Source organism: Manis javanica, chromosome 12 (genome assembly GCF_040802235.1).
Source record: "Manis javanica isolate MJ-LG chromosome 12, MJ_LKY, whole genome shotgun sequence".
NCBI classification, from domain to species: domain Eukaryota; kingdom Metazoa; phylum Chordata; class Mammalia; order Pholidota; family Manidae; genus Manis; species Manis javanica.
The window spans coordinates 86,407,028-86,695,385 of NC_133167.1; the positions used below are offsets into that span (position 1 = coordinate 86,407,028).

Consider the following 288,358-nt stretch of genomic DNA (forward strand, 5'->3'; position numbering starts at 1 on the left):
GCAGTCACTGCCCATCAGTGTAGTAAGATGTCAGAGTCACTGTTTGCCTTCTCTGTGCTACACTGTCTATCCCCGGGCTCCCTCCACCCCACTATCTGTGCCAATCAAAATTCCCCTGAATCTCCTTCTCCCTCTCTCCCCACCAGCCCTCCCTCACCCCTCCCCTTTGGTAACCACCAGTCTCTTCTTGAAGTCTGAATCTGTTGCTGTTTTGTTTCTTCAGTTTTCCTTCGTTGTTATACTCTGCAAATGAGTGAAATCAGAAAAGAGGTGCTCATGCTGATATTCAGGGGATTTTTGCCTATGTTGTCTTCTAAGAGTTCTATAGTTTCATGACTTACATTCAGGTCTTTGATCCATTTCGAGTTTACTTTTGTGTGTGGGGATAGACAATAATTCAGTTTCGTTCTCTTGTACGTAGCTGTCCAATTTGCGCACACCAGCTGTTGAAGAGGCTGTCATTTCCCCATTGTATGTCCATGGCTCCTTTATCATGTATTAATTGACCATATATATACTTGGATGTATATCTGCGCTCTCCAGTCTGTTCCATTGGCTGCAGCTACGTACGGGTCCCTGAGCCTGCAGCAGCAGCCTGGGAAGCTGCCCAAGTCTGCTGATGGAAGAGGTGCAAGAGCACCTGCCCCAGACGAGGCTCAGGATGAGCAGCGGGAGGAAGAGGAGCAGGAAGCAGACTAGGGTCCTGGGGCGCCGGGTGCCTCCTGTCCAAAGGGGAAGCTCTCCTCCGCACACAGCCAGGGTACCAGCTGGGTCGTGGGCCTGATGACAGCAGCTACAGGGCCATGCAGGTGAACAGAAGAGGCAGGTTATCCCAGGTTCCCCCCGTTATCCTGCTTCCACCCTGTCCTCACTACCCTCTGTGCTCCTGGCCCTGTGCAGAGGGTCCTGTTAATCACCGTCACCCATGGGGTCCCTGTCACAGTGAGGCGCATGAGCATAACCCACTCACAGAGGAGGAAACTGGGTCCCAGAGAGGGAGGGGAATCACCCTTGAGCCTGACAGGACTGTTCGGCGGTGGAGCAGAATCCCAGCCCAACCTGTCTTTAGTACTCCCCCACACCCAGCATGGCCCGAAGCTTCCCTGAGGCTGGGAGCAGCCCACCCCTTGCGAATGGCCCCAGGCCAGAAACTTACCTGACTCTGGCCACTAAGTTTAAATGTTGCGGGACCTGAAGAACAAGAGTCCCTTTCTGCCGGCCCTCTGGCCTGGGGGCTCCAGCTGGCAGGACAGGGTGTATCTGCAGGACAGAGGGGCACCTGTGAGTCCCTGGAGCCACATGTCAGGGGCCCTTCTCCCAGAGCCTGCCAGCAGCTGGAACCCACACGTGAGTCCTGCCCAGCCTCACCTCTTCTGGTCATCCAGGGTCTCCACGGCCTGGAAGAAGGCTCTGAAGTGCTCCTCGGGTTGCAGGTGATGCGTCATGGCCACGTACTTGTGTATGAGCATCTCACGTAGGATGGAACTTTCCTGCGGCAGAGGAAGGACAGGATGCACACAAGGAGGGGCGTGAGGAGCGGAGCAATGGGATGGTCCCTGATCTTTGCTCCCGTGGGAACCTGCCTTCCCTCCAATGCTATCTAGCCCTGCCTGTTCCCACTGTTGGGTCTCTAGCTGCTCCTCCAGGAAGGCCATCTTGATGCCACCCCCATCCCCCACCCGACGAAGCCTTGAGTGTCCTCAGCTCTGGGTGTGTTAACCTTCTCAAGACATGTCAGACCCAGGGGTTGGGCCGGACAGGGTCCTGCCCAGGGGCTCTGCACCCCCCCCTCACTTTCTGTGGCGGGGTGTTACAGTAGCTCAACTCCGTCTCATCCCGTCACCCTGGAAGGCACCAAGGCAGCCAAAGTGCATCAGAAACAGCCCCTTGCACCCAGAATGAGGCCTAAACCTCCCCACCCTTTCTCAAGTTGGAGCACTCAGACCTAGGCCAGGATCTGGGGTACCGAGGAGGAGGGACTGGACTGGGGAGCTGAGGCCAAGCTTCCCATGCAAGTCTCTCTGATGACACGGAGACTGAGGCCTCAGGCAGGAAGGCACGGGCAGCCCCCTCCTGTGCTTCCTGCCTTGAAGGAGCAACATCCCTCCCCCTGGGCAGGGCCTGAGGGAGAGGCCATCCTGCTCAGAGGCTGCAGCCTGTAGCCCTCAGCCCCACCTGCCCTGGGGCTGGGACTGGGGCTTAAGGGGGGCAGGGGGTCCTTCTGGCTGCCCTCTCCAAGGAGCCCAGCCCCTGGGGTGGAGGGGAGACTCCCAAGAGGCGGGTGGCCTGGTGCTGAGAGCTCCAGCTCACTAGGGTCTCTCTCCTCTTCAGAGCTCACCATCCTGCACACCCTGTGCCCCTCTGGCCTCATTCCCATCATTCTGTTCCAGGGGTTTGACTAGGACCAGGAGGCCAGCCATGAACAATCCGAAGATGGGGACCATGCTGTGCCACTGGGGTGGGGAGGTGCCCCGTCTACCTCAGGGGAGCCCATAGAGCCTCTCCTGAACCCCTCACTCGCAGCCCCTAGCTCCCCTTGGACCACCCTGTGCTTCCTCCCACGCCCTCCCTTTGCCCTGCTCTCCCCTCCTGTCCCTCCCAGGGCTGGCTTTTGGCCAATCCCAAGACCCGTGGTCCCTGCACCCGTCCTCCAACTTCTCTCTGTACCCAGCTGCTCTCTCCCTCCTGGTCACCCCAGTCCTGGCAGTTCAGGGCTGGTGGCACCAGCAGCAAGTACAGGGTCTCCCCCACAGCCATGACCCTGGCCAGGCCACTCTCACCTCCTGCCTATCCTCAGATTCCCGGAGGAAACGATGCTGTTGCGTCACCATGGAAGTCGCCTCCTGCAAGGTCCAGGTCACTCAGGTGTGCTCATGCTCCCCTCCCACATGGCCTCCCACAAATCAGAGCTTGGTTGGTGGATGCCTCGCCTGAGTCCTCTGGTGCTATGCTGTCCCCACCCCCAGCAGGCTCTCAGCTGAGGGCGATCGCAGCTCCAGCACACACTTATACTCATGGGTGTCCCTTGGGCCACCGCCGCCCGTCCTGAGAGGCTTCCTCACCTGCAGAGTGTCAGGGGAGTTCCCTTTGCCTCCCAGGGTGCCCTGAACACTCACTGTCACCTGGCTATCACCATGGCTCCCCTCACACGACCGGGTGGGATGGGCACAAAGCTGAAGGCCATCTTGTGCTCCCTGGACCCTGCTCACCTGGGAGGCCCGCACCCCAGGGTGACAACCTTCCCTGACCAGATGAGGAGCCTGAGGCCTCAGAGGGGCAGTGATGGGCTCAGGGGGCCCTGGGGAGGGGCTGACCTTGCTCTGCCATAGGCCCCACCCCTGCTGCCAGCCCAGTGCCAGCCCTAGCCCCAGCCCTGACAGGAGCCTGTCCTCTGGGTCCTCGCTGGATGTCAGGCCCCCAGTCAAGTGGAGCCAGGGAGGGAGACAAACAGGACACCTTGGGGGCCAGGCGGAGCCTACTTCTCCCATCAGCTGTCCCCTCTCACCATGCACACCTCGAGTCAGCACCCAAGGCTGGGCCACAGCACGGCAGAGGGCTTGCCCCAAGGATCCCCTCCCTCCAGACCTCTAGCCTCCATTTACCTTGAGGAGCCTCTTCCGGTTAAGCCACCTCTCTTTTTCAAGTCTCTTATGCATCCTGGAGCTCTTCCTAAGGGGAGGAGAGAGGAGGGAGACATGTGGCCAACAGGTGGAGGCTTTGGGGTGTTGGACCCCTTTTCCACTAGCCTGCATGAGGCTTTCCACCATGGCTCTTAGTCCTGGGGAATCTGAGGCCTGCAGTTCTCCTGGGGGCAGATCTGCTTTGGGACAGGTGGCTGTCCTTGGGACAGAGATCTCCTGCTGCAAAACACATGCTGAACATCTCCCATTGGCTTCAACCCACACCTGACGAAGAAACCCGATTCCTGAGGGGGAACCGCTGGCCTAACCCACGGGGGCTCTGAGGGCCCGCCATCCTGTAAGCCCCTGTCCCCAGGGTCTGCCGCCTCCCAGGAGCCCCAGCCGACTGAGGGGACACTGCCAGACCTAGGGGTGGTGTCTCTGGTCCACTAAGGTCCCCTGGTCCTAGTGACAGGACTACCTACCAGGAAACACGTCCCCAGGTGCACTGCAGACGACTGATGGCAGGGCTCTGCAGGGCCAAGAGAATGGCATGGAGGTGTGCGAAATTCTCGAGGTCCAGACACTCCTGGGAGGGAAGACAGAGCTGAGAACGTGGCCTGCTTCTGTCCCCCTATGAACTCCTGTCCTTAAGGAGACAGGCACCCAGGGAGCCCAGCACACCCAGTACCTGTTGAGCAGCCCTCCTGGGTGGAGGACTGTATCTCAACCCAAGGAAGGGGCCAGGGATGGCTGTCCCACCCTCGGGGCCTGCGAGTCCAGGTCAGCACGTCCCTGGCAGGAGGGGCCCAGGGACCAGGCAGGGTCAGACTGTAGGACTCCATCCTGAGAGTTGGCCAAGGAGGGGAGAAGGTCCCAACATGCCAGGATGGACCCTGGGGGCTGTTCCATGGCACACCTTGGCCACCTGGATCCAGAACTCTACCACTCGGGCCCTGTCCCGCGCCGTCATGCCTGGGGCCCCGAGGCAGGAGGAGATGACCATGTTGGCTGCATCATGAAATTGTTTTATGATCTTATTGGTGGAGGCCAGGTGTTCAACGTTTCCGTTGTATGACTGGCTCCCGCAGCGGGTCATGCGGTCGTCCACTGCCACCTTGGTGAACAGTTCCTGGGGATGGCAAGGGGGTGTCATTTAGCTGTGTCCACGGTGCCCCTGGGCCCAGGTGGTTACCAGTCAGAGCTGGAGCCCAGGCCACTGAGGATGTGGTGTGAGCCTTATGGCAGTCCAGGCTTCGGACTCCATCCACTGAGGCACCCGGGAACGGATGCACTGGACCCCACAATGGTGGGGAACAGAGGGCCTCACTGAGAACAGGCATCCTCCCTCACCTCCTCCCTGCAGCACAAGGCAGCTCATGCCTGCACGTCCTGGGGCATCTGCCTCCCATTCTGTCACCCCGTGGATCCCGCTACCCACTCAGGTGCAGTTACCCCCAAAACAACTCCAACCAGGCCTTTGTTGTTGTCTGTCAGGTACATGGCAGGGGCCTCTGAAGTGCGGAGGCTGTGGAGGCCTGCCAGCCAATGGCCTGAGGACCTAAGGCCCTGGCAGCACCTCTCTGAGCACCCCTCTACTACACTGCCCCTCCCACCCCAGCCAGGCCCTGCCCACCTTCCTTCTGCTATTTCTCATTGGTCTGCAAGGATCCCTAAGTGCCAGCCCTACTGTCCGTGTGGTCAGTGAAGGCTTGGGGGTGAGGAGAGTTTCTCAGGGCATATGGTGGGAAGGTGGCATGTGGGCCCAGATCACAGGAGTGCACATCGGGACAGCAGGTCTGGGGCAGCGCATGGCACAGGGAAGGCCCACCCCAACTTCGATCCCGCTCCACTCACCGCATACATCAGGGTCAGCTGCTCGGCAACCAGGCGGGGGGGGAATGCCAGGAGGGTGGACTCTGGAGCTGGCTTTGCCCCTGCCAGGCCCGGTGCCATTCTGGCAGGTGCCCTGGGCCCTGTGCCTGAGGGCTCATGGGGCTCAAGCTCAGGGCTCGGCAGTGGGGCTGAGGGCACTGCTGGGACGTCCTCCGGCTCTGCGGGGGCTGACGCAGGTGACACTGGCCGTAGCTCCAGCACAGGGGTCTCAGGGAGCTCCTGAACTGGCTCTAGCCATGAAGCCGGCCCTCCCTGTGTCTCTGGAGCCAGCTGCGTCTGCCGTGGTTCTGGAGCAGGGAGGACACAGAGAAAGGGTCACCCCGGGGCTGATTCCCCACACCTTACAATGACAGAAAAGCCCTCACTGCGTTGCAGGCAACCCTGGTCCAGGAAGCCCACCCTAGACGGTTCCCTGGCTGCAGCCCCTCACCTTCCGGCTCTGCCACAGTGGGCCCCAGGTGCTCCTCCTGGGCCAAGTGGTGGAGGACTCGGCCCTCTGGGATAGATGAAAGCTGGCTGCCATGGAGGACGCTGGTCACATCATTGGGCTCCCAGGCATGGCGCCTAGCCTGGCCCATCCTGGGGCTGGGGGAAGGCCTGGGGGTGGAAGAGTGTGAAGCCTGGTCTTCCCAGCCACACTGCCGTCCCAGCCCACCCTTGTGTGGGCCTGGCCACTCTGCATTCCCCTGCCTGTCCAGGCAACTGCTCCTCCCCCTTCCTGACCCTGTGTGTCCCGGGACCCCATCCTCTCCCATCCTCCCAAATAAGAAGTCCCCAGTCATCAGCCCGCCTGTGGGAATCCAAAGATGGGTCACCTGCTGGGTTCTGAAGGCTCATGGGGCTCCACCTCGGGGCCCGAGACCACTCCCGGGATGTCCGAGATCGCCGCACAGGGGCTGGTGGGCTCTGGACCTGGCACTGGCTCTGCCAGGCCCGGTGCCATTCCGGCAGGTGCTCCGGGCCCCAGGGCTGAAGCAGGTGACACCGGCCGTAGCTCCAGCACAGGTGTCTCTTGTGCCGTCCTCACACCTGTCCAGGGAGCCCTCCCCCTGTGGATCTTATTTGCATGGAGAGTTGACTCCTCTTCATGCTGAAAGGGGCAGGGGGTGTATCGTCAGTGGGAAACCCAGGAACCACCAGGACGAGGGAGGTTTGCAACTCACCCGAGAGTCCCCAGCCCTCTGGGGTGCGATCAAGGAGAGGGAAGGGGTGCCCCCAGGGAATGAGACTCCAGGCCCTCTGGAGTGGGACTGTCAACCACTCTCGTGGGGAAGCCCCTGGCAGATTGCCAGGTTTGGAACGGGGTCCTGGGTGTAGACAGCCTGCCCCAGGCCTAGAGAGATGGAGTAGGTGAATCCATCCACCAGCTCCTCCACGCTCCCCTGGGTGGAGCTCCAAAAAGCTAGTGCCTAGTAGCTTGGGAGGTGCCACCTGGGGCTGCCTGGACCTCCCCTCAGGAAATGTGGGCCTCAGACCCTGCCCCTGACATCAGGCACACAGGGTCATCTGCATACGACTGGTCACTGAGGGAAGGAGAGGACAAACCCTGGGCTCAGGACTAACACGTGCGTGGAAGTACCTGGTCCCAACACTCACCTCCATGTCCTGAATGATGAGACCAGAGGTGTGACACTGACTGCCCCACCAGGGGGCCACCACCTCACAACATGCTGGCACCCAGAAATGGCCCCCCTCCTCCCCAGCCTTCAGTCCTGCCCATACCCCACACCCACCGCACGCACACAGAAGGGGCCGGGGGGAAGGTCATCCCGGGATGGGTCACACTTGGGGCCTGGACCTGGGGTGGCCTGCTCTGGGGTGCCCTGTGTTACCTCGGGGTTCCTTGGACAACACGGACAGAGGCGTTGGAGGTGGTCTCTGAGCCAACGCCCACAGCGAGCAGGAAGACCGCCCCTGTTTGCTTCCCTGACTTCCATGCCTTCAGAAGGCTCTGCACAACAAGACCGTATGTTGCTCTGTCGAGCGTCTCCGGTCAAGTGAGCAGGACTGGGGTCTGTGACCAGGAACTGGGCACCAGGTCACAATTCAGGTTCTACTGGGCGTGTCATCAGTGACATGAAGGTTCCATTTCATGGGCCCCTCCCTGCATTCAGACACGCCCACATGCCCCTCTGGGCTGCTGACTGCCCATCCTCCCGGACCCCTTGCCATGCATGACTACACAGATCTCCACCAGAACCCTCCCCTCACTATTTGGCAATGTCCCTAGGGTCCCAGCTCTGAGGAGACGAGCTGAGCTCAGACCTCTTTTTCTCACCAGTTCCCTGTCCTGCTGAACCCACAGTGCCTCCCAGGAGCTACCCAATGTCCCAACCTGCACAGGCAGGGTCATGCCAGACATTCCTCCCTAGGTACATCCTCAGGGATATATGGATGACACCTCCAACTCTTGGGGGCTGGTGTCATGTGTGTCTGACACACAGGCTCAGAGATGGAACAATGCCAACCAGGGTTGGCATGGAGCGTTGAATAACACGCAAGTCAGGCCTGGGTTCGGGCCATGTGATCTTGAGCAAGTCACCCCTGCCTCTAGGCCATTTTCATGTGTGCACCTTGAAGGGGGTGGCAATGACAGGAGACCCAGGTGTTGTCATCTACTTCCAAGGCATCCACCTTACAGAGGTCTCCGTTCTCTGAGGACCATACCCTAGGGCCTCCCGTTGACATATGTGGTGGGCAGCCTTGTATGCTGAACCCAGTAATCCCTCCTAGGAAGCACATACCCTGCGACCACTGTGTGGTGTGAACAGCACAGCCAAGGGGATGTGCTGTCACAGCCACATTTCATGACAACCAGTCACTTCCCCACTTTTCATGCTTTCTGTACTAAAGGGTCCTGACACTGCCCAGGGCAGTGAGCTTGGTAGCCCATATCAGTGTGTATGTGTCACGGCTTCTACGCACATATTCTGTTTTTCAGACATAAGGCAGTGGGGTTTGGATGCAGCAACAAAATGGATATGTTCATCCGTTTTGTTCATGGTGTGACATATTTACGGAACAAATGTCGTGGTAATGATTACATAATAAGGAGCTACTAGCTCATTTTCAACATCCCGCTTTAACCACTTAGTAGGCATTTGACTGTGGGTGAGTCACCGACCTTGGTAGCACAGTTTCTCCACCTGTCCCTTGGCCATCATCGTAGGGTCTTGACTACGTGAGGTCACAGAGAGCATTGAAGGAGTTACCCTGGGAAGAAAGAAGGCTTGGATGGCCTGGCACTTCACAAGTGCTTCATCTAGTTAGTATAAATCTACTGTTACATTCCTCTAACCTGTGTGTAAGCTCCAGAGGGCACAGAGCTAAGGGGGTCAATGCAGAATTTCCAGAACCTCCTACCTAGCCATAGTCCTGTTAGTAAAATTGGTGCCCAACCCCCACACTCTTCCATCTAAGGTGGTGGCCATTAAGTTTCACTTTCCCAGAATTAAGTTCAGCTTCCCACTCACGACAAGTGAACACCTGTGACGCAGACCAATAAAGTCCCACCAGCTAACCCTAATGACTCCATAGCCAATTAGCTGGTGCCAGTGCCTTAATAGGGTATAGAAGCCAAAGCTCCCCAGCCCGCGCTACTGCTCTCACTCTCACGGGCAGCCACGTAGCTGCCGCTAAATAAATCTCTTGGTTGGATATCTGCTTCTCGGTGTGGTTATCTCTTCCCGTAAGGAATCCAGCAGTCCTTTTAAGTCCATTTACAGATCAATGGTTGTAACCAGTGCAGGGTCTTGCAACCTCCAGGACAAGGGGTGGAGAGGAAATGACCATTCTCTCCTCCCCTCCATTCCTGGTATGTAACATTCCTGGTCTGGCATCTGGAAAAGTTCCTGCTAGAACGGACAGGCAGGGGAAGGAGAGCATCAGCCGTGGCTGGAGGAGTTTGGATGGTGCTGAGCCTGGCTAGCGACTGTAAGAAATGAACGCCTTTCTCCCTACCTGCCCTTTCTCTTGACTGATTTCGGTTTTGCAGTCTCATAGGGTGACTTGCCCTGGCCTGGGAACATCTATCCCTCCAAGGCTATATCTGGCATAGTTGGCAGGATCTGGTGAACCTGAAATTGGTCCTCATGGTTCCCTGTTGGTGTGGACTGCTTGTTTAGATGGTGTGGATATACTTAGTTCCCTAGAGGTGGTGGGGATACATCTGGGGACCCCCCCTAGGGGTGGCAGGTATTCCCCTGTGGATGGCGAGGCTTCACCTGGAGATCCCACAGTGGGGATGGTGTCTGCGGGAAAGTGCCTCCTGGAGGAGTGGGCCTCTCCCCCGAAACTGGGAAAAATGGGGACACTGGAGGCCGTGGAGTCAACCCTAGGTAAAATCAGGGACTCGGGAACTGAGTGGCCATGAGATGGCAGGAAAAGTGGGGTGGTTGCTTCTTGCAGCATTAGAAAGGGTTACTGAGAGAAATGTCCTCCAATGGCAAGAGTCCAGGAAGATGAGTTGTGGGGTGGTCTGAGAAGGGAAAGAAAACAGCTCCCACTGCTGAGAGACACTGGTGGCACAGGACGGGACAGCAGAAAAACAGGACATAGAGAGCCCATGGGGGTGGTGAAGGAAGGGGTGGTGCCTTCAGCCCTGGAGACAGCAGACAGCAGGGTAGGAGGTGCAGGGGACAATGACGGGGTGGGACCAAGGACAGAGCTGTTGCTGAGCCTGCTGCCTGAGGCACCAACTCTCCCATACTGAAGGCCTGCCTGATTTGTTACGCGAACCGCGGGTTCCTCGCTGAGTGGAGCAGACCCCACCCCACTGTCGAGCACTCCACGCTCAGTGACTATACCCAGGCCGAGCTGGAGCCTCTGTGTACATGGCTTTTGCATCTTTGGGGTTTAGGTGTAGAGGGCATTGTTCCGTCTGGGTCCAAAATGAATAAAGTGGCTTCCCTTATGACTCACCCATCTCTCTGGCAGAGGATACAAAATGCCCATGAGCACCAGGAAATGATGTACTTTTGGATTGCCTGACTGCAGCCCTAAGGGCAGTTTGGCCTAATCAGAGTGAGTTGCCTTATTTCCCTGCTAGTTGGAAAACACGTGCATCACTCCAGCAGGTGCTGGGGAGCTGGGCATGGAAAGTTACTAAGAGAGCTGTTATGTGGACTGACAGGGCCCCTGTGAGGAGTTGTTCACCACGGGGATGAGGACTCTGGTGCTCCGTACAGCTCCTCCATCCTTCTCTGGGTCCCTAGTGACTGTTCTTGCTCCTCCACGTAGGAAAACCCGTAAGTGAGGTCACTCCTGCCGCTCAGATCTGGGGGAGGCTGAAATCAGAAGAGCTCAGAAGGAAGTATGGTCCGCGGCTGAAAGAGGTTTACAGGGCCCTGTGAAGGTCTTGAGGACCCAGATTATGGGTTGATTTGATAAAGGCAGGGGCAGTGTAAGAAATACTCCATGGAGAGCCTAGTAGGATCTTCCTAGAACTGTGGCACCTATTAAAGCCAAAGCAGTGGTCCAAGCCACTGAAGTACAAGACACGGAAACCAGAGGCAAAGCCTGTCCTCTGGCCCATGTCCCTGCAGGACTTCCATGGTCCCTGACTCCACAGGAGGGTGATTGGGGATTGCGGTTTGACTTGGTGGGGGGGGATGTCAAGGCCTCCACCTTGTGGGCGTGGTGAGGACTGGAGGCCACATGACATGTACAGTTAGCAATTCACTGGTCGCCAGTGAATGTACAATGTGTTCTGGCACTGGTGGAGTCCGGAGCTGAATGTTCTTTGATTTATGGTAACCCTGAGTGGTTTCCTGGGACCCCCACTGTGATATATGCTATGGGGGTAAGGCAGTTAGAGTGAAGAAAGCCCAAAATACCTTGGGAATGGGGCATTTACCCCCAAAGCAGTACACTGTGTATATTTCTCCAATCCCTGAATATATTTTGGGGTTGGATACCCTGCAGGACCTGTGGTTACAGACCACTGCAGGTGAGTTCCGACTGAGGATTTGTGTGGTAAAGGCAGCTCGGAGGGGACTTGCTAAGCACTCGCCCATAGCTCTGTCTGTACCTCGGCAAGTGACAAATGCTAAGCAGTATGTATTGCCAGGGGGCACAAAGAAATGGGAGAAACCCTAGAGGAGCTGGAGAAGGTGGACATCATAATGTGCACTCATAGTCCTTTTACTTCCCTGGTGTGACACATCATGTTGAGGGCCTTGCTAATGCTTTCTTCTCTATTGACATAACACAGGAGATCCAGGGACAGTTTGCCTTCATGTGGGAAGGGTGGCCGAGGATGTTCGCTGTCTATCTGCAGGGACACCTCTGCAGTTCCAACATATATCATGGACTTGTAGCCCAGAACTTGGCAGCATGGGAGAAACTGCCGACAGTGCACCTGTATCATTATATTGATGACATTATGCTCACATCTGATTCTCTTCCAGATCTACAAGGTGCAGCACCCGGAGTGCTGCAGCACCTACAGGAGAAAGGATGACAGGAGGGACAGAAGTTGGGGCCAGCTATCACTTTCTGCGTGGCCTCCTGGTTGGCTGCTGGTGGCAGAGGGATCTGTGATGTAAGTCCGGGGAGAGGAAATGCCAGTTTGACTGTTGATTTTGAAAGTACCATGTAACTGTGATTTAGCCCCTATGAGCAACAGTTCACCATCAGTCCGTTCTGCAGGCACAGGGACTTAGCAAGAGACAATCCTATCCACAACACTGTAGACCCAGGACAGGGCCTATACTCAGCTTTAGCCCCCTCAAAGGGACCCTAAACTGTCCTACTCGCCCTGGGACCAAACAGGGAACATGCCCTTCTGTGTCTGAGAGTCCAGAAGGGTCCCCATATTATGTTCCAGCCTCCTCTCAGCCACAGTCTACTAACAGTCCTGCTGGCAAAGATACCAGCAGGAGACCCTCCTGTCTATGGCCCTGGAGATCCTGAAGGGATCCTATACTTGACTCCATCCTCCTCACGGCTAGTCTATCAGCAGTTCTGCTGGACCAGGGAATCAGCAGGACACATTCCCACCTGTGCTCCTGAAGATCAAAAAAGGGCCCAACTTCCGGGGACAGCTTCAACTCGTACCAGCCATATTTCACCAAGCATCACTGATATCACAGGGACCAAGCAGGAGATGTTCCAGACTGTGCCTAAGAAGACCCCAACATGGCCCCATACTTGGATCAAGCCCCTGCAGCCACAGGCAGAGAGCTGTCGAGCCCACCCAGGGCCCTGGCAGGATACATACCTATCTGTGCCTCCAGAGCCAGATCTGCAAACCTCAATCTAGACTGTAGACCCTAAAACAGCCCTGGGACTCAATTCCAGCCACTCAAAGGTCAGGGTGTATACCACCTACACAGGGATCCACCTTGGCAGGAGCCCTCCTAGGAATCACACCCATCCACAAATGTGATAACGAGCCACTGTCTGAGTAGCCAGCTGTAGACCCTGAAGCAGACCCTTGTCTGAGTGTGACTACTGAACAAGGCACCGAAGGGAGTCCCATATACCCAGGAACCAGACAGGGACCATGCCTGCATAAGATCCTTGTAACAAGCTCATCAACTGCAGATCCAGAAAACAACCTTGTAAATGGTCTCCAACCAAGAGCTGTTTGCTTTATCAATTGCACAGACTCCAACCGAAGACTGCATGGATCAAAAAGAATCAGGCAACTATGGTACCAGTAAAGGAAACTAACAGAGCTCCAGTAATCAGCCACAAAGAAATGGAGATCTATGAATTGCCTTACAAAAATTCAAAAGAAATTCAAGCTAATCATCTCAGTGAAATGCGAGAGAGCACAAACAACTAAGTGAAATCAGGAAAACATACAAGAAAATAATTAAAGAACTAGAAAACACAAAAAAGGAGCCAAGCAAAAATCCTTTATTGAAGATAACAGTTAAAAGAAAGGAAAAACTCAGTAAATGAATTCAACAAAGGAATCACTCCTGCAGAAGAAAGATTTAGTAAACTGGAATACTATTGATTTGAAATTAGCCAGTCAGAGGAACAAAAAGAAAAAAGAGTGAAGAAAGTCTACAGGAGTTATAGGACATCATCAAGCAAATGATATTGATATTATGGGAGCCCCAGAAGGAAAAAAGAGAGAAAGGAGCAGAAAGATTATTTAAATAAATAATAGCTGAAAATTTCTCAAATCTTTGGAGATATATGGATAGCCAGGAACAGAAAGCTAAAAAACCCAGTCAAGAACAACTCAAAGAAGATTACTGTAAAACAAATTAAAATCAAAAAGTTAAAAGTCAAAGGAAAAATTTTGGAGCAGCAAGAAAAAAATTATTCATCACATACAAAGGAACCAAGAAGGCTCTCAGTGGATTTCTCTGCAGAAATCATGCAAACCCAGAGTGGGATGATATATTCAAAATACTGAAACAAAAAAATTACCAACTAATAAAACTATACCAGGCAAAACAGTCCTGCAGAAATTAAGAGATAAAGACATTCCCACATGAATAAAAGCTAAGGAGGTCTATCACCTTTAGACCTGTCTTAAAAGGAGTTCATCAAATTGAAATGAAAGGACACTAACTCATGAAAACATATGCAAGTGTAAAACTCACTGGTAAATGTAAAAATATAGTCAAATTCAGAATACCCTAGTGCTATAATGGTGGCAGTAACTTTTATCTCTAGCACAAAGGTTAAAAGACAACAGTATTATACAGTAATATTGCTACAATAATTTGTAAGAGGATGCACAATATAAAAAAGAGACAAAGTATAACAGCACATAAAATGTGTGGGAAGAGAATGTAAAATGTAGAGCTTTTGTATGTGATTGAAGGTATGTTGTTTTCAGCTTAAAGTAGACTGTCATGTCTATAAAAGTGTTTTATATAAGCTTCATGATAATCACAAAGAAGCACTCTATAGTAGATACACAAAAGACACAGAGAGATGAATGAAAGCATACCACGACAAAAAAATCCTAAAGGAAGACAGCAAGAGAGGAAGCAAGGAAAAAAAATTTAAAAAGGAAAACAACAAACAAAATAACAATAGAAAGTCCTTACCTATCAACAATTACTTAAAATATAAACGTTTTTTTGCTGAACAAAAGACATAGAATGGCAAATGGATCAGAAACAAGATCCAGCAATATGGTGCTTACAAGAAATTCAATTTAGCTTTAAGGACATGCCTAGGCTGAAAGGGAAGGGAAGAAAAGGACATTCCATGAAAATGGTAACCAAAAGAGAGTAGGCTTTGCTTTACTTACATCAGATAAAATAGACTTTCAGTATAATCAGTCATAAAAGACAAATAAATTCATTATATATTGGTAAAGAAGTCATTTCTTCAAGGGAGTAAACCCTTGTAACTATATGTACACCAAATATTCGAACACCAGAAAGTTAAAACAAATATTGACAGACTGAAGGGAGAAGTAGACAATAGTAGTAAGGAACTTTAATTCCATACTTTCAACATTGGATGGAGCAACTGAAAAAATTCAATTGGAAAATAGTGACCATGAATAAAATTACAGACCAAATGGACCTTAAAGACATATATAGAACATTATGTCAAATAAGAAAAAAATACACATTCTTCTCAACCACACATGAAACATTCTCCAAGCTAGAACATATATGTTGGCCCACAAAGCAAGTTTTAAGAAACTTAAAATATTGAAATGATATTTACTGTCTTTTCCAACCAAAATGGTATGAAACTAGAAACCAGTTACAGATGGAAAACTGGAGAAGTCCCAAAGTTTGGAAGTTAAACATCACTCTTGAACCACCAACAGAGCAAAGAAGAAATAAAAGGGAAAACAGAAAGTATCTTGCAATAAACAAAAACAAAAACATGCCAACACATATGGTATGCAGTAAAAGCAATTCAAAGATGTTAATTTATCGTTATAAATGCCTATATTGAAAAAAGAAAGATCTCAAATGAACAACTTAACTTTACACCTAAAGGAATTAAAAAAGAACAAACTAAGCCCAAGTTAGTAGAAGGAAGGAAATAACAAAGATCAGAACAGAAATAAATGAAGCAGAGATTACAGAGACAATGGGGAAAAATATCCATGAAACTAAGAGTTCTTGAAAAGATAAACAAAATAGCAAACTTTTAGCTATACTAACCAAGAGAAAGAGACAGGACTCAAAATGATGAAATCATGAAGGAAAGAGACACTAAAACTGACACCACAGAAACATGAAGGATCATATGAGGCTACTACATGGCAGCAAATTTCATAACCTAGAAGAAATGGATAACTTCCTAGAAACAGAAAACCTACCAAGACTGAATCATGAAGAAATGGAAAACTTAAAGAGACCAATCACAACTAAAGAGATTGAATTTGTTTTTAAACCTCCTAGCGAAGAAAATTCTAGGACCAGACTGTTTCCCAGGTGAATTCTATGAAATATGTAAATAATTAATGCTAATTCTCCTCAAATTCTTCCAAAAAACCGAAGAGGCAGGAACAGCAGTGTCCTGATACCAAAGACAGAGAGAAGAGAATTATAGGTCAGTATCCCTGAAGAGTATAAATGCAAAAATTCTCAACAAAATACTAGGACACAAAATTTAGCAGCACATTAAAAGGATCATATACCATGATCAAGTGGGATTTATCCCTGGGATGCAAGGATGATTCAATATACAGAAATCAAAAAATGGTGTACTTCATTAATAGAATTAAGGGTAAAAATTATGTAATCCCTTGAAGCGATGCAGAAAAAGCATTTTACAGAATTCAACACCCCTTCATGACAAAAGCGCTCAACAATTTGGCTATAGAACATGTCTCAACATAAAAAAGGCCATATATGACAAGCCTTAGGGAACATCATACTTCATATGAGAAGCTGAAAAAGTTTCTTCTAAGATCAGAAACAAGACAAAAGTGTCCATTCTTGCTTCTATTCCACATAGTCCTGAAGTCCTAGCCAGAGCAACTAGATAAAAAAGAAGTAAAAGGAATCCAAATCAGAAAAGAAGAAGTAAAACTGTTTCTGCAGATGACATGCTCTTATATAAAGAAATTCCTAAAAGAGCAATAAAAATAACACATGTAGGATATGTAGTAATACCCCTCTTTCATTCCTGATACCGGTAATTTGTTTTTTGTCTCATTGTTCTTTGATTAACACAGTGAGTTTTATCAAGTGTATTGATTTTTTTCAAAGCACCAGCTTTTATTTTCATTGGTTTTCATTTTCTGGTTTCTACTTCATTGATTTCTGCTTTCAGCGTTGTCATTCTTTTTTTCTACTTAATTCTGATTTAATTTAGATTAGCATTTTATTTCCCTAAAATAGCATTCTAAATAATTGATTTTAGATCTTTCCTCATCTCTGATACAAGCATTTAAAGCTGTAGATTTTCCTTAAAACACAATTTTAGCTGAATCTCAAAGATTTTGATATGGCATGTTTTCATGTGCATGCAGTTAAAATACTTCCAATTACCTTTTTGACTTCTCTGAGCTACAGACCATTTAGATGCCTAGTTTAGAAGTGATAGTTTAGTTTCTAAATATTTGGGGATTTTCAAGATATCTTATTCTTGATTTCTAATTTAATTCTTAACACAAAATAAATATATTGAGATTTATTTCATGGCACAGAATAATCTATCTTGATGAATATTTCAAGTACACTTGAAAAAAATGTTTATACTTGTTAAATATAGTGATTCAAGTATCAATTATATTAATGTAGTTTATAGTACTGTCCAGGTCTTCTACATTCTGATTTTTGTTTCTGGTGGTTCTATTAGTTACTGAAAAATGTGAAATACATCTCCAAATATGAGAGTGGATTTTTCAGTTTCTCCCTTTAGTTCATTAGTGATTACTTCATGAAATTTTAAGATCTGATATGTGTGTGTGTAAATGTATTTTTATAAATGTACATGTATTTATTGTTTTACCTTCCTTATCTATTTTTTATCATTTTGAAGCATTACTATCTTTTTTATATTAATACTATCACTGTATCTCTCTTACATGTACTGCTCCTTGTTATATCCTTTTACCTTCTTTTGTTTTCTACTTTACAAGGCATTTTTTGGGCTTAAAATCTCCCTCTTACAGATAGCATGTAATTGGTTCTTGGTTTTTATCTAGTCTGACAACCTCTGCCTTTTGATCAGAGTGTTTGGCCTAATTACATTTAGTATAATAATTAATATGTGTGCATTTCAATCTGTTGTTTTGCTGTTTGTTTCCTATTTGTCTCATCCTTTGTTCCTCTATTCTTCCTTTCTCACCTTATTTTGTTAGTGAAATATGTTTAATATTTCATTTTAATTTCTCTATTGGTTTTTTGGCTATACCTCCCTGCATAATATTTCAATATTTTCCCTGGAATTTACAGTAAGTATCTTGCTATTCCATAATCTATTTAGGATTAGTACTTATTTTGTCAAGTAAATGAAAGAAACCTCACAAGAGTGTATTTCAATTTACCCTTGTATCTTTAGTGTTATCATCATTACTGTATAGATAGATATATACTCATGTATGTGTGCATATATGCAGGTGTATGTTTGTGTATATGGATGTATGTATCATCCTTATACACATCCATGCCTATACATAGATGTACATGTATACAATGTAGTTAGTGAAATTAAGGGCAGAAAAGGAAAAGCATACATATAATTACTTATATTTACTCACATATTTACCATTTCCATGCTCATCTTCCTTTCTGTAATCGCACTGGTCATCTACTGCCTTGGTCCTTCAGGCTGAAGAACTCTGAATTCTTAGAATTTCTTGTAGTGCAAGTTACTGGTGACATACTGTCTCAGCTTTTGCTTAACTGAAAACAACTTTGCTTCCACTTTAAAATATAATGTATTTGGGTATAATATTCTTGATTGGTAACTTCTTCTTCCTTCAGCACCTTTAATTTGTCATTCTTAGGTGTACTGACCTCCACTTTTTGTGATGAGGAGTCAGCCATATTTTGTATCCCTGTGTCCTGTATCTAATATGCCTTTTTTAGGCTACAATCAAGATTTGTCTCTTTATCTTGGGGCTTTGGAGGGTTTTATCCTGCGCATGAAAGTGGTTATCTACGTATCTGCTTGTAGTTTGATGAGCATCTTGAATCTGTAAGTAAATATTTTCTGTCAAATCTGGAAAAAAATCAGCATGTTCCTGCAAATTTTTTTCCTGCCATAGTCTCTCTTTTCTTTATCTTGCAATCTAATTAGACCTGTTTTTCCACTTAATATTCCCTCTCATGTCTGTCAGGTTTTCTTCATTTTTCTTCACCCTTTTTTCTCTCTGCTCCACAGGTTATATGACTCTCATTTTTCTGTTGTCAAGTTCATGTCTTTTGGCTTCTGATATTCCATCTTCTTTGGAGAACTTCCAACTAATTTTTCATGTCATTATTGTTCTTTTCACTTCTGGATTTTAAGTTTATATTTTTTATAGTTAATACTTACCTGTTGAAATTCCCTTAGTGAGTTGCATACTCATTAAGATAATTTTTCCTTATGTGAGCATAATTTCCTTTAATTCTCTTAATATATTCAAAATAACTACCAAGAAGTCTTTATCTGCTAACTGTAGTATCCTAGACTCAGAGTCAGTTTCCCTTAAGTGCTTATTTTCCTGAATATGGTACACATTTCCCTGTTTGCAGAATGTCCCGTAATTGTTGTTTAACAAGTTGGATGTTATAAATAAAATGACATGATGACCGTAGTAAGTTAAGTTGTCTGGGCATAAACTGTAAACTGTATCTCCCCTGCAGTTTCCAGCAATCTATCTCAATTTATATGTCTTCCAACTGAAGAATTTTTAACCTTATTTCCTGAAGTAACCTGGCATTTGGCCACAGATGTAGGCAGACTGCACTTAGACTTCAGAGTACAATCTTTCTGTATTTTCCTTGCTTCTGAAGATTCCTCTTTAGTTTCCAGTTACATTGCCAGTCTCAGGCTCTATATTTTGAAATCTGAAACCAATAAGGCTTGAGATTTCTTCTGCCTGAGTTGCACATGGTTGGAAAATATTCTGTAAAACAATTATCAAACTCACAGAGCTCACCTGTTGCACCTGTCGTTCAAGGTCCCACTCCTCTGTTTTGCCTCACAGGGTATTTCTGGTCCATGCATATTTTAGCAGTCAGCCAAGTATTTGTACAGTTAATAATCAGATTTTAGGTGTTGCCACTTTCACAGTTCTCTCACTGTCAGCATTTTCCTTTTAAATTTCCAGTGGTTCCTTGTCCCTGAACCCTGTTCTTTGCTACACTGAGTCAGTTGAGCTGCGATTTTTCACAGCCATTTACTTCTGTCATAGCCATGAAAGTGGAGGAGCACCCTTAGGCTAGGAAAATATAAATTCACAGTTCTTATCTATTCCAGCTGCAGTTTTTCAAAAGTAAACTGTTCTCTGGCCTTTCTTCTTTTAGAAGTACTCTAGTGCCATTAAATAATATACATATGTACATATATATAAAATCAAACATCAGAAAACATTTTATATATTAAAATATACAATATATCTATATGCTATATTAATAATATATTAAGGTATTAATGATGTGTTATAGATTACTCATAGATTAAATATATATTGAACAATAGTTCAAATATATAATGACATATAAAATATATTTAAGAATATATATTAAATGTATTTATGTATAATATATTCCATATTTTACAATTGCTATCTGACAGTTTTCACATGACTACTTACTTCACTTTGTTGTCTATAGTGCCTCTGTCACCTTTCATCTGTTTTAATTTGCTCCTAATTCTACATTTTTACATTTTCTACACATGATAGATTTCACTTTTAAAAAGATTTTTAATTGGATCACCCATCAATAGAAAACTTTTTCTCCATGTATTAGCAAGCAATGCATTTTGCTGTCCCATCGGTAATGGTCTACAGTCTTTAGATGTTCATGTCTATTTTTGTTACTGTTCATTGTTAAAGGTATATTTCTTCAAATCCTTGGATAATCTTTGTGGTCACTAACTATAAAATCGGAGCTGATGCATACACTAAAGAATGTGAGAAGGCAATATCTGAAGACAAACATTATCTAAAGGACTATCGGTCTCTACTGTGAAAAAGAGCAAAATAAGGAGACTTAAAGGCTTCTATCTTTCCCAAAGAAGGTCATTTTCAAAGACAACATCTTTGTCTTCTTTTCCATCTATTATACATACAGGAAGTTAAAAAAATTTTTTTAATTCCTATGAACTTCTACATTTCCACAATCACATTGTTCTCCCTCTTCCAATATTCCATTGCCACATATGCTCCTTGGTTTTTGTTGATAAACTGGTATATCAGGAAGAATGTTATAAAGACATCCAAGGCCAGAATGTGAAGCAAAATATTTAAAGTCATCTAAGCTACAGGTGCTAAAATCCTTGACACCCCCAGATTGCCTGAAATACAAAAAACATGGGTGTAACAAAAGTTATTACTGTGTATCTCTTCATGTCTCCTAATGCACGGCATTTTGAAGAAAGATTTAAAGAGCATTTTTCATGGAAATCATGAAATGAAAGAAATTTCCAAAATCTTTTTTTTTTTGCCATCTATTCCTTTTGTAAACAAGACCTATTATTTACCTTTAAACATAGGACCTGTGTTATTCTTATTTATCTTCCCAGAGCCAAATAATTGAATTAAAAAGTTTTGGTATCAGTATTGACTATAATTTTTATCCATTTCATGATATTTTTGTATTTGGTTTGTAAATGTGAACATGTTTGTATTGACTTTAATAGCATATTTTAAAGCTTTGATCTCCATAATGAAACATTTTTCTATTAAAAATCTGTTCATGGAGCCACATTATGAGAGAGGCACAGCAGGAGTCCTTCCCTGACAGAGTCCTGACAGAGTGAGAGCTGTAGGCAGAGTGAATTTTATTGTGGACAAATAGTACCTCAATAAATTTGTTTTTTATAAGGTATACAAATAAAACACTAAAAAAGATGGTAGAAAAGCCAGAAAAAGGGAATAGATGGAAAGGAAAATATAAAAGTGCTGGATGATAAGATTGTGTTCATAGAAAATCTTAAGTAGCAAATAAAATCTCCTAGAATTTCCAAAGAGTTTAGCAAGTTTGTGGCACATAAGATGAACATACACAAATCAATTATGCTTCTGTGTCTTAGCAATGAACAATCTGAAAATGAAATTAAGGAAACAGACATATGCCATATTCAATCAAAAGACTCGATATTGTTAAGATGCAATTGGACAATACAATCCTTGTCAAAATCTCGGAAGTTTTCAGAAAAATTGGCAACCCAATAATAAAATGTATATGAAAATACAAGGGACCTAGAATAGCCAAAACAATTTGGAAAAGATGAAAAGACTTGGGGACTTGCTCTACCTGATTTCAAAATTCAGTATAAATCTACAATAATACAGTGTGCTTTTCCATAGGGAAGGCCTACAGAGGAAATATTTACAATGGAGATGCTAATAAAAAATCCACAACCTATGGGCAGCTGATTTGACAAAGGTGCCATAGCAATTAAGTGGGGGAAAGGATGGGCTTTTCAACAAACGGTATTGAAATAATTGGAGAACGGCAAAAATAAGAATGAACTTAAACACATAATAATAATTAACTTAAATGTATTATGTAACTGATTATAAGACCTATAAAACCCTGATGCATGAAAGAAAAAACAGATATATTATACTTCATGAAATTAAAAACATTTTCACACAAAAAAGGCATTATAAGGAAGAAATATTTGAAAATCATGAATCTGGTAAAAGACTCACAGCCAGAATATGGAAACAACTCTTACAGTTCCAAAGCATGAAATCTCAATTTTTATTTAAAAAAAAAAAAGGACAAAAGATTCAGTAGGCTCTTCACCAAAGAAGGTATGCAAAGCTATTAAGCATGGAAATATGTTTATCATCATTAGCTTCAAGGGAAATGCAGATTAAAGCCAATAAATACAACATACCCACTAAAATGATTTAAATTAAACATGGTGGGGCTACCAAGTCTTGCTGATGGTGATGTGCAACAACCAGGACTGGCTACAAATTCATGAGAACCAATGCAAAATGGAAACGCAGGGCCTCTTGTTTTTAAAACAGGGGAAAAGTATTATTAATGTTACTAAAATAAAAAACTTTTTCCCTTCTCCAGCAGTCTCTCTCAATGGGTCATGGTGTTACTTATTTGTAATTTAATGTCTTCCTAAATAAAAAAGCACTTGTAAGTTAAATTGTTAACGTAAATCGTGCTGTTCGTCCTTGTCCTTATGTTCTACAATGCCAATTTAAATGCAAATATCAAAGCATTTAACTTTATGCAGAATCACTGCAATTACACAAGTCATACGGCTTTTCGTATCAAAACGACGCTTTCAATCTGGCCAGAAAAAAATACACAAGCCAGACTCTGGAATGTAGGAAGGAGGCAGAGGTTTCCCCAGGCACGGAGAGACCTGGGGAAGGATTGGGCCTCTTCTCCTGCGTGGTTCCACTTGCGCTTGCAAAGAATATGTATTCTGCAGATGTTTGAGGTAAATTGTTCTATAACTGTCAATCACTTGAGTTTGGTTAATAGAAACATAAAAGTTCCTAACCAAAAAAATGTTTTAAAAAAGAATATCTATTTAATAAAAAAACAAAATCTTACACTGCTTCTGGTGATATGTGCAAACATCTACTGAACAATAACAAGTGTCAGAATCGTCAAAACTTAATTCCACATTAAAGCCAAGCAACTGTACGATGCTGATAGTGTATGACTCCAAGGATAAACCCTCTGGATACTAAATATAAGGAAAAACAAAAAGAGTTTAGTAAGAATCCTACTCATTTAAAAAAATATTTACTATAATCAAAATTATGTAAAACTCATTTTTAAAATGTATCACTGTATACAAGATACCTATGTAGAAGCAATTGTAGTTGAATTATAAGCATTTAGACAGTAGACTGATTAAACGTGGATGAATAAACACAAGTTTAAGTTCAAAATACTTTTGCTTAATGACAATATTAGCAATCTTAGCATATCTAATAGAATCTTAAATACCACATTGTTTTGCTTCTTTGAGTTATTTTAAACAAAATGCCTTTAATCTTTTATTTTAATAATCAAGTCTAGATTCTTTTTGTAGCAGGCAACCTCTAAAATGAGTCCCAGTGATCTCTGCCTCCTGCTATTTAGGTTCTTGTTTTCCCACTCCACTGGGCTTACTGACTTGTTTCTAATAAACTGAATGTAGCATAAGTGATAGGTCATCATTTCCAAGGTAGGTATAAAAAGGCTGACATTTTGCATTTTATGTCTCACTCTCTGAGGGATGCCAGCTACCGTGTCATAAAGTAGGCCTTTGAAGAGGCTCATGTGACTGAGCTTGGAAAAGAGATTTCTGAGGTCTGTCAGTACCACATGACTGCGTTTGGGAGTAAACCCTCTCCATGTTGAACCTCGAGATTACTACAGACCTAGCTGCTCCTAGATTTCTGACCTACAGAACTGTGCTGTTTTCATCTCTGAAGTTCCAGGACAGTCAATCATGTAGCAACAGAAAACTAATACTCTGCCTGGAGGCACTGCTGTTCTCATTTGCGTCATTTCCAATTTATGCACGTGAACAGATAAATATACCATGGTACATTTCAGACAGGAGAATAGTACTATTAATATCCTGAAAAGGAAATGAGCTATCAAGTCATGAAAAGACATGGAGGAACCTTAAATGCATATTACTAAATCAAGGAGGCCAGTCTGAAAAGGCTCCATGCTATTCCAACTACATGACTCCAACTATATTCCAACTGTGTGACCTTCTGGGAAGACAAAAAATTCATGGTGGCAGGCAGGGAGGGGAGCAATTAGTAGGCAGAACACAGAGGATTTGGGGGCAGTGAAAATCCTCTATATACCACCATAATGATGGATACATGTCATTATTTGTCCAAACCCAAATAAGTACAACATCAAGATTGAACCCTAAGATAAGCTATAGACTTTGGGTAATTTTGATGGGTCAGTGTAGGTTCATCCTTGGTAAGAAACAAAATACCACCCTGGTGAGTGATGACAATGGGGGAGTCAGGCATGGGGGCAGGGGGCCTGTGGGTAATCTCTGTACCTTCCCCTCAGTTCTGCTTTGAAACTAAAACGCTTCATTGCTGGCATAAACAAAAACAATTCAGTTTCATATTCACATTTTAATCTTATACTGACATTTTTTACAGCATTCTTGCTTAACTCATAAATTACTTCTTTTCCTTTACAAATTTTTATTACACAAATTCCAATGAAAATTAAAGTCTGAAGAATGGCACCAGGAAAACACACATACTAACCAGCCACTTATATTTAATAATTTTTATCTTCTGCTTTATTTGCACACACAATCTAAAACTTAGTCCTCAGCAACAGAACATTGCTTTCAGGGAGAATTAACAATAGTACTGAAGACCTGGGGAACTGCTCATGGCCTTTCCTAAACTTTGGCTGGGGGAAGACCAAAGAAAGGCAGGGTCTGAGAATAAAAACAAATCCTTAGGAAATGTCTGTTCTCTAGCCATGGTAACAAATAACCCCTGGAACTGGTTTTAGATTTCTCTAGTCCATCAATATGTCTTTATTAGTAATGGTCACAAGTACATACCAAAACTGATTTTAATCTGTCTAACCTGTCAGTGGCAATTTACTTTGTTGTACGGGCTACTGGAAGTCAACCACTGTACAAATGGGCCGGCAGAGAAATCATAACACAGACTTCTTTTTCTGAGGCACTCTGCTAGCTCCCTTTCCTACTTTTTAGATAACTTGTGAAAAGGAATATAACCCTGTAGTAGGATCTCATTCTCATTTTCACCAGAAAACAGTAGACTATGAATATTTGGTAGCTTTTTCTTCCTATGGGAGTATGCTCCTCCCAAACAGTAGAGCTGAATGCAATAATGTTACCGTAAAGCAGAAAAAGCAATGAATGTCACTTAATCTAAAAGCACACGAATGTATACCAATTATTTATTTTGAGAAGAAAATTGATGATATGCTTAATATTAACATTAAAGTTGCACTGATTATGTCATAAATATTAATGCAAGCATACCACTGTGGAAACAATTTGACTAACAAAGATCAAATATGTTTTTGAAAAACAGTATGACATTATGATCCGTTCAGTGTTCTCTTTAAAAGTAATTGTATACAGTTTAACTTTTATGGTCTAAATTAGTAATACAAAAAACTATTAAAAGATGTATAAACTATGTAATATATTTATTCATGCTTTAATGTATTAAAATTTTTTGAAATATGAAAATAATGAGAGCTAAGTGGATAATAACTACATACCAGAGCGACTCCTGTAGCAAAATTCTTACTACATATTTTTCCAGGAAATGTGGCTCCTATAAAACTAGGATGTTTCTTGAAGCTAAAAAATAATAATTTTCCTAATAATTGCATTTATGAGTGGCATTACTAATGATAATAACTTTCATAGAAGCAAACATTAGTGAAGAATTACTATGTCCTAAGCACCATGCTACTCTGAATTAAACTATTTAATACATTTTCTCAAACCTTCAATGGTAAGAATATTTCAATATATATTTGTAAAATATGAATTTGATAAACATCCAGAAGTATAAGTTTATGCAAAATGTGCTAATGGTTATAATTTTTATCCTTTTTCCTCTATATTTACAGCCCTGAAAATTCAATTTTCTGTCATCTGTTCTTTCATTAAAGATGAATAATGAATTATTTATTCATCAAAGATGAATAGTTTTCTGTGCATTAGGTTCTAGATAGTGTAACAATTCAATATTCTCATGTTATTAAAAAATAAAAACATAAGAATTAATCAGATGAGAGATAAGAATGTAGAGATAGGAGGTAATTAAAGTTCATAAGACAAGAGAAATCAAAGAAACTGTCACATCCATAATTAATCTTCAGTTATTTCAATACTTTCATGAAATTTTACCTTTATCAGATTATTTTATATCTGTTGATAAAAGTTTTTCAGTCTTGTCTCACACTAGTTCCTTGAGGACAAGTACTTTAACTACTATTTTTCCCCATCCCAAGGTGTCTGTCAAATTTATAGAACGTAGTATAAAGGAAGGAAATGCTTATTTTTCAGAATTAGCATATGAAATCATTTTGGGTTGCTCCTTTGATGCTGTACAAATATGGAATACTATACTCACACAAGTAAGTATGCAGTATGATGAGGTCTGTAGAGGTGGTTATATATCCACTCTAAAAATCTTGATAATATATGATTAGGATTCCCTGTAGTAGAAATTTTGTTTTTATGTGATCATATTTCTATAGAAGATATTATACCAGTCAGTTTTAACTGGTTAAGCATCTAAAAGTAAAAGATAAATGAAAACATTAATTAAGTTCAACATGAAACTTTTATAAAAATATACATAAGACATTTAATTCAGTATTTTGATTATGGAAACTCTTCAACAGCACAGCAAAATATTGTGCACATCAATTAATATTGCCTATATTTAAGAAATATATAAACAAAAAAGTTTTTCAAAACTTACAGTGTTAACAAAGCCAATTATCTGAATAACCTTCTGCATTACAGACTCGATATCAACGCCCATGTAATCAAACTGAAAAAGATAAATTTTTCTAAAAACTAGTGGATGTCATTAACACATCATATACCCTTTAAATGTACAATTAGCTATATTCTAAAATAGCCTACATTCCAACTGAAATCCAGAAAATCAATACTGGTGCATAAATAATGATTAAAATAATTTATAAATGAATAAATTTAATTTATAACTTGATAAATTATATATATACATATAATTATAGATATTTCTATAAATTTTTAAAAAGGTTAATTTCTATAAAAATACATAAACATATTTAACAGCTTTGTTTTTTAAACAATGGTTAATGCACCCAACTTGTGGCATTACTTATTGTTGATGAATATGGTACCACATTTTTTTAAATGTGATGTTTCAAAAAATAACTTATTTCTAAAATATTACAAATCAAAAAATATAAGCAGAGAGAGGGAGAATCCTTCAAGACAGGTTCACTGTTGAAGTGATCCTGGATTCTGTGTTTGAATACATCCTTTCACATGACCACATTAACTGGTCTCTAATGTAATCTTTATTTCAATAATCTCTTTCTATGTCTAATTGCTTTAAAATGTCAGGACAACATTAAGTACCAATGGTTATGCCAGGTATATGAGGTGTGCTCCCAATTTTTCACAGGAAAACTTCAAATATTTATTAAGTGGAGCTCTGTTTAAGATTAGTATTCTTCTAGGTCATGTTCAGAAACACCTATTTACTAAATGTTTATCAGTTCACTACATACAGGTTCAGTAAATCTCCTTATACTGAAGTTTTTATAAAAATTGGGAGTTCACAGAAGATGACTGGTTAGCCAGAGACGGGTAAGATTCCTCAAGGGAAGAACAACCTAAGACAGGCACAGTCGCAGGGGGGCCATCAGGTGAGAAATTGGGGATCAACAGAAGAGAGGCTTAGAACCTCACCCCCCCTGTTTTGAGAGAAATCTTCTGCATCCGTGGATGTTTTGTTGCCCTTGTCTAGCTCGGATTAATACATAGTCTACAGGCACACACCTGATCATCTACAATTGCCCTCTTACAACACTAAACCATGTTTTCTACCTTTATCTTGCATCTACCTACCACCTCAGCATTTTATTAAAAATAAAAAAAATAATAATAATAATAAAGGGAGAAATGTGGGATTCACATATAAATCAAGTATAAAATCAAACGAATATTCATATTTGACCTGATTGTTTATAGTTCATAATGCGTGATCAAAACCGAAAGTTTCTGTGATGACTGTCCTTGTACTGTTCACCATGTAAGAACTTATTCACTATGTAAGAATTTGTTCACCATGTAAGAACTTGTTCTTATACTTCAGAAGATCGGAGACTGATGAGAATTAGGCTTGGGGTGGATTAATGATTGTGCATTGAGTCCCCTACACAGAATTTTATTGTTGTTAACAACCATTTGATCAATAAATGTGAGAGATGCCCTCTCAAAAAAAAAAATTGGGAGCTCAATTATTATCAAAGGTTTTTTTGATAAAGATTCATAATGATTTTTGTCTTTTGACATATTTCAGTAACATTATTTAATATTAAACCATCATATTTCTTGACCAGATCATTGTATTCTATTAATATACTATCAAAATTAATGCAACATTTTGTTTAGAAGTTTGTGGCTTTAAGATGTGTGTGTGCATGTACACACTGTCATAATTAAGCAAATGAATGTTGCTTAGTAAATATTCGCAGTCCACATAAATTTAAGTACCATGCTTTTCCTATATCCTAGAACTAGTGTTAGCATATGAACTATGACTTCCTGAAATGTTTTAAAGAACTCTCTTTCAAAGCTATACCTAATACTGGTAACTGACCCAAATTCTTTCTTTCCAGCTTTTAGAGATATAATTTACATATAACATCATGTAAGTTTAAGGTATACAACACAATCAAATTTGCACTTGCAAATTTGTTTTAATATTGAATTTGGTTTGTTTTACTATTCTCCAAAGCCATAGTTACATCATTTATCCTTTTTAGTACCCTAACAAGTTTACTTCTCTTTTGCCTAATACTTTCTACCCATTTTTTTCTTTTGTACCAACCAGTTGTCAATTTACTTACTGATTTAATGTTTCTGTTTATCATCAACTTATGCTCTTACTATTTGCCTGTTCTCTTACATTTCTCTTTTTTACAGTTTTTCCATTGAAAACCCTGTTCATACATTTTTCACCCTTACTTTTCTAATAGCAAATTCTTTCAAGAATATGAATTCCCTTTGTGTTTAGTTTTGGTACTAGGCATTATCCTTATTTACCAATGTTCAGTTCTCTTCTAAGGTGCAGGAACCCTTTCTTTTTTAAAGACAGACATAGCCAGGTGATTCATTCTGGTCAATAAAATGAGGGCAAAAGTGGTGAATGTCGCTTCAGATGGGCAGTATCTCCTTACTGCGGTCCAGGTCTCTGGTGTGCTATTCTATTGGGTTGACAGTTGGAAAAGAAGCTATCAATATAAAAATGCCAAAATAATTTTATCTAAGCATTCTGGAGCACTGAGCCAACACCTGGAAAACAGCTGTCCTGGAGAGGCTGACATTGCATGAATGGAAAATAAGCAGTGTTTGGCCACTAAGATTTTGGGGTTAATTTTTACCAGAGCACAAACTAGAGGAGACCACTTACTCAAATGAATGGATTTTGTCATAAGGATTCAAAGGATCAGGAAAAAAGGGAAAACAAGCTACCAAAGGAAACCTATAGCTTTAATAACTGACCCTAATGAAATAAGATTAGACACTATCAGAAACTTATTCACTATGTAAGAATTTGTTCACCATGTAAGAACTTGTTCGTTATGCTTCAGAAGAATTCAGGATAATTGTCTTAAGAAAGTTTCATGGTCTACAAGAACACACAATATTAGGAAAATAACATGGATAAAATGAGAAGTTAATCTAATAGAAACCACCCCCCTAAAAAAAGATTAATTATAGACATGAAAAAGGCACTGACTTAGCTGAATAAGAGAGAGCTCTAATCTATACTTTCACTGGCAGTCTCCTTGAAAATGAGAAAAATAACTGACAAGTTTTAGTAAATGAAAAGATGTTTCACTTTACAAAAGCAGTTAGACATCGTATACATATAATAAATGAATCAACAAACACTTGGTTTATTTACAATTTCAAAGAACTTAACTGCAAAAGCAAAATAAACATTTATCCAAAAAAGGTCAAAATTTTTATTACATTATTGAAATCACAGACAAATGTAAATCATTTAAAAATACAATGCATAAAAAAGGACCTACCAGATTTTTATCCACAACAATATGCATTGCAAGATATCGAGGAAGTAACTTAAAAATTCTGGGTCTCTGAAAAACACACGTGAATTCTGAGGAATTTGCCCAAATTTACCTTCTGTTGAAATTATGTTCAGAGATAAATTGAGAGGTGTGTCGCTACTGATTACATAACAAGACTGCTTTCAAAAACAAAAGTTAGGTACTATTAAGAAAATTCCAGGCCAAAAAGTGCCCATGGTTAGTAAGAATTTTCAATGAGATCCCCAGGAATCATCTGAGTTTAGCAATAGCTGAAACTGGAAATATTAAGTTTATAACATAAATCTTTCTCTCCTTACTCTTGGATTTTCATAGTAACCTTCCATGTGGGCACATTTTCCTACTACCAAATATTATGATAAAAAAATATGGTTTAGAAAAATATTACTAAAGTCTATGATCAATGGCAGTTCAATTGAGCTGGGAATGTTTCTATGACAGTTTACAGGTCTTTGTGGAGGAAGAATTCATCACTTTGCTTTATATGCACCTTATGTAGGCCACTAATATGATTCATTTCTGAACTCTAATGAAACAAAGACTTAACTTAGAAATCCAGATGACATAGTATTTTCACCTAAATTATCACAATAATTCAGGAAATGAAATAATTTACATTAACTATCCAAATGCCCACATGTGAAAATTAAGTCTTTGGTTTCTTTAATCCTATGTTCGTATATCTGTTTCCAAGATTAATTACCTACATTCTTGCTAAATTTTCACCTAATAACAAGCATAACAAAAAGCTTAATTTCGTTCTCTATCCATTTTAAAAATCATGCAGGGCCTTCATGAAGTAAAATGACTTTAACATTTGCAAGTCACCAAATTTTGCTCTGAAAATGCTTTTCATTTCACAAAATTATACCGAATAAGATAAAATTAAAAAGCCAACAGTTACTTCTGAACTTTTACTGTCTTGATACTGCAAATTATTACGGCTATATGTGTCATTGTCTCCCAAGAGAGGAATATTAGGGTTATCATTTTCTTCTTCATAAATGATGTGCAAGAATCCTGATACAGTCTCTGTTGGTTCAATTCCATATGAGATGTTTTTAAACTGCAGTGTTCCCCAGAATGTTAAAATAATCAAACAAGTCTGAAATGATTCTACCAAAACCACAATCTAATACTCTAATGAGAAAGTTAGGTCAGAATATTTTGTTTACATTTAAAGTCACCCTGGTTTTTCTACTCTACCTCTTTATTCTTCTTTACCTCTGTTACCCCAGAGCTGGACCACTAATACCACAGGATGCATAATGTTTTATATTACAAATATTCTAATAGAAATATTTGAACATCTAAAAGAAAGTATGGATCTATGTGCTTATACTGGTTAAGACCCCTTCCTCGGGTATAGATAGCCTGTAGGACCTTTAGGCACTCTCTTCCTTAGTCTTAGGTCCCTTTCTTCTTTGTGAGACATGAGACAGGCCCGCATGACGTTCAATGTCCTAAATAATTTCTTTGTGTGGGCTGAAGATACTACTCATCTAAAAATTAATGGGAGCAGAGCCAAAGTTTCCATCATATCCAGGCATTCTACAATTATTATGCATAACAGGAAATCAAGAACTTGGTAAAAAGAAGGAATTTGGGAAAACTAAAGGAGTATAGAGAGACCAGTCAACACCTCTTGCATTCAGGATTGCTCAAAGCCTCAAGCAGCAGATCTCAGCACAATCAATATGCAGCCTCCCTTCGGGAATAGAGGCTGGCACAGTGATCAACTCTATCTTATTGGAAATCTGGTTCACCCTCTAGGGAACTGAAATAATAAAGGTGACTAGAACTAGAAAAACAGGGTCAGCTCCAGGAATTCCACTTCTAGGAATTTACCCTAAGAATGCAGCACTCCAGTTTGAAAAAGAGAGATGCACCCCTGTTTATCGCTGCACTATTTGCAATAGCCAAGGTATGGAAGCAACCTAAATGTCCATCAGTAGATGAATGGATAAAGAAGATGTGGTACATGTACACAATGGAATATTACGCAGCCATAAGAAAAAAAACAAATCCTACCATTTGCAACAACATGGATGGAGCTAGAGGGTATTATGCTCAGTGAAATAAGCCAGGCGGAGAAAGACAAGTACCAAATGATTTCACTCAAAACAGCAGCAGAAGCACAGAACCCAAGAATGGACTAATAGTTACCAAAGGGAAAGGGACTGGGGAGAACGGGTGGGAAGGGAGGGATAAGGGCAGGAAGAAAAGAAAGGGGCATTTCGATTAGCATGTATAGTGTTGGTGGGGGCACAGGGAGGGCTGTGCAATACAGAGAAGACAAGTAGTGATTTTACAGCATCTTACTATGTTGAAGGACAGTGACTGTGAACTTGGTGACAAGTAGTGATTTTATAGCATCTTACTATGTAGATGGACAGTGACTGTGAACGGGGATGTGGGGGGGACTTGGTGAAGGGGAGAGCCTAGTAAACATAATGTCCTTCATGTAATTGTAGATTAATGATACCAAAATAAAAATAAAAAATAAAAAAAAAAGTAAAGAAAAACAGGGTCAGCTCATAGACTACCAGGACCTAATACTGCCCATGGAATATCTTTATATAGGCTACAACCTGAGTCCTGAACAAGTGTTGAGTGACATAAGAGAATTTGGAAACCTGCAACATATCCACGGTAATTGCAATCCATCTGAAAAAAATATATACAAAGAAAAAGACCGGATAACTTATTTTAAAATGCACATTCCTGATATGTTACTTATCTGTAGTACTTTAGTTACCTTAGCACTTCAATATGAATGGCAATTACCCAATGAAGTTGTGCCAGGTAGAAATAAAAACCACTATTCAGATTGGTAAGGAAGAAGTCAAACTGTCCCTGTTTGCAGAAGACTTGATATTGTATATAATAGAAACTCAAAAGAATCCACTCCAAAACTTCTAGATAATATCTGAATTCAGCAAAGTTACAGGATACAAAATTAATACACAGAATGCTGTGGCACTACTATACAGAGTGGAACCCCGCGCCACCCCGTCCGCGCGCGGAAGTCGGGAGAGGCGGACCCGCGAGCTCCCCTATCGCTCGGCCCCGTGCCGCGCGGTCGGGGCCTAAGACACGCTAAAGGGCCCGGAAAGCATAAGCGTTCCCGAGGTGGCGAGCCGGTATGTGACGAAAAACACGGCCCTGCGGAGCCTCCGCCCCGGCCCCACCCAGCCGCGCTCCCAATGGCTGCCTGCCCCGCAGCGCTGCGGGATCATTGGCCGCAAGGTCCGTCAGTCAAAGGCGGGCTGTGCCGCGGGGCAGGCAGCCATTGGTCGCTCGCGGAAACACGTAAGACCGGCGGCTGCGTGTATCCTCGGGCGCTGTCGCCGCCGTATTCAAGTTAGTAGCGTGAAGAACGCCGGCGGGAGAAGACGGTCTTCCTGCACTTTGCGTGCTTCGGTCCGCTGGCCCTGTCCGTAGAGGCGGCCCGGCACCTCGGGCCCACCGTCTCGTCTGCGCAGCGGAACCGGCGGAGACCAGATGTTGATGGACCCGGGAAGTTCTGTGCCCGTGAAGTGCTCGGCTGCGGCTTCCTCCAGGTGCGCGTCCGCTGGCGGCACCAACTTCGCCCCCAGCCTCGGATCGCCTCCTCGCGCCCGCTGAGATTCCGGCGCCGCAGATCTGCCGTGGAGGGTCGAGAGCGGGACCCACTTCAGGGATGAAGGGGACAGCGACGGCCCTGCGGACTGTAAGGTAGGTGGCCGCGGACCGCAGCCGGACCCGGACGGGGCGCGGGGACCCCTTCCCCCGCCTGAGGTCGAGGTGGAGCCGGCGAGTGCGCGGCGCGTGGCCCGTGGGGCTGGGAAACGGCCGACGAGAGTGGTGGGCTCGCGGGGCCCACCCGGGGGTCGGGTGTCGGCGCGCCCCGCCGGAGGGGCATCCCGGGAAGGGAGCGAGCGGAACGGGTGCGCCGAGAGCGGACGTCCGAGTGGCCGGCGAAGTTAGCCGTGGCAGGGGGAGATGGGCTCGCCGGAGCCGCAGACGGGGAGGCCGGCGGGCGTTTTGCGTTGTGTGGATTTATCCGGCGGGGGCCTCGAGGGCGAGGGCCGGGCGAGCTGAAATTCAAGTGTGCCCCGCGGCGCGGCGGCAGGGGTGAGGCCGCCCGGAGGAAGCGCCTTTAAAATTAAAAAATGTTTCATGAGGTATCTCTCGTGTTTTTTACTTGGGAGTGGAGTTTCTTTCCTTTGGTCTGGGAACTGACAGTGCATTTTCTTGTATTTAAAAGTTTGTATCTTTCTGTCATTTCGGGTTGTAATCTGCAGCTGAGTAATTTATAACTAGCCACAGAGATTCTGAGACAGGGACCGTGGGTGTAGTCAGAGTAGCGTGAGGGCTTCCGGTAAAAGACACCTATCAAAACTCCCTATTAAACAATTAAGCAAAATCAGAGTCACGTTAATTCTCCAAAGCAAAATATCAAACTAGGAGTATAAGCATTCTTCAGTGAAGATTAGTTGAAACTAAGAAGCCAGGAGTAACCTGGCCTGGAATGTTTCAACATCCCCCAGATAAGAAAATACCTCAGCATGGCCCATGTGTTCATTGTGTCAATTAAATGAGGCTATTGTAAAATTTACTTTAAACTACTCAAAGGCCCAGTTTATCTTTATCTTTGCCCAGATGCTGCTTTTCCTCCTCCAGCCCCTAATCAAGTAATACGTAACCTGGGTGATTAATATGGCAAGTAAACCCAGTCACAGGCAACAAAGTGAAAGGCAGGAAGGATCCCATCTTAAAGATAAGATTGCATTTTAACACTCAGGAAGTTAAGAAGTAAGATTCTTTGTTATTATTATTGTTAAGGTGTTATTGATATACACCACTATGAAGGTTTCACATGAAAACCAATGTGGTTAATACATTCACCCATGTTATGGAGTCCCCCCCATACCCCTTTGCAGTCACTGTCCATCAGTGAAGTAAGATGCCACAGATTCATTATTTGCCAAGAAGTAAGATTATTTATTTACGTATTTTATTAAGGTATTATTGATATACACTCCTATGAAGGTTTCACATGAGAATCAGTGTTGTTACTACATTCACCCCTGTTATCGTGTCCCCCCCCCATATCCCATTGCAGTCACTGCCCATCAGTGTAGTAAGATGTCAGAGTCACTGTTTGCCTTCTCTGTGCTACACTGTCTATCCCCGGGCTCCCTCCACCCCACTATCTGTGCCAATCAAAATTCCCCTGAATCTCCTTCTCCCTCTCTCCCCACCAGCCCTCCCTCACCCCTCCCCTTTGGTAACCACCAGTCCCTTCTTGAAGTCTGAATCTGTTGCTGTTTTGTTTCTTCAGTTTTCCTTCGTTGTTATACTCTGCAAATGAGTGAAATCATATGGTACTTGTCTTTCTTTGCCTGTCTTACTTCACTGAGCATAATATCCTTCAGTTCCATCCATGTTGTTGCAAATCTTAGAATTTGTTTCTTTCTTATGGCTGAGTTATATTCGATTGTGTATATGTACCACTTCTTCTTTTAGCCATTCATCTACTGATGGACACTTAAGTTGCTTCCATATCTTAGCTATCGTAAACAGTGCTGCAATAAACATAGGGGTGGGTATGTCTTTTTGAGTCCGAGAAATCACATTCTTGGGGTAAATTCCTAGGAGTGGAACACCCGGGTCAAATGGTATTTCTATTTGTAGTTTTTTGAGGAACCTCCATATTGCTTTCCACAATGGTCGAATTAACTTACATGCCAGCCAGCAGTGTAGGAGGGTTCCCCTTTCTCCACATCCTCGTGAACATTTGTTGTTCTTACTCTTTTCGATATTGGCCATCCAAACGGGTGTGAGGTGATATCTCATTGTAGTTTTTATTTGCATTTCCCTTCTAATTAGTGATGTGGAGTATGTTTTCATGTGCCTGTTGGCCATCTGTATTTCTTTTTTAGAGAACTGTCTGTTCATGTCCTCTGCCCATTTTTTAATTGGGTTATTTGTTTTTTGTTTGTTGAGACTTGTGAGCTCTTTATATATTCTGGACGTCAAGCCTTTATCGGATCTGCCATTTTCAAATATATTCTCCCATACTGTACGGTTCCTTTTTGTTCTATTGATGGTGTCTTTCACTGTACAGAAGCTTTTCAGCTTAATGTAGTCCCACTTGCTCATTTTTGCTGTTGTTTTCCTTGCCCGGGGAGATATGTTCAAGAAGAGGTCACTCATGTTTATGTCTAAGAGGTTTTTGCCTATGTTTTTTTCCAAGAGTTTAATGGTTTCATGACTTACATTCAGGTCTTTGATCCATTTTGAGTTTACCTTTGTATATGGGGTTAGACAATGGTCCAGTTTCATTCTCCTACATGTAGCTGTCCAGTTTTGCCAGCACCATCTGTTGAAGAGACTGTCATTTCACCATTGTATGTCCATGGCTCCTTTATCAGATATTAATTGACCATATATGTCTGGGTTAATGTCTGGATTCTCTAGTCTGTTCCATTGGTCTGTGGCTCTGTTCTTGTGCCAGTACCAAATTGTCTTAATTACTATGGCTTTATAATAGAGCTTGAAGTTGGGGAGTGAGATCCCCCCTACTTTATTCTTCTTTCTCAGGATTGCTTTGGCTATTATGGGTCTTTGGTGGTTCCATATGAATTTTTGAATTATTTGTTCCAGTTCATTGAAGAACGTTGCTTGTAATTTCATAGGGATTGCATCGAATCTGTATATTGCTTTGGGCAGGATGGCCATTTTGACGATATTAATTTTTCCTAGCCACGAGCATGGGATGCATTTCCATTTGTTAGTGTCCCCTTTAATTTCTCTTAAGAGTGACTTGTAGTTTTTAGAGTATAAGTCTTTCATTTCTTTGGTTAGGTTTATTCCTAGGTATTTTATTTTTTTTGATGCAATTGTGAATGGAGTTGTTTTCCTGATTTCTCTTTCTGTTGGTTCATTGTTAGTGTATAGGAAAGCCACAGATTTCTGTGTGTTGATTTTGTATCCTGCAACTTTGCTGTATTCCGATATCAGTTCTAGTAGTTTTGGGGTGGAGTCTTTAGGGTTTTTTATGTATAGTATCATGTCATCTGCAAATAGTGACAGTTTAACTTCTTTACCAATTTGGATTCCTTGTATTTTTTGTTTTGTCTGATTGCTGTGGCTAGGACCTCCAGTACTATGTTAAATAACAGTGGGGAGAGTGGGCATCCCTGTCTAGTTCCCGATCTCAGAGGAAAAGCTTTCAGCTTCTCGCTGTTCAATATGATGTTGGCTGTGGGTTTTTCATAGATGGCCTTTATTATGTTGAGGTACTTGCCCTCTATTCCCATTTTGCTGAGAGTTTTTATCATGAATGGATGTTGAACTTTGTCAGATGCTTTTTCAGCATCTATGGAGATGATCATGTGGTTTTTGTCTTTCTTTTTGTTGATGTGGTGGATGATGTTGATGGACTTGTGAATGTTGTGCCACCCTTGCATCCCTGGGATGAATCCCACTTGGTCATGGTGTACGATCCTTTTGATGTATTTTTGAATTTGGTTTGCTAATATTTTGTTTAGTATTTTTGCATCTACGTTCATCAGGGATATTGGTCTGTAGTTTTCTTTTTTGGTGGGGTCTTTGCCTGGTTTTGGTATTAGGGTGATGTTAGCTTCATAGAATGAGTTTGGGAGTATCCCCTCCTCTTCTATTTTTTGGAAAACTTTAAGGAGAATGGGTATTATGTCTTCACTGTATGTCTGATTAAATTCCGAGGTGAACCCATCTGGCCCCGGGTTTTGTTCTTTGGTAGTTTTTTGATTACTGCTTCAGTTTCGTTGCTGGTAATTGGTCTGTTTAGATTTTCTGTTTCTTTCTGGGTCAGTCTTGGAAGGTTGTATTTTTCTAGGAAGTTGTCCATTTCTCCTAGGTTTCCCAGCTTGTTAGCATATAGGTTTTCATAGTATTCTCTAATAATTCTTTGTATTTCTGTGGGGTCCATCGTGATTTTTCCTTTCTCGTTTCTGATACTGTTGATTTGTGTTGACTCTCTTTTCCTCTTAATAAGTCTGGCTAGAGGCTTGTCTATTTTGTTTATTTTCTCGAAGAACCAGCTCTTGGTTTCATTGATTTTTGCTATTGTTTTATTCTTCTCAATTTTATTTATTTCTTCTCTGATCTTTATTATGTCCCTCCTTCTGCTGACATTAGGCCTCATTTGTTCTTCTTTTTCCAGTTTCGATAATTGTGACATTAGACCTTTCATTTGGGATTATTCTTCCTTTTTTAAATATGCTTGGATCGCTATATACTTTCCTCTTAAGACTGCTTTTGCTGTGTCCCACAGAAGTTGGGGCTTAGTGTTGTTGTTGTCGTTTGTTTCCATGTATTGCTGGATCTCCATTTTGGTTTGGTCATTGATCCATTGATTATTTAAGAGCGTGTTGTTAAGCCTCCATGTGTTTGTGAGCCTTTTTGCTTTCTTTGTACAGTTTATTTCTAGTTTTATGCCTTTGTGGTCTTAAAAGTTGGTTGGTAGGATTTCAATCTTTTGGAATTTACTGAGGCTCTTTTTGTGGCCTAGTATGTGGTCTATTCTGGAGAATGTTCCATGTGCACTTGAGAAGAATGTGTATCCTGTTGCTTTTGAATGTAGAGTTCTGTAGATGTCTATTACGTCCATCTGTTCTAGTGTGTTGTTCAGTGCCTCTGTGTCCTTACTTATTTTCTGTCTGGTGGATCTGTCCTTTGGAGTGAGTGGTGTGTTGAAGTCTCCTAGAATGAATGCATTGCATTCTATTTCCTCCTTTAGTTCTGTTAGTATTTGTTTCAGGTATATTGGTGCTCCTGTATTGGGTGCATATATGTTTATAATGGTTATATCCTCTTGTTGGAGTGAGCCCTTTATCATTATGTAATGTCCTTCTTTGTCTTTTGTTACTTTCTTTATTTTGAAGTCTGTCTTGTCTGATACCAGAATTGCAACACCTGCTTTCTTCTCTTTGTTGTTTGCATGAAATATCTTTTTCCATCCCTTGATTTTAAGTCTGTGCATGTCTTTGGGTTTGAGGTGAGTCTCCTGTAAGCAACATATGGATGGATCTTGCTTTTTTATCCATTCTATTACTCTGTATCTTTTGATTGGTGCATTCAGTCCATTTAGATTTAGGGTGATTATTGAAAGGTATGAACTTACTGCCATTGCAGGCTTTAAGTCTGTGGTTACCAAAGGTTCAGGGTTCGCTTCTTTACTATCTTACTGTCTAACTTAACTCGCTTGTTGAGCTATTATATGTGCGGTCTGATGATTCTTTATTTCTCTCCCTTCTTATTCCTCCTCCCTTCTTCATATGTTGGGTGTTTTGTTCTGTGCTCTTTTTAGGCGTGCTCCCATCTAGAGCAGTCCCTGTAAGATGCCCTGAAGAGGTGGTTTGTGGGAGGCAAATTCCCTCAACTTTTGCTTGTCTGGGAATTGTTTAATCCCTCCTTCATGTTTAAATGGTATTCATGCTGGATACAGTAGTCTTGGTTTGAGGCCCTTCTGTTTCATTGCATTAAGTATATCATGCCATTCTCTTTTGGCCTGTAGGGTTTCTGTTGAGAAGTCTGATGATAGCCTGATGAGTTTTCCTTTGTAGGTAACCTTTTTTTTCTCTCTGGCTGCCTTTAATACTTTGTCCTTGTCTTTGATCTTTGCCATTTTAATTATTATGTGTCTTGGTGTTGCCCTCTTTGGATCCCTTGTCATGGGAGTTCTGTGTACCTCTGTGGTCTGAGAGGCCATTTCTTCCCCTAGTTTGGGGAAGTTTTTGGCAATTATTTCTTCAGAGACACTTTGTATCCCTTTTTCTCTCTCTTTTCTTCTTCTGGTATTCCTATAATGCGTATTTTGTTCCTTTTTGTTTGGTCACTCAGCTCTCTTAGAATTCTTTCATTCCTGGAGATCCTTTTATCTCTCTGTGCATCAGCTTCTCTGTGTTCCTGTTCTCTGTTTTCTAGACCATTAATGGTCTCTTGCATTTCGTCCATTCTGTTTTGAAGTCCTTCCAGAGCTTGTTTTATTTCTGTATTCTCCTTCCTTAGTTCTTGCATATTTCTCTGCAAGTCCGTCAGCATGGTTATGACTTTTGTTTTGAATTCTTTTTCAGGAAGACTGACTAAATCTATCTCCCCAGGTTCCTTCCCAGGGGAAGATGTAGCAGATGCCGAAGCTGTCTGGGTTAGTCTTGTCTGTATCATATTTTTTTGCCTTTTCATGTTGACAGGTGCTATTGACTGTCAGCTGGGAGGGCCAAACTTTTCACTTGCTACTGGCCTTTCTTTACTGGGACAAGTTCGACCCCTAGTGGCTTGTGTTGGGTAATTGCGTGTAGGCTGGGTCTTTGTGTCTCTCCCAGCTAAAGTGTAGGAATTTTCCTTTCTGCCTTTCAGTGGGTGTGTTTTGCCTTAGGCTGTTTGTCTGCTTTCGCAGCCCGGGAGGGGTAATAGACTGGGGGGCGGGGGGCTGTTTGGCTGTTTACCTCCGTGAGGGGTCTCAGAGCTGTTGCCCAGGGGGTTAGTGCGCCCAGTTTTCCCTGTAATTTCCAGCCACTGGGCTGTGACCTGTGTTGTTTCCGTCTAGCTGTTATATCCCTGTCCCTTCAAGACTTTCAAAGAGCACTGGCTTTTCTTTGTCACAGGGGAATCTGCTTCGGCACCCACTCAGAGGTCTTGCTGCCCTATTTCCCTAGTTTCCAGCCCTCCACTCATGCACTGTGTCTGCGCTCTGGTGCAGGTGGCTTGGGCTGTGTGTTTAGCAGTCCTGGGCTTCCTCTCCCTCCTTCCGGGAGCTGTGGAGAGGTGTGCTGGGGTCCCGCTGGCCGGGTCACCCCTCTTTCTTAAGCATCAGTTAACCGTCAGAAGCTGTGCAGAAACTCAAGCACTGGAGGATTGAGTCTTGTCATCCGCAAACCCAGAGTCCGACTCCTCGGTGGAGAAACGGAAAGAACTACGAAGTGGCAGCTGGTGTTCGTGTTTTATTGACGAACAGGCTTACGTTGTGGTTCCCTCTGCAGTCCCATATAGAAATCATCCACGGCCATGCAGCATTCACGGGCGATCCCAAGCCCACCGTAGAGGTCGTGGGGAAAAAATACACCACTCTTCACATCCTGATCGCCACAGGAGGCATGCCCTCCCGTCCTCCCGAGAGCTGGATTCCCGGTGAGTCTCCAAAGGCAAATGCTTGGTGATAGCAGTCAAGAGGAGTTTGCTGCTGTCTTCAACACACAAGCCATGCCAGGGCGTCTGCTGATACCAGTTCTTTCTCTCTCAGAGAAAGCCACAAGGCTGCGAGAGAAGGTCTTTACAGAATCCAAATGTAATTGGCTTCAGTGGTACCCAGTGATAGGGCAAAGAAAGATTTCTTTCAGCTCGAGGCTCAGACATATTACAGGTAACAGGGAGAAATATCCACAAGAGCCTCATCTTTTCCTTCTCAGCATGATCGGGATTATTACTGTTGTTATTTACAAAACACACAGTGTTTATTTACTGTTAGGTTTAAGAGAGAGAAATCTTGCAGGGATATAACTTAATTATCTAATCAGGCCTTCTGTGTATGCATATTTTTCTGTCTTTTTTATAGAGAATTATAAAATTAAAGCAGTAAGGTACATACTTCAAATTTTAAAATAGTCGTAAGAATGGAGTATAGCATAGAGAACATAACCAGTAATATTGTAATCTTGGTATGGTAGCAGGGGGTAACTACACTTAAGTGTACTGAGCATTAAGTAATTTATACAAATATCAAATCACTGTCTTATACATGTACAACAATATTGTATATCAACTATACTCTAATAAAAAGAAGAAAAGTTGAAGCGGTAAGGAAACTCAGGTAGTTAAATCTGTCTTTGCATTTTATACACACAGGGATGGATCATGAACACACTGTCTTGTTGTCTCAGAAGAAACACTGTCCATGTCTTTCTCCCCAACTAGATTTTAAGGTCTTTGTGAATGGTGGCCATAGTTTATGCATCTTTTGTATTTGCTGTGGATCGCCTTCATGAGACCCATGGCCAGCCTGCATTTATGTGGGAAATTCTGAGTGTGTTTGCTTTTTTGTGCTTTTGTCTCTGGAGAGATGAGACCCATAACTTTTTGCCAACTTTTGAATGGGGTGCCTGACCCCCTACAAGGAAAGCATGACTCCTGTACTGTAAAAGATAAGACGCTATTCTTAAGTGACTTCAAATTTAGTGGGAAGACTGGACATAAGCATCCTGATAGGGAACAGTCTCCAAGATTGATTGTTAAGTGAAAAAAGGCAGGAGCGGAACAGTGTGTATAGTACGCTACAATTTGTGTCTCCTCAGAAAGGCACAGAAACTGTCCCCTGTTATCTCTGGGAGGACCCTCCATACCCTGCAGTGCTGACGCCCTCCGAAGGGAGGACAGGTCTAGGGGTAATGGGGACCTGCTTTCCACTTGGTGCTCTGTTGTGCTTTTTGAATTTTTTAACATACCCATTTATTAAGTTAAAAGCATATGATAAAAACAAATGCAGAGAAGAAGTAAGATAAAAAGAAAATGTTACAAAGTGATTGCCAGATGCTTAGGGTTGGGCACTCAGAGGTAACCAGTGGACAGATTACTGTGGGCTGGTATAAACCAGGAAGATTTATCAGAAAAGGGGTCACAATGAGCATTGTGTGCTGAGGAAGAGGACAACTGGAAGAACCAGTGGGCAATCAGGATGCCTTTGAGTGACATTCATCCAATTCAACCAGTTTTCCTAGAACTGAAATTCTGGAGGCAGATGCATTGAGGTGAGACCTGAAGAGGGTTAGGGCCAAGTTGCAGAGACTTATGAAGTCAAGTTAAGTAATCTGTGTACTTCATGACAACTGGGACAAATAAATGCTACTTGTAAATAGGGTAGTGACAAGATCAAAGTGATAATTTAGAAAACTAATCTGACGGTGATTTGCAGAGGAGGAGGAGACCAATTTGAATGTTTTTGCAATAGAATGTACAAGAGTTGATATGGTTCTGAACTGCAGTGTTTGCTCTGAAATGTGCTGGGAAGACTCAGTTCTGTGGACAGTACTGAGCAGCTGCTCTGTGCCCAGCACTGGAAAAGACAACAAGTATAAAGAAGACTCAGAGAAGAAAGAATCAGTTCCTGTAATTCATTGATTCCAAGACATAGTTTTAAAAAAAAATACCCATAACACCTCTGAAATCAGGATGTGTCCTTTAATCATGATGGTTTGGATTTAGCAAAGTGCAGTATTTTTCATAACTGATGAGACAGAGGATGACGTTGAGAGAAGGAGTCACAGATTATTTCATCTGGATTATTGGAGGAAGTGGTCAACTTGAGAGAAGGATATGGTTTGGAACATAATGTTAAGGTCCGATTCTAAATATATTTGAGTTTTAAGCAGAGTTGAATTGTATAGTGGAATGGTTAGAAGTAAAGACATGGAACCTGGGGAGAAGGCCATTACTGGACCCACATATTCAGAAGTCCTTCCCAGTGAGGGGAGAGTTGGTTGAAACCTTTGGAGAAAAAAAGCAGAGAGAAGAAGGCCAAGGGGTTCCCATTTATATTTGGTGGTGCAAGAGTCAAGCAGAGTATTCATGACAGCTAAGAAAATCTTAGTTCCTCAGAAAAATTTAATCATCATTTAGTCATCACTGCACTTATTTCCAGAGGGATAAGTGAAATTGTTGACTCAGCAAACACCTGGTTGGCAGCTTCCCCAGTGGCGACCTAACAAAACTTGTCAGCACAGTGTGACGACTGAGAAAGTGTTTGGGTCTTGCATAAAATGTTGTGATTATTTTACAAGGGAAATCTCAGTCTGTGATCTATGTTGCATTTTCCCACCTTGGTGCCAGCCTAGGAATAACCAGCGATGGCTTTTTTCAATTGGAAGAATTGCCTAGGTAAGCCAGTCTCTGTCCTGATCCCAGTGTTCATTCCCCCTCAGTCTCTCCTGCTGACATTTCTTCCACCTTCCCTTCCCAACCATTAAATGCAGGCCTGTCCTGAGTTCTGTGCTTTCCCTTCCATATTTATAACCTTGGGTACCTCATTCACTTGCCACCTTTCACTAAAACAGATTCTTCACGCTTTTGGACAGAATCCACTGTAGGAGTTCTTGGACCCAGAATCAAAATGTGGAGTGGTTTTGAAAAATAAACAGTGAAGTCCTGAAACTTTTCATTCTTCAGCAACTGATAATGTGTCTCAAGTAACTGATTCTGATTTTCAAAGCAGCTGGCACAGAGAGAGCTCCATAAATGAAGTCTTTGTGTCATAAAAATAGGTTTTTCTGAAATTGTCCTTTGTATATGTTTGTCTAAACAACCTTAGTAAACTTCCGTCATGGATTTAGATACACAGAAAAACGACAATATGGAAGACTATTTCTCTGATGTGAAGATGCTGCCAGTTGCAGGTTTCTAGGTTAGTGGATTGTTCCTTCTTTCATAGTAAGAGGTGACACCTTGGAACTGGAGGAGGGACCCTTCTGGCCCCAAGCCTTTGTCTCCTCTGAGGAGCCCTCACTCCGGAGTCATTGCTTCAGCGGCCGCTGCCTCAGTAGGGCTGCCAGTCCAGTCTGAGGTCTTAATCCTGTGCCTTGCTGAGGGCCTTCATGGGAGGCAGCTAATAATCCATACCTGTAACTTCACCTTAGTTCACCTGGAGCCGCAGACAGTCAATAAGGGGCGAGACGGTGGCTTTGCAGTTCCGGAGCTACAGTGAAAACATCCCAGGAAGGTATTCAGACCAGGCAATCTTCTGCCTTCAAGAAAAGCAAACTGTCGTTTTAGATTTGCTGTCTGCCGGGCATGGAAATGTGTTAGAGAACTACCTTTCTTCCCGCATGATCCAACCCAGCCCCCCCTCCCCCCACTGTTTGCTTCTCGGGTTGAATGACATGACACATGAGAATATCCAGAAACGTGGACATGGCTCATCATGTTTAGATGATATCACTTAGTTGAGAGTCCATAGAAGTATCATAGTAGAATCCTGTCCATTAAATATTGTAATGTCACTTATGCACGTTTTAATCCAAGGACTCTGGGAACTTAGGAAAATGAGTTAACAATTATGTGAATTTTGTTTTCTTTTTTAAAGACTCCTTATCGTTATTATGCTGGTGAATAAGTAAGAAAGAGCAAATTCTGTAGGCCAGGTGCCATGTCCTCTGGGCTGGCCGAGTCAGCTGCTGCCCTCACTGGGCTTGTGGTTGGCTGGGGGCTGGAGCATGGGCCCCCCGGGACACAGGCACCAGGAGACCTAATGCAGGAAAGAAGAGCTGTGGGATGGGGCCGTTTCCAGTGGATACTTGAATGGTAAGAGGTGGAAGAAAGGTGCCGAGGTGAGAACAAAACACCGAGCTTGCAGTTCTCCAAAACGCCAGCTTCCTCACACCTGTTTCTTGCTGTCCCTCTGTGAGGAGTGTATCCCCCAACTCCTGCGGGAGCTGCTGCTCTTCCAGGTGTCCGGAGTTCCTCAAGGGCAGGCGCTGCTCTCTGTCCTGTTTAGTGTGATGCTGAGCAGAAGTAATAATAATGTTTGGGGAAGAAAGGGAAGATGGATAGAGAAAAGAAGAGGAGGAGGATGCAAAGGAAGGAGAGGGGTCAATGTAGTAAGAAAGAGGAGGTGGAGACGGAGGACAGCTATTATTTCATAGTTTCCAAACAATGAAATTTCCCTTTCATACCCTGGGGTGTCAGATTAGAGTGTCCTCACCTCTAACTTGCAGCCCTGTGGGTTCATACTTCATCCCCCGTCTAGACCATAGTGCTCTGAAGGTGGGGATTCTCAGCATGAGCACCTGACCTGTAGGAGGTACGAAAGAAAGGTTTCCTTTGTTTTTCCCCGATTGCTTCCTTCTTAGTCAAGGGCTGTAGCAGTGGTCGAGGACCAGTGGTGTTGGGAGCTTCAGAGAGCTGCGGCTCTGAGAGGGGTAGCGCTGGCTGGGGCATGGAAGTAGTCTTCTCTGTGCTATTGATTCAGACCTTTGCCAGACATTTTCCAGTGTTTAAGATAGTTTCTTAGACTGAAACTCAGCAGGGAGTCTAGTTGTTCATTCAGATCTATCCTACAGGTTAAAACAGCTTGCTTAAATTGGACTTCAATCATGTTGCAGACAGTAATAGAATCGAATATTGGTTAAGGAGAAATACTGAGCAAAGAAGAGTGGTGGTGAGAGAGGTGTTGATTTTAGTGTTGGTACAAACATCATTACATAAGGCATCATCTGTAGTTTCTAAGGTTTTTTTGTTTCCTCTCTGCAGAAATGTAGCTAAAGAACTTTCAAAATAACTAAAAATACATATTTTCTATTTAAAATCGCCGTGTGGTGTCCTGGTTTGGATCTTGGAACAGAAAAAGGAAATTACAGCCACACGAGATTTTGTGACTGCTAAGTAGTAAAACTAAGGCCTCACAAAGCCCAGGCTAATTCACTTTCTGCTAAAACACAGCCTCCGTGCCTGCCGTTACTTTGTGTGTTTTCTGATTAATCATGATCAAGCACCACTGGCTTGTGGCACAGGATTGTGACATGGTTTGGGGCAGTACCGAGTGCTGGACCAATAACCTGGCTGTCCCTAACAAGCATGTGACCAGAAGGTCATTTAATGCTTTTGGGACAAGAGTTATCAGATCCCTGACCGCTCAAATGCTATGATTCAAATTCTTGATTATTTGGGCAAACGGAGGGAGGGAAATGACAGTCCTTATCAGCATGTACTGCAAAGAATTCCCTCTGACTTTGAGACCTGTCATATAATTACCCACCTCAGAGATTTATGTCCTGAATAATGGTTTTCATAGGTGAATGGTATTTTGCATGGCTGTAATATATCCAGCAAATTGGAAGACAGGAGAAGGGCAGAGGGTAGCTCGCCTAAGTTTCGTGTGTAAGTAAGTAAATAAGGTGTGGCGTGTATAATGTGCCTGCTCGTCTGCACAGCTGCTTGGGGCTCCTGCCTCCCCGCCCACCTGCGTCCAGCTCACTCCCTCTTTTCCCTGTCCTGGCACATCCCCATTCTGGAGCTACTCTGTGAATAACTCAGGACTCCTACATTTCCCCTGCCTGGGGTTTGGTGTCTGTGTCTTACTGTTATAACACAAAGAAATCTCCAGGTCCATGCTCTTGACTCTTATGCCTGGATGGAGAGATTTTACTAGGGACCTTCCCTTAAATCACATCAGAATGAAAGCTGGCCCTGGAATACTGGAAGGGAAAAGGGAATTTCTGGTCCTCAGAGTGTGGAAAAGAGAAGCAAGCTTGGGAGGAGGGGAAATTGGCCCAGATAGTAGAGGCCGGTAAAACAGGAGTTGGTGAGGTCAGATGTAATACAGATATTGGTGGCGATGTCAGAAAATAGATTTATTTAAACTCCACTCACTAGATCCCATGAATGAAAAAGGAGATAAGTGGGAGGAAGATACTGAAATCTCCCTCCCATTTTTGTAGCGTATCTTTAATCACCACCCATCCCTCTGCTACCTCTGTTTATATACAGTTTCTTAGAAACTTTGATTCAATAATCAGTTCAAACTGCACTGAAGAGTTGGAGAATGCAGGCATAGAGGTCCTGAAGTACTCGCAGGTATGACCAAGCCCCCGGCATGCTGACAGCTGTCTGTCTGTCTGTCTGTCGTGAAGCATACTTTCTGCTTTTGGCTTCACGCCCTTATCTTATAAATACTAACTCTGAGGCTTCCCTGTCACCTTAGTGCCTTCTAGAGCACTACCAGTTCTTCTCTTTATCGTAAGAAGCTGTATTTCTCATTGATGTATTCATGAAGCCAAGATGGAAAAGGTTAGAATGGTGGTTGCATTTAGTTGACTTAGAACTAAAACTGTAATTCTTGTGTTCGAATGCCATATTGAACATTCTTATTTTTCAGGTTTATAGTTATTTTTCAGTAAATAGTATTACAGAATCTTATTTTTTAAAGCAGACCCTTCTGGGTTTTGCAGATGAAAGAATTATGAAGTACTCTACTTCTCAGGGAATCACCTACATTTCAGAATTTTCCTGGAGGATTAGCCTTATAACAATGATTCCCCCTCCCCCCCCACAGCTTCACGCTTCTGGCATAGACCATATCAAGTAAAACAATACATGTGAATATGCTTTGTGAATGTCCGAGTACTAGTAGTGGTGGGGCCAACATCAGAATCACCCCGGTACCTTCCCTGAACTGTGCATGCATTCAGCGCTTCTGACCTGCTTCTCTCCTCCCCCGATTCTGGTTAAGAATGTCCGGGGAGATGAATGGTTGTGCAGTGTTGTTTCCTAGTAATGCTGCTACAGCCCTTTCCTCCCTGCATTCCAGTTGCCAGTCACTGGAATTCCAGTTGCTTAGATTTGTTCATTAAACTTGTATCACTGTTCTAAGAAGTACAGTTTAAAATACTTTCTTTTTAAGGTGAAGCGTTAGAATGGTGACACGCACTGACATTTCTGGCCATTGGCTGGATGATTTGGGGCAACCTAGGCAACATTCTGGGCCCTTAGGAATTGTAGTGTTGGTGGCCTTTGAGCAAAAAGTAAATGTGTCAGCGAGTACCATTCACATGGATTCAGTGGGAAGTTTTTAAATGTTAAAAATTCTAGTTTCATCTTTCCTTTCTTTCCTCCCACCCTCCCCCTCAGCCAATACATTTTATTTGCCAATAGGTCAAGGAAGTCAGACTACCTCCGGCTTGGAAGTCTGCATGGTCACTTTGGTCCCTGGTAGGAAGCCCACCTTGGCCATGATTCCAGATGTTGACTGCCTGCTTTGGGCCATTGGGCGGGACCCAAATTCCAGGAGCCTGAATTTAAACAAACTGGTAAGGTGACTTAGATGCTCTTGGCCACTGTTAGTAGCCCTGTGTTTTCCCCCACCAGACCCCCAAAACTGTGGGAGGTTTTTTTTTGGATTTCTTTCTCTTTATTCCATATATCCCATTGCTGCTTCTTTGAAATTAAAAGAAAAAATTTTCCCTTTCTATAGTCATCATCCTACAGTAGATCCTGCCACCTCTAATCTAGCAGTGCAGCCATTTCCTGAGGCAAGTTCTTCTTTACACAGTTCCTTTTTGCTATGATACTTGTCTCTCTGAAGTCCTGTTCCTTATTAGTAGCCCAATCCCGATTGCTGGGCATATACATTTTCCTGGATATTGTGGCACTTGGGATGGAAACAGATAGGAAACTGATCACTTATTAGTGTTGTAATTAGCATTCTTATTTGCTTTTTTAAAATTCTGAAGGAAGGTCTGGTTTAATAACTTGGGGTATTGGTCCCAGAATTTGACTTAATTTTGAACCTTAGTTCTGTTCCTTATCAGTTGCATGGCTTTAACTATGCAGCTTAATTACTCTTAAAGTTTCAACTCCAATCCGGAGCAAGGGTGATGCTATTTTTTAAGACATTAGGATGAGTTTGTCCAAAGTCTGTTTTCCCTTGACATGCAGCACTTAACTGCCTTTTCTAAAGTGTAACTATGGTTTTAAAAATATTTTTAAGTGCCATGCATAATTAATTTTGGTGATTATGGCTAGAAAATGAAAGACCCCATTCATCTGAATGATGTAAATAGAAAGGGCTGCATAGTGTAGTGATGAGGGTCCATCCAGGCTCTGCACTGCCTGAGTCCCGATCCCTGCCTTTTGACTTTGGACAGGCTCCTTAACCCTCATGTCCCTTATATGCAAACAGCTCTCATCTCTAGGGTCTGGTAAGAGTGATTGAATTACACAGGTCTGTACTTCCTTATCAGAAATCCTTGGGACCAGATATGCTTCAAAATCTTCCGCATGTTAAAAGGTAACGCAGTACATAACCCACAGGTAACACAATATCCCCAGTGAGGTCGGAGGTGGCACTTAAATAATTAAGCACATTAATATTTTTGCAATAAAATGAATAATTACTAAAGTGGTATAAATTAAAGCTATAAATAGTTATATATCCCTATAGGTCATGAACATACATATCTTGAGGCTTTCCGAATGTTTAGTCTTTGAAATTGTAAATTAGGGTTTGTGGATCCATAAACATTTGTAAGCACCATATAAAAGGTACTTGTAGAAGTGAATTTTTTCTATACTTTGTGACTTTGGGCATATCATTTATAAGAATAGTTAGTTAAATCATTGTGGTTTAAAATGGATATGGTGGGAGCACCATATAACCATATGCACTGTTGACGTATTACTACTACATTGGAGTTTCAAGTATACCCCTTTTTCCAGTTGTAAAAGAACATGAAAGATGGAGAACTGGGTGGGCTGGAAATGTTCTGTGCTCCTCTTAACTCCATCATGCCTTTTCTACCAGTTGGCTCCTCAGAGAACACTTTTTTTTTTAAGAATATTTCAAAGATTTCAGATAATTTCTGAGATGTTTTTTTGTCATCGTTGTTGACTCCTGCCTTGACTTCCCCTGTGCTTAAGTCCACATTAAGAACAGAAAGCCACCCTGTCGACCTTGATCCATTGATGTGCTTTGTGGCCACTTGATTATTTCTGGAATATCTGACAGTGTAGAAAAATGTTAAATTTTAGGTAACTTAAGTGTTCCTAAGATTTTAGCTTTCCTTTCCAAAGAAGAAGCCTTCTGAGTTCAACTGCTGTGCGGTTACATGTTTTATATAAGCTTATGGCTCTATTATTATTGGCCTGAAAGTCTGGTACATTTTATCCTGTTAGAATCCATTGAAAATCCATTGTAGCTCTTACAGTAGAAAATAATGAAACCTCTAGATTTTTATACTCTATTTCTACTGGGGGAATATATTTATCTGATCAAAGCCTGACCAAAAGGAGAATGTGGGAATATTTGAAAGAATAATGTATGCTTTTGAAAAGACAATCAGGGTAGCAGGAACTGTATACTCTGTTAAGAGCAAACTTAAAATTTCAAGGGAAATGTTAACTCTTCTTATGTCTGCGAGTAATAGACATACTGACAAAAGTAAATGGGTATTTAGGTACTTCAGGAAAGTAACAGCTTATAGATTACTTTGTTAGCTTGTGTGTAATCTCTGAAGAACTATAAATTCCACTTTTAACCCGTAAATCACTAACCCATTAGTTCCTACAAATAATAGATTATCTGAAGTAGGGAGCTGATATTGGAGTTTTTAATTTTTCTTTCTCCCTAACATTTCTTTACCATTTGTTATATATAGTCTGTCTATAAATATATTTGTGTGAGGACTTTGGTTAAAGAGGCAATGAAATCAGCTAAGACATGCCAACGTGTGATACACTAAAAATAACTTGGAAAGTTAGGTTAAAATTGCCAAAGATCACCTCCTTAAAATAAGTCTTGATTTTTCCTGTTGCTGCCTCACATTATAGTGATGTGGGATGGTATTAATTTTAAATATAATTTTTATAGTTTGTGTTTAATGCTTCCTTCCAGTTACTTTCTCCTTTATTGTGGCTTGTCCGTGAGGTGGATTGGCCGTTTAGTACATTTTATTTCTAGCAGTCTCACAGTTTTTTAAGTCTTCCATTTTATTCCTTTTAATAAGAATCAAAGCTAGCAAATCAAGAAGGGTGAAGCTGTTCCATTTCAAACTCACTACTCAAAAACTAAGGACGTTAAGGAAGAAACTGAGGTATCTTAGGTTTTTCTGCTTCTGTGTTTTCTCTTTTAAGGTTTAATACCCGTAGATTAGTTTCTCAGTCATCAGTTTGATAAACTTTAAAATGAGATGCTATTTAGATAGCATTAGAATGACTTCAGTGTATTTGTGTATGTGTCTGTAGAGTGTGCACATCTGTGTATGCACACTGATTAGGTAGGATACTGACTGCAGCAGAAGCCTCCAGAAACGCCAAAACAGTGTGGCTTACACACAATAGACATTTGCTTTTCTCTCATGTGAGGGCCTGAAAAAGTCGTCCCTGCCTGGTAGGTGGACCCATACTCGTCAGGGGCTCTTATCTTCTTGCTCTGCCGTCTTTGAAGCTTTCATCTTGTGGTCGTAGGGGGCCACTCCAGTTCCCACCACGGTATCGTCTGGGGAACAGGAAAGAAGGAAGACTTGCTTCTTTTATGGGCAGAACTTAGAACTTGCAGGTATCACTTTTGCTCACAGCATATGGCCAGACCTTAGTACCATACATAGTTCTAACTAGCAAGGGAGTTTGGGAAATCGTGTGCCCAGCGAAAATGAATTAGCATGTAAAATGGGAAGACAAAATATGTATTGGAGAAAACAGGCAATTGCTACTAAAGTGTGTAATATCAACTACAGTGCTTCGTTGACTGCGGATGTTCGTCTTTATCAATATTTAAAGACACACCTTTGTTATACAGCCATTGGGATCTACAAATCACCAGTCTTGGATATCCCTGAAAATTATTTCCTCAGGTAGAGGGAGATGTCCGGAGTCTTAAGTTAGGAAAAACTTTGTAGGAGAAATTATTATTTAAGAAGTGAAATATGTTAAAAAAAAAAAAAAGTAAGTAAAGAAGGTTAGAAAGTAAAAGAACATCCAGCTTTGATTGAAATAAATACTTCCGGAATTTTATGGTGTCAGTATACAAAATGGCTTCTGCATTTGATTTTCTTTCTTAGAAGTGTGTTTCAGACATCTTTCCAGACCAGCAGTGTAGGTCTGCCTCATTTTTGAAAATGGTATATAGCATTTGGGGGAGTTTTTAAACAATGCTGTTACTATAACTGTCATGTATTTCATCTGTGATTACATTTTTTCCTGCATGATGAATTGTAGAGAGCTCCCTGATGTAAACAGGAGCCTTCTAGAGCCTTTTAGTTCATGTTGCCCTCTTGCCTCAGAAATCTATAGTCTGGCCTTTCAGTGTCTAAATTTTCTCCATGATAATACACATACTGTTAGAAGGAAGAGGTCTCTGAAAAACAAACACACAAAACACTGAGATGGTTTAAACAACAGGGCCCACTATTAAAATCAGCATGAAACATAAAAAATGAGCTAGATCTGTGTTCTTGTCCTAGGTAATTTTTGCATAATTCTTTTTGTTAATTAAAATATTAGTATTTAACCGTTAGCTGCGTGTTAGTAACGCATTAGAAGAGTAACCTGTATTTGGTATTTTTCACATGTTGTGTTAGTGCTGTAACATTGAGCATCGCTCCTTTTTTAAACATGGAGCATAACATTCTTGGCACAAGACACCAAGATGCTTGCAAGGTGATGCTGTCCGAGTGCCTGTCCCCCGTGCCGTCCCTACCACGGGAAGGGGGATCGCTTACCTACTGTTTCCAAAATAGTCTTAAACCCAGCTCTTTCCATTACTTTCTTTATTGTGTGGCATCTCAAATTCAAGGCAAGGCACCTCATCTATCAGGTGTAGAATTTTTTGAGATGGAAGTAGCAGTGTGTGAAGAAGAGGAGGAGGCTAGGAGAAAACTGGTAAGAATTTGGAAAAGTATAGTGAGCACAGTGGGTAGAAACGGGGGTAAAGGTTTGGAGCTCTTGGACGCAAGAGTCAAGTCTTGTTGAAGGTTCCGGTCTCAGCTCTGTCAGTTTCCCATTTTCTTATAAGTTAATTGAGCTTTTTGAGCCTCAGTTTCCTCATCTATAAAACGGGGGCAGAATCAGGACCTCATTTATCTACTTGGGGTTAGGATTTAGTAACGCATGAGTAAAATGATTGGTCTTATGTTCACAACTCTGTGTGCTCTTCCTTTCTTAACCCATATCCAGTTTATCAGAACTCTGTGAGACGGTACTCATAGGAGGACTTCCCTGTCCATTGCTTCATCTGTCTGCCCAGCCTCTGGAGTTGAAATCAGGTCTAGAAATTGGGGATTTGGCACATTATATTTCATATTTGTTCACCCGGCGAGGAATGTTGGAGAAGAATTACGGATAACTTTTGCAAGGGGAAACAGTGATTAGAGCAATGCTAATTCCACATTTTCCGGCTTTTGTAGTATCCCAGTCTGGCATGTATTCCTTAAGCGCTTTATGGAGCGTAATTGAGAATGAAAGGAAAGAAATAAAGTAAGAGAAAGGCCGATGTGAAAGACAGCAAAAACTTCATAGTGTTTTTAAACTTGGGTTTTGAGTTTAAATACTAGGGATCTCTAGCATGACCTTCCTTTTTCTGACTTAGTCCCGTATTCTGATAACCCTGGACTGATGTGCCCCGTCTGCCTCCAGCTCTTAGTTCTCAGCAGGTCATGAAGTCTGTCACCCTCCCATGCCACCTTCTCTCTGGGGGAGTCAGAGGCAAACGCGGTCGCCTCTGCCTCCTGCAGGGAGGAGCTGGGCCTCCAGGAGGTGCCTCACTGGGAGGAGGAGGCCGCCTTCTTGGGGGTTCTGCTCCTCTCATAGTCTCCTAAGCACTTTCTCTTCCAAAGTACTTTTCCATTGTTTCAGGAAGAACTCCTTCAGGACCAGAGTCTGCAGTTTTATGGGCAGAGTTTGGTTTCAACAGAAAATCATGAAAAATGATAATTTACATTTAGTTACACTGCAAGTCAACTAGGATGTCCTGTTTAGAAGCAGGGCTCCAAGCCTTTTTACAGAATAGTTTATCTTTCTTTTAAAATTGCAAGGGACACAGATGGAAGGCAGGTTGCCACATCAAAATAAATTAACGCATGGTTTCCTTCTCCCAAATAACTTTCCTCTTAAAATGAGGGGTGGGAGAATGGATTAAAATTATAAAACTTAAGATTGTCATGTCTAGCCACTTCCCAATCAAAAATTACAGTGAAAAGCCAGCATTTTAATATTTGTTTAAGAGCAGATTGCTTTGAAAGCCCTGGAGGTAGACTATTTAATCACTTGCATGCTCGTTCCCAAGAATTAATAATTAAGCAGTTCAGCATGAAGAGAATTTACAGATGGACAGTTGCGTTTGATTTGATGTTCTCTACCAAGTAGACATAGTTTCATCCTGGTGGAAACTGTGTGGTTTCAACCTGATCAGTTTGCTTTTGTTTCTTATACCTAGAAAACTATACTTTGGAGAAGAAGGTGGCACAGCCCCCATGGGAGGCCCCTCTAGGTAGGGAGGGAGGCCCTGGAGGGTATGAGCAGAACCCCAGGCCTATACCTGGGATACCACCTGGAACTCCCAAGTGGCAAGCGAATGGTTTCCCTCCAGCCAGCTCAGGCCTCCAGCCCCAATTCCCGCCTTGGAATTTGTAACACATGAATGGGGAGAAGTCATCGCATAAAATACTGCATATATATTTCCAGAGCGGCAGGACTATGAAAAAGTAGAGCTCTAAAAGCTTGGCACAGTTTTTTACAACAACATGGGTAAATGTGGCTGTGAATTTGTCTGTCACTTTGGTTTTATTTGGTTTCCCATGGCCTGAAAGCAATAAAAATGTTAAGGAAGACCTTTCATTTAAAAACAGAGAAACTTGGGAATAAACTTATTTTTACTTAAGCTTTTACGATACTGCTGAAAGCATATTTCTTTAGTAAGAATCCTTCTACATGTCTTAAAATGGGTAGAAAGCATCAATAAGCGTGGTGTCTAGCCAGCGTTTTAACATTTGTTTAAAAGAAGAGTGCTTTAAAAACCCGAGGGTAGAATATTTAATCTCTTGCCATGCCAAAAGAAGTGTTCCAATCCTGGCGTTTTGAACAGGCCCTGAACGCTGCAATATAGCAGTTTGCTCCTTTCAATAGCCTGCTCCGTAGATCCTCAGTACACCTGCCATCCCAGTGCCTTAAGCCTCTGAGGACTTCTTTTTCCCTAAGCCAACATCTAATAAACTTTATGTGTAAAATGACGTATGTCAGGTATTAGCTTCAGCCATTGACAGAGTGTCTGTACTCCTGGGGCTTGTTCATAAGGCTAGAGTGGATCTGTCATTATTTAGTGGGTGTTTGGATACAGGGCATGTGAAGGTTGTTCTGTCAAAGAATGCTTTGTGCAGGAATGAAGTTGAGATTTTGGTTGGTACAGGTTATTATCTCCCCTCCCGCCAAACAGTTTTCTCTTTGGAAATAGCTATTATCTCAGGCCCCCTGGAAATGTGAATGAGGAACTGCCGTTTTCCTGGTGTCTCCCAGCAGGGCACAGTCCGCTGGGCATGCGTATACTGACAATAAGAATGGAGAACAGGCGAGAAACGAGATTTTTGCCCAGAGGTCGAGGGCTAATTTTATGTATGGAGACATTTAACCTGTTTGTTTATTAAAATCAAATTGTTAACTGTATAAATCTCTGGCTTCCTCAAGGGGACACAGACTAGTTAGCAGATGCAGTGTTGAATCACAAATTGTTGTTAGCCTGGACCTACTCTGAAGTGTTTTGTCTCCTTCTCATTGTTTTAGTTGTGGTATTATTTCAGGCATCCCCAGAAAGATGTCACCTCCAAGAACAACTGTTTTTTTGGGAATGAAGCAAACAGTGGCCAAAGGCCATTATTAGTCAGTCCTAGATCCAGACTATCCCCTGCGAAGCACCCTTTCCTCCTGTCACTCACTCTGCCTCTCCTCCGTGGTGGGCTGCCTCCACCAGCCTGCAGTCCGCGCAGTTCTGTACAGGTTGAGCTTAAGTGGGTGGAAGGCAGTGATCACAATGCATTTTACAGCCATCAGTGCTTAGTTATGAAAATGTGGGCGTCCCAGAGGCCTGTTACCTCTCTTCACAGCTGGCCAGAAACCAAGGCCCATGACGTCCAGCTATGAGAAAGCGGGAAGGGATGAGTGGTTCGTGTTGGATGTGCACAGATGATCATACTGGGTATTCCCATTTATGGAGAAGTCATCCAGACCATACCAAGCAACATGCTCGATGTCATGTTGAGGAGAAGTAGGAAATCAGTAGGCTGGAGTTAGGTGTTCATCACTGGCATTTAGTCCAGACACCAGATGAACATGAGCATTGCAGCTAGATTTATTAGCTATCCCCACCCCAAACCCCCACAAAAATTTGTTTTCCTTTTGCCCATAGGAACGACCTTTCTTTCATTTTTTTTTCTGTATACTTCTGTGATTTTGTCATCTTTGACCCTGATGACAGTGCCTGGGGGAGTGAGGGGAAAAAGCCCGGGGGTTCTCCTGTCTCACCTTCCTGCCAGTCAGTGGGATGTTTGTAGTATTTACCAGGAGACGTATACCAGGGACAGCTGGCTTTAGCATGAAACCACTTCTTATATCAGTGTGAGAAGCCGCCTCCTGGCATTTGTCTGTCACATGGAGGATACTGCCTCCTGTATGTCTTAAGAACTGTAGTTTTCATACTTGATAGTTACTGTTTGCTGGTCAAAACTTTAAAATCTTTTGCTTCCTGAAATGTCATCTCCTAACTTGTAGAGCAGATTGTAAGCACTGTTCTTCACAAGCGTTCATTCGTCTCAGCCCGCCTTGAAGCGTGCCTCTGGCTCAGACTTCTTTCCCCTACCCTGTAAATTCCTCAGAAAGAAACACCAAACGTCATTAGTCTTTTTGAGTGCGGTAGCAGTATTTCTCAGTGTGTGTTCTGTGGGCTACCTGTATCATTTAGGGCCCCTGTTAAAAATGCACATTCAAGGGAGCTGGCCCTTCTTAATAAGAATATCCAGGAATGGAGACCTAGAACCTTCGTTGTACATACCACCACATCCCCACTGTGATCCTTATGCCCATTAAAGTTTGGATAATCCCTGTAGAATCTAGTGTGGGCTGTGGACCTGGCAGCTAGTTAGAAATGCAGAATTTCAGGCCCTGCACTAGGTCTCCTGATTCCGAATCTATATTTTAACAAATTACCACTTGATAATCCGCACACTTAAGTTTAAGCACACTGCTTTATAACTTCTTACCAAGTGGTAAGTGCTCATTAATTAATCACTGCCTATTGGCTCGTTGATCTGCTTCTCAGGTACTCTACTTTCCCAAAGCAAAACACCCACAAACTTTTAGCTTCTCAGAAATTTAGGGAGTGTCTCAGGAGAATTAGTCTCTTTTTATAGTATTTTCAATGAAGAATCATAGTAGAAGTTCATTGTGTCACTAGTTGAAGCACAGATTTAGTGATTTCCTCCTAAACAAATGCAAAAGTACCACATAACATGTAATTACAAGTCTGTTTCTCATATGAAAGGGTCTAATGCTTCTCTGGCCAGATGAGATCTCCTCTGGGCCTGGCTCAGGGTGTGCAACAGGCCTGGTGGCCTTTGGCAGTGAGGAGGTTTCAGGGACCACCACCTCATCCCTGTGGGAGTAAATACAACTGTTGTTTGTGTGTTCTTTTAAAATTAGAAAACCTTGTGGATTTGGTAATGTGTTAGGTCAGTGTTTCCCAAATATGTCTGATCAGGAAAATCAGCTGTTGCCTTGTTAAAAATTCAGACTCATAAATCTCATTCCTAGATAACAGAGTGAGAATTTCTGGAGGAGAATCCCCACAATCTATAATTTACAGACATCCTGGACTTCATGTAATCAGACATATTCAAGAAACACTGGATTATGGGATCTTTCCCCCAAGAAGGCTGAGTTCATTCATAATGGCCTTTTTTCTTTTCTTGAACATATAGTGCCCCATGAGCAGTAGAGAGGCACCTCCGGATTGCCAGTCTAGTCCTGAACATCGGAAATGGGGGTAACTAACTACGGTGTGATATTGTTGGTCAGCAATTTAAAAATACTTGCTTAATAAGTTATTTCATACTTTCTGTATTCCTTTGACAATGTCATAAAGATGGCAAGTGTTGTGTCCATTCTACATGTGGAGGACCCAAGTTCTAGGTGAAATGGTACATCAAGGAAGGTGCTCAAGGGGTGCGTGTGTGAACGTGTGTGCATCTGTGCACGTGTGTGGTGGGGGGTGATGGAACAGTGTTAAGTATGTGATTTGCCATCTCAACTACAGAATGCCTTTTTTTTCACATTTAACTCTCGAATATATGCTTTAGACCTTAGAAATAAACTTTTATTGTTTCTACTAATGTTAATTATTTAGAGAAATGAAATACGCGTCCTTCTTGTCGTTAAATAGTTCATGCGCCGTCCTTCCTGAACTTTGCGGAGGGAAGCTGGTTTTGGAAAGAAGGAAATTGTATTGACCTCTAATGTAGGATGAAATAATCTTTGTATGTTGAGCATTAAAACACAAAAGTGAATTATCAAATCCTTGTAAAAATACCGTCTTAGAAATCACTGAATCTATTATTTGTTTATGTAAATCCATGATTAAATTAGGTAGTGGTACCTACTTAGAGATCTCCAGTAGTTGGACTTCGTAAGTCATTCATGGGTTTAAATGCTTAATTGTTTTTGATGGATAGATAGAAAAGGGAGCCTTTCTTCTTACAAATAAACCCTAATCATTTCCAAAGTAATTTAAGTACTGTCCAGGTATGGCTTTCTCTGGGTGTGTCTTCCTTAAATGTTAGGTGCAGAAGGAAACTTGGGTCCCTAATTCATGAATGTAGTGATAGGTGAATAGGATGTGGTGACTGCCCTCAAGAAATTTATAGTTAAATTGGAAAGAACTTAACTAAATGAAGCCTGTGAAAAATTAGACAACAGAATAAGACATATGACTGTGGTACAAGCAGTGCACCAGGAGTTCAGCCAAGAAGGAAGGGGAAAGAGTTGGAGCAGTCGTGGAAAGCTTCCTTGGTTAACGGGGAGACTGGACTGGGCTTCTAAGTTCAGAAGTTAAGACCTTGTGCAAGTAAAGAATTACTATCAAAGAAAAGGCTTTTAACCAGGCAAGGTGGTGTGGCGTTGTGACTGCCCCCTGTAGAGCCCAGGGAAGGAGAGCTCCAGAAGAGGAGGGAATCATATTGATGGAACATTTGCAGGCCCAGAGGCTCTGGAATTTTGTTTTGATGTAGTGGGAATAAACTGCTGTATGCTAGCCGTGCTGATTGTGAGGTTAGAAAAGCAATAGTCTCGCTGTGTGTGGGTTTTTATTATGCATTCCCAAAACTCTGTGTGTTTATTCTTTTTTTAACATCTTTGAGCCATAAGATGACTTAAATGAAATTAAAATTTTGGAGTGAATGCTTATGCTGGCCTTAGAGGGTCATTGAGTATTACCAGCCAGTTGTCCAGATACTGCTTATACTTGGATAGTATTGAAGGGATGAGATGTGAGGTTAGGGATCCATTTTCATCTTTCCTGGGTTCCTAGTACCTGTGATACCAGTCCAGTTAGCAAACCAGTATATTGCATATGGTTTCTGGTGTTAACCATACTCAAAATATTTTTCTAAGTCATGGGTTATATATCGTAGTTATGTATTGTGTGTATGTATACACACACACACACACACACACACACACTGTCTTTTAGACTTCTAATGAGGTTTTATATTCTGTTGTGTTGAGAACATTTGGAAATTCTTCCACTAGGCTCTGAATAAATTATACTTTCATTAATAGCTTAGACTATGTGTAGTAGCCAAGATATGAAGCAGCCTAAGTGTCCATCAGTAGATGAATGGATAAAGAAGATGTGGTGCATATACACAATGGAATAGTATTCAGCCATAAGAAGAAAACAAATCCTACCATTTGCAACAACATGGATGGAGCTAGAGGGTATTAGCTCAGTGAAATAAGCCAGGAGAAAGACAAGTACCAAATGATTTCACTCATTTATGGAGTATAAGAACAAACCAAAACTGAAGAAACAAAACAGCAGCAGACTCACAGACTCCAAGAAGGGACTAGTGGCTACCAAAGGGAAGGGGGTGGGAGGGCAGGCGGGAAGGGAGGGAGAAGGAGATTAAGGGGCATTATGATTGTCACTCACAGTGCAGGTAGATCATGGGAAGGCAGTACAGCATGGAGAAGACAAGTAACGACTATAGCATCTTACTACGCTGATGGACAGTGACTGCAATGGGGTGGGCGTGAGGACTTGATAATACGGGTGAATGTTGAAACCACTGTGTTGTTCATGTGAAACCTTCATAAGCTTATATATCAATGATACTTTAAAAAAAAGACAAAAAAGTATAAATAGCTTAGATGTGGCCATTTGGAAGAATGAGAAGTTCTGGCCCAGCAGAGCGGCATATCTGGAATGTTGGTTGTCTCTTTCTTTGGTCATATTAGGGCACAGACGCGGTGGCACTCAGAGCTGGCTTGGCTGTGCATATCTCAGCCTGTGTTCTGGCCAGAGCGGGGCTGGCACACGGGTTCCAGGGAGATCACTGACAGGCCAGTCATGTCCACTCTGAAAGATCCTTTGCATGCCGCCAGGTTCTGATAATTTTGAGAACTCTTCCAGTTGGAGAACAGTTTTAGAAACTGCCTGAACTGTTTGAAATTTCATAAAATGGAAAACATTGAGCTAGCTTCTGTAAAATGTACTATTTTGTTTGTGCCCTCTACATACAGGTTATATTGCAAATGTATGTTCTCATTCATATGTTAAACCTTGAAAAGCAATTCCAACACCCTGAAAGGGAGTGGAGGGCCTTGGAGGTAATGTGAATAACAGCATTTCCCTCTGGAAATCCAGTATTAATAGTGAAATACTTGTTCTCTTAAGTGGCATATGGTTTGTTCAGTGGACAGGTTTTGCTTCCTTAATGACTTTGAAACACTTGTTTCATTAAGGGCAACTTTTCAAAGTACCTTTAATTGGCTAATGAAGTTCTAAATTTTAGGATTTGGGTAATTTCATTCTGCAGTGGCAACCATCCTGCCCCACTGTCAAAAAGTGTTACAAGATAGCAGTTGAGGGGTTATATTTGTTTGACTTATACAACAGAAACCTGTGTAATGCTCCCATGTGCCAGGCACGTTTCTCAGTGCCTTACATTCACTTATTAAATCCTCTTAGCAGTAGGTTTTATTATAAATCCCGTTTTCCAGATGAGGAAACTGAGGCTCCAGTTAGGTAATGGGTTTGCCCCAGATCACTCAGCCAATAGGTATGCAAACCAGGCCAGTCTGGCTCCAGAGTTTGTGTGCTTAAACACTGTGCTTTACTAAGTAATTCTTTCCCACAAGGGAAAAAAACCAGTGCAAATAGATTTAATTGTGCACATCAGCCACTCTGGAGCCCATTTACCTTGTTCTATACCGACAGCTCTACTGAATTCTTTAAATTGGTGGCTTAAGCTGTTATGCTGCTTTATTCATTACATGAACCATAAGATTTAAAAGGCTTATTTAAAATTTTAGATTTAAAATAAGATTTATTACAATTTAAATAAATTTAATTATGTACACACACACACACACACACACACACACACACACACACACACAGGCTTGATTGAGAGGTTCTAATGGCAAGAACTAGGTCTTCCTGACTGATGTCTTTGACCCCTCACCCCCTGCCCCCTCCCAAGTACACCTTTATGAAAAGCCTTTCCTTCCACTTTACCTTTGGAGTTGGAATGGATCCTGGAAGTGAAGGACACCTTCACTTTATAAATAAGGAGACCAAGCCCTCAACAGCTAGTTTTGAAGCAGAAAATGTGATTTAAACCACCAGGCTCAATTTCATCCTTTTATTATAGTAATTGAAAAGTTACAGTGCTATGGGAGCTCAGATAAAGTATCAAACAAATTTTTCAATATGTTAAATCCATTTGAAAAGCACATAATACTTTTGTTAATCTAGGTCATTTCCCAATCTCAAACCTCACCGTTCCTTTTCTCTCACATTCATTATGTGTCTTTTCATTGTCCCCAGCCAACACATACAGCCCTACGTGTCAGTCCAGCCAGGTGTTCTGAGACCTTGGATCCCTTTACATGATTCCACATCACATAAGTGATACATAGGCTTAATACTGACTTGCTTCAAATGACCACATCAGTGGTTAGCAGACAGGTGGTTATCAAATCAAACAAATACATCTCTCTGGGAAGGTAGTTCCTGTAGTAAGCTGGGGGATTATTAATTGTAGCCTAAGTATATTCAGTGTATTCTGGAATTGGAAGTTCCTACAGTTGGAAAAGTTAGGAGGAGATCTGAACATAAGAGTGAAAGTTCACTATTTACTGGAAGAATGCATTGTAAAGTGCTGGGCTTTGCTGTGTTAAACTAACTAGTTTATGATTTAGAGGAAGTAGCCAACTTAAAAAGTAGATTGTATTCCAAAAATTCAGTCATGTGGTATTTTAAATGCAAACAGGTAATTGGCTGGATGAATGTAGAGACTGGCTTAGAAAAGTGGATGGTTCTCAGTAGTGAACTCACCTAAGCCCTGTTAATACCAGTGTAGCCTACATGTCTGTGCCCTGGGGGCTTTCCTGGGCTTGACGCTCCTAGTCTTCCCTGGTAGTACTTGAAAATATTTCCATTTATGTATTTGCTGTTCTTCTTTTCTGTATCATGTGAGATGATTCTGGGATGAAATACGGATTTTAAAGTAGAGCATCATGAAGCTACCATACACTGCAGTAAATAGTAGCGATCAAACAAATCAGGAAAACCGTAAATTGAGCATTTTTTTAAAAAAATAACATTTATTTCATTTTAGGATCCTTTGTAATACTGAATCTTATAAATTAAAAAATTAGTAGGGAAAAGACTAATCTTCTGGTAGGGCTTTAAAATAGAAATGCCCATAGGTCCATGACTGCATAGTTTTACTGCCTAGATTCACCAACTGATGTAAATCTCTTGATTAATGTTTACTTACGTCAAAAGGTTTGTTTTAAATGCACACTTGAATTTGTTTAAACTTTACTTTGAGATAATTGTAGGTTTGCATTCAGTTTTAAGACAGAAGAGAGAAATCCTGTATGCCCTACCTAGGTTTCTTTAATGGTACATATTGTAAATTGTGACACAATATCACAACCAAAAAATTAACGTTGGTGTAATCCACTCAGCCTAGCTTCCCCCGGTTTTACCAGTGTGTTCTGTTCTCTGCAGTTTTATCACGTCAGTTTGTTTACCCACCACCGCAGTTAGGACACAGAACAGCCCCGGGAGGCGAGGAGCCATCATTGCCTGTGTGTAACCTGCGTGTTCCTCCTCGCTCCACTCTGCCGCCATCTCTTACCTCCTGCAGACTCCTCATCGGCTTTCCATCTCTGTAATTTCCTCATTTTGAGACTGATACAGTTTGTTGCTTTTTATTGCTCAGTACTATTCTGTTGTGCGGGTAAAATACAGTTCTGTTTAACTACTTACCCATTAAAGGGTATCTGGCTTATTTCCCATTCTTGGCTATTAAACATAAAGCATCTGTGAACATTTGAGTACGGGTGTTTGTGTGAACAGAAGTTTTCATTTCTCAGGGTACCCGGGAGTATAATTACTGAGTTGGATGGTATTTGCATTTTTAATTCAGTGAGAAACTGGCAACAGTTTTCTAGAGTGGTTGTACCATTTTGCGTTCTCACCAGCAGTGTGTATGAGAGCTTCGGTTTCTCCGCATCCCCACCAGCATTGATATTGCCATTATTTTATATCATATGAGATGATAGAATCCAGTATGGGTATTAATCAAGTGGATGATTTACTGAGTTATGATTATTAATGTATAATGTAGCTAAAATATCATATACAATAAAAAGTGATTAAACAAATCAGGAATATTGTGGAATTCAGTAAAATACACTTTTAATGTGCCTTGAATGCTGATACTTAAGTTGATTCATGCTTTTGATTTTTCCTTTAAAGTAGGTAGGAAGAGGGCAGGTGGTGTTATTTCCAAATTTAATGAAAAATTGTAGAGATTGATGATTTGCTTAATAGCATTGCTTCAAAATTTCTTTCTTTTTCCTTTTCCTAATTACATTTCCTTCTCCTTAACAGGAATGCTTAAATCTGTCAGCCTTGATTTTTTTTTTTTTAATCTCAGAAATAGAATGAAAAGAGATTGTCCTGATGTGAACAGGAAAAGGAAGGGGAAAAGGAGTTTAGGAGGCTGGATGCGCAGCAGGAAGGCGTGGTGTGGGCCAGAGTGGGCTTGCTCTTGGCCTTATAAAGAGTTTGAAAGAGATGATAGCAAAGAGACTTTGAATCACACTATTGGATATCTTAAAATGGAAGGTACTTTTTTTTTTTACTTAAAGATGATTTTATTTATTTTTTATTAAGATATCATTGATATACACTCTTATAAAGGTTTCACAAGAAAAACAATATGGTTATTACATTCACCCTTATTATCAAGTCCCCCCATACCCCATTGTAGTCTCTGTCCATCAGTGTAGTAAGAGTTCCTATTTGTCTTCTGTGAGCTACATTGTCTTCCCTGTGACCTCACACACACCATGTGCATCACTCATGATACCCCACAATCCCCTTATCCCTCCCCTCCCCACCCACCTTCCCCCACCCCTCCCCTTTCGTAACCACTAGTCATTCTTGGAATCTGTGAGTCTGCTGCTGTTTTGTTCTGTTAGTTTTGCTTCATTGTTACACTCCACAAATGAGGGAAATCATTTGGTATTTGTCTTTCTCTGCCTGACTTATTTCACTGAGCATATACCCTCTAGCTCCATCCATGTTGTTGCAAATGATAGGATTTGTTTCTTTCTTATGGCTGAATAGTATTCCATTGTGTATATGTACCACATCTTCTTTATCCATTCATCTACTGATGGACACTTAGGTTGCTTCCATATCTTGGCTATTGTAAAAAGTGCTGCAGTAAACATAGGGGTGCATATGTCTTTTTGAATCTGAGAAATAGTTTTCTTTGGGTAAATTCCTAGAAGTGGAATTCCCGGGTCAAATGGTATTTCTGTTTTTAGTTTTTTGAGGAACCTCCATATTGCTTTCCACAATGGTTGAACTAGCTTAGATTCCCACCAGCACTGTAGGAGGGTTCCCCTTTCTCCGCATCCTCTCCAGCACTTGTTGTTCCTAGTCTTTTCGATACCAGCCATCCTAACTGGTGTGAGGTGATATCTCATTGTGATTTTAATTTGCATTTCCTGATAATTAGTGACATGGAACATCATTTCATGTGACTGTTGGCCATCTGGAACGTACTTCTTTAAAAAGGAAAAATCATGAAGTAGAAAAATTGTTTAACCTAAGCGCATCACTTCCTTTTACTAAGCAAGCTTACTTTTTCTCTCTTGCCCACTTGAAGCCCACGTATAACAGGCACATGATGATGATGTCAGTTACAGCCTCTCTTAGGATGGCTTTTGGAGTATGAAAATGCATCTTTCTCTTTGAATGTTGTAAGCCTTTAGTATACATGACATATTCTGAGCCCTTCTATGAATGAGTCACTGAACTCTAAGCACTTAACATCTCTCAACTTACTTAATCTTTGCAACAACTCTAAGAAATTACCCCAAAATTTAGCAGCTTAAACAACAAACACTATTTCACAGTTTCTCAGGTTCAGGAATTTAGGTGTGGCTTAGCTAGGTAGATCTAGCTTAGGGCTTCTCATGAGGATGCAGGCAGTTTTAGCTGGAGCTGCAGTTTCATCTGAAGGCTGGCCTGGGAAGATCTGTCTCCAGTGGGGCTGCCTGCCTCCCATGGCTTTTGGCCAGAGGCCTCTTGTTTCCTCATGATAATTTCCTTGCAGAGCTGCTTGAGTATCGTCACAGCACGGCAGCTGGCTTCCTCCAGAGGGAGTGATTCAGGAGGAAGCCAGTGCCTTTTATAACCAAGTGTTAGAAGTCACAGTCACTTCTGCCATATTCTGTTCATTAGAAGTGAGTCACTAAGTGAAGCCTGTATGGAAGGGGAGGAGTATTAACCTCCACCTCTCAAAGAGAGGCGTGTCAAAGAATTCATGATTGTATTTTAAAACTGCCACAAACAGGAACCACTATTGTCTCCATCTTCCAGATGCAGAAACTTCTGAGTGGAGAGGTTGAATGACTTGTCCAAGGTTCATAGCTAGTGAGTTGTAGAACTGGGACTTGAATCTGTGCTGTCTAGTTCCGCATGGATACTTTTTTTTAAACTACTTATGCTTTATTGCCTTGAATTCTTATCCTAGTCAATACATTTAACAAGTCACAATGACTTCCTTCTTCATACTTATCTGTATCTGAATATTCATGAATTATATGACTCTCTTTTATTCCTTGTACTAGTCCTGTGACTCAGATTTTACACTCAACACATTTAGTTTGTTGCCCAGATACCTCTGCAGTGCTTACAGCTAAGTAGTGGTTGCTCACCATCAAGCATAAGGGGAAGAACTTTCAGTTTGAAGGTGAGCTGTCCTGACATCAAAGAATTTGAAGAAGATATGTATTGATTAAATATTGGGAAGTACACCTTTTTTCCACAGCTTTCAAGTTTTGCAGTGTGCACACCTTCTCTAGTGTTAGTACTATGGTGCATTTGGGGTGGTTGTTAAGAAGGCATTGCACAGCGAAGTTAGCAGTAGGATAGCGTTTATCCACTACGAATATCACAAGCAATAAATGCTTTAGGTCCCTGGACAACGTTGGGACCATAATCTCTGCCCATGCCTGAATTTTGTTTTTTTTTTTCAAGTACATTGAGGGACCAGGAAGAACTTTGTGCTGTCTGGGATAGTGTTTTCATGTATTTTGAGAGGCGGAATGACTCTTTTCTTTAACAGATCTGCTTTGTGAAATAAAAATTGCCCAAACTATGCAGAGAAGAGAAGGAGGGCTTGGTTTTTCATTTTGTCAGTTCATGAAATTCTGTCTCGTGGGCGGCCCGGGTGATCTTCTGGACATTCACCTTGAGAGTCTAGGATTAAAACCCTAACAGGGGCATTAGAATGTAGACTTCTGTTTACAACAGACTGTATTAATGTACACATTTGAAAGTCTACATGTTATAGCAGTGTAGGCAGTGTGATTGAATGAAGAGTAGGATTCTACTGTCTAACAAAAGCGGAACACAGAGGAAGCCATCAGTGTTGACTAAAGGAACTAAGGGAAGCCACGGTGGGGTAAGAATAGGACTAGAGCAAGGGGTTAAGCTGCCTGCTTTTAGAAGGAACCTCTTGCGGAATCCTAAGTAGTCAGTGACCCTACACTGTGTTTGGCAGCACTCAGCGAATTTTCTAATGATGAGGTTAGGGCCTCACATGCGCACGTGCACACTTACATATCTAGTTTCCTATCTAGGCTAGCTCAAATCCTGAATTCCTTACTTGCCCCTGGTACTCGGCACTCCCTTTGTGTCTGACAGCACTGAGGAAATTTCTTAAAAAATAAGGTTAAGTGCTCACATGCACAGGCACATTGGCTGCCTATTCTTGAGTGGTTTCCAACCCTAGAAATTCTAAGCTTGTCTCTTATCCTTTTAGATGTAGTACAGGCATGAGGGAGGCCCAGACTGGACACTGGCCTTAAGGAGTCCTGTCAGAGTGAGAGGTGAGTCCCGCATGTATGAGTTCATGCAGCATGGTGGCGGTTCTCTGTTCCATGTGTGCTCCAGGGAGTCTGTCTGTCTTCCCTGACCGTCCTGGAAACACGCTGAGCCCCTTGGCCGCAGGGGACCAGGGGGCCCTCACAAAGGGTGTGAACTTGGTTCTTCCATGGATGGGGCCACCCCTCTGGCTGTCACTCCCCTCAGGCCTGGGGAGGTGAACGCTGTGGGTCATCACGTGGCCTTCTCCTCCAGAAAGGAAACAGCACTACGCAGCTTAAAACCAGAACAAACCCTGGAGTCCATAGCAACAGGGCGGTGACCCTTTCCTCCTGTGGTCAGTCGCTTCTTAGGGTCAGTAGCAACCTGGCCCCCAGGACCCAGCACACCTTCCTGGGGCTGGAAATGAAGTCTTTAAGTCTGGTGAGTGGCAGCTGTTAGGAAGAGGGAACTGGACTGCCTAGAAGGCAGTGCCAACAAGAAGCTGGAGTTCAACCAGTGGCTGGTCAGTTGTGCTGAGCTGCAGCCAGAGGAGACACCCGGCAGATCATTTCAGTGACCGTGGTGATCTGTTTTCATGATAGCGAGAGGTGGACGGGGGCCTCCTTTGGGGCTGAGATGGCCAGCAGGCCTCAGTGGGATTCAGTCTGGTGCTCTCGTGTTTCAGCAGGTGCTTACAGAATAAGTAAAGATCTAAATACATTTATACTTTATTTAAAAAGAGTAAAATGATGTAACCAGTGTGTAACACTCCTAAGCAGGGCTCTGAACGTGCCCTCCTCCCCGCCCCCTGCCAACTTGAGTGTTACAACAGCCCAGCTTTGCGGGGTGGGATTCACGCTGTACAGGTACATGGAGGTCCTTCTAACTTCTCTGTTCTGAAAGCAGATTTATATTACATGGTCTCAAGAGAAAGGTGGCACTTTCTTAGCTGTAGGAAAGTGAGTGGTCCCTCTGTTCTCAGCTTGTGGGAGGTAGGCTGGACACAAAGCAAGAACAAGCCTTTGTAACCGCGATGGTCCTGTTCGTAGGGCCTTGACTTAACATCACCCGTGCCCATTTTTGGTTAGATTTTAATTTTAGAGTAAGTACAGAGAAGCACTGGCTCGTGGTCAGAACTGAAATGTGCAGTGAATTACCCGACTGTTTCTGCTAGATCAAGCTTGTCCCGATGGAGCAATGACAGGAAGGAAAGTGAGAATTTCTAAGGACAGAAGTGGGTAGGCAGGCCCAAGGTTTATATTTTGGAAGGAAGGAGATCTATTTGGGCTTGTGTTTGTTCTCTCTGAAAAAAATAAAGGCTTATGCTTATTATTATTTAGTGCCCAAGTGGGTAAATATATAAAACGAAAATTCTCTGTAATCCCTCGGTCCCCTTCCCACTCTAAACATAGTAATAATCTGGTATACTTTCTTTCAGTACTTTATTTTTTCACTTGAGCATATAGGGACTTAAAAACAGAGGAAGAATTAAACGGAGTTATGGGCAAGGTCTGTGGTTGCTCTATGTCTTAATAACCAGGCACCTTGTCTTATGTCAGTAGACGTATCTACCCACCATTTTACATGTGCAAATTAGTTAGTTTGAGAATCTTTTCAAAACAAACTTTTTGTGAGTTACTCATTTACAGGTGTTGAAATTGGACTCAGTCGTACAAGAGTATGTTTCAGTCCTGGGTGAAAATGTGAGTGATTGTTCTAGGAACCATATATTGATCAGTCTTCCTTAATTCTGATTGTTTTGTTTTTTTGGCCTCACTTCTCTTTTTTCTCTTCTAAATTTCTGTCTCTTAGTGATGTCTACCTCTTCAGCCTCTTTGTCACTTACAAATGTTTGTCCTTTGACGTCGTGGTCACTGTACTGCCCTTGTACCTGGGAAAGGTGGTCCCCTGGTTCTGTGGGCTGTGTCAGGGTGGACAGGCAGACACCACTGTCTTTTTTGAACACAGAATGTTACTTTGTAGATTCCTAAAATAATCGAAGAGATATTTATAGAGTATGCACCCTGTGCCCACGGGAATGCTGCATACTGCAAATAAAAAATACTAAAGAGGCTTCAAACCCTAAAACGCCCTTTGAAAGAGCAATGCTTTCAACATACAGCATATTTGAAAGCTGCCTTTGGAGCCTGCATCTGTGTGTTTAAGAATGTGGGTAGATGGGAAGTGTGCAGAGGATAGATCATAGAAGCACCCTATGGGTTTTACTCATTAGATGTTTCAAATGAGTGACTCTACACAGGTTTTCATGAGTCATTAGAAAATGAGAAATGGCCTTTTCTAATCCTATGAATTTCAGAGGAACCGCAAGAAGTCAGCTCAGAGCACTAAGGGTGAGACGTCTAAGACTCTTTTTAACACCTAAAACATATACAGAAAATGCCCTGAGTCTTTGGACAGTGTCCCATTTGCTGGTTGCAGCCACTAGCTGAAAAGTGTGTGAATATTCTCTGCTGCATCCCGGAATCAAGCATTCGTCTATTGGTTGTATTTTAATGTCTAGATTATCTACAGGATATGCATGTTCTTTCTTAAAGGTAGAACCTCTCCATTTCAAGGACTCTTTTGACCTTTCTACCAAGAAAGCTCAACACTGACACCATGATTTGTCTTACTGAATTTGAATTTATTAAATTAGAACCAGTCACAGAAATGTGGCTTGTCTTTCTCGGTGGTAGCTGGCAGTGCCACCTAAGAGCACGTTGCTAGTTTTATCCAAAATGTGACTGTGGCCTCTTCCAGAACGCTAGATAGTGGCTGAGCCAAGCAGGCTCTTGTTCCTTCTCTCCAGCACAGGGCGATTTCTCTTGGCATTTACTCTTTCAGTTCTTTGGGGGTAAAAATGAAATTGGAGGTACAGCCACAGAATCCATTAGAGTCCCTTTGGGGTGGAGCTATCAGCTCCTTTGTGTCTTGAACTTCTGTGAGGCATGTTGTGTCCTTGACTAAGAAACATGTTCCCCTGTGTGTCTGACAAAGTAAACACCTGTGATGCTAAAGACAGAGTGCTGAGCACATCTGTGTCCATAGACCCTGCTGGTAAGTTAAGGGATGCCCTGGGTAATGGTTGGCCTGCCACAAAGTTTGCTTGGCAGCATTCATCTGTTATTTTGGAGCGACTTGTTTCCTGAGTATTTGATCATGGATTTTTGTCTTTTACATGTTGACCTCATTGGTCAAATCCATTACTCTGTGAATGAGCTGAGCTTTCTGTTCTCACAGAAGGTCACTTGCGTATTGTGTCCAGCACTGACAGTAAAGCCCACCCCGCGTCCCCCTTTGACCCCCACAAGCCAAAGTCTTGTCTCAACTTCGTGATTCCCGTAGGTGGAGCCCAGAAATGCCTTGCTAGCATGAAGTGTGGTGAGAGGAGTAGGGAGGCTAGCGTGTTTTCAAATACCCCAGGATTCTAGGCCCCACTCAACATAGAAAAGCAAGAGTTAGATATTCAGGAAGTTTTTCCATTTGTTATCCATGATTTTTTTTTCTTAATTTAAACTTACTTAATGAGGTTCCTAGTCTGAGGAGGTCTGGAAAGATTTCCAACTTGAATTTAAATGACCGTAGCTGTCCTCCTAAATGCTGTCCTCATAAATCGAGTATGTAAGGATCATTTCTCCTGGTCAGGCTCTCTGTTCTCTCAGAGGAGAGACTGTTTCTTCCAGGAGAGATGAGATACCCTGGGAGGTTTCTGAGACAGTATGGACTTCACTCGATCCTGGGGAATGTCACTGGGTTCTGTGTGTAAGTGAAGTAGCAGACGTCTTAGTTGCCTCTAATTTGATGAACAAAGCATAGTTGCTCTGAGCCACCTGTCATCTGTGGGTGAATGGCAGACTTAGGTCTAACAGTTCAGTGTCTTTTGTCATTTACAAGTTTTCTGTTGAGACACTAAAAAGAATCTCACTCCTAATTCTGAAATATTTACAAAAAGAAAGGTTTCCTCCATAAACTTTGCAATTTTTACTGACATTAGTTTCCTAAAGAAAGTAACAGTAAAATCTAGGCAGTTCTCAACCTAGCAAAGTAAACTTAGAATATCTAAAATACATACTTTTAATAGGAAGATGGAAAATACAAAAAAGCTAATAAAAAAATTAAGCACCACTGATTATACCACCATTCAGGGCTAAACCACATAAATACAAGCATTTTGGTATATATTTATAATCTCACAAGGCATTTTTTACCCCTCTCCGAATGTGTGTTGGCTGTGTTTTACACATAAGGTGTATTCGTTGTATTATTTCCACGGACGTCTCTGTGATCCAGTCAGCTCCTGGCGTGGTGTCACGTAAAACAGGCACTCTACAAAATCTGAATGACAGAAGCTGGGGTTCCCTCTCTGCCGAGGTTCTCCTGGTGAGAGCAGCCAAACGGAAGAGCTGGTGTTCACCGTCCAGGCTCTGGAGAGAGGACTGTGGCTGGCAGTGGGCACTCTGGACAGCAGGAGCCCCCACCATCGGCACTTGCCAGTTATTCAGCCTGAGCAGTGTGGGTAAAGAAAGTTCCTTGGAATGCATCTTTATCACTGGCAAAGTTGGGGGGCGGGGGAGACAAAAGATACAGTGAACAACAAACTTGGCCTAACTGACATTTATAAAACACTGCAACAAGTTTAAGTACACACAGCACCTGTGTCATGTTCTCAGCCATAAAACAAGGAATTGAAGGGCAGTTTTTTAAAAAAGTTAAACATAGACCTACCATATCATCCAGCTATTCTACTCCTAGGTATTTATCCAAGAAGAAGGAAAACACGCATGCATGCAAATGGGCTTTTATAAATTGGTATGTGAATGTTCATAGCTATTTTATTTGTAAGAGCCCCAAACCAGAAATAACCCAGAATGCTCCATCAACACGTATGCGGATAAACAACAGTGGTGTGTCCATACAACAGACTACTGCTCATGAATAAAAAGGAGTGTATGCAACAGTGTGGTGAATCTCAACATAATTGTCTGCCAAAGTGAAGGAAGCCATACAAAAAGGACACATACTTTCTGGCTGTATTCAGATAAACCTTTAGAACACACGTACTGATCTATAGTGACAGAAGGCAGGTCAGTGACTAACGGGGATGAGGATGGTGGGCTAGAGGATTAATGGAGGAGGAGGGCACTTCTGGAGGTGATGGGTATGTTCATTATTTTGATTGGTGTGATATTTTCACAGGTTATATGTATGTCAAAACTTATCAGATTGTAAAGGGTGTGCAGCTTGTATGTCAATCATATCTCAGTGAAGCTGTCTAAAATATGAATGAACAAGCAAGTAATAAAATACATCATTCATGATTCTGGGACTGCCGACATCGTCCTAGTGTTAAACACCTGCATACAAATGGCCTGGCATTTTACCTTGGACTGTGCTGAATCAATAAAAGGGTCTTACTTGCTGATTTGTGCTTCTTCACAACCAGAACCAATGGTAAGTGTTAGGATTCTACAAAATACTCTCCTTGAGGAAAAAAATTTCATATTGATTCGTAGTTAACAATTCGGCCCTGAATTTTTCTTTCAGTAGCAACACACTAATGAGGAATTAATCATGTTGTGTCAGTCTGAGTGGAGGAATAGAAAATGTGGAGGTGAAGCTGAAACTTGTGAAAACAGTAGAATGTGGGTTAACGGGGTGGGAGCGGGGGCATTGGTGAGGAAATGGGGAGACGTTGGTCTGAGCATACGAACATTTGGTTAAGAGTTGAATAAGCTCTGGGGGCCGATGCACAGCATTGTGATTTATATAATAGTACTGTATTATATACTTAGAAGTTGCTGAGAGTAGATCATAAATGTTTTCACCACAGAAAAGAAATGGTAGTTATAGGAGGTTATGTAAGTGTTAACTAAGACTGGTGGTAATCATTTTGCAACATGAGTATCAAATCAACATGTTTATCTTAAGACTTGCACATTGTTACATGTCAGTTATGTTTCAGTAAAGCTCGGGGTTGGGTGTGGGTGTAAAATTGACTCAAAACACACTAAATAAGTAGAAACAAAATGTGGTGTTGGTGATCATGCAGGGCTTTTCCTTGTCTGTTGAATCCAGGCTGTATCCCTGGGCTGGTGACTTGAGAGGCCCCTGTGGTTTGATCCACAGCTGCCTGTTCAGTACTGGCTTGCTTTACCCAGAATGCACCAGGCTCCCCCCCCCCCCCACCTGGCTCTGGTTAGTGCTTTTCTCTGCCGTGCCTCTTCCCCACCCCACCTCACTTTTCTGTCTGTGTGGTAGAATCCTACCTGTTTGTTCCACTGGATGCCAGCATGTTTTCTCCAGTTCTGCAAGCTGGAAGTGTGCCATCCGTGTTCTGAATTTGACTAGACACTAAGCTCGTAGATTGTACCCCAGGCCTTGGAGGGCAGTGAGGTCTGCCCTGCTGTTTTGGAACCGAGCAGATACAGAGTTATTATGCATTTTGGCTACTCTTTACATGTGTTTGAGCTTAATACGCTTTTGCATTTATTAAAGTTACTGTTAATTGTTGATGCTGAGAAGGGAGGCCATGGCCAGACAAGTAGGAGAAAACAAATTGTTTAAATTTTACTGGTGAACCACATTCTGTGTGACTTTGATCAGAGCAGAGTGGAGATTTCCTCTCCCTGTGGCATTTCTTCTTCAGCTAATATTCTAATTATCTGGACCCTGTGTTCAACTCACATGTTGAGAACCAGGCAGTGGCTACTTGGGAAAGGGGAAGTCAGTTCGTACATTTAAATTAGCTCGAGGTGATGCCCTGTGAATATTCCACATAGAAAGCTCAAGAGTTGGCTTAGTGGCATCTTAACACGAGAGTAGCCGCTGAGTCACACACGGAGCGTGGGCTGGGTAGGAGGCCTGGAATATTTGCAAAAATGGGTTTCTGAGATTCCCGTGAGAGCTGCCCCCTGGTGGCACGCCCCCTTGACCACGCCTCCTGTTTGTTTTCCAGGTCCGGACCTTGTTTGTCAGCGATCTGCCTCTGGATGTCAAACCTCGGGAGCTCTATCTGCTTTTCAGACCATTTAAGGTACCTCTTCTATCTTTCAGAAATTGTAAAAGACAAAAAGTATGTGTATTAGCTACTTGGAGGCTTTTTGGAGGAAGAAATGGAATGTTTTGAGAAAGCACCCTTAAAAGTGATATATTTAAAAGGTGAGCAAGTAAAGGAGACTTGAACAGCTCAGCCCTGATGGCAGGCTCACCCGGGAAAGACTGAGGCTGGAACTGCCTTTTATCTCCCAGCAGCTGACGCAGAGCCTTTCTGCTTCCCTCCACTGACGTGTAGACATCGGTCTCTCCTCTACCTGCAATAGCCTTGGTCCTCCCCACTTACCCTCCACCCTTCTGAGTACATATCACCAAAAACATCAATTATTGATTATGTATTTATATTTCAAATGCATTCGTATAAATCAGGCCCTATGTAGAAGATTTCTTAGTTAAAAAGCATGCTATTAACACTTTTCTTTGGAAACATAAAAGGTTAAATAGGCTTTTATGAACCAAAGAACCTGACCACCATTATTTTTTTCCATGGGGAAAATGTCTTCAGTATCAAAGTAAAACAAAAATATAAAGATTTGCTTGCCATGCTGGTGCTTAGTAAAATATTCAATGCAGTGGCCTGTCCATTGTGACCGTCAACATAAAATACCTATAGAGGGGTTTAATGTTGCTGGGATTGAAAACCGAGTGGGAAATTGGACTAACACTGAAATAACCAGACTGCTGAGAAATTTGAAAATTAGCTTATGGGGGTAAGAGAAAGCTGGGGCTAGGGGCCTTTGCCCTCCAAGAGAGAACCTAGCGGCCATCAGTCCAGGGCCTGTGTCTGAGCCGGTCATGTCACCAGGACACCTGGCCAGGTACACTTATGAGTAAGCAGTGGACCATCTTGACTTCTGGTTAAAGGTCCATCCCTGCTGAAGCAGGACCCAGCCACAGAGGCAAGACGGGTTGAAGGCCAGGGTCTCGCTTCTCCCAGAGAAGGAATAGGAAGTGACAGCTGACAACAGCTGGGTTGGAAAGGAAGAGGTAAGGGGCAGCCACCGGTTAAAGGCAACAGAGATAAAATAGAGTCTAGCTTACATGCCAAGGAGGCACTGTGTAATGATGGACAAAACTCCCCTCTGACAGCTCTCCCCTAATGCAGCAGTAATGGTGACAGTACAGAGGGAAGAGAGAGGTTAGACGTGGGGTGAGCTGGGAGGAAGTGAGAAGGAAGGAGGTGCTGTGGGGAGAGAGCACCTCCTTCACAGACTTTCCTGTGTCTTCCACAGGCCTCTAGTTCTCACTGTCTGTTCCCTTTGGAAAATGACATTTTAAGTGAATTGATCATATAACGGACAAAATACCACTATGCTTATATACACACACACACACAATGAGGACATTTTAAGTGAATTGATTGTATAACGGACAAAATACCACTATGCTTATATATGTACACACACACACACACACACGGTTCAGCCAGCAAGCCCCTTCTGTCACTGTGCTTATATATGTACACACACACACACACACACACTCTCTCTCTCTCTCTCTCTCTCTCTTCAGCCAGCAAGCCACTTCTGTCAATATCTAATTCTCATCGCAGTCTGGTAAAGTGAGTTGGCCTTGTTTTTCCAATGGATGAAAATGAAACTCTAGCAGTTGCATCAGTTTTGCTCAAGTCCACACACATGAGAAAGAGCAGGGCCACGATTCAAACTAGGCGGACTGACTCTGCCATCCCTGTTCCAAGCTATTATGTGATATGGCTTCCCTGTTTGCCACTTGAGACCACAGCACATCCCTACCAGTGGTGGTTTACTCAAGAGAAATACCTATTTATCCTTTGCCTCTGAGGCCATTAAGGTGTGTGATCCCCCAGGTTTTTTTATAGAGATCACCTTGGAAAAGGAGGAGGCAGGCCTATGAATCATGAGCTGTCTGGCCAAGCTCTCAAGGCCTTTGAGGTAAAATGTTTACACCAGCTCATTGGTAAGATAGTTCTCTCTGCTGGGAAGCCATCAGATGAATCAATTCCCACATCCTGCCCAGAAATCCCAACGCTTAAGTCAGGACCCTCGTACATTCCTGACAGCCCTCTTAATTAAAGTCCCTGGAGGCTGACCCTAGTCCGCAGATCTGCCTCTACACCACTGATGGGGGCAGTGGTCCATGATGTCAGGTGGTGTTTTCCCCCTCCTGTCATCCTTCAGCACAAGCCACCGGCCATTGATTATTTTCAGAAATAAACACACTTTGTTATACTTCTCCCGAGGGACCAGGAGGGGTGAAAGCAGGGAGTAGAAGTGGGTGGTTCTGTCTGCCTGGGGGATGAGTTAGAGTAAAAAACCTAAAGGGAATTTCTGCACGTCTCAGAATAATAGCATGTGAACTGGCCGCTCCAATAAGCAAGTGGAAGAACTCAGTTTGAAATTGTGAATCCTAAATTCTACCTAGTACATTCTTAATGTTTCATTATTGTTATTTTATGGCAAATATATGGCCAAGTCATCACATGCTCTGGCCTTCCTGTCTTATTAAAGTGACCCCCTTCCGTCTTCTAATTCTATACAGTGAAAAAGATCTGCTGTTGACAGAGATGCCCGTTTTCCTACCATTGCCTAATTTCATGAAAAAAACAAAAAGAAACATAGGTAAATGCATGAATTCCAGGGCTTGATTTCTTTTAGGCTCCAAGTATGCAACCAGAGGCATATGCTCACACATACGTGTGGGGGGGAAAAAGACTGTTTTCCCAGAGCAGTTAGAAAAATCAGTCGTCTGAAGGACTCATTTTTACTTGAGCAAAATGCTAATACAGTTGTTTTTCCTAGTACTCTTCTTTTTGTCTAAATTTGGTTGTTTATTTTCAGGGCTACAAAGGCTCTCTTATAAAGCTCATATCTAAGCAGTAAGAATTTCAGACTTGCATGTAAGTGATCCACTTCTACACTGAGTTTGAATTGACTCTTTTCAGGAATGTTACTGAGCTTGACATTTTTAAAATTCCCATAAGTATTTGCTTTTCTTGTTGTTTTTGTTGCTTTAAAATTAAGGGTGAGATCGGCTAGGGATTAGCACAGGAAAATGATTCGTAGGTCCTTTGTCTCCAGCTAGGATGTCTGGGACTATCTCCCCTGGAAGTCAGACGTAATGCATTCAGAATAGTTATATTGGGATTGATCTGTATATTCAAAAGAAATTAGTATTACCCAGATTCACTTTTGGAATCTTCCCTGTTTGTTTTCTTATAGGATTGATCTGTATATTCAAAAGAAATTAGTATTACCCAGATTCACTTTTGGAATCTTCCCTGTTTGTTTTCTTATAAGGTTAGATTCTTTCCTGTTTGTTTTCTTATAAGGTTAAACAGGCAAACTTTGGCAATTGGTCTGAGTTTCTGATGGCGAAGAATCATACTGTCTCTCTAAACCCCGAATAACCACAGGCAGAGTCCCGAGTCTAGACTGGAGCACTGAAGGTGCAGAATGGAGGTGATAATCAATGACCCTGAGTGCCTGGAAGCTTCTTGAACAGTTTTAGCTATATGCTTTTTTTAAAAAAATGCTCAACATCCATCATGCTCACCTGTCAGTCCCTTTTCATCCCTCAAGAGGGTGTTCTGTGGTTCATCAGGAGTAAGCTTTTGTTGCTATGTCACAGGCGTCCTTCTGGACTGAAAGATACTAAGTCCAGAGGGATTGTGATCCCTTTCTATTTAGTTGAAACAGTGTGGTTTACATACCTAATTAAACACAGGACTTTTTTTTTTTTAATTTCTTTTTTTTTTTTTTCTTGAGAGGGCATCTCTCATATTTATTGATCAAATGGTTGTTAACAACAATAAAATTCTGTATAGGGGGGTCAATGCTCAATGCACAATCATTAATCCATCTCAAGCCTAATTCTCGTCAGTCTCCGATCTTCTGAAGCATAACGAACAAGTTCTTACATGGTGAATGAATTCTTACATAGTGAATAAATTCTTACATGGTGAACAGTACAAGGGCATTCATCACAGAAACTTTCGGTTTTGATCACATATTATGAACTATAAACAATCAGGTCAAATATGAATATTCGTTTGATTTTTATACTTGATTTATATGTGGATCCCACATTTCTCCCTTTATTATTATTATTTTTATTTTTAATAAAATGCTGAAGTGGTAGGTAGATGCAAGATAAAGGTAGAAAACATAGTTTAGTGTTGTAAGAGAGCAATTGTAGATGATCAGGTGTGTGCCTGTAGACTATGTGTTAATCCAAGCTAGACAAGGGCAATAAAACATCCACGGATGCAGAAGATTTCTCTCAAAGCAGGGGAGATGAGGTTCTGAGCGTCACCTCTGTTGATCCCCAATTTCTCACCTGATGGCCCCCCTGCGACTGTGCCTGTCTTAGGTTGTTCCTCCCTTGAGGAATCTTACCTGTCTCTGGCTAACCAGTCATCTTCCGGGGCCATACAGGGAAATGTAAAGTTGTTAAGTGAGAGAGAAGCCGTATTGTCTGAAAAGGTTAGCTTTTTACTTCTTTGCAGATTTATGCCCTGTGGCTTCTATGCCCAGCACTTGTCTCGAGCTTTACCACCTGGAGGAATTATGATACTCGGTAAATTCGATATGAGGCACGAATTCTATTTAAGGGTTGTAATTAGGAAGAAAGAAGAAAAGCTACAGATGTAGCATATGGAAGGAAACATGGGAGGATTGATTATTTCTTTGACATATCTTCTTCTAGAGTACCTTAAGTATGTATAGGTTTTAAACTACTAATTTGCACACACATATTAACATAATAGGAATACGGTGACAAAAACAAAGCAAATCTATAATTACTATCCATCTCCAGTGAAGCAGTGAAGCCAAGAAAACCATTTAGGCACCCTAGGCATTTGTGAAAATTTGTCTATGATATGATGGATATTGTCCAACTGTACTTGAACAGTCTGGGAAAAATCAGACAAATTAAAGCAGCCCATTTCTGGGATCTGTTCACCTCCCATATGTTCTTTTAACCGTAGATAGTCTATAGTCATAAGATTTTGGAGTGCTACAACTTGCACCCCTCCCAACTCCTGGTTGAGTTCCAACAGTACAGATCCGGTCAAATTCATTGTCTCACTGTATGCACATGCCAGCCTAGACATCTCCCTCCTCATTCCGAATGGCAAGCCACAACTGCAGCATCGCCCAGATCCCTGTGGAGGCTGTTTGTTGATCATCCCCCGGCACAAGTCCTCCAGAGAGTGCTGATGCTGGAAGCTCCTCCTCATATCGTATCTTAGTTCACTTTCTGGGTATCCAAGCTAGGCCTTGATCTTCTGCATAGAAACAAACAGACCCTTTGCCCACACTTTGACATGCCCTCTATACCACTGTGTAGAACTCATTGGAGGTCAGCACACAGGAACTGCTTTTTTTTTTTTTTTTTTTTTTATTAAGAGAAAGGAATATTATCAGAAAAGAGTACCTCCATAGCTGATCATCTGACACCCTTTAAGTGATCAACATTAAGGATATTTAAAGCATGTATTGATCTTTGATTTACCAATAGTTTTATCCTATCAAGGAGTAATCCCCCTTTTCTTTCTATCTTTCTTTCTTTCTTTTTTTTTTTTAATATTTAATCTACACTTACATGAAGAATACTATGTTTACTATGCTCTCCCCTATATCAGGTCCCCCCTAACAACCACATTACGGTTACTGTCCATCAGCTCAGCAAAATGTTGTAGAATCACTACTTGTCCTCTCTGTGTTGTTCAGCCCACCCTCCCCTTTCTCCCTCTCCCCCATGCATGCTAATCTTAATACCCCCTTCTTCTTCCCCCCCTTATCCCTCCCTGCCCACCCATCCTCCCCAGTTCCTTTCCCTTTGGTACCTGTTAGTACATTTTTGGGTTCTGTAATTCCGCTGCTGTTTTGTTCCTTCAGTTTTTCCTTTGTTCTTATACTCCTCAGATGAGTGAAATCATTTGGTATTTCTCTTTCTCCGCTTGGCTTATTTCACTGAGCATAATACTCTCCAGCTCCATCCATGTTGCTGCAAATGGTTGGATTTTTCCACTTCTTATGGCTGAGTAGTATTCCATTGTGTATATGTACCACATCTTCTTTATCCATTCATCTACCGATGGACATTTAGGTTGCTTCCAATTCTTGGCTATTGTAAATAGTGCTGCGATAAACATAGGGGTGCATCTGTCTTTCTCAAATTTGATTGCTGCGTTCTTAGGGTAAATTCCTAGGAGTGGAATTCCTGGGTCAAATGGTAGGTCTGTTTTGAGCATTTTGATGCACCTCCATACTGCTTTCCACAATGGTTGAACTAATTTACATTCCCACCAGCAGTGTAGGAGGGTTCCCCTTTCTCCACAGCCTCGCCAACATTTGTTGTTGTTTGTCTTTTGGATGGCAGCTATCCTTACTGGTGTGAGGTGATACCTCATTGTAGTTTTAATTTGCATTTCTCTGATAATTAGCGATGTGGAGCATCTTTTCATGTGTCTGTTGGCCATCTGTATTTCTTTTTTAGAGAACTGTCTGTTCAGTTCCTCTGCCCATTTTTTAATTGGGTTATTTGTTTTTTGTTTGTTGAGACTTGTGAGCTCTTTATATATTCTGGACGTCAAGCCTTTATCGGATCTGTCATTTTCAAATATATTCTCTCATACTGTACGGTTCCTTTTTGTTCTATTGATGGTGTCTTTCGCTGTACAGAAGCTTTTCAGCTTAATGTAGTCCCGCTTGCTCATTTTTGCTGTTGTTTTCCTTGCCCAGGGAGATATGTTCAAGAAGAGGTCACTCATGTTTATGTCTAAGAGGTTTTTGCCTATGTTTTTTTTCCAAGAGTTTAATGGTTTCATGACTTACATTCAGGTCTTTGATCCATTTTGAGTTTACCTTTGTATATGGAGTTAGACAATGGTCCAGTTTCATTCTCCTACATGTAGCTGTCCAGTTTTGCCAGCACCATCTGTTGAAGAGACTGTCATTTTGCCATTGTATGTCCATGGTTCCTTTATCAAATATTAATTGACCATGTATGTTTGGGTTAATTTCTGGAGTCTCTAATCTGTTCCACTGGTTTGTGGCTCTGTTCTTGTGCCAGTACCAAATTGTCTTGATTACTATGGCTTTGTAGTAGAGCTTGAAGTTGGGGAGTGAGATCCCCCCTACTTTATTCTTCTTTTTCAGGATTGCTTTGGCTATTCGGGGGTCTTTGGTGTTTCCATATGAAGTTTTGAATTATTTGTTCCAATTCATTGAAGAGTGTTGCTGGTAATTTGAGAGGGATTGCATCAAATCTGTATATTACTTTGGGCAGGATGGCCATTTTGATGATATTAATTCTTCCTAGCCATGAGCATGGGATGAGTTTCCATTTATTAGTGTCCCCTTTAATTTCTCTTAAGAGTGACTTGTAGTTTTCAGAGTATAATTCTTTCACTTCTTTGGTTAGGTGTATTCCTAGGTATTTTATTCTTTTTGATGCAATGGTGAATGGAATTGTTTTCCTGATTTCTCTTTCTATTGATTCATTGTTAGTGTATAGGAAAGCTACAGATTTCTGTGTGTTAATTTTGTATCCTGCAACTTTGCTGTATTCCGATATCAGTTCTAGTAGTTTTGGAGTGGAGTCTTTAGGGTTTTTTATGTATAGTATCATATCACCTGCAAATAGTGACAGTTTAACTTCCTCTTTACCAATCTGGATTCCTTGTATTTCTTTGTTTTGTCTGATTGCCGTGGCTAGGACCTCCTGTACTATGTTAAATAACAGTGGGGAGAGTGGGTATCCCTGTCTGGTTCCCGATCTCAGAGAAAATGCTTAGTGTTGTTGTTGTCATTTGTTTCTATATATTCCTTGATCTCTATTTTAATTTGTTCATTGATCTGTTGATTATTTCATACCATGTTGTTAAGCCTCCATGTGTTTGTGAGCCTTTTTTGCTTTCTTTGTAGAATTTATTTCTACTTTTATACCTTTGTGGTCTGAAAAATTGGTTGGTAGAATTTCAATATTTTGGAATTTACTGAGGCTCTTTTTGTGAGCTAGTATGTGGTCTATTCTGGAGAATGTTACATGTGCACTTGAGAAGAATGTATATCCTGTTGCTTTTGGATGTAGAGTTCTATAGATGTCTATTAGGTCCATCTGTTCTAGTGTGTTGTTCAGTGCCTGTGTGTCCTTACTTATTTTCTGCCCGGTGGATCTATCCTTTGGGGTGAGTGGTGTGTTGAAGTCTCCTAAAATGAATGCATTGCAGTCTATTTCCCTCTTTAGTTCTGTTAGTATTTGCTTCACATATGCTGGTGCTCCTGTATTGGGTGCATATATATTTAGAATGGTTATATCCTCTTGTTGGACTGAGCCCTTTATCATTATGTAGTATCCTTCTTTATCTCTTGTTACTTTCTTTGTTTTGAAGTCTATTTTGTCTGATATTAGTACTGCAACCCCTGCTTTCTTCTCACTGTTGTTTGCCTGAAATATGTTTTTCCATCCCTTGACCTTTAGTCTATGCTTGTCTTTGGGTTTAAGGTGAGTTTCTTGTAAGCAGCATATAGATGGGTCTTGCTTTTTTATCCATTCTATTACTCTGTGTCTTTTGATTGGTGCATTCAGTCCATTTACATTTAGGGTGACTATTGAGAGATATGTACTTATTGCCATTGCAGGCTTTAGATTTGTGGTTACCAAAGGTTCAAGGTTAGCTTCTTTAGTATCTTACTGCCTAACTTAGCTCGCTTATTGAGCTGTTATATACACTGTCTGGAGATTCTTTTCTTCTCTCCCTTTTTATTCCCCCTCCTCCATTCTTCATATGTTGTGTGTTTTGTTCTGCTCTTTTTAGGAGTGCTCCCATCTAGAGCAGTCCCTGTAAGATGCCCTGTAGAGGTGGTTTGTGGGAAGCAAATTCCCTCAGCTTTTGCTTGTCTGGGAATTGTTTAATCCTGCCATCATATTTAAATGATAGTCGTGCTGGATACAGTATCCTTGGTTCAAGGCCCTTCTGTTTCTTTGCATTAAGTATATCATGCAATTCTCTTCTGGCCTGTAGGGTTTCTGTCGAGAAGTCTGAGTTAGCCTGATGGGTTTTCCTTTATAGGTGACCTTTTTCTCTCTAGCTACCTTTAAAACTCTTTCCTTGTCCTTGATCCTTGCCATTTTAATTACTATGTGTCTTGGTGTTGTCCTCCTTGGATCCTTTCTGTTGGGGGTTCTGTGTAATTCCATGGTCTGTTCGATTATTTCCTCCCCTAGTTTGGGGAATTTTTCAGCAATTATTTCTTCAAAGAGACTTTCTATCCCTTTTCCTCTTCTTCTTCTGGTACCCCTATAATATGAATATTATTCCTTTGGGATTGGTCACATAGTTCTCTTAGTGTTGTTTCATTCCTGGAGATCCTTTTATCGCTCTCTATGTCAGCTTCTATACGTTCCTGTTCTCTGGCTTCTATTCCTTCAATGGCCTCTTGCATCTTATCCATTCTGCTTATAAATCCTTCCAGGGATTGTTTCACTTCTGTTATCTCCTTCCTGACATCTGTGATCTCCCTCCGGACTTTATCCCATTGCTCTTGCATTTTTTTCTGCATCTCATCCCATTGCTCTTGCATTTTTCTCTGCATCTCTGTCAGCATGTTCATGATTTTTATTTTGAATTCTTTTTCAGGAGGACTGGTTAGGTCTGTCTCCTTCTCAGGTGTTGTCTCTGTTATCTTTGTCTGCCTGTAGTTTTGCCTTTTCATGGTGATAGAGATAGTTTGCAGAGCTGGTACGAGTGACCGCTGGAAGAGCTTCCCTTCTTGTTGGTTTGTGGCCTTCCTCTCCTGGGAGAATAGCGACCTCTAGTGGCTTATGCTTGTCAGCTGTGTGCAGGCAGGGCTTCTGCTCCCTGCCCATTTGCTATGGAGTTTATCTCCGCTCTTGCCGTGGGCGTGGCCTGGCTGGGGCTGCTCCTCCAGAATGGTGGAGCCCCATTGGAGGTGGAGCGGCCAGGAGGCTATTTATCTCCGTAAGGGGCCTCTGTGCTCCCTGTTGCCCTGGGGGTTAGAGTGACCAGAGATCCCCAGATTCCCTGCCTCTGGTCTAAGTGTCCTGTCCTGCCCCTTTAAGACTTCCAAAAAGCACTCTCCAAACCAAAACAACAACAGCAACAATGAGAGAGGAAACAGCAAAAAAAAAAAAGGAAAAACACGTGATTTTTTTTGTCCTCAGGTGCCGGTCCCAGGCACCCGCTCACTGGTCCTGCTGCCCTGCCTCCCTAGCACCGGGGTCCCTGTCCCTTCAAGGCTTCCTAAAAGCACCCGCCCACTGGTCCCGCAGGGAAAAACGCGCGATAGTCTTTGTCCTCAGGTGCCGGTCCCAGGCACCCGCTCCCCAGTCCTGCTGCTCTGCCTCCCTAGCACCGGGGTCTCTGTCCCTTTAAGGCTTCCAAAAAACACTTGCCAAAAAGAGAAAAAAAAAAGGGGGGAAAACGCGCGATTTCCTCCGTCCTCAGGTGCCGGTCCTCAGGTGCCGGTCCCAGGCACCCGCTCACCGGTCCCGCCACCCTGCCTCCCTAGCACCGGGGTCCCTGTCCGTTTAAGGCTTCCAAAAAGCACTCGCCAAAAAGAAAAAAAGGGGGGGAAAATGCACGATTTCCTCCGTCCTCAGGCGCCGGTCTCAGGCACCCGCTCACTGGTCCTGCTGCCCTGCCTCCCTAGCACCGGGGGTCCCTGACCCTTCAAGGCTTCCAAAAAGCACCTGCCCACCGGTCCCGCAGGGAAAAACACACGATATTCTTTGTCCTCAGGCACCGGTCCCAGGCACCCGCTCATCGGTCCTGCTGCTCTGCCTCCCTAGCACCGGGGTCCCTGTCCCTTTAAGGCTTCCAAAAAGCACTCGCCAAACAGAGAAAAAAAAAAGGGGGAAAAACACGCGATTTCCTCTGTTATCAGGCGCCAGTCTCAGGCACCTGCCCACCGGTCCCGTAGGGAAAAACGCGCAATATTCTTTGTCCTTAGGCGCCAGTCCCAGGCACCCGCTCACCGGTCCTGCTGCTCTGCCTCCCTAGCACCGGGGTCCCTGTCCCTTTAAGGCTTCCAAAAAGCACTCACCAAAAAGAGGGGAAAAAAATGGGGAAATACGCGCAATTTCCTCCGTCCTCAGGCGCCGGTCTCAGGCACCCGCCCACCAGTCCCGTAGGGAAAAATGCACGATATTCTTTGTCCTCAGGCGCCGGTCCCAGGCACCTGCTCACCGGTCCCGCCGCCCTGCCTCCCTAGCAACGGGATCCCTGTCCCTTTAAGGTTTCCAAAAAGCACTTGCCAAAAAAAAAAAAAACCGCTCCGGTGTCTTTCCACCCGCTGGGAGCCGGGGGGAGGGGCGCTCGGGTCCCGCCAGGCCAGGGCTTGTATCTTAGCCCCTTCGCAAGGCGCTGGGTTCTTGCAGGTGTGGATGTGGTCTGCATGTTGTCCTGTGTCCTCTGGTCTCTGTTTTAGGAAGAGTTTTCTTTGTTATATTTTCATAGCTCTATGTGTTTTTGGGAGGAGATTTCCACTGCTCTACTCACGCCGCCATCCTGGCTCCCTAAACACAGGACTTTTAAAAGGCATCCCTTGGGGTCTGAGATGAAATGTTCATTTTATAATTTTGATCATGCAATGAGAGTACAGGGCTTTTATCATTATGTCATTGTATTCCTTGCACCTACAGTGTACCAAAAGGTGATTCGGTTCTCTGTCCATTTTAAAAGATGTAGAAACTGAGGTACTGTGAATTTGATTTAGGAAAATAGAGCCTCTCAACCCAAGTTTTCCTCTATTCCTTTGTTCACTGCTGCTCACCTTCCAACCCCTTCTAGAATTTTTTTTTTTTAATGATCCTCTAAATTCCCAGCTGTGCCCTTGAAGACCACCCTCATAGTCCCTTTGATTCACGTTAGAAATTTGGCTAAGCCACTGAGTCATGATTCTTCTGGACTGGCTTTCTCGTTTCTGCCCATTGTCTGTGGTCATTTCTTTTTCTTAGCTCTTCAGTTTGACATCACCTTTGACCCAGAAGAGTAGCTGTCCCCTAATTTTTTTTTTTGCCTTCATATTTCTTTTTCTTTCCTCAACCTGTAGGTTTTGTCAGTTTTGACAGTTGCTTGGAAGCAGAAGCTGCAATGAATGCTCTGAATGTAAGTAGCTGTGATGGTGTGACGGGAGGGTTTCCTTGCGAGGTGGTGGGAGGTGGTGGAACCTCTCGGGACAGGAAATCCAGTGGAAAGCCTGCTCAGTCTGATGGGGAGGGATTTGTCAACTTAATTAATCCTCTTAAGAGATTTTCCTAGAATTAAGGAGGGATGTGCAAACTGTTGGGTAATACTTTGCTCTTCTCCAGCTTTTACTGTAATGGTGAGAATACCTGATGATGTGGGTCTTATTTTAATTCAGCCCAACCACTTCCCATGGAGATACACATCTTGGTTTGGCTCTCATTACACTCTCAGTGGCTATAAGCCTACACCAAGTTGATTGACATCTTGGATCTCCTTATCTCAAGAGGTTTTTGTTATGGGTATGTGGCTTTTTTTAATTTTAAACAGGTTGTAGGCTGCATTGATTATTTTCCCAAAAGACTTTCTGCATGTGATACAGTAAATGATTGCCATCTGTAATTAAGATACCTGGATTTTGATTGGTAGTCATCTTGTCTGCCATGTGTTTTGAGGCTTTTATCAGCTTTATTTTAGTAAATACTTTTCCCCTTTGGTTTGTTAAAAAACAAAACAAAACTTGAGGGAACCAAGCCAAGAGAAGGTGGAAGGATGCAGAATTTAGTTCTAGGTGCTCAGGACTGGTCCTCAGGTGAGGATTCTTGGTGAGGAGCATGGTTCTGTGGTGCTCCGGGCAGTTGGCCTGAGCAGCTGTGAATGAGGGTTGATCGAGAGCTTAGGTCACTTCTTGAAAGGCAAGTGGACATTTGGCTGATTGCAATCTGTGTGACATTGTGTAGGCTTCTGTGAACTTGGCAGTGGCCTTTGTGTTTCTGTGAAATTGCGACTGTCCCTGCCAGCTGCTTCTGAGCTCCTGGACACTAAGGAGGGAGGGCTGGGGGGACCTGGTGGCCCGATAACTTTACAGGCTCCAGGAAAGGGCCTCAGGGCTAAAGGGGGTCTTGTTTAGTCAGCATAGTGGTGTCATTGTGACACAATCTGGGAAGGCTTCTAGGCTTTGATGAAGCATGTGTACATTCTCAGAAGAAACGGTTTGCTTATTATTCTTGTTGGCTTCTCATGGAAACCATCTAGGAATGTCTTTGGAATCCAGGAGCTCCAAAGAGCTCAGCATTTTTCCTGATGGGGCTAAATAACCTGGTCAGAATAACTGCTTCCTCTCCCCCTTCTCTCCCACAGAATGAAATACAAACCAATTATTTGTTGAGCACCAGTGGTACACACTGAAGCGCACAGTGTATAATTGAATGTTTTGATACAAAAATTGTTATATGATTTTTGCATTGCATTGATACCCTCAGAACTTTCTCAATAGAACCACACTTTGGACTTATAATCACAGTTTCTATTTAGGCCATGTTTTCTTTCATCCTTCCTGGTTGGTGTTTCTCTAATGGCAGAAATGGTCTGGGTCCTTCAGAGTTACGTTAGATGGCGTTTTCACCGCATCCATTTCATTGTTTTTGTGAAGGACGTGACAGCCGTGGAAGCTTGTTCATGGAATGGCTCTCCGTTGCTGCACTTGACCTCTGCTCTGTGCGTAAAGATGTCACTGACATGTCCGAGCAGCACTAGGCTTTCACAGTGATGTCTGTCATCTGACAAAGGCAATATTTCTTTATGGGGTAGTTTGATTTTTTTTTCCACATTTTATTTTTTAAATGTTGAAGTGGTCAGTCATAAACCGTGTTGCCTTGCCTTACTAAGCAGAGTAGGGCGAACATAATTTCAATTTTTCTTGGTGCCCAAGGGTTTTATCATTACAGATGTCAGGTACTGAGCCACGACGTAACAGTGAGACAAGTGTTGAAGCACATCCCCAGGCCAGCCGGCCCCAGATAGGTGTGTTTTTATGTCCTGGGCTCTGGTTTCAGGGTTTCTCCTTGTGCTTGACAGTTCCTTCCCATTGTCTGGCAGCAAGCCTTCCTTTTAGCAGCTTCCTCTCCCTTTTCAGTTAATGCTGTTTGCTGCTTGTGTCTTGATAACCTGGGAAGAACGCCATGCAAAACAGGTCTAATTCTGTTCTGTGGATCTATGGGGAACTCTTAATACTGACCTGTGGAGAATTGAACCTGGGCTTTCTTCTGCCCAGAGGCTGATTGTGAGTGTGGGGCATTTACTGAGCTCCTGGGTGATTTCTTTCTCAATACTTTTGACCTTTACGTGTGAAGTATTACAGGGTGTTGTGTGTTGTGCCTTAGGAACTATCCTGTTGCTATAGGTAGGGAAACTGAGGCCTGGAGAGGGGCCCAGGCTCAGGAAGTGTGAGTTTAGAGCTACAACCAGAAGGAAGCCTTTTGCTTCATACAACTTCTTGCTACTTGCTTGATCCACAGAATGTCACTGCATTTTTCCTGAGTGGCAGTGACAGACTATTTAATTCACATTGTGCAGGACAAATGGCCACAATCGAGTTTGACCTGTGACCACGGAGCAGGGTTTTCCCTTTTTGCAGCAAAAATGGGCCCACTGAGGATACTGTCCTTGGGAAGCTGATGCATCTTCTCTATGACCAGCATATTACGCTCTTTTCCAGGCCTTCTTTTCTAATTGGTGAATTAAAAACATACAGTGTTCATAACCATTACCAGATTTTCTCTTCCTGTGTCATTTGTCCAGGCTGCTCTTAAAAGCTGCTCCTCACATTCCTTTGGGTACAGCTGCCTGTCATAATGTTTTGTTTCATTCCACTATTGAGAAACTTTGCTTCAAGCCAGGGAGTGTCTCTCTGTAGACTAGCTCACAGTGTTATTGAGCCACTTCGCTGCTTTTGGAGCCTCTCTTGCTATTTTCTCTATCTTATTTACTGTTTGGTTCAGTTATTAGTATTAATAATGAAGCTTTCCCCCAAATTAATCCACTTTCCTTGGATTAGGCTTCCGTCAATTTGGTAATTTTATGGAAAAACATGTTCAGATTGAACTAAGTGGTAACATTGAACTTTTATTAGGGGTTTTGTGAATCTTCTAAAATAAATACAGTACACTTTGTTTGCATAGCAAAAGCTCTCAAATTAAGCTAAAAATAACCCAAACCCAGACTTCCCTTTAGATTATCTATGGCCCCATTAATCCACGTGATCAGAAGCCCCGTCTGTTCTTTGACCTGCCAGCAGTATCTGCCCTATCCTTCACCATTCACACGCACTTGCAGTTTCCGTCTGGGCAGTTTTCCATTTTCCATGCTAATGGAAGGAGGAGCTGATCCAAAATATCAAATTATTTTTAGAGCTTGTTGATAACTTCCAAGTGTAAATCCAATGCAGTGAGACTGAGAGTTAGCTCAGCATAGTAAAAATTTGATTTGTGGACGTTTTAAGAGAAACACAGGAGGCAAGGCAGGTCTAAGGGTAACGACCCTGAGCAGAGGTGGGAATAAGCCAACGCTGGCTATTCCCACCAGTTGCAAAGACCCCATATTGCCATTGTTGCCTACCAGAAATTGTGTTTTAATAAGTGAGAGTGATTTGTAGTGAACATTGTAGGTCATAGGCTTGTCGTGGTCCTTGTGTACAGTTCCATAATAGGGGTGTTTACACTGGTGTTTGGGAATCACTCAGCTAAAGTACTTTCAAAGGTTGTGTGTGAACTCTTTGGTACGCATGCCATTTTATTTGCTATCCTGCCGCCCCTTTTTTAACGTAGTTGTTATCGGGTTAGGTTTTATCACAGACTGTTATCAATAATTAGATCAGAACTAGAACAATCTGATATAATCAAAATATGTATATCACCCCAAATTGCCTTGACAACAAGACATCGCTTAGACTAGCACCATAATTTGCTTTACACTCAAACTAGACTAATGGATCTAAGTGATCTCTAATTATTATACCACCAAGTCCATTGGGTTCTTTTTAAGATAGCTTTATTGAGCTTTAACTCACATACCATATAATTCGCTCATTTTAAGTGTACAGTTTAATGCTTTTGGGTATGTTATTTTAAAAAACTGATAAAATTTATGTAACAAAATTTCCCATTGTAATGATTATAGGTGTACAATTCAGTGGCGTTAATTATAGTCATTCTCATGTTGTATAACCATCACTACTGTTTCCTGAACTTTAGCATCATCCCAAGCAGAAGCTCTGTTACCGTTAAGCAGTATTTCCCCATTTCTCCTTTCCTCTTATCTATTTTCTGTCTCTATTAATTTGCCTATTCTAGATATTGAAATAAATATTTGTCCTGCTGTATATGGCTTTTTTTCCAATTAGCATGATGTTTTCAAGATTCATCCATGTTGTAGCATGTAGCAGAATATCATTCCTTTTTTGCTGAATATCCCCTTGTATGGATATACCACAGTTTGTTTATGCATTCATCTGTTGATGGACAATTGAGTTGTTTCTGCATTTTGGTGGAATAATGCTTTAGTAAATATGAGTGTACAAGTATCTTTTTGAGTTCCTGTTTTCAATTCCTTTGGGTATATATATGGTAACTGTATTTTTAGCTTTTTGAGGAACCTCCAAACCTGTTTATTGTGGCTGCACCATTTTACATTCCCACCAACAGTGGATGGGGAGGGTCCAGTTTTTCCGTATCCTCACTGATACTTATTTCCTGTGTTTTTAAAATTATAACCATCCTGGTGGGTCTGGAGTGATCATTGGGTGCTTGATGAATACTTGACTGATTTTTTTAATGGTAGCCCTGGGTTCTTTAGGAATCCCATGTGACTTGAAATGTTTTATTTAATAGGGATTGGTAATACTTATTTTCTTTGATGGCAGTCCTAATTAATGGAGCTATGTTACCCTTCAATAGTTTATAAAAGGAAAGAGTTAAAACCCCAACCCTTGGATGGTTCATTTATTAAGACCTATGTTTTGTGTTCTTTTATATTCAACATGCAAGACACGAAGGAAAGGTATGTTCTCAAGGCCTAAATAATAGACATTGGAATAAAGGGATGAAAAGCAGTTAATAAAGAGGAGAAAGGTGGCAATCATTCAGCCTTCCAATGCAAAGGAGCCTTAATAAGTGGAAAATGAAAATGAGTGGAGGATATAGAATATTAAATTATTTCTTGATGATTGAAGAAATTCATTGATTCAACAGTGTGTGAAGTAAAGAGAATTGTTAGGAAAACATGTTATAATTTATAAGAAAGCACATTGAAAAGTACTTGACAGTGTTCCATGTTGCAAAAACAACTGATATGATCAGGAAAACTTAGTTTTTCCATCTCTGTAAATCCCTGGCATTGCAGTAAACACTACAGTTATTTCTTTTGTCGTGATTCAGTTATTTATTTCACAGGGATTCCGGCCTTGGGCATAATTTTAGTTTGACCAATTTGAGCTCTCTAACTACTGAGTTTCTAAACAATGCAGTAGAATGAATCATTAGTCGTATACCAGGTTCCTCATCTGTGATTCAGGTATTTCTTTCAAAAGTATTCAAATGAACTCACCAAGCAAAATCACTTAGAAATGCTCCAAATGTGAACCCATTCCATGAATGTACTTTGTGAGTCGAAAGATGTCGCCGTAAAGTGTTGGCACAAACTCTTGAGCCCAGAGGGTCACCAGGGCACTTGAGATGTGTGTGGCCACACAGACATTTTGGCTTCAGCTTGATGGAAGTCTGGACGAGAGTCTCTATTTCCTGTATCACAGGTTTTCCTGACAGGTTTTGCAAGTTAGGACTTTTGATCTTAATATGTGTGCAGCTTGTGAGGTAGGTGTGTGATTTCCCCTAAACAAAACCTTTCACAAACACAAGCGCCCAGATGGCCTGTCTCAGCTCCCCCCTCACCAGGCACTATGTCAGTATGTTTCTTATTGGTTTTAAATTTTTCTCCCTAAATTTCTCTTAGTCTGTTGCTCAGTGTGGCTGAAGAGGCCTCCTTATTGTGATCCCAGCTGGGGCTTTGGGATGGGAAGTAGGCAGGGCTGCCAGATGAGATCATGAGTCCCATCTAATGTTTATCGGTTAAAAACTGTTAAAAACTGCTCACTCTTGACTTACTTTAAAGGCAGCCATTTGCTGGCACCGGGTTGGGGACTGTGCCTGTGCCAGGACAGAGCTGTCATGATGCAAGGGTTGGGACTCGTCTTGTTTTCTAAATGACTGTTGCACTGTGGGGCTTGATGGACAGTTGATCCACCTAGCCGCCATCCAGGAAATTAGAATAGGCTTTCCATAAAAGTACCACCACCAAAAGTTACTCATAAACCAAATATAATTTAAAAATAAATAAATAAAACAGTAGCAAATGCTCAATGTGTGATTTTTTTTTCCTGTTCTTTTTCTGTGCTTTGCTCTCTCTATAATGGACCTGCATTTCTGGATTGTTATAAAAGCTCCCTAAGAGGGTATAGCACATAATTAAAATCTGTTTCAAAAAAACAAATGAAGAATTTGCTAAATTTCTAAGTACAGCCTTTGCCTGAAGAAAAACAGGTTATTTAAATCTATTAAGCATTCATGTAGGAAACTGGAAAGTACAGTTGGCCCTTGGATAATGCAGGGGTTAGGGGTGCTGAAAATCTGCATATAACTGACTCCTCAAAACTTACTACTAACAGCCTTCTGTTAACCAGAAACCTTACCCCAAATGTCAGCAATTAGCACATATTTTGTATATTACATCTATTATATACTTTATGCTTACAATTGAGTAAGCTAGAAGAACTGTTTTTCAAACTGTCTCAAATCTCCAAAAAAATTTCAAATCTATTTATTGAAAAAATCTGCATATAGATAGACCCTTGTAGTTCAGCCCCAGGCTGTTCAAGGTCAATGGTACCATGCTTACAACAGAAATCTAAGGAAATTTGAAGAAGGAAAAGTAGCCAGAAATGTTAGTATCCTTTCCTCCAAGGGAATAAATAGGTGGGAAGAGCCACCCATCACACGCACACCCGTGTATATGCCAGTGGCAAGTCTGTGCGGAAATCTCGAGTTAGTCCATCAGATACTACACAGCTGTGTGAAACTGCCCTCAGACTTTGTGTGTGGCCTTTTTGAGGATCTACTTGTTTAAACTTACCTAGACTCCCTTTAAAAATGTTACCGCCTGTTGACCTTGCCCTTTCTCTAGTGTTCTCCAGGTATTTCAGATATGCCGAGAATCTGTTTGCCTCCATTGTAAAAGTTAAGTAGGAAATATAGTCAGTGTTTGTGGGACATGAACCGCCGAGAATGAGTTACTTGCTAGAACTCCCTTTGCTAAGAAGCTGAGCCAGTTTTCGAAGCAAGGATCTCAGGCTCTCTGGGCCACCTTGCTGGTCGTCCTGTCACGTAGCGCGTCGGGCACCTTCAATCACTGTCTTTGTTGTAAAATCCCTCTTTTCCTTTTCAGTTAGTGATCACCACCTTCTTAAGGACTAAGGGTCTCTCCCACATCAGCTTAACGTTTCTGATAATCTGTCCAGATTTGAACCTGTAACCCACAAAGCTGAAACCCTTCGTCCTGCTCAGTAACTGCAGTGCCTCAGAACATTCTGGAGCCTCGGGGAGTGTGGGGGGATGGGCCCTGTCCCCCTTTAAGGGGTCAGCCTGGCAGGAGGACATGGGTCAGCTTGCTTTTTTGTTTCCTTATAAATATAGACAATATGAGGTATTTTCTTTATAATTAAAAAATAAACTTTTCTTGCTGTTTGTACAGCCTTCTAGTAATTATTACGTGGAAACAAATGAAATTTAAATGACAGAACCTCAATAGTTAAGGATTTTTTTAATGTAAGAATAATCAGGGGAGAAGAACTAGATTATATACTTCTAAGATATCTGAAAAAACCTAATGTAAATGTGGGAATAAGAGGAATAAGAAAACAATTTTAGTGAACGTGATTAGAATGACTAGTCTAGAATCTTAATTTGTCTAAAAAAGCTAGTATTTATAGCAAATAAACCATGAAATATATCTTTTAAGGCAAAAATTTATCTTCTAAACATATAGTAAATTTCAATAGAGAAGGTCCTGCAGAATTAAGGGGCACCTTGAGTAACATGGGCATTGCATACGAAGGATATGAGAGTTTGTTTTCCAGCCATTGTGGGGCAAGTTAATTTTAAAAATAATTATTTTTAGATTAAAAGATCCAAATAATTCCCCTGGAAAATGCAGTTGGGTAGAAAATTCCTAGGATAAACTAGTAACCAGTGGTTCTCTTGTATTTTTAATGATTTTAATCCATTTTGTCCTTTGTTTGCATTACATAAGAGCACTCAAAAGTAAAAGGAGGAATAAATACACAGAATTTAAAGAGTAAATTTGGAAACCTGCCGGGGGAAAGGAGTTTAAATGGAAAGGAATTCCAGCACATTCTCTGCAGAAAGTTAGTTTTGTAACAGGAGCAAAAACAGGTAAAAATGTAAAAGCATTGTTTGTACATTTTAAAAAGTCAGAATAAAAATTGATTTACACAATATTACAGTATAATTTTTCATAGGATCTGGTATTCCTTTAGAAACTGATGTAATGTGCAAATAGAGGAACATTGAATAGAAGTCAGAGAAGACTATTCAGGATTACAGGTCATGGATACACCTCAATGAAAAAAGCAAACAGCCAGTTATGAAAGAGACTCTGGCTAAGTGTTTACACATGTTAGAATGCTAAACAAATGCGTGGCAGAACTAATGGAGGAGAGGCTTTTACCCTTAGGGATGTCATCCTAGGTAACTAGGGTAGGAGGATGTTGATTTTTTCCAACACCTCACGGTGGCATCTTAGTTTGCTTGTAGGGGTGTCTACTGAATTTAAAAAAAAATACAGGCATGCTTTGTTTTATGGTACTATGCTTTATTGCGCTTTGTAGATATTTACTGTGTTATTTACAAATTGAAGGTTTGTGGCAACCCTGTGTCAAACAAGTCTATCGTTTTTCCAGCATTTACTCACTTCGTGTCTGTGTCATATTTTGGTATTGCTCACAATATTTCAAACTTTTCTGTTATATTTGTTATGGTGGTCTTTCGATGTTACCATGGTCATTGCCTGGGCGCAGCATGAGCCCTACCCATATGAGACGGTGAACCTAATTGGTAAGTGTGTGTGTTCCGTTCCGCCAGCCAGCCGTTCCCTGTCCCTCTTCCTCTCAGGCCTCCCTATTCCCTGAGACACAACAATATTGAAATTGGGCTAATTAATAACCCTACAATGGCCTCTAAGTGTTCAAGTGAAAGGAAGGGTCCCATGTTTCTCACTTTAAATCAAAAGCCAGAAGTGAATAAGCTTAGTGAGGGAGGCATGCTGAAAGCTGAGAAAGGCTTTGTAAGCCACGTTGTGAATGCAAAGGGAAGTTCTTGAAGGAAACTGAGTAAATGCACTCCTCTAGTGAGCGCATGAATGGTAAGAAAGCAAAACAGCCTTGCTGCTGATGCGGAGAACGTGTTAGTGGTCTGGATAGAAGACCAAACCAGCCACAGCATCTTTCTGCCAAAGCCCCATCCAGAGCCAGGCCCCAGCTCTCTTCGGTTCTAGGAAGGCTGAGAGATGTGTGGAAGCTGCAGAAGAAAAGTTGGAAGCTAGCAGAGGCTGGTGCATGAAGAAAGAAGCCATCTCCATAACATAAAAATACAAGGTAAAGCAGCAGGTTTTCCAGAAGATCTCCCTGAGACAGTGAAGATGGCTACATTTAACAGATCTTCAGTGTAGATGAAACGGACTTCTGTTGGAAGAAGATGCCATCTAGGACCTTCATAGCTGGAGAGGAGAAGTCAGTGCCTGGCTGCAAAGCTTCAAAGAACAGGCTGACTCTCTCTTTATGGGCTAATGCAATTGGTGATTTTGAGTTGAAGCCAGTGTTCATTTACCATTCCGAAAAGATGGTTTACTGAATACTTCAAGCCTACTTGTGAGACCTGCTCAGAAAAACAGGATTCCTTTCAAACTGTTACACTGCCAATGTACCTTCTCACCCAAGAGCTTAATAGAGACATACAATGAGAACAGTGTTGTTTTCATGCCTGCTGACACAGTGTCCATTCTGCAGAATGTGGAGCAAGGAGTAATTTCGACTTTCAAGTCTTACGATTTAAGAAATCCTTTCATAAGGCATCTATGGATAGCCATTATAAGGCCATAAATAGCATTTTTTTTCTGACGTATCTGGGCAAAGTACATTGAAAACCTTCTGGAAAGGATTTGCTATCCTATTTACCATTAAGAACATTCCTGATTCATGGGAAAATGTCAGACTATCAACATTAATAGTAGTTTGAAAAAGTTGATTCCAATCCTCATGGATGACACTGAGGGGTTCATGACTTCAATGGGGGAAGTCACTGCAGATGTGGTGGGAACAGCAAGAGAACTAGAATCAGAAGTAGGGCCTGTGTAAAACTTGAACAATGAGGAGTTACTTCTTATGGGTGAGCAAAGAAAGTGGTTTCTTGAGATGGAATCTACTCCCAGTGAAGATTGTTGAAATGGTAACAAAGGATTTAGAATAGTCCATAAACTGAGTTGATAAAGCAACAGCAGGATTTGAGAAGACAAACTTCAGTTTTGAAAGAAATTCTACTCTGGGTGAAACGCTATCAAATAGTAGCAAATGCTACGGATAAGTTATTCATGAAAGGAAGTTAAATCAATGGAGCAAACATCATGGTTGTCTTACTTTAAGAAATTGCCGCAAGCACCCTTCAGCAACCCCCCACCCTGATTGGTGAGCAGCCGTCAGCATCAAGGCGAGATCCTTCGCCAGCAGAAAGTTCCACTTGCTGAAAACTCAGATGATGGTTAGCGTTTTTCTATCATTAAGTATTTTTAAATTAAGATATGTTTGTTGTTTTTTTAGGTATCATGTTATTGCATGCTTAGTAGACTGTAGTATAGTGTAAATATAACTTACATGCACTGGGAAGCCAAAAAATGCAGTCAGCTCTCTTATTGTGATGGTCACTTTATGGCAGTGGTCTGGAACCGAGCTGGCAATATCTCCAAGGTAGGCCAGTACTTAATTCTAAAAATGAATTTTAATTCACAGATATAAAGAGTATATTGTTGATTTGAAATATGAGGTAGTTTTATGTGCTTGTGCATAAGTAACATCAAGTGTTAAGTGTGTTTGTGTCTGTGAAATGGCATTAAATCTCTCGAATGAGCCTAAGAGGCTAACGGGGAAGGCTTGTCTTGGTTACTCATTCTGATGTCTGTGGCTTTTCCTCAGCAGAGACTGACCTGGTTCAAATCCAGATTCTGCCACTTACAAACTGATGCAAGGCTTTACCCTGAGCCTCAGTTTTCCTGCCATTAATATTTTGTTGTTAACACCTGTCAGAAAAGATAAGAGGATCAAATAAATAAATGTGATAGGTATATCAATGCCACTGGCAATTGTTAAAAGGTAACAATTCTCATAATTGATGGTGATAATGATCTTCACAAAGGCCAGGTTTTTATTCCTTAAGTCCTCTTTCTTATAGATTTATTTTTAAAGTAATTTCAGTGGAATTCCAAATTCCACTGGGTTCAAAGTACTTCTGAGCATGGATTCATATTAAAGTGTAATTAATGGCCAATTACTTTAGCAGTTCTTCCTTAGAGCTTTTTGGGAAAGCAGACTTGCAGTATTGTCCTTCATATCATCAAACTTCCAAAATACTGTAAACCTAAAATATTTTCTGCTGTTGAGCTAATCATATACATGGCTTTCTCCACTTCAGGTTCCACCTGAATCTGTTTGAACCAGAGACCCCATCCCATGTAAACTGTTGTATTTAGGAGCCAGTGAGACTCTGTAGAGTGTACTGTCTCGGCGAGCCTGGCAGAGGGAGAAATGCAAGCTTGGCCCCCCTGGGCCGCCAGTCAGTGCCCTTGTAGCGATGCGTTCGAGTGCAGGAAGAGCACTGATTCTAGTTGCTCAGAGGTGCCATCTGCGTTGACTCACTTGATTTTGGCTCTCTGTGCTGGACAGGAAGTGCTTAGCAGTGAATTTCCAAAGTTCAGGCTCCACTGTTTACATTCTTTGCAGCTAACTTGTGCCTGAGCCCCAAATTCTTGGTTTGCAAAGTGCTTTCAAGCCATTTGCTGATCTGTGCTAGACTAGATCTTTAACAACAGGTTTAAGAAGCAGATGCTGTTCTCTTTATTTCTGTGTTTACACCGCATTCATCAGAACAAGCCCTGCCTGCAGGTTGATTTATCATCGTGGTGTTAATAAGAGACTTTGAGGACCAAATCCATAATTTGTTGGTGTAGACAACACTCATTTCTGTCCTCGGTGAAGTGGAAGATATAAAGTCATTGAGTTACACAGATAATTTTTAAATATAACAGCCATTTCTTTCTAATGAAGTGGTACTGTCCTGTTGTGCAGCTTAAAAATCAATACCTAGAATGTACTTGTTGACTGCTTCCTCTCAGTATTTAACTTCACGGTGGCCTGAATGCAGTGTGCACACAGTGCGGGAGATTCCTGCGGACCCTGGTGGGGAGAGGATTGTTTAGCCCTGAGCGACAGGAAAGCAGAAGTAGGTCTGGGAAGCGTGTGAGTCAGGCCTGTTGTGGGCTGTGCCTGGTTTCTGAATGGAAGGTTTTCCTACATGGTTTTGGAGGGTCTACGCAATTGGCCTTTTTTCAAAATGTAGAGATTGTGCATGTCCGCAGTGTTTTTCCTCTTCCCCTCTTTTTTCCTTCTGCATCAGCTACTAATAAAAAATTCCTTAAAGTGTACACAGAAAGTTAAGATGGGTCTCATCTGACCTAATGAACACTGTAGGCAAACCCGAAAGAACGTGGAATGCATTTTCTTAGCCTGCCCACCTCTCTCACAGTAGGACCGGTTCTTCCTGCGCTTTTCTGCATAGACACAGGATACTTGGTTCTTACACTTCTGAGATTCTGTATGTTGCACAGTTGTAATCATTCAGCATATCTCAGCATTTGTGAAGTATTTTCAAACACACAAACGCACATGCATCCCGGTCTTATTTTGCGTGGCACTCCGGCAAAATGTGCGTTAGGTGGAGAGGCAGGTCAGTCTCCTTCTTGCCAATAATTAGAAGGTTAGTAATTAGGATGAGTCGTCTTTTGCTTTAACAGCTGACTCCATCCTTGAAACTCTGGTCTGAACACCAGGAACCTTTTTGTCTTTAAGGGACCTGTATAGTCATTTATTAATGATATACTGGCTGTATTAGTAGGTATTTAGAAACTCTTCCCTTCCGCACTTAATCCTGGGTCTTGTACTTTGCACAAGATGTATGAGCATCAGCACTCTCTGGAGGACTCGTGCCGGGGGATGATCATCAAAAAGCCTCCACAGGGATCCGGACGATGCTGCGGTTGTGGCTGCGTCCAGCCCACCGTCTCCTGGACTTGCCATAAGAAGGAGGAGGGAGATGTCTAGGCTGGCATGTGCATACAGTGAGACAACGAATTTGACTGGATCTGTACTGTTGGAACTCAACCAGGAGTTGGGAGGGGTGCAAGTTGTAGCACCCCAAAATCTCATGACTATAGACTATCTATGGTTAAAAGAACATATGGGATGTGAACAGATCCCAGAAATGGGCTGCTTTAATTTGTCTGATGGTTCAAGTACAGTTGGACAATATCCATCATATCATAGATAAATTTTCACAAATGCCTAGGGTGCCTAAATGGTTTTCTTGGCTTCACTGGAGATGGCTGGTAATTATAGATTTGCTTTGTTTATGTCACCGTATTCCTATTATGTTAATATGTGTGTGCAAATTAGTTAGTAGTTTAAAACCTATACATACTTAAGGTAGTATACAAGAAGATATGTCAAAGAAATAATCAATCCTCCCAAGTTTCCTTCATATGCTACATCTATAGCTTTTCTTCTTCCTTCCTAATTACAAACCTTAAATAGAATTCGTGCCTCATATCGAATTTACCGAGTATCATAATTCCTCCAGGTGGTAAAGATACCTCGAGACAAGTGCTGGGCATAGAAGCCACAGGGCATAAATCTGCAAAGAAGTAAAAAGCTAACCTTTGCAAACAATATGGCTTCTCTCTCACTTACCAACTTTACATTTCCCTGTATGGCCCCGGAAGATGACTGGTTAGCCAGAGACGGGTAAGATTCCTCAAGGGAGGAACAACCTAAGACAGGCACAGTCGCAGGGGGGCCATCAGGTGAGAATTTGGGGATCAACAGAGGTGAGGCTCAGAACCTCACCCCCCCTGCTTTGAGAGAAATCTTCTGCATCCGTGGATGTCTTGCTGCCCTTGTCTAGCCTGGATTAATACTTAGTCCATAGGCACACACCTGATCATCTGATCATCTATATTTGCCTTCTTACAGCACTAAACTATGTTTTCTACCTTTATCTTGCATCTACCTACCACTTCAGCATTTTATTAAAAATAAAAATAATAATAATAATAGGAGAAATGTGGGATCAACATATAAATCAAGTACAAAAATCAAATGAATATTCATATTTGACCTGATGGTTTATAGGTCATATTGCATGATCAAAACCGAAAGTTTCTGTGATGACTGCCCTTGTACTGTTCACCATGTAAGAATTTATTCACTCTGTAAGAATTCGTTCACCATGTAAGAACTTGTTCGTTATGCTTCAGAAGATTGGAGACTGACGAGAATTAGGCTTGAGATGGATTAATGATTGTACATTGAGCATTGACCCCCCTATACTGAATTTTATTGTTAACAACCATTTGATCAATAAATATGAGAGATGCCCTCTCAAAAAAAAAAAAAAAAAAAAAGATGTATGAGCACACGAGTGGCCTTTAGGAATGATGTTCTCATTTTGCCATCACTTGGAAAGGAGATTTAAGCTATTTTTGTAGTTGTAATTGATAATGAATTTGCACATGAACTCCCTTTTTCACCAGATACGCTGTGTGTCCAAACATATCTATCTCCTTGACTGCCCTGGTGCAGCAATGCAGACCATGGCCAAGAACAGGGTTGCGATTTATTTAGTTAGTTTTACTCTTGCTTTCTGTCTTCCTCGGTGCCAAACTTGCCGACGTCAGCCCATAACCTGGGCTTCGCAGGAATGAGCCGCGTAACCTGAACATCACTTACATTGACACTGTGTGCTTTGTACCCTACATTTCTTTTGGCTGCGACTTTAACCTCTGAAATTTTTCCTGCAACAGACAGAAATTGGACTAGAAAGTCACGGTATGTGTCAAGCAGACATAGGCCACCCGAAGGTGGTAGGTTTGCCCTGACACCTCAAGATCCTCTCAGGGCCAAAACCTCAGGTGAATGAAAACTACTGCCTGGGATCCACTGAATGCCGTTTGTTTGAGGGCCTTCGCTCAGCAGGGGGTGGGAGTCAGAGGCAGTTGTGCAGCCTCGACCTCCCCACCCACCAACCACCACCACCCCTGAAAATGGGCATAGTTACCATCCAGTCGGGGGGATGGGAGGGGAGGAGCCGGCAGAGCCCACGCTGAGGGGCCAGGCAGTGCTGGCTGCCTTTGGGGTTCCGTGTGAAGGGTGCTGAGCCCTTCACCTTCACAGAGTATGACGTCCATGGAGCAGAAGTGTTGGCGTCAGGAAGGCTGAGGGGAGAAGGCCATCCATGCTCCGGCCCGCGCTCCTCTGCACGTGGCCTCACCTGTCCCTCAGCCCCAGCGAGGTGCCCGCAGCAGAAACACCCCCTTGCTAACCTCCAGGGCATGGGCTTTCCATCGCCCTTCCAGGACACTTTGAGAACATAGTGGCAAAAGTTCAAACAACTGTGCCCTCACAACCCTTTGGAAAATAAACTCCGTTTGACTCTGATTCTGTTGACATGTTAGAGATTGAGTTTAAGCTGCTTCAACGGCCCTGTCATGACTTTATAGTCGTCCTATACAAAGCAGATTCTCCCAGGGCACACTTATGCACACAGGGGGTGGCTGGCTAACAAAACATGTGCTTCAGTGGAAAAGAAAGAAATTTCAGTGGGGAGGATGGCTGGGTAAGTCAGAGACCAGATTCTTCCGAAGCACTCCACCCTGATTCTCCTGCAAAGTGAGTCCAGACTCTGCAGGTCCCAGGCCAGGCCCCCCAGAGCTGCTGTGACTGTGTGAACCAGCACAGGTGGGCAGGAGGAGCCGGGCATGCCGCAGCGCCCCACGGGGAGGAAACCCAGTGGGATAAGAGAGTTCTTGGGAAGGACACACAGTGGCTCCGGCCTCCTGCCGCTTCTCCCGTTGGGGGATCCCGGCCTTGAGTATGATCCTTTCCTTCTCCTTTACAAGCAGCAGCTTGCAGAAAGTCTGAAGGAGACGAGAAATCCTGTCTGTCCATGTGCAGGGGGAGCAGCTCCTTAGCTGATGAGCGCTGGGCCAGGGCAGTGGCTATTGTGTGCCAGGCTTCCGTCTAACCATTGGCAAGAGGGACTCATTTTCCTTACCGTCATCCCTGTGCGGTGTGGGCCGTTACCATTTCCAGCCTACAGCTGAGGCAACGCGCAGAGAGGTTAAACAGCGTGCCCAGGATCAGCAGTGGGGCAGTTTTGAATGCAGGCAGGCAGACTCCCAAGTCCGTGCTCCTCCCTGCCCCAGCTGAAGCGGCTTATCTGGGGGATGTTTGTTCCATGCGAACTTGTGACTTGAGTTTGGGGTGTGTCCTTCGCAGTCATCCCTGTGCTGAACCACAGCCATGGTGCTTCTGGGAGCCAGGGTTCTTGTGGAAGGGGATCCCAGTTGTCCTCCCTCGTTTTGTGGCTGGGGCGATACATCCTTACCAAAACCACTTTGTAGTTTTCACCGTGGGCATCTGGCGTCGTGTGAGAGGGTGTGAGTGTGAGTGCTACCGTGTGTTCACACGTAAGTGAAGCCAAGGAGAAAACTATTTTGGGACGTGGCCTAGTCACCAGGAAATATTATTAAAATCTGTTTATTCCAGACCCAGTATGGCTGGTAAGGGATGCTGATGGGATGCTAATGTGGCCAAGCCGATTTTATTATAACACTCAGAGACCTGGGCTTGGTACAGAGTATCAGCAGAGGAGAAATCACATAGGCTCGGAATCAACAGTAAACCTCTAGAGACCTTCTAGGCTAGACACGGACACATAGTCCTGTCATGCAAATTTTCAAAGCAGAATAAGGTTGTGTTCTCAGGAACATCTGGTTTAGAAGAAAAATTGTACACTTTTTTTTTATTTCAAGGGGTTTGAAAAACAAGGGAGATCAAGACATCTAGAAACCTAGTGCTTGCTTGGAAGACTGTTAGATTAGGCAGTGGAGCAGGACTTGTCCCCAGATTCATAGTCCAGCTTTAATCCACATGGCCACAAATGGCCATAGGGAGTCCTTGGAAAGGGGTCTCTTTCTTAAAGTTTAATCTAGAGATATTACCAGTGGAGAGGGACACATTCTTTTCAAATGACTGTTCAGGCAAGAACAATGAGTAGTAAATCAGACTATTCTAAGGTGAATCCAGGACAAGTACTTGAAGGTAGCTGGAGTAAGAGAAAGAACGGGGTGTAATTGGTCTGGTAGTTTCTCGATGGGCCGTGACCCAGGCTGTTGTGGGAACAGCTCTCATGTTTCTGCAAGCCATGCCCTTATTTAGGAAAAACATGAAATACAGTTTACATCTGACAGATTCTTCTCCTCACTTGATTGTTCCCTTTTGGAATCCTCGTGTACCTAAGTTTCAGCATCATGGAAACTGAACAACCACTTCCATTATTATCCAAAGGAAATGTAGCCTTTGTGAAATAAAGAATTTCACAGAACTGAATGTACAGACACACGCACACACACACACACACACACATTTATGGGAATCCGAAAGTTGAATTCTGGATTTTCCCAGCTAATTGGATTTAGGTGGATTACTTGAGTTTCCTGGACCTTTTCTTTCTTTGCCATCGTAGGACCCTCACATCCTTGCCTCCGGCTGCCTGAATGCCAGTGTGGTCTTCAGTTATGTCACTGCCCACAAACACCTTCATACGTTCCAAAATATCCCTACAGAGTTTGGGGAGTGGGGCCAGGGCCAGTGAGGAGCACCCCCTGTGATTGAAATGACTAGTCTAGAAGGTCCTCAAATGCAGTAGTAAAATTCTGTGAATTTTCTGTTCTGTGTAGGTAACACTACTTGATTATCTACTCTGTTACTTAATATCAGAGAACCTGACCAGTCTCTACCAGCCCCCTGCTTCTGTGATCGTTACTTAAGATTGTTTTGTCTTTTTAAAAATTTTTGGGCAATCACAAGTTTTCACTTGTGATACAAAGATATTTTATGAACAGTAGAAAATTTCTACTCATTCATTTTCAGAAATAGAGCTGAGTTGGGAGAGACTTTTGAAATTGTGGCACTGATCCCCCTCCTTTTCTTTCCTCCAGTGGTGCTTTCTGTTTGTACTTATAACATACATCTCTCCCTCTAACTTCCCTCCAAACTGTAGTCTGGGGGTGAGCCCCATCCTCACCACTGTCACAGATACCCACATGCTTGTTTCTATTTGATCTGTCCTTGAGTCATTTTAAGGCTCCCATTGAATGTAATAGCTGTGTTCAGACTCCCAGGGAAACTTGCATATGCCTTGCTTAGAGTCTGTTTCTAATCTGAATGTTTTATGCCACCTGTAGAACATATATTCTCATCCCCTCAGACCTCAAGATATCTCTAAAGTTTGTATTTACCTCCTGCTCTCTGATGGGAATGGCAAGTCTATCAGTCATTTTCAGAAAACAGCTTGTATTTCTAACTTGTGTCTTTAACTTATAAAAAGTAATAGTTAATTCTTTTAACTTCATTCCCTTTTATATAATGAAAGATTTGTGGTTTCCTGTTACAATTCCTTTATGATCAAAATACTCTTTGAAGATAGAAGGCTTTTGTTCTTATCTCTTTTTACAAAATGTTTTAAAATACACTGGCATAGAGAAATGCAGATCAAAACCACAGTGAGGTACTACTCCACACCTACTAGGATGGCTAAAATTAAAAAGGCAACAGTGCAGGTGTTGACAAGGTGGTGCAAAAAATTGGGATCCAGTTGGATCCATTGGTGGTGGCACCGAAATGGTGTGGCTGCTTCAGAAAATAGTTCCACAGCTCAAAAAAGTTAGCATCGCAATTCCACTCCTAGAGAAACAAAAACACATGTCCACACACAAAAAAACCTTACACACAGGTGTTCATAGCAGCCAAAAACATGGAAATAACCTAATGTCCATGAACTCATGAAAGGGCAGCTGAATGTGGTATATTTGTACAATGGAATACTATTTGTCAGAAAAAAAAGTGAGCCCTGTCCTGTGATATGACACCAGTGAACCTTGAAAACAGGATTCTGTGTAAAAGAAGGCCCATCCCCAAAGACCATGTATTGTGTGATTCCCGTTTATATGAAATCCAGGATAAATAGGCACATTCTCAGAGATCGAAAGTGGATCATTGTCTTGGGGGTTGAGTAGTGAAGTGGGGGGAGGCATAAGGAGTGACTGCTGATGGGGTACAAAGTTTCTTTGGGGTGGGGAGGCTTATGCAAATTTTCTTAATCACTGACCTGTACACAGAGTGAATTTCAGGGTATGTTAATTATATTTCATAACACTGTTAATAAAAATATCTGTAATGGCGTTACGATATTCCAGCAACTTTCAAAACAATATTGAATTTTCTCATTAAGTCATCATTAAGTAAATTAAGTAGAAACTGAAGAGATTTCAATGTTTGGTCACTCAACAAGACAGGACCCAAATATATTTTTGTGGTTGTATGAAAAATCTTTTGAATGGAGTGGAGTGAAGCCACCCCCCACTTGTGACTCTTTTTCCCCACATAGTATGACTGAAATCGTTTGATTGCAACATGTGCAATAGTTTAATAATCATTCTCTCATTTATTTGTTGATTAGCTTGTCCTATTCCTTGTTAACTTGTCCAAGCCAGCATTAGGGGAGGGAGCGGATGGATTTATTAGCTAGTAGTTGTCAACTGTAGTGGAAGGAGCTTGGGTTGTCTCATTACACTTCAAGGGAAGAAACGAGGTGGCTGAGAAAACGGATAGTTGTTCAGTAAGGCTCAGCCAAAGCTGCGATCTCAGTAGATGGGAATATGAATACTTCACAAAACCTCCACCCCATCAGCAGAGCAGGCCACTCTCTTTACCACTCCTGAGTTTAAATTAGTTCTTCGTTCCCCCGATACTGTTTTACGTATCACTGTGCACAGAAATTAGTAACATTGGTTCAGCTTTTCTACCTGACGCTTGATAATTTGGAAGGAAATCACTTTACATCCCCACTTCCCCAGGGCTGCTCTACTCTCTGATTTCTCTTGCCCTGTAGGGTAATAATCGCTGCTTTCAAAAAGAAAGACAAAAAGTGTCCGTCTAACTGGGGCCCGGTCTGTGACAGGGGAGGCGGGCAGCGAGCACGGGTGGATCGGCCCCCGCCCAGCAGAGCTCTGAGTCTCAGACCGCCCAGCAGCAGGCTGTGAACACCCTGGAGATTTACGGGGGTCTCTGCCTGGGTGAACCTGAAGAGGCATAGCCCTCGGAGGATCTGAGGTTTAGTACCAGAAACCAAGATAAGAGGGCTATGTGTGGAGAAAGGAGAGAAGACAGATCCAGGTACTGAGATTAGGTGACAAGGTCAGAGAGGGGTCGGAGCTGAGTTTGCCCTTGACTTGAGCTCCTGCCTCAGTTCCCTTATGGTCTCCTGGATGCAAGACTGGGCTGTCAGTGACCTCACCTGTCTCAGAAGATTCTCAAGACTAGGGAAGAACTGAGCAGATACTCCAAAAGAAAATGGATTTCCACACCCTGAGATTTTATTCTCCTGCCTGTATAGTGTCTGGTGACTGATTGCTCTCATTCTGTGTCAGGAAGAATGGATTGGTTAACACCTGTAACTTAAAGAGCATTTATTCTCCCCTTCAGACACCCGACTAAGCAGGGCCTTCCAGTCACCTATCGTTCTTTAAGCAGAAGTGGGTTGACATTTGAAGTTAGGCATAGAGGACGTGGTGGAGTAAGACCCCTGTTAGTTACCCAGGAAAGTTGCAGCATATTAAGTTGGATCTTATGCAATTTTGCTGCGATTTTATTTTTATTTTACAGAAAACAAAAAAGGTAGTTTCATCTGGTCCAATGCATACGCCTCAGGTCCACTGGATTACCAGATCAGAATGGAGGATGTGTGAAACGCCACACATCCTGATTCCGATAAGAAACAACCTTCTTTCCAGAAGAAGTGGGTGACTTGTAACTCTCCCAGAGCAGATGCCACGTGGTGTGAATGGGCTGTTGTTTTCCAGAATGGTTCCTCTGGCTCACCCAGATGGAATAGTATTCTTAAACACTTAAACACTGGAATTTGCCCCGCTGGGGCATCGTGAACGCTTTCAGCCCACGACTCACTAGTTGAAGCCAGGCATCCGGCACAACTCAGCCTTGAAAATTCTCTCCTCCCCAAGGGTCAGGCCACTTAACTGAGCCTTTGTAGTGGCGTTTATTACACCAGGCTTGGCCCCAGTTGTCTTTAGACCCCGACCACCTTTAAAAAAAATTTTTCAATGTATTTCAATTAGAAATTGAAAATTAACTAAATTTACTAGAATAAAAGATGTGAGAAAAACCTTTGGCTATTAGAAGCTTCTGGAAAGGTTCAGCATTTCAGCAAGTCACAGCAGGTGTATGGGAGAGTATTAAAATTCTGAGTCCTCAGCTTTTTTGTCAGCATTCATAAAAACATAAGTGGGTAAGCAGAAGGATGAATGGGTTGATGAATCAACTTTCTTTTTATTTTAAGTGGTAAAACAATTTTACCTGCTATGAATGCATAGATAAAAGATGAAATAAAGACACAGATGGGGAGAGACCCCAAACTGAATACAAATGTATTTCAAGTGAATAATACAGCCATGCTGAATGTGGGGAAATGGGCAGAACTAACCTAAATAATTCCCGGATTAGGCTAAAAACAAAAAAGCTATACATATTGATGTGTAGTCACTAGGATCTTTTTAACGTTGATATTGTGTAGCAATTCTGAAACCAAGCAAACAAGTAAGTGTATTGTGAGGTATCAACTAAGTGTATCATGAGAGCTGGGAATATGGAAAGGGAAGGCTAGTGATGGACTGGAACTGGAGCTACCTGTGCTAAATTGTGTTTTTAATAGAACTAAGTAGGTGCAGAGGAATAGATACAGACATAAAAGTGTGTGTGCATGCATGTGTGCACATGTACAAATCTGGGAGAATTTGAGCACTGAAAGAAATAGTAATTATAAATCAGAATAAAGTAAGCCATGAAACAGTACTGATTTGTGAGTGAACATGCAAACAAACACACAAATAAATAAGTGGGACTTATAGCAGGGTAAGCTCTTCCTTAGAGTAAATACAGAAGGAGTGACAGGATTAGCAATCAGCATTTGGCCACCACAGTAGTAATGATTGCGTCAGGTCAGAATGCTCCACAGACGTTAAACTAGTGGGTGAAAGTTTAATGAGAAGCAAGATATTTATATCATCTCAAAGTATCTCCCTGTGAGATACTTATTAACTAAATAGGAAGAAAATAGTGACCTACAGTGGAGAAACTTGGCAAGTGATCAGTTATTATCACTAATAAAATGACATCATGTGCCTTCTGATACGCCACCCTAAGAAGGACACACACGTCTCTTCTGTGATATTTCTGCCCCAAAATGCATAACCTGGATCTAATTGAGGAACAAATCTGATAAACCCAAATTGAGGGACATTCTACAAAATAAATAGCCTGTACTCTTCAAAAAAAAATGTCAAGGTCATAAAAGCAAGGACTGAGGAAAATATTCCAGGAGACTAAAGAGATCATAACTCAATGCTTTATGATTCTGAATTAGATCCTCGATCAGGAAAACAAAGAGATGTCCTTGTGGTTAGGAAATCGCACTGTAAAGGGCAAAGGGGTATCATGCTTCGACTTAACTCTTCAACAGTTCAGGGATGGGGGGAAAAGAGTGTGGGAAATCTGGGCAAAGACACTACAGGAGTTCTTTGTCCTGTGCCTACAACTTTTCTATAAATCTGAAATCATTTCAAAATAAGGTTCTAAAAACTAAACAGGAAACTCCCACACTCTGGTTGAGTGCTTTGTGGCGGGGTGTCTACAGCCATGGTTCTGCTAGCGCCACAGAGGAAATCCCTTGTTCCAGCTTTCTCCCTCTTTTTTGAATCTGCATTGGATTTTATAAATTATAACTGTAAATTACACATATTTGTAATAAATTCAAACCATACAAAGTTATGCACAATAGAAGGTGCCCCCTCCCCCGCCCCCACCCCAGTTAACGTGAGGTTGGTTATCACAAACATTCCTGGTCTTAGATAGGCTAATGTGCTCACACACATGTATATTCCTCCACCCCCACCCCGACCCCTGACTATTAAACATTGTCAGGCATCTTTGTTTTAACCTAATATTGCCATGGACATCTTTCTCAGTCCAGATGTGTAGCTTTATTCTTTACCATGTTTTTTTTTTTCTCTAAAGGCTTCCATTATCCCTAAAACTAGTTGCAAGTCCTGATAACTGACTTGCTTTAATGGTGGAACCATTTGTAAGGCCACCGGGATAGCTGGTGCTCACAGACTTGAAGGCTGTTCAAAATAAACCAGACACCCTCGCACATCAGGACGGCTCCCAGGGCCTCAGTGACAGGGGCTTGGAGACCTTTGGTCTGTGGGACACGATGCAGGTGACTCGGCCCTGAGCACTTCCCTGTTCTGCATCTGTACTGTTCTGGGGGTATCTACACTGTATATAGTCACACACTGTATCCGTTCTGCATCTGTATTGTACTGTTGAGGTCCCCAGAGGAAAAAATACATTAGATCATTTTGGGCTGCATCTGTCCCTTAAAGAGTTGGCAGCTGGTAGGGGGGGTAAGGGCCTCTGTGTGCCCTTCCCAGAGAAGGACGGCAGAGCAGTCACCCCGACCGACTTCTCCTTCCAGGGCTGCCCACCTGCTTCACGCCTGGGCTGCTCTGCTCTGTGCGCTCTCAAGCCTAGCTGCCCTTCCTGCCCTGGAGTTACCCTCTGAGGCGATTCCAGGTGTGGCCTGCTACACACAGGACTGGCTTCAGTCTGGGAACTTGTCAGAAATGCACTCAGGTTGTACCCCAGACCTGCTGAATCAGAACCCCTGGACGTGTGGGGCTCAGTGCTCTGTTCAGAGAGGCCTTTGCCTGATTCTGATGCATACTAACTTCTGGGGATCAGGGCTAAATAAATAAATATATCAGGTCATATTATTTCCCCAGTTAAAAACAATGTCAGCAGCTCAGCTGTACACAGACCCCAGAACCCTGATCTCATCCCTGCCTGCCGGTGCAGTCATTCACCCCCCTCCCCTGCTGGCACACACGTATACACTCAGACACACATGCTCCCACCCTCTCCACATCCTGTCCACACAACTTTGCTGAGCCCTTTCCTGGACTGCCACCTGGTGAATTTCTGCTCTTCTATCACTTCTCCCATGACACTTCCCTCTTCCCCCGGCGCTTTCTGCCTTAGCTGTGTTTCCCACAGCGCCCTGAACATTCTGTGTCTCTGACCATTGGTTCACCCGTACGGCTCCCCCACCAGAGTGTGAGCTCTGAGGTCCTCAAGGCAGCCACCTCATTGCACAGATTCTTGTGTCTCCAGCACATAACAAAAGTCACGTATGCTTAGTTAAATTTTTATTTTTGTTTTGCCTGTTGTTATGAAACTTGCAGCATATTCAAAGGTAGAAAGCACAGTAATGAACATCCATTAACCCATCCCCAGAACAGACCAGCTTACAACGTTTTGCCCATTTGCTTCATCTTTTTTGTCTAAGTACTTTAAATACATAATATGGTATCATGACATTTTTTCATTGTATGTTCTTTGTTTCCCTAAGAGCTATTTTCCTACATTACCATAATTCATTATCATGCCTAATGAAATTGACAATTCCCAACACCTAATTCTGTCTTCAGCTTTTCCATTTTCTCAAGAAGGTCTTCGATATCTGCTTTGTTTAATCCAGAACTACACATTGCATATGAGGGTGGGCCTGTGGAGAGATTTTAGTTGTTCTAGAACAGCCCTTCTCTTTTTCCCATTATTCAGTGACTAAGCTCCTAACATTTATCCCTTCTCCTGGGGGATGACATTAGTTCTGTCCTGATGGCGCTATTAAGGAGTTGGAACGCTGTTCCTTTATGATACCAATGAGGCAGTCTCTGTGCGATCCCGGGCCTGTGATACGCAGCCACTAAGTCACTCCCGCACCAGCTAGCACGGACAAGAAGCCAGTACACGGCAGCAAGAGAAGGGGGGGCCGCTGAGCATCTGGGCTTCGTGGTGATTCATTTAATACTCTTCATGTTGTCGTCCAGAAGGTCACTCGGAGCTGCAGCCCACTGCAGTGACGCTCTGGACTCCTGTAAGCTCGGGTCTTCAGGATTCGGAAACTTCCTCTTACTGTGCCCATTTCCTGGTATTCCACTGCTACTAGCTCTTGCCTTATCCTAGGAATCCAGGCTTTGTGTAGTTCGTAGAGTGATAAAATGGCATTTTTGAGCTCTCTGACTTGCTCAGAATCTCAATTCAATTTAAATAGGAAATACAAGTTTGTACTGGGGATTGTTAAAGCCCACAGTTCAGAAAATTCTCTTTTAACCTTTATTTATAAATAGTTCTTATGCTTTGCTTACTTAAGAGAAAGGGAGAAAAAAGGGTATTACAATATACAAATGCAAAGCAGTAATTTTCCTTAGGCATCTCAAATTGCTGTCTGAGGCTTTTGATATTGAATGACCAGGATCTAGTGATCACACCACGAGTTGATTCAGAGTTGATTCAACTGTTCGTGTAGGTTGAGTCACCTGCTGGGAGGGGAAAGGTGGGCTTGGGGAGGGGAGATAGACCCGTGGTTTGGAAAGAACACCGGGAGGTATTGTAGGAACTATGGGCCTGGAAAGAACGCATGTGAGCGTGGTGTCTCAGCTCAGGCTTCTACCACAGAACATAGACTGGATGTGATTTATATGGCAGACATTTAATTCTGTCGGTTCTGGAGGCTAACAGTCCACGATCAAGTTGCCAGCAGGTTCAGTGTCTGGGGAGGGGAGAACCCTCTCCCTGGCTTGCAGACAGCACCTTCTTGCTGTGTGTTCTGTGGCCTTTTCCTGGCGTGCGCCCTTCAAGATCTCTGGCATCTCGTCCTCTCCTTCTAAGGACACTCAGCCCATCACAGCCCCCCACCCATAGCCTCATCAAAACCTGACTACCTCCCAGGGCCCCGCCTCAAACCCCATCACCCTGGGGGTTACAGCTTCAACTGAAGGGCTTGGGGACGAACCAGACCTTCAGTCCCAGACACAGAAGCCTGTGGCTCTGAGGCCGTCCTGGCGTAGCCGTCAGTATGCTGGACTGCTGACGGTGCATTGTTTGTCCCGTGTCTTCACACCTCCTGGAGTTTGCCCTGGGTAGGCGGGGAGTCCAGCCTCTGTGGGTCACAGTGAACCCGTGTTGGTTTCATCACAAGGTCTTAAGCCATCTTGAAGAGACTGTTGACTCTGACCCGGTTGGGTCACTTGTACGTAACTGTTTATTCTCAAACTGCCATCATCCTGACAGCCGAAACTGTCCTTCCTGGTCACCATGCCAGTAAGATACCATTTACAATTGTAAGAGAAAGGTTTCTGCTCATTTTAAGTTTTGGTGAATTATAGGCACGAGAGGAAAAAGTTGATTTTGGAGAGGCACAGACTCCCTCTTTGGACAGTAATCTGACAGCGTTTAACGTGAAGTCACTCTGGCCAGAGAATAATCTTATTAGGCTTTAATTAAAAGCACAGGGTGTCTCTTTCTTTTTTTTTAATTCGTCTCCTCCTCATCCGTCTTCCTCTTCATCGTCTCTCCTCTTTCCCTCCCTGTCCCCCTGCCCCTGTCCCCCTGCCCCTGTCCCCCTGCCCCTGTCCCCTCTGCCTCCTCTTCATCGCCCTTTAACATTTAAGATCTTCTGGCTTGGCTAATCCCTGTGGATGGAAACCGAGCCGAGCAGGATATTGATTACCTAATATGGCATTGCTGCTAAAGATGTTGGAGGAATGTGCCTTGTGTTCTGAGCCTCCAGCCTCTGACTAGACTGCCAAACAAATTAGGTCATTTTAACTTCTGTGCCTTTTTTTTTTTTTTTTAATAAGGAACTGGAACTTTGATTTGGAACATGATGGTGGTGTTACTTTAGCTCCAATTGGGAGGGAGGGAGGGAGGGATACGAGGTGCTGGGGGCTGAGAGATCCAGTTCACGTGTTTTAGGAGGAGAGCCGCCCGCCCAGGCCGGGTAAGGGGCAGGCGTGTGGTGAGGAGCCCCGGCTGCCTCCGGAACACCGCGGAGGCCCTGGGGCACCGGTCAGGTGTGCAGCGCGGTACCTGAGGCCGGCAGCTCCTGGGGGCCGCGGACAGTACCAGGATGCCCCTCTCGGGGTGCAGCGGCCTGGGCTCGGTGCTCACGTTGATGTGGCCTCGGTTAGGAGAGCTGCCCTACAGGAAGGTTGGTGGCGTTTAGTGCCAGGGGGCCACCCAGGAATGGCAAGAGGCTGTTACGCTGTGCAGCGGTTGGGGTGGGCTGTGAACACGCACACCTTCCAGAGCGTCCTTCCTCAGATGACGTCCAGGGGCTGCGCGCGTCCCCAGCAAGGCCACAGCTCTTCAGGTCTATATTTGGGAATATTTACTCTGTTAGGATAATAGCTCTGGTAGAGAGAAAGGCTCCGAAGTGGAGGCGGGTGGAAGCCAATGCAGCGCAGGAAGCTGCCCTGTTCCTTTTCCCTACATACATTTTTGGCAACATAATCCTGAGGTTTCCCAAATTAAGACAAAAAATAAAAACGGAGACCATCTGAGGAATTTCTTTTTATGCTGCATGTGTCTGGCGCCCCCTTTTCCACCTCCACCTCGTGGCGTTGGCTAGGGCAATTGTGGGGTCCTTCCAGTACACCTATTTGCCCCCTGGACTCGGTTTCTTCTCAGAAAATGGAGACATCAGGCTCACAGAAATCACACCCGCCCCAGACGCTGCGGGTCAGGGCGCCGTGGCCTGTATCCCCGTGGGCCTCTCTCCCCTGCCCCTTGTTTCTCTCACTGCTGGGATGTCCACACAGCCTCCCTGCCATCTTTGGGGCTGAGCCCGTGGAGTTCAGGGTTGTTCACCCAGGTCTGCAGAGTCAGGGATCCTTAATAATTTCTCATGGAAACTGGTGTTTCTTCAAGCGAATTAAGAAGGGGCTAGGGGCCCATAGTCTGCCTGTGCACTAAACAGAAAATGTGTGTTCTTAGGATACCCATTTCAGAGCTCTGTGCCCTTCCCAGAACACACCACATGGACCGACAAGGGCCCTGAGTCTGTTTCGGCTGCACATGCAGGCGCGCTGCTGGGCTGTCTTTCTGGTGGTATCATTGGCGTCCAGAATGCGTGGCCCTGAACATGAATATCATGAGGTTACTCACGACATGGAGGAATGGACGCATTGAGCGGTGGAAGCTTTCCAACCACACTTATCTTACCCTAAATCTTGTATTTTTATAGTGTTTGCAATTTGTTTTATTGAATGTGTGTTGTTTTATGTAACCTGCAATAATGATGTCAGGGGTAATAGAAATTACTATCTTCTCTTTGGCCCAGTTCATCTGTTGCCTCTCTGTCCATGTGGCTAATCAGCCAACTATAAGCAAAATCAGGACTTCATCACACAAAACTGTTTTTTACGTTCCCGCCTTCTTAGTAGCTCCAGAGTACGTGTACTGCTGTTAACGAAAGGCCCCCGAGCCAGAAAGCAGGGGACTTCTTCCCCCTCTGTTTGTCGGAGTAAAACTAAGACATTGAGGAGTCATTGTTTTAAGCAGGCGCCAGACCGCTGGGTCAGGGCACAGCCTGTTAGGATGTCCAGTACTGCACAGGGCTTCACACTAATTTTTTTCATTCTCCTTGGTAGCCTTTAATTGAAGTTTTTACCTGTGCTAGGAATTTGCAGTTCTGTATTTAGAACTAGAACCTGAAAGTTTTTGTCCAAGAGGAAGAAAAGAGAGTTGAAAAACCATGCTACTAAATCTTGTAACTAAGTGGACAAAATCTCCCTGTCTTCCTACAGTTTTTCATGTATTCTGTGGAATTAGCAAGCACGAGAGGTCTTCCTGACCTTTTTTTCTGTTAGGCCAGGGTTTACTGGTGTGTTTATTTGGTCACCATTCCTGTTTGACTCTAAGGAAATGAAAACATCTTCCATTTGCTCTTTATTTCTAAAGGGCATCCGCTTCGATCCTGAAATTCCGCAAACACTACGACTAGAGTTTGCTAAGGCAAACACGGAGATGGCCAAGAACAAGCTAGTAGGAACTCCAAACCCAAGTACTGCTCTGCCCAACACTGTACCTCAGTTCATCACCAGGGAGCCATGTAAGTGATACACTTTGCATTTTAGAAAAAAAAAAGAAAATGAGCAAGGATTGTTCGTATGGAGCAATGTGAGGTCACACCACGGGACTTAGAGCATCATTTTCCGTTCCCGTGAAGACCCTCTCTGTTCCCACGGACCGAATGCCCACCCCAGCAGGGTTGCTCATGACCAGCTGTCCCAAAAGATGGCTTGGCTTGATCAGAACCACAACTACGACATTTCACCTGATGAGCTGTAGGTTCCCTTAATGTGATCTTGACCTTCTCGTGAGTGTGCCCTTATTTGCCTTGAGGTGTACACCCTTCTCCAACCCCCTGTCCTTGGATGTGAGAGAGCTGGTTCTCAGCAGTCACTTTACTTCGTTTGTTGAAGAACATGAGTTCTGTGGCTTTGGGAACATAGACTATTAAAAGTGAAAGAGGCAGATATGAAGGAGTTGGTTCTATTTTGAGAACACTGTAGCCATAAATTTAGGGGGAAAAGTAAGCACACAAAAAGAATTCATATATTGGAACGGTGAGTCCTAGCAAACCAGTACCAGTTAATGGTTTAAGGAAATTTGGGGCTTCCTGTTTCAAATGAAATGGGGAAGGACACTGACTAATTGCTAAGCAAGTCTTCTACCCCACCTAATACAGTCACTCCTTGAGGTGTCCAGGCTACAGTTTCTGCCCTGGATTGACTAATTTGAGAAGGCTGTCTTCATTTTCTTAAGCTCAGTCAGGAGCCCAAGTGAGGCGTGAGATGGGCCCTCCCTTTGCCTTCATTGTGCAGCCGTGTGTGAATTAATAGGACAGGGCGTTCAGGACACCCCAGGAGACCCTCTGTTACTTGGAGTGCTTCTGCCCCATCACTGCTGATCTTCTTTCCAGACCACATGGTCTTGATCCCTTTCCTGCTTTCCCTGACAATGCCTTTCAGCTTTCCTTATGAACTGGAAGGGCACATGGGTCTCCCCCACCTCCCCGTCATGTGTGTGTCAGATTTAATCAGGTGATGGTGGAAGTTGCAGTCATTCTGTAGCCCAGCGACTCTTGAGAAAGCTGCTGCTTGTCTGTAGGGTCTCACAGGTAAGAGTTTCTCCCCCAGTGTGTTCTGAAACTTGTCTGTGAAGCCAGAAAGCCATAATAGAGAAAAAATTTTTTTGTTCTTCCATGTCCTGGGGAAACTTAAACCTTTGTTTATTTGGAAAGGAAATGTAAACAGAATTTTCATTTCATGGGACAGTTTCACTGGGGGTCTGGGGATATTTCTTTACATAGTTCTGTATCCTTACAACATCTGGCTGAGTGCCTTGTACTTTGCATGCATTTCAAATATTTATTACAGTGATGATGAGTGGACTATTTTAATTTGGCTATTTGCAGAATTACTGCATTTGTGTGCCTCTTTATTTCTCTCTGAAATTTCTTCTCTCTTGATTAAGGCATCAGAAGAGGTGACTTGTGGGCTACTTTGAATTAGAAAAGATCTCTCTTTACTTTTTTAGTGAATTTTCCTGCCTCAGAGTACACAGTCCTTTGGAAAGATTAATCCAGACAGGAAGTGAAATGCTGGCAATACTTTATCCTTCCAATTAATTTATTGAATGCTTTCTTTCTGGGAGCTCAACTTTTTTTTCTAAATCTGTTTACAAAAGCTTTGTGACTTAAGTAGCCAGGGAGGTGATCGCCAGTTCAGAGCAGGCAGGGCACAGAAAGTCAATAGAGATGAACAACCTGGACGTCTACACACCCCTGAAGTTACAGCCGAGCTTAGAGCAGAGCTCCGGGCCCTCCCGCCACTGCCCTTCCCTGTGTACAGAACAGCTCAGAAGCGGTCCAGTAGTTTCCATGGCAGAGTCAACACTTGCCTGGCCGCTCATGGCAAAACGCAGTTGAAGATAAGAAAAAGATCCAAGATCCAAGCAGCTTATTGTTGGGAAAACAAAAGTCAACATGATTTCTCTTACTATAGCTGCTCTGTATGACACGGGCCGTGACAGACGTCAGTTCCACCGTGACTCAGACCTCATCATCCGTTCCAGTCCCCCAGGAATCGTGGACTTCCCTGTCCCCCATGCAGAGTCGTTGCTTCCCTGGAAGCACTCTGCGGGCTGCAAACACTGTGGTGCTTCTGGCTGACAAGTCCAGTTGTATTGTGCCCATAATTGGTACCCTGGATGGGCAGTTTAACCACTATCAGCAGTGGAATCATAGAATTTTGGGGTTGGAAAAGCCCTACAGGCTTCTCTGTTGTAGGCCACAGGGGAGAGGTTTTTATAAGTGCTGCTTTTTGTTGATGCTTCATGTGGTGCTGGCTGAAGAGGACCCCCTGCCATCACTAAAGGTGTTGCATGCTGTAATTCGGTCACACAGCAAATACTGCCTTTAGCTGTCCCTTCTCAGACATCTGTTGAACTTGAATGAGCGTCCCGTGTGCCCAGTGCTGGGAGGAAGGGGCCTGCGGTCACCGTCCTTAAGGAGCCGTCGGTGTATCGGGAGGGTGGTGGTCCGAGCTGTCAGGAGACCCAGCCCATCGGGAGGACAGGAGAGGCGCGGGCAGTGCAAGTAAAGCAAGAAAAGTTCAGATCTTAGGCTGACTGGCTGCTCTGCCATGAAGCATAAGCAAAGGAGAATTCAGGTTTCTCAGGATGATCACACCGTCCTGAATCACAGACTCACGCCTGGCACAAAGACTGGGAAGGTATGTCCTTCCACCTCAAAGTCCTCCTTTGCACTGCCCGCGCCAGACTGCCTTGCTGTGAGCACCTACTGTTTGTGGCAAGCATGCAGCATGAGAAACCCAGGCCAGGGTAGATGGAGGCCAGAAGCTCTCAGTGCGAGTTCTGCTTCTGCCGGTTACAGTCAAGCTTGGTGCCCTTAAAGGAAAAACATTTAATCCCGCTCTGCTCCTGTTCCGTCCTCTATAAAATGGTAATAATACCTTCTTCACATGATTGTTAGGAGACCTAAATAAAATATATCCCCAGACTGTGTTGAGGACTAAATGGGTGTAAGATGTGTAGAGCACTAGGCAAATGTAAACTACATCCTGAGTTTTTTTAAAAAGGCTCTTCTTTCCTGATAGTCAAAAGGAGGTATTGATCCAAGGTGTTATCACTGTGTGATTACAGCCAGTTATCTTTGCAAGTTAGGAGAAAGGATGTATGAAATTCCCATACAATCCCAGGAAAGTACCATTGGTGCTTGAACATTGCCGAGGTCAGGGGTGCCTACCCTCTGCACAGTCAGAAATCCACGTATCATTTGACTCCCCCAAAACTTAACTACTAATAAATAGCCTACTATTGACTAGAAATCTTACTGACAACATACACAGATTAACACATACTGTGTATGTCATATGCATTAGGTACAGTATTCTTAAACTAGAGAAAAGAAAATGTTTTTTTTCAAATAGTATCAAATCTCCAAAACATTTTTCAATATATTTACTGGAAAAAAATCCAAGCATAAGTGGACCCTCGCAGTTCCAACCCATGTCGTTCAATGGTCAGCTTGCCTCCCTGGCTGAATTTTTATTAGTCTGAGCTTCTCCTCCTCTTCTTCCCTTGTATATGTAATAAAGTAAGGAAAATACTGTGAGAAAGCAGGAAGTAAGCCCTGTAGGAAATGTGAAAGTTACATCAAATTCTCCTGCGTCACACGGTTGTCCGGGAAAGTAGCATTCTGCAGTGTCCGAACTGCACTCGAGAATTGAGAACGAGGCACGGGGTCGTCTCTGAGGTTCCCTTCCCTAGTCTGTGAAATGACGACACGCGTGCTGGACGCTTGGCCAAACTAAGCATTCTACCTGAGCGCGCTCACGAGATTCTAAATAGCTCTGTTTTACAGTTGAAGAAACTGAGGCCTAGGGTGCTCTGGTAACTTTCTTGAGGCTGTGCAGTCATCAGGGCTTCGGAGTTGAATTGTATCTCCCCAAATTCCTACATTGAAGTCCCACCCCCGAGGGGCTCCAGATGTAAATACAATTGGAGATAAGGTCTTTAAAGGGGTGATTAAATTAAAACGAGACCATCAGGATGTGTCCTAACCCAGTAGGACTGGTGGAGTCCTTATAAGAAGAAAAGAGACACCAGGGATGTGCTCCCAGAGGCCAGGCCACGTGAGCGCACAGGAGGCAGCCACGTGCCAGCCAGGGCCGAGGCCAGGGAGCAGCCAGGCCTGGTGCTTTGGTGTGAGAGCCCAAGTCCGTAACACACTGAGTCATAGAGCCAAGATTTAAATTCTGGCCTGTCACCTGCTAGTTTTGTACCGTTGGTCTAGTAACCTCACCTCTTTGTTTCGGGTTTCTCATCTATAAAATCACAGTGATCATTGTCATATTAAATTAACTGATGTGTAAAAAGTTAGAAGAAGGCCCCATGGTGGCTCCTCGGTGACTGTTAATCTGAGTGTGTAAGGATCTGTTCGTGTGCCTTGTGCCCTCATAGTTGTGAGACCTATAGTTTTTCTCAGCATTTTTTTTTGCAACTTTTTTTTATTTATCATTAATCTACAATTACAGAAAGAACATTATGTTTACTAGGTTCCCCCCTTCACCAAGTCCCCCCCACATACCCCTTCACAGTCATTGTCCATCTGCATAGTAAAATGCTGTAAAATCACTACTTGGCCTTGCCTGCACACTCTTCTTAAAATGGTGATAGTGTGAAGCCGGCCTCGGCACTCGCCAGGGTATGGTTCCAGGGACGGTGTGCTCTGTGCATGGTCCCTCAGTGCAGAGAGAGTCCCCAGACACTGGTGAGCAGGCTGCGGGGTGTTTTCTGCTTTTAATTTTCAAAGAGATTGGACAGATCATACAACCATGCCTGCTGCTTACATAAGGATGGGGTTACACCCTGGTGCTGCAGGCTTTTGGAAGCCAGGCAAACACAGAAATGTGAAGGATTGTCTGACTGGATGTTGGGTCTGTTCTTTGAGGGATAAAGGGTTTTGGTCCATTTTAAGGAGCAACCCTGGTGAAGGAGTATGCTCATCACATGATCACAATCTGGGCCCATCTGCATTTGACGAATAGGCCGGGCATCCTTTTCTCTCAAATCCTCTCTTTACGCTAAAGGTTTTGAAATTGTATTTTCATTTCATTGTGTAAAATGGCCATGCCTGATCCATTTTATTGTTATAAAAGTAAGGAGACTGTAAATGAAATTTAAAGAGTTAAAATTAAAGATTTTCCTACCATCCAGAGGCGACCACTGTTAACATTCTGTTGTGTATCTTTCTACATGCATTTCTGTACATTTCTCTCTCTCTGTGTATGCAGTGTACCGAGTGTGACAGGCTGTTGGTTTAGTTCGGTGACAACCTAAGATCGTCCTGACCTCCTCATGCTGCATCCAGGACTGTGTACCCAGAGCACTATTTTTAAAGGCTCTTGATGTGAAAAGTGTGTGGGTGGTGGTGAAGGCTTTCCATGCCAGGCTGAGGGATATTTTCTCAATTAACTGGTGGGGCGGGAATGGAGATGGCAGTCTCACGCTTTAGGAAGTGGCACTAGGGACGCCCCTGCAAGAGCAGAAAACCCTCCCATCTCTTGTTTGCAGAGGAGGAAATTAAGCAGCGGTGAAGAAGGCAATGGCCTGAATTTTCTTACTGTGACTTGGAATGTCACTGGCAAGCACCCTGGGGAGGTGGTACCTTTAGGAAGCAAGCCTACCCCTTCTCCACCTACCCCCCACGAAGGTTTTGGGGAGAGGATTGGTGGCAGGGAGGACACGAGTCATCATTTTACCCCTTTGTCTCCTCAGCCCTTGCTGGTGAGGGTTTTGATGGAAGGGGCTGCCAGGTGTGGAAGGGGAGTTCTGGAGAAAGACTGTAATGGGGAGTCCTTGGGCAGTCAGAGGCCCTGGGGAGCAGTGCGGGACAGCGGCCAGGAGGCAGCAGGTCGCCGAGGACATCAGAGCCTGACTGAGCCCGCAGGATTGTGCTGGACTCTTGCATCCATCCCCTCTGAGGCATCTCGACTGGTGGGCCAGTTGGAAGCAACCAGAAGGACATTCACAGACCCAGTCCAATGATTTCCATTCTGTGCGCTGAGACCTCACAGTGAGCGTGACCCACCGAGGATTCCCGACATCCTCAGCCTCCAGTGCCACCAGGCATCTGTGGCCCCCAGTGTCACATCACAGAGAAAGGCCCCTTGTCAAGAGTCAGGACATGTATTTGGTGCCTAGGATATACATGGAAAGGCATCAAGTGCCTAGGCTACTGGGCATTCTGAGAAACAAAAACACGAACTGAAACTTCAGTCAGTAAGGAAAGCCAAATACTCTTAGAAACCGGAGACTAAACTAATGTTTGTTTCCACATATCTCCCACTCTGACAAAACAAAAATGCTGTTTTCCTTTTAAAAGAAGGATCGAACATCTGCTGAACCACAGCAGTGTCCACAGCCCACCTCTGCCTGTCCTCTCTTCAAACCTGCACATTCTTGGTTTTTGCTTTATGTGATTATTTTAATAGTTTTTAATACCTGGCAATTATATTAGAATAGTCTTAGGCAGTGAATTTGGTAAAGATGATTTCTGTATAGATACATCTTGTTTTCTGTGGGAGGCAGTTACTGCAGATCAGCTGCTCTGATCCAATTTATTATTTATTTACATTATGGTTTAATGAATAGCCTGTCTTTGATTAGCATTAACATTGACTAGCTATTAACATTTTACTTTGAATTTCTGTTTCTTGTTTATCTAATCATTGATTGGCTATAAACAAATGCCTTAAGAACTCCGGAAGTCAAATCTCCTTGGAAATCACAGAATTCTTTTGTAGTGCAAATAGCTGCCCCCACTTTAGTGTCCTGAAAACTCAAATTATTCATCACCTCTGCAGAGAAAGGAAAGGAGAAAGGAGTTAATTTCCTGAGAATGTCCAGAAGAAAGGCTCTTCCAGACGTGATTCTTTCAAGGCCATGTATTGTCCTCACCTGCTCGTGAAAAGTAAGGGGTTTCTCACTTGGTTGAGGTTTTGTTCAGTCTGCCTGTTCGTCCTTCCTTTTCACGTTCTTGGAAACCCCAAAGAGGTGCCTTCTCCTGTCCAGCAGTTCTCGAACTATCTGCCTGCCCACCCTGTCCGCAAGACCTTGCCAGTGAGTGTATTTTTCAGGCGGATGCATTTTTCTCCACCGGGTGCGCCTTAGTTCATGTCCAGCCTGCCAGCCACCTGTGTTGGCAAAAAAAACCCAACCAGTTGCACCTAAGAATGTCCCTAGTGAAGAAGTAAAAATTAGTAATTACTGTACTCAATCTCAACTCTTTAATGCAAGACATTTTATGAATTCATTATCGAATAATGAAATGAGTCAACGTTTGGAACATCGAAGTGCAGTAAAGCAGTGTTTTCTGAACAGCCAGTGCATCATGTTATGGAATGGTGCACGCGTAAAAGGTCCATCCAAAATTTAAAGTAGGATTTTATATAAAAATACAGAAAGCTCACTGATTACAGTTTCAGAGTCCACAGTGCATCAGATCTTTTGGTGTAACATAAAAAAAAAGAATACACAGTTACCAGTAAAAAATTCAGATACTCCTTCCTTCACAAGCTACTTATCGCTGTAAGGATTGTTCTTTTTCCCCCGTACACTACAACCATTACAATACATTGAATTGGAGGCACATACGAGAATCCAGTTGTCTTGTGTTAAACCAGATGTGAAAGAGGTTTGCAAAAAGGTAGAACTGAAGCTTTTCCTTCTAAACATACTCTATTTGTTTTCATATGTAATGGGTTTGGCTTTTTGTTTTTTTTTGTTTTTTTTCCCTTTTTTAATAAGGTATCATTGATATACACTCTTATGAAGGTTTCACAGGAAAAACAATGTGGTTATTACATTCACCCTTATTATCGAGTCTCCCCCATACCCCATTACAGTCACTGTCCATCAGTGTACTAAGATGCCACAGAGTCCCTATTATGTCTTCTCTGAGCTACACTGTCTTCCCTGTGACCCCACACACACCATGTGCACCAATCATGCTACCCCTCAATCCCCTTCTCCCTCCCTCCCCACCTGCCCTCCCACACCCCTCCCGTTTGGTAACCACTAGTCCCTTCTTGGAGTCTGTGAGTCTGCTGCTATTTTGTTCCTTCAATTTTGCTTCGTTGTTAGAAATGAGGGAAATCATTTGGTACTTGTCTTTCTCTGCCTGGCTTATTTCACTGAGCATAATACCCTCTTAGCTCCATCCATGTTGTTGCAAATGGTAGGATTTGTTTCTTTCTTATGGCTGAGTAGTATTCCATTGTGTATATGTACCGGATTGACACTTAGGTTGCTTCCATATCTTGGCTATTGTAAATAGTGCTGTGGTAAACATAGGGGTGCATATGTCTTTTTGAATCTGAGAAGTTGTTTTCTTTGGGTAAATTCCTAGGTGTAGAATTACTGGGTCAAATGATATTTCTATTTTTAGTTTTTTGAGGAACCTCCATATTGCTTTCCACAATGGTTGAACTAGCTTACATTCCCACTAGCAGTGTAGGAGGGTTCCCCTTTCTCCGTATCCTCACCAGCATTTGTTGTTCTTAGTCTTTTCTATGTTGGCCATCCTACCTGGTGTGAGGTGATATCTCATTGTGGTTTTTATTTGCATTTCCCTGATAATTAGCTATGTGGAGCATCTTTTCATATGCCTGTTGGCCATTTGAATTTCTTCTTTGGAGAAGTGTCTGTTCATATCCTGCGCCCATTTTTTTTATTGGGTTATTTGCTTTTTGGGTGTTGAGGCATGTGAGTTCTTAATATATTTTGGATGTTAACCCCTTGTCAGATATGTCATTTACAAATATATTCTCCCATAGTGTAGGATGCCTTTTTGTTCTGTTGATGGTGTCCTTTGCTGTAAGGAAGCTTTTTAGGATGATGTTGTCCCATCTGTTCATCTTTTATTTTGTTTCCCTGGCCTGAGAAGATGTGTTCAGGAAAAATTGATCACATTTATATTCAAGAAATTTTTGCCTGTTTTCTTCTACGAGTTTTATGGTTTCATGACTTCCATTCAGATCTTTGATCCATTTTGAGTTTACTTTTGTGTATGGGGTTTGACAATAATACAGTTTCAGTCTCTCGCATGTAACTGTCCAGTTTTGCCAGCACCAGCTGTTGAAGAGGCTGTCATTTCCCCATTGTATGTTCATGGCTCCTTTAGGGTTTGGTTTTTTTTAATGTGTTAATATTTAAGGCATTCTTTCATGTTTTAATTCTTAATACAATAAATGTCCACTGACAAAACCCTCACAGACAAAAGTTCTTTGGGGTCCTCAGTAGTTTTTAGTGGAGGAAAGGAGTGTTGAGACCACAGGGTGAAGACCTCTGGTCGTCAGCATTTCAGGTTGACTTTCTGCTCCTGGTTGAACACAGCGGGCAGGGGGTAGGTCTGAAGCTCCCAGAAGGCTGCTGTGGACTTGGGCAGGAGATCACATTTGGCTACAGCAGCTGAAGCTGAGTGGATGGGAGGCAAACAGGCCTCCAGGCTCGTGTGCTGGCCTCAGCCTCGGCCTCGAGACGAGGGCTTCTGCTGCTCAGTCTAGAGACCAGCCCGGGAATGAGTGTGTACATGGTGGATTAAGGAGCTGGATAAGGTGCCCCCGTTCGTTCTCAAAGAACCTCCTTAGGGGGATGGACCTGGACCGAGTACCTTCCAAAGATATTTAATCCACTCACCACCTGCCCATTAACAAATGTGATACAAGCTTATTTCAAAAAACTTAGAGAAGGGGGAAAAGATTAATGTTCTTAAGTTCATAAACCTGAAGACGTATGCTCCTTTGTACTTTCTTAACACAATTTTACACGTAAAATATCTTTTTAAATTTGAAGGTTTAAGGCATTCTGACAGTTTTTGTAGTGTGTATGTCCAGTTGACTCACGCTCATTGGTTTCTTAATGTACCTGTTGAACATATATGCATATTTTTTAAACTGGATGCAGCAAGTTTAGCATTTTTTAAACTGGATGCACCAGATAGACGGTTTAGCATTTGTGATGCTCAGCCCCGGTGCACGTAGACACGGGTGCTATTTGCAGCAGTGGGGTCATACCTTCCACACTGCTGTGCTGGCTGCCTTCACCCTCAGCTCTAGGCCCCATTTTGGGGCATCGGTTAATAAACAGGTGGCCTCTAGCCATGGGTGCCGTGTCATCAAGGCTTTTTTCCACAGGGAAAGACTGGAGGAAGTGGCGGTTGCCTGGAGAGTAAACGAAGCGAAGAATCTCAGGCTTGAGGCATATGGTGTAGATGCCCAACCTCTGTCCTCCTCCCTATCACCCCACCATGTGTGTGGCCACAGGGATCTTCACTGTCCTGAGAAACGAGGGAGCTGGAACCAGAAGCAGCATTTGAGCAAAAAAAACCTAATTAGTGGTTGAGGGTGGGAGTGTCTGTCTCTTAATTAAATCTCTCTCTGGAGGTCAAGGAGAGCAGGCTGCTCAGAAGTGACCAGCTCTGTACAGGAAGTGAGGGTGGGTCCTGTTCCAGCTTCTCCCCTGGGTTTAGCGAGCATCTGAGGGTGGGGGAGAAGGTAAAGGCTGGCTGAGGAGCAGCACTGCTCTCGGGGCGTTGGGGCGTCTGTGGCAGCGCAGGTGCTGAGTGGAGGGGCGACAGTGCCCTGTGCGAGCAGTGAAGCTGGGGACTGCGCAGCAGCGGGGCACCTGGGGGTCTGTGGACCTCGGAGCTGACGATGGGAGAGATCCAGTAAGCAGAGACGAAAGGTGCAGCTGGTGTGAAGGTCACACCCCAAGAGGGTAGGAAGGAAGGGCCCCAGGGAGGCCTGTGATCCGGGGAGGCCAAAAAGGTGCATGGAAGGACACAGAGGGTGACATCCCCAGGCAGGGACAGTGTGCCAAGTGTGGATGGTCTGCAGGTGCCAGGTGGGTGGAGGAGACCGTTCTGTTCTGTGAACAGGAGGAAACCGGCTCAGATGTTCTACTCCATCCCAGAACATGTCTTCCCGATGCGCCGCTCTAGTCGTCTCAGATAAGCATCCGTGGAATAAGCTAACTGATGAAGGATTATGGATTGCAGGGAGGTAAAATGACACATGTTATTTCAGAGATTCCACAGGGTGAATTCCACGCCCAGGTTAACTCGGTCTTCCCGTTGTGGTCTCCCAAGATTGAAATAAAGTGTTGGCCAGCTGCAGTTTCATCTTATCTACCATTCCACATGATCGGGTAGATTTCAAGATCTTCAGGTTGTCCACATTTGGTTTAGGAGTGTTGATTTTTTTTTTAATCTGTCATTTAATTGAGCCACTACCGTGTACCAAATATAGGCATATAAGTAATGATCACTAATTCCAAGTAAAAACTGTTCCAGGCAGTATCGTCTCCATTTGACAGGTAAAGAAAGTAAGTGAAATGCTGTTCTCGTCCGGCTTCTTTATTTTTCTGAGGTGCAGAGAAAGATTCTCTGATGGTTTTGCCTCACCCACAAGCCTGAATTTGCAAAGGAAAACCATTATCACAAAGCCCCCTCCTTGTGAGGATCCCTGGGTAACTCCAGTCACCTGCAGCTCACGGCCTCATCTCATGGAGAGTGTCTCCTTGGCGACTTACAGAAGAAACATAGTTTCTGGCCATAACACAGTAGAGATTGGTATCTTAAAGGTTTGTTATTTCTGCTTGGGGGGCGTGGGGTGCCTCCCTCTCTCTCTTTTCAAACGCACTGAAATACAGAGAGAACAGTGTAAGCAATCCAGAAGCCCACCGTTCATCTGTAACAGTTACCAGGATTCGCCACAGTGCGCTCTTTTAACCCCTTCTCTCCTCCCTAGTCTGTTTACAGTTGACTCGATCGTACCAGGTCGACACATTGCATTTAGTTGTGTCTCGTAAGCGTCTTCTAAAGTGGAACCGTCTCCTTCCCGCACTCTCCGTGTCTCATGCCATCAGTTTGTCGGGGACAGTGGCAGCCTTCCCTGGGAGAAGCCGCTCTGGGTTTCCCTGTTTGGTCCCTCTGGGTGTCTGTTTCCTTATTCCCATGTCCCCTCTATTTGCTGCAGATTGGAAGGCTTGATTGGATTTAAATGGGTTGGTTAAATCCAGGGGCCCCTTTCTGGTGAGGGATGCATCCTAGGGGTGCTGTGGTCTTCATGTGGCCCCGGCTCGGGAGGTAAGAGGCATGGGGGTCACACTGCGCTTGGCGGGGCTGGGGTGGGCCCACAGGCTCAGGTGGTCACGGCCTCCTGTCTCTGTTGGAAAGGCCCTCTCTGCTTTGTCTTCGCCGTTTCATCCACTCATCTTTGCCTCATTACTTGATTGGGGCTGGGAAAGGGTGGCTTTCCTAATTCCATTTGTGTACACTGAAATACAGTTAGTTCATCCAGAAAAAAGCAGTAAAAATGCTTAATTCTTCCCCCTTCACTGTCAGTTTGGGGCCTCGGGTCTGCCTGGTGGTCGCGGTTTTGTGTGTTGCTCTTCTTGCACTCGCTCTGCCTGGTATCCTTGTGAGCTCGTGTTTTTATATTTCCAGGGTGTTTCAGTGTGTGGCAGCCATGACTCCTCCTGGTGCCTGGGGGGCAGGGAAAGGGTGGCATCCTTTTGATGGAAGGGAATTCCAGGGCTGCCCCAGCGAGCAGCGGGCGTATCCCTCTTGGGCACGGCGGGGTCTCCCTGCCTGGTGGCCATGCCTATCGCCCTTCTTCCCCAAGCGCTCAGTAGCACTTGCCATCGTTAGAGTGTAATGAGTCTCTTCCACTGTTTCTCTGGTCAGAACGACTTTCTTATCCACAGAAAAGACCACGTCTATAACCTTGCTGCAGATAAGATTTTTCAAAAGAAAATAGATAGGTGTGGGCTCTAAAAATTGTTGATATTCCTTAATTAGGAGCTCTGGGACTGTTCATAGTCGACAAGACTTGATTATTTTCTTCTTAGTTTTAAGTATGTGAGCAGAAGCGTAATGAAAAATAGTTCCACGTGTCCCTGAGTTTTCCTCAATGAAATTCAACTAAAAGTGGAAAAGGTGGGGTTCATAACAGCCAGAAGTTTCATCAAAAAGAAATGTATCTCATAAAGAGACTGGTTTTGAATTTTGTGCAGAAGATTTTTTGTCCAGTAGAACAGACTGAGCAACGAGAGCGACTAGATGCTTTAATAAAATAAGCCCAGGGAGCAGAAAGTTAAATTTTGAGGTTCGTGTGAAATATCAGCTTGGTGACACTGTGCTGCCACGGATGGAATTGCTGCTGGATCATGTCTTCCTGCCCTTGTTTTGACACCCGACCTTGGTCCTTGAATGGAGTGTATAGATGGGAAGACCCTCGCTGCTAGGGGTGGGTTGGTCTGACTTGTTGTCTGTTAGTATAAGCCCGTCAGTTGTTGTTTGCACTCTCTCACATACTACTGAAAATCTGGTGGCTTTCTAGAATCAGAGACAGTGTGTCTCTGTCGTTCTGTTAGGATCTGTTTGGCTCCACTGACTTTTCCCCCAAAAGACTAGACACTTGCGTCTGAGGCTGGACTTGACTTTTTCCATCTTGTGTTTATGAAGAGTAGATAGATTCCGTCAACAAACACGGTGTCTGGCACAAAAATGGAAACTTAGTAGGCATCTGGCAGGAGAATGCTTATTTCCCTGTCTTTCTACCTCAGCTGGGGATATTATCATATATAAGCAGATTTATAAAAATGACATGGTGTTGTAATGGTTTATTAATAAAATTACTTTATTGTCATATACTCATTGGCCATTTAACCTCAATGATATTTTTTCCATTTGCCTTTTTCTTATTTCCCTTTCTGATCTGTCAGAAGAGCCATGCTTTCTTGACTGGTGAAACTTATTTCCATGAATAATTTCTTCATTGTCTGGTTAAAGAAGTTAAATAGAGTTAAAGATGTAAAAATGATTTCCAGAACATTCCTCAGTTTCTCCTCTCTTTTTGATTCTCTGTTGCTCATGATCCAGCCACTGATTATCATTACTCAAGCCTGCTCAGCCATGGCCTGATCCTGTGTATTTTTCAAAATAGACATTTGACCAAATGTCGGTGGCTTTAAAATCCTAATTCAAACTTCCTTCTCCCATGCCCTTTAAAGACCATTTATTATTACTGTAAAAAGTATAAAAGTAGGGATCTTGTGGGGGGAACCTTTCCAAAAAGTTTAGACCGTCATTTCACCTAAATGTATCGTTTTCCTTGGCACTTCTCTTGTAATTTATCAGTGGCTATATTTATGAAGAAATTTCATCTGGATGTGTTTGATAAACCTTGTCATTAAAAGGTACTTCAAAAGTGATTTTAATTGTACAAGCGTTTCTCAGACTTACTTCATTTGGGTTCTTTTCTTAAAATACCAATTTAATTTGACTTCTGCCAAATAGTTACTCCTCAAGGCTGAGCTAAAGTTTGAATGTAGTAATTTTGCATTAGAAGCTGAATTTAGCAGTTAACACAGTCATCCACTTTTAGAGTAAATTAAACTTTTAAAAGTCTAACATCCATTGATTTCTCCCAAAACCTACTCTGATATTAACACCAGAAAAAGTGCAAACAGGAAACTTTTTTTTTTAAGTGTTTGAAACATATAATCATTTTTCTACTTGACCCCCCTCCCCCCATAAGAAGAATGTACAGTAATCCTCTGGAAACTTTAGATATCTTTCTGTCTTTCTTTCTCACATCTCTCTACTTATATATTTTAAGTGCCACCTGATATGGCAAACAGATGTCAGTGACTCCCTTCCAGGGTTCACTGGCTTCCTCTCTGAAGTCATCTAAAATTCTGGAGCCATCAGATAGAAGTGTGAGACTTTATCCTTGGGAAGCATTGAGTGCCTTAAAGCCATAAACTGGAGTCCCAAGAGCATTTTTTTCCAGTTTCTAGCAGGAGTTGTATTGTTCCTCTGTGCTGAGATTTTTAGTTCAGGGGAATGGAAAGGAGACTGTAGGTAGGTAAATGCTGGCGTGGAGAAAGGTGTGTGCTGGGGCGCAGACCCTGAAGCCTGGCAGGGTGCTGGTCTCAGGACCAGCCCAGATAGAGCTCCCACCGCAGCCACTGGCGGCGGCCCCTCCGCTGGCCTTGCAGCCCTGCCTGGCTGCTCTGAGGCTTCCCAGCCTCTGGCTACTTGGCTTTCTAGAATACTCCCCTGCATACCACACAGAAGAGTATGTGAAAGAGTTCCTCACCACCTGTGTGAAATGTATTAACTTATTTTAAAATATTTGATGCGTTTAAATCCAAGATCAGCAGCAGTGACAGACTCCTTTTGATGAGCAAGTGTTTAGCAGGTGCAGGTCCCTGGAGCGACCTGGGGACAGCTCCTCTGCCCTCTGGGGGTGCATGCCTCCCAGCACGCCCGCACGCTCATCACCAGCCACTGCTCTCCCTAAAGCTCTCTGCTCCTGGGAGTCCCAGCTGGCACATCGTGTACCCTGTGTGCCTCTGAGCCTCATGCTTACAGTGTCCATTCTCCAGTCATAAATTCAGTCATTTTGCAAAGTAGCTGCTTGTCTTCCAGAAGTCATCTGGAAGGTCTCCTCCTCAAGAAAGCTTTTCTGAGTATCCACGTGCACTCACTGCCCCACGGAGGTGACTGCTGCTCTAGAACCCTGTTTATGCCTTTAGAGAAAGCCTGTCAGTTTATATTGAACCCCATCTCCCTCTGTTGTCTCCCAGCTTCTTGGGTAATAAGACTGGGCTTTACATAGTGTTACACTTGAGTGTACAGTGGTACGTGTGAGAAGTTCTTGAAAGTGAAGTCATTCCACTGAGACCAGATTTTCAAGTTTGATTTTAATAACTCTGAAGGTTGGGAAGCCTTGAAGTCAGCCCTTGAAGCACACACAGCCTTGGGAAAACCATTCTAAGCTCTGGGGCTCCCCCTGACTTAGATGAATTATATTCCAAGCACCCGGATGAACAGGTTTTCAAGTCTGGGGGCAGGAGTAACTTCATTCAAGAAATCGGAACAAACCACATCCAGCTAGAGGTACAGTAGGTGTGGGAAGAAGTGAAGAAGTAAATGGAAATCGTGTGGCCGTTAGGCCTTGTCTTTGATTCAGAAGGAACTGGGAGCCATGGGAGAGCTATCAGGAGGGCAAGTGCATTGTTAGAACTTCACAGGAGATAAGGCTTTATGGTAGGCATTTTTTTCAAACAAAAACTTAAGACGAATGATAAAAAAACACATCCCTAGAAGTGCCAGGGTGATCGTTCAGATGGTGCTCTGCGGCTCCATCCCAAAAAGGGCACGTTAGCTTGGTTTGGGGCCTATTAGCTTGTTTTTCTGCCCACGTATTCCCAAGAAACTTTTCCAGGACCAGTCCTACCTCTGTTTATTTCCAGTGCCATTTGCCCCTTTGGACCTGATTCTCAAGATACTCAAGTGTAGAAAAAAGAACTTTTCCAGAAAACCTTGAGCTGAGATTCCGTCACTGTCAGGCAGGCTTCTCTGCGTTTGCGGTGGGGACAGAGCATGTGAGCTGGGGCAGCGTGGGGCCTGGGTGGGTGTTCCCCCCCCAACCCCGCAGCCGCCCCAGGAGGCCGCCCTGGGCCCCCAGCCTCACTCCCAGTGGGTTTCTTCTCATCCAGGCCGCCCGTCCCCCAGGATTCTGAACTCAGCCCCAACTCTCATCCCTTCTCATCAGTCTCCTGACGGGCCCAGCGACAGAGACAGAGACAGCTCTCCAAATCGACCCTGTTCCACCTGAGACCTTAGCAAACGACCGTCGCATCACCCAGTGGCTGGCCTGCGGCCACTGGTTACACACACTTCCGTAGTTGACTCCAGGGCCACACCGCTGTGCTGTGCGCTTTCTGGTCAGCTTAGCAGACCATTCCCAGCCGCTGCGGGCCAGGCTGCGCTTCAGCGTAGTGTGGGAGCAGAACAGCTTGGTAGGGACCCAGCACACAGAACACGATGGGAAGAGGAGCTGCTGCAGGAAAAAGGTGCATGGCCCCAGTCGCTGTGATGCCGAGAAGAGGTGGGCGGCAAGGGGGAAGAGTGGCCCCTCTTTTGCCGAATTCAGGGCCATTGTGCTCACAATACTGTCTGAAGGATGCTTTAACAGGCCTTGATCTTTAGTGGCAACTCTCTTTGTGCAGGGGTGGAGCAAGGGGCTCTGACTGTGTCCACAGTGGGACTGGGTCCCTGTGATTTCTGCCCCTCTCTGATGGCCATGGGCTTCTGAAGGGCCAAGAGGCTGAGCCAAGGGGCACAGGGCCCCTGTGACAGAGCTCCTGATGGCTACATCTGCTGTCTCTCAGCCTCTGTCTCCTTGGGCCTCATGTAGCTCTGAGAGCTGGAGTCAGTGGGTGGGGCATTGACCTTTGGGAATCTTCAGGTATGAGAAGTTTAGAAATAATAATGAGGATAATCATAGCAGCAGCTCTTACTCATTCAAGGCGTTCCACAAAGCTTGTATTCATTGTCTCATCTACTCATCACAAACCATTATGTATGTACAATTATTATCCCCATTTTACAAATGAGGACCCAGGCTCAGAGATTCTTAAATGTGTCACAATTGATAAGCTGCCTGCCTGGAGTTCAGTGTCAGGTCTGTCTGATCGCAGAGCCCAAGCAGTTCTTACTTGTTTTTTTAAACAATCTTATGAAACTAGAACTCACATGCCATACAATTCCCCTTTTTAAAGCATACAGTTCAACTGTTTTTGTATATTACATCTTTTTTTTGTCCTTTCATTGATGATATATGTCCTTTAATATCTGACTTCCTTCTCTTAGTATAATGTTTTCAAGGTTCATTTATATAATGCATGTTAGGACTTCACCCTTTATTCTGGCTAAATAATATTCCATTGTATGGATATGCCAACTTTTGGTTGGCCATTCACCTGTTGATGGATACTTGGTTTCCACCTTTTGGCTGTTGGGCAGAGCTCAAGTTTGAAACGGGGTGCACCTGCAGCATCAGCTGAGGCCCTCCCAGGATGGGACCTCCTGACTCCAGTCCTGGGTATCGCACCATGCTGTGGAGAATGCCACGCTGCACTGGTGATTTGTGGTATTTCCAAGAGTCAGGCAGCTCTGGGTTCTGATACACGGGTTGCAGTAGCTGTGGGATCTGGTGTTAGTTACTCAGGCCTTCCTACCCTCGATCTTCTACGGTCGAAGCAAGCAGTAATACCTTCCCACCCTTCAGAATTATTTTGAGACACATAATGCGCAATAGTTATTTTTTCAGTAGCTCATTTGTTGAGATTTAGATATTTTTCTTCTGTGTATTTCTATTGACATTAAATGTAGCAAATATGAAATGAGGAAAATGTTCAGTCTTCATATTCGGGCCTCGTATGTTTGTTTTTGTAACACTGGAAGAGTAAATGTCCTCTTTCATTCGTCCCCCCAAATGGCCCTTACGTGTGTTCTTACCCCTTTAAAAAAATGGGAATAATAGATGGACATGGTAGAAATTTAGAAACTATAATGAGCAAAGGAGAATATGTGAACTCCACTATCCAGAGACATCATAAGTTTTCTGAATTATTTCATATCTCATTTAATTTTCAGGACAACCCTAGAGAAGAGATATTCCCCCTCTCCTCCCCTTCCTTCCTCTTTATTAGCTTCCAGATAAGGAAATTTGGCCTTGAAAAAGTTACTAATTTATCCCAGATCACATAGCTGATAAGGTGCTCAAACCCAGGGCCGCTTCCCAAAGCACTAGCCAGTCCCGCAGGCAGAGCGTGTGTGCGAGTGTGTGTGTGCGTGCATGCGTGTGTGTGTGTGTGTGTGGCTCCTAGTGGGATTATACCACACATACTGTTCTGTACCCTGTGTTTACTTTTTCTGAGTGTTTTGTTAATATCTTTCCATATCTGTAAATGCAGACCTCTTGTATCACCATTTTCAGTGGCTGTGATAATATGCTATTTAATAGTCATAGAACCAGCCTCTGGATGTGAGCACAAAGGTTCTCCTCTTCGTTTTGTTTAAACACCTCATGTGACCATCTTCCTGGTGCTTATGCCCAGCTGCCGGCTCTGGAGCTATGAGGGATCCTGCCGGCACTGGGATGGCTTGGGCACGCCGTGCCCTCTGTGCTCTGCAACGTCCTGGGTGTAGCAACCATGCATGCATGGTTCCTGTGCCAGTCACCCGCCCAGGCTCAGAAGTCGTGCTGGAGCCAGCCAGCCTTCTTGCTGCCTCCCCCGAGAAGAACTGGGAAAAGACTCACACTGACAAGCAGCTCTTGAGAGTTTGAAGGTAGCATGCTCATCGCAGACCTGAGACCCCATGAGACAGACTGACTTGCTCCCCAAAGCGAAGCGCTCAGCCTGAACCATTCCAGTGTTCTGTTGGGTCTCAGGGCTTCGCAGCGGGTTAGGGTGCCCTGTGCTCTCCAGTGCACTCTTCTGTCACTCATGACCCAAGAGTGAGCACAGTCTTCAGGAATGAGAGGGCCGGAGGGTCTGTATATGCTCAGAATCCGCAAGTCCTTGCTGTTTATCTTACTGCAGAGTCAGCCTGGCGACAATTAACCTCCTCCGCAGTTAGGAGACAGGCTTTTTGTCATGGTTGTTCTTAAACTTTGTCATTAAATGTTCCTGATTTTTATGGGACAGAGAGATGGAGAGAAAGGGGAAAGAAAGCACCGCCAGCCTGGGGGCTGAGAGGCGTCCACCCTGGGAGCCACCGCTGTCTAAGTGGGGGTCTTGTTGCCTGCGTGGGGCCAGGTGGTCAGAAGTGGGGACCAGCCTCCAAAGGTTCTTGGCTGAGGGTAAGGGGACCTTCTGAGCAGATCAGATTCCCTTAGAGAAGCCGAGGGCAGTGAGCCGCCTTGCAGAGGACGCCCTCTGTTCCTACAAGAAGAGCGCCCTTGTTATTTTAGAAATTAAAAAGTAAATGCCATGTAGTTAACCGGGCTTTATCTGCTAGTGGCCATCAACTCACTGCTAGTAAAAAAAAAAAAAAAATGCTGAACAGTAAATAAGTCTGAAGCACAAAAGAATGAGGAAGAAACAATTAAACATGAGAAGTGGCTGAGGGCCCACATTCCAGAGCACACGCCCTGTGCCTCCCCCAGCAGGTATGGCCCCAGACAATTGCATCTGGTGAGCCAAGGGGAGTTTTGGAATAAGGATAGATTTCTTATCATGTAGACAACAATCATTTATGCCCCCAGATCGTGACCTTGCCTCCTTTTCTCTGTTAGCATCAGTTGTTGCTGTTATTAGCTAACTAACATGAGGATACCGTGCACTTACTACCTGCAAACTCAGATTCTCAATTTACTTTCTATAATGAACCTGTATGTGATCGTCTCTCTTTTTAATCTGAGGATATCGAGGCCAGGGGAAATCAGGTCGTTTGTCCCAGTTGCACTGCCAGCAACATTTACAGTCAGAAGATTTCACGAGGAGAAACACCGGTTTGGCTTAGAGGGAAACGTGGCCAGTCACTGTTCACCACGTTTCTGAAATGCCTCCTGTGTAACACCGGTACAAGAAGGTCATTTGTTCTTTTCTTGTCCATTTCCTATCCAGTGACCATTTGTCGACTCCCTGAAAAGTTTACAGCTCTTCTGCACTTCCCAGGTGGCACATCTCCCCTTCCTAATAGCTTGCCACCGTGGAATTAGTAAGGGCTTCCATTTCCCGATCTTTTTTTCCAAGTGCATTCTTCACCCCACCCTGCCCTGGGATCGTCAAAGTTCGTGCCTTTAAGTAAGAATTATCTTTCAAGCTGGTAGACAATGATGTCCTTTGTGACTGAATGTCACCTGCCCCATATTTGGGCTGGAGAAAGAAAAGATGATGGTATTTATCCAGCATCTGGGCTAGAGTGAGTCCTTAGTAAATATTTGTTGAAAGCATTGACAGAGAAGTGATAACATTTGAGAGAAAATACCCCTAACCAGATGGACTTTCTTGGACTCTGTGGGCTTTATGCATTCAGGCTTGCCCTGGGCTGCACTTACATTTAACAGAGAACTCGTTCGGCCTCTGCGTCCATGACTGGGGCCTGCCTAGCTCCTCCATCCACCTTGTGGCCTCGTGGTTCGGCACCCCTTGGAGGGCACTCCATCCAGTTCCGCCACAGAGCTTGCAGGTGGCACGTCCCTCCCGTGGTAACGTGGAAGCTGTGTCACCTCTAGAGAATATGGGGACCAAGGTAGGCAGTCCTTAGAGAGCTACCAGTGTTTCTGGGAGAGTTTTGGCTTTGTACTAAGGATTAAATCTGAGGCCACCACATTACAAAATCAAGGAAGGAGAGTTTGAGGAGGTGAGAAAAGGACACATTTCTGAGTTTTCTGTATGCTGGCGATTTTGTGACCTGTGGACGGGACATTCCCAGGTCTCCTGATGGCTTTGTGACTGTAGGTGTTTCATAGTTCATGGTAATTGGCAGTAAGAGGCTTTTCATATTTAAGTAATTGGTTTCTAGCCTCCCTGGAGAAATGGACAAACACCTCAGCGCAGACAAATGCTCGTCAGCCCTCGCCACAGCTGCCCGCGCTCTGGTGCCGCCTTCCGACAATGAGTCAAGGGGCCTCCTGGACAGTGGTGATGACGACCAGCCAGGCGGTCAGGGCGCTTCTCGAATGTCATTTGCAATGATCACCACACCACCATGAGGGGCTCATGTCCTCATTAGCTTACATCTTCCTCCTATTTGGTTATTTTCTGTAAAGATGGATCATTTTCTTCAGTCCTGGAGAGCATGCTGGGGACTGCTTGACGTAGCCACTCATCTTGAGCTGAGAAGTCCATTCAGAGCGGCATCGTGTAGACCGGGTGGGTGTGGCACGAGAGCAGGCCCAGGGAAGGGGAGGAACGGCCGGGCCTTGGTGTCGCCGGTGTGGCCTGGCCACCCCCCATCTCTGCAGTCTCTGCAGCCAGGTTATTAGGCTTGTGGATGTTCTTGACATTCCCTGTGCATAAACCAAGGGCAGATGGCCAGGGGCAGCCCAGGGGCTGCAGGTGGGGAACCAAAAGGGGGTAGAGTTGCAGGGGTCACAGAGCAAGAACAGAGGGGGTGAGGAGGGGCTCAGCCCAGATGCACAGCCCCGCACCGCAGTCCTCCCGGGGCCCACTGCCCCCGTGGGCCCATCTGGACATGTGTGGCTTGTGCTCTGAGGTCTCTTTTATGTTCTGATTCATCAGTTCCCTAAGTCAATTTCAGTCTCTCCCAACCTAATAGTTGTGACAAGTTATTGAAGGTTCTGCCTTTTTATCCAGGACCTGAACCTGTGCAGATACAGAATGTCCTTTTCCTAAGAGTCAAGGAAACGTGCTAAACTCTAAATCATTGGGTTGATTATGTATTTCTCAGCATTACCCTGCTCTTCATCATGTAACATGTTGCAGGCGCTCGGTAGCCTCAGTCCTAACAGACTTCTCAGTCCTTTGGCCTGCCAGGCACAGGTGCTGGGAGTAGGAGGTCACGGACTCTGGAATGACGAAGGTCCAGAGATCGTCTTCAATCTGAGTGACAGGGCTAGGGGACCGAGGTGCATGCTTGCTGGAACAGGGGCTGAGGAAGGTGACTTGGCCCACTCTGGACTTTGGAGCCAGCAGCATGAAGACTTCCTAGGCTGCTCCTGTTTCAACTAAGAATCTGGAAGTCCCCTAGTTTAGCATCATTAGTCATCAGAGAACTGCATATTCAAACAGTGAAGCGATGTTTGCTTATAAAATTGTCTGGTTTTGTTCAGTTTTGTTTTTAATGATGATTTCCAGTGTTGTCATATTTAAAGTTGGTACAAATGTTCCATTATAGATTCCCAATGGAAAGAGCTACAGCGTATCAACACAGATAGATGTATTTTTTTTTGGTATCATTAATGTACAGTTACATGAGCAACATTATGTTTACTAGACTCCACCTATTATCAAGTCCCCACCACATACCCCATTACAGTCACTGTCTATCAGCGTAGTAAGATGCTATAGAATCAGTACTTGTCTTCTCTGTGTTGTACAGCCCTCCCCATCCCCCCCATTATGTCTGCTAATCATAATGCCCCCTTTCTTCCCCCTGCCCTTATCCCTCCCTTCCCACCCATCCTCCCCAGTCCCTTTCCCTTTGGTAACTGTTAGTCCATTCTTGGGTTCTGTGAGTCTGCTACTGTTTTGCTCCTTCAGTTTTTTCTTTGTTCTTCTACCCCACAGATTAGTGAAATCATTTGATACTTGTCTTTCTCTGCCTGGCTTATTTCACTGAGCATAATACCCTCTAGCTCCATCCATGTTGTTGCAAATGGTAGGATTTGTTTTCTTATTGCTGAATAATATTCCATTGTGTATATGTACCACATCTTCTTTATCCATTCATCTACTGATGGACACTTAGGTTGTTTCCATATCTTGGCTATTGTAAATAGTGCTGTGATAAACATAGGGGTGCATATTTCTTTTTGAATCAGGGATCTTGTGTTCTTCAGGTAAATTCCTAGGAGTGGAATTACTGGGTCAAATGGTATTCCTATTCTTAGTTTTTTGAGGAACCTCCATATTGCTTTCCACAATGGTTGAACTAGCTTACATTACCACCAGCAGTGTAGGAGGGTTCCCCTTTCTTTGCATCCTCACGAGCATTTGTTGTTTCTTGTCTTTTGAATGTTGGCCATCCTAACTAGTGTGAGGTGATATCTCATTGTGGTTTTAATTTGCATTTCCCTGATAATTAGCAATGTGGAGCCTCTTTTCATGTGCCTGTTGGCCATCTGAATTTCTTCTTTGGAGAAGTGTCTGTTCATATCCTCTGTCCACTTTTTAATTATTATTTGCTTTTTGGGTGTTGAGACATGTGAGTTTTTCATATATTTTGGGTGTTGACCCCTTATCAAATATGTCATTTATGAATATATTCTCCCATACTATAGGATGTGTTTTTGTTTTACTGATGGTGTCCTTTGCTGTATGCAAGCTTTTAAGTTTGATGTAGTTCCATTTGTTCATTAAGTTTGACGTAGTTCCATTTGTTCATGGTACAGGTCTTTCACTGCCTTGGTTAGATTTATTCCTAGGTATTTTATTCTTTTTGATGCAATTGTAAATGGAACTGTTTCCCTGATTGTACATGGTCTGTTTTTATAGACCAGATAGAGGCATCTGCAAAAAGCAGTTTCATTAAAGACACCTACCCCATGTTCTTATAAACATACTTCTTCCTTCCTACCTTTCCTCACTCACCAAATAATACATGTTTGCCCCGAAAAGGTAAGTGGCGGGTAGATATTGTATACGTTAGCGTTAGATGTTTTTCCCAGTGGATGAAGAACTGTGTTTCCCTTCCTTCCTACTCCCTCGTGGTCCTAGTGAGGCACAAGCTGCGTCCATCTCTCCTCTTCCGTCTCTTACCCGAACCTGCGATTTCTTGTGCCTTCTCTCTCCCTCCCTCAGGGCCCATATACACTAGGGTGTCTCCTAGTTTTTCTAAAACTGTGTCAAAATTACCCTACAGAGATGCTTCTCTTTTAATTATAAATTTTTAAAATAAGTTAAAGTATTAATTAGATATCGTCATGGCCCAGAAGAGCAGATGAGAATTGTCCTCCTATTTTCAAAATGACTTTGTGTTAGTCATGCACCCTGAAGTAGCATTTTCTTTCTTTTTTGGTTTTGAAGGTAGCAACCAGTCTTCTCTAACTTGGCGAGGAAGTTCAACTGTGTGGTCTGGGGAGAAGGTGTTTCGTTGGATAAAACCACCTTCGTAACCCAGTGGTTCAGAGTATTGGTTCTGGAGCCCCATTGCTTATCTTTAAGTGATGGCTTCTCTCCACCTAGCCCGCGTGGCCTTGGGCCTGTCACTTCATCTCTCCAAGCCCTTAGCATCCTTCAAGTATGACTCGGAGCTGATAACAGCAGCGCCTCATACGGATATCCTGGAGGCTAGGTTAGTCTGTGAAGCATTTCGCACAAAGTATGCACTGCATATACATCCTTACTCTTACCATTTGATGTGACTAGTCCCATAGACGAGCCACACAGCCAGTTTTATGTACGATACTGATGTCCCTGTATGATCTAAATGATCTACTACTGATGGAAAAGGTTGTTTGCCCAAAAAATGAGGCAGAAGGAACACCAAGTGACAGTGCAGTTCTGGACTAGAAGGGGGGCAGATGTGTTACACAAAGGGGTGGGCGTATTCATTCAGGAAGTATTCACTGGGTGCCTACTTTGTGCCCGACACTGTGGAAGGGCACATGGGTGAAGACTGAATGGCATTCTGCCCTATTGAAGCCTCCCAAGGCCTCTAGCAGAGTGGAGCTGAGCAGACTGTGATTTTTTAAAAAACCCAATGCTCTTTTGAAATATAAGTCCTCTTAAACATCCAGATGTGACTGCAGTCATTAAGAAATGCAGCTCTGAGAAAGGCTGGCCACCAGCCTCCAGGTTCAGTAGCCCGTGTCTAGGAGGGGAGCAGCCGGGGGGAAGCCTGGCCAGAGGGGCAGTTTTCTTCCTGCTTGTGTTCTGGGTTCCCTTTCACTCTGGGTCAGCGATCTGACCTTTTTAGAACCGTGGATCCCGCTGGGTGGTTTCTTGGCCTGGAGCAGCCGGGCTGCTCAGAGGCACGGCAGAAAATCATTAGCAGAGGGGAGGCGACGCCGGGCCGGGTGACTCCAGACCAGCTCGCTCCTGGAATTTCCTTGCACATACTTTCTGGGTCTCGGTTGGCCTTCTTGCAGGTTTAAAGAACTGCTACAGGAATGCGGGTTATGAGAGAAAAACTGGAAAGACGGTGAAGTTACTAGGAAGCCAGTTTAAAAGTCAAGAGGTGGTTAAATCAGTCCCAGTGAGAAGCTGTGTTTGGGTGGTAGAAGCAGGGCTAGGAAGAAAGCTAGGAAGGCATGGAGGACAGTGGCAAGCACGGAGAGGCAGGGAAGCAGAGGGGCTGGATTCAGGGCGGAGGTGACTGATTCACAGCCCGGTTCTATCGCTTGCTGGGGGTCCTTGGGCCAGTTATTTAACCCCTCTGTGCCTCTCCTTCCAAATAATACAAAAGATGTCAGTGTACCTCCCAGTGAGGAGACTAGCCTAGCGGCTGCACATAAAACATGCTCAGTGACATCAGCCTCTGTTACTGTTACCACTGACCGCATTCTCAGTGTCTCCATCGCCCTTGTGTCCTAGGACCTGGCATTGTTCAAATGTGGGCAATGAAGGAGGCTTTGAACCTGAGTAAATGAGATAAAGGGAAGTGGGGGCAGGAAAGAGGAAGGTTTGTTAGTGACGGTGAGCTCACTATGGGGCGAGATGAGGTTAGGATGTCTGCCTTGGCGTGGAAAGTGGAGCTGCGGATTTACGTGTCGTCCTGAGCAGGGCTAATGGTCAGTCCATGGAGGGGACCGAGGACCAGGGTCAGGAGGAGGGCTGCGCGCAGCCTGGGTTTTCCCTGCTGTCTCCAGCACTCAGGTGGTGGGTCCCCTGCACGGAGCACAAGGTGCAGGAGTGACGTGTGCTCGGTGGTACCTGAGCTTCCCCCGTCACTGACCCTCCCCCTACACCTGTCTTCGCGGGGAGCCAGCGAGGGCGCAGGGCCTCCCGCGGGAACTCTGGTTGGCGCAGGCTGCCGCAGAGGGCACACCAACAGGGTGGCCGAAAACAACAAATGTATTTTCTCACCGTTTAGGAGGACAGAGTCTGAAATCGGGGTGTTGGCAGTTCCTTCTGGAGGCTCTGGGGGGGAAATGGTCCCAGGCCTGCCTCCAAACTTGTGGTTGCAGGAATCCTTGGCAATCCTTGGCAGTCCCAGTTCGTGGGCACATCATTCTGATCTCGGTCCCATTTCATGGCAGCGTCTTTTCTGTGCATCCGCTCTTCTTATAAGGACATCAGTCCTTGAATTTCGGGCCCACCCTGAATCCAGGGTTATCTTATCTCGAGGTCCTTAAATAACCATATCTGCAAAATTCCTGTCTTCTGAAAAGGTTACATTCTGAGGCTTCAGGTGAATTGGGGGTGGTGGGGAGACAGCATCTCCCCACCTCAGGAGCTGGTGTGCTGGGCACGGGCTGCGTTCCTAAACCGGTCACCATGGGGGTGTGCCCTGAAGGGACTGCTGTCCACAGCATGGGCCTCCTAAGACTTGGTTCTGGAAGGTTTACTTCCCAGGTGTGGATCAACTACCTGCTGTGGTTTGAGAGTGGGAATTGATTGCTTACCAGAATTGTTGATTTATTTCTCTTGTTTCAAACTTGATTTTTTTTTCCATTAAAAATGGAAGCTTTTCATCATATTTGGGCCTTCCAGGTCATGGCTGCTGTTTTTTCTGGTGGAATTCTGCATCTGTCAGGCAGCCTCTCCCAGAGGACCCTGACCCTGGCTGGGTTCCAGTAATGAGCACGCTAAAAACGAGAGGTGCAGCCCCCTCATCTGAGGCCTGTCTCCTCCCCCGGGACTGTCGCCCCCACCCAGCAGGGCAGGTTCAGTGGGAACTTGGTGAAAGACTGAACACGTGGGCAGATCGGTGACTGATGGGCCGCCCTGGCTGGGGCATCTGAGCGGCATCTTACCAAGATCTGGGAGCACAGGGGACAGGCCATCGGAGACAGTGTGCTTAGTGGTGGGTGTGCTGAGCATGAGATCGCTGTGGACTGTTTCCAGGTAGAAATACCCAGGAGGCAGAGTAGATACTGGTCAGACGTTCTCTGACTTGCTGTTCCCAGCAGGTTTGTAAGTCCGTGGAAGGCTCTCCTTGCCCCTCACATTCTGGACCAAGAGGCATCCCATCCCCTCTCCGCAGCTGCTTTGCTTGCTCATGGAAGGTGAGCGGGCCAACGAGGCGATCCTCAGGAGCTCCGGCCTTTGACCTTCACTAGAGACTCTGCAGGCGGTTCTTTTCAAAGGGGTTGGAGGGCGGAGGTGGGGACCTTCCAGTCCCTGTTGGTCGGAACCCAGTCTGAACTCTGGTTACAGGTTCTTTTGCTAAAAAGGGGACTATTTACATGTATATTGTGAGCTTTCAGTCTGGTCCTCCGAGGGGCAGAAGGAGAAAGGATACAGCTGGGGGCACAGGGAGTCGGTGGTTGACCCAGCGCCTTGGGAGGGTCAGACAGTCTTTCTGCTCAGGGGTGGTCAGGAGCCCCCAGTCAGCTCCATCTCACCCCATGACGAGCTCCTGTTCCCCCCGACGGGCCCAGGGCTGCAAACTCTCGCTTCGTCACCTTCGCTCCCTGTTTAGTTTGAGCGGCACAGGCCACCCGCTGCTCCCCTGCCTGCACCTGCTTCTCCACAGGGTCATGGGCTTGTGCTATGGAAAACCTGCCTCCTCGGCTGTTGGGTTGTTTCCAAGCCCACGCTAGCTGCCAGAGAGGGTACAAATGCAAATGCCTCATTCAGCTCAGACACCTTCCGTGCAGGGAGGGTGTGTGGCTGGCAGAGTGCCCCCCTCACATGGAAATGTGGCCGTCATGGCTTTCGCCGCAGGTGCATCCTGACCTGGGCGGGCTGCCCCCCATTGTGCCACTTCTCACTGTCACCAAGCAGAGGATAACAGGCCGGGTCTGCTTGGATCCTCCGGTTTCTCCCACAAAGCAAGTCCAGGATTGTTGCTCTCGTTTGCATTTTCTGTCCTGCTGTGTCTCATTCATTCAACAAATGACTGTGTTAACAGGCACTATACCGAGTTCTCTGAAAGCAAAATGCACACTACTTCGCTCTAGTACAGTTAAGAGAGAAAGACGGTAAGAGGATAAATAACTCACCCCATTAGTTCTCAAACCTAAGTGTGCCTCAGAATCACCCAAAGGGCAGAATTTCTGATTTAGTAGGTCTGGAGTGGAGCCACGCATCTGCGTGTCTCCCAGGCGCCCGGGGATGCTGTCCCAGTCAGGGGACCCCATTTGAGAAGCACTGACTCCCAGGACGCCGCCCTGTGGGTGCTCTAAGTGCAGATACAAGGACACAGTTGGGAGCAGGCAGGATGAAGTAGATAATGCCACCTGGTTTATTTACCTTTCTTCCTGTTATTTTACCTGTTTCAGTCCTGGGCTAGACAGTCCTGCACTTCATTTATGGGGCTATAAATGCTCACTCAAGGGCTCTGTGGGCAGCCGCCCCAGGGACTTAGGGCTCTGAAGTCCGGGTCAGTCAGGAGGTCCTGCTCTGTTCCGCCCCGTGTCGCGTTCTTCCTGGCTCTCTTGCTCCGCCCCAGCTGCCCTCTCTCAGGTGCTTTCTGGGCTACAGGAAGTTCAGACTCCAGATGTTGAAGAGGACCTTATTTTAAAACCTGGTCCCTGGTTGAGAGCAGTGCAGTTCTCAAACTGTGTTCTCTGGAACCCTCAGGGGGTGCCTTGGGGACTATCACAGGGGCTAATGTCCTTCAGCCATGCCCCAGCACCGCCACACAAAATAGGGACACTTTTATCAGAAAGGGTTTCTGGGAAAAACTAGTTTGGAAAACAGCTTTCTACTGCTTTTATTTTTCACTTTGAAAATTACTGCTCTGCAACATGAACTCTGGTTTGAACCTCCCTTTATTCAGGTTTTTCAATGTGTGTGACAAATACGGCAAGGGCTGGGGCATGTTAGATCTGTGACCTTCCTAAGTTCCTTCAATGAAATGGTGTGTCTTTAAGCAACTGTTTGAATTTCTCGTCAGGTCCTATTCAGTACAACGAGGGCCATGACGCACCGTGGGGCAGACCCGAGCGAGGCCCCAGCCCCGGGAAATGTGTTGCTGGAGGCCCCCTCCCTGCCCCCTCCCGGGGCTCCCTGGCACGGACGTCCCCACCGACGCAGTCTGAGCCCGGCTGCCCCGTCCTCAGAGGGGCAGAAGGAGAACGGATGCAGCCGGGGCCGCAGGAAGGGGGTGCGCTCTGCTTGGCTCCTCTATGGTGACTGCGGATTCCCGAAGGGAAAGGGGAGGTACACCGGGGGTGTGTTTCCCCTAAGGTGGTTCTCTTCCTTTTTAGGCTCTGCTTCACTACCTTTCTAAACTGTTACTCAGCAGATTTGGGGTCAGAGGACCCCCACTCTCTTGGGCTGGGTATTGTGCAGACGTTAATCAGTGAATTGTCTTTGAGCATCAGAAAAGACCCAATGGGAAATAGTGCTTTAGGCCAAAAATGTGCAGATGTCTGGAAATGATAAATTCCCTGAGTCAGGCTGAGGTGGAAACACTGCACCTTCTTATCTCCATATTTATCTCTTTAGGATTGAATATCTTAAAAGACATACTCATTTCATTTTTACAGCTTTGTAAAGGAAGCACCGGTGATGAGTGCAAGCCCCTCCCCGCCGAGCCTGTCAGGTGACAAGGGCAGGGGAGGAGGGCCCCCCAGACTGCAGGCCCGCATGCGGCTGGCCGGACACACTGGGGCTGAGACGGGACTGTGCTGGCTCTTGAGAGTCTTGGCATCTAAAAAACTCAGAACATCTTAAAATAGCGGGGTAGCTGAAATAACGATAACTTGCCATTCCGAGAGTGGTGGCTTGTTAGAATCAGAGGCATTGGTTTTGGTTAGTTTCCACGAGCTGGGTTCCCACATGAGTGGTGCTGGTGGAGATCACGGGCTCTCGTCGGGACAGGAAACGCAGGGTCTGTTAAACATTGTCTCAGCCCCTTTGCAAGGAATTTCCTTTCAGAAATTACACACACACCTATGCACACTAGACCTGGAAGTGAATGGGTAGACCTGCTTGTTTTAGAGACACGTGAAGCCACTGTTCTGTGCAAATAAGGGCCATCAGCCCGCCCTTGAGGGCTCTCTAGCCTGGGCACAGCAGCCTGTGTGACCTGCCCCAGGGCACCATTCTACGTCAGTGGCCTGTCCAGGCCGCCCTCTGGGTAGGCGGCCCCAGTCAGCTCTGGGCTCCCTGTCACTTTGTCGGGAGCACTGGCAGTGCAGGCAGGCTGCAGGGAGACCCCCCTGCCCACCAGGTCCCTGTACCCCCCTGGCACCCTCAGCAGAGCCCGGCTTTGCTTCTTACCACACTGAAACCCTGCCTGGAGCCAGAGTTTGGCAGGGATGGGGAGGATGAGGGAGGCCTGGGCAGGCTGAGCAGGCCTGGGGTGGCTTCCTAGGTGGTAAGACAGAGTGTGTGACTTGGACCTTGGTCACGGGTGCTGTAGCCTTCTGGAAAGTCCTGAATGGCAGGGTCACTCTACCAAGTAGGCTTTCCAGACTCCCTCCCAGCTGGCCTCAGTGGCCTGCTTGATTCCAGATTTTGACAGGTGATGCAGGCACATCTGGCGGTCCACAGTCTCCAGATTCCTGAGTATTACTGGTGTTATTTTTGCCTCTGTTGAGACGCTCCCTCCTGTATGAGCCGTTACTTTAATGGATCGCTTCCTGGTAACATTCTGAGGCCCGGGCACTTGCCGTCCAGTCTGGCAAACTGCAGCTTGACCTGAATGGAATCGGAGCCGCATGAGGAAAATTCAGACCAGTCAGTTGGCAGTGTGACTCACTTTTTCTCCTAGAAAATACAGGCAGGGTAAACAGCTCCTGACAAGGTGACTGTGAGGATTCTCATTTGCATCTTTGCGGAGCTTTGCTTCCATCAGGATACCCACGGCTTTTCACTCCTATTCTCTGAATTTTCAATATCTTAATTGCCCTGTGGGCACGATGTCTGGCCCCATGCTTCTGAGGCTAAAGGGAAAATGCTTGGTGATCGGGATTTACGTGCCAATAGTAATTACACTGATGCACAGAAAAGTCCTATAGTTCTTCTGGTCTGTGGGGTCCTGCCAGTAAGCCAGTGTCCCCCGGGGGCTCTCCAGCGGGCCTCGGGCTCGCCGCTCCCACCTGTCTGCCTCTCTTCGGAGGGCCACAGCAGCTGTCCCTGCAGGAAATCCCCCCTGCTCTCAGGTGCCCCAGCTGCAGTTGGAAAGATGTCAGTGTGTCCGAGGCTGGACCCATGCCTGAGATCTCAGCAGGCCAGACAGGAGGCATGTGCCTGTTGCTTTTTTCCAGGTTGAACTTACCATTCCTTTGCTTAGAGTTTGGGGACCAAAGCCCACAGGTCATCAGAAGAATCAGAGCAGTTTGCCTTGTGCCATTGCCGGGGCCCTGGGGGACGGGTGTGTGCTCTGATGCGGAAGCAGCCGTCTGGTGACCACTAACTCTCCCTATTCTTTTCTTACAGATGAGCTCACAGTGCCTGCACTTTACCCCAGTGGCCCTGAAGTGTGGGCCCCGTACCCTCTGTACCCAGCGGAGCTAGCGCCTGCCCTACCTCCTCCTGCTGCTTTCACCTACCCCGCCTAACTGCATGCCCAGGTAATTCATCCCCCTCGGCCACGACCTCACTCCCCCCACAAGTCCTCCCAGCCCGGATCCCCAGAGCGCACCGTACCACTAACACCTGCCCGGCTAACAGATCCACCTTCAGGAGATTACTGATCCCCTCTAAATCAAGCTGACACCCCTCCAGGACGCGAGGACCATCTGACAGCAATGATATCACCCACTGCCTGATGTCCGCCCCAACGACACCTCTCTCTTCCTTAATGATCTCACCCTCGAATCTCACACGAGAGACCAGCCCAGTTGCCTCCCCAGCTACCAGCCGGCTAGCGGGCGTCACCAGGGCGCGCTGGTGGTGTGGAGGGGGGCTGAGGGGGGCTTGCCCTCACCAGGAGGTGTGTGTCTGTATGTGTCTGTGTGCTGAGAGAGCTCTGTTCTCAAGTGCCGTGAGGTCTGGTGACTAACGGGGAAAGCTGGAAGCTTCCGGGTGGCCGGTGGGCTGTCTCACGTATCTTACAGAAAGGACGAGAGGTCCCTTTTTTCTGTTTATAAGGAATAGTGTCTAGAATGTAATTACAGGTCACGGTGGAGGTCTTTGTTCTGACTGCTTTGCTAAGAACAGCCTGAGTGTTATAGACAAACGTGCCACTTCTCCACGGGTGACCTTACAGGCCACCCCTTCTTCTCCCGGTGGAAAGACCGTTTCTCTTCGGTTTGCTTTCAGAGCAAGTACTGGTGATCAGGGTGAGGAACCCTGAGTGCAGATCTGTAGCAAACTGGAGAGAAGGAGCATAGATTCATCTGTCTCACTGCGTGTGTAATGCCTCCAAAAGCCAGGAAAGCCTGGTTTTTAAAAAAAAGTCAACCTGGACTTTTTTGTTTGTTTTCCCGCAGTGATTATTTACAAAGGTGGGTGAAGTAAACAGCTTCCCAGAAAACTCTTCCTTGTACTTAAAACTCTTTCACATTGTGCAGAAATCACTGTGTGGTATGAGAACCTGCAGGCCGCCCCCGGGGAGGGTTCTCGCAGGCCATGGGGTTGGGAGTGTGGCTGACCGGACACCTGTTCTCTCAGCTGAGTTACCTGTGCTTCATGCGTACACGGAGGACCCCGCTCACCAGACTCTGCAGGCATGCTGCAAAGGGGAGGCCACGCTGCCTGGGCCCCAGCGCTGGACACCCTCTGTGGGAGGAGGAGGTAGAAAGTAGTGCAAGTTGTAAAGAAAGATGTAGGTGGCAGTGGTCAGAGTACGCCGCCAGGAACAGGACCGAAATTGCAGGGTGGTCTGAGACCGGCCGCCCAGTTTCAGGACAGGCAGTGCGCTCTGCTTTTCTCTCCTGTTGCATTTCCCACCTCGGTCCCACAGTGCGTGGTGCCCCTCAACGGCAGGGTGCAGGGATAGATCGCAGACCTGTGGGCCCGGGCCCCTGCTGGGTCAACAGCGTGGCCGTAGTGGCCTTGGGGTGACTATAGATGATGAGGAGCGGCTCAGAGCCCCGTCTGCCTGTGGGCCCTCCCCGGCCCTCTGCGGATATGCCTCCTTTCCCTGATCCTAAATACGGATCAACTGACGACTGGGCAGATATTAGTAATACCCTGAAGCAGGGCCAAGTTTGCCTGGTCTTCTAAGTATCTGTGGCTTTGGTTAATCAGCCACAAAGCCCTTCGCCATCACCCAGGAAAAGCAAGAATTGGCAATGGCCAGAAAGGACTGGGAATGACGGCTGTTGGCCATGGCACTGGGTGGCCTGCCCTTGCTTCATTCTTACAAAGGATGAAATCCAAATAGTCTGGGAATATGGTGGGAGAAGGAGCCAGAGAGGCTTAAGAGATGAGAAAGCGGGTGCCATCGTGGGAAAGGATGGGGGAGACAGTGCCGAGGTTAGGTGCATTCGCCCATCTGACCTGCTGGGAGGTGCGGCCCGTAGCAGCTCCCGCCCCGTGAGCTCCTCTTCGGTCTTACGACTTTCCCGACCCGGACTGCACCTGACTCCCCCACACCGGTCCTAGAGTCGGTGGGGCCCTCCTCTGCTCAGGGACATCCTTGTGCTCAGCCCGCTTATCGTTTGGAGCCCTGCCCGGTGCAGGCGTGGGTTGCGTATCCTAAAGACTCAGGAGCAAATATGGTTCCTTAAATTTCTTGGTCCAATAAGAGAATCATAGAACGAACTGGTGGAGGCTTTACAGATCAGCTGGTCTGACCCATTTTACAGATGAGGGAACAGACGGGAGAAGATGGAGTTGTCCAAAGTTGCGCGCGGCTCTGCCCTGGGCGGAGCCGAGGCACGTGACTCCCACCCTCCCAGGCTTGCTCCTCCCATGCCAGTGCTGGCTCGCCAGAGACTTACTCTGATGGAACTTTGGGAAGGCCTCACTGCCGTGACCCGCTGGATCTTTCTCCTCTAAGTAGATGAGAAGCCTGTAAGAAGAGACTTGGAGGCAAAGACAAGGGCACCAGAACTTAACCTTCACCCCGAGGGCCTAAGAGAATTGCTAACTGGAGGTAGCGCAGTGGGGAAGACCCGCACGGAGCGTCCCCGTAGAGGATGATTCCGGCTGTTTTGGAAAGCTTACTGTACTGTGTCTTTGGAGACGCTTTTAAATGATTTTACTTCTCTCAGCAATATTGTGCTCTGTTTTGAGACATGGATTTTTTTTTTCTTCTAGTGTTTCTCTCCTGAGGCAAAGCCCAACACACCTGTCTTTTGCCCACTTCTCCAGCAGATTAGGTTTGTCTCTGGGAATGTGTTTGTAACCTGTCAACCTCCCGCAGACCAGCAGAGGGAGCTCCCATGTTGAATTTGCTTGTTCAGCTATTTTTTTTTTTTCCTCCCCCCTCTGGCAAAAACTCTTTCTTGGTAACATTTGAGAGATTTCAATAAAAATTTTAATCAGAACAAAAACCACCTCCAGTAGACTGCAGCGTTTTGTTTTCACGGCGATGCGATGTCGGCGCTGAGACGTTATCTCTGGCTGAGGGCCTGGGAGAGGCGCAGGATGCTGTGTGTGTGTGTCGTGCGGGAGACTCGGTGCCCAGCCGGGCTGCGCTGCCCCTGCGCAGTCGGCTCGGGCTCCTGCACCACCGAGAGCGGCGCACCCACCCCCGCGTGCCGAAGCCTGTTTATAGCAGGTGCCTGTGTTTTCCCGTCGGTCCACCCCGATGCAGAGGAAGGGGAGGAGGGGACAGAGACCGTCGCAGAAAAGGAGTCACATCACATGGCTAGTTCTGCCCCGGTTTCCATCCATGGCCTGGGGCCTCCATCCCTGAATGGAAGATGCTTACTTGACAGCACGTCTCATTTTTTTAGAGTCACTGGATCAGGCGGTCGGAGCGTAAGGCCGGCTGCTGCCTTATTATTGTTAGAGATGCAAGAACCACTCGGTGCACATACAGCCAGTTTCCAAGAAGATCAGTGACGTTAGGAATGACCATCCTGTTTACTTTCAAGGTCGTTGGTGTTTGAAATGTATTAAATATCTAAGACACTGTGGACAAGGAGGAAGGTTTCATCCGTGGCTTTTGGGAAAGTTATACTCTGAAGAGAACATACAGCTGTTCGTGTCAGCTCATATCCACACATGTCCACCTTTTTAAGTCTGGGTTCATTTTTATATTTCATTTTGTTGCTGAGGGAGACAGAAAGTCAATGAAGTGCATTATCCTCACTGCCTTCTAGAAACAATACCATTTAGCCTTGGCCACAGCCGTATCGTTGAGCCAGGACTTCTGCAGGTAAGTCGGTTTGGGAGAGCAAGTCCCAGTTCCCCGTGCCCTCAGAGGCCGCCTCCGCCCTGAGTAACAGACCTTACAGGCCTGGAACACATCACCTGCACATAAACAGAAGGTTTCAGAATCATAACAGACTTCCCAGGGCAGAGTGTGCCCCTTGGGAGGCCCCCTGTGACACACTGGAAAAAATGTCAAAGGGTGTAAACCCAAAACCAAAGCAAAAATGGACCATGGGAAAAAGGATCACGTGGGGAGATGGGCCCAGGAATGGGGGTGGGTGGCCACACTGCAGAGCTGTCCCCACGACCCGACCGCTGGGTCCAAGCATTTACTCAACATCAGTACACAACTTCTGAGAGATGAATATTCAAACTTTTGTTTTGTTTTGTTTTTATCACATTTTTATTACCTGGGCACTGGGTAAAGGACCATTCATAGTTCTTTTCTTTAGGACAAAGACTGGTGTCAAGAGCCATCTCACTACTGTGCATTCCAACAAGCTTCTTTGGTCCCCGTGAAGATCCTTCAATGCAGTGTCCTCTTCCTGTATTACTAGGATCATTGCACCAGCCACATCCAGGTTGTTCCAAACATTGTCCACAGGTTCTCAATCCAGAACAATTAGGAGAGCAGGTGGTAGTTTGCCACTCCAGACACTGTCCATACGGAAAGGAGATCACGCATTAGAGTCGACGTAGTGCCGCGTGCTGCTGCACCACATGCACTCCATGCCGTTGCTCGTGCAGTTGGTACACGACGTCCTCAGAGAGCACAGCTTCTTGCATGGCCTTGCGTTCTGGTTTGGGCTGACAACAGGTTTTTCACAGACAAGGCCATCTGCCATAGATGTACAAGGATTGGCTTGTAAGCCTTGCCACTGCAGCCCTTTCTAGATATGCACAGAACCCAGAATCATTTGGTTCACCCGGAAGTCACTGCAGTGTTGTGTTTGTAAAAGGTGACGTCTTCCCATCCCCAGTAGGATATATTGATCTTGTGCAATCCTACCCAAGGTGACACTTTCTGTTGCGTATACTTCTGTATTTCATCCAGAACAAATTCTACTTCTTTTGAGGTTGTTAATGAAGCAAGGTTTCCACTAAGATTATAGCAATAGAGTTTTGCATTGTCATAGCTTTCTCTACTGGAATTGATTCTAAGACAAGCATCCCCAATATAATTCCATCCTTCTCCACAAAGATGAGCTGGTAAAGCCTGGCATTCTTGTTGTCGCTGGTCCCACTGGCAATTCAAGTTTAGTGAACAGCTTTTACAACTGGTAAGTTTGTTACAAGTCTGTTCATTTCTCACATGGCATTTGGTGTAATTTTTCACAGACGTACTACAGTTACTGTTTGCTGAGATGCATTTCTTGTCATCACACCACTGGCACCCATTTGTGTTGGCAGTACAGCTGGCACAATCTGCATATCTGTAGCATCTGTCATCAGAAGCAGCTGTTTTAGGAGGGCATTTTGCTCTAAGAATATTATTATTCCCAGATTCCCAAGATTCACAGTGATTTTTATTCCAAATACATTTTATTCCTGGACCAGCATTTTTACAAAGTTCTTCATCTCTGAAAGCCTTGCAATTTGGAGGCTTGTAGACAAGGGTATCATTAAGGAGTACACTAGAAAATCCTCCAAAAATATACATAGACCCATTAATGACAACTGCAGAGTGTCCAAATCTGTTGACATCTCTATGAAGATTTGGTTTTGGTAATAATTTCCATTCATCACAAGCTATGTCATATGCCAGGAAATCGGCAGAAAAACATTTTGCACCGTTATTCAAGGAAGTGTCATGGGTATTTCCTCCAATAATAAGCATAGCTCCATTGATGAGAACAGCTGAATGAAGGTATCTGGCAAACCCACTTTCTTTCAAAATCGTCCAAGTCTTAGTGTTAACTTCATACTTATAAAGATCATCTACCAATCCATATTTATTGCCTGGTAATGCTTTATAGCCTCCATGAACATAAATGGATTTCGTTATTTCATCATACACACTGGTATGGCCATATCCACCTTGAACAATGGCTCCTTTAGTTTCTGGAACAAGCCAAGTGTCTGATGAGATACGGTATTCCTGTATGCTGCTTGTATAACCATATATTGTAGAATATCCAAATATTATCATGAAAATATCTCTACTATCCAACTCCATAATATGTGCTGAATGTCCCTCCACAGCATGCTGCTGACCATGTCCAGGAACAGTAGGAGTTTTTGTGCCCCATGACTGACTACGTATGTTAAAAAGCCATAATTCATCCGTGACACTGCCAGCATTTGTTTCAATTCTGCCTCCATACATAAAGATGTTTTCCTGATATAAAGCAAGAGAGTGTCTGTATCTCTGGAGAGGACTGCTTGATAGAACTCTTATATTCCATATACTGCTTTCTAAATTGTAATTCAGGACCATTTGAAAAGAACTGTAGTTAAAAGTATATCCACCAATCACCCACATAAATTTCCCATGTAAAACTGCCTTATGGGAAGCCCGACCTACAGAAGGACTGAAGGGTTTAACATTTGGCAGAATCCAGTAAGACTCAGTAGAAGGAACATTCAAAGAACAATCAGGGCCTTGCCAACTGTCATTGCAGACACACAGTTTTTCTCCGGTGAGGTCACAGTAACCATGATCTGGACTTCCACAATTGGCTTTACTGTAAGGAATGTCACAAGCTTCACCCTTCAGTATTTATCACATTCACAATATACTTGGTTTGGAACAGACATACTAGTTGTACACTTCCCATGACCAGAGCAATTGTTAGGACAAGAATTGATTGAATAAAAAATGTTGAGACCAGTTAAATTATATGCAGCATCACTAAAAAAGTGTAACAGTGCATAGCCAAATGTTCTGACTTCAGGCAGAGTTTCATTTCCCCTTATTTCGGGGACTATCAAGCCACTAAGCACAGCTATTAAAGGTGCATATATTGAATCTCCATTATAAACATACATATGATCCCAGCTACATTCTGTAGCAAAATGATTGAATCTTAATCTTAACACTGCATTTGGATAGCCTTCAATTAGCCATGTACATTTAGTTTCCCCCCCCCCCTACATTTAGTTTTATACTTGTAATTAATTGGACCATCTGTTAAATATCCAGAAGTTTCTGTTAACTTGAACCTGCCCTGGTAGTGCTGGCACTGGTCCCCCACCCAGCCCGGGTCGCAGAGGCAGGTGGCGTTGACACAGCGGCCCGAGAAGCAGGAGCCGGTCCTGTCGCACGGCTTGGACTGGGACACCTGCGCGTAGAGGGCCAGGTAGAGGAAGCCGTAGCACAGCAGCCAGCTGGTCCCGTCCCACAGGCAGGAGGCGCCCCCGCCGCCCGCCGGCCGGGCCCTCCACGGCCCCGGGGCCGCCGGCTGCGGGGTGCCAGCGCGGGCCGGGACCCCCGGCCCCATCCTCCACAGCGCCCCTGCCTGGCGGGGCTGCACTCCGGGGCGCGCACGGAGAGGCCCCCGAGGGCAAGTCCGGCCGGAGGAAACGTCGCCGCCGCCGCCGCTGCTCCTCGTCCTCACCGGCGCATGCCCCAGTCCCGCTGCCCGGTCGGGGGGGACAGACCCCCGCCGCGGCCGCGGCCGCCTCCGCTCGGCTCCCTCCGGCCGCACTCGCGCGTCGCCTCTCGTCTCCTGACCTTGTCGGCCGCGGCGCCCGGGCCGGGCTGGCGGCGGGCGGCGCGGACTGCGCGGGGCGCACCGGGGGGGACCTGGGGGGAGGGGGGGGGGGGGGGAGGGGGAGGGGGCCCGCGGGAGCCCCGGGGCGGGCGCGCCCACCGCGGGAGGGGGATCCGGAGAGCGGGGCTCAGCAGCGCCGCGCCCGGCCGCCGGCCTGCGGCTGCCCCGCAGCCATCTTCCCTCCCGAACCATCAGCCAGCCCCCGGGGCGGCGGCGGGAGCCCCAGCGCGCTGGGCCGCCTCCCCCCGGCCGCGCGTGCCCACGCTCCCCCCCGCGGCCCGAGCGCCGTGGTCTCGCCCCGCCTGACAGGGACCGGGGACTCCCCCGCGGACACCCACCCCGCCCGGCCTGCGGGCTGCGGGGGCCCGCGGTGCCCTTCCCCTCGGCGCGCGGGGAACCTGGCCCCGCTCGCACCACCTCAAACTTTTTTTAAAAAAAGGATTTCATTATCTCCACTGTCACAAACTAAGCCCTTCAGAACATCATGAGGTGAAGACAGGAGTGTGAGGGTTACTGTGGGTGTGATTTAGGTGCACAGGCCTAAGGGGGGTGGCCTGGGTGGGCAGTAGGGAGGGAGGGGGCTGTGGGTGAGGGGCCGGGTCGTCGCCCAAGCGCGTGGGGACCCTTTCCCACGGGACTCACCCGGGAAGGCCTCTTTATCTTTCAGAAGGCAGGAGCCAGTGCTCCAGTGATGGTTGGCCCTGTAAAGGGACCTGTACACCTGTGGGAGGCGGTGTCCACCCGGCACCAGCCACCCACCTCTGGAAGGTAAGGGAGGCGTCCGGAGCCCCGGGGCCTGTGATTCGGCGCCTCCAGGCGGCACCAGCTCTGAGCCCCCGAGTCCACAGCCTTGAGGCCTGGCTTCCTCACATGGCTCTCGTCTTCCTGCAGCCTGGGCTGCTGACCATCCAGAGACCACGGCTTTGAAGGGATGCAGAGGGTGCCTTCGGGGCCAATCAGCCCAAGGCTTTAGATTGTTTTCAGACATCAGTGGAACTCTTAATTGTCAGACATTACCTTGCCCTCCAAACCTGCAGCTCCGTGTAAGTCAGACTGAGGCAAAACCAGCCCCGGGTACTCGTCTCCTGAGTGTGGCAGCCTTGTCTAGTGGCCGGTTTTGTCCAGCCTTCTGGTCATCTAGAAGCATCTGGCTTCAGCCCCATGGGAGAGTGTGCTCATGGCACAGCCCCCCCGGGAGCCCTGGGCAGCGTGCCGCCCACTTGCTGGGAGCACAGGGCCCCTTTCCTCCCCCAGACCCCTCTGGGCGGTTTCTGGGCCTGCCCTGGGGGGCATGGTGGGTGCTGGAACTTGAGCCCAGGGCCTGAGGCAGGAATGCAGGGGCACCGGTGCGGGCTCTGGAGCTGCCCGGCCACCCACGCTCCGCCGCTGGCAGGCTGTGACCGTGACTGAGCAAAGTTCCTTAACCTCTCTGGGCTTCAGCAAATGGGGCTAGCAACTCTCACATAAAACGCTTGAGAGAGTGCCTGGCACATTGGAAGGGCTTAGTAAGTATTAGCCTTTTAAGGAGGGTTTGAATTTTCAACATGGAGAAGGAAGCCTAGGACAAGCTGTCCACAAGGCTGTGACAGTTCAGGTGCCGAGGACATCTGCAGGTCTGGACGACACTGATGGGCGGCAGAGTCCTTGTGGCTGCGGCCAAAGGAAAGGCCAGGAGCTGGAAAGAAGTAGGGACAGATGGGCACCTGCCCTGCCTTCTGCGGCTGTGCCAGCCCTGGGAGGACCAGCCCCCGGAGGACGTGCCCCCACAGGCCCGGACATCCGGCCAGACCTCTCCCTGACGGGAAGTAGGTTCAGGGTGGGAAATGGCCGGATCCCAGAGGGACAGATGGTTCGTGGGTGTTACTCAAGCCCGTCGTCCCTGAACTTCCCAGCTGCCGCCTTATCTCGCTCTCCTATCAGCGGAAGGAGGAGAGAGGCGCGCGAGTTACCGCCCATTTCGCCCTGGACCCCTGTCTGGCTCTTTCCACAGTCTGTCCACGAGGAGGGTGCCCAGCCTCGTTCCCGGGGACAGTGACATCTTGTGCCTTGAGGGATTCATCTCTGTTGTCCAGTGGCTGAACCCCAAGGGATGCCCCCTCCTGGCCAAGCACATGCCTCTCCCTGTCCTGTCCCATCCCGTTCCCTCTGCTCTCTGGCTCTCGGTGGACCAAGGAGCCCGTAGGCAGCGGCTGGGAAGTGGTCGGGGATAGTCGTTTGGCTGGAGCGGCTGCCGCTGAGGCCGAGTCCCCCAGCGGGCAGCTCCCAGCAGCCTCCGCCAATCAGAAGCAGCCAGTGTTGGATTCCCCTGAGGAAGGCGCCGCCCCAAATCACTCACCAAAGACGTTTCTTGATGCAACAAGCAAGAGGAATTTATTCGGAAGCCAACTAGTTGGGGTCCAAGTCAGCCTGTCGCAGCAGGTCTCAACGAGGACCCTGAGTACTTACAACTAAGTGGTTATATAGGATTTTCTGAGGCATTCAGCCCTAGAGAATTACCATGGTTACAGATTATGTTGTAGTAACAAGATAACAATACTACATAGCAAGATAACAATACTACAAAGGCAGTAATTTTTCAAACCTACGATTTCTGGGTTAGTGCCACGTCCTGGGGGTGTAGCAAGGTAGGGTCAGCTTTTATGCTTAACTAACCGAAAGGTTAGCGCTGCCAGCAGTCATGATTGATTAACTTGTTTTTCCAGAGGAGTTACCTGGTTTCAGTTGTTCCCTGTGAGTCATATATCAGAATGGCTTTTTGGGCTTCAAGATGGCTACTCTTAGGCTAACTTATTTCTCAGGGAGGTTGGGGTCCTACACCAGCCCCCCTTGTGGGGCGGGCTGGGCGGCAGGATGACCTCCGCTCCGTGCCCCGTTGGGCAGGTGTCTTAGGTGCGTTCCACCTTTTCCTGCGCAGGCCTGAGTTCCCGGGAGCCTGTGGTCCCCACCTCGGCTGCCCTGCCTGCCCAGGGCACCCCGTGCTGCCTTGCAGGCCATGGGAGGGGGTGGGGGTGGGGAGCTGCCAGCCAGCCGGACTCGGTGCCTTAAATGTGTAGGCCAGATTAGAGACCATTTCCACCCACTCTGCTACCTGGGGGACTTGAGGCAAGTTTATTCTCACCTCTCTGAGCCTCGGTTTCCTCATCTATGTGTAGGAAGAACAAGCAAACGTACTTTGTGGGGTTCCTTTGCGGGAGAGAGTGAAACACTTGGCATAGAGTAATAATTACCAAAATAGGTCTGTGCTGCTGCCTTTTTGTCAGAACTTGGCCTGGCCCAGCCCTGGAGCTCCTGAGCCCTGCTTTGTGGCTGAGGAAGCAGTGGGGATGCAGGGACCGGGGTCAGCTTCCCCCCAGGAGGGGCCCAAGGACCTGACTTTATTCCTTTAAGGGGCAGTGGGCACCAGGCAGGAGCGGGACTGTGTTGAGGGGAGGCTCTGCTGGGGTCCCCAGCTGCCCTGGGGTCTGGCTTCTTCCACAGGAAGAGGTACCCAGATGCCATCAAAGGACGTGGCCTCCATCTGCTTTGGAAGCAAAGCCAAGATGCGTAGGACCCTGGAGTTAGAGCACATCTCCTTCATAAAAAAGTGCTTCTCCTTGAAGAAAACCAATTGTGACAGGGAGAAAAAGGAAAGTCAGCTCCAAATGGGACCATGTTTTATTCAGGATCTGTGCCGCCGGTTGGGAAGATGGGGCTCGGCAGCCAAATGGGAAAGTGGGACACCCCAATTTCAAGCCCAATCTGCTCTGCCACAAAGTACTTCTCGCCTCACCGAGCGCACTCCTGGGGACCTCCAATGGCCCTTGCTAGAACCTAGTGAAAAATTAACAGACTCACAAAATTAAATATGGATGACAAGCAACCACTGTGGACTTAATCTGACACAGGGTGTTACACGCTTGGGTGCCCTCGACCCAAGCGGTGTCTTGAGTGAACTTCTGGGACGTCTGAGCACATTCCACATGCCTTTTTGGAAGCAAGAGCCTCGCTTGTGCTTAGGACAGACAGGGAAAGGGTCTAAAAGCCCAGGAGAGAAAATTATCCCCGAAGGCTTATGTTTAATTAAGCCCAGCCATGTGTGGCCTTAGCAAGCGGTGTTCACAGGAGTCTGGACCTTGTCCCTGCCTGGGCTCGGGCCTCAGCCGTGCCCCCCCTGCAGACTGGGACATGCTGCAGGCACACGGGGCTGGGTGAGCATGGCCTCTCCAGCTGGGATGTTCCTGTTCATCTTCTGATCAGCTGTTGGGGTTGGTCACATGGCAGGCTGACCCTTCAGAGCAGTACACATAAATCTTGACATTTTGCCTAGATAAAGTCAACTTGTATAAATGCCCTGGGCAAGGCATGTGAGGTGCTGGACGAGCAGTGAAGAATGCTGGTTGCATTTTGTGCACTGTGTGTTTGATAAGAAAGTGCGTGGGTTGGCAGTTCTGGGGTGCAGAGAGGGATGGGGGGGTGTTCCTTGACAAAGATTTTCAGAGGGCTGCTTTTCATGAAGCAGAGAATTTTCTGAAAAGTGTTTTGACAGTTTGGGGAACACTTTATTAGAAATGCAAGAAGAGGGGTTCTGCTATTTAACCCTGTAATTGGTCCCAGGAAGATGTCTCTCTTGTATTGCAAATCACTGAACTCTTGAGTTTGCAGTTTCTTGCACCAGAGTGTGTGCCTGGCACGGCTGCCCCCCTCAGCCTGGCAGCCATCAGCAAAGGTCGCGGTAGGACCTGGCATGCTATTTGGTGATGCTGCTCAAGAGCAGATCCTTAGGCCTTAAAGAACGTGTGAGTGGCCGGCCACAGTCGGCCGGTGTTGGGAAAGCCCCAGCGGGTCCGCAGGGCTCCATCTCGGGAGCAGTGGTAGCGACCTGCCTGCAAATCTCCTTGCCTTGAAAGGGAGAGAGAACTTGGCTCTGAATTTATGGTGCCAGGGAAACCTGCACTCCTGTAAGGCGCCTGCATTAGGAGAGGGCAGACAGCCTCTGCTGCGTGGAGGTGAGACACCCAGGGCCACAGCGGGTCTGATGTTTTCTAGCCCTAATTAGTCTTGTTAAGAGCTGGGCGCTTGGAGGGCGTGCTGGCGGCAAGCCTCTGCCTCCCGGACCCACCAGTGTCAGCCCTGGAAGGGGCCCTCCAGGCCGGCGTTTCTCCACCCGGCAGGCACGGATAGCTGTCACGTAAGATTCTCTGGGCAGGTAAACTTGGGAAACCCAGGGCTAAGTCAAGTCAGACAGGTTCCTTGACTGTGGAACTTTCAGAGCCTTTAATGTGCTCATGTGTGTCTGGAATGTGCTGGAAGGGGACTAGACTGTGTTTCTCTCAAACTTAGCTGACACAGAACATCTCTAGCCTCATTCCAGCCACACTTTTGGAAACCTCCGAGAGCGGTGTCTCTGACTTGAGCGCTGCGTCCTCACTTGGAGGGCGTGTCAAAATGCAGGTGTGGGGACCCCTCCCCTAGTGTCTGCTCTTCTGACAAGTTCCCGTGTGATGCTGATGGTGGGGAGACCACACTCTCAAGAACCAGGGGTTAGACTTACCCTGTTATTCCACAGAGAATATAACCAAACCAGGGGTGTTTACTAATACTGCCTGAATTGAGCCAGGCACCTGCTAGGCACCTCACGGCTGATGCTAGAGGCAAGTGTGATGATGGGAGCCGTGGATCAGGCACAGGTTCCACCCTGAGCACCAGTCAGGATCTGCCCATCCTTGGCAATGTTATTGAGAACATGAATTCTGTATGTAGTTTAGTCCTCTGGGCCTTAGCATCCTCATTTATAAATGGAAGAGGATGGAAATTATTTTTATGGTTACTTGGTACTTGCTCTAGCATTCCGTTTTATATTTGCTCTTGAGTTCTTCCTCTTCTGGTTGCTGACCTCTTCTCCTGTCCACCACCAGCCCCAGGAGCGCGTCCTGTGCTGTGTTGGGACGTCAGCATTACCCTCACCGGGCGCTGTATCGAGGAGAGAGTTCCTGAAGCCGCGCGGTGGTAGAATTCCGAACGATACGGCGCCTGGATGGTGCACTGTCACGGGGTTGGCGGTTACCGTTAAGTTCGTAGAGAAGTGTCCCTGGGCGGTTGCTTCTTCACTGACTGTCTGTAGTGTTCTTAGCGGTCCCTAGCACAGTGTCAGCGTTAGTTTGGGTCACATGCTCGAGGTCCCTGCAGGGATTGGGTCACATGCTCGAGGTCCCTGCAGGGACTTCAGAAGCCCCTGAATTGTGTGCAGGATTGGAGTCCAGCTTGAATGTGTGTGTGGGGGGGGGGGGAGGGGAGGCCCATGTGCATCTTTTTGCAGGCGGGAGCATTGGAGGGTCACTTGCATAGATTTGATGTCTGGAAAAGCAAAGAACGGAGGGTTTCCACGCGCCTACAGCAGCTCTAAGCAGTGGGCAGGCAATGGCCACGGGTGACCTGGGCCAAATGCCGCAGCAGAGCAAGCAGTCCGAGGGGGTCAGAGGGTGAACCCTTTCTCTTCTCCCTCTGCCCCTGCCCCAGAGGCCAGCAGTGATTACCACAACGCCACCTGCTCAGCTGGGCCAGCTGCCTGATCTTGGTACCTCCCTGAGCCTCATGCGACTGGAGCAGCTCTAGCTGGGCCTGGGGGCGCTGCCCTCTGCTGGACGGGGGCTGCCACTGCGCCCGCCGGAGGAGGCAGCCTTGGTGTCTGGGACACAGTGAAAAGGGCCCCCTCTTGGCGAGCCCCGTGGTGTCCGAGCCACAGGGCACGAGCTGCTGAGTTTTCGGGCCTCTGTGTACTCCATCGCCGTCACATTCTCTCTGAGAATCAGCCAGCAGAGCTCAGTTTATCCTGGACGCCACAGCCCGCAGTGAGCCCGCTAGTTCCCTGGAGTGCCCAGGGGTCCAGACCAGGCTGACCGCAGGGCTCGGGGCCCCACCCCGTGGGCACGGGTGTGACTGAGCGCGGGGGCTGAGGGCGAAGGGAAGGCCAGAGTGTGCGAGGCTGGTGGGGGCACGGGAGACGGGGCTTCCTTCCAGCTGTCACCTTCACCGAATGGGCCGTGCCATCCGCTCTGCCCCCGGCCCTGCTTGGCCCCAGGGGGCTCATGCCCCGGCCCCACAGCCAGGCAGCACCGGTCACCACCCCTGCTCCCCGCCCCAGCGCATACAGCCATCCCCTCCCACGTGTGCTCAGGTGCCCGGGCCCCCACCTGCCCCTGGGCTGGGCCCCAGCCTGTCCTTTGCCACCTGTCTCAGGAAGGCAGCTCCATCGCTGCCCTTCGCTTAGTGAGGAAATGGATGCAGACGCACAGAGGCGTGAGGAGCCGTGGGTAGGTACGGAAGTTTTCTTTTTCTGCTCTCCTCCCCTCCCACCTGCCTCCTCCCCTCTATTTCTCTCTGTCCTATGTCAACTCCCCAAATGTGAACTGTTTTGGGGGGCTATTTGCATGTGATGGTTTTCTGGTCCCTTGTCCCCATAAGTGTAGGGACTGGCACTGGCCCAGCCCTCAGTGAGCTTCAGTACCTGCTGGTGGTTCCCAAGGGACAGAGTTCTGCCCTCTCACGATACAGGGCTGCATGCAAGCTGCTAATCTGACTTCTAGTGATACCTCATGGTCCCCCAAAGGGTCCCTAGTGGACAGCTGGCCCAAGGGGTTCCCCAGGATGGAGCCCTGGTACAGGCAGAAGCTCTGAAGGCACCCTTGGTCCTTCTAAGCCTGTTTCCTGAGCACGTGAGGCCAGGCTCTGCCCCAGGTAGAGACCCCAGCATGGCCCCTTGCCCTGCACTGAGGACCCCTGCATGTGGACCAGGGCAAAAGGCCAGGATGCTGGAGGGGCTGTCTTTCTTTCTCCAGGACCTATTGCTGGACAGCCAGCATGCAATTCAGGTTAGGAGTGTTAGTGGGTTCTGAGCCCTGGCTCCTGACCCCTGACCCCACTGGGCTCTGTGACCACGGGGACGTCATTCAGAATACAGATCCAGCTATTGCCCCACTTATAAAAGTGGGTAGGACGAGGTGGGAGGCCGTCAGCCTCCTCAGAGCCCCCATGTAGGCTTCAGGTGCCCTGTGCCTCCGTCTCAGCCAGCGTATCCCTTCATCTGCATGCTCTAGAGCTCTGACCGAGACACCATATAGAAAAGGGGTTCTGCAGCAAAACGTATTTTATTAAACCATTTAAGATGTGTTAGGGCACAGTTCCTTCAGCATCACATTCTGCTCTGGAAATGTCTTCAGGCAAACAAGCTTGGGCGAGACCCAGGTAAAAGTAGTCATCTTTGTCCTGCCACTCGCGAGGGTGCCACTTCCCCCATGGCTGTGATTTGCTTGCCGTCCTCCATGCCCAGCCTCCTCCTGCTTGTGGCTGTGACGGAGAGGCCTTCCATCCCTCCCACGGTAAATGAGCATCTCTGCTCTGTCCAAAGGCTTAGGGGCAAAACTGACGTGGCCATTAGACATTGTTTAAGCCGAGGTGCGCGTATTCTCCCATTGCCCCGTCAGGACCAGGAACGTTCTGCCTAGTGGACAAAGCATGGTTCAGTCCATCTGTGTTTGGGGCTGGCCTTCCACTTTGGAAACTCTCGGGACAGATGGGCTGCAGGTCCCTCTCAGGGTAAAAAGAGGGCCCAGGGTACTGGCACCCCACAGTGCTGAGTCAGAACCCCTTTTCAAAGAACAGAAGCAGAATTTCAAGTTCTGGCTGGACCACTGACACGAATGGGTTGTGCACCACCCCTTCCTTATCAAAGCCAATGCATGTTTCTATATCCTGCTTCTATAGAAAGCCACTAGGCAGCCCATCCCCAGCTGAGGCACTACGTGTGGAAGAGGGGACTCATCTGGCCCACGGTTGGCTGGGACTGTCTAGCAGGGTGGGAGCAGCCGGGGACCATCTGGGACTCCCTGAGGTGGGCGCTTCCCTGAGAGTGCAGCCCGGGGCCTCAGAAGGGGGTGCAGGTATCTGGGGACAGTGCTCCGCTGCCCCGGGAACGGAGGGAGGAGAAGCCCGCGGGAGCCCCGACTCATAGCCCTCTCCCCACGTCTTTCAGATGCGCTGGCTCCCTCCGTCCGAGGCTACTTCTCAGGGCTGGAAGTCTCGGCAGTTCTGAATACTGCGTGAGTACTTGATTTCGTGGCTGCCCGCCGTGGGCAGACTCGCTTGAGTGCCACCCCACCCCGCACCCGTCTCTAGGGTAGTGCCCGGTGCGCCCCTTCCGAGAGCTCCCCCAGCGCCGAGGGAGAGGTGAGGGCCTCTGCCTTGAGTCTGTGGCCTCCCCTGCATGAATCAGCGCCTAGTGCGAGTGGTCCTATGGGACAGGCGTCAGGACATCTTTAGGTCACTGGAGTCCCCATGCGGCCCGCGACGGACAAACCTTCCCACGTTACCGGCGGGGGTCCTGTTACGCCCGAGCGGGGCAGGGGGCGGCCGCGGTGATTCCGCAGCATTGACCCCCGCGTGCGCGCCGCGCGGCCTCGTGTGTGCTGAAGGCAGCGTGTGCGCCGCTCCAGACGGCTTTCCTTAAGTTCTACCTTGAGGGAAACAATACCGTAAATTGGCATCTGTGCCATTTAATCTCAGGCCTGACTTTGCTTCATAGAACTTACCAGATGAATTTTTTCCCTGTAAATGTATAATTTTTGTAAAATTCCAGATGCCTTTTTTAATGCAGTATCCTGACTGAACTTCTGTTAAACACAAAGTACTGATATTCTGAACTGTGATTCAGCATGTGAGTTTGGGGAATCTGCCCTACAGTCAAGTCTCAGTGTCACAGTTCCCCAGTCAGCCTCTGCTTGGTGTGTGTCACCCCTCAAAGCACAGGGAGGCGGACCAGACCTCCTGCACGGGACGCCCCCTTCCCAGGACCCCCGGCAGGGAGAACGCCGTCTCCTGCAGATAGGCCGTGTGTTCTGGGCGGAAGCTCCGTCCTTGGGTCTGGAGGGCGTGGAGGAGGGCGTGGAGGAGGGCGGGGCCTGAGGAGGAGGGCGAACAGTGTCCCTGCCACGGCCCTGGAGGGGGGCCCTGGTCCCCGTCTCACCTGAGTAACCCGCCCTGTGTAGCTGCGTTACCCCGGCTCCTAGTCTCTCAGATCAAGGCCCTTCCCAAACAGCTATTAATCCAGGCTGTCACTGTAGGGAAATGTAAATTAGAACCGAAAACAGTGGTGTGATGAAACAACAGAAGCATTTTAGAGCAAAAGAGGTCTCTCAAAAAGGCCAGATGAAGGGTAAGTGCCGATGGCAGCCCCGGCCCACGTGGCCTCCCCCCCATCAATTGGGGGCAGCTTCCCCTCCACGGAAGGCCAGCCCCGGACACAGGAGCGGGAGTGACATGCGGGGTCAGGTGTGCTGGCCTGTGCAGGGCATCGGGGTACAGCCTTTCCAGATCCTGAAAGTCCAGGGCCTATTTTCCCAGGGGTTCTTCACGGACTTTTAATTTACCCACTTTAATTTCTTATTTCTAAAGGGAAATCAGGGACTGGACTAGAAAAGTAAATCCGCTCTTTAAATATGTTACGTGTCTGATATATGCTAGATAAAAAATGTACAAACAGTCCTGTCCGCTAAGGAGCCTAAGTTCTAACGGGTGAAAAGTCGTGCACACACATTTAAAAGACAAAAGAGAGTCACGGCTCAGGAGGCTTCCAGAAAGCTGGCGGTGGTGTGTGTGGGTCACCGCGGTCAGTGGTGTAAGACCGTCAGATGACTGGTCACGAGGAGTCAGATTACTGGTGCTATTTTAATTTGTTCAGCATCTTGCTTGGTAGGCAGCGTTAGGTCTGGCTGCAAGCTGTGTCTGCGCATTGGTAAGAGTTTTGCTGACACTCTGGCTGTGGCAGGGAGCCCCAGATTATATGACAGCAATAGAAAATGATCAGCCCCCCCCGATATATTGAGGAAAGAATAGCATGAGCAAGTTTTTAGTCCCTCTTTACAGGGCATCAGTTACACAGTTCTCCTTGTTGGGTATCCAAATGCAGTTAAAAAGAGGAGTTGGGGTGGATGTGGGTGTTCTTTAGGAACTCATGAAACCTCCCTGGCCGTGGACCAGGACCACAGCATAGAAATTATAAGCACATGCAGTTACAGCTTCGACAAATTGGAGAAACATGGCAAGAGCTAATAGGGCTGGAGTTTAAACCCTTCATTCCTTATGTTTATTTTCCGGAGAATGGTGGCGTCAGTCTCTGGCTGTGAGCACCAGGCCTGGAGGCTGCAGCCATCGTCCAGGGAGCCCCAGGCACTGAATGTCGAGGCACAGCTTGGAGCAAGCAGGGCAGGAAAGGCACTGGGTCTCCACGCAGGCCCAGACAGCTGCTGTGGCTCCTGCAGTCAGCCTTGCCTTCTCCGGAGAAGAGACCTAGGCGCTGCGCCATTCAGCCCTTCCCTGAGAGCAGTCCCTGTCCTCCACACCCCCCTCCCCCGTTTCCAGGGAGGAGCGCGTGCCCTGGTGCCCACTTCCCCGGGCCGGGCCCCAGGCCTGTCACGCTTCCTGTGTGAGGAAGGCCTGCACCTGCCAGGCACTGTGGTGCCCCCGAGGCTTTTGAAGTTAAAGCACAAGAGACACCTGCGAGCCACACAAGCACTCTGAGCTCCTCTACAAAGCAACCCTCGCGACAGCCCAGGGCAGTCAGGGTGGCTCCCCCTTCGGCCACTGTCTTCTCTGAGTCTGGCTGGGAGGTTGGGACTGCTGCCTGAGGGATCCTCAGGAAGGGAGAGGAGGGCACCGCGTGTAAGACCAGGACATTGGAGTCTTGGCAGCCCCACAACTCCAGAGTGAAGAGCCATAGGTCAGGGCCCCTCCCGGACCTTCTGCCCTGACCCTCCACTTCCCTCCTCTCCCCCATTTGGCTGAAAATGGAAATGCAGAAGGCCTGCGTGCTCCCCCTGAAGTGTGAACGCACTTGGGCTCCCCTCCACTGTGTTCTTCAGGAAGTCTTCTCCTGCGGTCTCTGAGCACAGATGCAGGCTGTGCGTGCTACTGCCCACCAGGGGAGCCCCGGTGTGTGGACAAGTGTTGCTGATGCAGTAACGGGGTGCGCAAACCCCGTGCTCGCAGAACTCAAGTCAGCAGTCCTGAGTCATAGTTGATAGGCTGAAGCCGAGAAGTCCAGAGGAACCTGGCCAGGGCTGGGATTTCTCAAACGACAGGCACCCTACGAATGCAGCCCTGGTCTGGCAGGCCCAGGAGGCCCCCTAGCGCTGCCAGGTTTCATTAACTAAAATGAGTATTTATTTTCCTGTCCTCAACTTTTACTAGGCAACTAGAATCCCATCTACTCATGTAGAATGCTGTTAAACTTTTTCCTTTCTGTTTCCTCTGAGATCGATGTCCTAGGAAGGCGGTCTCTCCTTCAGCCTCGCCGTAATCCCGGAAGGTGGCTTTCAGCACAGGCCCAGTCGCCCTGCTGCATCCTGGGGTGGTGGCTTCCTGTGCCAGCAAACCCTGGGGCCTTTAGGGGACTTGGGGGGACCTCGTGAGCTCCAGCTCACTAAGCCCTGCTGCCAGAATCAGCCTTTGTCTGCAGGATCGAGAGAGCAGCACCAACTGGGGCAGAAAATTTGATAAATGTTATCAGGGAAGAGGGCCGCTGGTGCCCACCCATGGGGAGCTGGGCTTCCTGCCCTGGCACCAAGAATTCTCGTGAAACAAGCTCGCTCAGAAGCAGCCATGTGTGCAAGAAGAATATTAAAAATTTACTATTTGCCGGTTGCTGTACTTTCATATCTTGAAATTCTCAGACCCTAGAGAACAGCAGGGTATGTTCGCAAATGTTTCCTTTTGGTTTTGGTTTTCCAGTAGGTGCCTGGAGCACAGTTGAGCTCACTGGTGCATGTGAGAGCACAGGACCCCCCTGGAGCTCGTTAGGGTTCAGGCTTGTCTGCTCTGTCATCAGGGCCCAGGCCTTCCCTTCACGGGGCTTTTGGACAGTCCCGGGCATCCGGCCGACGGGACCGTGTGCAGGGGGCCCACCTCCTGGGCCCGGCGGGCTCCCGGTGCTGCCTTTCCCGAGTGACTTGCACCCCCGTCCTGAGCGAATGTGTGCAGACATCTCCCACAGCACACTCTCCCCCAGATGCTCTGCCCCCAGGCCTCGGTGCCAGTGATCCCTGGGAGCCACACTCCACTGCCGGGGTACAAGCCGCGTGGCCCCTGGGTGCCACCTCACTCGTCCCCACGCCTTAGCTCAGTGGAGCCTTTGGCCCCTTAGCCTTTGACTCCGAGAACGCAGGGAGCCCCCCAGCAGGACAGCCCGGTGGTGGAGATTACTGTGCGCTGTTAATGGGCGATCTCTTTTCTCCATGCTAGGTTCCAGGTGTGTGACGGTGGCTGCAATCTGTCTTGTGGGTATTAATGCAATCTTCAGTGGTGGCTACTGTTCTCAAGCTGTTCTACAAAACTGGAGCATGCTGGTGAGTTTCCAAGTCAGGGCTGTAAAGGCCCTCTGGAGAAGCAGCGTGTCCTGGGCAGGGCACAACAGTACAGACTGGTGTGGGTGTGGTCAGGACCGTCACACCAACGTTGCCTGGGAGGGAACCCCAGGCTTCAGGGTGCGGCCCAGCAAACTGGGTGTCGCTGCCTTCCCAGGTGATTCGGCGAGTGTCTGAGAGGGAGACGTGCTGGCATGGCGTGCCCAGGGTCAAGGGTCTGTGCTCATTAGCTCCTGCCGGGGCCTGGAAGGGCGTCCCAGGAGAGCAACGGAGAGTTTTGCAAACTTTCAGAGCACATTGCCCAGTTCCTGGGCCCTCACCGCAGCCGTCCTAGGCAATGATACAGTTCCTTGCCAATGACTCAGGGACATTCTCATGGCTTCTTTCGAAGTAGGGTGATTGCCCTTGGGCATGACTGAACTACACAGGGTTCTCTGGATTCCTCCAGACTGCTGGGCTTTCCTAGCAGGTGGTGATTTTGATTTGTTGGTCTTTTCAAACAATACCAGCTGTTACATCTTAGTTCATCTGCACTAGCAGTAAGTGTACGCATAAAGTAGTGACACGGCATTCCCAGAGGGGACCTGCCCACTCGCCAAACTCGCTATTGTCTTGTTGATACTGGCCGTTCTGACAGGTGTGAGGTGATTATCTGTGGCTTTGGTTTGCATTTCCCTGATTAGGGATGTAGAGCATCTCTTCATGTGCTCCATTGGCACTCTGTTTCATGTTTGGAAAGATGTCTTTTCAGGTCCTCTGCCTGATTATTATTTTAATCAGACTGTTATTTTGGTGTTTTATATGAGGTCTTGATGTGCTGTAGATATTAGCCCTTAGCAGACATATTTGTAATATATTCTCCCCTTCAGTAGGTTGCCTTGCTGTTTGGCTGCTTTCCTTTGTTGTATTTTTACTTTTGTTTCTCTTGCCTGGGGAGACATATCCAGAAAAAAATTACCAATGCTTATATTCAAGAGTTTGTTTTCTTCTAAGTTTTATGGTTTCATGTCTCATAGGTCTTTAATCCACTTTGAGTCTTCGTACATGGTATAAAAGACAGTGATCTAATTTCATTCTTTTACATGTAGCTGTCCAGTTTTCTCAATACCATTTACTGAAAAGACTGTCTGTTCCCCACTGTCTGTTCTTGGGCCAGTCCCACACTGTTTTCATGACTGTGGCTTTGTGATTGGGGAGCATGATACCCCCAGCTTATTTCCTTCTCAAGATTGCTCAGGCTGTTTGGGTTTTGGTGATGAAGAACCTTTCTAAATGGTAAATAGTGTTCTTATTATAAATTAGTATCAATATTTTTTAAAAAATCAAGCTGACATGTATAAAATGAAACCATGTTTATTGAGAGTGAACAGAGGGAAACAGAAATTCTTGGGAAAGAAGTGATAGTCAACAGGTCAAATACAGGTAGCGAGATGGGGCACCCTGCAAGCACCTGGACCCCCCACCCAGCCGTCCCTGAGTTCTCAGTGCTCCAAACTGATGTTTTTGATCAAGGACAAGTGAAATGAAGATGCCAAGAGGAAGTCTATTTTCAAGACTGTATCTTTCTCCCTTGTCCATCCTGTCACAGGCATGCCATAGTGACCCCCCACCCCACTCTCTCAGGGATTCTGACTTGAGTCCGCTCTCTAAACAGCCTAACCCTCCATGGTGTTCCCGGATGTCTCTGCCTTCTACTTAAAATGTCCTTGTTCATATATTCCAGGGTTTGAACTCTGTTCCCAGCTAAACCCCTTCCTTGTTTACAGGGACTGAAATAGCCACACTCTGGCCTTCTGTTCAGACCAGGAATATCTATGGCAGTGTGGACGCATTCTTTTCCCATGTGAGAGTTACATTTACACACCACAGTTATGGAAAAGCCCAGGAAACTGTCAGCTCACGTCCCTTCCTCCTGTGCATATTCTTTTTCACTTCAAAGGATCAGCCAAAATTAACCAGACCTGTACACCTTGTGTCCTACTCAGGGCCCAAGAAGGAGGCGACAGAATACAGAGAGGTCAGGATGACTTGCTTACTGCAGGAGAAACCCCTGCCTATGTCCCCTGCTATCAGCTTCCTGTAAAAGGCCAAAGCTGCCCTGTGGGGGTGGGTGAGCCTAACCTGGGTCCCAGGGCATCAACAAGACTAGGGCCCCTCCTTCTCAAGGGTCTGACTTATTACCACATCCAGGTGACTAGCTCTGGATGGAGCGGGGAAGAGAGTCCTGAAAGGTGCCGGGGTGTGCGCAGGCCAGGGGAGAACAGCGCTGTCACGGACAAAGCCTCACCAGGGCAGGAGCCGGGCAAACGCAAGGCAGCGAGTGGCAGAAGGGTGAGGGCTAGCACCATGCACTTGCCTGAAGGTGGTGCGGAGTTCTTCAGAGAAGCTTGAGGCAGCAGCCCGCCGGGCCCCTGCCGTACAGAGCCAGAGGCTGGGGGCACTGGGGCATCACCCTGCTGCAGTGATGCTCACCTGTGGCTGACAGTCCTTTGCCTGCTCCGCCTGTCCCTTCTCTTGGTCACTGAATGCAGCCTGACAGCTCCGGTCTCAGGCCCAGTCCAGCGGCTCTCTGACCGAGCTCTGTGGGGGGCCAGGCAGTGCAGGCCTTGGGTCCCAGGGTCTGTGAATTGTTCCAAGCTACGAACAGCTGAAGGGGGACCGTCTCAGAAATGGTTTCCTGGAATTCACACACAGCTTAGCCTCCTGGCACAGAGTCAAGTTTGGGATGACGTGGGACTTGTCACTGCAGGCCTGGCAGCTGGGAGACAGAATCTGGGTGTCTGTGCAGCTCCTCTAAGGTGTTAGGGAGGCTCATTGAGCACAATCAGCTGCTACAGCCCCAAAGATAATGCCTGAGCACCACCAGGGCTGCATCGGGGTAGCAGAAGAGATGTAGCTTTCAAGAGGGAGTCTGTCTGTTGGCCCTAAGTGCCACAGGACCTGTGACCCATCCCAGAGATCCCCTTGCTCTGCTGGGCACCAGGGGAGTGGAGGAGTCAAAGTGAGATTACCTGAAGGAGTCCTGAAGGAGTTGGCTGCTCCTGTCCTCAGTCCTGTTGGACAAATGCTCTTCTTTAAGAGACTGCTGCTTAGGGAGTAAACATGGGAGTTTACTAAGGTTCTTGTGTACCTAAGCCTCACATTTCCAAATGGCTAATTTGGTCTATAAGCATAATTAAATCAGTGTGCTAGGACTAATATTTGCAACAAGCTGAAGAAGTAGGTGATTCTAACATTACAGGTGAGGGTCTGGACGCCCAGATCCCTTCTCAGCTCACCCTGATTTCTCCCAGGGGAACTGTCCCTGACCAAGTGGTATGTGGTAATTATAGCTGGTCTTGTGACTGTGGCCTATTATTTATACCCACTGGTACTGTCATTTACAGACTGGGCTATGACAAGATATACTGATTCATAGCACAGATCTGGTCTGGACAGGAGTATTTATTAAGAGGCCAATTAGCTATGTGCAAGAGTGTTCACCTAAATGTTTCCAATTTCAACATTTATTGATAACTGTCCATGTACCTATCCTGTTTTCTTTATAGCTTCCAAACACACATAGATAGGCCTTTCTCTTTACAAAAGTCTAGTATATGCTGATTTATTTCTGTGTATACTTGAGTCTCAATGTGTAAGAGAAAAGTAAAATGAATGACAGTAACAGCAGAGGTTTACAGTGCAGTCTCTATGTAAGTAAGACAAGAGAACCCTGGCTGGGACTTTGCCAGGAGCAGTCAGAAAGTGTCTGATTGTTTGTTGGGTCTTTTATCTGCTGCAAGTTGAAACAAATATAAGCACTTCCTTGCACGGGGAGACAGTCCTAAAAAGTTTCTAGTAAGAGGTAAGTGGAAGTTACAGCCATGCAACTTCCGGTATCTAAAGTAGGACCACGGATCCTCCTGGGAATGGTCTGTATGTTACACATGCTGTTGCAGGGACTCACCCACTGGCTGCGAAGCCACAAATGCTCCTGTCCACAGGCGTCTCCAAACCCCGGCCCGGAGGAAGGAGTACGCCCTCACACATTCCCTTTCTGTTTCAGGCTTGAGAAAACCTGCCCAGTTTTGAGCCCTTCAAGACTTTGCCACAGCCTCTGTCACACATCTGTTTCTCGAAGAAAACAATATAATAAAAATGTTTTACTTTTCTACACTGTATTATAAGAAATAGTGTGTTATTTGTGAACGCATGGTCTGACATATATTTCTGTACAGTTTGGAGATATTTTCAAACAAAACATAAAAGATGTCAACAAAACAGAGAGTATTTTTGTAGCAAATGTGTCAGAATGGATAATCTTACACTGGGTCGGATCACGTTTTTTGTGCTTGACTTCTGAACACTTGTAATTAAAAATATCTATTTTTTTCCTTCTACATAAGCTGCATGTTCTTAAATATCATCAGTCATATTTTGAATATATGAAAAGCTGCTTGCCTGACCGTGTCCAAAGTTAGAATGGAGCTGTCCACGGTACCAGGTCCACATGCCCAGGCTGGTAGGACAGTTGCAGAAGACAATCAGAGAAACTCTCTGGTGCAGCAGCCTTCACTGGTACTGATCCCTGACCAGAGAGCCCTTAGAAAGCCCTGCAGCTCTAGAGGCGACTCCACAACCTACGTGCTGAGTGTAGGTCATGCCATTTTCATATGTTTACCTAACAGCACATGCCTGTGTGAGACCTACTGATGTCTGTCTCACTGGCAAGTGAAAACCTGGGTCTGGAAGGGCAGCCTGTGTCTCCCAAGTGAGGTTGGACTGAGCCGGTTTTCCTGAGTTTAGGCAGTGCCATGCCAGCCGAACCATTTAAATTACCTTGAGTTCCGTGGCCGCCTGTGATGCTCCCTGTGGCCCCAGCCCACGCAGAGGTGGTGCACCAGAGGGCCTCTGAATCAATTCTGTTCAGCCTGCTTAAGACTTCTTCAAAACCAGTCTGTGTCATAAGTGGACGCATTTCCAGATAGCTCGGTCTCTCCCACCTGTGGTCAAAGAGCCATGCGTGAATTTATGTTGACCTAAGAATTTTCAACTCCTGAAGGAACTTTCAACTAACCGTGATCGCAAACTTTCTTCCTTATCTGCTCACTTTGTACAGAAGACACCAAATTTTTCATGACTATATGGGGCTTTTTGATGGTTCTTCCATTAGAAATAAAGATGTCAAGAAGCTTTTAAAGGCCATCACCAAAAAAGAAAAAAGGGCAGCAGGGGGTGATGAGCTCCTCCCGTAATCGAGGGAAGGGCAGTTTGGGGGGGTGGGGTTGCTGCGCCAGGGCCCGCTCATGCCTGCAGCTCCGCCTGGCTCTTGGTGAGTCTCTGTACTCGTGTATCTGAGGAAAACAGAGCAACTGCCACACGGTCTGTTATGCTTTTATATGCTGTTTAAAGGTACTTTTCTATTGTCATTTTAAAAAATAAAGTGCTTATTCTAGCTGTCACACCTTTGCTTGATAAATTCCTTTTTGCAAGATCAACCAGGTGCAGACCAGGGACCGGCAGCCTGCCTTCCCACACGCTGGAGCCTGCATAGAATACAAATCATGGCATCCAGCTTCACCAGGCGGCTTTCTCTTCAGCCATCTGTGAGCCACAGTCACAGAGGTACCCGGATTGGCCAGACCAGACAGCTCCCCCTGGAGGAGATTCCTGGCCTCTCCAGCCTGCCCTGGGCCACCCTGTTCTAGTCAGCACGGAACACAGCACTTCCATATGCTTTTGTACCAGAGGCCTTGGGCTGCATGAATAAGAACCCCGCCCGCACCATTCTGATGGTCACTAGTGATGTGCAGATGACAGGTCTGGGTGGTATATTCCCACTACCCAAACACCAGCTTCGTTACAGTGTGAAAAACCACCTTTTCTGTCACTGCTGAACAGGAACACAGTATGTCTTTTGAAATTAACTGGGAACTTGTTCCCTCTTACATGCATTAATAATCCAGTTGTAAGCTCCAGAAGGATGGTAACTAAGCCACCTTTTTGTTTCATTACCAAGGGAACCCTCTGTTGGGAGGGAAGATGTCAGCACCAACACAGCTATAAGATTGGCATCTGAAATTAAATACTGTGCCTTCATCTCTGAATAAAACTACAAGTTAAAGGAATTTGGGAAAGAACCATAACACTTCCAAAACCAAAGTTGTACTTTGATTTCACCAGATTCAGACTTCAAATTCACTGGGCCCAGTGTGTGCATGTGTGGGACCTACTTTCACAGGACCAACTTGCAGCTGTCACTGTCCCTGCTCTGAGGTTTCCTGGGACACCACACCCCATGGCATCTTTGGGTCCCGAGCTATGTAGTGTAAGGGTCCCACATTGTGGGACAGCCACTGCTGGGTGGGAGAAGCACCCTGCCCAGCTGGAAGAGCACCGGCAGACAGTTCTTACTTCCAACTCTTAATACATTAAGAAAATTTTTAAACAGCCCCAGTCAAGCTTTACCTGCTACTTGTGCAGAAACATCCTACATGATACTGAAATGCTACCTCTCCCCTTCACTGGCTGGCTCCTACTACCCCGAGGCCGCAGAGATGCTGTAAGAATTCTTCCTTTCCCCTCGGAGCTCTCCAGCAACACCCATGGGTGCTTTTACCAGTGCGGCCAGAAGAAACCAAACTGGCTGCACCTATCAAGGCCCTGTTCCTACAAACCGCAACCTAACATGCCCACAAATAAACAGCAGTGAAGCCGTCCATCTTCCATTACTCACAAACATCTCACTTAAAATGCAAATGAAGCCTTCTGACCATGCTGACACTACAGATTAAGTCAGATGCTTAAGTTCATCCCAGCAGCATGGAAAATGATGATCAAGGTAAAGCGTTTACCTGGACAAAGAGCACTTTCCCCCCAAAACCAGAGTGCAGGCCTTGCGTGTGAAGGGCTCAGCAAGGTAGTCCAAAATCTTGAAGTCAAGTGCAAGATAAACCTTCTCTTGGTGTTTCTGGAGCTGTTCCTGCCAAATTCAGGCTACAGTTTACCTAGTCCTCTCCTCTAGAAGTATCCGTCCATGTGTTTACTTACTTAAAACAAGTTTGACGGTGAGTCTGCACCGAATGTCCTTTTGAAATACGAGCCCTGCAAGTTTTGGGCAGTTGACAAGTCACAGGGTTCCCACAGGGTCTTGTAGCCACATGGTCTTTGAGTCCCATGACTTGTGCAGGCCGAGCTGGTGAAAGCAGCCTACGAAGCAGCCTTGTCCCTCTCCTGAGGAGTACTGGCTACATTTATTTCTAATGGAAATCCTTTTGTGATGAAGCTGTGCTTTTTGTTTTTTTGACTGACCAGAGGATTGGGGCAGTTGTCCCCAGGTCACCTTATTCTAGGAAGTGGTTTCCTCAAGGTCCCTGAACCTCGCCAGCCCCTCTGCCCTTCACAGAACACCTATTACTCTCTGACAAAGCTCACAAAATACACACTGAGAATGGGTAGACTGTCCTACACAAGCCCTGAGGACAGCAGTGCACTGAGGAAGGTCAGCCTGGTGTCTGCACACGCCGCTCCAGCCTTGCTACAGAGGGGTGATGCTCATCTTGGCTTGTTAAGAACAGTCGAAAGAACCTTAGAAAACCCATAATCTAGACAAATGAAACACTTGGAAGTAAAAACAGTGGCTAGAGCGAAGAGGGCTATAATCTCATTTGCTATGCCTCAGAAAATTGTCATTAGCTGACAAGAATTGGAGAATTTCTAAATCCAACTGTCCTATTTCCACATTCAGAACATGTTTTTTCTGCTAGTGATTTCAACCAGCTCACAAAAGAAACCAGGGCAGTATATTCACAGTGCCCTATGAACACTGGGACCAGAAATAATGGGATGTTATCTTACCACATTGCCATTTTACTAGTACTTTGCTCCACAATATCAAGTGCTCCTCTGTCCCAGGCCCCTCATCATCTGGCCACACTAAGAGGATGTGACAGCAGCAGCCAAATGCTCATTCTTTACACTCTGTCAGGCTCAACTACATTTCTCTTAGTCACCCCCTAAAAGCCTCGGATGACTGTGATGAATTATGTATCAAAATGCACTACGGAGTGTCTCAACCTTTTAACGCACTCAGCCATATGCATTCCTACTTGCTAAATGGCCAGCAGGTCCAGCAGCAATGGGAAGAGGTGAGAACATGACTTTGACTTGAACTTGAATTTCAGGTGGGTATTTTTTGACACCCAGAATTGGTAAGAGACTGTTCTTCCTTCTTATTACAATCTTCAAACACAACTGGGGCACCATCATAGCTTCCCGTGAAGAACATGCCCCCTCCCCAGGTCACCAGATGACCCAACCCCAACACCTCAGCACAGGACACACAGAGGGACTTCTCAGCCATGCAGCAGACACACGACTGAGGCTCAGCACAGGGTACACGGAGGGACTTCTCGGCCACGCAGCAGATATACACGACTGAGGCTCAACACAGGAAAGTGTGTGTGAATGAGGCAAAGCTATAGAATTTTAAAGCGTGACAGTTTAGGAAGAGACTTCATTTTTTTTACATCTCAATTGCCTCATTTCTGAAATGAGTTTCACAAGATAACTGAAATAAATTACTGGGCCACTTCACAAAGTACAATGAGTATAGCTTAGCTAGAAACTACTAATAGTACACAACTGGCAGTAAAGTGTCTTACCTTAGTGCCTGTAATGGAGGCCTTGATATCTTCTTGCAAAACAATATGAAGTGTGTGAGATATCCAAAATGCAATTCAAACCTAACCAATAAAAAAGGATGGTGACAGGTGACATCACAAAGATGGCCACATAAGTCATTCCTGACCTCACTTCCCCTCACAGAACTAACAGCTACTCATAGACAAGACATACAATTCTAGAACACAAGGGCAAGGCTGAAGCATGCCCCATACCAGAGACTACAACACCCCGTATCGGAAGGGTAGAAGGGGCAGCTACACGATGACCATGTTGCCCCTCCCCCAGGCCAGTGTGGCACCATGCCCAGAGGTGTCCCCCCAGGCTGTAATTGCTCCAGTGGGAAAAGAGACCCCATATTGGGCAGCCAGCTCCCACCAGTGTTGAGGTCACTTCTTGGGAGCCCCACTTGAGTCTCACTCCCATGAATTATAAGGGAATCTGACTGTGATGGGGGATGGGAGGGGCTCGTAACCAGCACTCGCCCTTGGCAGACTGAGTTCCTACCTGCAGAGCCCGGGTGGTAATCCCAAGTAGCAGCGTCGCTCATCTGCAGAACCAAGTGGTGGTGCAGTCCGACCAGGGAACTTGGCGGGGTGTAGGTCGGCCTGATTTGGATCCTCAAGTGAAGAGATTCCTCCAGCCCTGAGGCTTGGTCGGCCCCCACGAGTCAGGGGAGCTGAGTCATAACCCTACCTGACCAGAACACCTGGGAAGCTACATAGCCCACAATGCTCAAGCAGGGCCCTGCAGGCAGAGCTGAGAGTCTGCAAGCAAAGCCAGTCGCCCTATTCAGCAGGAGAACTTTGGGTGTGGGTTGGCTTGAGTCAAGACCACAAAGAGCCTTTCCTGGCCTTGGAACTTGCTCTCCCACTGCCCCAGGGCAGCGAGACTAATTCCTAACCCTGCCATTGCTGAGTACAGCTTTCGGCCTGCCCAACCAGGGAACCTCAGCAGAACACGTGCGGAGCGGCACAGCCCATCCAACAGACCTGCTTACACTGGCAACTGAACAGAGAGCACAGCCCAGGGCTCCACCCACCGACAGAGCAAAATCCGGCCCCATCTGGCCAGGGAATTCCATGCACAGTCCTGCCTGACTGTGGGTCCCCAAATGAGTAGTCATGCAGGCCCTAGGGACTGTTATGCTGCCTGCTGGGACAGAGAAGCTAATTACAGCCCCACCTACTGCTGAGCATACCACCCCCTTCAGGATCACCTAGTAGGCCTGACCGAGAATCCAGGCCACTGGGGAGCCCATCCTATAGTTTCACTTAGTTAGGGAACCAAGACAGCAATCCTATCCATCTACTCTCAGCCTGCACCACCACCACCACCCGATCCTTCAAATTCAGAGCTTGAGCAGGGGCCTCACCAAAAACAGACCTTGATAGCAAGGCCCACCTGCCCAATGACATTACCAGCAGACACCCAGAAACCCAAACTGACTGGTGAAGAAATGTCTGCCAAAGTGAACCTGCACAGTCTGAAAGAGAAGACACTTTACTCAAACATGTAGATACCAACACATGGAATCAAGTGTCATGAAAACTAGCTTAACATGACATCATCAAAGGAAACTCAAAGTTCCAATGACTGAACCAAAAGAAATGGAGATCCATGAACTGTCAGACAAAAAAATTCAGAATAATCCTCTTAAAGAAGTTGAGTGAATTACAAGTACATAAAGACAACTGAATGATGTTAGGAAAACAATGCATGAGCAAAACGAGTAGTTCAACAAAGAAACAAACCATTAAAGAAAAAGTCCTAAAGCTGAAAAATACAATGACTAGACAAGAATTCAACTGGGAGCTTCAAGAGCTTCAAGCTCAACCATGCAGAAGAAGAGTCAGTGACCTGAAAGGCAGGACATTTGAAATTACCCGGTCAGAAAAGGAAAAAGGAATGAAAAAGAGTGAAGAAAGACTATAACACACATCAAAAGAAACAATATCCGCATTATGGGAATGTCAGAAGAGAAAAAGACAAGGTATATTTAAAGCAATAATGGCAAAAAAACTTGCCAAACGTAGAAGGAAAAATGGACATCCAGACCCAGAGAGGCCAAACAGACTGACCCCAAACAGAGGGACTTACCCCAAGACACAGTATAATTAAATTGTCAAAAGTCAAAGAAAGAATTTTGAAAGCAGCAAAAGGAGATAAATTAAATACAAGGAAACTACCATGAGACTATAAGTGATTTCTCAACAGAAACATTTCAAGCCAGGAGAGAATGGTATGATAAATTCAAAACACTGAACAACAAAAAAAAAACTATTCATTCAAAAAAACTGCATTTCAAAAAGGTGGACTTCAGAAATGGAGGGTAAACAAAACAAACACTTTCCCAAACAAACAAAAACTGGGAGTTCATCACTACTAGAATTGCCTTACAAGAAATGCTAAAGGGAGTTTTTTGAGTAGAAGTAAATCAATACTAATAAATATCCCCAAAATTTAAAAAAGTAGCAGAAAACTCACTGGTACTGTTAAATATATAATCAAAGTTAGACTCTGTAATATGATAATTGTGGTACATAATTTACTTACAACTTTAGTTTAACAGTTAAAAATAACTACCATAGTCTGTTATTACATAGAATTTAAAACATGTAAACAGCAATATCAATAACTTAAAACATGAGAGGGAAGAGAAGTCAAAGTGTAAAGTTTAGGAATTCTATTGAAATTAAGTTGTTATCAGTTTAAAACAGGGTATTATAATTTTAAGGTATTTTATATAAGCGTCATGGTAGCATGAGGGAAAAATCTGTAGTAATTATACACACAAAAAAACATGGTAAAGAAGTCAAAGCAGACTGATACTAAAAGACGTTGAAGCAGAGAAAAGCACAGCAGGATATGAAACAAGGAACAATGGATCTACAAAACAGCCAGAAAACAATTAAAATAGCAACAGTTAAGTCTTTACCTATCAATAATTACTACTTTAAATTAAAATAGACTAAATTCTCCCATCAAAATACCTGAGTGGATTAAAAACCAAGATCCAAGGATATGCTTCCTACAAAGACTCACTTTAGCCTTAAAGACACACATATACTAAGAGGGAAGGGATGGAAATAGGTATTTCAAGAAAATAGTATGCAAAAATGGTAAAAAGATACAAGGTCATTATGTAGTTATAAAGGGGTCAATCCAACAAGAAGATGTAACAATTGTAAATATTTATGCACTCAATATCACAGTATCCAACCATACAAAGCAAAAACTAGGAGAGTGGAAAGAAAAAATAAAACAGCGATACAAAAATTGCTGGGAACTTAAACACCCCACTCTCTACACTGGACAGACCATCCTGACATAATCAGTAACAACTAAGCAGATTTCAGCAACACTATAGACCAAATGGACCTAACATTCAGCACACGCTAGCTAACAACAAGCAGAAGGCAACATAGTCTTTCAAGCACACATGGAATATTTTCTAGAATAAACCATATACTATGCTACAAAACAAGGCTTACCAAATTCAAGAAGACTGGAGTCACACAAAGTATCTTCTCTTTGACTACAATGGAATGAAACTAGATATCAGTAACAGGAAAACTGGAAAATTCAGAAATACATGGAAAATTAGACTCCCATGAACAACCAAAAGAACAGATCAGAGAAGAAATTAAAGAGGAAGTATCTTGAGACAAATGAAAATGGAAACAACATACTAAGATGTATGGGATGCAGCAAAAGCAGTTATAAGAGGAAAGTTCATTGCAATAAACACATTAAGAAACATAAACCTCAAACAACCTAACTCTGTACTTTAAGGAACTGAAAAACAAACTGAGCCAAAAGTTAGAATGAAGGAAATAATAAAGACTGGATAAGAAATGAGAGGGCAGGATAATAATAGAAAAATTAACAAAACTAAGAGCTGATTTTATGAAGAGATAAAATTGTCAAACCTTCAGGCTAGACTAATCAAGGAAAAAAGAGAGAATCCAAATCAAAATTCTAAATGGAAAAGGAAACATTACAAGTGATACCACAGAAATACAAAAGGTCATAAGAGGCTACTATAAACAACCATATGCCAACAAACTGGAACAATCTAGAAGAAATGGAAAAATTCTTAGAAACATACAAACTACCAAGTCTGAATCAGGAAGAAACAGAAAATTTAAAGACCAAATATGAAGAAATTGAATCAGTAATTTAAAATCTCCCAACAAAGAGAACTCCAGGACCAGACAGCTTCACAGGTGAATTTTACCAAACATTTAGAGAGGAATTAATTTCAATCCATCTCAAAGTCATCTTATGAGGCCAGCATTACTCTAAGACCAAAGCCAAAAAAAGGATACTACCAAAACAGGCCAGTATACCTGATGAATACAGATACAAACATTCTCAATAAAACAGGAGCAAAATGAGTTCACATTAGGAAGATTGCTCACATTACACAAATCAAGTGGGATTTATCCTTAAGACGCAAGGATTTTTTAGTGTATACAAATTAATGTGATAGATCACATTAATGGAATGAAACAAAAACATCAAATGATTATCTTGGTAAATGTAGAGAAAGCATTTGACAAAATTCAGTATGTTTATAATTAAAACTGTTAACAAATTAGGTATTAGAAGGAACAGATTTCTACATAATTCTGACAAACCCACAGCTAACACATACTCATTGGTGAAAAGGCTGAAAGCTTTTCCTCTGAGATCAGGAACAACAAAAGGATGCCCACCCTCACCATTCCCACTCAACACAATACTGGAAGTGCCAGCCAGAACAATCAAGAAAAATAAACATTATGAGAACTGGGCAGCAAGAGGTAAAATTCTCTCTAGTTACAGATGGCATGATTTTTTTAATATATAGAAAATCCTAAAAACCCGACCAAAAAATTGTTAGATTTTAATCAACAAAATCAGTAAAGTTGCATGATATAAAATTAACATGTAAAAATCAGAAGCATTCCTATATACTATATTCCCATATTATATTCCTATAATAATGAATTACCTGAAAAAAATCCCATTTACAACAACATCACAATCAATAATATATTTAGGAATAAATTTAACCAAAAAGGTGAAAGATCTCTATACTCTCTACAAGACACTAATGAAAGAAATTGAAGGTAACACAAATAAATGGAAAGGTACCCTATGTCTGTGGATTGGAAGAAATAATAGTTACAATTTTACTTACTCCCAAAAGCAATCTAGATTCAACGTGATCCCTATCAAGATTACAGTAGCACCTTTTACAGAAGTAGAAAAAACACTCTTAAAATATGTATGGAAGCAAAGAAAACTGCAAATAACCAAAGCGTTCCTGAGAAGAAAGAATAAAGCAGAAGGCATCACACTTCCTAAGTTCAAAATGTATTAGAGGCATAGTAATAGAACAGAATGGTACTGGCATATACATAGACCAATGGAACAGAATCAAGAGCCAAGACATAAACCCATGCATATATAGCCAGTTAATACTTGACAAGGGAGCCAAGAAAACTGAATGGAAAAAAGACAGTCTCTTTGGTAACTGGATACTCACATGTGAAAGAATGAAACTAGACCCTATCTTATACCACTCCTGAAAGTTCATGTGAAATGGATTGAAGACTTAAACCATAAAACTCCTAGAAGAAAACAGGAAAAAAGCTCCTTGACTTAGGTTTTGGCAATGATTTTTTGGATGTGACACCAAAATCACAAACAACAAAATCAAAAATAGACAAGTGTGACTACAAACTAAAAAGCTTCTTCCCAGCAAAAGAATCAATGAACAAAATAAAAAGACAACCTAAGGAATGGGAAAAAATATTTGAAAATCATATAGCTGATAGGGGGCTTATACCCAAAACGTATAAAGAACTCATACAACTCAAAAGGCAAAACCATCATCATCATCAAATTAAAAAACAGGTGAAGGACCTGAATAGATATTTTTCCAAAAGGGTATACAAATGACCAACAGATACATGAAAAGGCGTTCAACATCACTAATCATTAGGAAAATGCAAATTCAAAATCACAAGGAGTTATCACTCACCACAAGGAGATACTCTGATGCTAGCCTGTTAGAACAGCTATCATCAAAAGGACAAGAAATGCTGGCAAGGATGTGGAGAGAAGGGACCCCTGGGTGCACTGCTGGTAGGATTATAAATCGGTTACAGCCGCTATGGAAAAGAGTATGGAGCTTCCGCAAAACATTTAGAAAAGAACTGATTTTGATCTGCAATTCTATATGATCCAGCTATTCTACTTCTGGGAATTTATCCCAGGGAAACAAATACACTATGTTGAAGAGATACCTGCACCCCCATGTTCATAGCAGCATTATTTACAACAGCCAAGATGTGGAAACAACCTAAGTGTCTGCTGACAAGGGAACAGATGAAGATATAGTATGTATATGTGTGTGTGTGTGTGTGTGTGTGTGCACGTGTGTGTGTATACACACACACACATATACAATGGATTATTATTCAGCCATAAATAAAGAGGGAATCTTGCCATTTGAAGGACATTATGCTAAGTGAAATAAGATAAAGAAAAATACTATGTGATTTCACTTACATGTAAAATTTAAAACAAAACAAAAAACCTAGAAGAGATACCAGATTTATGGTTACCAGAGGCAGGGGATAGGGAAATTGGATGAAGGTGGTCAAAAGGTACAAACTTCCAGTAATAAGTACTAGGGACATAACGTACAACATGATGGCTACAGTTCACACTGCTTGTGCGGTAGACATGAGAGTTCTTAAGAGTAAATTCTAAGAGTCCTCATCACAAAGAAAAAAAAGTATATTTTTTTGGTGTGTATGAGATAATGGATATTAACTTACTGTAGGATTCAGTTCATGATATATATGTCAAGTTGTTATGCTGTACACTTTAAATTTATACAGTGCTATATGTCAAATATATCTCCATAAAACTGGAAGTTAAAAAAAAAACAGGAGGCATGTATAGGCCATAAAAAGTAGACATACCTGGAAATGAGGTAGCTCTAAATTTTTTTATAGGAAAGCTAGTTTTGTGCTTGAAGACACTAAAGCTCCTTCTTAGTAGCAAAACTCTGATATAAACCAAAACACACTGTGTTTCCTCTGTCCTAAATTACTGTGGGGAGCCTCAGTTTTACATCTTCTCATGCCATGTTTTGGAGCACAGATGTAAGAAAGAGGCAAGCAATGACACTATAAATGAATAAAAAGTAAGTAAAAAGGATACATAACCAAAACAGCAAAAACGCTCTTTGTCATGTGCACAAAGTACCTGCTGCTTTGGGTTACTATTACACCTTTTTGAGAAAACTGAACCTTGTTTCTGTAATCTACTACAATTCCGATTTACCACAGGAAGACTATAAGGATCAATAGTCCTCAAACCCAAAGAACCCCCCCACACCAACAAGCACAGACAAGGAAAATGGGTAGTTTGCCATAAAAGGCTAGAAGGACCACAGAGATTTCCTTCCTGCAAGTCACCATGACTCTTAAGAGCCCACATATTTAATAATGGCTGTCATTATATGACAGCTCATGATGGGGAAACAGGAGTCTCCACCAGCAAAAGCTCAGGGTCAGGCCCTGGGAGGGCTGGGGGATGGACGAGCTGATGTTCAGGCAGGCAAGAACACTCCACCCACGCTTGCTGGAGATGGCATGCAACAGTAACTCGCAAAAATCCAAGAGGCTAAATATAGATACATCCTTCGGAAAAGAAAATATTAATAAGAACCGCATGTAGTGTTATCTTAAATGCCTCAATTGCTAACAGGAGGCGCATCTATGTTCCAATTGTGAAATCACATGCTCAGCAACGTGGCCCAGATGAGTCTTCAGCAACATCCCAAACATACACCTTGTGGGATTAAGGACTGGAGCTGCCGACCTCCACGGTCCAGAACGGAAGCAGACAAACTGAATTCACTATTGTCTAAGAGCACCTTCTATAATGACTTTTATTATAAATATGTTCTTTCAGAATAAACAAATACTGCATCCAAGACTATCTGAAAACTTGCTCTAAAGTAATAAAAGAGGAAAAATGGAACCAGGAATCACTTAGAAGTAGAGACAAACAGCAGAGACACCTGCATGCCATGCTAAGCGCCTTTCCTCCTGGCCAAAGTAACAGAAAGTTAACAGAGAATATTTACCTATTGGTAATTGGCCTATTGAGCTAAAATAAGCTTAGAGTTTGGCAATCTACATGTGTTCTGTCAACTGAGCTGCCCCTCTCCTCAGTCCTGAGAAGCAGACTGGGAAGACAGTCAGTCTTCAGAGCCCAGCATCAATGAGAAAGATGTTGACTTTGTTATTTGTGATTCTTTGCTCACGGACAACTACTCCCTATTTGCCAGGAGCAATGTCAGAGTAGTCCTTCAGCACGCCAGCCACGTGTTCATTATGTGTCTTAAACCGTCGCTTTTTCTGTGAAGCAGGCTTTTTCCTTCTCTGAATAGGGGCCTACAGGAAAAGGTAAAAACAGAAACAACAACTTCTCAGACAAGTAATGCAGTGAGGATTTACTAAAGACACCCAGAAACCTGCAGCAACAGACGCAGGGGTTTGGGCCCTTTTTTCTGCTTTGTAGCCCAGCCTCACACACCAGGACCCACTGCACACTCCCCGGACACGAAGGACCCAGTGCTTTCTGTTATGATGAAGTCATACCCCCACACCCAGAATAAATGGGCTGGCACAAAAACTACCACAACTATTCTAGGCACTAAGTGGATAAAAAGAGAGGCAGAAAAGCTCTTTGTTTTTCATCTCTATTATCAAGTTTAAGAATATATCCACCATTACCAATAAAAAAAGATCTGAAATAAATACAGCAAAATACAGAGAGAAGGCAAAACTGGGACACACATGGGCACGTGAAGATTTATTAAATATTATTCTCTATTCTTTTCTGTATACTAGAAGTATTAATACCACATAATTTAAAAAATCAACAGACTAAGCAATGATAGGAAGCCGTGAAGTGTTTATGAAGTGCTATAATTATACTACTTCATGAAGATAACTGCAAGCAATCTTCCCTTTTAAGGAGTCCTAAAAGCCCACAGAATAAAACATTTACACACATGCAATTGCAAAGAAGGCAAGCCACAAAACTTGACGGTGGACAAGGGAAAGAGGGACAGAGGAAGAACAGCCTGAGTCTGGGGTGTGGTAAATGGTTCCTCATCCTGGCTTTGTCCTTGGACTACACAGATAGTTGATTAGCTGATACAGGGCAATTCACAAGTATTCATTCAATTACAAATCCCTCCTCTGAGCTCGCTCTGGGCTATAGACAATAATATCTAGGTCCCAAGAGATCTCAAAATCAACAAGGACAAGTCACTGTCATCAGGCCTAAGGCAGAGCCAGGCACCAAGACCACAGGGCTCCTGGAGGAAGGAGAAGGCGGCACAATTAGGGCCTCACAGGCCAAGATGGAGGAGGCTCCTATTAGAAGCAGAGAGGGCACATGGGGCCACCAGGGGAAATTCCGTATGGCTGGAGCTTCAGAGAAGGCACTGCCAGCACAGAGGCTGGAAAGCTCTCCCCTGCCTGGGAGCAGCGCCTGAGGGCAAAGAGAGCCTCTGGCCCTCAGTACAGGAGACAATACCTGGCTTGCACCTAACCCAGATCACTGGATCAGGACACTGAGAAAACACTGGAAGAACTGAAAGCAGGTGAACAGTTCAAAGAACAGAGGGTTACAGGTTTTTTTCTAGAGATTACATACCACTTTCTTTGGTCCAGATTCCTGCATGGAAGAAATACCCTGTCGCTTCAGATATTCTTCAATTTTCTCCTCATCCATTGAATCCATGGTGACACTCCTCCACAGTTTCTGAAACTCTGTGTCAACAAGATAGTAGTTATTCTATAAGACAGGTTTATAAACTGTAGCATTTCAGTGATGGAAATCCAGGCTTCAGTCTCATCTCCTCTGGTCTAAATGAGCACATCTGAGATTTCATTATACAAACAAAGGGAGCCAAAGACAGGAACGGTCAGATCCTGGGCAGTGAGTAACAGAAGGGCCTGGGGATGCAGAGTGCTCCAGTTCCACAGTACAGTAAGGGAAGAGGGTTGTGACTGGGCATCCCTGGTTTTCTGGGGGAAGAAAGACAGCTGACACTCCTTTTATTTCCAAAAGTTCTCTCCACTGAAATAATCCAAAATTCATATTCCTTCCTCGAACTTGGTATATTCTATTTCCTCTTATCAGTAAAATGAAACAGGTAGGGAGATGGGGAACCAAAGTTTTATTATGGGAGTAAGAAGCTGTAACAGTTTATGTGCCAAAGAGACTTTTGAAATCAAATAACCTGGAGATAGGTGACTAAGAGGACATTCACAATAAGCCTCACCAACGTGAGCACGCACAGGATCTCCAGACGCCCAGTCGGTGCAGAGCCGGTACTGCCCCCTCCTTCCAGACCAGGCCACTAACGGTCATGTGAGTTGTCAGCACAGTCCATTCACAAGCTATACATGAAGTACAAAGGCAAAACTGTCCCATTCCCTCTTTTCTTCCTTCTTACTTATTTCAATACATACTGCATAAAGTAAATGATGTCCAGTTGGGAGTTGAGACTCTCATGATAATTAGGAAATCTGTTTTCTGCCACACACTGAAAAGCTTTCTGTTGATGGTGACCAAATGCAAAAGATGACAATCTTCTATTAAGAATTCAACCTGGGCACAAAGTTATTCAAAACCAAAATATTTCTAAATAAAAGTTTTGAATTTCCATAGATATATTACAAGCTCTTTCTCCTATATGCTCAGTGAACTTTGATTTGTATACATTTAAACAAATTACCTAACAGATGACGACTGTTTGCGTGGCTGTTTCGGCCTCCTGGTGGCTATAAGCTCCCTGACGACAAGGAATTCCATTTCCTCGGGCTGCCCACTCTGTCACCACGGAACCTAGGCACCCCTCAGCAATCTGGGTTACTGGATGTATGAAATTCCATTGTCAACTACTGTCTAGGCACCCCAGAGTATCTGTTCTCTTTTTATGTGTTTTTTTTAAATACAGTTGATACACAATATATTAACTTCCAGCATACAACACTGTGATTCAACAATTATTTACATTATGAAATGCTCACCACAGTGAGGGTACTTATCATCTATCATACAATTTTTAACCATTACTTTAAAATAATTTTACATTAACAGAAAAGTTGTGAAATCACACACCTTACCCAGCTCCCCCTATTGTTAAAACTTTATATAATCTGAGTGAAATTATTAAAACTAATTAACACTGACAAAAGCCTATTAACTGACCTACAGACCTCACTTGAATTTCACTGGTTTCACCGTCAACGTCCTCCTCCTGGCCCAGGACCCCACACTGTATTTGATCGTCGTGTCTCCGTGGTCCCCGCCAACCTCTAAATGCACCCAGTCTTTGGTCTCTCATGACCATGACACTTCCGAAGAGTTTTGGTCAGTTATTTTACAGAATGGCCCTCTGTTTGGGTTTGTTTGATATTCCCTCATGATTAAATTGCAGTTGGGAATTTGGGGCAAGAGCATCACAGGAAATCTGTGTCTGTCCCTAACATGACACAGAAATGATGTCATGTCTTCTCAGTGCATAGTCTCAAGGGTACATGATGCTCCTATGTCTTATTACTGGGGCTGTTCACACTGATCATTGGCTAAGCTGCCATCTGCTGGAGCTCTCTACCATGAAGCTATTGTTTTTTCCTTTGTAATTAATAAGTATTTTATTGGATGACCTGAGACTAAGCAAACACCTTGCTTCTCATGCTGTCGCTTACTGACTTAGCATCCACTGACAGCTCTTACCTGTAACAATTATTACTTGTGCATCTGCCTAATGGCAAATTCTTTTCCATCATTCCTTCCATAAGTGGAAACTAGAATTCTACTATAAGAGCTGTTCTTCCCCTAATCTATTTATTCCATTTTTTATTTATAATTTCATATGGACTCATGGATGCTGATTTTATTTCACGGATTATAATCCATTACTACCATTATTTATCTTGTCTTTCAAACATCCTGACTTGGGTCACTGAGAGCCCCTACAGACTGTTCCTGTGTCTTTCTGACTTGTTTCCCTTTTCATTGTTTGTTTCTTGTTTTTGTTTTGAGCAGTCTCTTCTTTCCTGGCACCAAAAGATGTTCCAGGCTCATCATGTATTTCCCCAAATTTAAAATCAACCATTTTGTCAAGGATTCTCAAGTCCTACTACAGGAGAAGGGTATTTAGAAGCCAAGATCTGGGCATTCTGTTTTCTTTCTTTAAAAACAGCAAATTATTAGGAGATATCAAATATGAAGGCAGATGATTCATTTTAGCAGAAGATCACCAAGCATCCTGAAAGTCAGGCATGCTCTAAACTGTAAGGGTAAATAAAACAGGAACTGGTTTAGAAATCTACTGTCTTTTAACAGAAAAGAAGAAAACAAACTAGAATTTATAAACTCAGAGATTTGACTCTTTCAGTTGAAGAGACCTCTGTACCACTTGAGCTAAGAATGAAAACTGTGTAACAGAAACTGTGTAACTGTATGCCAGGGAAGGAAAACCAGTAAGGAGACTCACTAATGAGGTTTTGCTTAACTTCCCAAATAAGTCATTTAACTTTTTGGGCATGACCAGACCTTCGCTGTGAAATTAAAAATTAGCAGAACAATGTTAAGTACAGACTATGGAGCCAGACAACCTGGGTGTGAGCCCAGTCACCCCAGTTACGATGTAACATGGGGCAAGTTACTCAGCCTTTCTGCCTCAGCTTCCTGACCTATAAAATGGGGATAATAATAATACCTGTCTTGGGGTTGTCGGGATTAAATGAGCACTGAGAATAATGCCTGCCAGGAAAAAAGCACTATTTATATCTGTTAGAGTTTATAGCCATCGCCCAGCATCTATCATCTCTTATTTCTAGGTGCTAATAATGCCTTTAATAAAGGTAGTATAATACACTCAAGAAAAGGATTGGCTGATGTAGTTATCTCATTCATGTAATGTAGAAAAACTGAAATTCTAAAAATTTCTTTAAAAACAGAAAGTCTGTATATATTAAGTGCAACATTAAAGTCTGCAAAAAAATACATACCAGTGCATATTCCCAGAGAGAAAGGAACAGGTTTGCTTGGAGAATTTTCATTTTTGTTCTATAATACACAATTCTAAACACAATCACAGAGGCAATAATACCTACTAGAATAATGACAGCAATAGTCAGGAAAGCTAATATGTTTATTAACATACTACCAAAAAACTATATAGCAATATAAATTTTCTTGGCATAACAGAATTAAACAAATTGAATTGAAAACAAAATTCAACTATTTTCTTTTACTAAAAGAAACGTCACTTGAGCTGTTCTCAGAGGAAAATTCCAGAATAAACACTCTTCAATGTCTTTGCTTTTTTCAATAAAACATTTCTACTTTTATCCCTACTTTTCCTTAGCTCAACGTTCTTGCAGTATTTTAAGTATTACATCTACTGTGTAAATGAATTACAGGTGCATAAATACTTAAGATGAACACTGGAGGGCAGGGCCTATTTTTTGAGGCAGGATCTTACAGGGTCCCAAACTTAATTGCTTTTTAATGTATGCTAGGAAAGAAAAAGCAGTTGACAGAGGTATAAAGAAAGATAACCTGTTTTTCTTTAATTTTATAAAGTCATCTTTTGCAAGAAAATACAAATTAAAATCAAGATGATCCTTACTTTCTATGAGGCTGGCAAAGTCAACTAAAAACATCCAGTACTGGTGAAGATAAAGAAATGGACCTTCTCATGTACTGCTGTGAGGAGGTAAACTGGTTCCCCAAACTGCTGCAAACTTTACAGTGGGCATTACACAAGGGGTTGAAAATTGTTTAACTATGGCCTATCTTCTGACCCAGCAATTCTACTTAGAGAACACTACAGTGAGGACATAATCAGGCAAGTCCATATATATTTATACACAATATAATAGCATATAGCACTCAGTCAATAACCAGCTAGCTGAGTAAATGGGAATAGGTAGCCAGATAAGAAAGATTAAATTAAAACACTTAGTATTTTAGTACTACTTAATATTTTTCAATGCTACTAATAATAGATATCATTACTGTTTACTATTACTCTTACTATGTATGAGGCCGTGTTCCAAGCTCTGAGCACTTTTTATACTCATGAACCTCAAAAAGGCAATGAGGCACAGATACCATTATTCCTATATATAGCAAAGGAATCTCGGAGAGGGGTTAAGCATCTTGCCTAAACTAGTAAGGAACGGAGAGAAGATATAAACCTACCGCCTGCCCACGCACACCATCCTCTTGACCACTGCATTTATACTGCCTCTAAATGAGAAAGATCCTGATCTAAGGAAATAAATGTCTTTGTGAAATAAGACACATGCCTCAGTCTAACTACTCTTCGCTTACCTATTTGATTTTTTAAATGACTATAAAATTAACTCTCCTTATATGAGCTATATGTCAGTTTAGGGCATTCGCTTCTATGACAGAGGGAACGAAGGGTGACTTCACTGACTGAAAGCTTCATCACCCAAGATTTCCTCTCTGGCTAACACTGCCACCTAGTGAGCTAAAACAAAAATCTTCAAAACAGTTGAGAGCAATTTGAGGAGCAAGATGCGGAAAAAAAAAAAGACAGGAAGACAAATGTTAAGATATGCATCACTTTTCAACGGGTCGTCTCTGGAAACACAGTTTACATCACTAACAAAATTTAGTTTTTTTAAATTAGTGCTTTATGTCATATTGACAGTTCCAACTGAAAGAACAGCGTCACACCCCTGAGGTCCCTGTGGGTGACTGTCCCCCACCCCGTGTTCCTACAGTACTGTTTGAACACAATGACAGGTGACACGCTGTACCTCATACGTCACCACGTCAGTCCCCCTCAGCCTGCAAGCTCAAGGGCAGAAGCCTTCCTCACTGTGCTATCCCTGTCATCACTGAATGTGCTGAATGACAGGACGCACGGAAAGAAGCTTGAAGACCACACACCTTTTTTCTGTTTTACAAGCATAAGCTGTACCTTTAATATAACACCAACATGAATAATTCTGCTTCCCTGGGAACGTTTCGTAATGTCTGGATACATTTTTGGTTGTCACCCTGGTGGGGGAAGATACACTGCTGGCATCTAAAGAAGCCAGGGATGCTGCTAACCATCTACAACACACAGTGACAACCCTGACACCAAAAAAAATTGTCCAACTCTAAATGTCAATGCTCCCAAGGCTGAAAACCCCTTCCTCCAGCCATCTTTCCTAGAAAGTACACAGATGAATGAAAAATGCCCGTTTATAATAATAAACTGAGCCTAGAACTCAATTGTTTCATATATTTAGCAAAGTGTTTTTTACAATCTGGTTTACAATACACTTGAGTTTCTAGGAACACACACTGTATAATGTATATAGAACGGAGTAGGATCACCCTTTAAATCAGTAGTTCATACAATACTGATAATTTCAACTCTAAGAACAGTGTCTTACCCCTGAGATTCCTGTGGGGTAAAACTGTACTTCACATTTCTCAGAACTTTACCAAGGCCTCTTTACCACTTACGGGAAACAACAACTCTAGCATACAGCTGCCAGTGCATCACAGCTGATACATCAGGTTCCTGGTAACTGCATGTAAATACCTCTTTTATTTACAGTATAAATGTGTCTGAACAAGTATAAACATTAAAATACATTTTTAAAATATAAATTAATTTCCTTTTATTCCTCCTTTATATTACAGTTAGGATGTTATACTGATTTTTTAAGACATTATGTATAAAGGTAGGTGTATTATCTACAAAGATGTTACAAAATATTTCTTATTAAAAGGGTCCACTGAATCTAATTAAAAGAGTAAACCTATAGAAAACATCAAACTCTTCCCCAGGCCTCTGCCTTTGCAATTGATTCTCTGCTATCTACAGGAAGTACTAACAAAACTAACAAAAGTATGGAAAAGCAATGGGAGATTTTAATATTGCTCAGTCACTGCTCATAAGAAGTCAAAACTAGTATGTAAAGGGTGATTTGATCAATTTTCTTTTAAAACAAAACACAACAAAAGTAAAATAAACCAATAGCATAACAAAAAAATAAGGGATAAATCCCAGATATAAAAAGTTAGCAACAAAAAGGGAGGATAATGGAGAAAAACTTCAACAAGTTCTAGGGTAGGGCCATATTCTGCAAAATTATATACTAATAAATTTGAAAGTTAAAAAAAATGATGATTTTGTGAAAACACACATTAGTAAAACTGACTCACAAGATAGAAAATTTAAGGGACATAACCAAAGGAGACATTAAGAGTATTGTCAAAAGCAATACACATATAGGTACATGCTTTCAAATCTTCAAGAAATCTAATATTTTCATGAAAAAGGACAAAAAAAGGAGGGAAAGGGGGGGCAGGTAGGGAAGGAAAGAAGGAAAACTGTGATTACCTTTTTATGAATCTACCAATACCAATCAATGAGAACACACACACAAAAAAGAACACTGACCATACAAAAGCAAAAATCCTTAAATACATTAGCAAAAAGAACCCAGAAATACATAAAACCAAAGAAGGGGTATTCAAGTAATTCTAGAAGTGTAAGGATGGTTTGATATTAGGAAATCTAGTAATCTATTTCATCACATATTAAATAAATCAGCAACAAAAATATCTTGAAAGATGCAAAAATAATTTATCAATTTATCTTCCCAGTATCTCCCTGATTTATATGGGTGCTTCATTAACATAAAAGAAATCCAATGCATAGCATGTATAAGGATTTTTCCTGCAGCACTTAAAACCCCATTCATCAGGTACATCTCTAAAGTGGAGTATTAACTAGTATTAACTACTGGAGTATAAAGTTAGTATTAACTAAATTGGAATATCTATAGAACTTTTAATTCTATAGTGTGAGATTTTACTAGCAAGCATATATGATCACTTGCATAATCTAGGGGAGAAAAGTGAAAAATACTCATTTTGTCCTTAGCCAAGTAATATGCAGATGGGAAGAGCATAAGTCAACAAAGGGCATATAAATGACAAGTGAAAATGGGATATTTTCATTTTAATATATGTACAAGATACACAAACAGGAAAAGGCTGAGCGGTCAAAACCATAGTATCCATGTAAAGAACACAAAAGGGACAGAAAATAACAATGGCTTAGTATAAGGATTAATGTGAGGATTACTGTTAAATGGAAATTCTAACTCCTAAAATTTCTCCAGGGAAATACTATCAAGAAATCCTAGAGTTTCATGCTACTCTAACAGAGCTACTGCAATCTCAATCTCAACACTTGCCTCAATTTAAACATCTACTTGCCTAACAGATATGCTGCACTATGCTGCCTTCTGCAGAGCACACTTAATACTCAAAACTCCCACTAAGAAAGTTTGTTGAAGGTGCTAAAATAAATAGTAGAGAAACTGAAACTAGTGCTATACTATATTGGGAAGTAAAGAGACAAGTGTTGGAATCAACACTTCAAGTTGAGAAAATCAAGAAATAACAATACAGTCATATCATTTACCAATATGGAAAAAAATCACAGGAACATGAGTGAAGCTAGTTTAAGTAGCTGTCACACCAGAAAAGGACTGGAATTAGAGGTAGGAAAAGCACATGTGCTGTTTAAGAACCTTCTTCCTATCTGAACATGTGATATTTGTGGTAAAAACCATTTTTTCAAATGGTTTATGTAAAACATTATGAAAAATAAAGCAGTTATTTTTTTTAACTTGCAAGGATTTTAAAGATCAAGTCCATACCTATGTTTTTCAAAAGCAAGAAATCAATTTGACAATTTATCAAAGTTTCCGTAACAGCAAAATTCCAAGTTAAATCAAGCAGTACAACTAAGCCAGACCTTTCTTCAATGAGCAACTATTACTACAATGCACAGGAGTTCATCTCCACCCTGTTCACATACAGAAAGGTTCCTTATTAGAAAAGCTGGTGCAGAAGAACTGGAATGGTTTGCGAATTATTTAATTAGTAAACATTTGCTGAGAACCACTACACTACAAGGCACTCTGTCACGTTTTTCACAAACAACATTCTATTTCTTAAAACACATCGCAGTCATCTAAGTAAGCAGAGATGAATAATAAACTCCTATCTACAAGCACCGTAAGCATGAATATCTACAGCCAGTTAACATAGAAAAGAAAAACTTAGGGGACTGTACAAATTACACAATCATAATCAAGACATGTATGGGCTACAAAAGGGACAAGACTTTTAAATGTGTTCCTTACACAAAATTATTTGTTCAATAGAGTATCTTTTATTTACTGCAATACAGAAGAGTCAAACTAGGCAGGCAGAGCAATCATTTCACTATTTGGAGTTGAACACTACTATTTTATTCTATGTACTTCTATATTGTTAGAATATTTTGCTGTGAGTTTGTATTACTTTTGAAAACTTAATTAAAAGTTTTCAATTCTTTTCTTGCCTTTGTATTAAACTTCAAAACCAGTATATATTTATAGTAAAATTTCATATTTGTTTAAATGAGAATTTCTACTTGTAGGCCAAAGAAATTTCTCATGACTAAACCCTCTAGTTACTGTTTTACATGAAAAAAAGCTAATGAAATATTTTTTAACTAAAATCCAATACAGTTATCACACATTTAGTATAAGGCAAAACATGTATCTTCCATAAAACTCTGTAACTGCCAGAAAGAAAAAAGTAATCTGCCTTAACGAACTTGATAATCAACAGATTTATAAGTTGAGAGAATACTAAGTCACCAAGTTTGTTCTTTTTCCTGTCTTGCATCAAGCATTCATGTCAACATATGAAGTAATATTTGTAAAATAACAGAGAAAAAAAACCCCTCCTATTTGGTAAAGCTGAGCTATAAGCATAAGAAATCCTTAACTGCTTTACCATGACTGCAAGGATAATTAACCTAAAATCTTTCAAATTACATGTTTCAAATTGCATTGTGAGAAACAAGATGTTAGACATAGGAGTTAGTAACTCTGCTCTAAGAGATAATACTAAAAGAGCAATATTATAAAATTTAAGTTGTAATTGCATTATAATTATTGTAAATTTTGCCACCCTAAATTTGTGACATGCCTGCAAACAAAAAAGTATATATATCAAGAAAGGCTTACCTTCATCCACAGAAAACTGACGCTCTTATCATTGAAGAAAAGAATCTTCTTTTTATCAGGATGATTTACAAAGAGTATCTGGTCCCCTAAAGCCTAAAAGATAAGGAAATAAGAATTCAGTTAACTCTAAATTACCTCACCAAATCTCAAAAGTTGTTTGTTTTTTTTTAATAAAAAAGGGCTCCTGCTGCTTTTTGCCTTCAGTATACCACTAGGGTCCACTAGACCTAATTTTATTTCCTGAGTTTCTTTCTATTATCAAGACTTTTTCCCACCCCCAGTCTTAGAGGTCTTCCAAAGAACAAAGAGAAAATTTACTTATTTTTTAAAACTGGAGTAAATTCAGTCTCTTATAATTATGATTTGGGACCACTGAACCACTTTATTAACCTAAGAAAAATTATGGGATCTTAGTATTCTTACTTTTCCTCTACCTTGAAATGTTTACAATTAACATGGAACTATCAATTGTTTCCAATAATACTCTTTAAAAGCTAAAACATTGAGAAAAATGAAGAATGACTAAATCACCTAGTAGTGTGATGAAATGGTGAAATGAACAGCCATCCTTCAGTTTTCTTATTGCACTGCCCGAAGTACTGCATCATCATCTTTCAGGAAGATATAAAACATTGGGACAATCTTTGCTGCCTTAGCTTTCACTGAACACAGATGGCAATTTAGAATCTATTTATTTTACACTCCTCCATGACAAGAAAACTGACAGAAGGTATTTCACTATTATGAATGAATGAGAACAAGAATGCAAAAAGCTAGACAGCAGCTCTCTAGACCCTAATGATGATGAAATCCACCAGAGAAATAAAATCTTAAACTATGAGTCTTTAGATGAGAATACCACAGATGAATAATCTCCAGCTTAAGAATCAACATATTTCTAAGGAGTTAGGAAATAAGGTTTTGTCACCCAGTCAGTTATTCAACATGAAGGACGGACTTTATCACATTGTGTGACAGGAATGCTACCCAACTCACTTTGAGGACATATACTATTCTTTCATCTTTCTTATGAGTGTTTACAAAAATGTACTTGATACACAGACTTACTATGTCAAAATCTTAATAAAATTTCTAATAAAGCTGTTCTTCATCATCTCTGTATTCTTATGTATGTAAATTATTCACAAAATGAAAATTACTTTTTAAATAACCAAATAAACTCCATTGGGCTCAGGTGGTAAATGGTAATGATTACATATGAAAGACATATGAAAGAATTCAAAAGACATTGCTAAAAGAAATCAAAGACACAAAATAGGGGTAAGACATCCAAGTTCATGTGCTGGAAGACTTAATATTGTTAAGATATCAATAATACCAAAAGCAATATACAGAATCAATGCAATCCCTGCAGAAGTCCAACAGCACTTTTTGCAGAAATAGGAAAAAAAAAATCACCCTCAAATTAATATGAAATCTTGAAGGATCCTGAATGGCAAAATAATCTTGAAGAAGAATAAAGTTGGAGGTCTCAGAGCTCCTGATTGTAAAACATTATTATACAAGATTCTCAGAAGATGATAGAGGAAGCACTACAAAATGTGTCTCCCAACCTAGACAACAATCACACTGGCAGAATGTGTCTGAAGAAACTATTTTGAAATTCTGGAGTCTATTACAGACTGGAAGTTGCAAGTCTGGCATCTATTACAGACTTGCAACTTCCATAGGAAGGCTTAGAGGACATTAAATACCAGGACAAGCAAAAACAACTCCATTAACAGGGAAAATCAGAAAGTGACAATGCATGTCCAAATAAAGATTTAGGAAAGACCTGGAGACAGTTTAAGATTACACCTTGGACTAATTCTTGCCACAGAGACAGACTACAACAATCAAAACAAACAAACAAACAAAAAACACAGCAAGACCTAGGGAAGGAAGATAATCTGGTTCCCAGAGTTACTACAGTATTAGATTCAAATGTCCAGTTTTCAACCAAAAATCACAAGGCATACAAAGACACAGGAAAGTATGGCCCATTCAAAGGAAAAAAATAATCTAACAGTCCTTGAAAAATACTTGATGGTATACTAGACAAAGACTTTTAAACATCTGTCTTAAGATATGCTAAAAAACTAAAGGAAAATACAGAGAAAGTCAAGAAAACCATGTATGGACAAGATGCAAATAGCAATAACAATAAAGAAAATCTAGGAAGAAACCAAAATGAAAATCTGTAGCTTAAACAACAGTAAGTGAATTGAAATTTCACTATAACGATTACAAGGCATTTTTGAGCAGGTAGAAGAATCAGTGAACTTGACAGGACAAGGGAAATCATCAAGTATGAGGAACAGACAGAAAAAAGACTGAAAGACAAGGGAATGGAGCCTAAGAGACCTCTGGGACACCATCAAGTGGACCAACATATGAACAGCGGCAGTCCCAGCAGGAGAAGAGAGAAAGAGGCAGAGTATTTGAAGAAGTAACATTTGCAAATGTGTCAACAAACACCAATTAAGATGAACTTAAAGACACCCAGACTGAGATTTATTATAAACAAACTTTCAAAAGACAAAGAGAAAATCTTGTAAGCAGAGAGAGAGAAGCAAGAAATCACATACAAGGAAGGTAACCTCATTAAGATTAAAAACAGATTTCTCATCAGAAACTTTGAAGGCAGGAAGGCAGTGAGCTGACATATTCAAAGTGCTAACAGGAAAAAACTGTAAACCAAGAATCATTTCAAGGACTTGTCTTAGATGGTGAAGGAAAGACTTGAACTCACCTTCTCCCATTAACACACTGAATTTACACCTACACATAGAGCAGTTCCTCCTGAGGAACTGGGGGCTGACTGAAGAGCTTCTACTCAACAAAGGCTAGAGAGACTCCACAGAAAATGGCAAGGTGGAGGGCAGGGGAGAGGGGGAATATGGTGGAGTAGGAAGACAAGACAGAAACCTTTTTCCCCAAAACACAGAACAAGAAAATATAGCAAATATAACTAAACCTGAAAATGACCTAATGACTACAAAATAGACTACTACAACTGGAGAAGAGGAGAAGGCCTCATAGACAAGTGTAAAGTGGCAGAGCTATGACTGAGCAGGACCCAAGCCCCCCACCAGACCCCAGCGTACAGGTGGGAGAAAGGGGAACAAAGTGGAGAGGGGGTAGGAGCCCAGGAGTGCTGAACACCTGGCCCTGGATATCTGCCCTGGGAGAACGAGCTCACATTACATTGGATTCTGGTGACTAGCAGGGCTGGACACTAAGGCCAGGTGGAACACTCAGAGAGGCTGAGATTGCAATGACTTGTAGAGAACAGGCAAGCTTTACTAGTCCCCTGAGACAAAGGAAGAATGGGTAGTTTTAAAGATGTGCAAATAGCAGGAGGAGAGCCAGAAGGGCAAGGGTTAGTTAGATAGAACTATCTCCTTGGAAGAAAGGGCAGGTGGACAATACCTCCCCGGCCCTCCCTCAGCCAAACAGGTCAGGAACTGCAGGAGCCCCAGATGCTATATCCCCCTCACTGCAAACACAGCCCCGAGGCTCCTCCCTGTGCACACTGCCAGACAACCCACTTGACCCAGCAGTAGAGTTAAACTTTGCTGCCATAGGCAGAGGGAGACTCAGCTTGCCTGGCTCCATTTCAGCCCAACTAGGGAGGTGCCTACCAGAGCCAGACCCAAGAACACCTCCCTCCCTGTGGGTGCCGAAGCCTGTTGTTGTGCTTCAGGCCTGGGCAGACCCCCACATCAGCCTGCCCACCCTCATTAACCCAGCAGCCCTATCATTGCTGCAGGTCAGGAAGAGGGCAACCCCACCCATAGTGATTCCAGCAGAGAATCCTGCACTGATCACAGAAGCAAACTGCCAGCCCAGACTGAGAACACTACAGCAGACAGACAGAAAGGCAGCCCCACCCATTGCATGCCAACAGCTGGGGCCCCACAAAATAGAGCCAGGCACTATACAGTAAAGGATCTTGAGCTTCTGAGCACCACAGGACACCTTCTTCACAAAGCTATTACTCTATAGACCAGGAGGCATAGCAGATCCACCTAATAAAAAGGATGAAACACAAAAACCCTGACAAAATGACTATGAAGAGGAATATGATTCAAACAAAACTAGAGGACAGAACTCCAGAAAGTATTCAAGATCTGAGAGAGGACTTCAAAAGAGATATAGAAGACCTGAAAAAGAACCACTCAGAGCTGAAGAATACAGTATCTGAGATGAAGCACACAATGGAGGGATTTAAAAGTAGATGAGAACATGTACAGGACACAGTAAATGAAATGGAAACTAGAGAAGAGGAAAAAAAGGAAGCTGAGGAACAGAGAGAAAAAAGGATCTCTAGGAATGAAATAATGATAAGAGAGCTATGTCACCAATACAAACAAAATAATATTTGCACAAGAGGGGTAATAGAAGGAGAAGAGAAAGACAAGGGGATAGAAGTCTCTTTAAGGAAGTAATTGTTGAAAACATCCCCAATCTGGGGAAGGAAATAGACACTCAGGCCATGGAAGCACAGAGATCCCACAACAAAAGGAACCCCAGGAAGACAACACCAAGACATATAATAAATAAAATGGCAAAGATCAAGGATAAGGGAAGAGTTGAAAGCATCCAGAGAGAAAAAAGATTGCTTATAAAGGAAATCTCATCAGGCTAGCAGCAGACTTCTCAACAGAAACTCCACAGGCCAGAAGGGACTGGCATTATATATTTAACGTACTGAAACAGAAGGAGCTCCAATCAAGAATCCTCTACCCAACAAGATTGTCATTTAAATGTGAAGCACATATTAAACAATCTGAAGATAAACAAAGGTTGAAGGAATTTGCCACAACTAAGGCAGCCTCACAGAGTATGTTAAAGGAATTGCTGTAGAAGGAAATGATCCTAAGGCTAAGTATCTTTCACCAGTGAAAATGAACCCACAGTAAAGATAGTAGACCAACTAATTACCGAGCAAGTAAAAATTAAAATAAAACAAAAGAAGCAAAATAAACTATACACAAAATCAGTCAAGGGATACATAAAAAGTGCAGACTATGACATCTAATATGAAAAATGAGGAGGAGGAAGAAGAGGAAAAAAAAGCACCTTTAGACTGTACTTGAAATAGACTAATCAGCAGTTAATATAGACTATTATATAGTAAAGGAGTCATCCCTGAACCTTTGGTAAACACAAAACTAAAACCTACAATAAATAACATACACACAAAAATAAAAGAAGAGAAACCCAGTAACAACACTAAAGAAAAGCATCAATAACACAAGAAAAGTACAAAAGGAAGAAAGAAACAGAGAGGAGCTATTAAACACAGCCAGAATCTAACAATTAATAAAATGGCAATGAGTACATATATATCAATAATCACCATAAATGTAAACGGAAAAATGCACCAATCAAAAGACAGAGAGGCAGAATGGATAAAGAAACAAGACTCATCTATATGCTGCCTATAAGAAACTCATTTTAAACCCAAAGAGACACACAGACTAAAAGTGAAGGGATGCAGTTTCAAAAAGACATATGCACCCTTATGTTTATTGCAGCACTATTTACAATAGCCAAGAAATGGAAGCAATCTAAGTGTCCATCAGTAGATGAATGGATAAAGGTGTGGTACATACACACAATGGAATAGTATTCAGCCATAAGAAGGAAACAAATCATACCATTTCCAACAACAACAAAGGTTGTTGCATGCAACAGCTCCATGGATGGAGCTGGAGGGTATTGGGCTCAGTGAAATAAGCCAGGCAGAAAAAGACAAGTGCCAAATGATTTCACTAATCTGTGGAGTATAAGAACAAAGCCAAAATTGAAGGAACAAAACAGCAGCAGAATCACAGAACCCAAGAATGGACTAACAGTTACCAAAGGAAAGGGACTGGAGAGGATGGCTGGGAGGGGAGGAACACGGAGGAGGGTGGGAAAGGGACATTATAATTAGCACACATAACGTGGGGGGCAGAGCATGTGGAAGGCAGTACAACACAGGGAAGTAGTGATTCTATAGCATCTTACACTGATGGACAGTCACTGTAATGGGGCATGTGGTGGGGACTTGATAATGGGGGGAATCTAGTAACCACAGTGCTGCTGATGTAATTGTTCATTAATGATACCCTGGAACATGTCAGAGTAAATTTTCTCCACACTGGGGGAAATATTTGGCTAATTTGACTTGTTTATCTGATATATAATTAACCTGCTTAATTACCTGGAAAGCACTATCAAAGGCCTCCTTCCCTCCCTCTCCCTCTCCCTCCCTCTCTTCCTTCCTTCCTTTCTCTCTCTCTCTCTCTTTTTTCTTTCTTTCTTCTTTCTCTTTCTTTCTTTATTCATACATTTTTTTAAATTTTGTTATCATTAATCTACAATTACATTATGTTTACAAGGCTCTCCCCTACCCCAAGTCCCCCCCCACAAACCCCATTACAATCACTGTCCATCAGCGTAGTAAGATGTTGTAGAATCACTACTTCTCTTCTCTGTGATGCACAGCCCTTCCCATGCCCCCCACAATATACATGCTAATCATAATACCCCCTTTCTTCTTTCCCACCCTTATCCCTCCCTACCTTCCCATTCTTCCCAGTCCCTTTCCCTTGGTAACTGTTAGTCCATTCTTGGGTTCTGTGATTTTGCTGCTGTTTTGTTCCTTCAGTTTTTCCTTTGTTTGTTCTTATACTCCACAGATGAGTGAAATCATTTGGTATTTGTCTTTCTCCGCTTCAGCCATGCATTCTTTAATCTCCTTGTCAAGTCTTTTTTCTTCCAGAATGGAAAATCCAACTCCAGATGCTGCCACTTAACCTAATAACACGATTTGTTCTATCTTGCCTGGAAGCCATAAGACTGCAAATGGTGATGGAAATGGAACCCAGGATGGAAGTGCCCATTTCCAAGGCCCTCTCGACCAACCACTGATGGAGCCCTAGCTGCACCCCTAACTGTGCCCCTTCTCAGCATGAAGCTGCCAGAATGGTTGTCACCTCTTTCCCCCAGCAACAGCTAGGGTCTCCATCTGTAGATGGGGGAATGAGACAGGGACCATGGGCCTAGACAGAGTAGGGTGAGGGCCTCCAGAAAAAACAAAGCAAGATAATCCATTGTGGGATTTGCTTTGGCCTGCTGGGGAGCCCAGCTTATTTTTCTAACTTTACCGAAGTGCTGCTTTTCTTCCTCCAGCTATAAACAAATGACTGGTTGCAACTTGGGCAATGTAGCAAGCAAGCCCAAAACACCACAGTAAAAACAGGAACGATTCCATCTTAAAACCCAATTAGTTAAAAAGTAAGTTTCTTACCAAACAGACAATAACTCAGTCCACCTTGGGAGCAAAGCAGGCAGTCTCAAGTGATATGCTCCCAGACCAGGAAGCTGCTATCCTTGGAGGAAATCAGAACAGTAAAATTCTTGTAAATAACCAGGAAGGCTAGTAAGAAACTTAGTGTTTCTTCAAAAGTAAACATTTTGGGACCATTCAGCAAGTGCACATCCCTAGCCCTTTGTCTCTCAACTGCCTATAAAACACCTAGACAATGCACCAGCCAGGGGCTCTCTTGTCCAGGCCAAGAGCTCTGTACTCTTGCAGTCTCTCTAAATAAAAGCCTCTGCCTTCCTCTCCTAAAAAAAATTTTTTTAATTAAAAAAAATGATACCACTGCATCTCTCATTACCACAGCCACAGCCATGACACTGGGAATAGCCACATTCCACATCTGAGTTCCAGAAGCAACACAAGCAACGGTGCCGTCATCGGGCATACTAATATTAACCTGACAAAAAAGTCATACCCATCTCAGTTCCATGTCAGATTTCACCCACAATGAACATAAACTTGATAGTAACTATAGCACCACACTCAATTTTAATTGGAGGCTGAGGGGGTCTAAACCAAACACAATTACGAAAAACTATAGCTTACTCCATAATTGCCCACATAGGTTGAATAATTATAATCATAACATATAACCCAACTACTACTATTCTCAATCTCCTAATTTGTATTATAATGACCCTATCAATATTCATAATGCTACTATACAACTCATCGACAACAACCTTATCTTTGTCTCACATATCAAGTAAGACACCGCTAATTACAACCATTATGCTCACAATCCTACTATCACTTGAAGGCCTTCCAGCATTATCCGAACTTTTACCTAAATGAATGATCATTCAAGAACGTACCAAAAACAACATAATAATGCCCAACAATAAAAGCAGTGATTGCACTACTAAACTTATTTTATATGCACCTTACTCCACAACACTAACAATATTCCCAATAACTAACAACATAAAAATAAAGTCACAATTTGAAACTACAAAACACATAAAATCAGCCCCACCCCTAATTACTCTATCTACAAGAATACTTCCACTAATTTCAACCATATTAATTCTAAATTAGAAATTCAGGTTACACAGACCAAAAGTCTTCAAAGCTCTAAGCAAGCATAAAACACTTAATTTCTGATCCTAAGGACTGTAAGACTCTATCCTACATCACTTGAATGCAAATCAAACACTTTTCTTAAGCTAAATTCTCACTAGATTGATGGGATACAAACCCATGAAACTTTAGTTAACAGCTGAAAACCCTAATCAACTGGCTTCAATCTACTTCTCCTGCCATAATAAAAAAGGTGGCAGGAGAAGGCCCAGCAGAATTGAAACTGCTTCTCTAAATTTGCAAGTCAGTATGTAAAACACCTCAGGACTTGGCAAGAAGAGGACTTTACCTCTATCTTTAGATTTACAGTCTAATAGTTATTCAGTCACCCTACCCATGTTCATCAGTCGTCGATTATTTTCAACTAATCCCAAAGACATTGGCACATTACACCTTCTTTTTGGCACTTGAGCTGGAATAGTGGGCACCGCTCTAAGCCCCCCTATCCGTGCTGAACTTGGCCAGCCTGGGACCCTCTTAGGCGATGACCAGAACTGTAATGTAACTGTAACTGCACACGCCTATGTAACAATTTTCTTGATGGTGCTATCAAGTATGTTTAGTATATACTAACATTATATTGGCATTTATTATTTCCCTCATAAGAATACTGATATATCAACCACACCTTATATCCCCACTACTAGGTCTAGAGAGCATGATATTATCTTTATTTATCATACTCGCTATTACAATCAACCCATTTCACACTAGCTAGCATAGTACCCATTATTCTGCTCATATATGCAGCATGGGAAGCTGCCTTAGGCCTGTCCTTACTAGTATTAGTATCCAATACATATGGCACAGACTACTCACAAAACTTAAATTTCTCCAATGTTAAAACTAATTATTCCCTCAGTTTTATCTAATCTCCCTAACATGATTATCAAACAAGAATATGGTATGAATTAACGTAACATCTCACAGCATGCTCATTGGCCTTGTATTTTTATCCATCCTAAATCAGCATGACAGCAATAGCCTAAACTTTTCACTTTTTTCTCTGATCCCTTATCAACACCTCTACTAACACTAACAGGACTTCTACCTCTAATATTAATAGCTAGTCAAGCCCATTTATCTAATGAGCACTTAGCCTGAAGTTATGTCACTATATTAATTACACTTCAAATATTATTGATTATAACATTTACCCCCTCTGAATTTATTATATTTTATATCCCATTTGAGGCAACACTTGTACCAACTCTTACCATCATTACACGCTGAGGAAATCAGACCGCTTAAATGCAGGATTTTACTTTCTCTTTTATACAATAGTAGGCTCACTTCCTCTCCTCCTAATCCTCATATCCACTCAAAATATAGTAGGAACTCTCAATGTACTACTACTACAATACTGAGCAAAACCTATAAACGACTCTTGATCCAATATACTGATTCGACAACATGTATAATGGCATTTATAGTAAAAATACCATTATATGGCCTACACCTTTGATTGCCCAAAGCCCATGTTGAAGCCTCCATCCCGGGATCCATAGTGCTTGCAGCAGTCCTAATGAAGCTTAGGGGATACAGAATATTACGCGTTACTGTTATACTTGAGGCAATAACAACTTTCAAAGCCTATCTGTTTCTAATATTCTCAAGTTATATCTGTTTATGACAAACCGATCTAAAGTCACTAATTGCCTAGTCATCTGTAAGTTACACAGCACTCGAAATCACAGCAAATTTAATCCAAACACCATGAAGCTACATAGGGGCCACAGCCCTCATAATTGCACACGTCATCTATATTATTTTGCTTGGCTATCACAAACTATGAACAAATTCAGTCAAACTAATATACTAGCACGAGGATCGCAGACACTCCTACCATTGACAGCTGCTTGATGCCTTCTAACAAGTTTAACCAACTTAGCACTGCTGCCTACAATTAACTCAACTGGAGAACAATTTGTAGTAATAGCAGCATTTTCATTACCTAACGCTACCTTTATTCTAATAGGAACAAATATTATCTGGCCATCTACTCTTGATATATATTAATATCTACTCAACAAAGTAAATACACACATCACAGTAACATCAAGCCCTCCTTTACACGAGAGAATACTCTTAATAATCTTACATATACTGTCCCTCATAATACTATCTATTAACCCCAAAATTATCCTAGGCTTACTTTATGGTAAATATAGTTTAACAAAAACATCAGGTTGTGAATCTGTTAATAGACGACTCTGACTTCTTATTTACCTAAAAAGCATGCAAGAACTGCTAATTCATGCTCCCATATGTAAACATATGGCTTTTTCAAACCTTTAATAGGATGGTAGTTATCTATTGGTCTAAGGAATCAAAAAATTGGGGCAACACCAAATAAAAGTAATTACTATCCTAGTATGCTCTTCACTTATATTAGAAAAAAGCATAAAACCTAAATGTGATTTATGTAAGAATATAGTAGTTTATCCTCCATTTACCCCATGGTTCCAAGCACATAAACCAGTGAGAATTATGTCTGGGCTTGCCCGGGCTTACCCTGCCTTATGTCTAAACATCCCGACCCTCCCCCAAAGCAACAGTCCGAGCGAATCTGCCACAATAAAAGGCACCTCGCTGCTGCCCTCTCTCTCTTTTTTGTCTGTCTCTCCCCCTGCTCTCTCTGCTCTCTCTCCCTCTCTCTCCTCTCTTGTCCCACTGCTCTCTCTGCTGCTCCCTCTCTCTCTCTCTCTCCCCACCCCACTCTGGGGCAGCCACTCTCTCTTTCAGATAATAAAGTCTCTTGCATGGGCCCGTGTCTCCTGAGTCGTTCTGGGTAAGGAGGGTCGCGGCAAGATACCCTTTCAATTTCTTCCCACCAGGATGTTTAAACATTTTAACAGTAAGGTATTAATAAAGAGCCACATGGTGGAAGATGCTCAGACTCAGAGTGGGGGTTGGGGGGGGGGAACTGGTAAGGGCCTGGCTCTACCTGTTTGAGTTTTTTCAACTTACCAATAAAATTAAGACAAATGTAAGGGAAAGATATAGCTGGCTTAGGGACGTCAGGAAAGAATGTGATCCCTGTAGTACTCAGTCAGTGAGGAACCAGGGGAGGGACTTGTGCTCTAGGAGATAAATTACAGGCACCAAACTCCCCAGGTGTGCCTGCTCACCAGACACCAGATCTTGCAAGACTGTCATTAAAGCCTCGCTCCGCTGTTCTCTTCGTCTCCGTGTCCACTCAGTGAATTTGGACCAGTGAGTGTGTTTCTCACACTTACAACACTAACAATATTAGTTGTGCCAATCTTAATTCATCCTACCGGTATGTACGTAAACAAAAACTACCCTTCAGACGTAAAAAATACAGTTGCATTTGCTTTTGCTATTAGCATAATCCCTGCAATAGCATTCAGTTACTCAAACTCAAACGAAGAAACAGTCATTTCTAACTGACACTGGGTGTTAGTCTGGGGAAAGGAAATCCCAGGGAAAAACACCTCTAAAAACGGAAATCAGTCAAAGGGAGAAATAAAGTTTAAAACCCGTTTATTGTTCACAAACTGCAGTCTGGCCCATCTCCCCTGCTCAAGCAGCAGCAAATCCGGCCCTCCCCCTCACCTCTCAGGTACAGATAAACCCCCGATTGCCCAGGTAATTACCCATTGATATGGAGAAGAACTTCTCCACCCCCGAAGAAAGCTGCAAATGCACTAAAGCCAGACTTCTTTCCACCTCTGAACTCCTGTAGATCTGCAGATGTACTAAAGCCAGGTGAGATACTCTGGAAATGTTTCAATTTTACCCAATTTACCCACACTGGATAACAATTCAAACCATAAAAATATCAATAAGCTTTAAATTAATTATTTTTCTATGACACTTATCCCAGTAGCACTGTTTGTCACATGATCCATCATAGAATTCTCCTTATGGTACATAGCGTCAGACCCTTATATTAACCGATTCTTTAAATATCTGTATTACGTTTCTTAATCAGTAATAATTCTAACCACCGCCAACGATCTATTCCAACTTTTTATTGGTTGAGAAGGAGTTGGAATCATATCCTTCCTACTCATTGGCTGGTGATATGGGTGGACAGATGCAAATACTGCTGCCACACAGGCAATCTTACACAATTGTATTGGAGACACTGGATTTCTTGTATCTACAGCATTTCTTTCCAACCTAAACTCATGAGAATTTCAACAAATTTTATTCTTAATTCTGAAAACACAAACAAACATTTCTGTAATAGGACTATTACTAGCTGCAGCTGGAAAATCTGCACAATTTGGCCTACATCCCTGACTTCCTTCTGCTATAGAAGGGCGAACCCCAGTATGAGCACTGTTTCACTCTAGCACAATAGTTGTTGCAGGGGTATTTCTTTTAATCCGATTTTACCCTCTAATAGAAAACAATAAAAAAATTCAAACAAAACTTTGTTTAGGAGCTGCCACAACTCTGTTTACAGCTATTTGCGCCCTTTACCCAAAACGACATAAAAGAACTGTAGCTTTATCAACTTCAAGCCAACTCAGCCTAATAATAGTTACCATTGGCATTAATCAGCCACATTTAGCCTTTCTACACATCTGCACCCATGCCTTCTTTAAGGCCATATTGTTCACATGCTCAATTATTCATAGACTGAATGATGAACATTAAGTTTCTTAACAGTCTTCCCGTTATTTACAAGACATTTACTGCTCTTATTTCCTCCCAGGAGAGCAGATTCCCTGGTGTGGGAGCCTGTCAATCAAAACTGCCTGCTTTGCTGGGCTGAGTTATCGTTTGTTAAACAGTATGTTAAGAAATTTACTTTTTTTACTAATTTTAAATGCAATCTTATCTGTAAGGTGGAATCATTCCTGTTTTTACTACTTGTTTTTTACTGGGCTTGCTTGCTATATCGCTGCTGGTTGCAAATTGTTTTGGTAGGGGTTTCATTGAACATTGTTACATTTTTCTGTGATTATCTTGCTTTATTTTTTTCTGGAGGCCCTCAACCTACTGGTCCCCATCTCAACTGGAGTCCAGTGGAATGTGAGTGATCCGTGTGAAGTGGAAATCTAGAGGAATTTTCTTCAACAACTCAACTGGCACAGTCCCCATGCCCTTTTAGAAGCCAACCAGTGCACTGCCCTGCTGGGCGCTGGGTGACAGCTGCTTGCTTCTGAGGGCCAGGGCCTCTTCCTACTAAATTACCCCCCAGAGCAGGCCTGGTGGGTGGGGAGTGGGATGCAGAGCAAAGTGGAAATTTTCCCTGTGCAACTGTCACCCAGAGGATTTGTTCAAATGAACGAATTCTTCCTCATTTTTGCAAATACTTGGGATGGAAGTAAGACAGGCAGGGGCCCGTGGCTTTAGACAGAGTAGGGTGAGGGCCTCTGGTAAAAAAGCAAAGCAGGTTAATCACAGACAGAACAATGTAACAATGTGCAAAGAAATCCCTACGAATGTTAAACATTAAGCAAAATCAGTCACATTAATTCTTTAAGGTAAAAATATCTAACAGAATATAGGCATTCTTCAGGGAAATGAGTTAAAACTAAAAAGCCAGGAGTAACTTGGCCTAGAATGTTTGAATATCCCCCAGATAAGAAAATACCTCAGTATAGCCCAAGTCCTCATTGTGTCAGTTAAGTCATACTATGGTAAGATTTACTTGACCTGCTGAAAGACCCAGCTTATGTTTTTTAACTTTACTGGATGCTGCTTTTTCTCCTCCAGCACTAATGAAATAATTTGCTACCTGGGCAACTGATTTCAGCAAACAAGCCCAGTCATTTATGTAGTTAAAACAAGAAGGATTCCATCTTAAAGATAAGATTGCATTTTAAAACCCAAGATATTAAAAGTAAGTTTCTTAACATACTCGTTAACTAACAGACAATAATTCAGCCCACCTAGAAGGGAGAGCAGGCAGTCTTGGATGTTACGCTCCGAGACCAAGAAGCTGCAACCCTGAGAGAATCAGAGCAGTAAATTTCCTGTGTTAAGCTAATTTGTCAGAAGACCAATAAGAAACTTAATGTCTCCTCAAAGATAAACATTTTGGGACCACTAAGCAGGTCTGCATCCCTAGCCCTTTGTCTCTCAACCGCCCATAAATCCCCTACAAAATGCACCACCCTGGACTCTCTTGTCCCCTCCCAGTGTGAGCGAGGAGCTCTGTCCTCAAGCTTAATCTCTAATTAAAGCCTCTCCCTTGCTCTCCTACTCTGAGTGTTTGCCAAGTTCATTCTTTGACTCCGTGAACAAGAACCCATGGAACAGAAGGCTTCATTTATGAGTTAGGAAGCTGGTCTTAAAGGGTTGCTTAGCCAGTTGCCTGGAAGGTGGGGGTTCTGGTAAAGGGAGGGTTGGGGCAGGAAAGGAAAGCAGCTTTGCTGGGGCAGTAAGGGGTGCGTTTTGCCTGGAAGGGAACTCCCCTCCCTGACACCATGGGGCACGCCCCTCGTCCCTGGCCTTTCCATTTTCCCCCCAGTTCCAGCTGTAGGAAAAGGTACTCAGGTTGACTGAAATCCAGCTCCACAGCTGCCGCTTAGCCCCAATTCCCCTCTGGGGCCAGAATAGGCAGCTCTGGTCTCCTCTTCTGGCCTCCCCTTAAGGCCTCAGAATATCTCTATGACTACTGCCTGGTGTAGTCTTTTTGCAACCAAGTCCCTCCCTATTTAGAGTCTTCCACTTATTTCCAGACAGCCCTCCTTTGGCTCTACATTTTCATCTGCTCCCAGGCCATATCTGCCTGGACAATTATGGAATCTTCCACCAGTGCTCATGAGTGGGTAAAATTGTAATATTTCCAGAATATCTCGCCTGGTTTTAGTACATCTCCATAACAATAGGCAATCAGAGGTGGAAAGAAGCATGGCTTTAGTGCATTGTATCATTCCTCAGGGGTGGAGAGAAGTTCATCTCCATACCAACGGGTAATCACCTGCCCAATGGAGGGCTGTGAGACTGACAGGAGACTGGGAGGGCTGGTTTTGCTTCTGCTGGAGCAGGAAAGAGAGAAGCCCACAGACTGCAGTTTGTAAGCAACAAATGAATTTTAAACTTTATTTCTTCCTTTGACTGATTTCTTTTGTTAAAGGTATTTTGCCCTGGGATTTCCTCTCCCGGAACTTACATCACAGATCCCTCTGCCACCAGCAGCCAACCAGGAGGCCACGCAGAAAGTGATAGCTGGCCCCAACTTCTGTCCCTCCTGTCATCCTTTCTCCTGTAGGTGCTGCAGCACTCCGGGTGCTGCACCTTGTAGATCTGGAAGAGAATCAGATGTGAGCATAATGTCATCAATATAATGATACAGCTGCACTGTCGGGAGTTTCTCCCATGCTGCCAAGTCCTGGGCTACAAGTCCGTGACAGATCATGGGACTGCGGAGGTGTCCCTGCAGATAGACAGTGAATATCCTCTGCCAGCCTTCCCACATGAAGGCAAACTGATCCTGGATCTCCTGTGTTATGTCAATAGAGAAGAAAGCATTAGCAAGGCCCTCAACATGATGTGTCACACCGGGGAAGTAAAAAGACTATGAGCACACTTTAGGATGCCCACCTTCTCCAGCTCCTCTAGGGTTTCTCCCATTTCTTTGTGCCCCCTGGCAATACATACTGCTTAGTATTTCTCACTTGCCGAGGTACAGACAGAGCTATGGGCGAGCTATGTGGTAAATGGCCGAGCTGCCTTTACCACACAAATCCTCAGTCGGAACTCACCTGCAGTGGTCTGTAACCACAGGCCCTGTAGGGTATCCAACCCCAAAATATATTCAGGGATTGGAGAAATATACACAGCATACTGCTTTGGGGGTAAATGCCCCAATCCCAATGTATTTTGGGCTTTCTTCACTCTAACTGCCTTACCCCCATAGCATATATCACAGTGGGGGTCTCAGGAAACCACTCAGGGTTACCATAAATCAGAGAACATTCAGCTCCGGACTCCACCAGTGCCAGTGTAGGATCTGAAGAATCAAAAGTTAGCATAAGTACAGCCATCTCAAAGGCTTAAATACCACCCCCTAACCTAGAAGGAGGAAAATTATTAGAATATTGAAAAACAAGTTAGTCAGTCAGTGTTAAATGTAGTGACCTTTAATTAGCTGACCTCAAATCAGTTAATCATACACACCAAGCTTATCTTACTAGAACCACCCTAAACATTCCGAAGGTAATCTTATCTAACCAGACCCCAGGATGTGGCCCCAGCCAAAGATTTATGTGTCTATGAAAAAACACTGTATTGTGATTGTGGAAAATGTTGCCCCCTTTGAAAATGCTATAAAACCTTCTGGCTTTGTGTGCTCAGGGTCCTTGTTGAGACCCGCTGCGTCGGGCTAACTTGGACCCCAGATAGCTGGTTCCTGAATAAATTCCTCTTGCTTATTCCATCAAGAGACGCGTTTCGTGAGTGATTTGGGGCGGCGTCCTCCTCTGGGAGAATCCAACACCAGAACACATTGTACATTCACTGGGACCAGTGAATTGCTGTAACTGTACACGTCATGTGTCCTCCAGTCCTCACCACGCCCACAAGGTGGAGGCCTTGACATCTCCCCCCAGTCAAACCGCAATCCCCAATCACCCTCCTGTGGAGTCAGGGACCATGAAAGTCCTGCAGGCACACGGGCCAGAGGACAGGCTTTGCCTCTGGCTTCCGTGTCTTGTACCTCAGCAGCTTGGACCGCTGCTTTGGCTTTAATAGGTGCCACAGTTCTAGAAAGATTCTACTGGGCTCTCCATGGAGTATTTATTTCACTGACCCCGCCTTTATCAAATCAACCCATAATCTGGGTCCTTGAGACCTTCACAGGGCCCTGTAAACCTCTTCTTTCAGCCACAGAGCATACTTCCTTCTGAGCTCTTCTGATTTCAGTCTCCCCCAGATATGAGCAACAGGATAACCTCACTTACGGGTTTTCCTATGTGGAGGAGCAAGAACAGTCACTAGGGACCCAGAGAAGGATGGAAGAGCTGTAGGGAGCACCAGATTCCTCATTCCCGTGGTGAACAACTCCTCATAGGGGCCCTGTCGGTCCACATAACAGCTGACACTTTCCATGCCCAGCTCCCCAGCACCTGCTGGAGTGATGCACGTGTTTTCCAACTAGCAGGGAAATAAGGCAACTCACTCTGATTAGGCCAAACTGTCCTTAGGGCTGCAGTCAGTCAGTCCAAAAGTACATCATTCCCTGGTGCTCACGGGCATTTTGTATCCTCTGCCAGAGAGATGGGTGAGTCATCAGGGAAGTCACTTTATTCATTTTGGACAAAGACGGAACAATGCCTTCTACTCCTAAACCCCAAAGATGCAAAAGCCATGTACACAGAGGCTCCAGCTCGGCCTGGGTATAGTCGCTGAGCGTGGAGTGCTCGACAGTGGGGTGGGGTCTGCTCCACACAGGGAGGAACCCTCGCTTCTTGCATCTTTATTTGCGTAACAAATCGGCCAGGCCTTCAATATGGGAGAGTTAGTGCCTCAGGCAGCAGGCTCAGCAACAGCTCTGTCCTTGTCCCACCCCGTCATTGTCCCCTGCACCTCCTACCCTGCTGTCTCCCTCTGCTGTCTCCAGGGCTGAAGGCACCACCCCTTCCTTCACCACCCCCATGGGCTCTCTATCTCCTGTTTTTATGCTGTCCCGTCCTGTGCCACCAGTGTCTCTCAGCAGTGGGACCTGTTTTCTTTCCCTTCTCAGACCACCCACAACTAATCTTCCTGGACGCTTGCCACTGGAGGACATTTCTCTCATTAGTAACCCTTTCTAATGCTGCAAGAAGCAACCACCCCACTTTTCCTGCCATCTCATGGTCACTCAGTTTCTGAGTCCCTGATTTTACACAGGGCTGACTCCACTACCTCCAGCGTCCCCATTTTTCCCAGTTTCGGGGAAGAGGCCCACTCCTCCAGGAGGCACTTTCCCGCAGACACCATCCCCACTGTGGAATCTCCAGGTGAAGCCTCACCATCCACAGGGGAATACCTGCCACCCCTAGAAGGGTCCCAAGATGTATCCCCACCACCTCTAGGGAACTAAGTATCTCCACACCATCTAAACAAGCAGTCCACACCAACAGGGAACCATGAGGACCAATTTCAGGTTCACCAGATCCTGCCAACTATGCCAGATATAGCCTTGGAGGGATAGATGTTCCCAGGCCAGGGCAAGTCACCCTATGAGACTGCAAAACCGAAATCAGTCAAGAGAAAGGGCAGGTAGGGAGAAAGGCGTTCATTTCTTACAGTCGCTAGCCAGGCTCAGCACCATCCAACTCCTCCAGCCACGGCTGATGCTCTCCTTCCCCTGCCCGTCCGTTCTAGCAGGAACTTTTCCAGATGCCAGACCAGGAATGTTACATACCAGGAATGGAGGGGAGGAGAGAATGGCCATTTCCTCTCCACCCCTTGTCCTGGAGGTTGCAAGACCCTGCACTGGTTACAACCATTGATCTGTAAATGGACTTAAAAGGACTGCTGGATTCCTTACGGGAAGAGATAACCACACCGAGAAGCAGATATCCAACCAAGAGATTTATTTAGCGGCAGCTACGTGGCTGCCCGTGAGAGTGAGAGCAGTAGCGCGGGCTGGGGAGCTTTGGCTTCTATACCCTATTAAGGCACTGGCACCAGCTAATTGGCTATGGAGTCATTAGGGTTAGCTGGTGGGACTTTATTGGTCTGCGTCACAGGTGTTCACTTGTCGTGAGTGGGAAGCTGAACTTAATTCTGGGAAAGTGAAACTTAATGGCCACCACCTTAGATGGAAGAGTGTGGGGGTTGGGCACCAATTTTACTAACAGGACTATGGCTAGGTAGGAGGTTCTGGAAATTCTGCATTGACCCCCTTAGCTCTGTGCCCTCTGGAGCTTACACACAGGTTAGAGGAATGTAACAGTAGATTTATACTAACTAGATGAAGCACTTGTGAAGTGCCAGGCCATCCAAGCCTTCTTTCTTCCCAGGGTAACTCCTTCAATGCTCTCTGTGACCTCACGTAGTCAAGACCCTACGATGATGGCCAAGGGACAGGTGGAGAAACTGTGCTACCAAGGTCGGTGACTCACCCACAGTCAAATGCCTACTAAGTGGTTAAAGCGGGATGTTGAAAATGAGCTAGTAGCTCCTTATTATGTAATCATTACCACGACATTTGTTCCGTAAATATGTCACACCATGAACAAAACGGATGAACATATCCATTTTGTTGCTGCATCCAAACCCCACTGCCTTATGTCTGAAAAACAGAATATGTGCGTAGAAGCCGTGACACATACACACTGATATGGGCTACCAAGCTCACTGCCCTGGGCAGTGTCAGGACCCTTTAGTACAGAAAGCATGAAAAGTGGGGAAGTGACTGGTTGTCATGAAATGTGGCTGTGACAGCACATCCCCTTGGCTGTGCTGTTCACACCACACAGTGGTCGCAGGGTATGTGCTTCCTAGGAGGGATTACTGGGTTCAGCATACAAGGCTGCCCACCACATATGTCAACGGGAGGCCCTAGGGTATGGTCCTCAGAGAACGGAGACCTCTGTAAGGTGGATGCCTTGGAAGTAGATGACAACACCTGGGTCTCCTGTCATTGCCACCCCCTTCAAGGTGCACACATGAAAATGGCCTAGAGGCAGGGGTGACTTGCTCAAGATCACATGGCCCGAACCCAGGCCTGACTTGTGTGTTATTCAACGCTCCATGCCAACCCTGGTTGGCATTGTTCCATCTCTGAGCCTGTGTGTCAGACACACATGACACCAGCCCCCAGGAGTTGGAGGTGTCATCCATATATCCCTGAGGATGTACCTAGGGAAGAATGTCTGGCATGACCCTGCCTGTGCAGGTTGGGACATTGGGTAGCTCCTGGGAGGCACTGTGGGTTCAGCAGGACAGGGAACTGGTGAGAAAAAGAGGTCTGAGCTCAGCTCGTCTCCTCAGAGCTGGGACCCTAGGGACATTGCCAAATAGTGAGGGGAGGGTTCTGGTGGAGATCTGTGTAGTCATGCATGGCAAGGGGTCCGGGAGGATGGGCAGTCAGCAGCCCAGAGGGGCATGTGGGCGTGTCTGAATGCAGGGAGGGGCACATGAAATGGAACCTTCATGTCACTGATGACACGCCCAGTAGAACCTGAATTGTGACCTGGTGCCCAGTTCCTGGTCACAGACCCCAGTCCTGCTCACTTGACCGGAGACGCTCGACAGAGCAACATACGGTCTTGTTGTGCAGAGCCTTCTGAAGGCATGGAAGTCAGGGAAGCAAACAGGGGCGGTCTTCCTGCTCGCTGTGGGCGTTGGCTCAGAGACCACCTCCAACGCCTCTGTCCGTGTTGTCCAAGGAACCCCGAGGTAACACAGGGCACCCCAGAGCAGGCCACCCCAGGTCCAGGCCCCAAGTGTGACCCATCCCGGGATGACGTTCCCCCCGGCCCCTTCTGTGTGCGTGCGGTGGGTGTGGGGTATGGGCAGGACTGAAGGCTGGGGAGGAGGGGGGCCATTTCTGGGTGCCAGCATGTTGTGAGGTGGTGGCCCCCTGGTGGGGCAGTCAGTGTCACACCTCTGGTCTCATCATTCAGGACATGGAGGTGAGTGTTGGGACCAGGTACTTCCACGCACGTGTTAGTCCTGAGCCCAGGGTTTGTCCTCTCCTTCCCTCAGTGACCAGTCGTATGCAGATGACCCTGTGTGCCTGATGTCAGGGGCAGGGTCTGAGGCCCACATTTCCTGAGGGGAGGTCCAGGCAGCCCCAGGTGGCACCTCCCAAGCTACTAGGCACTAGCTTTTTGGAGCTCCACCCAGGGGAGCGTGGAGGAGCTGGTGGATGGATTCACCTACTCCATCTCTCTAGGCCTGGGGCAGGCTGTCTACACCCAGGACCCCATTCCAAACCTGGCAATCTGCCAGGGGCTTCCCCACGAGAGTGGTTGACAGTCCCACTCCAGAGGGCCTGGAATCTCATTCCCTGGGGGCACCCCTTCCCTCTCCTTGATCGCACCCCAGAGGGCTGGGGACTCTCGGGTGAGTTGCAAACCTCCCTCGTCCTGGTGGTTCCTGGGTTTCCCACTGACGATACACCCCCTGCCCCTTTCAGCATGAAGAGGAGTCAACTCTCCATGCAAATAAGATCCACAGGGGGAGGGCTCCCTGGACAGGTGTGAGGACGGCACAAGAGACACCTGTGCTGGAGCTACGGCCGGTGTCACCTGCTTCAGCCCTGGGGCCCGGAGCACCTGCCGGAATGGCACCGGGCCTGGCAGAGCCAGTGCCAGGTCCAGAGCCCACCAGCCCCTGTGCGGCGATCTCGGACATCCCGGGAGTGGTCTCGGGCCCCGAGGTGGAGCCCCATGAGCCTTCAGAACCCAGCAGGTGACCCATCTTTGGATTCCCACAGGCGGGCTGATGACTGGGGACTTCTTATTTGGGAGGATGGGAGAGGATGGGGTCCCGGGACACACAGGGTCAGGAAGGGGGAGGAGCAGTTGCCTGGACAGGCAGGGGAATGCAGAGTGGCCAGGCCCACACAAGGGTGGGCTGGGACGGCAGTGTGGCTGGGAAGACCAGGCTTCACACTCTTCCACCCCCAGGCCTTCCCCCAGCCCCAGGATGGGCCAGGCTAGGCGCCATGCCTGGGAGCCCAATGATGTGACCAGCGTCCTCCATGGCAGCGTCCACCACTTGGCCCAGGAGGAGCACCTGGGGCCCACTGTGGCAGAGCCGGAAGGTGAGGGGTTGCAGCCAGGGAACCGTCTAGGGTGGGCTTCCTGGACCAGGGTTGCCTGCAACGCAGTGAGGGCTTTTCTGTCATTGTAAGGTGTGGGGAATCAGCCCCGGGGTGACCCTTTCTCTGTGTCCTCCCTGCTCCAGAACCACGGCAGACGCAGCTGGCTCCAGAGACACAGGGAGGGCCGGCTTCATGGCTAGAGCCAGTTCAGGAGCTCCCTGAGACCCCTGTGCTGGAGCTACGGCCAGTGTCACCTGCGTCAGCCCCCGCAGAGCCGGAGGACGTCCCAGCAGTGCCCTCAGCCCCACTGCCGAGCCCTGAGCTTGAGCCCCATGAGCCCTCAGGCACAGGGCCCAGGGCACCTGCCAGAATGGCACCGGGCCTGGCAGGGGCAAAGCCAGCTCCAGAGTCCACCCTCCTGGCATTCCCCCCCCGCCTGGTTGCCGAGCAGCTGACCCTGATGTATGCGGTGAGTGGAGCAGGATCGAAGTTGGGGTGGGCCTTCCCTGTGCCATGCGCTGCCCCAGACCTGCTGTCCCGATGTGCACTCCTGTGATCTGGGCCCACATGCCACCTTCCCACCATATGCCCTGAGAAACTCTCCTCACCCCCAAGCCTTCACTGACCACACGGACAGTAGGGCTGGCACTTAGGGATCCTTGCAGACCAATGAGAAATAGCAGAAGGAAGGTGGGCAGGGCCTGGCTGGGGTGGGAGGGGCAGTGTAGTAGAGGGGTGCTCAGAGAGGTGCTGCCAGGGCCTTAGGTCCTCAGGCCATTGGCTGGCAGGCCTCCACAGCCTCCGCACTTCAGAGGCCCCTGCCATGTACCTGACAGACAACAACAAAGGCCTGGTTGGAGTTGTTTTGGGGGTAACTGCACCTGAGTGGGTAGCGGGATCCACGGGGTGACAGAATGGGAGGCAGATGCCCCAGGACGTGCAGGCATGAGCTGCCTTGTGCTGCAGGGAGGAGGTGAGGGAGGATGCCTGTTCTCAGTGAGGCCCTCTGTTCCCCACCATTGTGGGGTCCAGTGCATCCGTTCCCGGGTGCCTCAGTGGATGGAGTCCGAAGCCTAGACTGCCATAAGGCTCACACCACATCCTCAGTGGCCTGGGCTCCAGCTCTGACTGGTAACCACCTGGGCCCAGGGGCACCGTGGACACAGCTAAATGACACCCCCTTGCCATCCCCAGGAACTGTTCACCAAGGTGGCAGTGGACGACCGCATGACCCGCTGCGGGAGCCAGTCATACAACGGAAACGTTGAACACCTGGCCTCCACCAATAAGATCATAAAACAATTTCATGATGCAGCCAACATGGTCATCTCCTCCTGCCTCGGGGCCCCAGGCATGACGGCGCGGGACAGGGCCCGAGTGGTAGAGTTCTGGATCCAGGTGGCCAAGGTGTGCCATGGAACAGCCCCCAGGGTCCATCCTGGCATGTTGGGACCTTCTCCCCTCCTTGGCCAACTCTCAGGATGGAGTCCTACAGTCTGACCCTGCCTGGTCCCTGGGCCCCTCCTGCCAGGGACGTGCTGACCTGGACTCGCAGGCCCCGAGGGTGGGACAGCCATCCCTGGCCCCTTCCTTGGGTTGAGATACAGTCCTCCACCCAGGAGGGCTGCTCAACAGGTACTGGGTGTGCTGGGCTCCCTGGGTGCCTGTCTCCTTAAGGACAGGAGTTCATAGGGGGACAGAAGCAGGCCACGTTCTCAGCTCTGTCTTCCCTCCCAGGAGTGTCTGGACCTCGAGAATTTCGCACACCTCCATGCCATTCTCTTGGCCCTGCAGAGCCCTGCCATCAGTCGTCTGCAGTGCACCTGGGGACGTGTTTCCTGGTAGGTAGTCCTGTCACTAGGACCAGGGGACCTTAGTGGACCAGAGACACCACCCCTAGGTCTGGCAGTGTCCCCTCAGTCGGCTGGGGCTCCTGGGAGGCGGCAGACCCTGGGGACAGGGGCTTACAGGATGGCGGGCCCTCAGAGCCCCCGTGGGTTAGGCCAGCGGTTCCCCCTCAGGAATCGGGTTTCTTCGTCAGGTGTGGGTTGAAGCCAATGGGAGATGTTCAGCATGTGTTTTGCAGCAGGAGATCTCTGTCCCAAGGACAGCCACCTGTCCCAAAGCAGATCTGCCCCCAGGAGAACTGCAGGCCTCAGATTCCCCAGGACTAAGAGCCATGGTGGAAAGCCTCATGCAGGCTAGTGGAAAAGGGGTCCAACACCCCAAAGCCTCCACCTGTTGGCCACATGTCTCCCTCCTCTCTCCTCCCCTTAGGAAGAGCTCCAGGATGCATAAGAGACTTGAAAAAGAGAGGTGGCTTAACCGGAAGAGGCTCCTCAAGGTAAATGGAGGCTAGAGGTCTGGAGGGAGGGGATCCTTGGGGCAAGCCCTCTGCCGTGCTGTGGCCCAGCCTTGGGTGCTGACTCGAGGTGTGCATGGTGAGAGGGGACAGCTGATGGGAGAAGTAGGCTCCGCCTGGCCCCCAAGGTGTCCTGTTTGTCTCCCTCCCTGGCTCCACTTGACTGGGGGCCTGACATCCAGCGAGGACCCAGAGGACAGGCTCCTGTCAGGGCTGGGGCTAGGGCTGGCACTGGGCTGGCAGCAGGGGTGGGGCCTATGGCAGAGCAAGGTCAGCCCCTCCCCAGGGCCCCCTGAGCCCATCACTGCCCCTCTGAGGCCTCAGGCTCCTCATCTGGTCAGGGAAGGTTGTCACCCTGGGGTGCGGGCCTCCCAGGTGAGCAGGGTCCAGGGAGCACAAGATGGCCTTCAGCTTTGTGCCCATCCCACCCGGTCGTGTGAGGGGAGCCATGGTGATAGCCAGGTGACAGTGAGTGTTCAGGGCACCCTGGGAGGCAAAGGGAACTCCCCTGACACTCTGCAGGTGAGGAAGCCTCTCAGGACGGCCGGCAGTGGCCCAAGGACACCCATGAGTATAAGTGTGTGCTGGAGCTGCGATCGCCCTCAGCTGAGAGCCTGCTGGGGGTGGGGACAGCATAGCACCAGAGGACTCAGGCGAGGCATCCACCAACCAAGCTCTGATTTGTGGGAGGCCATGTGGGAGGGGAGCATGAGCACACCTGAGTGACCTGGACCTTGCAGGAGGCGACTTCCATGGTGACGCAACAGCATCGTTTCCTCCGGGAATCTGAGGATAGGCAGGAGGTGAGAGTGGCCTGGCCAGGGTCATGGCTGTGGGGGAGACCCTGTACTTGCTGCTGGTGCCACCAGCCCTGAACTGCCAGGACTGGGGTGACCAGGAGGGAGAGAGCAGCTGGGTACAGAGAGAAGTTGGAGGACGGGTGCAGGGACCACGGGTCTTGGGATTGGCCAAAAGCCAGCCCTGGGAGGGACAGGAGGGGAGAGCAGGGCAAAGGGAGGGCGTGGGAGGAAGCACAGGGTGGTCCAAGGGGAGCTAGGGGCTGCGAGTGAGGGGTTCAGGAGAGGCTCTATGGGCTCCCCTGAGGTAGACGGGGCACCTCCCCACCCCAGTGGCACAGCATGGTCCCCATCTTCGGATTGTTCATGGCTGGCCTCCTGGTCCTAGTCAAACCCCTGGAACAGAATGATGGGAATGAGGCCAGAGGGGCACAGGGTGTGCAGGATGGTGAGCTCTGAAGAGGAGAGAGACCCTAGTGAGCTGGAGCTCTCAGCACCAGGCCACCCGCCTCTTGGGAGTCTCCCCTCCACCCCAGGGGCTGGGCTCCTTGGAGAGGGCAGCCAGAAGGACCCCCTGCCCCCCTTAAGCCCCAGTCCCAGCCCCAGGGCAGGTGGGGCTGAGGGCTACAGGCTGCAGCCTCTGAGCAGGATGGCCTCTCCCTCAGGCCCTGCCCAGGGGGAGGGATGTTGCTCCTTCAAGGCAGGAAGCACAGGAGGGGGCTGCCCGTGCCTTCCTGCCTGAGGCCTCAGTCTCCGTGTCATCAGAGAGACTTGCATGGGAAGCTTGGCCTCAGCTCCCCAGTCCAGTCCCTCCTCCTCGGTACCCCAGATCCTGGCCTAGGTCTGAGTGCTCCAACTTGAGAAAGGGTGGGGAGGTTTAGGCCTCATTCTGGGTGCAAGGGGCTGTTTCTGATGCACTTTGGCTGCCTTGGTGCCTTCCAGGGTGACGGGATGAGACGGAGTTGAGCTACTGTAACACCCCGCCACAGAAAGTGAGGGGGGGGTGCAGAGCCCCTGGGCAGGACCCTGTCCGGCCCAACCCCTGGGTCTGACATGTCTTGAGAAGGTTAACACACCCAGAGCTGAGGACACTCAAGGCTTCGTCGGGTGGGGGATGGGGGTGGCATCAAGATGGCCTTCCTGGAGGAGCAGCTAGAGACCCAACAGTGGGAACAGGCAGGGCTAGATAGCATTGGAGGGAAGGCAGGTTCCCACGGGAGCAAAGATCAGGGACCATCCCATTGCTCCGCTCCTCACGCCCCTCCTTGTGTGCATCCTGTCCTTCCTCTGCCGCAGGAAAGTTCCATCCTACGTGAGATGCTCATACACAAGTACGTGGCCATGACGCATCACCTGCAACCCGAGGAGCACTTCAGAGCCTTCTTCCAGGCCGTGGAGACCCTGGATGACCAGAAGAGGTGAGGCTGGGCAGGACTCACGTGTGGGTTCCAGCTGCTGGCAGGCTCTGGGAGAAGGGCCCCTGACATGTGGCTCCAGGGACTCACAGGTGCCCCTCTGTCCTGCAGATACACCCTGTCCTGCCAGCTGGAGCCCCCAGGCCAGAGGGCCGGCAGAAAGGGACTCTTGTTCTTCAGGTCCCGCAACATTTAAACTTAGTGGCCAGAGTCAGGTAAGTTTCTGGCCTGGGGCCATTCGCAAGGGGTGGGCTGCTCCCCAGCCTCAGGGAAGCTTCGGGCCATGCTGGGTGTGGGGGGTTGTACTAAAGACAGGTTGGGCTGGGATTCTGCTCCACCGCGCAAACAGTCCTGTCAGGCTCAAGGGTGATTCCCCTCCCTCTCTGGGACCCAGTTTCCTCCTCTGTGAGTGGGTTATGCTCATGCGCCTCACTGTGACAGGGACCCCACGGGTGACGGTGATTGACAGGACCCTCTGCACAGGGCCAGGAGCACAGAGGGTAGTGAGGACAGGGTGGAAGCAGGATAACGGGGGGAACCTGGGATAACCTGCCTCTTCTGTTCACCTGCATGGCCCTGTAGCTGCTGTCATCAGGCCCACGACCCAGCTGGTACCCTGGCTGTGTGCGGAGGAGAGCTTCCCCTTTGGACAGGAGGCACCCGGCGCCCCAGGACCCTAGTCTGCTTCCTGCTCCTCTTCCTCCCGCTGCTCATCCTGAGCCTCGTCTGGGGCAGGTGCTCTTGCACCTCTTCCATCAGCAGACTTGGGCAGCTTCCCAGGCTGCTGCTGCAGGCTCAGGGACCCGTACGTAGCTGCAGCCAATGGAACAGACTGGAGAGCGCAGATATACATCCAAGTATATATATGGTCAATTAATACATGATAAAGGAGCCATGGACATACAATGGGGAAATGACAGCCTCTTCAACAGCTGGTGTGCGCAAATTGGACAGCTACGTACAAGAGAACGAAACTGAATTATTGTCTATCCCCACACACAAAAGTAAACTCGAAATGGATCAAAGACCTGAATGTAAGTCATGAAACTATAGAACTCTTAGAAGACAACATAGGCAAAAATCCCCTGAATATCAGCATGAGCACCTCTTTTCTGATTTCACCCATTTGCAGAGTATAACAACGAAGGAAAACTGAAAGAACAAAACAGCAACAGACTCACAGACTTCAAGAAGGGACTGGTGGTTACCAAAGGGGAGGGGTGAGGGAGGGCCGGTGGGGAGAAAGGGAGAAGGAGATTCAGGGGTATCATGATTGGCACACATGGTGTGTGGGGGGGAGCCGGGGGATAGACAGTGTAGCACAGAGAAGGCAAATAGTGACTCTGGCATCTTACTACACTGATGGGCAGTGACTGCAGTGGGGTATGGGGGGGACATGATAACAGGGGTGAATGTAGTAACCACATTGTTTTTTCATGTGAAACCTTCATAGGAGTGTACATCAATGATACCTTAATAAAGTAAGTAAGTAAATAAATAAATAATCTTACTTCTTGGCAAATAGTGAATCTGTGGCATCTTACTTCACTGATGGACAGTGACTGCAAAGGGGTATGGGGGGGAGTCAATAACATGGCTGAATGTATTAACCACATTGTTTTTCATGTGAAACCTTCATAGGGGTGTATATCAAGAATACTTTAATAATAATAATAATAATGAAGAATCTTACTTCTTAACTTCCTGGGTGTTAAAATTCAATCTCATCTTTAAGATGGGATCCTTCCTGCCTTTCACTATGTTGCCTGTGACTGGGTTTACTTGCCACATTAATTGCCCAGGTTATGTATTACTTGATTAGGGGCTGGAGGAGGAAAAGCAGCATCTGGGCAAAGTAAAAAATAAACTGGGCCTTTGAGCAGGCTAAAGTAAATTTTACAATAGCCTCATTTAATTGACACAATGAAGACATGGGCCATGCTGAGGCATTTTTCTTATCTCGGGTATGTATGTTCAAACATTCCAGGCCAGGTTACTCCTGGCTCCTTAGTTTTAACTAATCTTCACTAAAGAATGCTTATACTCCTAGGTTGATATTTTACTTTGGAGAATTAACGTGACTCTGATTTTGCTTAATTGTTTAATAGGGAGTTTTGGTAGGGGTCTTTTACCGGAAGCCCTCACGCTAGTCTGACTACACCCACGGTCCCTGTCTCAGAATCTCTGTGGCTAGTTATAAATTACTCAGCTGCAGACTACAAACCAAAATGACAGAAAGATATAAACTTTTAAATACAAGAAAATGCACTGTCAGTTCCGAGACCAAAGTAAAGAAACTTCATTCCCAAGTAGAGAAAACTGAGAGATACCTCATGAAACATTTTTTAATTTTAAAGGCGCTTCCTCCAGGCGGCCTCTCCCCTGCCGCCCCGACGCGGGTCACACTTGAATTTCGGCCCGCCCGGCCGTCGCCCTCGAGGCCCCCGCCTGATAAATCCACACAACGCAAAACGCCCGCCGGCCTCCCCGTCTGCACGGCCCCGTCCCGGGACGGCGGGAGCAGGGCGGCGCCGCGGGGCGGAGAGCAGCCGCGCTCACCAGCTGGGCACGGACGGAGGAGCAGCGGCTCCAGCGAGCCCCTCCCACGCTGCCCCGACGAACTTCGCCGGCCGCTTGGACGTCCGCTCTCGGCGCACCCGCTCCGCTCCCTCCCTTCCCGTGCGGCCCCTCCAGCGGGACGCGCCGACTCCCGATCCCCGGCCGGGCCCCGGGAGCCCACCACCCGCTTCGGCCGTTTCCCGGCCCCACGGGCCACGCGCCGCCCCCTCACCGGCTCCACCACGACCTCAGGCGAGGGCAGGGGACCCCGCGCCCCTTCCGGGTCCGGCTGCGCCCCGCAGCCACCTACCTTCCAGTCTGCAGGGCTGTCGCTGTCGCCTTCATCCCTGAAGTGGGTCCCGCTCTGGACCCTCCACCGCAGATCTGCAGCAGCGGGAGCCACTTCTCGGCCGAGCCCTCGACGGGCTTGGCGATGCGGTCGGCGTGGGACAGGTTGCCCCACGCGTTGCGCTGCTGCCCCTCAGCGGCCGCCGAGGCCGAAGGCACGCCCACGGCAGCGTAGGGGTTCCCGTTCGCGCCGCCCGACGGCGCCGGCTGGAGGTGGCAGAGCTCGACTGGCTGAAGTCCGGCCGGGGCAGCGGCTTGAAGTCCGGGTTGATCCTCACCACCTGGAGCGCTTCGGCCAAGGTGACCGCCGCCCTCCGCCGCCGCGGGAGTGCCGAGAAGCGGCGCCGTGATCCCAGCGGGCGTGAGGAGGCGATCCGAGGCTGGGGGGCGAGGTCGGTGCCGCCAGCGCACGCGCACCTAGAGGAAGGCGCAGCCGAGCACTTCGCGGGTCCATCAACATCTGGACTCCGCCGGTTCCGCTGCGCAGACGGGACGGCAGGGCGCTCCTTCGGACACAGCCAGCGGACCGAAGCATGCAAGGAGCCGCGAGAGGAGCCTCTCCCGGCGGTATTCTCGATGCTACTAACTGGAATACGGTGGCGGCAGCTCCTGCAGCTACTACGCAGCCGTCGGACTTAGGTGTCTCCGCGAGCGCCCAATGGCTGCCTTCGCCGCGGCACCGGCCGCCTCTGACTGACGGACCCTGCGGCCAATGATCCAACGGCGCTGCGCTGGCAGCCACTGGGAGCGTGGCTGGGTGGGGCCGGGGCGGAGGCCGCGCAGGGCTGTTTTTTTTTTTCACATCCCGGCTCGCCACCTGGAGACCGCTTCTGCTTTCCGGGCGCCTTCGCGTGTCTGATGCCCTCGACCGCGCGGCGCGCTGTGGCTGCCAGCCGCGGACCCGCGTGCAGGAGGCAGCGGCACTTTGGTTACTGCTGAGGCGCGGGGCCGAGCGCTCGGGGAGCCGGGGAGCCCGCCGCTCCGCCTCTCCCGACCTCCGCGCGCGGCCGGGACGGCGCGGGGTTCCACTCTGTATAGTAGTGCCACAGCATTCTGTGTATTAATTTTGTATCCTGTAACTTTGCTGAATTCAGATATTATCTAGAAGTTTTGGAGTGGATTCTTTTGAGTTTCTATTATATACAATATCATGTCTTCTGCAAACAGGGACAGTTTGACTTCTTCCTTACCAATCTGAATAGTGGTTTTTATTTCTACCTGGCACAACTTCATTGGGTAATTGCCATTCATATTGAAGTGCTAAGGTAACTAAAGTACTACAGATAAGTAACATATCAGGAATGTGCATTTTAAAATAAGTTATCTGGTCTTTTTCTTTGTATATATTTTTTTCAGATGGATTGCAATTACCGTGGATATGTTACAGGTTTCCAAATTCTCTTATGTCACTCAACACTTGTTCAGGACTCAGGTTGTAGCCTATATAAAGATATTCCATGGGCAGTATTAGGTCCTGGTAGTCTATGAGCTGACCCTGTTTTTCTTTACTTTTTTTTTTATTTTTTATTTTTATTTTGGTATCATTAATCTACAATTACATGAAGGACATTATGTTTACTAGGCTCTCCCCTTCACCAAGTCCCCCCCACATCCCCGTTCACAGTCACTGTCCATCTACATAGTAAGATGCTATAAAATCACTACTTGTCACCAAGTTCACAGTCACTGTCCTTCAACATAGTAAGATGCTGTAAAATCACTACTTGTCTTCTCTGTATTGCACAGCCCTCCCTGTGCCCCCACCAACACTATACATGCTAATCGAAATGCCCCTTTCTTTTCTTCCCGCCCTTATCCCTCCCTTCCCACCCGTTCTCCCCAGTCCCTTTCCCTTTGGTAACTATTAGTCCATTCTTGGGTTCTGTGCTTCTGCTGCTGTTTTGAGTGAAATCATTTGGTACTTGTCTTTCTCCGCCTGGCTTATTTCACTGAGCATAATACCCTCTAGCTCCATCCATGTTGTTGCAAATGGTAGGATTTGTTTTTTTTCTTATGGCTGCGTAATATTCCATTGTGTACATGTACCACATCTTCTTTATCCATTCATCTACTGATGGACATTTAGGTTGCTTCCATACCTTGGCTATTGCAAATAGTGCAGCGATAAACAGGGGTGCATCTCTCTTTTTCAAACTGGAGTGCTGCATTCTTAGGGTAAATTCCTAGAAGTGGAATTCCTGGAGCTGACCCTGTTTTTCTAGTTCTAGTCACCTTTATTATTTCAGTTCCCTAGAGGGTGAACCAGATTTCCAATAAGATAGAGTTGATCACTGTGCCAGCCTCTATTCCCGAAGGGAGGCTGCATATTGATTGTGCTGAGATCTGCTGCTTGAGGCTTTGAGCAATCCTGAATGCAAGAGGTGTTGACTGGTCTCTCTATACTCCTTTAGTTTTCCCAAATTCCTTCTTTTTACCAAGTTCTTGATTTCCTGTTATGCATAATAATTGTAGAATGCCTGGATATGATGGAAACTTTGGCTCTGCTCCCATTAATTTTTAGATGAGTAGTATCTTCAGCCCACACAAAGAAATTATTTAGGACATTGAACGTCATGCGGGCCTGTCTCATGTCTCACAAAGAAGAAAGGGACCTAAGACTAAGGAAGAGAGTGCCTAAAGGTCCTACAGGCTATCTATACCCGAGGAAGGGGTCTTAACCAGTATAAGCACATAGATCCATACTTTCTTTTAGATGTTCAAATATTTCTATTAGAATATTTGTAATATAAAACATTATGCATCCTGTGGTATTAGTGGTCCAGCTCTGGGGTAACAGAGGTAAAGAAGAATAAAGAGGTAGAGTAGAAAAACCAGGGTGACTTTAAATGTAAACAAAATATTCTGACCTAACTTTCTCATTAGAGTATTAGATTGTGGTTTTGGTAGAATCATTTCAGACTTGTTTGATTATTTTAACATTCTGGGGAACACTGCAGTTTAAAAACATCTCATATGGAATTGAACCAACAGAGACTGTATCAGGATTCTTGCACATCATTTATGAAGAAGAAAATGATAACCCTAATATTCCTCTCTTGGGAGACAATGACACATATAGCCGTAATAATTTGCAGTATCAAGACAGTAAAAGTTCAGAAGTAACTGTTGGCTTTTTAATTTTATCTTATTCGGTATAATTTTGTGAAATGAAAAGCATTTTCAGAGCAAAATTTGGTGACTTGCAAATGTTAAAGTCATTTTACTTCATGAAGGCCCTGCATGATTTTTAAAATGGATAGAGAACGAAATTAAGCTTTTTGTTATGCTTGTTATTAGGTGAAAATTTAGCAAGAATGTAGGTAATTAATCTTGGAAACAGATATACGAACATAGGATTAAAGAAACCAAAGACTTAATTTTCACATGTGGGCATTTGGATAGTTAATGTAAATTATTTCATTTCCTGAATTATTGTGATAATTTAGGTGAAAATACTATGTCATCTGGATTTCTAAGTTAAGTCTTTGTTTCATTAGAGTTCAGAAATGAATCATATTAGTGGCCTACATAAGGTGCATATAAAGCAAAGTGATGAATTCTTCCTCCACAAAGACCTGTAAACTGTCATAGAAACATTCCCAGCTCAATTGAACTGCCATTGATCATAGACTTTAGTAATATTTTTCTAAACCATATTTTTTTATCATAATATTTGGTAGTAGGAAAATGTGCCCACATGGAAGGTTACTATGAAAATCCAAGAGTAAGGAGAGAAAGATTTATGTTATAAACTTAATATTTCCAGTTTCAGCTATTGCTAAACTCAGATGATTCCTGGGGATCTCATTGAAAATTCTTACTAACCATGGGCACTTTTTGGCCTGGAATTTTCTTAATAGTACCTAACTTTTGTTTTTGAAAGCAGTCTTGTTATGTAATCAGTAGCGACACACCTCTCAATTTATCTCTGAACATAATTTCAACAGAAGGTAAATTTGGGCAAATTCCTCAGAATTCACGTGTGTTTTTCAGAGACCCAGAATTTTTAAGTTACTTCCTCGATATCTTGCAATGCATATTGTTGTGGATAAAAATCTGGTAGGTCCTTTTTTATGCATTGTATTTTTAAATGATTTACATTTGTCTGTGATTTCAATAATGTAATAAAAATTTTGACCTTTTTTGGATAAATGTTTATTTTGCTTTTGCAGTTAAGTTCTTTGAAATTGTAAATAAACCAAGTGTTTGTTGATTCATTTATTATATGTATACGATGTCTAACTGCTTTTGTAAAGTGAAACATCTTTTCATTTACTAAAACTTGTCAGTTATTTTTCTCATTTTCAAGGAGACTGCCAGTGAAAGTATAGATTAGAGCTCTCTCTTATTCAGCTAAGTCAGTGCCTTTTTCATGTCTATAATTAATCTTTTTTTAGGGGGGTGGTTTCTATTAGATTAACTTCTCATTTTATCCATGTTATTTTCCTAATATTGTGTGTTCTTGTAGACCATGAAACTTTCTTAAGACAATTATCCTGAATTCTTCTGAAGCATAACGAACAAGTTCTTACATGGTGAACAAATTCTTACATAGTGAATAAGTTTCTGATAGTGTCTAATCTTATTTCATTAGGGTCAGTTATTAAAGCTATAGGTTTCCTTTGGTAGCTTGTTTTCCCTTTTTTCCTGATCCTTTGAATCCTTATGACAAAATCCATTCATTTGAGTAAGTGGTCTCCTCTAGTTTGTGCTCTGGTAAAAATTAACCCCAAAATCTTAGTGGCCAAACACTGCTTATTTTCCATTCATGCAATGTCAGCCTCTCCAGGACAGCTGTTTTCCAGGTGTTGGCTCAGTGCTCCAGAATGCTTAGATAAAATTATTTTGGCATTTTTATATTGATAGCTTCTTTTCCAACTGTCAACCCAATAGAATAGCACACCAGAGACCTGGACCGCAGTAAGGAGATACTGCCCATCTGAAGCGACATTCACCACTTTTGCCCTCATTTTATTGACCAGAATGAATCACCTGGCTATGTCTGTCTTTAAAAAAGAAAGGGTTCCTGCACCTTAGAAGAGAACTGAACATTGGTAAATAAGGATAATGCCTAGTACCAAAACTAAACACAAAGGGAATTCATATTCTTGAAAGAATTTGCTATTAGAAAAGTAAGGGTGAAAAATGTATGAACAGGGTTTTCAATGGAAAAACTGTAAAAAAGAGAAATGTAAGAGAACAGGCAAATAGTAAGAGCATAAGTTGATGATAAACAGAAACATTAAATCAGTAAGTAAATTGACAACTGGTTGGTACAAAAGAAAAAAATGGGTAGAAAGTATTAGGCAAAAGAGAAGTAAACTTGTTAGGGTACTAAAAAGGATAAATGATGTAACTATGGCTTTGGAGAATAGTAAAACAAACCAAATTCAATATTAAAACAAATTTGCAAGTGCAAATTTGATTGTGTTGTATACCTTAAACTTACATGATGTTATATGTAAATTATATCTCTAAAAGCTGGAAAGAAAGAATTTGGGTCAGTTACCAGTATTAGGTATAGCTTTGAAAGAGAGTTCTTTAAAACATTTCAGGAAGTCATAGTTCATATGCTAACACTAGTTCTAGGATATAGGAAAAGCATGGTACTTAAATTTATGTGGACTGCGAATATTTACTAAGCAACATTCATTTGCTTAATTATGACAGTGTGTACATGCACACACACATCTTAAAGCCACAAACTTCTAAACAAAATGTTGCATTAATTTTGATAGTATATTAATAGAATACAATGATCTGGTCAAGAAATATGATGGTTTAATATTAAATAATGTTACTGAAATATGTCAAAAGACAAAAATCATTATGAATCTTTATCAAAAAAACCTTTGATAATAATTGAGCTCCCAATTTTTTTTTTTGAGAGGGCATCTCTCACATTTATTGATCAAATGGTTGTTAACAACAATAAAATTCTGTGTAGGGGACTCAATGCACAATCATTAATCCACCCCAAGCCTAATTCTCATCAGTCTCCGATCTTCTGAAGTATAAGAACAAGTTCTTACATGGTGAACAAATTCTTACATAGTGAATAAGTTCTTACATGGTGAACAGTACAAGGACAGTCATCACAGAAACTTTCGGTTTTGATCACGCATTATGAACTATAAACAATCAGGTCAAATATGAATATTCGTTTGATTTTATACTTGATTTATATGTGAATCCCACATTTCTCCCTTTATTATTATTATTATTTTTTTTATTTTTAATAAAATGCTGAGGTGGTAGGTAGATGCAAGATAAAGGTAGAAAACATGGTTTAGTGTTGTAAGAGGGCAATTGTAGATGATCAGGTGTGTGCCTGTAGACTATGTATTAATCCGAGCTAGACAAGGGCAACAAAACATCCACGGATGCAGAAGATTTCTCTCAAAACAGGGGGGGTGAGGTTCTAAGCCTCTCTTCTGTTGATCCCCAATTTCTCACCTGATGGCCCCCCTGCGACTGTGCCTGTCTTAGGTTGTTCTTCCCTTGAGGAATCTTACCCGTCTCTGGCTAACCAGTCATCTTCTGTGAACTCCCAATTTTTATAAAAACTTCAGTATAAGGAGATTTACTGAACCTGTATGTAGTGAACTGATAAACATTTAGTAAATAGGTGTTTCTGAACATGACCTAGAAGAATACTAATCTTAAACAGAGCTCCACTTAATAAATATTTGAAGTTTTCCTGTGAAAAATTGGGAGCACACCTCATATACCTGGCATAACCATTGGTACTTAATGTTGTCCTGACATTTTAAAGCAATTAGACATAGAAAGAGATTATTGAAATAAAGATTACATTAGAGACCAGTTAATGTGGTCATGTGAAAGGATGTATTCAAACACAGAATCCAGGATCACTTCAACAGTGAACCTGTCTTGAAGGATTCTCCCTCTCTCTGCTTATATTTTTTGATTTGTAATATTTTAGAAATAAGTTATTTTTTGAAACATCACATTTAAAAAAATGTGGTACCATATTCATCAACAATAAGTAATGCCACAAGTTGGGTGCATTAACCATTGTTTAAAAAACAAAGCTGTTAAATATGTTTATGTATTTTTATAGAAATTAACCTTTTTAAAAATTTATAGAAATATCTATAATTATATGTATATATATAATTTATCAAGTTATAAATTAAATTTATTCATTTATAAATTATTTTAATCATTATTTATGCACCAGTATTGATTTTCTGGATTTCAGTTGGAATGTAGGCTATTTTAGAATATAGCTAATTGTACATTTAAAGGGTATATGATGTGTTAATGACATCCACTAGTTTTTAGAAAAATTTATCTTTTTCAGTTTGATTACATGGGCGTTGATATCGAGTCTGTAATGCAGAAGGTTATTCAGATAATTGGCTTTGTTAACACTGTAAGTTTTGAAAAACTTTTTTGTTTATATATTTCTTAAATATAGGCAATATTAATTGATGTGCACAATATTTTGCTGTGCTGTTGAAGAGTTTCCATAATCAAAATACTGAATTAAATGTCTTATGTATATTTTTATAAAAGTTTCATGTTGAACTTAATTAATGTTTTCATTTATCTTTTACTTTTAGATGCTTAACCAGTTAAAACTGACTGGTATAATATCTTCTATAGAAATATGATCACATAAAAACAAAATTTCTACTACAGGGAATCCTAATCATATATTATCAAGATTTTTAGAGTGGATATATAACCACCTCTACAGACCTCATCATACTGCATACTTACTTGTGTGAGTATAGTATTCCATATTTGTACAGCATCAAAGGAGCAACCCAAAATGATTTCATATGCTAATTCTGAAAAATAAGCATTTCCTTCCTTTATACTACGTTCTATAAATTTGACAGACACCTTGGGATGGGGAAAAATAGTAGTTAAAGTACTTGTCCTCAAGGAACTAGTGTGAGACAAGACTGAAAAACTTTTATCAACAGATATAAAATAATCTGATAAAGGTAAAATTTCATGAAAGTATTGAAATAACTGAAGATTAATTATGGATGTGACAGTTTCTTTGATTTCTCTTGTCTTATGAACTTTAATTACCTCCTATCTCTACATTCTTATCTCTCATCTGATTAATTCTTATGTTTTTATTTTTTAATAACATGAGAATATTGAATTGTTACACTATCTAGAACCTAATGCACAGAAAACTATTCATCTTTGATGAATAAATAATTCATTATTCATCTTTAATGAAAGAACAGATGACAGAAAATTGAATTTTCAGGGCTGTAAATATAGAGGAAAAAGGATAAAAATTATAACCATTAGCACATTTTGCATAAACTTATACTTCTGGATGTTTATCAAATTCATATTTTACAAATATATATTGAAATATTCTTACCATTGAAGGTTTGAGAAAATGTATTAAATAGTTTAATTCAGAGTAGCATGGTGCTTAGGACATAGTAATTCTTCACTAATGTTTGCTTCTATGAAAGTTATTATCATTAGTAATGCCACTCATAAATGCAATTATTAGGAAAATTATTATTTTTTAGCTTCAAGAAACATCCTAGTTTTATAGGAGCCACATTTCCTGGAAAAATATGTAGTAAGAATTTTGCTACAGGAGTCGCTCTGGTATGTAGTTATTATCCACTTAGCTCTCATTATTTTCATATTTCAAAAAATTTTAATACATTAAAGCATGAATAAATATATTACATAGTTTATACATCTTTTAATAGTTTTTTGTATTACTAATTTAGACCATAAAAGTTAAACTGTATACAATTACTTTTAAAGAGAACACTGAACGGATCATAATGTCATACTGTTTTTCAAAAACATATTTGATCTTTGTTAGTCAAATTGTTTCCACAGTGGTATGCTTGCATTAATATTTATGACATAATCAGTGCAACTTTAATGTTAATATTAAGCATATCATCAATTTTCTTCTCAAAATAAATAATTGGTATACATTCGTGTGCTTTTAGATTAAGTGACATTCATTGCTTTTTCTGCTTTACGGTAACATTATTGCATTCAGCTCTACTGTTTGGGAGGAGCATACTCCCATAGGAAGAAAAAGCTACCAAATATTCATAGTCTACTGTTTTCTGGTGAAAATGAGAATGAGATCCTACTACAGGGTTATATTCCTTTTCACAAGTTATCTAAAAAGTAGGAAAGGGAGCTAGCAGAGTGCCTCAGAAAAAGAAGTCTGTGTTATGATTTCTCTGCCGGCCCATTTGTACAGTGGTTGACTTCCAGTAGCCCGTACAACAAAGTAAATTGCCACTGACAGGTTAGACAGATTAAAATCAGTTTTGGTATGTACTTGTGACCATTACTAATAAAGACATATTGATGGACTAGAGAAATCTAAAACCAGTTCCAGGGGTTATTTGTTACCATGGCTAGAGAACAGACATTTCCTAAGGATTTGTTTTTATTCTCAGACCCTGCCTTTCTTTGGTCTTCCCCCAGCCAAAGTTTAGGAAAGGCCATGAGCAGTTCCCCAGGTCTTCAGTACTATTGTTAATTCTCCCTGAAAGCAATGTTCTGTTGCTGAGGACTAAGTTTTAGATTGTGTGTGCAAATAAAGCAGAAGATAAAAATTATTAAATATAAGTGGCTGGTTAGTATGTGTGTTTTCCTGGTGCCATTCTTCAGACTTTAATTTTCATTGGAATTTGTGTAATAAAAATTTGTAAAGGAAAAGAAGTAATTTATGAGTTAAGCAAGAATGCTGTAAAAAATGTCAGTATAAGATTAAAATGTGAATATGAAACTGAATTGTTTTTGTTTATGCCAGCAATGAAGCGTTTTAGTTTCAAAGCAGAACTGAGGGGAAGGTACAGAGATTACCCACAGGCCCCCTGCCCCCATGCCTGACTCCCCCATTGTCATCACTCACCAGGGTGGTATTTTGTTTCTTACCAAGGATGAACCTACACTGACCCATCAAAATTACCCAAAGTCTATAGCTTATCTTAGGGTTCAATCTTGATGTTGTACTTATTTGGGTTTGGACAAATAATGACATGTATCCATCATTATGGTGGTATATAGAGGATTTTCACTGCCCCCAAATCCTCTGTGTTCTGCCTACTAATTGCTCCCCTCCCTGCCTGCCACCATGAATTTTTTGTCTTCCCAGAAGGTCACACAGTTGGAATATAGTTGGAGTCATGTAGTTGGAATAGCATGGAGCCTTTTCAGACTGGCCTCCTTGATTTAGTAATATGCATTTAAGGTTCCTCCATGTCTTTTCATGACTTGATAGCTCATTTCCTTTTCAGGATATTAATAGTACTATTCTCCTGTCTGAAATGTACCATGGTATATTTATCTGTTCACGTGCATAAATTGGAAATGACGCAAATGAGAACAGCAGTGCCTCCAGGCAGAGTATTAGTTTTCTGTTGCTACATGATTGACTGTCCTGGAACTTCAGAGATGAAAACAGCACAGTTCTGTAGGTCAGAAATCTAGGAGCAGCTAGGTCTGTAGTAATCTCGAGGTTCAACATGGAGAGGGTTTACTCCCAAACGCAGTCATGTGGTACTGACAGACCTCAGAAATCTCTTTTCCAAGCTCAGTCACATGAGCCTCTTCAAAGGCCTACTTTATGACACGGTAGCTGGCATCCCTCAGAGAGTGAGACATAAAATGCAAAATGTCAGCCTTTTTATACCTACCTTGGAAATGATGACCTATCACTTATGCTACATTCAGTTTATTAGAAACAAGTCAGTAAGCCCAGTGGAGTGGGAAAACAAGAACCTAAATAGCAGGAGGCAGAGATCACTGGGACTCATTTTAGAGGTTGCCTGCTACAAAAAGAATCTAGACTTGATTATTAAAATAAAAGATTAAAGGCATTTTGTTTAAAATAACTCAAAGAAGCAAAACAATGTGGTATTTAAGATTCTATTAGATATGCTAAGATTGCTAATATTGTCATTAAGCAAAAGTATTTTGAACTTAAACTTGTGTTTATTCATCCACGTTTAATCAGTCTACTGTCTAAATGCTTATAATTCAACTACAATTGCTTCTACATAGGTATCTTGTATACAGTGATACATTTTAAAAATGAGTTTTACATAATTTTGATTATAGTAAATATTTTTTTAAATGAGTAGGATTCTTACTAAACTCTTTTTGTTTTTCCTTATATTTAGTATCCAGAGGGTTTATCCTTGGAGTCATACACTATCAGCATCGTACAGTTGCTTGGCTTTAATGTGGAATTAAGTTTTGACGATTCTGACACTTGTTATTGTTCAGTAGATGTTTGCACATATCACCAGAAGCAGTGTAAGATTTTGTTTTTTTATTAAATAGATATTCTTTTTTAAAACATTTTTTTGGTTAGGAACTTTTATGTTTCTATTAACCAAACTCAAGTGATTGACAGTTATAGAACAATTTACCTCAAACATCTGCAGAATACATATTCTTTGCAAGCGCAAGTGGAACCACGCAGGAGAAGAGGCCCAATCCTTCCCCAGGTCTCTCCGTGCCTGGGGAAACCTCTGCCTCCTTCCTACATTCCAGAGTCTGGCTTGTGTATTTTTTTCTGGCCAGATTGAAAGCGTCGTTTTGATACGAAAAGCCGTATGACTTGTGTAATTGCAGTGATTCTGCATAAAGTTAAATGCTTTGATATTTGCATTTAAATTGGCATTGTAGAACATAAGGACAAGGACGAACAGCACGATTTACGTTAACAATTTAACTTACAAGTGCTTTTTTATTTAGGAAGACATTAAATTACAAATAAGTAACACCATGACCCATTGAGAGAGACTGCTGGAGAAGGGAAAAAGTTTTTTATTTTAGTAACATTAATAATACTTTTCCCCTGTTTTAAAAACAAGAGGCCCTGCGTTTCCATTTTGCATTGGTTCTCATGAATTTGTAGCCAGTCCTGGTTGTTGCACATCACCATCAGCAAGACTTGGTAGCCCCACCATGTTTAATTTAAATCATTTTAGTGGGTATGTTGTATTTATTGGCTTTAATCTGCATTTCCCTTGAAGCTAATGATGATAAACATATTTCCATGCTTAATAGCTTTGCATACCTTCTTTGGTGAAGAGCCTACTGAATCTTTTGTCCTTTTTTTTTTTTAAATAAAAATTGAGATTTCATGCTTTGGAACTGTAAGAGTTGTTTCCATATTCTGGCTGTGAGTCTTTTACCAGATTCATGATTTTCAAATATTTCTTCCTTATAATGCCTTTTTTGTGTGAAAATGTTTTTAATTTCATGAAGTATAATATATCTGTTTTTTCTTTCATGCATCAGGGTTTTATAGGTCTTATAATCAGTTACATAATACATTTAAGTTAATTATTATTATGTGTTTAAGTTCATTCTTATTTTTGCCGTTCTCCAATTATTTCAATACCGTTTGTTGAAAAGCCCATCCTTTCCCCCACTTAATTGCTATGGCACCTTTGTCAAATCAGCTGCCCATAGGTTGTGGATTTTTTATTAGCATCTCCATTGTAAATATTTCCTCTGTAGGCCTTCCCTATGGAAAAGCACACTGTATTATTGTAGATTTATACTGAATTTTGAAATCAGGTAGAGCAAGTCCCCAAGTCTTTTCATCTTTTCCAAATTGTTTTGGCTATTCTAGGTCCCTTGTATTTTCATATACATTTTATTATTGGGTTGCCAATTTTTCTGAAAACTTCCGAGATTTTGACAAGGATTGTATTGTCCAATTGCATCTTAACAATATCGAGTCTTTTGATTGAATATGGCATATGTCTGTTTCCTTAATTTCATTTTCAGATTGTTCATTGCTAAGACACAGAAGCATAATTGATTTGTGTATGTTCATCTTATGTGCCACAAACTTGCTAAACTCTTTGGAAATTCTAGGAGATTTTATTTGCTACTTAAGATTTTCTATGAACACAATCTTATCATCCAGCACTTTTATATTTTCCTTTCCATCTATTCCCTTTTTCTGGCTTTTCTACCATCTTTTTTAGTGTTTTATTTGTATACCTTATAAAAAACAAATTTATTGAGGTACTATTTGTCCACAATAAAATTCACTCTGCCTACAGCTCTCACTCTGTCAGGACTCTGTCAGGGAAGGACTCCTGCTGTGCCTCTCTCATAATGTGGCTCCATGAACAGATTTTTAATAGAAAAATGTTTCATTATGGAGATCAAAGCTTTAAAATATGCTATTAAAGTCAATACAAACATGTTCACATTTACAAACCAAATACAAAAATATCATGAAATGGATAAAAATTATAGTCAATACTGATACCAAAACTTTTTAATTCAATTATTTGGCTCTGGGAAGATAAATAAGAATAACACAGGTCCTATGTTTAAAGGTAAATAATAGGTCTTGTTTACAAAAGGAATAGATGGCAAAAAAAAAAAGATTTTGGAAATTTCTTTCATTTCATGATTTCCATGAAAAATGCTCTTTAAATCTTTCTTCAAAATGCCGTGCATTAGGAGACATGAAGAGATACACAGTAATAACTTTTGTTACACCCATGTTTTTTGTATTTCAGGCAATCTGGGGGTGTCAAGGATTTTAGCACCTGTAGCTTAGATGACTTTAAATATTTTGCTTCACATTCTGGCCTTGGATGTCTTTATAACATTCTTCCTGATATACCAGTTTATCAACAAAAACCAAGGAGCATATGTGGCAATGGAATATTGGAAGAGGGAGAACAATGTGATTGTGGAAATGTAGAAGTTCATAGGAATTAAAAAAATTTTTTTAACTTCCTGTATGTATAATAGATGGAAAAGAAGACAAAGATGTTGTCTTTGAAAATGACCTTCTTTGGGAAAGATAGAAGCCTTTAAGTCTCCTTATTTTGCTCTTTTTCACAGTAGAGACCGATAGTCCTTTAGATAATGTTTGTCTTCAGATATTGCCTTCTCACATTCTTTAGTGTATGCATCAGCTCCGATTTTATAGTTAGTGACCACAAAGATTATCCAAGGATTTGAAGAAATATACCTTTAACAATGAACAGTAACAAAAATAGACATGAACATCTAAAGACTGTAGACCATTACCGATGGGACAGCAAAATGCATTGCTTGCTAATACATGGAGAAAAAGTTTTCTATTGATGGGTGATCCAATTAAAAATCTTTTTAAAAGTGAAATCTATCATGTGTAGAAAATGTAAAAATGTAGAATTAGGAGCAAATTAAAACAGATGAAAGGTGACAGAGGCACTATAGACAACAAAGTGAAGTAAGTAGTCATGTGAAAACTGTCAGATAGCAATTGTAAAATATGGAATATATTATACATAAATACATTTAATATATATTCTTAAATATATTTTATATGTCATTATATATTTGAACTATTGTTCAATATATATTTAATCTATGAGTAATCTATAACACATCATTAATACCTTAATATATTATTAATATAGCATATAGATATATTGTATATTTTAATATATAAAATGTTTTCTGATGTTTGATTTTATATATATGTACATATGTATATTATTTAATGGCACTAGAGTACTTCTAAAAGAAGAAAGGCCAGAGAACAGTTTACTTTTGAAAAACTGCAGCTGGAATAGATAAGAACTGTGAATTTATATTTTCCTAGCCTAAGGGTGCTCCTCCACTTTCATGGCTATGACAGAAGTAAATGGCTGTGAAAAATCGCAGCTCAACTGACTCAGTGTAGCAAAGAACAGGGTTCAGGGACAAGGAACCACTGGAAATTTAAAAGGAAAATGCTGACAGTGAGAGAACTGTGAAAGTGGCAACACCTAAAATCTGATTATTAACTGTACAAATACTTGGCTGACTGCTAAAATATGCATGGACCAGAAATACCCTGTGAGGCAAAACAGAGGAGTGGGACCTTGAACGACAGGTGCAACAGGTGAGCTCTGTGAGTTTGATAATTGTTTTACAGAATATTTTCCAACCATGTGCAACTCAGGCAGAAGAAATCTCAAGCCTTATTGGTTTCAGATTTCAAAATATAGAGCCTGAGACTGGCAATGTAACTGGAAACTAAAGAGGAATCTTCAGAAGCAAGGAAAATACAGAAAGATTGTACTCTGAAGTCTAAGTGCAGTCTGCCTACATCTGTGGCCAAATGCCAGGTTACTTCAGGAAATAAGGTTAAAAATTCTTCAGTTGGAAGACATATAAATTGAGATAGATTGCTGGAAACTGCAGGGGAGATACAGTTTACAGTTTATGCCCAGACAACTTAACTTACTACGGTCATCATGTCATTTTATTTATAACATCCAACTTGTTAAACAACAATTACGGGACATTCTGCAAACAGGGAAATGTGTACCATATTCAGGAAAATAAGCACTTAAGGGAAACTGACTCTGAGTCTAGGATACTACAGTTAGCAGATAAAGACTTCTTGGTAGTTATTTTGAATATATTAAGAGAATTAAAGGAAATTATGCTCACATAAGGAAAAATTATCTTAATGAGTATGCAACTCACTAAGGGAATTTCAACAGGTAAGTATTAACTATAAAAAATATAAACTTAAAATCCAGAAGTGAAAAGAACAATAATGACATGAAAAATTAGTTGGAAGTTCTCCAAAGAAGATGGAATATCAGAAGCCAAAAGACATGAACTTGACAACAGAAAAATGAGAGTCATATAACCTGTGGAGCAGAGAGAAAAAAGGGTGAAGAAAAATGAAGAAAACCTGACAGACATGAGAGGGAATATTAAGTGGAAAAACAGGTCTAATTAGATTGCAAGATAAAGAAAAGAGAGACTATGGCAGGAAAAAAATTTGCAGGAACATGCTGATTTTTTTCCAGATTTGACAGAAAATATTTACTTACAGATTCAAGATGCTCATCAAACTACAAGCAGATACGTAGATAACCACTTTCATGCGCAGGATAAAACCCTCCAAAGCCCCAAGATAAAGAGACAAATCTTGATTGTAGCCTAAAAAAGGCATATTAGATACAGGACACAGGGATACAAAATATGGCTGACTCCTCATCACAAAAAGTGGAGGTCAGTACACCTAAGAATGACAAATTAAAGGTGCTGAAGGAAGAAGAAGTTACCAATCAAGAATATTATACCCAAATACATTATATTTTAAAGTGGAAGCAAAGTTGTTTTCAGTTAAGCAAAAGCTGAGACAGTATGTCACCAGTAACTTGCACTACAAGAAATTCTAAGAATTCAGAGTTCTTCAGCCTGAAGGACCAAGGCAGTAGATGACCAGTGCGATTACAGAAAGGAAGATGAGCATGGAAATGGTAAATATGTGAGTAAATATAAGTAATTATATGTATGCTTTTCCTTTTCTGCCCTTAATTTCACTAACTACATTGTATACATGTACATCTATGTATAGGCATGGATGTGTATAAGGATGATACATACATCCATATACACAAACATACACCTGCATATATGCACACATACATGAGTATATATCTATCTATACAGTAATGATGATAACACTAAAGATACAAGGGTAAATTGAAATACACTCTTGTGAGGTTTCTTTCATTTACTTGACAAAATAAGTACTAATCCTAAATAGATTATGGAATAGCAAGATACTTACTGTAAATTCCAGGGAAAATATTGAAATATTATGCAGGGAGGTATAGCCAAAAAACCAATAGAGAAATTAAAATGAAATATTAAACATATTTCACTAACAAAATAAGGTGAGAAAGGAAGAATAGAGGAACAAAGGATGAGACAAATAGGAAACAAACAGCAAAACAACAGATTGAAATGCACACATATTAATTATTATACTAAATGTAATTAGGCCAAACACTCTGATCAAAAGGCAGAGGTTGTCAGACTAGATAAAAACCAAGAACCAATTACATGCTATCTGTAAGAGGGAGATTTTAAGCCCAAAAAATGCCTTGTAAAGTAGAAAACAAAAGAAGGTAAAAGGATATAACAAGGAGCAGTACATGTAAGAGAGATACAGTGATAGTATTAATATAAAAAAGATAGTAATGCTTCAAAATGATAAAAAATAGATAAGGAAGGTAAAACAATAAATACATGTACATTTATAAAAATACATTTACACACACACATATCAGATCTTAAAATTTCATGAAGTAATCACTAATGAACTAAAGGGAGAAACTGAAAAATCCACTCTCATATTTGGAGATGTATTTCACATTTTTCAGTAACTAATAGAACCACCAGAAACAAAAATCAGAATGTAGAAGACCTGGACAGTACTATAAACTACATTAATATAATTGATACTTGAATCACTATATTTAACAAGTATAAACATTTTTTTCAAGTGTACTTGAAATATTCATCAAGATAGATTATTCTGTGCCATGAAATAAATCTCAATATATTTATTTTGTGTTAAGAATTAAATTAGAAATCAAGAATAAGATATCTTGAAAATCCCCAAATATTTAGAAACTAAACTATCACTTCTAAACTAGGCATCTAAATGGTCTGTAGCTCAGAGAAGTCAAAAAGGTAATTGGAAGTATTTTAACTGCATGCACATGAAAACATGCCATATCAAAATCTTTGAGATTCAGCTAAAATTGTGTTTTAAGGAAAATCTACAGCTTTAAATGCTTGTATCAGAGATGAGGAAAGATCTAAAATCAATTATTTAGAATGCTATTTTAGGGAAATAAAATGCTAATCTAAATTAAATCAGAATTAAGTAGAAAAAAAGAATGACAACGCTGAAAGCAGAAATCAATGAAGTAGAAACCAGAAAATGAAAACCAATGAAAATAAAAGCTGGTGCTTTGAAAAAAATCAATACACTTGATAAAACTCACTGTGTTAATCAAAGAACAATGAGACAAAAAACAAATTACCGGTATCAGGAATGAAAGAGGGGTATTACTACATATCCTACATGTGTTATTTTTATTGCTCTTTTAGGAATTTCTTTATATAAGAGCATGTCATCTGCAGAAACAGTTTTACTTCTTCTTTTCTGATTTGGATTCCTTTTACTTCTTTTTTATCTAGTTGCTCTGGCTAGGACTTCAGGACTATGTGGAATAGAAGCAAGAATGGACACTTTTGTCTTGTTTCTGATCTTAGAAGAAACTTTTTCAGCTTCTCATATGAAGTATGATGTTCCCTAAGGCTTGTCATATATGGCCTTTTTTATGTTGAGACATGTTCTATAGCCAAATTGTTGAGCGCTTTTGTCATGAAGGGGTGTTGAATTCTGTAAAATGCTTTTTCTGCATCGCTTCAAGGGATTACATAATTTTTACCCTTAATTCTATTAATGAAGTACACCATTTTTTGATTTCTGTATATTGAATCATCCTTGCATCCCAGGGATAAATCCCACTTGATCATGGTATATGATCCTTTTAATGTGCTGCTAAATTTTGTGTCCTAGTATTTTGTTGAGAATTTTTGCATTTATACTCTTCAGGGATACTGACCTATAATTCTCTTCTCTCTGTCTTTGGTATCAGGACACTGCTGTTCCTGCCTCTTCGGTTTTTTGGAAGAATTTGAGGAGAATTAGCATTAATTATTTACATATTTCATAGAATTCACCTGGGAAACAGTCTGGTCCTAGAATTTTCTTCGCTAGGAGGTTTAAAAACAAATTCAATCTCTTTAGTTGTGATTGGTCTCTTTAAGTTTTCCATTTCTTCATGATTCAGTCTTGGTAGGTTTTCTGTTTCTAGGAAGTTATCCATTTCTTCTAGGTTATGAAATTTGCTGCCATGTAGTAGCCTCATATGATCCTTCATGTTTCTGTGGTGTCAGTTTTAGTGTCTCTTTCCTTCATGATTTCATCATTTTGAGTCCTGTCTCTTTCTCTTGGTTAGTATAGCTAAAAGTTTGCTATTTTGTTTATCTTTTCAAGAACTCTTAGTTTCATGGATATTTTTCCCCATTGTCTCTGTAATCTCTGCTTCATTTATTTCTGTTCTGATCTTTGTTATTTCCTTCCTTCTACTAACTTGGGCTTAGTTTGTTCTTTTTTAATTCCTTTAGGTGTAAAGTTAAGTTGTTCATTTGAGATCTTTCTTTTTTCAATATAGGCATTTATAACGATAAATTAACATCTTTGAATTGCTTTTACTGCATACCATATGTGTTGGCATGTTTTTGTTTTTGTTTATTGCAAGATACTTTCTGTTTTCCCTTTTATTTCTTCTTTGCTCTGTTGGTGGTTCAAGAGTGATGTTTAACTTCCAAACTTTGGGACTTCTCCAGTTTTCCATCTGTAACTGGTTTCTAGTTTCATACCATTTTGGTTGGAAAAGACAGTAAATATCATTTCAATATTTTAAGTTTCTTAAAACTTGCTTTGTGGGCCAACATATATGTTCTAGCTTGGAGAATGTTTCATGTGTGGTTGAGAAGAATGTGTATTTTTTTCTTATTTGACATAATGTTCTATATATGTCTTTAAGGTCCATTTGGTCTGTAATTTTATTCATGGTCACTATTTTCCAATTGAATTTTTCCAGTTGCTCCATCCAATGTTGAAAGTATGGAATTAAAGTTCCTTACTACTATTGTCTACTTCTCCCTTCAGTCTGTCAATATTTGTTTTAACTTTCTGGTGTTCGAATATTTGGTGTACATATAGTTACAAGGGTTTACTCCCTTGAAGAACTGACCTCTTTACCAATATATAATGAATTTATTTGTCTTTTATGACTGATTATACTGAAAGTCTATTTCATCTGATGTAAGTAAAGCAAAGCCTACTCTCTTTTGGTTACCATTTTCATGGAATGTCCTTTTCTTCCCTTCCCTTTCAGCCTAGGCATGTCCTTAAAGCTAAATTGAATTTCTTGTAACCACCATATTGCTGGATCTTGTTTCTGATCCATTTGCCATTCTATGTCTTTTGTTCAGCAAAAGAAATTTATATTTTAAGTAATTGTTGATAGGTAAGGACTTTTTTATTGTTATTTTGTTTGTTGTTTTCCTTTTTAAATTTTTTTTCCTTGCTTCATCTCTTGCTGTCTTCCTTTAGGATTTTTTTGTCGTGGTATGCTTTCATTCATCTCTCTGTGTCTTTTGTGTATCTACTATAGAGTGCTTCTTTGTGATTATCATGAAGCTTATATAAAACACTTTTATAGACATGACAGTCTACTTTAAGCTGAAAACAACATACCTTCAATCACATACAAAAGCTCTACATTTTACATTCTCTTCCCACACATTTTATGTGCTGTTATACTTTGTCTCTTTTTTATATTGTGCATCCTCTTACAAATTATTGTAGCAATATTACTGTATAATACTGTTGTCTTTTAACCTTTGTGCTAGAGATAAAAGTTATTGCCACCATTATAGCACTAGGGTATTCTGAATTTGACTATATTTTTACATTTACCAGTGAGTTTTACACTTGCATATGTTTTCATGAGTTAGTGTCCTTTCATTTCAATTTGATGAACTCCTTTTAAGACAGGTCTAAAGGTGATAGACCTCCTTAGCTTTTATTCATGTGGGAATGTCTTTATCTCTTAATTTCTGCAGGACTGTTTTGCCTGGTATAGTTTTATTAGTTGGTAATTTTTTTGTTTCAGTATTTTGAATATATCATCCCACTCTGGGTTTGCATGATTTCTGCAGAGAAATCCACTGAGAGCCTTCTTGGTTCCTTTGTATGTGATGAATAATTTTTTTCTTGCTGCTCCAAAATTTTTCCTTTGACTTTTAACTTTTTGATTTTAATTTGTTTTACAGTAATCTTCTTTGAGTTGTTCTTGACTGGGTTTTTTAGCTTTCTGTTCCTGGCTATCCATATCTCTCCAAAGATTTGAGAAATTTTCAGCTATTATTTATTTAAATAATCTTTCTGCTCCTTTCTCTCTTTTTTCCTTCTGGGGCTCCCATAATATCAATATCATTTGCTTGATGATGTCCTATAACTCCTGTAGACTTTCTTCACTCTTTTTTCTTTTTGTTCCTCTGACTGGCTAATTTCAAATCAATAGTATTCCAGTTTACTAAATCTTTCTTCTGCAGGAGTGATTCCTTTGTTGAATTCATTTACTGAGTTTTTCCTTTCTTTTAACTGTTATCTTCAATAAAGGATTTTTGCTTGGCTCCTTTTTTGTGTTTTCTAGTTCTTTAATTATTTTCTTGTATGTTTTCCTGATTTCACTTAGTTGTTTGTGCTCTCTCGCATTTCACTGAGATGATTAGCTTGAATTTCTTTTGAATTTTTGTAAGGCAATTCATAGATCTCCATTTCTTTGTGGCTGATTACTGGAGCTCTGTTAGTTTCCTTTACTGGTACCATAGTTGCCTGATTCTTTTTGATCCATGCAGTCTTCGGTTGGAGTCTGTGCAGTTGATAAAGCAAACAGCTCTTGGTTGGAGACCATTTACAAGGTTGTTTTCTGGATCTGCAGTTGATGAGCTTGTTACAAGGGTCTTATGCAGGCATGGTCCCTGTCTGGTTCCTGGGTATATGGGACTCCCTTCGGTGCCTTGTTCAGTAGTCACACTCAGACAAGGGTCTGCTTCAGGGTCTACAGCTGGCTACTCAGACAGTGGCTCGTTATCACATTTGTGGATGGGTGTGATTCCTAGGAGGGCTCCTGCCAAGGTGGATCCCTGTGTAGGTGGTATACACCCTGACCTTTGAGTGGCTGGAATTGAGTCCCAGGGCTGTTTTAGGGTCTACAGTCTAGATTGAGGTTTGCAGATCTGGCTCTGGAGGCACAGATAGGTATGTATCCTGCCAGGGCCCTGGGTGGGCTCGACAGCTCTCTGCCTGTGGCTGCAGGGGCTTGATCCAAGTATGGGGCCATGTTGGGGTCTTCTTAGGCACAGTCTGGAACATCTCCTGCTTGGTCCCTGTGATATCAGTGATGCTTGGTGAAATATGGCTGGTACGAGCTGAAGCTGTCCCCGGAAGTTGGGCCCTTTTTTGATCTTCAGGAGCACAGGTGGGAATGTGTCCTGCTGATTCCCTGGTCCAGCAGAACTGCTGATAGACTAGCCGTGAGGAGGCTGGAGTCAAGTATAGGATCCCTTCAGGATCTCCAGGGCCATAGACAGGAGGGTCTCCTGCTGGTATCTTTGCCAGCAGGACTGTTAGTAGACTGTGGCTGAGAGGAGGCTGGAACATAATATGGGGACCCTTCTGGACTCTCAGACACAGAAGGGCATGTTCCCTGTTTGGTCCCAGGGCGAGTAGGACAGTTTAGGGTCCCTTTGAGGGGGCTAAAGCTGAGTATAGGCCCTGTCCTGGGTCTACAGTGTTGTGGATAGGATTGTCTCTTGCTAAGTCCCTGTGCCTGCAGAACGGACTGACTGTGAACTGTTGCTCATAGGGGCTAAATCACAGTTACATGGTACTTTCAAAATCAACAGTCAAACTGGCATTTCCTCTCCCCGGACTTACATCACAGATCCCTCTGCCACCAGCAGCCAACCAGGAGGCCAGGCAGAAAGTGATAGCTGGCCCCAACTTCTGTCCCTCCTGTCATCCTTTCTCCTGTAGGTGCTGCAGCACTCCGGGTGCTGCACCTTGTAGATCTGGAAGAGAATCAGATGTGAGCATAATGTCATCAATATAATGATACAGGTGCACTGTCGGCAGTTTCTCCCATGCTGCCAAGTCCTGGGCTACAAGTCCATGATATATGTTGGAACTGCAGAGGTGTCCCTGCAGATAGACAGCAAACATCCTCGGCCACCCTTCCCACATGAAGGCAAACTGTTCCTGGATCTCCTGTGTTATGTCAATAGAGAAGAAAGCATTAGCAAGGCCCTCAACATGATGTGTCACACCAGGGAAGTAAAAGGACTATGAGTGCACATTATGATGTCCACCTTCTCCAGCTCCTCTAGGGTTTCTCCGATTTCTTTGTGCCCCCTGGCAATACATACTGCTTAGCATTTGTCACTTGCCGAGGTACAGACAGAGCTATGGGCGAGTGCTTAGCAAGTCCCCTCCGAGCTGCCTTTACCACACAAATCCTCAGTCGGAACTCACCTGCAGTGGTCTGTAACCACAGGTCCTGCAGGGTATCCAACCCCAAAATATATTCAGGGATTGGAGAAATATACACAGTGCACTGCTTTGGGGGTAAATGCCCCATTCCCAAGGTATTTTGGGCTTTCTTCACTCTAACTGCCTTACCCCCATAGCATATATCACAGTGGGGGTCCCAGGAAACCACTCAGGGTTACCATAAATCAAAGAACATTCAGCTCCGGACTCCACCAGTGCCAGAACACATTGTACATTCACTGGCGACCAGTGAATTGCTAACTGTACATGTCATGTGGCCTCCAGTCCTCACCACGCCCACAAGGTGGAGGCCTTGACATCCCCCCCCACCAAGTCAAACCGCAATCCCCAATCACCCTCCTGTGGAGTCAGGGACCATGGAAGTCCTGCAGGGACATGGGCCAGGGGACAGGCTTTGCCTCTGGTTTCCGTGTCTTGTACTTCAGCGGCTTGGACCACTGCTTTGGCTTTAATAGGTGCCACAGTTCTAGGAAGATCCTACTAGGCTCTCCATGGAGTATTTCTTACACTGCCCCTGCCTTTATCAAATCAACCCATAATCTGGGTCCTCAAGACCTTCACAGGGCCCTGTAAACCTCTTTCAGCCGCGGACCATACTTCCTTCTGAGCTCTTCTGATTTCAGCCTCCCCCAGATCTGAGCAGCAGGAGTGACCTCACTTACGGGTTTTCCTACGTGGAGGAGCAAGAACAGTCACTAGGGACCCAGAGAAGGATGGAGGAGCTGTACGGAGCACCAGAGTCCTCATCCCCGTGGTGAACAACTCCTCACAGGGGCCCTGTCAGTCCACATAACAGCTCTCTCAGTAACTTTCCATGCCCAGCTCCCCAGCACCTGCTGGAGTGATGCACGTGTTTTCCAACTAGCAGGGAAATAAGGCAACTCACTCTGATTAGGCCAAACTGCCCTTAGGGCTGCAGTCAGGCAATCCAAAAGTACATCATTCCCTGGTGCTCATGGGCATTTTGTATCCTCTGCCAGAGAGATGGGTGAGTCATCAGGGAAGCCACTTTATTCATTTTGGACCCAGACGGAACAATGCCCTCTACACCTAAACCCCAAAGATGCAAAAGCCATGTACACAGAGGCTCCAGCTCGGCCTGGGTATAGTCGCTGAGCGTGGAGTGCTCGACAGTGGGGTGGGGTCTGCTCCACTCAGCGAGGAACCCGCGGTTCGCGTAACAAATCAGGCAGGCCTTCAGTATGGGAGAGTTGGTGCCTCAGGCAGCAGGCTCAGCAACAGCTCTGTCCTTGGTCCCACCCCGTCATTGTCCCCTGCACCTCCTACCCTGCTGTCTGCTGTCTCCAGGGCTGAAGGCACCACCCCTTCCTTCACCACCCCCATGGGCTCTCTATGTCCTGTTTTTCTGCTGTCCCGTCCTGTGCCACCAGTGTCTCTCAGCAGTGGGAGCTGTTTTCTTTCCCTTCTCAGACCACCCCACAACTCATCTTCCTGGACTCTTGCCATTGGAGGACATTTCTCTCAGTAACCCTTTCTAATGCTGCAAGAAGCAACCACCCCACTTTTCCTGCCATCTCATGGCCACTCAGTTCCCGAGTCCCTGATTTTACCTAGGGTTGACTCCACGGCCTCCAGTGTCCCCATTTTTCCCAGTTTCGGGGGAGAGGCCCACTCCTCCAGGAGGCACTTTCCCGCAGACACCATCCCCACTGTGGGATCTCCAGGTGAGGCCTCGCCATCCACAGGGGAATACCTGCCACCCCTAGGGAGGGTCCCCAGATGTATCCCCACCACCTCTAGGGAACTAAGTATATCCACACCATCTAAACAAGCAGTCCACACCAACAGGGAACCATGAGGACCAATTTCAGGTTCACCAGATCCTGCCAACTATGCCAGATATAGCCTTGGAGGGATAGATGTTCCCAGGCCAGGGCAAGTCACCCTATGAGACTGCAAAACCGAAATCAGTCAAGAGAAAGGGCAGGTAGGGAGAAAGGCGTTCATTTCTTACAGTCGCTAGCCAGGCTCAGCACCATCCAACTCCTCCAGCCACGGCTGATGCTCTCCTTCCCCTGCCCGTCCGTTCTAGCAGGAACTTTTCCAGATGCCAGACCAGGAATGTTACATACCAGGAATGGAGGGGAGGAGAGAATGGCCATTTCCTCTCCACCCCTTGTCCTGGAGGTTGCAAGACCCTGCACTGGTTACAACCATTGATCTGTAAATGGACTTAAAAGGACTGCTGGATTCCTTACGGGAAGAGATAACCACACCGAGAAGCAGATATCCAACCAAGAGATTTATTTAGCGGCAGCTACGTGGCTGCCCGTGAGAGTGAGAGCAGTAGCGCGGGCTGGGGAGCTTTGGCTTATATACCCTATTAAGGCACTGGCACCAGCTAATTGGCTATGGAGTCATTAGGGTTAGCTGGTGGGACTTTATTGGTCTGCGTCACAGGTGTTCACTTGTCGTGAGTGGGAAGCTGAACTTAATTCTGGGAAAGTGAAACTTAATGGCCACCACCTTAGATGGAAGAGTGTGGGGGTTGGGCACCAATTTTACTAACAGGACTATGGCTAGGTAGGAGGTTCTGGAAATTCTGCATTGACCCCCTTAGCTCTGTGCCCTCTGGAGCTTACACACAGGTTAGAGGAATGTAACAATAGATTTATACTAACTAGATGAAGCACTTGTGAAGTGCCAGGCCATCCAAGCCTTCTTTCTTCCCAGGGTAACTCCTTCAATGCTCTCTGTGACCTCACGTAGTCAAGACCCTACGATGATGGCCAAGGGACAGGTGGAGAAACTGTGCTACCAAGGTCGGTGACTCACCCACAGTCAAATGCCTACTAAGTGGTTAAAGCGGGATGTTGAAAATGAGCTAGTAGATCTTTATTCTGTGATCTTAACCACGACATTTGTTCCGTAAATATGTCACACCACGAACAAAATGGATGAACATATCCATTTTGTTGCTGCATCCAAACCCCACTGCCTTATGTCTGAAAAACAGAATATGTGCGTAGAAGCCGTGACACATACACACTGATATGGGCTACCAAGCTCACTGCCCTGGGCAGTGTCAGGACCCTTTAGTACAGAAAGCATGAAAAGTGGGGAAGTGACTGGTTGTCATGAAATGTGGCTGTGACAGCACATCCCCTTGGCTGTGCTGTTCACACCACACAGTGGTCGCAGGGTATGTGCTTCCTAGGAGGGATTACTGGGTTCAGCATACAAGGCTGCCCACCACATATGTCAACGGGAGGCCCTAGGGTATGGTCCTCAGAGAACGGAGACCTCTGTAAGGTGGATGCCTTGGAAGTAGATGACAACACCTGGGTCTCCTGTCATTGCCACCCCCTTCAAGGTGCACACATGAAAATGGCCTAGAGGCAGGGGTGACTTGCTCAAGATCACATGGCCCGAACCCAGGCCTGACTTGCGTGTTATTCAACGCTCCATGCCAACCCTGGTTGGCATTGTTCCATCTCTGAGCCTGTGTGTCAGACACACATGACACCAGCCCCCAAGAGTTGGAGGTGTCATCCATATATCCCTGAGGATGTACCTAGGGAGGAATGTCTGGCATGACCCTGCCTGTGCAGGTTGGGACATTGGGTAGCTCCTGGGAGGCACTGTGGGTTCAGCAGGACAGGGAACTGGTGAGAAAAAGAGGTCTGAACTCAGCTCGTCTCCTCAGAGCTGGGACCCTAGGGACATTGCCAAATAGTGAGGGGAGGGTTCTGGTGGAGATCTGTGTAGTCATGCATGGCAAGGGGTCCGGGAGGATGGGCAGTCAGCAGCCCAGAGGGGCATGTGGGCGTGTCTGAATGCAGGGAGGGGCCCATGAAATGGAACCTTCATGTCACTGATGACACGCCCAGTAGAACCTGAATTGTGACCTGGTGCCCAGTTCCTGGTCACAGACCCCAGTCCTGCTCACTTGACCGGAGACGCTCGACAGAGCAACATACGGTCTTGTTGTGCAGAGCCTTCTGAAGGCATGGAAGTCAGGGAAGCAAACAGGGGCGGTCTTCCTGCTCGCTGTGGGCGTTGGCTCAGAGACCACCTCCAACGCCTCTGTCCGTGTTGTCCAAGGAACCCCGAGGTAACACAGGGCACCCCAGAGCAGGCCACCCCAGGTCCAGGCCCCAAGTGTGACCCATCCCGGGATGACCTTCCCCCCGGCCCCTTCTGTGTGCGTGCGGTGGGTGTGGGGTATGGGCAGGACTGAAGGCTGGGGAGGAGGGGGGCCATTTCTGGGTGCCAGCATGTTGTGAGGTGATGGCCCCCTGGTGGGGCAGTCAGTGTCACACCTCTGGTCTCATCATTCAGGACATGGAGGTGAGTGTTGGGACCAGGTACTTCCACGCACGTGTTAGTCCTGAGCCCAGGGTTTGTCCTCTCCTTCCCTCAGTGACCAGTCGTATGCAGATGACCCTGTGTGCCTGATGTCAGGGGCAGGGTCTGAGGCCCACATTTCCTGAGGGGAGGTCCAGGCAGCCCCAGGTGGCACCTCCCAAGCTACTAGGCACTAGCTTTTTGGAGCTCCACCCAGGGGAGCGTGGAGGAGCTGGTGGATGGATTCACCTACTCCATCTCTCTAGGCCTGGGGCAGGCTGTCTACACCCAGGACCCCGTTCCAAACCTGGCAATCTGCCAGGGGCTTCCCCACGAGAGTGGTTGACAGTCCCACTCCAGAGGGCCTGGAATCTCATTCCCTGGGGGCACCCCTTCCCTCTCCTTGATCGCACCCCAGAGGGCTGGGGACTCTCGGGTGAGTTGCAAACCTCCCTCGTCCTGGTGGTTCCTGGGTTTCCCACTGACGATACACCCCCTGCCCCTTTCAGCATGAAGAGGAGTCAACTCTCCATGCAAATAAGATCCACAGGGGGAGGGCTCCCTGGACAGGTGTGAGGACGGCACAAGAGACCCCTGTGCTGGAGCTACAGCCGGTGTCACCTGCTTCAGCCCTGGGGCCCGGAGCACCTGCCGGAATGGCACCGGGCCTGGCAGAGCCAGTGCCAGGTCCAGAGCCCACCAGCCCCTGTGCGGCGATCTCGGACATCCCGGGAGTGGTCTCGGGCCCCGAGGTGGAGCCCCATGAGCCTTCAGAACCCAGCAGGTGACCCATCTTTGGATTCCCACAGGCGGGCTGATGACTGGGGACTTCTTATTTGGGAGGATGGGAGAGGATGGGGTCCCGGGACACACAGGGTCAGGAAGGGGGAGGAGCAGTTGCCTGGACAGGCAGGGGAATGCAGAGTGGCCAGGCCCACACAAGGGTGGGCTGGGACGGCAGTGTGGCTGGGAAGACCAGGCTTCACACTCTTCCACCCCCAGGCCTTCCCCCAGCCCCAGGATGGGCCAGGCTAGGCGCCATGCCTGGGAGCCCAATGATGTGACCAGCGTCCTCCATGGCAGCCAGCTTTCATCTATCCCAGAGGGCCGAGTCCTCCACCACTTGGCCCAGGAGGAGCACCTGGGGCCCACTGTGGCAGAGCCGGAAGGTGAGGGGCTGCAGCCAGGGAACCGTCTAGGGTGGGCTTCCTGGACCAGGGTTGCCTGCAACGCAGTGAGGGCTTTTCTGTCATTGTAAGGTGTGGGGAATCAGCCCCGGGGTGACCCTTTCTCTGTGTCCTCCCTGCTCCAGAACCACGGCAGACGCAGCTGGCTCCAGAGACACAGGGAGGGCCGGCTTCATGGCTAGAGCCAGTTCAGGAGCTCCCTGAGACCCCTGTGCTGGAGCTACGGCCAGTGTCACCTGCGTCAGCCCCCGCAGAGCCGGAGGACGTCCCAGCAGTGCCCTCAGCCCCACTGCCGAGCCCTGAGCTTGAGCCCCATGAGCCCTCAGGCACAGGGCCCAGGGCACCTGCCAGAATGGCACCGGGCCTGGCAGGGGCAAAGCCAGCTCCAGAGTCCACCCTCCTGGCATTCCCCCCCCGCCTGGTTGCCGAGCAGCTGACCCTGATGTATGCGGTGAGTGGAGCGGGATCGAAGTTGGGGTGGGCCTTCCCTGTGCCATGCGCTGCCCCAGACCTGCTGTCCCGATGTGCACTCCTGTGATCTGGGCCCACATGCCACCTTCCCACCATATGCCCTGAGAAACTCTCCTCACCCCCAAGCCTTCACTGACCACACGGACAGTAGGGCTGGCACTTAGGGATCCTTGCAGACCAATGAGAAATAGCAGAAGGAAGGTGGGCAGGGCCTGGCTGGGGTGGGAGGGGCAGTGTAGTAGAGGGGTGCTCAGAGAGGTGCTGCCAGGGCCTTAGGTCCTCAGGCCATTGGCTGGCAGGCCTCCACAGCCTCCGCACTTCAGAGGCCCCTGCCATGTACCTGACAGACAACAACAAAGGCCTGGTTGGAGTTGTTTTGGGGGTAACTGCACCTGAGTGGGTAGCGGGATCCACGGGGTGACAGAATGGGAGGCAGATGCCCCAGGACGTGCAGGCATGAGCTGCCTTGTGCTGCAGGGAGGAGGTGAGGGAGGATGCCTGTTCTCAGTGAGGCCCTCTGTTCCCCACCATTGTGGGGTCCAGTGCATCCGTTCCCGGGTGCCTCAGTGGATGGAGTCCGAAGCCTGGACTGCCATAAGGCTCACACCACATCCTCAGTGGCCTGGGCTCCAGCTCTGACTGGTAACCACCTGGGCCCAGGGGCACCGTGGACACAGCTAAATGACACCCCCTTGCCATCCCCAGGAACTGTTCACCAAGGTGGCAGTGGACGACCGCATGACCCGCTGCGGGAGCCAGTCATACAACGGAAACGTTGAACACCTGGCCTCCACCAATAAGATCATAAAACAATTTCATGATGCAGCCAACATGGTCATCTCCTCCTGCCTCGGGGCCCCAGGCATGACGGCGCGGGACAGGGCCCGAGTGGTAGAGTTCTGGATCCAGGTGGCCAAGGTGTGCCATGGAACAGCCCCCAGGGTCCATCCTGGCATGTTGGGACCTTCTCCCCTCCTTGGCCAACTCTCAGGATGGAGTCCTACAGTCTGACCCTGCCTGGTCCCTGGGCCCCTCCTGCCAGGGACGTGCTGACCTGGACTCGCAGGCCCCGAGGGTGGGACAGCCATCCCTGGCCCCTTCCTTGGGTTGAGATACAGTCCTCCACCCAGGAGGGCTGCTCAACAGGTACTGGGTGTGCTGGGCTCCCTGGGTGCCTGTCTCCTTAAGGACAGGAGTTCATAGGGGGACAGAAGCAGGCCACGTTCTCAGCTCTGTCTTCCCTCCCAGGAGTGTCTGGACCTCGAGAATTTCGCACACCTCCATGCCATTCTCTTGGCCCTGCAGAGCCCTGCCATCAGTCGTCTGCAGTGCACCTGGGGACGTGTTTCCTGGTAGGTAGTCCTGTCACTAGGACCAGGGGACCTTAGTGGACCAGAGACACCACCCCTAGGTCTGGCAGTGTCCCCTCAGTCGGCTGGGGCTCCTGGGAGGCGGCAGACCCTGGGGACAGGGGCTTACAGGATGGCGGGCCCTCAGAGCCCCCGTGGGTTAGGCCAGCGGTTCCCCCTCAGGAATCGGGTTTCTTCGTCAGGTGTGGGTTGAAGCCAATGGGAGATGTTCAGCATGTGTTTTGCAGCAGGAGATCTCTGTCCCAAGGACAGCCACCTGTCCCAAAGCAGATCTGCCCCCAGGAGAACTGCAGGCCTCAGATTCCCCAGGACTAAGAGCCATGGTGGAAAGCCTCATGCAGGCTAGTGGAAAAGGGGTCCAACACCCCAAAGCCTCCACCTGTTGGCCACATGTCTCCCTCCTCTCTCCTCCCCTTAGGAAGAGCTCCAGGATGCATAAGAGACTTGAAAAAGAGAGGTGGCTTAACCGGAAGAGGCTCCTCAAGGTAAATGGAGGCTAGAGGTCTGGAGGGAGGGGATCCTTGGGGCAAGCCCTCTGCCGTGCTGTGGCCCAGCCTTGGGTGCTGACTCGAGGTGTGCATGGTGAGAGGGGACAGCTGATGGGAGAAGTAGGCTCCGCCTGGCCCCCAAGGTGTCCTGTTTGTCTCCCTCCCTGGCTCCACTTGACTGGGGGCCTGACATCCAGCGAGGACCCAGAGGACAGGCTCCTGTCAGGGCTGGGGCTAGGGCTGGCACTGGGCTGGCAGCAGGGGTGGGGCCTATGGCAGAGCAAGGTCAGCCCCTCCCCAGGGCCCCCTGAGCCCATCACTGCCCCTCTGAGGCCTCAGGCTCCTCATCTGGTCAGGGAAGGTTGTCACCCTGGGGTGCGGGCCTCCCAGGTGAGCAGGGTCCAGGGAGCACAAGATGGCCTTCAGCTTTGTGCCCATCCCACCCGGTCGTGTGAGGGGAGCCATGGTGATAGCCAGGTGACAGTGAGTGTTCAGGGCACCCTGGGAGGCAAAGGGAACTCCCCTGACACTCTGCAGGTGAGGAAGCCTCTCAGGACGGCCGGCAGTGGCCCAAGGACACCCATGAGTATAAGTGTGTGCTGGAGCTGCGATCGCCCTCAGCTGAGAGCCTGCTGGGGGTGGGGACAGCATAGCACCAGAGGACTCAGGCGAGGCATCCACCAACCAAGCTCTGATTTGTGGGAGGCCATGTGGGAGGGGAGCATGAGCACACCTGAGTGACCTGGACCTTGCAGGAGGCGACTTCCATGGTGACGCAACAGCATCGTTTCCTCCGGGAATCTGAGGATAGGCAGGAGGTGAGAGTGGCCTGGCCAGGGTCATGGCTGTGGGGGAGACCCTGTACTTGCTGCTGGTGCCACCAGCCCTGAACTGCCAGGACTGGGGTGACCAGGAGGGAGAGAGCAGCTGGGTACAGAGAGAAGTTGGAGGACGGGTGCAGGGACCACGGGTCTTGGGATTGGCCAAAAGCCAGCCCTGGGAGGGACAGGAGGGGAGAGCAGGGCAAAGGGAGGGCGTGGGAGGAAGCACAGGGTGGTCCAAGGGGAGCTAGGGGCTGCGAGTGAGGGGTTCAGGAGAGGCTCTATGGGCTCCCCTGAGGTAGACGGGGCACCTCCCCACCCCAGTGGCACAGCATGGTCCCCATCTTCGGATTGTTCATGGCTGGCCTCCTGGTCCTAGTCAAACCCCTGGAACAGAATGATGGGAATGAGGCCAGAGGGGCACAGGGTGTGCAGGATGGTGAGCTCTGAAGAGGAGAGAGACCCTAGTGAGCTGGAGCTCTCAGCACCAGGCCACCCGCCTCTTGGGAGTCTCCCCTCCACCCCAGGGGCTGGGCTCCTTGGAGAGGGCAGCCAGAAGGACCCCCTGCCCCCCTTAAGCCCCAGTCCCAGCCCCAGGGCAGGTGGGGCTGAGGGCTACAGGCTGCAGCCTCTGAGCAGGATGGCCTCTCCCTCAGGCCCTGCCCAGGGGGAGGGATGTTGCTCCTTCAAGGCAGGAAGCACAGGAGGGGGCTGCCCGTGCCTTCCTGCCTGAGGCCTCAGTCTCCGTGTCATCAGAGAGACTTGCATGGGAAGCTTGGCCTCAGCTCCCCAGTCCAGTCCCTCCTCCTCGGTACCCCAGATCCTGGCCTAGGTCTGAGTGCTCCAACTTGAGAAAGGGTGGGGAGGTTTAGGCCTCATTCTGGGTGCAAGGGGCTGTTTCTGATGCACTTTGGCTGCCTTGGTGCCTTCCAGGGTGACGGGATGAGACGGAGTTGAGCTACTGTAACACCCCGCCACAGAAAGTGAGGGGGGGGTGCAGAGCCCCTGGGCAGGACCCTGTCCGGCCCAACCCCTGGGTCTGACATGTCTTGAGAAGGTTAACACACCCAGAGCTGAGGACACTCAAGGCTTCGTCGGGTGGGGGATGGGGGTGGCATCAAGATGGCCTTCCTGGAGGAGCAGCTAGAGACCCAACAGTGGGAACAGGCAGGGCTAGATAGCATTGGAGGGAAGGCAGGTTCCCACGGGAGCAAAGATCAGGGACCATCCCATTGCTCCGCTCCTCACGCCCCTCCTTGTGTGCATCCTGTCCTTCCTCTGCCGCAGGAAAGTTCCATCCTACGTGAGATGCTCATACACAAGTACGTGGCCATGACGCATCACCTGCAACCCGAGGAGCACTTCAGAGCCTTCTTCCAGGCCGTGGAGACCCTGGATGACCAGAAGAGGTGAGGCTGGGCAGGACTCACGTGTGGGTTCCAGCTGCTGGCAGGCTCTGGGAGAAGGGCCCCTGACATGTGGCTCCAGGGACTCACAGGTGCCCCTCTGTCCTGCAGATACACCCTGTCCTGCCAGCTGGAGCCCCCAGGCCAGAGGGCCGGCAGAAAGGGACTCTTGTTCTTCAGGTCCCGCAACATTTAAACTTAGTGGCCAGAGTCAGGTAAGTTTCTGGCCTGGGGCCATTCGCAAGGGGTGGGCTGCTCCCCAGCCTCAGGGAAGCTTCGGGCCATGCTGGGTGTGGGGGGTTGTACTAAAGACAGGTTGGGCTGGGATTCTGCTCCACCGCGCAAACAGTCCTGTCAGGCTCAAGGGTGATTCCCCTCCCTCTCTGGGACCCAGTTTCCTCCTCTGTGAGTGGGTTATGCTCATGCGCCTCACTGTGACAGGGACCCCACGGGTGACGGTGATTGACAGGACCCTCTGCACAGGGCCAGGAGCACAGAGGGTAGTGAGGACAGGGTGGAAGCAGGATAACGGGGGGAACCTGGGATAACCTGCCTCTTCTGTTCACCTGCATGGCCCTGTAGCTGCTGTCATCAGGCCCACGACCCAGCTGGTACCCTGGCTGTGTGCGGAGGAGAGCTTCCCCTTTGGACAGGAGGCACCCGGCGCCCCAGGACCCTAGTCTGCTTCCTGCTCCTCTTCCTCCCGCTGCTCATCCTGAGCCTCGTCTGGGGCAGGTGCTCTTGCACCTCTTCCATCAGCAGACTTGGGCAGCTTCCCAGGCTGCTGCTGCAGGCTCAGGGACCCGTACGTAGCTGCAGCCAATGGAACAGACTGGAGAGCGCAGATATACATCCAAGTATATATATGGTCAATTAATACATGATAAAGGAGCCATGGACATACAATGGGGAAATGACAGCCTCTTCAACAGCTGGTGTGCGCAAATTGGACAGCTACGTACAAGAGAACGAAACTGAATTATTGTCTATCCCCACACACAAAAGTAAACTCGAAATGGATCAAAGACCTGAATGTAAGTCATGAAACTATAGAACTCTTAGAAGACAACATAGGCAAAAATCCCCTGAATATCAGCATGAGCACCTCTTTTCTGATTTCACCCATTTGCAGAGTATAACAACGAAGGAAAACTGAAAGAACAAAACAGCAACAGACTCACAGACTTCAAGAAGGGACTGGTGGTTACCAAAGGGGAGGGGTGAGGGAGGGCCGGTGGGGAGAAAGGGAGAAGGAGATTCAGGGGTATCATGATTGGCACACATGGTGTGTGGGGGGGAGCCGGGGGATAGACAGTGTAGCACAGAGAAGGCAAATAGTGACTCTGGCATCTTACTACACTGATGGGCAGTGACTGCAGTGGGGTATGGGGGGGACATGATAACAGGGGTGAATGTAGTAACCACATTGTTTTTTCATGTGAAACCTTCATAGGAGTGTACATCAATGATACCTTAATAAAGTAAGTAAGTAAATAAATAAATAATCTTACTTCTTGGCAAATAGTGAATCTGTGGCATCTTACTTCACTGATGGACAGTGACTGCAAAGGGGTATGGGGGGGAGTCAATAACATGGCTGAATGTATTAACCACATTGTTTTTCATGTGAAACCTTCATAGGGGTGTATATCAAGAATACTTTAATAATAATAATAATAATGAAGAATCTTACTTCTTAACTTCCTGGGTGTTAAAATTCAATCTCATCTTTAAGATGGGATCCTTCCTGCCTTTCACTATGTTGCCTGTGACTGGGTTTACTTGCCACATTAATTGCCCAGGTTATGTATTACTTGATTAGGGGCTGGAGGAGGAAAAGCAGCATCTGGGCAAAGTAAAAAATAAACTGGGCCTTTGAGCAGGCTAAAGTAAATTTTACAATAGCCTCATTTAATTGACACAATGAAGACATGGGCCATGCTGAGGCATTTTTCTTATCTCGGGTATGTATGTTCAAACATTCCAGGCCAGGTTACTCCTGGCTCCTTAGTTTTAACTAATCTTCACTAAAGAATGCTTATACTCCTAGGTTGATATTTTACTTTGGAGAATTAACGTGACTCTGATTTTGCTTAATTGTTTAATAGGGAGTTTTGGTAGGGGTCTTTTACCGGAAGCCCTCACGCTAGTCTGACTACACCCACGGTCCCTGTCTCAGAATCTCTGTGGCTAGTTATAAATTACTCAGCTGCAGACTACAAACCAAAATGACAGAAAGATATAAACTTTTAAATACAAGAAAATGCACTGTCAGTTCCGAGACCAAAGTAAAGAAACTTCATTCCCAAGTAGAGAAAACTGAGAGATACCTCATGAAACATTTTTTAATTTTAAAGGCGCTTCCTCCAGGCGGCCTCTCCCCTGCCGCCCCGACGCGGGTCACACTTGAATTTCGGCCCGCCCGGCCGTCGCCCTCGAGGCCCCCGCCTGATAAATCCACACAACGCAAAACGCCCGCCGGCCTCCCCGTCTGCACGGCCCCGTCCCGGGACGGCGGGAGCAGGGCGGCGCCGCGGGGCGGAGAGCAGCCGCGCTCACCAGCTGGGCACGGACGGAGGAGCAGCGGCTCCAGCGAGCCCCTCCCACGCTGCCCCGACGAACTTCGCCGGCCGCTTGGACGTCCGCTCTCGGCGCACCCGCTCCGCTCCCTCCCTTCCCGTGCGGCCCCTCCAGCGGGACGCGCCGACTCCCGATCCCCGGCCGGGCCCCGGGAGCCCACCACCCGCTTCGGCCGTTTCCCGGCCCCACGGGCCACGCGCCGCCCCCTCACCGGCTCCACCACGACCTCAGGCGAGGGCAGGGGACCCCGCGCCCCTTCCGGGTCCGGCTGCGCCCCGCAGCCACCTACCTTCCAGTCTGCAGGGCTGTCGCTGTCGCCTTCATCCCTGAAGTGGGTCCCGCTCTGGACCCTCCACCGCAGATCTGCAGCAGCGGGAGCCACTTCTCGGCCGAGCCCTCGACGGGCTTGGCGATGCGGTCGGCGTGGGACAGGTTGCCCCACGCGTTGCGCTGCTGCCCCTCAGCGGCCGCCGAGGCCGAAGGCACGCCCACGGCAGCGTAGGGGTTCCCGTTCGCGCCGCCCGACGGCGCCGGCTGGAGGTGGCAGAGCTCGACTGGCTGAAGTCCGGCCGGGGCAGCGGCTTGAAGTCCGGGTTGATCCTCACCACCTGGAGCGCTTCGGCCAAGGTGACCGCCGCCCTCCGCCGCCGCGGGAGTGCCGAGAAGCGGCGCCGTGATCCCAGCGGGCGTGAGGAGGCGATCCGAGGCTGGGGGGCGAGGTCGGTGCCGCCAGCGCACGCGCACCTAGAGGAAGGCGCAGCCGAGCACTTCGCGGGTCCATCAACATCTGGACTCCGCCGGTTCCGCTGCGCAGACGGGACGGCAGGGCGCTCCTTCGGACACAGCCAGCGGACCGAAGCATGCAAGGAGCCGCGAGAGGAGCCTCTCCCGGCGGTATTCTCGATGCTACTAACTGGAATACGGTGGCGGCAGCTCCTGCAGCTACTACGCAGCCGTCGGACTTAGGTGTCTCCGCGAGCGCCCAATGGCTGCCTTCGCCGCGGCACCGGCCGCCTCTGACTGACGGACCCTGCGGCCAATGATCCAACGGCGCTGCGCTGGCAGCCACTGGGAGCGTGGCTGGGTGGGGCCGGGGCGGAGGCCGCGCAGGGCTGTTTTTTTTTTTCACATCCCGGCTCGCCACCTGGAGACCGCTTCTGCTTTCCGGGCGCCTTCGCGTGTCTGATGCCCTCGACCGCGCGGCGCGCTGTGGCTGCCAGCCGCGGACCCGCGTGCAGGAGGCAGCGGCACTTTGGTTACTGCTGAGGCGCGGGGCCGAGCGCTCGGGGAGCCGGGGAGCCCGCCGCTCCGCCTCTCCCGACCTCCGCGCGCGGCCGGGACGGCGCGGGGTTCCACTCTGTATAGTAGTGCCACAGCATTCTGTGTATTAATTTTGTATCCTGTAACTTTGCTGAATTCAGATATTATCTAGAAGTTTTGGAGTGGATTCTTTTGAGTTTCTATTATATACAATATCATGTCTTCTGCAAACAGGGACAGTTTGACTTCTTCCTTACCAATCTGAATAGTGGTTTTTATTTCTACCTGGCACAACTTCATTGGGTAATTGCCATTCATATTGAAGTGCTAAGGTAACTAAAGTACTACAGATAAGTAACATATCAGGAATGTGCATTTTAAAATAAGTTATCCGGTCTTTTTCTTTGTATATATTTTTTTCAGATGGATTGCAATTACCGTGGATATGTTGCAGGTTTCCAAATTCTCTTATGTCACTCAACACTTGTTCAGGACTCAGGTTGTAGCCTATATAAAGATATTCCATGGGCAGTATTAGGTCCTGGTAGTCTATGAGCTGACCCTGTTTTTCTTTACTTTTTTTTTTATTTTTTATTTTTATTTTGGTATCATTAATCTACAATTACATGAAGGACATTATGTTTACTAGGCTCTCCCCTTCACCAAGTCCCCCCCACATCCCCGTTCACAGTCACTGTCCATCTACATAGTAAGATGCTATAAAATCACTACTTGTCACCAAGTTCACAGTCACTGTCCTTCAACATAGTAAGATGCTGTAAAATCACTACTTGTCTTCTCTGTATTGCACAGCCCTCCCTGTGCCCCCACCAACACTATACATGCTAATCGAAATGCCCCTTTCTTTTCTTCCCGCCCTTATCCCTCCCTTCCCACCCGTTCTCCCCAGTCCCTTTCCCTTTGGTAACTATTAGTCCATTCTTGGGTTCTGTGCTTCTGCTGCTGTTTTGAGTGAAATCATTTGGTACTTGTCTTTCTCCGCCTGGCTTATTTCACTGAGCATAATACCCTCTAGCTCCATCCATGTTGTTGCAAATGGTAGGATTTGTTTTTTTTCTTATGGCTGCGTAATATTCCATTGTGTACATGTACCACATCTTCTTTATCCATTCATCTACTGATGGACATTTAGGTTGCTTCCATACCTTGGCTATTGCAAATAGTGCAGCGATAAACAGGGGTGCATCTCTCTTTTTCAAACTGGAGTGCTGCATTCTTAGGGTAAATTCCTAGAAGTGGAATTCCTGGAGCTGACCCTGTTTTTCTAGTTCTAGTCACCTTTATTATTTCAGTTCCCTAGAGGGTGAACCAGATTTCCAATAAGATAGAGTTGATCACTGTGCCAGCCTCTATTCCCGAAGGGAGGCTGCATATTGATTGTGCTGAGATCTGCTGCTTGAGGCTTTGAGCAATCCTGAATGCAAGAGGTGTTGACTGGTCTCTCTATACTCCTTTAGTTTTCCCAAATTCCTTCTTTTTACCAAGTTCTTGATTTCCTGTTATGCATAATAATTGTAGAATGCCTGGATATGATGGAAACTTTGGCTCTGCTCCCATTAATTTTTAGATGAGTAGTATCTTCAGCCCACACAAAGAAATTATTTAGGACATTGAACGTCATGCGGGCCTGTCTCATGTCTCACAAAGAAGAAAGGGACCTAAGACTAAGGAAGAGAGTGCCTAAAGGTCCTACAGGCTATCTATACCCGAGGAAGGGGTCTTAACCAGTATAAGCACATAGATCCATACTTTCTTTTAGATGTTCAAATATTTCTATTAGAATATTTGTAATATAAAACATTATGCATCCTGTGGTATTACTGGTCCAGCTCTGGGGTAACAGAGGTAAAGAAGAATAAAGAGGTAGAGTAGAAAAACCAGGGTGACTTTAAATGTAAACAAAATATTCTGACCTAACTTTCTCATTTGAGTATTAGATTGTGGTTTTGGTAGAATCATTTCAGACTTGTTTGATTATTTTAACATTCTGGGGAACACTGCAGTTTAAAAACATCTCATATGGAATTGAACCAACAGAGACTGTATCAGGATTCTTGCACATCATTTATGAAGAAGGAAACGATAACCCTAATATTCCTCTCCTGGGAGACAATGACACATATAGCCGTAATAATTTGCAGTATCAAGACAGTAAAAGTTCAGAAGTAACTGTTGGCTTTTTAATTTTATCTTATTCGGTATAATTTTGTGAAATGAAAAGCATTTTCAGAGCAAAATTTGGTGACTTGCAAATGTTAAAGTCATTTTACTTCATGAAGGCCCTGCATGATTTTTAAAATGGATAGAGAACGAAATTAAGCTTTTTGTTATGCTTGTTATTAGGTGAAAATTTAGCAAGAATGTAGGTAATTAATCTTGGAAACAGATATACGAACATAGGATTAAAGAAACCAAAGACTTAATTTTCACATGTGGGCATTTGGATAGTTAATGTAAATTATTTCATTTCCTGAATTATTGTGATAATTTAGGTGAAAATACTATGTGATCTGGATTTCTAAGTTAAGTCTTTGTTTCATTAGAGTTCAGAAATGAATCATATTAGTGGCCTACATAAGGTGCATATAAAGCAAAGTGATGAATTCTTCCTCCACAAAGACCTGTAAACTGTCATAGAAACATTCCCAGCTCAATTGAACTGCCATTGATCATAGACTTTAGTAATATTTTTCTAAACCATATTTTTTTATCATAATATTTGGTAGTAGGAAAATGTGCCCACATGGAAGGTTACTATGAAAATCCAAGAGTAAGGAGAGAAAGATTTATGTTATAAACTTAATATTTCCAGTTTCAGCTATTGCTAAACTCAGATGATTCCTGGGGATCTCACTGAAAATTCTTACTAACCATGGGCACTTTTTGGCCTGGAATTTTCTTAATAGTACCTAACTTTTGTTTTTGAAAGCAGTCTTGTTATGTAATCAGTAGCGACACAACTCTCAATTTATCTCTGAACATAATTTCAACAGAAGGTAAATTTGGGCAAATTCCTCAGAATTCACGTGTGTTTTTCAGAGACCCAGAATTTTTAAGTTACTTCCTCGATATCTTGCAATGCATATTGTTGTGGATAAAAATCTGGTAGGTCCTTTTTTATGCATTGTATTTTTAAATGATTTACATTTGTCTGTGATTTCAATAATGTAATAAAAATTTTGACCTTTTTTGGATAAATGTTTATTTTGCTTTTGCAGTTAAGTTCTTTGAAATTGTAAATAAACCAAGTGTTTGTTGATTCATTTATTATATGTATACGATGTCTAACTGCTTTTGTAAAGTGAAACATCTTTTCATTTACTAAAACTTGTCAGTTATTTTTCTCATTTTCAAGGAGACTGCCAGTGAAAGTATAGATTAGAGCTCTCTCTTATTCAGCTAAGTCAGTGCCTTTTTCATGTCTATAATTAATCTTTTTTTAGGGGGGTGGTTTCTATTAGATTAACTTCTCATTTTATCCATGTTATTTTCCTAATATTGTGTGTTCTTGTAGACCATGAAACTTTCTTAAGACAATTATCCTGAATTCTTCTGAAGCATAACGAACAAGTTCTTACATGGTGAACAAATTCTTACATAGTGAATAAGTTTCTGATAGTGTCTAATCTTATTTCATTAGGGTCAGTTATTAAAGCTATAGGTTTCCTTTGGTAGCTTGTTTTCCCTTTTTTCCTGATCCTTTGAATCCTTATGACAAAATCCATTCATTTGAGTAAGTGGTCTCCTCTAGTTTGTGCTCTGGTAAAAATTAACCCCAAAATCTTAGTGGCCAAACACTGCTTATTTTCCATTCATGCAATGTCAGCCTCTCCAGGACAGCTGTTTTCCAGGTGTTGGCTCAGTGCTCCAGAATGCTTAGATAAAATTATTTTGGCATTTTTATATTGATAGCTTCTTTTCCAACTGTCAACCCAATAGAATAGCACACCAGAGACCTGGACCGCAGTAAGGAGATACTGCCCATCTGAAGCGACATTCACCACTTTTGCCCTCATTTTATTGACCAGAATGAATCACCTGGCTATGTCTGTCTTTAAAAAAGAAAGGGTTCCTGCACCTTAGAAGAGAACTGAACATTGGTAAATAAGGATAATGCCTAGTACCAAAACTAAACACAAAGGGAATTCATATTCTTGAAAGAATTTGCTATTAGAAAAGTAAGGGTGAAAAATGTATGAACAGGGTTTTCAATGGAAAAACTGTAAAAAGAGAAATGTAAGAGAACAGGCAAATAGTAAGAGCATAAGTTGATGATAAACAGAAACATTAAATCAGTAAGTAAATTGACAACTGGTTGGTACAAAAGAAAAAAATGGGTAGAAAGTATTAGGCAAAAGAGAAGTAAACTTGTTAGGGTACTAAAAAGGATAAATGATGTAACTATGGCTTTGGAGAATAGTAAAACAAACCAAATTCAATATTAAAACAAATTTGCAAGTGCAAATTTGATTGTGTTGTATACCTTAAACTTACATGATGTTATATGTAAATTATATCTCTAAAAGCTGGAAAGAAAGAATTTGGGTCAGTTACCAGTATTAGGTATAGCTTTGAAAGAGAGTTCTTTAAAACATTTCAGGAAGTCATAGTTCATATGCTAACACTAGTTCTAGGATATAGGAAAAGCATGGTACTTAAATTTATGTGGACTGCGAATATTTACTAAGCAACATTCATTTGCTTAATTATGACAGTGTGTACATGCACACACACATCTTAAAGCCACAAACTTCTAAACAAAATGTTGCATTAATTTTGATAGTATATTAATAGAATACAATGATCTGGTCAAGAAATATGATGGTTTAATATTAAATAATGTTACTGAAATATGTCAAAAGACAAAAATCATTATGAATCTTTATCAAAAAAGCCTTTGATAATAATTGAGCTCCGAATTTTTTTTTTTGAGAGGGCATCTCTCACATTTATTGATCAAATGGTTGTTAACAACAATAAAATTCTGTGTAGGGGACTCAATGCACAATCATTAATCCACCCCAAGCCTAATTCTCATCAGTCTCCGATCTTCTGAAGTATAAGAACAAGTTCTTACATGGTGAACAAATTCTTACATAGTGAATAAGTTCTTACATGGTGAACAGTACAAGGACAGTCATCACAGAAACTTTCGGTTTTGATCACGCATTATGAACTATAAACAATCAGGTCAAATATGAATATTCGTTTGATTTTATACTTGATTTATATGTGAATCCCACATTTCTCCCTTTATTATTATTATTATTATTTTTATTTTTAATAAAATGCTGAGGTGGTAGGTAGATGCAAGATAAAGGTAGAAAACATGGTTTAGTGTTGTAAGAGGGCAATTGTAGATGATCAGGTGTGTGCCTGTAGACTATGTATTAATCCGAGCTAGACAAGGGCAACAAAACATCCACGGATGCAGAAGATTTCTCTCAAAACAGGGGGGGTGAGGTTCTAAGCCTCTCTTCTGTTGATCCCCAATTTCTCACCTGATGGCCCCCCTGCGACTGTGCCTGTCTTAGGTTGTTCTTCCCTTGAGGAATCTTACCCGTCTCTGGCTAACCAGTCATCTTCTGTGAACTCCCAATTTTTATAAAAACTTTAGTATAAGGAGATTTACTGAACCTGTATGTAGTGAACTGATAAACATTTAGTAAATAGGTGTTTCTGAACATGACCTAGAAGAATACTAATCTTAAACAGAGCTCCACTTAATAAATATTTGAAGTTTTCCTGTGAAAAATTGGGAGCACACCTCATATACCTGGCATAACCATTGGTACTTAATGTTGTCCTGACATTTTAAAGCAATTAGACATAGAAAGAGATTATTGAAATAAAGATTACATTAGAGACCAGTTAATGTGGTCATGTGAAAGGATGTATTCAAACACAGAATCCAGGATCACTTCAACAGTGAACCTGTCTTGAAGGATTCTCCCTCTCTCTGCTTATATTTTTTGATTTGTAATATTTTAGAAATAAGTTATTTTTTGAAACATCACATTTAAAAAAATGTGGTACCATATTCATCAACAATAAGTAATGCCACAAGTTGGGTGCATTAACCATTGTTTAAAAAACAAAGCTGTTAAATATGTTTATGTATTTTTATAGAAATTAACCTTTTTAAAAATTTATAGAAATATCTATAATTATATGTATATATATAATTTATCAAGTTATAAATTAAATTTATTCATTTATAAATTATTTTAATCATTATTTATGCACCAGTATTGATTTTCTGGATTTCAGTTGGAATGTAGGCTATTTTAGAATATAGCTAATTGTACATTTAAAGGGTATATGATGTGTTAATGACATCCACTAGGTTTTAGAAAAATTTATCTTTTTCAGTTTGATTACATGGGCGTTGATATCGAGTCTGTAATGCAGAAGGTTATTCAGATAATTGGCTTTGTTAACACTGTAAGTTTTGAAAAACTTTTTTGTTTATATATTTCTTAAATATAGGCAATATTAATTGATGTGCACAATATTTTGCTGTGCTGTTGAAGAGTTTCCATAATCAAAATACTGAATTAAATGTCTTATGTATATTTTTATAAAAGTTTCATGTTGAACTTAATTAATGTTTTCATTTATCTTTTACTTTTAGATGCTTAACCAGTTAAAACTGACTGGTATAATATCTTCTATAGAAATATGATCACATAAAAACAAAATTTCTACTACAGGGAATCCTAATCATATATTATCAAGATTTTTAGAGTGGATATATAACCACCTCTACAGACCTCATCATACTGCATACTTACTTGTGTGAGTATAGTATTCCATATTTGTACAGCATCAAAGGAGCAACCCAAAATGATTTCATATGCTAATTCTGAAAAATAAGCATTTCCTTCCTTTATACTACGTTCTATAAATTTGACAGACACCTTGGGATGGGGAAAAATAGTAGTTAAAGTACTTGTCCTCAAGGAACTAGTGTGAGACAAGACTGAAAAACTTTTATCAACAGATATAAAATAATCTGATAAAGGTAAAATTTCATGAAAGTATTGAAATAACTGAAGATTAATTATGGATGTGACAGTTTCTTTGATTTCTCTTGTCTTATGAACTTTAATTACCTCCTATCTCTACATTCTTGTCTCTCATCTGATTAATTCTTATGTTTTTATTTTTTAATAACATGAGAATATTGAATTGTTACACTATCTAGAACCTAATGCACAGAAAACTATTCATCTTTGATGAATAAATAATTCATTATTCATCTTTAATGAAAGAACAGATGACAGAAAATTGAATTTTCAGGGCTGTAAATATAGAGGAAAAAGGATAAAAATTATAACCATTAGCACATTTTGCATAAACTTATACTTCTGGATGTTTATCAAATTCATATTTTACAAATATATATTGAAATATTCTTACCATTGAAGGTTTGAGAAAATGTATTAAATAGTTTAATTCAGAGTAGCATGGTGCTTAGGACATAGTAATTCTTCGCTAATGTTTGCTTCTATGAAAGTTATTATCATTAGTAATGCCACTCATAAATGCAATTATTAGGAAAATTATTATTTTTTAGCTTCAAGAAACATCCTAGTTTTATAGGAGCCACATTTCCTGGAAAAATATGTAGTAAGAATTTTGCTACAGGCGTCGCTCTGGTATGTAGTTATTATCCACTTAGCTCTCATTATTTTCATATTTCAAAAAATTTTAATACATTAAAGCATGAATAAATATATTACATAGTTTATACATCTTTTAATAGTTTTTTGTATTACTAATTTAGACCATAAAAGTTAAACTGTATACAATTACTTTTAAAGAGAACACTGAACGGATCATAATGTCATACTGTTTTTCAAAAACATATTTGATCTTTGTTAGTCAAATTGTTTCCACAGTGGTATGCTTGCATTAATATTTATGACATAATCAGTGCAACTTTAATGTTAATATTAAGCATATCATCAATTTTCTTCTCAAAATAAATAATTGGTATACATTCGTGTGCTTTTAGATTAAGTGACATTCATTGCTTTTTCTGCTTTACGGTAACATTATTGCATTCAGCTCTACTGTTTGGGAGGAGCATACTCCCATAGGAAGAAAAAGCTACCAAATATTCATAGTCTACTGTTTTCTGGTGAAAATGAGAATGAGATCCTACTACAGGGTTATATTCCTTTTCACAAGTTATCTAAAAAGTAGGAAAGGGAGCTAGCAGAGTGCCTCAGAAAAAGAAGTCTGTGTTATGATTTCTCTGCCGGCCCATTTGTACAGTGGTTGACTTCCAGTAGCCCGTACAACAAAGTAAATTGCCACTGACAGGTTAGACAGATTAAAATCAGTTTTGGTATGTACTTGTTACCATTACTAATAAAGACGTATTGATGGACTAGAGAAATCTAAAACCAGTTCCAGGGGTTATTTGTTACCATGGCTAGAGAACAGACATTTCCTAAGGATTTGTTTTTATTCTCAGACCCTGCCTTTCTTTGGTCTTCCCCCAGCCAAAGTTTAGGAAAGGCCATGAGCAGTTCCCCAGGTCTTCAGTACTATTGTTAATTCTCCCTGAAAGCAATGTTCTGTTGCTGAGGACTAAGTTTTAGATTGTGTGTGCAAATAAAGCAGAAGATAAAAATTATTAAATATAAGTGGCTGGTTAGTATGTGTGTTTTCCTGGTGCCATTCTTCAGACTTTAATTTTCATTGGAATTTGTGTAATAAAAATTTGTAAAGGAAAAGAAGTAATTTATGAGTTAAGCAAGAATGCTGTAAAAAATGTCAGTATAAGATTAAAATGTGAATATGAAACTGAATTGTTTTTGTTTATGCCAGCAATGAAGCGTTTTAGTTTCAAAGCAGAACTGAGGGGAAGGTACAGAGATTACCCACAGGCCCCCTGCCCCCATGCCTGACTCCCCCATTGTCATCACTCACCAGGGTGGTATTTTGTTTCTTACCAAGGATGAACCTACACTGACCCATCAAAATTACCCAAAGTCTATAGCTTATCTTAGGGTTCAATCTTGATGTTGTACTTATTTGGGTTTGGACAAATAATGACATGTATCCATCATTATGGTGGTATATAGAGGATTTTCACTGCCCCCAAATCCTCTGTGTTCTGCCTACTAATTGCTCCCCTCCCACCATGAATATTTTGTCTTCCCAGAAGGTCACACAGTTGGAATATAGTTGGAGTCATGTAGTTGGAATAGCATGGAGCCTTTTCAGACTGGCCTCCTTGATTTAGTAATATGCATTTAAGGTTCCTCCATGTCTTTTCATGACTTGATAGCTCATTTCCTTTTCAGGATATTAATAGTACTATTCTCCTGTCTGAAATGTACCATGGTATATTTATCTGTTCACGTGCATAAATTGGAAATGACGCAAATGAGAACAGCAGTGCCTCCAGGCAGAGTATTAGTTTTCTGTTGCTACATGATTGACTGTCCTGGAACTTCAGAGATGAAAACAGCACAGTTCTGTAGGTCAGAAATCTAGGAGCAGCTAGGTCTGTAGTAATCTCGAGGTTCAACATGGAGAGGGTTTACTCCCAAACGCAGTCATGTGGTACTGACAGACCTCAGAAATCTCTTTTCCAAGCTCAGTCACATGAGCCTCTTCAAAGGCCTACTTTATGACACGGTAGCTGGCATCCCTCAGAGAGTGAGACATAAAATGCAAAATGTCAGCCTTTTTATACCTACCTTGGAAATGATGACCTATCACTTATGCTACATTCAGTTTATTAGAAACAAGTCAGTAAGCCCAGTGGAGTGGGAAAACAAGAACCTAAACAGCAGGAGGCAGAGATCACTGGGACTCATTTTAGAGGTTGCCTGCTACAAAAAGAATCTAGACTTGATTATTAAAATAAAAGATTAAAGGCATTTTGTTTAAAATAACTCAAAGAAGCAAAACAATGTGGTATTTAAGATTCTATTAGATATGCTAAGATTGCTAATATTGTCATTAAGCAAAAGTATTTTGAACTTAAACTTGTGTTTATTCATCCACGTTTAATCAGTCTACTGTCTAAATGCTTATAATTCAACTACAATTGCTTCTACATAGGTATCTTGTATACAGTGATACATTTTAAAAATGAGTTTTACATAATTTTGATTATAGTAAGTATTTTTTTAAATGAGTAGGATTCTTACTAAACTCTTTTTGTTTTTCCTTATATTTAGTATCCAGAGGGTTTATCCTTGGAGTCATACACTATCAGCATCGTACAGTTGCTTGGCTTTAATGTGGAATTAAGTTTTGACGATTCTGACACTTGTTATTGTTCAGTAGATGTTTGCACAATATCACCAGAAGCAGTGTAAGATTTTGTTTTTTTATTAAATAGATATTCTTTTTTAAAACATTTTTTTGGTTAGGAACTTTTATGTTTCTATTAACCAAACTCAAGTGATTGACAGTTATAGAACAATTTACCTCAAACATCTGCAGAATACATATTCTTTGCAAGCGCAAGTGGAACCACGCAGGAGAAGAGGCCCAATCCTTCCCCAGGTCTCTCCGTGCCTGGGGAAACCTCTGCCTCCTTCCTACATTCCAGAGTCTGGCTTGTGTATTTTTTTCTGGCCAGATTGAAAGCGCCGTTTTGATACGAAAAGCCGTATGACTTGTGTAATTGCAGTGATTCTGCATAAAGTTAAATGCTTTGATATTTGCATTTAAATTGGCATTGTAGAACATAAGGACAAGGACGAACAGCACGATTTATGTTAACAATTTAACTTACAAGTGCTTTTTTATTTAGGAAGACATTAAATTACAAATAAGTAACACCATGACCCATTGAGAGAGACTGCTGGAGAAGGGAAAAAGTTTTTTATTTTAGTAACATTAATAATACTTTTCCCCTGTTTTAAAAACAAGAGGCCCTGCGTTTCCATTTTGCATTGGTTCTCATGAATTTGTAGCCAGTCCTGGTTGTTGCACATCACCATCAGCAAGACTTGGTAGCCCCAGCATGTTTCATTTAAATCATTTTAGTGGGTATGTTGTATTTATTGGCTTTAATCTGCATTTCCCTTGAAGCTAATGATGATAAACATATTTCCATGCTTAATAGCTTTGCATACCTTCTTTGGTGAAGAGCCTACTGAATCTTTTGTCCTTTTTTTTTTTTAAATAAAAATTGAGATTTCATGCTTTGGAACTGTAAGAGTTGTTTCCATATTCTGGCTGTGAGTCTTTTACCAGATTCATGATTTTCAAATATTTCTTCCTTATAATGCCTTTTTTGTGTGAAAATGTTTTTAATTTCATGAAGTATAATATATCTGTTTTTCTTTCATGCATCAGGGTTTTATAGGTCTTATAATCAGTTACATAATACATTTAAGTTAATTATTATTATGTGTTTAAGTTCATTCTTATTTTTGCCGTTCTCCAATTATTTCAATACCGTTTGTTGAAAAGCCCATCCTTTCCCCCACTTAATTGCTATGGCACCTTTGTCAAATCAGCTGCCCATAGGTTGTGGATTTTTTTATTAGCATCTCCATTGTAAATATTTCCTCTGTAGGCCTTCCCTATGGAAAAGCACACTGTATTATTGTAGATTTATACTGAATTTTGAAATCAGGTAGAGCAAGTCCCCAAGTCTTTTCATCTTTTCCAAATTGTTTTGGCTATTCTAGGTCCCTTGTATTTTCATATACATTTTATTACTGGGTTGCCAATTTTTCTGAAAACTTCCGAGATTTTGACAAGGATTGTATTGTCCAATTGCATCTTAACAATATCGAGTCTTTTGATTGAATATGGCGTATGTCTGTTTCCTTAATTTCATTTTCAGATTGTTCATTGCTAAGACACAGAAGCATAATTGATTTGTGTATGTTCATCTTATGTGCCACAAACTTGCTAAACTCTTTGGAAATTCTAGGAGATTTTATTTGCTACTTAAGATTTTCTATGAACACAATCTTATCATCCAGCACTTTTATATTTTCCTTTCCATCTATTCCCTTTTTCTGGCTTTTCTACCATCTTTTTTAGTGTTTTATTTGTATACCTTATAAAAAACAAATTTATTGAGGTACTATTTGTCCACAATAAAATTCACTCTGCCTACAGCTCTCACTCTGTCAGGACTCTGTCAGGGAAGGACTCCTGCTGTGCCTCTCTCATAATGTGGCTCCATGAACAGATTTTTAATAGAAAAATGTTTCATTATGGAGATCAAAGCTTTAAAATATGCTATTAAAGTCAATACAAACATGTTCACATTTACAAACCAAATACAAAAATATCATGAAATGGATAAAAATTATAGTCAATACTGATACCAAAACTTTTTAATTCAATTATTTGGCTCTGGGAAGATAAATAAGAATAACACAGGTCCTATGTTTAAAGGTAAATAATAGGTCTTGTTTACAAAAGGAATAGATGGCAAAAAGAAAAAGATTTTGGAAATTTCTTTCATTTCATGATTTCCATGAAAAATGCTCTTTAAATCTTTCTTCAAAATGCCGTGCATTAGGAGACATGAAGAGATACACAGTAATAACTTTTGTTACACCCATGTTTTTTGTATTTCAGGCAATCTGGGGGTGTCAAGGATTTTAGCACCTGTAGCTTAGATGACTTTAAATATTTTGCTTCACATTCTGGCCTTGGATGTCTTCATAACATTCTTCCTGATATACCAGTTTATCAACAAAAACCAAGGAGCATATGTGGCAATGGAATATTGGAAGAGGGAGAACAATGTGATTGTGGAAATGTAGAAGTTCATAGGAATTTAAAAAATTTTTTTAACTTCCTGTATGTATAATAGATGGAAAAGAAGACAAAGATGTTGTCTTTGAAAATGACCTTCTTTGGGAAAGATAGAAGCCTTTAAGTCTCCTTATTTTGCTCTTTTTCACAGTAGAGACCGATAGTCCTTTAGATAATGTTTGTCTTCAGATATTGCCTTCTCACATTCTTTAGTGTATGCATCAGCTCCGATTTTATAGTTAGTGACCACAAAGATTATCCAAGGATTTGAAGAAATATACCTTTAACAATGAACAGTAACAAAAATAGACATGAACATCTAAAGACTGTAGACCATTACCGATGGGACAGCAAAATGCATTGCTTGCTAATACATGGAGAAAAAGTTTTCTATTGATGGGTGATCCAATTAAAAATCTTTTTAAAAGTGAAATCTATCATGTGTAGAAAATGTAAAAATGTAGAATTAGGAGCAAATTAAAACAGATGAAAGGTGACAGAGGCACTATAGACAACAAAGTGAAGTAAGTAGTCATGTGAAAACTGTCAGATAGCAATTGTAAAATATGGAATATATTATACATAAATACATTTAATATATATTCTTAAATATATTTTATATGTCATTATATATTTGAACTATTGTTCAATATATATTTAATCTATGAGTAATCTATAACACATCATTAATACCTTAATATATTATTAATATAGCATATAGATATATTGTATATTTTAATATATAAAATGTTTTCTGATGTTTGATTTTATATATATGTACATATGTATATTATTTAATGGCACTAGAGTACTTCTAAAAGAAGAAAGGCCAGAGAACAGTTTACTTTTGAAAAACTGCAGCTGGAATAGATAAGAACTGTGAATTTATATTTTCCTAGCCTAAGGGTGCTCTGCTCCTCCACTTTCATGGCTATGACAGAAGTAAATGGCTGTGAAAAATCGCAGCTCAACTGACTCAGTGTAGCAAAGAACAGGGTTCAGGGACAAGGAACCACTGGAAATTTAAAAGGAAAATGCTGACAGTGAGAGAACTGTGAAAGTGGCAACACCTAAAATCTGATTATTAACTGTACAAATACTTGGCTGACTGCTAAAATATGCATGGACCAGAAATACCCTGTGAGGCAAAACAGAGGAGTGGGACCTTGAACGACAGGTGCAACAGGTGAGCTCTGTGAGTTTGATAATTGTTTTACAGAATATTTTCCAACCATGTGCAACTCAGGCAGAAGAAATCTCAAGCCTTATTGGTTTCAGATTTCAAAATATAGAGCCTGAGACTGGCAATGTAACTGGAAACTAAAGAGGAATCTTCAGAAGCAAGGAAAATACAGAAAGATTGTACTCTGAAGTCTAAGTGCAGTCTGCCTACATCTGTGGCCAAATGCCAGGTTACTTCAGGAAATAAGGTTAAAAATTCTTCAGTTGGAAGACATATAAATTGAGATAGATTGCTGGAAACTGCAGGGGAGATACAGTTTACAGTTTATGCCCAGACAACTTAACTTACTACGGTCATCATGTCATTTTATTTATAACATCCAACTTGTTAAACAACAATTACGGGACATTCTGCAAACAGGGAAATGTGTACCATATTCAGGAAAATAAGCACTTAAGGGAAACTGACTCTGAGTCTAGGATACTACAGTTAGCAGATAAAGACTTCTTGGTAGTTATTTTGAATATATTAAGAGAATTAAAGGAAATTATGCTCACATAAGGAAAAATTATCTTAATGAGTATGCAACTCACTAAGGGAATTTCAACAGATAAGTATTAACTATAAAAAATATAAACTTAAAATCCAGAAGTGAAAAGAACAATAATGACATGAAAAATTAGTTGGAAGTTCTCCAAAGAAGATGGAATATCAGAAGCCAAAAGACATGAACTTGACAACAGAAAAATGAGAGTCATATAACCTGTGGAGCAGAGAGAAAAAAGGGTGAAGAAAAATGAAGAAAACCTGACAGACATGAGAGGGAATATTAAGTGGAAAAACAGGTCTAATTAGATTGCAAGATAAAGAAAAGAGAGACTATGGCAGGAAAAAAATTTGCAGGAACATGCTGATTTTTTTCCAGATTTGACAGAAAATATTTACTTACAGATTCAAGATGCTCATCAAACTACAAGCAGATACGTAGATAACCACTTTCATGCGCAGGATAAAACCCTCCAAAGCCCCAAGATAAAGAGACAAATCTTGATTGTAGCCTAAAAAAGGCATATTAGATACAGGACACAGGGATACAAAATATGGCTGACTCCTCATCACAAAAAGTGGAGGTCAGTACACCTAAGAATGACAAATTAAAGGTGCTGAAGGAAGAAGAAGTTACCAGTCAAGAATATTATACCCAAATACATTATATTTTAAAGTGGAAGCAAAGTTGTTTTCAGTTAAGCAAAAGCTGAGACAGTATGTCACCAGTAACTTGCACTACAAGAAATTCTAAGAATTCAGAGTTCTTCAGCCTGAAGGACCAAGGCAGTAGATGACCAGTGCGATTACAGAAAGGAAGATGAGCATGGAAATGGTAAATATGTGAGTAAATATAAGTAATTATATGTATGCTTTTCCTTTTCTGCCCTTAATTTCACTAACTACATTGTATACATGTACATCTATGTATAGGCATGGATGTGTATAAGGATGATACATACATCCATATACACAAACATACACCTGCATATATGCACACATACATGAGTATATATCTATCTATACAGTAATGATGATAACACTAAAGATACAAGGGTAAATTGAAATACACTCTTGTGAGGTTTCTTTCATTTACTTGACAAAATAAGTACTAATCCTAAATAGATTATGGAATAGCAAGATACTTACTGTAAATTCCAGGGAAAATATTGAAATATTATGCAGGGAGGTATAGCCAAAAAACCAATAGAGAAATTAAAATGAAATATTAAACATATTTCACTAACAAAATAAGGTGAGAAAGGAAGAATAGAGGAACAAAGGATGAGACAAATAGGAAACAAACAGCAAAACAACAGATTGAAATGCACACATATTAATTATTATACTAAATGTAATTAGGCCAAACACTCTGATCAAAAGGCAGAGGTTGTCAGACTAGATAAAAACCAAGAACCAATTACATGCTATCTGTAAGAGGGAGATTTTAAGCCCAAAAAATGCCTTGTAAAGTAGAAAACAAAAGAAGGTAAAAGGATATAACAAGGAGCAGTACATGTAAGAGAGATACAGTGATAGTATTAATATAAAAAAGATAGTAATGCTTCAAAATGATAAAAAATAGATAAGGAAGGTAAAACAATAAATACATGTACATTTATAAAAATACATTTACACACACACATATCAGATCTTAAAATTTCATGAAGTAATCACTAATGAACTAAAGGGAGAAACTGAAAAATCCACTCTCATATTTGGAGATGTATTTCACATTTTTCAGTAACTAATAGAACCACCAGAAACAAAAATCAGAATGTAGAAGACATGGACAGTACTATAAACTACATTAATATAATTGATACTTGAATCACTATATTTAACAAGTATAAACATTTTTTTCAAGTGTACTTGAAATATTCATCAAGATAGATTATTCTGTGCCATGAAATAAATCTCAATATATTTATTTTGTGTTAAGAATTAAATTAGAAATCAAGAATAAGATATCTATCACTTCTAAACTAGGCATCTAAATGGTCTGTAGCTCAGAGAAGTCAAAAAGGTAATTGGAAGTATTTTAACTGCATGCACATGAAAACATGCCATATCAAAATCTTTTTGAGATTCAGCTAAAATTGTGTTTTAAGGAAAATCTACAGCTTTAAATGCTTATAACAGAGATGAGGAAAGATCTAAAATCAATTATTTAGAATGCTATTTTAGGGAAATAAAATGCTAATCTAAATTAAATCAGAATTAAGTAGAAAAAAAGAATGACAACGCTGAAAGCAGAAATCAATGAAGTAGAAACCAGAAAATGAAAACCAATGAAAATAAAAGCTGGTGCTTTGAAAAAAATCAATACACTTGATAAAACTCACTGTGTTAATCAAAGAACAATGAGACAAAAAACAAATTACCGGTATCAGGAATGAAAGAGGGGTATTACTACATATCCTACATGTGTTATTTTTATTGCTCTTTTAGGAATTTCTTTATATAAGAGCATGTCATCTGCAGAAACAGTTTTACTACTTCTTTTCTGATTTGGATGCCTTTTACTTCTTTTTTATCTAGTTGCTCTGGCTAGGACTTCAGGACTATGTGGAATAGAAGCAAGAATGGACACTTTTGTCTTGTTTCTGATCTTAGAAGAAACTTTTTCAGCTTCTCATATGAAGTATGATGTTCCCTAAGGCTTGTCATATATGGCCTTTTTTATGTTGAGACATGTTCTATAGCCAAATTGTTGAGCGCTTTTGTCATGAAGGGGTGTTGAATTCTGTAAAATGCTTTTTCTGCATCGCTTCAAGGGATTACATAATTTTTACCCTTAATTCTATTAATGAAGTACACCATTTTTTGATTTCTGTATATTGAATCATCCTTGCATCCCAGGGATAAATCCCACTTGATCATGGTATATGATCCTTTTAATGTGCTGCTAAATTTTGTGTCCTAGTATTTTGTTGAGAATTTTTGCATTTATACTCTTCAGGGATACTGACCTATAATTCTCTTCTCTCTGTCTTTGGTATCAGGACACTGCTGTTCCTGCCTCTTCGATTTTTTGGAAGAATTTGAGGAGAATTAGCATTAATTATTTACATATTTCATAGAATTCACCTGGGAAACAGTCTGGTCCTAGAATTTTCTTCGCTAGGAGGTTTAAAAACAAATTCAATCTCTTTAGTTGTGATTGGTCTCTTTAAGTTTTCCATTTCTTCATGATTCAGTCTTGGTAGGTTTTCTGTTTCTAGGAAGTTATCCATTTCTTCTAGGTTATGAAATTTGCTGCCATGTAGTAGCCTCATATGATCCTTCATGTTTCTGTGGTGTCAGTTTTAGTGTCTCTTTCCTTCATGATTTCATCATTTTGAGTCCTGTCTCTTTCTCTTGGTTAGTATAGCTAAAAGTTTGCTATTTTGTTTATCTTTTCAAGAACTCTTAGTTTCATGGATATTTTTCCCCATTGTCTCTGTAATCTCTGCTTCATTTATTTCTGTTCTGATCTTTGTTATTTCCTTCCTTCTACTAACTTGGGCTTAGTTTGTTCTTTTTTAATTCCTTTAGGTGTAAAGTTAAGTTGTTCATTTGAGATCTTTCTTTTTTCAATATAGGCATTTATAACGATAAATTTACATCTTTGAATTGCTTTTACTGCATACCATATGTGTTGGCATGTTTTTGTTTTTGTTTATTGCAAGATACTTTCTGGTTTCCCTTTTATTTCTTCTTTGCTCTGTTGGTGGTTCAAGAGTGATGTTTAACTTCCAAACTTTGGGACTTCTCCAGTTTTCCATCTGTAACTGGTTTCTAGTTTCATACCATTTTGGTTGGAAAAGACAGTAAATATCATTTCAATATTTTAAGTTTCTTAAAACTTGCTTTGTGGGCCAACATATATGTTCTAGCTTGGAGAATGTTTCATGTGTGGTTGAGAAGAATGTGTATTTTTTTCTTATTTGACATAATGTTCTATATATGTCTTTAAGGTCCATTTGGTCTGTAATTTTATTCATGGTCACTATTTTCCAATTGAATTTTTCCAGTTGCTCCATCCAATGTTGAAAGTATGGAATTAAAGTTCCTTACTACTATTGTCTACTTCTCCCTTCAGTCTGTCAATATTTGTTTTAACTTTCTGGTGTTCGAATATTTGGTGTACATATAGTTACAAGGGTTTACTCCCTTGAAGAACTGACCTCTTTACCAATATATAATGAATTTATTTGTCTTTTATGACTGATTATACTGAAAGTCTATTTCATCTGATGTAAGTAAAGCAAAGCCTACTCTCTTTTGGTTACCATTTTCATGGAATGTCCTTTTCTTCCCTTCCCTTTCAGCCTAGGCATGTCCTTAAAGCTAAATTGAATTTCTTGTAAGCACCATATTGCTGGATCTTGTTTCTGATCCATTTGCCATTCTATGTCTTTTGTTCAGCAAAAAAACATTTATATTTTAAGTAATTGTTGATAGGTAAGGACTTTTTATTGTTATTTTGTTTGTTGTTTTCCTTTTTAAATTTTTTTTCCTTGCTTCCTCTCTTGCTGTCTTCCTTTAGGATTTTTTTGTCGTGGTATGCTTTCATTCATCTCTCTGTGTCTTTTGTGTATCTACTATAGAGTGCTTCTTTGTGATTATCATGAAGCTTATATAAAACACTTTTATAGACATGACAGTCTACTTTAAGCTGAAAACAACATACCTTCAATCACATACAAAAGCTCTACATTTTACATTCTCTTCCCACACATTTTATGTGCTGTTATACTTTGTCTCTTTTTTTATATTGTGCATCCTCTTACAAATTATTGTAGCAATATTACTGTATAATACTGTTGTCTTTTAACCTTTGTGCTAGAGGTAAAAGTTATTGCCACCATTATAGCACTAGGGTATTCTGAATTTGACTATATTTTTACATTTACCAGTGAGTTTTACACTTGCATATGTTTTCATGAGTTAGTGTCCTTTCATTTCAATTTGATGAACTCCTTTTAAGACAGGTCTAAAGGTGATAGACCTCCTTAGCTTTTATTCATGTGGGAATGTCTTTATCTCTTAATTTCTGCAGGACTGTTTTGCCTGGTATAGTTTTATTAGTTGGTAATTTTTTTGTTTCAGTATTTTGAATATATCATCCCACTCTGGGTTTGCATGATTTCTGCAGAGAAATCCACTGAGAGCCTTCTTGGTTCCTTTGTATGTGATGAATAATTTTTTTCTTGCTGCTCCAAAATTTTTCCTTTGACTTTTAACTTTTTGATTTTAATTTGTTTTACAGTAATCTTCTTTGAGTTGTTCTTGACTGGGTTTTTTAGCTTTCTGTTCCTGGCTATCCATATCTCTCCAAAGATTTGAGAAATTTTCAGCTATTATTTATTTAAATAATCTTTCTGCTCCTTTCTCTCTTTTTTCCTTCTGGGGCTCCCATAATATCAATATCATTTGCTTGATGATGTCCTATAACTCCTGTAGACTTTCTTCACTCTTTTTTCTTTTTGTTCCTCTGACTGGCTAATTTCAAATCAATAGTATTCCAGTTTACTAAATCTTTCTTCTGCAGGAGTGATTCCTTTGTTGAATTCATTTACTGAGTTTTTCCTTTCTTTTAACTGTTATCTTCAATAAAGGATTTTTGCTTGGCTCCTTTTTTGTGTTTTCTAGTTCTTTAATTATTTTCTTGTATGTTTTCCTGATTTCACTTAGTTGTTTGTGCTCTCTCGCATTTCACTGAGATGATTAGCTTGAATTTCTTTTGAATTTTTGTAAGGCAATTCATAGATCTCCATTTCTTTGTGGCTGATTACTGGAGCTCTGTTAGTTTCCTTTACTGGTACCATAGTTGCCTGATTCTTTTTGATCCATGCAGTCTTCGGTTGGAGTCTGTGCAGTTGATAAAGCAAACAGCTCTTGGTTGGAGACCATTTACAAGGTTGTTTTCTGGATCTGCAGTTGATGAGCTTGTTACAAGGGTCTTATGCAGGCATGGTCCCTGTCTGGTTCCTGGGTATATGGGACTCCCTTCGGTGCCTTGTTCAGTAGTCACACTCAGACAAGGGTCTGCTTCAGGGTCTACAGCTGGCTACTCAGACAGTGGCTCGTTATCACATTTGTGGATGGGTGTGATTCCTAGGAGGGCTCCTGCCAAGGTGGATCCCTGTGTAGGTGGTATACACCCTGACCTTTGAGTGGCTGGAATTGAGTCCCAGGGCTGTTTTAGGGTCTACAGTCTAGATTGAGGTTTGCAGATCTGGCTCTGGAGGCACAGATAGGTATGTATCCTGCCAGGGCCCTGGGTGGGCTCGACAGCTCTCTGCCTGTGGCTGCAGGGGCTTGATCCAAGTATGGGGCCATGTTGGGGTCTTCTTAGGCACAGTCTGGAACATCTCCTGCTTGGTCCCTGTGATATCAGTGATGCTTGGTGAAATATGGCTGGTACGAGCTGAAGCTGTCCCCGGAAGTTGGGCCCTTTTTTGATCTTCAGGAGCACAGGTGGGAATGTGTCCTGCTGATTCCCTGGTCCAGCAGAACTGCTGATAGACTAGCCGTGAGGAGGCTGGAGTCAAGTATAGGATCCCTTCAGGATCTCCAGGGCCATAGACAGGAGGGTCTCCTGCTGGTATCTTTGCCAGCAGGACTGTTAGTAGACTGTGGCTGAGAGGAGGCTGGAACATAATATGGGGACCCTTCTGGACTCTCAGACACAGAAGGGCATGTTCCCTGTTTGGTCCCAGGGCGAGTAGGACAGTTTAGGGTCCCTTTGAGGGGGCTAAAGCTGAGTATAGGCCCTGTCCTGGGTCTACAGTGTTGTGGATAGGATTGTCTCTTGCTAAGTCCCTGTGCCTGCAGAACGGACTGATGGTGAACTGTTGCTCATAGGGGCTAAATCACAGTTACATGGTACTTTCAAAATCAACAGTCAAACTGGCATTTCCTCTCCCCGGACTTACATCACAGATCCCTCTGCCACCAGCAGCCAACCAGGAGGCCACGCAGAAAGTGATAGCTGGCCCCAACTTCTGTCCCTCCTGTCATCCTTTCTCCTGTAGGTGCTGCAGCACTCCGGGTGCTGCACCTTGTAGATCTGGAAGAGAATCAGATGTGAGCATAATGTCATCAATATAATGATACAGGTGCACTGTCGGCAGTTTCTCCCATGCTGCCAAGTTCTGGGCTACAAGTCCATGATATATGTTGGAACTGCAGAGGTGTCCCTGCAGATAGACAGCGAACATCCTCGGCCACCCTTCCCACATGAAGGCAAACTGTCCCTGGATCTCCTGTGTTATGTCAATAGAGAAGAAAGCATTAGCAAGGCCCTCAACATGATGTGTCACACCAGGGAAGTAAAAGGACTATGAGTGCACATTATGATGTCCACCTTCTCCAGCTCCTCTAGGGTTTCTCCCATTTCTTTGTGCCCCCTGGCAATACATACTGCTTAGCATTTGTCACTTGCCGAGGTACAGACAGAGCTATGGGCGAGTGCTTAGCAAGTCCCCTCCGAGCTGCCTTTACCACACAAATCCTCAGTCGGAACTCACCTGCAGTGGTCTGTAACCACAGGTCCTGCAGGGTATCCAACCCCAAAATATATTCAGGGATTGGAGAAATATACACAGTGTACTGCTTTGGGGGTAAATGCCCCATTCCCAAGGTATTTTGGGCTTTCTTCACTCTAACTGCCTTACCCCCATAGCATATATCACAGTGGGGGTCCCAGGAAACCACTCAGGGTTACCATAAATCAAAGAACATTCAGCTCCGGACTCCACCAGTGCCAGAACACATTGTACATTCACTGGCGACCAGTGAATTGCTAACTGTACATGTCATGTGGCCTCCAGTCCTCACCACGCCCACAAGGTGGAGGCCTTGACATCCCCCCCCACCAAGTCAAACCGCAATCCCCAATCACCCTCCTGTGGAGTCAGGGACCATGGAAGTCCTGCAGGGACATGGGCCAGAGGACAGGCTTTGCCTCTGGTTTCCGTGTCTTGTACTTCAGTGGCTTGGACCACTGCTTTGGCTTTAATAGGTGCCACAGTTCTAGGAAGATCCTACTAGGCTCTCCATGGAGTATTTCTTACACTGCCCCTGCCTTTATCAAATCAACCCATAATCTGGGTCCTCAAGACCTTCACAGGGCCCTGTAAACCTCTTTCAGCCGCGGACCATACTTCCTTCTGAGCTCTTCTGATTTCAGCCTCCCCCAGATCTGAGCGGCAGGAGTGACCTCACTTACGGGTTTTCCTACGTGGAGGAGCAAGAACAGTCACTAGGGACCCAGAGAAGGATGGAGGAGCTGTACGGAGCACCAGAGTCCTCATCCCCGTGGTGAACAACTCCTCACAGGGGCCCTGTCAGTCCACATAACAGCTCTCTTAGTAACTTTCCATGCCCAGCTCCCCAGCACCTGCTGGAGTGATGCACGTGTTTTCCAACTAGCAGGGAAATAAGGCAACTCACTCTGATTAGGCCAAACTGCCCTTAGGGCTGCAGTCAGGCAATCCAAAAGTACATCATTTCCTGGTGCTCATGGGCATTTTGTATCCTCTGCCAGAGAGATGGGTGAGTCATAAGGGAAGCCACTTTATTCATTTTGGACCCAGACGGAACAATGCCCTCTACACCTAAACCCCAAAGATGCAAAAGCCATGTACACAGAGGCTCCAGCTCGGCCTGGGTATAGTCACTGAGCGTGGAGTGCTCGACAGTGGGGTGGGGTCTGCTCCACTCAGCGAGGAACCCGCGGTTCGCGTAACAAATCAGGCAGGCCTTCAGTATGGGAGAGTTGGTGCCTCAGGCAGCAGGCTCAGCAACAGCTCTGTCCTTGGTCCCACCCCGTCATTGTCCCCTGCACCTCCTACCCTGCTGTCTGCTGTCTCCAGGGCTGAAGGCACCACCCCTTCCTTCACCACCCCCATGGGCTCTCTATGTCCTGTTTTTCTGCTGTCCCGTCCTGTGCCACCAGTGTCTCTCAGCAGTGGGAGCTGTTTTCTTTCCCTTCTCAGACCACCCCACAACTCATCTTCCTGGACTCTTGCCATTGGAGGACATTTCTCTCAGTAACCCTTTCTAATGCTGCAAGAAGCAACCACCCCACTTTTCCTGCCATCTCATGGCCACTCAGTTCCCGAGTCCCTGATTTTACCTAGGGTTGACTCCACGGCCTCCAGTGTCCCCATTTTTCCCAGTTTCGGGGGAGAGGCCCACTCCTCCAGGAGGCACTTTCCCGCAGACACCATCCCCACTGTGGGATCTCCAGGTGAAGCCTCGCCATCCACAGGGGAATACCTGCCACCCCTAGGGGGGGTCCCCAGATGTATCCCCACCACCTCTAGGGAACTAAGTATATCCACACCATCTAAACAAGC

At 44.1% G+C, this 288,358-nt stretch overlaps 5 protein-coding genes, 1 long non-coding RNA gene and 1 pseudogene across 23 annotated transcripts in view; 4 read left to right on the forward strand and 3 right to left on the reverse strand.

Moving 5' to 3' along the window:
• Positions 1-259: 259 nt before the first annotated feature.
• LOC140843056 (uncharacterized) lies at positions 260-9,276 on the reverse strand. Of its 2 annotated transcripts, XM_073218980.1 has the most exons (11): positions 7,349-9,276; positions 6,332-6,606; positions 5,947-6,113; positions 5,478-5,803; positions 4,540-4,752; positions 4,106-4,209; positions 3,603-3,669; positions 2,781-2,843; positions 1,369-1,490; positions 1,157-1,260; positions 260-793 (listed from the first exon to the last, which is right to left on the reverse strand). In XM_073218980.1, exons 1-10 carry the CDS (start codon positions 7,451-7,453, stop codon positions 1,176-1,178), a joined length of 1,527 nt encoding a protein of 508 aa, XP_073075081.1. In that variant the 5' UTR covers positions 7,454-9,276; the 3' UTR covers positions 260-793; positions 1,157-1,175. The 2 variants fall into 2 exon arrangements, with proteins under 2 accessions (XP_073075081.1, XP_073075082.1); XM_073218981.1 differs by lacking the exon at positions 2,781-2,843.
• Positions 9,277-33,772: 24,496 nt separating this feature from the next.
• On the forward strand, positions 33,773-152,196 carry LOC118968185 (RNA-binding protein with multiple splicing-like). 3 transcript variants are annotated; one of them, XM_073219001.1, is made up of 5 exons: positions 33,773-34,147; positions 75,567-75,633; positions 117,017-117,167; positions 149,189-149,322; positions 151,958-152,196. In XM_073219001.1, exons 1-4 carry the CDS (start codon positions 34,113-34,115, stop codon positions 149,308-149,310), a joined length of 375 nt encoding a protein of 124 aa, XP_073075102.1. In that variant the 5' UTR covers positions 33,773-34,112; the 3' UTR covers positions 149,311-149,322; positions 151,958-152,196. The 3 variants fall into 3 exon arrangements, with proteins under 3 accessions (XP_073075102.1, XP_073075101.1, XP_073075100.1); XM_073219000.1 differs by lacking the exon at positions 33,773-34,147 and adding an exon at positions 73,815-74,051 and having other exon boundaries at positions 75,556-75,633; positions 151,504-152,196; XM_073218999.1 differs by lacking the exon at positions 33,773-34,147 and adding an exon at positions 73,822-74,051 and having other exon boundaries at positions 75,556-75,633.
• Positions 152,197-152,313: 117 nt separating this feature from the next.
• Positions 152,314-157,256, reverse strand: LOC118968182 (attractin-like protein 1 pseudogene; annotated as a pseudogene).
• Positions 156,247-227,591, forward strand: LOC118968214 (ral-GDS-related protein). Of its 10 annotated transcripts, none has more exons than XM_073218996.1 (14): positions 159,555-164,021; positions 164,928-165,086; positions 165,740-165,806; positions 170,002-170,105; positions 219,469-219,743; positions 219,962-220,098; positions 220,242-220,567; positions 221,293-221,505; positions 221,836-221,939; positions 222,376-222,442; positions 223,201-223,263; positions 224,554-224,675; positions 224,784-224,887; positions 225,255-227,591. In XM_073218996.1, the coding sequence occupies exons 4-13, from the start codon at positions 170,100-170,102 to the stop codon at positions 224,866-224,868; spliced, it is 1,398 nt and encodes a 465-aa protein (XP_073075097.1). In that variant the 5' UTR covers positions 159,555-164,021; positions 164,928-165,086; positions 165,740-165,806; positions 170,002-170,099; the 3' UTR covers positions 224,869-224,887; positions 225,255-227,591. The 10 variants fall into 10 exon arrangements, 9 of the variants coding, with proteins under 9 accessions (XP_073075098.1, XP_073075097.1, XP_073075094.1 ...); XM_073218993.1 differs by lacking the exon at positions 164,928-165,086 and having other exon boundaries at positions 159,555-162,776; positions 163,228-164,021; XM_073218995.1 differs by lacking the exon at positions 164,928-165,086 and having other exon boundaries at positions 159,555-162,763; positions 163,228-164,021.
• LOC140845199 (uncharacterized) lies at positions 171,461-204,261 on the reverse strand. 3 transcript variants are annotated; one of them, XR_012123970.1, is made up of 7 exons: positions 198,485-204,261; positions 197,954-198,046; positions 191,894-191,966; positions 188,523-189,271; positions 179,292-187,249; positions 178,766-178,846; positions 171,461-175,105 (listed from the first exon to the last, which is right to left on the reverse strand). It is a non-coding gene; the product is annotated as an uncharacterized lncRNA (long non-coding RNA). The 3 variants fall into 3 exon arrangements; XR_012123969.1 differs by lacking the exons at positions 191,894-191,966; positions 198,485-204,261 and having other exon boundaries at positions 188,523-188,638; positions 197,954-198,476; XR_012123968.1 differs by lacking the exons at positions 191,894-191,966; positions 197,954-198,046; positions 198,485-204,261 and having other exon boundaries at positions 188,523-191,883.
• A 22,524-nt stretch (positions 227,592-250,115) lies between the features above and the next one.
• On the forward strand, positions 250,116-263,570 carry LOC140845196 (ral-GDS-related protein-like). 3 transcript variants are annotated; one of them, XM_073218985.1, is made up of 12 exons: positions 250,116-253,391; positions 254,565-254,683; positions 255,426-255,700; positions 255,919-256,085; positions 256,229-256,554; positions 257,280-257,492; positions 257,823-257,926; positions 258,363-258,429; positions 259,188-259,250; positions 260,541-260,662; positions 260,771-260,874; positions 261,242-263,570. In XM_073218985.1, exons 1-11 carry the CDS (start codon positions 253,316-253,318, stop codon positions 260,853-260,855), a joined length of 1,617 nt encoding a protein of 538 aa, XP_073075086.1. In that variant the 5' UTR covers positions 250,116-253,315; the 3' UTR covers positions 260,856-260,874; positions 261,242-263,570. The 3 variants fall into 3 exon arrangements, with proteins under 3 accessions (XP_073075086.1, XP_073075087.1, XP_073075088.1); XM_073218986.1 differs by lacking the exon at positions 259,188-259,250; XM_073218987.1 differs by lacking the exon at positions 254,565-254,683 and having other exon boundaries at positions 250,118-253,391.
• Positions 263,571-287,001: 23,431 nt separating this feature from the next.
• The window catches only part of LOC140845197 (ral-GDS-related protein-like), a 12,472-nt gene continuing 11,115 nt past the window's right edge, over positions 287,002-288,358 (forward strand). The window contains exon 1 of one of the 2 annotated variants that reach the window (XM_073218988.1): positions 287,002-288,358. This exon is cut by the window's right edge and continues 989 nt beyond it. The gene's annotated coding sequence lies outside the window, so the exon portion shown is untranslated. The other variant, XM_073218989.1, reaches the window with a different exon arrangement.

What these genes read in the sequence shown, in the direction of transcription:
- LOC118968185 (XM_073219000.1), top strand. Translation starts at nt 73,884, where the DNA reads ATGAACAAGCAAGTAATAAAATACATCATTCATGATTCTGGGACTGCC. An exon ending in CTTCACAACCAGAACCAATG is followed by an intron (nt 74,052 to 75,555) that starts GTAAGTGTTAGG and finishes TTTGTTTTCCAG; the next exon opens with GTCCGGACCTTGTTTGTCAG. An exon ending in GTTCATCACCAGGGAGCCAT is followed by an intron (nt 117,168 to 149,188) that starts GTAAGTGATACA and finishes CTTTTCTTACAG; the next exon opens with ATGAGCTCACAGTGCCTGCA.
- LOC118968214 (XM_073218990.1), top strand. Translation starts at nt 166,861, where the DNA reads ATGAAACAACAGAAGCATTTTAGAGCAAAAGAGGTCTCTCAAAAAGGC. An exon ending in GAGCCTTCAGAACCCAGCAG is followed by an intron (nt 219,744 to 219,961) that starts GTGACCCATCTT and finishes TTCCACCCCCAG; the next exon opens with GCCTTCCCCCAGCCCCAGGA. An exon ending in ACCCTGGATGACCAGAAGAG is followed by an intron (nt 224,676 to 224,783) that starts GTGAGGCTGGGC and finishes TCTGTCCTGCAG; the next exon opens with ATACACCCTGTCCTGCCAGC.
- LOC140845196 (XM_073218985.1), top strand. Translation starts at nt 253,316, where the DNA reads ATGCTCTCTGTGACCTCACGTAGTCAAGACCCTACGATGATGGCCAAG. An exon ending in GGAGAAACTGTGCTACCAAG is followed by an intron (nt 253,392 to 254,564) that starts GTCGGTGACTCA and finishes CTTGTTGTGCAG; the next exon opens with AGCCTTCTGAAGGCATGGAA. An exon ending in AATCTGAGGATAGGCAGGAG is followed by an intron (nt 259,251 to 260,540) that starts GTGAGAGTGGCC and finishes CCTCTGCCGCAG; the next exon opens with GAAAGTTCCATCCTACGTGA.
- LOC140843056 (XM_073218980.1), bottom strand. Translation starts at nt 7,453, where the DNA reads ATGGAAGTCAGGGAAGCAAACAGGGGCGGTCTTCCTGCTCGCTGTGGG. An exon ending in ACCGGAAGAGGCTCCTCAAG is followed by an intron (nt 2,844 to 3,602) that starts GTAAATGGAGGC and finishes TGGACCTTGCAG; the next exon opens with GAGGCGACTTCCATGGTGAC. An exon ending in ACCCTGGATGACCAGAAGAG is followed by an intron (nt 1,261 to 1,368) that starts GTGAGGCTGGGC and finishes TCTGTCCTGCAG; the next exon opens with ATACACCCTGTCCTGCCAGC.